The following is a 288,358-nucleotide window of genomic DNA, read 5'->3' as shown; positions in this document are numbered from 1 at the left end:
CAACGCCCCGATTCGTCTCTTAGGTACCCCACGGGAGCGGAACTCTTCGTGAGTACTCGTCTAAACCTGGAGGACTCATGGCAGCCCTCTACGCTCTCGCAGAAGCTTCTCCAGGAGTCCTTCTTAGCCTTTCTAATTTCGGACTTGTATATTCCTAGCCCTGCTTTATACAGTTCCCATCCCGAGGGAGACCTAATTCTTTTAGCCCTGTTAAAAAGGCGTCTGCATGAAGCCCTAAGCTCAGATAGCTCCGTTGTCCACCAGGGCGGTTTTTCCTTCCTAAGAAAAGCTGTTATTGGACAAGAGGTTTCCAAGGCCTTGTTGCAAGCTGAGGTGAAAGTTTCCACCAGTTCGTCGATCGCTTCTTCCGATAGATCTAGATTTCCTCCCGGTGCTTTGGGGAGTAAGCTCAGCAAATTTCTATAATATGCATCCCAGTCCGTCCTCCTCAGGTTCCTGTAGGGGGATCTTATTGGACGAGTTTGAGAGAGAGAGAACTGAATGTACCTATGGTCCGAGAAGGAATGAGTGTTTAGCACCCTCCAATCGGAGATTCGGTTTATCAGTGAGGAAGAAGCCAGAGTAAGGTCAAGCACCTCTTCTCTGGCTGCGGTAAAAGTGGGGTCCTTACCCCTATTACATATAAACAAGTCCTCGTTTAAAATATAATCAAAAAGTGACTCACCTCGTGCATTGATGTTAGAACTTCCCCAGCAGGTGTGATGGGAGTTCGCGTTAGTGCCTATGATAACGTCGATTTTCCTGCGTTTTGCTTCAGCTAGGGTTTCCCTTGGCAGCGCCGGAGGTGGTTCCACCTCGTCATCGTGTGCCATATATACGGACATCAGGCCCTCCAGACTCACCGTCACAATGTCTTCATTGCTGAAATTAGGCAAAATAAATGCGTTAAGTTCCCTCCTGATGAGTATACAGGATCTTGGTTTACCTGTCCAGCTATACGCCACCAGTTTGTAGCTTTTCGTCCTGAGCCCAGAAATGTCGTTGCTGCTCAGCCACGGCTCCTGAATCAGGACTATATCAGCTCCACCTTGCTCAAGGTGGATAAGTAGGTTGGCGTACGCCGCCTTAGAATGCTGAAGATTTATCTGAAGAATATTCATCCTCCAGGATCCTCTCCATCACCTCCAGGACGACGTCCTCGCTCTCCGAGGCCAGAAGCCTCTCTTCCTCCGCCCTGTCGAAGAACGACCCGATGCTTATGACGGACCCCGGGAAAAAGCTTGCGTCATCAGCATTGTCACCCTCCGACGGGACGGAATCTACCTCCATGTCCACAGGAGCTTCCTCTACTGTGGGCCTTGCTTCTCCCAGCACTTCCGCATGTGCGGGGGCATCTCCTCTGGCACCGGTTTGGTAGACCTTAAGGACTACCTTCTCGAAGCCATAGTTGATGACCCCCTTTGTTTCAGCAAGAGGACTGAGAGACTCTGCATTCAGCAGAATCAGCGCTTGCCGATAGGATCCCTCAGTCTTCTCCACCTTAACCACCCTCCAGTTGTGCGTGGGAGGTTTGGGGTTACAGTAGCGGAGGATTTCCTCCATCTCCTTCGAAGCAGAGGGTTCGGAGGGGAGCCAGACACGTGCTCGCGGACGCACAGGTAGATCCCTTCTGTCCACTACCTTCAGCTTGGCTCCCTCCCATACCTCTCCCACGAAGGCTACTGCCGCCCTATACATCGAGGCTGACCGTTCGTCAGCGCAGACGATTCTCTTGTAGGAACCGTAGTGCCATCCGGCACTTTCGCAGCTTGGAGGTGGTCCAGGGTTTTCCCTCACCACCTTCATGAATACGGCAGAGATGGCGGACGCTACCCTTTTCCACTCCTCCCTAGAGATAGCGCCGTCTTCTCTACCGCTGTCCATCACCCCGAGAATGATGGAGCCCGCCTGCCGCTGTTCCCACCTTTAACCCCCGGATTTATGGAGAAAGTCGGTTCCGACTTTCCCCCGGTTTCCCCCTTGGTCACTTCCCTACACGTCGATTCCGACGCCTTACCCCGACTAGAGACTACCCCCCGGGGCGAAGGTTTTTTGGGAGATGATTTCACTCCAGTCCTGAGAGAGGTGGTTTTGGGGTTCGGTTCCGAACTCCCGCTACCCCCTGAAGCTTTCTGCAGGGTTATTGTATTGTTATTGTTTGTTGTTGTTGTGTTTCTGTTTTTGTTATTGTTCATTGTTGTTGTTGTTGGGTCCCCACTCGAAGCCGCTATCCAAACCCGTAGTGTGTAGTCGTCCTTAAATGGTCCCATGGTTGTCTGTGCCGTAGCAGGGAGGCCATGCGAGGGTTGACGCATGTCCTTATGGGGCATGCGTTCAGAGCCAGACCGGACACAAAGACGGGAGTTGTCTCAACCGCACCTACACCGCCAACCCAATGGCTACGGATTTGGAACGTACTCCGAGGCCTGCCAGGGTTTTAACGGGACGGGGGCAGTCACGTCATTAGCCCATCAGCCATTTCTGCTGAGTTTCACCTCAGCATACTCAGGTGACAGAATGCCGCGACTACCAGCACAGGGGTCAGAAAATGTCGGAAAGTAATGTGAAAAAGAATTTGTCCAAATCCGAAAAAGCGAGGGGGGGTCGTCATCGTTCAGGAGGCCGTTGAGGCCGCAGATCATTTAGCGCTGCCCAGGGTGCACCACGCGGAGGCGATCTGCCCTACACCCCTCAAACACCATAACTGCTGCATGAATATCTTTGCCAGCATTAGAACTAAATCTTTAGTATCTAAGAATTGGGCAATTTCAGAGAGAATGCTGGGTTATGTAGATGTTTTTTAACTCTGTACAGTCGGCTATTCATAAAGAAATTTATCCGCAGAAGGATTCCAAATGTGACCTAATATCTTAACAGCACTTTCACTTTTTTTTAAATTTGATAAAAAAATTCCCCTTATGTTCTTCTGATACATCCGAAAGAATATCATTATGATTGGTGCACCACTTCTTTAGGCTGAATTTTCCTCTCAGTATCTTCCTCTAGTTGTCTTTGCCCAGCTTTTCAATTTGGATCGTATTAGTGCCTGTTAATAAGTCATCAACATAAAATCCATTTAGAGCTGCTTCAGTGGTGTAAGGAAAGTATTGACCTTCATCATGGCAAAGCTTTTGTTAAGAGCCAGAAAAAAGCAGATGCTGTCCAATAAGTTACTCTGCACAATTGAAATATCTCAACAGGATCGTCTTCCATTGATCGCCATAAAATGTAATGAGAACGTCTGTCAGGATGGAGTGACACCTGGCGGTGCATTTTTGTGAACAATTTAAATACGTACATATATATTTATTAGACTGGGCCAAAAAAATCGACTATTTCTTTGTTTTCTTGACTATATCGAAAATCTTGTTCAAGGTGATAAAAAAAAATATTGTGAAGATTTGAGCCCTTAATATTGATATTAAGAGGTCTATCACCTTCAATTCTGATTTTTTATTTGTTTCAATTTTGTGTCAAAGCTCCCAAACTACTGAGGTGAAACAATTTTTGTATAAATAGATTTTTAGTAAATTAAATTCCCTACAAAAAAAGTCTCCTTCAAAATATTTGCCAGATGAGTCGTTCCGAGTAATCAAGCTTTGAACATTGATCTATTTTTTTTATTTAAGTTTTTTATTTTGCAATTCTGCAACTTATCAACAAATAAATATAAAAAAACGAACAATAAAAATTTTGTAAGGAAATTCAATTCTCTACAAAAAAGGTTTCTTAACATTTTTTTATAAAATCGCTCTTTCAAAAGTTATTCACAATTGTAGATGAAAAAAAAATTAAATTATTGTTTTTTTTTCGTTGTTTAACCAATTTTTTACAGTTAGTGAAACAAATTGATATTTTATTTACTTAAAAATCCTCATTCTATCAATGTTATCACTTAAAATATCTAAATTTTATAAGATATCCAAACCTATTTTCTTTTAATAGCTATTTATTATACGAAAACGTAATTTTACGTATTTTTACGTACAAAAAAGGTCTCTTTCAAAATATTTGCCAGATGAGTCGTTTCCGAGTAATCAAGCTTTGAACATTGATGTATTTTTTTTATTTAAGTTTTTTATTTTGCAATTCTGCTACTCATCAACAAATAAATATAAAAAAACAAACAACAAAAATTTTGTAAGGAAATTCAATTCTCTACAAAAAAGGTTTCTTAATATTTTTTTATAAAATCGCTCTTTCAAAAGTTATTCACAATTGTAGATGAAAAAAAAATTAAATTATTGTTTTTTTTTCGTTGTTTAACCAATTTTTTACAGTTAGTGAAACAAATTGATATTTTATTTACTTAAAAATCCTCATTCTATCAATGTTATCACTTAAAATATCTAAATTTTATAAGATATCCAAACCTATTTTCTTTTAATAGCTATTTATTATACGAAAACGTAATTTTACGTATTTTTACGTACAAAAAAGGTCTCTTTCAAAATATTTGCCAGATGAGTCGTTTCCGAGTAATCAAGCTTTGAACATTGATGTATTTTTTTTATTTAAGTTTTTTATTTTGCAATTCTGCTACTCATCAACAAATAAATATAAAAAAACAAACAACAAAAATTTTGTAAGGAAATTCAATTCTCTACAAAAAAGGTTTCTTAATATTTTTTTATAAAATCGCTCTTTCAAAAGTTATTCACAATTGTAGATGAAAAAAAAATTAAATTATTGTTTTTTTTTCGTTGTTTAACCAATTTTTTACAGTTAGTGAAACAAATTGATATTTTATTTACTAAAAAATCCTCATTCTATCAATGTTATCACTTAAAATATCTAAATTTTATAAGATATCCAAACCTATTTTCTTTTAATAGCTATTTATTATACGAAAACGTAATTTTACGTATTTTTACGTACAAAAAAGGTCTCTTTCAAAATATTTGCCAGATGAGTCGTTTCCGAGTAATCAAGCTTTGAACATTGATGTATTTTTTTTATTTAAGTTTTTTATTTTGCAATTCTGCTACTCATCAACAAATAAATATAAAAAAACGAACAACAAAAATTTTGTAAGGAAATTCAATTCTCTACAAAAAAGGTTTCTTAGTATTTTTTTATAAAATCGCTCTTTCAAAAGTTATTCACAATTGTAGATGAAAAAAAAAATTAAATTATTGTTTTTTTCGTTGTTTAACCAATTTTTTATATTCAGTGGAACAAATTGATATTTTATTTACTTAAAAATCCTCATTCTACCAATGTTATCACTTAAAATATCTAAATTTTATAAGATATCCAAACCTATTTTCTTTTAATAGCTATTAATTATACGAAAACGTAAAAATACGTAAAAAAGGAGACTTTTTTTGTAGGGAATTTAATTTACTAAAAATCTACATATTTATACAAAAATTTTTTCACCTCAGTAGTTGGCGAGCTTTGACGCAAAATTGAAAGCACAAATAAAAAATCAAAATTGAAGGTGATAGACCCCTTAATGATAATATTAAGGGCTCAAATCTTCACAATATTTTTTTTTATCACCTTGAACAAGATTTTCGATAGAGTGAAGAAACAAAAAATAGTCGATTTTTTTGGCCCAGTCTAATATTTATATATATAATCCATGTACATTTTTGGGGTGTTTGGCCGAGCTCCTCCTCCTATTTGTGGTGTGCGCCTTGATGTTGTTCCACAAATGGAGGGAACTACAGTTTCAAGCCGATTCCGAACGGTAGATATTTTTTATGAGAAGCTCTTTCATGGCAGAAATACACTCGGAAGTTTGTCATTGCCTGCTGAGGGGCGACTGCTATTAGAAAAAACGTTTTCTTAATTTTGGTGTTTCACCGAGATTCGAACCTATGTTCTCTCAGGGTTCCAAATGGTAGTCACGCATCAATCCATTCGGCTACGGCGGCCGCGTAAATACGTATGTATGTAAAATGTCGAAAACAAAGCATTGTTTTAAACAAGCAGTGCTCGTTTTTAAAGAGGCATCAAAAACAACTCGGATTTTTTTCATAGAGCTTAAATACAGCAATGATGAGGAATTACGCAGTGTGGAGTCTTAATATCACTGAATACCAACTTTTGTATATGGGATAAATTCATCAACTCTTCCATTAATTCGCGATTCATTTCTGCGAAATTTTGCCAATAGCGAATAAAATCTCATGCGCAATATTCCACGAATCGCCTAGCACATTAGAATTCTGTTTAAATAACAACCTTACTTGGAACCAAGAATGATAGAAAGAAGATTGCGCCCATCAGAGCGTACGTGACGTCACGTTTGCTGAGTTGTGCAGTATTGCCAACCATTTGCTCTTCGCAATAAATTTAGTGCTTTTTTATACCCAAAATGCAAAAATTTTTAAGTTTCGTGTTTGTTTCTTTTTTTTAATTTAAAGCCTCCGAAACTTTAAGTTAAAAAACAAACTATATTATTAAACAAAAAAAAGGTTAAAAAAGGTCACTCTGAGAAGATTTTAGTGCCAATGAAAATTTTTTTACTCTTATAAAATCTGATAATTTGAAAGTGCAAATTTTATTTTTGGCTCCATTTAAGGTTATGCAAAAATATTAAATGCCCCTCTCTCAACTCTTCTTAAGATTGAAAACTTTTTACACATTTTAAAAAGCCTTTGAATTTATTGAATGCGAATTAAAACCATAGAGGTGTAATCGTTTCTTCCGGTCATCAATCTTTAGTTAGACATAGGACATTAAGAGTTATAATCATTGTAAAAATAAACAACAAAATACCAGAAAATACTAAAGAAACCATACTGACATTTTTACAAAAAGAGTACCTTATCTAGTTACATAACTTCAAATATAGCAAAAAAGTCGTTCCCTTAACAAAAGAGTCTCGCTTAACAATAAAAACTCATAAATTAAATTGTACATAAGCATAACACATTTATTTAAAAATACGCACATTTTAAATACAATTTGTCACGCATACAAGGTTCTTTAAGTGATTCAATAAAAATTTGTTGGGTTATTTTCTTTAAATGGGCATTTAAGTGCGTTTTTATATACAAAGCTAGGCAACTCTGCAGTAGCGAGAGAGAGATTTGACTGCCGAAAGCAGAAGAACACCAACAACACCGGCAATCGCGGGCAATGCCACCAGATGCCAAAAAAAAGTAAAGCTAAATAAAACTGAGTGAATTATTTAACTAATTCTTAAAAAATGTATATCTTACAAAATTATAAACATGACATTTTAATTAGAACAGCTAGAAAAATGTCATGAAGAAAGAACTAAAACTCCGAAACTAAATAACAAAAAAAAATGCTAAATCAAGTTACGAAAATGGTAATCTGGCCATACTGGAGCTAAAATCACGTAACTAGTTGTCAAATTCGCTGAGCGCAAAGTAACGGGACCACGATAGGCGCCATCTCATTATTCTTTCCATCATGCTTGGAACGACCACATTATATTAGGAAAAATCAAGTTGGAAAAAAAACTTGTTGAAGCGCGGTTTAATCGTTAAAGTAGCTTTAAACTTTGCTGACATTTGCATATTTTGATTAGAATTGCTTATCAAGCGTAGGATAATGTTCGCTGAATATTGTTGTCGCTTAATTTGCTATGAAACTGACTTCAGGATTAGTCATAAAATTGGAACTCGAAGATTGCAAATTAGTAGAGAGACCCGTTCGATAGTTGTTGTTGCTGTTCGCAAGGGAGATATTTGTTTGATCTAGTAAAGAATGGTGTTTATGCCCACGGGAATGATATTTAAAATATGAGCAATTGAATGCAGTGTGGTTATTTGTCTTTAAGCAATTTTCGCAGAATTTTACATCTCGAATTATTTGTAATCGGTCTTTCACGAGTAAGTTTACAAGGGATAAATATTGATAATTAAATTACCTGATTAATGACAAAAGCAGCATAAAATTTTTGTAGCCGTAAATGCTTTATGATGTTTTCGGTTTTTGGATATGCTTCTGCCAATGGAATTGGAATTACTCGGAAAGTTTGTTTGTAGTACATTACCTTCTGATATCGCATTTTCCTTTTCAAAAATGGCATTAGTTCAGGAAATGTTGGCATGTGATCTGTAACGCACTCTTCATTCCGTATTAAAGTGGTTTCGGTCAATAACTCCAATTTTGAAGTTATGAAATGCACAACAGGATCGTCTCACTGATCAAAAGGCCGATTTACGTTACGAAATTGTTGTTGTAGCAGCATAAACATTCCCCATACATATATGAGGAATGCTGCTGAAGTGACAATCGGTTACGACAGTTAGGTTACGAAGTCGAACAATGTGGTTGTTCGTTTTGTCGATTAGATTTCGCGGATCGGCGAAGTTTGCCATATCAATCTTAGGGTGCGGAAACATAAGTTCGATGTGCCTTTTCGATTACTCTTTTCTTTTCAAATCGCTCACGGAGATGCTGTAATGCAATTTTATAATTTTCGGATACTGTCTTCAGCTCTGCGGCGGCCGTCGTATCCGAATGGGTTGGTGCGTTACTACCATTCGGTAGTCGAACATAGGTTCGAATCTCGGGGAAAGTCCAAAAATGAAGAAAAAGTTTTTCTAATAGCGATTGCACCTCGGCAGGCAATGGCAAACCTCCGAGTATATTTCTCCATGAAAAAGCCTCATAAAAAACCATTTGCCGTTCGGAGTCGGCTTAAAACTGTAGGTCCCTCCATATGTCGAACAACATCAAGACGCACGCCACAAATAGGAGGAGGAGCTCAGCTAAACACCCAAAAAGGTGTACCCGCCAATTATATATATATACCTATATATATCTTCAGCCCTGCTATAATCTCCTTGGCAGTATGCGCCAACGTCTAGATGATGAAACTTCGCTAGATTTGTGATGTGCAGGTTGTTGTGAACCAGAGAAGTGAACTCATCGCACCAGCTCATCCAAGCAGTAACCGCAACTGCAAATGAGTGCAACTCTATTTCCGATAATCTTTTAGTGTCATATCTTTCTGCCACTACATTATACAGGTTGGTTGTGTTGGCTCCCTAATTCTAGTTTTCCGAGCATAACCTATATGTTAGATGCAGTAAGGTAGTTTAACTTTTAACTCCTCGAAAGTGGATCGATGATGCAGTGAAGTTTCTTCAGGATCTCTTTCTTCAATTTTTGTTTGAATGTTGAGCAAGGGCTGGATGAATTTTCCTGAGCTTCAAGGCGAATAGTCAGCTCCGGGATGGAACACGAGGTAGGATCATGCTCCACATGTTCAACGAAGTCTCTATTTGTGTACACGGGTACACTTTATTTGTTGTTCGCACGCGGTACGAGGAGTATTCAGCGCAGTAGTTGCCTTTTCTGTCTTCGTAGAAGCTGTGGACTTTGAACCATCGCAATTCTTAGTTTAGAATTTCTGCTCACTGTCGGACATGTTCGCGAAGTATTTATTGATACATATCTACATATCTCGCCCGTGCCTCCAAATATGTATAGGCAAGGCTAAGCGTTTTTAGTCCTCAAGATGGTTGGAGCTTCATAAAATATTTTATTCAAATTAAATACGCTACGAGCGGAAGTTTCGTGAAGAAGAAGACACATTTATTTTTTGCACTTCATGTGCAAAAATCTTTTAGAATATGTGTGTACGAAGTTGTTATCGCTAGTTATTGATCGATATAAATAAATTATATACGAGTTCAGAAACAAAAGAAAAGCAATAATAAAGAATTATATAAATTTCAAATAAAATCATAAATTTGATTGAACTAAGCTTAAACAAAATTTGTGCAATTGCACGTGAAATGTACCCAAATGGCGCAAGTTCCTAACAGTTATATCAGATGTGTTCTTAATATATTGTAACAGCACAATCAAATTCGCTCACATGTAATATAAAAACACGACAAAAATGTTCTTCTGCTTTGTAGTCATGTGAAATTCAAAAGCTGACATCGGCCCACGAGCTCTTAAAATTTCAGCGGTCGTAACGCGACTGTAAAGAATGTGCGTTTTATTGATTAACTCATTGCTTTAATTGCAAAATCTGCCGTTCACAGTCCGCCTAAAATTGTAGATCCATCCATTTGTGGAACAACGATAAGACAAAAACGAGGAGCTCTGCCAAACACCCAAAAAAGGGTATACGCGTCAATTATATAAAATATACTATTTACGAGCTCGCATAAGCTAAAATTGATAAGGTGAAAAAAGCTGTTTTGAAAAACGTGAATATAAAATAATCAAAAACATGAATGCCACATGGCAAGAAAGAAGTTACCAGAAAATACGAGTTACTGCATCTAAATATTCCTCCAGTTGGAAGAAGAGAAGACAGCTTTCAGCATAGGAGATGGGTGCGAAGTTCGCGAAGAAATGTGCACGTACTATCAGGTCGATAAAATAGTGCATCAGCATTTCCATGATGTTGTCCTTTACGATGCTCTATTTGGAAGTCGTAATTTTGCAGCCTTTCGATCCACCATGTCACTTGTTCTTCTAGATATTTGAACTGGAGTAACCACCTCAATACGGCGGGATCTTTTCTTAACTGGAACTTCCTCGTGATTTTTTGTGTCACACAAAAGAGCAATCCTTCTGAGTGGGATTGTGGAGACTTCAGGCAACATTTGCGAATCCTGGTGAATATTGCTTTTTAATTTTTGCTGAAGGTTTTCAAGTCGATTGTGTTTACACGGACTTTTCTAAAGCATTTGATCGAGTTTCTCATACAATTCTATTACGTAAATTAGCCGGCTTTGGTTTTTATTCTGTTTTCTTTCAATGGTTGAAATCTTATTTATCCGATATGCGGTAATGATTGAGGGTGAATGTTCGGAACTTTTCATTGCATCTTTAGGGGTGCCACAAGGCAGTATTTTAGGGCGTCTTCTCTTCGTTATATTTATTAATGACATTAGTACCTGCTTTACATTTGCCAACTTTCTTTTTTTGCCGATGATTTGAAAATATTTTCTGCAATTAGAAAAAATGAGGATGTTCCTATGTTGCAAACGGAAATTAGTGCGCTCGTTCGCTGGTGCAGTAACACTGGCATCTCTCTAAATATTAAGAAATGTTTTCATGTCACTTTCGCCAAAACTCAAAATGTCATCTTACAGCATTCATAATACTTTACTTCAATCTGTTCATTAATTCAAAAATCTAGGGGTACTCTTTCACTTATTCTTCTGCATATGGTTCAACCAGCTCACAACTCCCGGGATTAGCCCAAGTATCCTCTGGGTAGTTTCCGAACACCCGTTCGGGAGTGAACTCACGTGAGAAGGCGAAACATTCCAGGATATCTGGTTGTGCGCTAGGTTTGGGACCCGCCACTTAAAATGGGAAAACTTTAGTATAATAGGGATAGAGGGGTGTATCCATATCTTAAAACTAAAAACCGAACCTGCCGGAGGCTTATAATATAGTTTTTAAGTAATTTAATGTTAAAGTTCTCTAACTTAGCGAAAAGTTGGTGTTGCCATACACCTGAAATAAAAACGAAGTTCGTATGCAGGGATGTTCAGTGGAAGGTTCATTGTAAAACTGCAGTATTTTTTGCTGTAATTTTAAGTTGAGAAATATTTTTGAAAATGAAAACATACAACTCATTTAAGCTTAAAAACAATGATATTAAGCGTATCACAGAAAATAGTAAAGTAATTAAAATTAAATTACATTAATTAACACAGTATTTTTGCGTAGAACTTCTTTTGGCGTGGGCGGCCTTCGGCCGCGCTACAAAAAAATAACCCTCATCAGTCCAACTTCGGCTACGCAATCCACAGTATTTTTGCGGAGAAATCCTTTTCGCGTGGGCGGCCTTCGGCCGCGCTACAAAAAAATAACCCTCACCAGTCCCACTCCGACTACGCAATCCACAGTATTTTTGCGTAGAACTCCTTTTGGCGTGGACGGCCTTTGGCCGCGCTTCGAAAAAATAACCTTTATCAGTATTTTCCACAGTATTCCACAGTATTTTTGCGTAGAACTCCTTTCCGTGTTAAAACCATTGAACCCAAAATTAAAACATCATATGCGTGTATGTAGTAAGGAGGCACAATAACCCCATCCCCATCATTAACACTAAACTTAAATACTTAATTTTTGTTCATATTTTTGTTTCATTTTCAGGCATCCGGCAATACCATACTGTTCTCATTCCAATATTCTTCTTATTCGCGTTCAAAATTGGAAAGTGACTGTATGGACAAACGCATTTGCATTTAATTTTAATAAAAATAATTCGAATATAAGGATAAAAATAAAGTAAACGCGTGTTGTATATTTGGCGAATTTTAGTGAAGTGTTAAAAAATATATAGTGTAATGTGGCAAATTATAGTGAAGTTCCAAAGGGCATTTTGAAGGCAAATAATTATGAAATTATCATTTCCCTAATAATTTTGCCCAATATACATTATTCTAAATTCCTGCCCTTAAAATCCCGAATACTCCGCATTAAAGCGGCATTTTTTAACATCTCGCTCATTTGCGCCCACGCCCCGACGGAAGAGAAGGGCGTTGCGACCAAAGATTCCTTCTATGAGCGCTTGGACGACATAAAAGTCATGCTTGGCGACTTCAACGCCAGGGTGGGCAAGGAGGTATTTTTTGGTCCTACAGTTAGAAAATTCAGTCTGAACAACGAAACATCCGGTAACGGACAGCAGCTGATCGACTTCGTCGGGGCTCGAAGCATAGTAGTCTGCAGCCCCAGATTCCACCATAAGAAAATACACCAAGCTAACTGGCTGTCTCCTGATCGAAAAACGCGAAACCAAATCGATCATGTTGTGATAGATGGAAGAAACGCTTCTAGTGTATTAGATGCACGTACGATCCGAGGACCCAACATCGACTCGGATTATTACCTTGTTCAAGCCAAACTGCGCACACGCCTCTATGCAGCAAAAAACGTACATCTAACTACGCAAAGAATGTTCGACATTCGAAATTCGACTCCACTCTCACTCCTGCTCAGCAACATTTCTCGTTCTCTACCATGTGGGATCGCTATCGAGAGCTAAGAACAGGAGAGAGACGTATCATCCGACAGAAGAAACTAGAAGCCGAAATACGTGGGTGCGAGAAGCTTGAGATGCTGGCAAATAGGAACAACGACTTACAGAAGGTTTAAAGAGCGGACCGTTTTCATGTAAGAACAAAGACGGCGATCTGGTGACTGACATCCAGAGCATACTTAAATTATGAAGGGAATACTTCCCGAACTTATTAAATAGTGACAGTTGCGCATACTACAGAGAATGTGAAGATCCCGATACCCCAATCGTTGGCGACGCAATTGTTGTTCCGCTACCTGACGACGAGTCGAGAAAAGCGATAACGCGGTTAAAGAACAACAAAGCCACAGGCGTCGACGGACTGCCGGCTGAGCTATTCAAACGTGGCGGCAACGAGCTGGTAAGGTGCATGCATCAGCTTCTAGGCAAAGCATGCCTGCCGATTGAAATTTAAGTGTGCTCTGCCCAATCCATAAGAAAGACGATCCTGCAATCTGTGCCAATTACCGCGGGATTAGTCTTCTAAATATGGCCTATAAGGTTCTAGCGAGCGTATTGTGTGAAAGGCTGAAGCCTACCGTCAACCAACTGATTGGACCTTATCAGTGTGGCTTTAGACCTGGAGAGTCTACCATCGACCAACTATTCACAATACGCCAAGTCTTGGAAAAGACCCATGAAAGGGGAATCGACACATACCATCTTTTCGTCGACTTCAAAGCTGCATTCGACAGTACGAAAAGGAGTTTCCTGTATGCCGCGATGTCTGAATTTGGTATCCCCGCAACGGCGCTCAGGCACAATTTTTTATATGAGCGTAGAATGGTTGGCGTATGCCGATGATATCAACATCATCGGCCTTAACAACCGCGCTGTTAGTTCTGCCTTCTGCAAAATGGATAAAGAGGCAAAGCTTATGGGTCTGGCAATGAACGAGGACAAAACGAGCTACCTCCTGTTTTCAAACAAACAGTCGGCGCACTCGCGTGTTGGCACCCACGTCTCTGGTGACAGCTATGATTTCGAGGTTGTAAAAGACTTCGTATACTTAGGAATCAGCATTAATACCGATAACAATGTCAGGATTGAAATCCAACGTAGAATCTCTCTTGCCCACAAGTGCTATTTTGGACTAAGTAGGCAATTGAGAAGTAAAGTTCTCTCTCGACGAATAAAACTAACACTCTACAAGACTCTCATCATGCCCGTCCTAACGTATGGCCAAACGCTCATAAGCGGTTATCGCGCCGATTAAGAAGAATAATCTTTGACTCACATTGACCACTTTTCATTCAACAGTCACATTAACTTTATTGTGTCCACTTCTTACTCAATCCTAGGTTTTATGCGGCGTAATAGCTCGATGTTCTCGGACCCTTACACTCACAAATTACATTTTATTTCCTCTGTTCGCTCTAGATTAGAATATGCAACATTTATATGGAGGCCTTGCCACTAATTTTCTATTAAGATAATTGAACGTGTACAGAAGGTGTTCGTTAAATATGCTCTCAGGTTATTAAATTTCTCAAATCCTATTCCTTCCTATCATTCCCGTTTGATTTTAATTAAAACTAGCGGACCCTCACCCGCTTCGCTGGGTGAAAGAAAAATATAAACGAAAAGTGTTCTTTGTTTTTTTCTTGTTTCATCATTTAATTCATGCTCGGCCATTATTTTGTGACTTATTCTAATAACAATGTTTTATTTATTTTAGTGACTTACTCTAATGATTGTAAACTAACAACTTATTCTAAAGCCTTCTGATACACAAAATTTTTGGTTTTATTTTCATGCGGTGTATAAATATAAAGTAAAGATGGTTTCCCTACTCGAGAACATCCTACATACAGTTGCCCATGTCCAAAGCATGGATAAGTAAGGTCAATTCCACATAATTGAAGTGTTTGACCTTGAGACTTATTGATTGTAATAGCAAAAGCAAGGCGAATGGCCAATTGAAGTTGCTTAAAATCAAAAGGCAAATCTGTTGAAATCATTGGAATGCGCGGAATCAAAACATCTTCACCTTTAAATTTGTCTTTCAAAATTGTTGCTTCAATTACATTGTTCATTGTCCGTTTCACTGCTAATCTTGTCCCATTGCATAGTTTCGGCTGATTGATATTTCGCAACATAATGATTACTGCGCCGACTTTGAATTCCAAACGATGTGGTGGCAAGCCAGGCAAATTAAGTGAATTCAAAAATTCAATTGGATAATTCACTACATCGCCGGGATTAGTGATTGAATCAATTGATTTATAGGTGACAACTTCACCTGGAATTTGAGTCAAAATACTGACATTGATTTCATTGACATCGACATTTTTGGCAGCTAATCTCTCTCGCTTAACCAATCTTGATTTCGATAGTTTTGTGCAATATTTGGGAATACATTTTGCACTAATTGTACTCTTGATTCTGTTACGGTACAAAAATTAGTTGGAAGTGTGATCATGCCTGTATTCTTATCAATTGGCTTTCGTCCATTTCTAATTTGCAACAAATGTTCGGAAAATTCAGCAGCTGTTGGATCATTCTGTAACTGCACACGAACATTAGTAGTTAATGTGAGTTTTTGAACATATCTCCACAGATTAGAAGATTTAAGGCACGCTCTCAATTCATCAGCTGCTGTTGATTTGGGAATAACAGGCAAAGTTTGTCGAAAATCACCGGCCAATAGAATTAGTGCACCACCAAATATGTTTGAGTTATTTCGAAAATCTTTCAGTGTTCTATTTAAGGCTTCCAGTGATTTTTTATGAGCCATCGTACATTCATCCCATACAATAATTTTACATGTTTGTAAAACCTTTCCCATTCCAGAATTTTTAGAAATGTTACAAGTTGGTTCTTATTTACTTGCATATTTAATGGTAACTTTAATGCAGAATGTGCATTGCGACTCCGTCCAATAAAGTTGCCGCTATTCCAGATGATGCCAAAGCCAATGCAATATTATTCTGTGATCGAACTGTGGCCAAAATTAACGACAACAAAAACGTTTTTCCAGTCCCACCTGGTGCATCTAAGAAGAATATTCCTCCTCTTTCATTTGCAACATTGTCTATAATTGTGTCATATGCCTGCCTTTGTTCTGTGTTTAATTTTGGTGGGTTTGTTGTTACAAATGTGTTCAGATCATTTCGATCATATTCTTTTTCTCGTCTTAATTCTGCATTGTATGCATCATGCATCGGACGATTTGGTGCAATCATACCTAACTCACTCAAAGTTTTATTTGCAATCCTCAGGCAAAAGTCTTCGATTTTAATTAATGCCTCATTATATAATTCACCTGTATAATTCAAATTTGGATTTGCAGTAATGCGACGTACTTGATGTAGAATATCTTCTGTCATGTATTCTTGGTAAGTACTCCACAATTCTTTTGGGTTTGCTGGGAAACATATAGCAATAATGATGGCAAATAGTGTTCTTATTTGGTGTGGAGAACTTGTTACACATGCATCCATAAGAGTTGAATCCCACTGATTATCATTTTCAAGCAAATTCAATTTGTTGCATGCTTGCTGATAAGTACAACAAAGATGACCATTAAATCGTTTCAAACTATGGAATGATCTTGGGCCGGGAATATCAACTAAAAGTAAACGTAAATATAAACATTCCACTTTACTTGGATGCACAGTGTAAGGTCGTCCGATTGCATCACCCAAATGAACACCTGAATATCCATCTACAGGTAGTCCTCGTTGCCTTCGTACCCAGGACCTTGATGAAGCATTCCAAGTATAATATTTAGAAACATCTGAATAAAGCAATTTTCTTGCAAATGAATCTGTTTCACATAAGTTGAAAAATGCAGTTAGTGTTGTTGCTGGTGGTCGTTCGGCCATTTGTTGAACAGTATTTTCAGTGAAATAAACACTTTGTTCATTTTCTAAATGGACTGACAAATGAATAACAGCTGGATGGCGATCATGAATCGGAAATGATAATATTCTCCAACCTGCTTCGTTGCTACAAATGTATCTTCCCATTTGGTAATTAGTAATTTCATCATTTCGATTTATAACTCCAAATACTGCCATGTCACTTCCTTTATTGATGTATTTGATGGATTTTACGGAGTTACAATATTCAACATTTATATGTGCGTTAAATGTTTTCGATAATAATTTGGAATACGGAACTTCCAACGGTTATCGATCTCCACATCTTGATTATTTATTTTCACAGTGACTGTTTTTCCATTATCTTCTGGTGATCTTCTACGGTACAATGGATATCCATCATTCCCAGTCATTGTTTCAGCAATTAATTGCCTTGGGTAGTTTGTTGAACATTTACCATCAACCATACATGGAGAATTTTGATTTAACGTACCACACGGACCATGAATCATGTTTTTGGTTACAGTAGTACGTAATTCTGGATCTTCATTTATATCTGGAATTTCAGCACATATAATATGATCAATTTTATCTGTGGTTAGTTTTTGTTTTAACCAAATCAAAATATGCGCATGAGGCAAGCCTCTTTTTTGCCATTCCACAGAATACATGAAACATTGTACATCTCCGTAAACTTTATGTTTTACAATGAAATCCATTAGAGACTGTAGCTTTCGTCTAAACACTCTTGCAGTAATGTCATGCCTATCAGTAGCTGATTACCCAGTATATAAATGATTCTTAATATCATCCCATTTCGGATTGCATGAGAAAGTTATGAATAAGTCGGGTCGACCATAATTTCTGACATAACATATTGCATCTTGGGCGTATTCATGCATATGCCTTGGAGTGTCTGTATACGATGAAGGTAATATTACCATTTGACCAATGTTATTAACGTTGGTATCGTTGTTAATTGCATCTCGTAAATGTATGTATTGTTGAATCTAATGTAATTCAATCGTTCTGTTTCTATTTTCGCATACATGTCAACAATATACTGACGAAATAATTTACGACATTTTAAAATGTGATTCTCTTGATTTTCTCCTATCATGATTCTGTATGCATAATAATTCATTGCGCTTACAGTTTTATTTGTTTCTTGATCATTTGCTGGATTTATTTGTTTTATATCAATCGAATAACCATCTTCACCACGACAGAACATAAGAGGATATTGTAATGCATCATATTTTCGATGCGTTTCATTAACACGTGCAGTGTATCATTTCTTCTTTGCAAAACAATATCTTTTGGTTGAAATTCATCTCCAGATATAACAATTGCAACCTCGTTGCTTGAAGTTGGTTGATTGTATCTTCCACGATGTTCGCCGGCAGGCGTTTTATTTGCATCAATTTTAATTTTATGATTATCAGATGACAATCTTTCGATTGTTGTTTTAAAACTTTGCACCAAAACATTGTGTGTGTGTAATAAATCCTGTAACTCTCTTATAATGACTCTGTTTATATTTCTGGAAAATGCACACCGTGCTTCAAGTTCATCATCGTTGTCATTACTGAAATAAATTTGCAAAAATTTTGGCTCTTGATCGGGTAGTGGTAGTAATGAACCTATTAAGTGATATGCTTGCCCTTGAATCTGAAAAAAGCCATAATTTGTGTCCATAAAATCTAATGATTCATTAGATGTGTCAGCGAATGTTGTTGAACGTTGAAGTTTATGTATTACCTTGAAAATTGGCATGAAGTTATCGGTTATAATTTTTCCAGCACCAAAAGATGTCATTTGAAAACATGAATTATATGTGGACATTTTTTCAAGAAAATGTTTGGAATCGGGTGATGTTCCCGATAATAATGTAGCTAATGATTCGGGCGGATATTGTATGTCTGGTAAACGAACTTTTCCTGCAGCGCAACACATGCCTGGTGTTTCAGTTTTGAATTTCAATGCTTGACAAAATCCGCAAATTTTATCCATACTTCCAATGACAACGTATTTGTGAGATGAATAATCAAGTTGTGGATTATATTTTTTTTTAAATGCCCTTAACTTAGTCAAAAATGACCCGATTTTAATAAATCTGGGTTCAAAATGATCGTAATTACTTACACGAGCGACTTCATGTAGAAACAATAGCAAAAAAGTAGTTGAAAATTTTTTATTTAGCAAAAAAGAAAAAAAATTGAAATTTTTTCGAAATTCAATATTTCAAAAAGTGTATTTTTTTTTTTTATAACTTTTTCCAAATCAAGAGGACACCTCAAACTTCAATTAAGCTGAATGCCCAGTAGCTAAAATGAGTTGTTTTTGAGTAATGCATTTTTGAGTAAAAAACCTGTTTCGCACTTTTTGTTTTTTGCAAAATAAAACATTTTCAACTACTTTTTTGCAACTGTTTCTACATGAAATCGCTCGTGTAAGTAATGACGATCATTTTGAACCCAAAATTATTAAAATCGGTTCATTTTTGACTAAGTTATGAGCATTTAAAAAAAAATTTCTTATATAATTAAAAAAAATCGAATTTGAGCCGAAAAACAAAATTGCCGATAAAGCTTGAAAAAAAAATTTTTCGGGCGAACAAAAAAATAAGTGTCTCATTATTTTGACCAGAGAGCAACATATTTAAGTTACATCGAAATCGGAGAACATGACCCGAATAGCCCGGTCGAATTGAAAGCATCTATTTTGACTGACACAGCCCCAAATTTGAGCGCCATAAGACCACACGGGTTTGATAATTTGATTGTAGGTATATCATTATTTTGTTATAGTATATGGAGAGTTTTGAATTCCGTCCAATGAGCGAGTTCATTTTTAATATTTTCAAATTAAGTTCGCTTCGTTTTATTTTTATATGCTTCTTCCAACGTAGCTTAGCATCGAGGGTTATACCAAGATATTTGGCAGTATTTGCGTATGGAATTGGAGCGCCTAGTAGCATTATTGGGTGATGGTTTACTTTTTTATCGGTAAAGGTCACATGAATTGATTTGTTACTATTTAATTTTATTCGCCAAATTTTGGTCCATTTTTCTACTGCGTCTATAGCGATTTGAAGTTTAGTTGCAGCTACTTCGGCGGTTTTTCCTGTTCCGAGGATTGCTGTGTCGTCAGCAAAGTTGGCAATCATAGTGCTTGGAGGTATTGGTATATCTTATATAAGGTAAAGAAGGGGTCCAAGGATACTTCCTTGTGGCACGAAAGCGTTTATTTTCTGCAATTTGGAATACTCATTCCCTTGTTTTACGCGAAAATACCGTTCAGTTATATACGATTTCATAAATGCACTGTATTGAAGTGGCAGGCATGAGTTCAATTTGTTGATAAGGCCTTCATGCCAAACCTTGTCAAATGCTTGCGCGACGTCCAGGAAGACTGCTGAGCATATGTTTTTCTCTTCGAACGATTTTTCTATTTCAGCTGTAATTCTGTGCACCTATGGTGGAGTGTTTACAGCGGAATCCAAACTGGTATGAAGGTATCAGATTGCGAAATTCAATTATTGGTTTTAAGCTATTTAGAATGAGCTTTTCTAGTAGTTTTGAAATTTGTGGCAACAAGGAGATTGGGCGGTATGAGGAAGAAATATGTGGATCCTTTCCTGGTTTGGCAATCATAATCATCTCTGCAACTTTCTACAGGCTTGGAACATATTGGAGTCGGATCGACGAATTGAATAGATTGGTTAATTTTACTAGACTTTTGTTGGGTAATTGCTTTAATACTTCCGCTGTGATTAAATCAAATCCAGGTGCCTTTTTGTCTTTTAGTTGCTTGATTTCTCTTTTCAGTTCGCTCACAGTTATATGTGGGATTAGAGTTGTTTCTTGATCTAAGGAGGGATATAAGTCATCGGATTGGCTCTCGTTCGGTTGAAAGGGGTTGGATAGATGATTTGCAAATGTTATAGCTTATCTTTATCACTTCTCGTCCAGGTGTCATTTGCATTTTTTACTGGCGGAACGTGACAGTTTGGTCTTTTTAAATATTTTGTGCATTTCCAAAGAGAGTAGTAATTTCTTTTATCAGCTGTCAACTCAGATAAATGTCGACTCATTGACTAATTTTTTAAATTATTTATTTCTCGTCTTAGTTCCTGAGAAGCTCTGTTAAGAGTGGCCTTATCTCCAGGGAATCGTGTGTTTTGCCATTTTCGCCGGAGTCGTCTTTTCCTTGCTATGAGTTGCTTTATTTCTTTGGGATAGTTGGATCCGATTGCTTTCTTTTTTAAAAAAGGTGTGCTACTCCACGCTGCTTGTTGGATATCTTGTGTAAACTTTAAAACTTCTACTTCTAGTTGTTCCTCTGTTGTGATCGAGGAATTATTGCATGTATTGCCTTGGATGACTTTTTTAAAGAGTTTCCAATTAGTGTTTTTATTGTATAGAGTTGGTGGTTGGTTTTTTTCGACAATTGCTTCGCTGATTGTTAGATATATTGGGGAATGATCTGAGTTAAGATCAGTTCCCTCACTGATTTGAACATAGTTGTGTGATATTTTTTTTACTATGAAAAAGTCGATCAAGTCTGGGGTTTTGTTGACATCTGTTGGCCAGTAAGTTGATTTAGCTGTTGATAGAAACTCACAGCCCGTTTCTTGTGCTGCTTTATATAGTTCCCGTCCTTTTGTCGTAGTTAAGCGCGACCCCCAGATGGTATTTTTCCCGTAGAAGTCTCCACCAATTATAAACTTAAATTTATGCATATTTATAAGTTCTTTAAATTTGCCTGAGGAGATAGAGTATCTCGATGGTTTTTTGTTTTAATTGTGATATTGGTAGTTTGAAAAATATCAGCACTTACATATGTATATTGGGTTCTTCGTATTGATCAATGTTTTTCTTTACAATTATGGCACAATTTTTGCAACTTTTGCACAATTACTCGGGTGGACGGTATGATAAACGTTGTAGTGTTTAAATTCTATATGGGATTGTCTAGTAAAGTGTGTCTCAGATATTAGACAAATGTCAATTTGTTCTAACTCCAATAGTACTTGTAGCTCATTTTGGTGTTTTTTTAAACCGTTCGCATTAAATGCCATAATTCTTAAGATGTCAACCATTATTTAATACTGAGATTTGATTTGTTGTTCAAGTTCACTCAGCCGTTTTTGAAGGTTTTTGTTGAATTCTTCCTGCTTATTTAATTTACTAAGCATCTGAGCTAAAATTTCATCATTACTTGCTTTGACATTTGTTTTTTTGCTTTTTATAGTTTCTTTTGTTACTTCAGCGAAGGATAGTTTCTTTGCCTTCAAAGTATTGGCTCCGTTGCTTTGGGTAACACCCTTTGTAGTGCCAGTACTTTCAGCACGGTTATTTTGTATTGTTGGTTTAAAGTTCTTCTTATCGCGAATTTTTTGCAGTTCTTTAGCAACAACACATCCCCGAAAATTTGCAGGGTGGTCTTGACCGCAATCGCAACATTTTGGTTGTTGGTCTGACAGTTCCTTGCAGTCTATTGTACTATGCTTTCCACTACATTTTACAAATCTTGGCTCTTTACCCCAATAGTTTTTCGTATGCCCAAATGCTTGACAAATTTTACACTGTGGGATTAGGTTTGACAGTTTGACTGGCTCAACCTTAACAATTGAATGGAGGATATGCTTAATGTTGTAAATTTTTTTGACGTCTTCTTTTGGATCAAATGTAACCAGAAACATATTCAATGGCCCCTTAGTTTTCCATTTCAATTTGTTACAGGCGTTTATGGAGTCAAGACCTTGATTTTTTAAATCGGCGATGATTGACTTGGGGTCACACGAATAGTGTAAGTTCTTTACCATTACTCTGATTGGTCGTGTTTGTTTGTTTTCATAAGAATACCAAGGTGTTCCGGATTCGGTTAACATTTTTGTTATTGACCTATAGTCATCACTTTGAATTACGTCAATTTTGTAAATGTCATTATTTAATAATTTAATAGTAAATTGATTTTTTGCCAGCTCTTTGATTACGCCGCTTAGCTTTTGATAATTTTTAGCATTCGATATCATAATTGGCGGAGGACGAGGCTTATATTTCTGGGTATTATTATCTGATGCTGATTTTCCTTGATTGAGCGATTTTTTAGCGCGCAGTTCAACTATAACCGGCTCAGGTGAACCGTCAGCTTTTCGTTTTTTGCTTGGGCGTTTATTATTTTTTTTTAGAATCCAATTGGTTTCCAATGCTAGTTCTTCTTCATCTGTCTCATAGTGTATTTTTTCGATTTCATTTTCATTATTTTTAGAGGCTTTATAATTAGCAACACTTTCATTTTCGAGTTTGAGTTTTTCATTTTCTTCTTTGAGTTGACGGCAAAAAGTTTCTAGTTCACTTAATCTTTTTTTTAGTTCTGATATCCATTTATTTATTTGGAAATATTTTACGCGATGGCAACTCTATAACGATTAGCTACTGGAGCATAAAAAGTTAGCATAGTTTTAGGCCGAGCTTATTTTCAGCTGGCTGAGTTGAGCTCAGTTGGATGACTTTGCTCTTTTTGTTTTTTTTTTCTTCTTTGTTTTGTTTGATTAGCACTATTCACTGCTCAGAATTTGAGCGCCAATGTTTTATTAAAGCAATATTTGCTTTATTAACCGTAAAATTGGCTTGTTTTTATACACTTCCGATAGGGAAAACTTTCTTCTATCGAATTAACACTGATTTGTAAAATATTTTCACAATAATCACTGTATATTCGATAATAATTAATTCACGGTTGATCTTTTCACTTTCTTTTAGTTCAAGGGTTGCCAGAAGTATTTAAGCAAAGTGTAAAGTTAGTCACAGCAGCATTGTGTTACGATTAATTATTGCAGGCGGTCAGCTACGGCTGTGCCTGCTAATTTGTATGTTTCTATTCTATGCGAATGCAGGCGTGCAGCCACTGCTGTATGAATATATGTATATGTATGTATGTTTGCATTCCATTGAAATGTATGTAATGGAATGAAAACTTAGGAATAAATACTGCTGCGTTAACTTGTACATATGTGAGTAAAATGTACGCTCCATGCAACCGTTTACAATAGCAACCAAGCGTGTATACTGTGTGTTGACGAAGAAGTAAAGGAGATTTTAACCAAACATAGTTACAAACCTTCTCCACATGTGTCTCTTCAATGTGGCAAAGTTTGGTTAAAATCGGTTGAGCCATTCTCCGTAAAGTTCATCACAACGCAAAAAACGGCTGAATGTTTATATATATAGATAAAGTCTCTAGAGAGTAGAAGGTCAATACTCTCACTGTCTTTTGTTTTTAATGTAATTAAAGGAGAAATTTGGTGTTCATCCCTATTACGTTGCATTGACTTGCAAATTCTTACTAGATCTCTACGCAATACTTACACATTTCATCTTAAATTTCTTAACACAAATTATGCGCGTAATGCTCCTATTGCCCGCGCTTTAGGAGAATCCAATGAGATCTCGAGTTCTATTCCGTTTGACTTTTCCGTTTCAAAGAATGAATTTTATAAATTTCTAAACTCTTTTTTTTTTAATTAATTTAATAATTATCTGTAGTAATTTATGTTTTTAATAGATCTAAATGATCTGGAAAACCAAAAATTACGTTTTAGACTTGAAATAAACGATGGTCGCAATAAATGGGTCGCAAGGTTAGTTCACTCTTCCAAGACTTTACCATATATTTGGGGTTTGAAGCCCAAAGGGGATTCGCAGATATTGAGAAGGCTGGATTTTACATGCTCCCATTTACGGTATTCACTGCCATATTCGAACTCGCCAGGTGACACAATTTTAGACAGGACGTGTTACAGTCTTTCAACTTGTCTATGTTGAAGCGTTTCTGACGAAGCTCATGACGGGACCTTTAGTGTGATGGCGGTGTTAACTAATTGGGGATCCGGGCCATAGCAGCGCTTTTCTTCACTCTGACATGTAGCAGACATTTACCCCATTTTCAACTTATGCATATATCTATACGGCCGATTTGATTTTCTGTCTTAGTATTGAAGCGAAAGCCAGGGTGTTTTAAGGCTGTTGTGATTAAAAAAACCCGCCCATAGCCAAATCGAAAAAACCGCAGAGATCGAGAAAAATGAATATAGTATTACTAATAAGAACTCGAATTTTTTAGCAGTAATATATACAGGGTGAGCTTCACACTGCTTATATCTGTAAAACAGCTCATGACATCAACGTCAAAATTGTTCTAATGACAGTTCAATATATTGTTTATAAGCCATCAAAAGCATTTGCGTCTCAGGTCTGTTGAATTTTGTTTTTTCTGTGAGGGAATTCAGACGTAATAGTGTAGTTGCGTTATATTTGGCTGGAAAATCACAACCAGCCAATATTCGTGAGCTCAGTCACCTCAAAGAGAATAAAATGTTTGTGTATCGCACTATAAAACGTTACAATGATACTGGTAGCATTGCAAAACGCTATGGAGGTGGACCAAAAAAAAAAAACGCAACGGAAAGTGAAGGCTCGACTTGAACAAACTCCACGTCGAAGTGGAAGAAAAATGGTCAAAGAACTGAGAATATCGCAAGACAGCATTCGACGTATATTGAAAAATGAGCTCAAGGTCAACGCTTACAAGTTTGCTTTCACCCCAGCAAACAAAAGTTCGGTGCGAAAGAGCAAAAGAGTTGTTGCGCTTGCACAAACGTGGCGAATTTCCTAACATTGTGTTTTCTGATGAAAAAAATTTCCATAATTGAGCAGTTCATAATTCAAAACGATCGTGTTCACTTGACCGAACGCTCATGCGAGAATTTGAGCCTACGTATGGCAACTCGAAGCAATTTCCCATCGTAAGTAATGGTTTGGGCCGCAGTGACCGCTGATGGACGCTCTCCAATCGTTTTTATCGAGCCTGGTGTCAAAGTGAATGCTACTTATTATCGGGAAAATGTTTTAGAAGCTACTTTAGAGCCGTGAACATTTCGGTCGTAGACCATGGACGTTCCAACAGGACTCGGCACCGTCTCATAAAGCTCGTGTGAACCAAGAATGGTTAAAAAATCATGTTCCACACTTCATTTCGTCCACACAATGGCTTTCGAATTCGCCAGACGCAAATCCGATGGACTATTCCATCTGGTCCATTTTGGAAAGCAAGGTGAGGACTAAAAATATGCCAGTATGGATGCGCTGAAAAAAACGATTATACGGGAATTGGCCGAAATACCTTCAGGTCACATTCGTGCAGCATGCAACTCATTTTTTTACGGTTTGAAGGCTATAGTCAAGGCGAAAGGTGGTCATATCGAGCTAAAGTGAATATATGTTATAATTGTAATCATTTTTGAACAATTTTGTCTTTGAAATCAACAAACACTAATTTCACACAAAAAAGCTATGGTGTTTTGAATAGGTAACACTTCATATCGTTCACCCTGTACATACATATGGTACCCTACCTTCATCTATCAATTTCCTTGTGCCGCTCGGAAAAATTTAAAACTATTATTTAAATTTAACTTTTTCCTTACAAATGTCATTGTGAATTTAAAAGACCCGTTATATTAAGTTGCGTCCTTGGTTGTATAGATTCGGTTAGGCTAGAATTTAGTATAGTGCCGATCGCTTTGGAAAAAACGGTAAAAAGGGGGGGGATAGAGGGGTGTTTCCTCATCTTAAAACTGAAAACAGAACCTGCCGGAGGCTTATAGTTTTTAAGTAATTTAATGTTAAAGTTCTATAATTTAGCGAAAAGTTGGTGTTGCCATACACCTGAAATGAAAACGAAGTTCGCACGCAGGGATGTTCAGTGGAAGGTTCATTGTAAAACTGCAGTATTTTTTGCTGTAATTTAAAGTTGAGAAATGAATTTGAAAATAAAAACATACAACTCATTTAAACTTAAAAACAATGATATTAAGCGTATCACAAAAAATAATAAAGTAATTAAATTGATTAACACAGTATTTTTGCGTGGAACTCTTTATCGCGTAGGCGGCCTTCGGCCGCGCTTCAAAAAAATAACCCTCATCAGTCCAACTCCGGCTACGCAATCCACAGTATTTTTGCGTAGAACTCCTTTTCGCGTGGGCGGCCTTCGGCCGCACTTCAAAAAAATAACCCTTATCAGTCCAACTCCGGCTACGCAATCCACAGTATTTTTGCGTAGAACTCCTTTTCGCGTGGGCGGCCTTCGGCCGCGCTTCAAAAAAATAACCCTCATCAGTCCAACTCCGGCTACGCAATCCACAGTATTTTTGCGTAGAACTCCTTTTCGCGTGGGCGGCCTTCGGCCGCGCTTCAAAAAAATAACCCTCATCAGTCCAACTCCGGCTACGCAATCCACAGTATTTTTGCGTAGAACTCCCTTTCGCGTGGGCGGCCTTCGGCCGCGCTTCAAAAAAATAACCCTCATCAGTCCAACTCCGGCTACGCAATCCACAGTATTTTTGCGTAGAACTCCTTTTCGCGTGGGCGGCCTTCGGCCGCACTTCAAAAAAATAACCCTTATCAGTCCAACTCCGGCTACGCAATCCACAGTATTTTTGCGTAGAACTCCTTTTCGCGTGGGCGGCCTTCGGCCGCACTTCAAAAAAATAACCCTTATCAGTCCAACTCCGGCTACGCAATCCACAGTATTTTTGCGTAGAACTCCTTTTCGCGTGGGCGGCCTTCGGCCGCGCTTCAAAAAAATAACCCTCATCAGTCCAACTCCGGCTACGCAATCCACAGTATTTTTGCGTAGAACTCCTTTTCGCGTGGGCGGCCTTCGGCCGCGCTTCAAAAAAATAACCCTCATCAGTCCAACTCCGGCTACGCAATCCACAGTATTTTTGCGTAGAACTCCCTTTCGCGTGGGCGGCCTTCGGCCGCGCTTCAAAAAAATAACCCTCATCAGTCCAACTCCGGCTACGCAATCCACAGTATTTTTGCGTAGAACTCCTTTTTGCGTGGGCGGCCTTCGGCCGCGCTTCAAAAAAATAACCCTCATCAGTCCAACTCCGGCTACGCAATCCACAGTATTTTTGCGTAAAACTCCTTTCTGTGTTAAAACCATTGAACCCAAAATTAAAACGTCATATGCGTGTATGTAATAAGGAGGCACAATAACCCCGACCCCCATGATTAAGACTAAACTTAAGAACTTATTTTTTGTTTTCATTTGCAGGCATCCGGCAACACCATACTGTTGGCATTCCAATCTTCTTCTTATTCGCGCTTAAAATTGGAATGTGATTGCATAGGCAAATGTATTTGCATTTAATTTTAATAGATATAATTAAAATATTAGCATAAAAATCGGTAAAAACACGCGTGTGAGTGTATATTTGGTGATTTATAGTGAAATGTTAAAAAATATAGAGTGTAATGTGGCAAATTATACTGATGTTCCCAAGGGCATTTTGAATGTAAATAATTAAAAAATTATTATTTCCCGATTAATTTAAAGTTATAAAGAGTGTTCCTTAACACCTCACTAACATCTCCACCAAGTTTCATTAAAAAAAACATTATAGTTTGCCAGAAATTCCAAGATCGGCACTGTTCTAAACTCCAGCCTTCGGTTATTTTCATGTAGTTTAATTTTGCGTGATCACTAAAATAGGTACATTGTAGATAACTCTTGTGTTTTGACTAAGTGAAAATATTGAATGTAACGTAAGTAGTGAATTAGATAATTCATTTCATAGCTAATAATTAATATGAATTTCTTTCAAAGATGGGTCAGCTGAAGCATTGCACAGACTTGTCCTCAATTTTCTAAAACAAAATAAATGTATCGCGGCGTCACTTGGACGGTCCAAAAATTCGATTGTAAATACTTTTAAACCCAAAAAAATCCATAGAAAGCCAAGGTGGCAAAAATAAAATGACTTGCACTACTGATAATTTAATTGGGACTCTAGCCAAGAAGGTTTAAGGGATCCTCATCTAAGGCCATTGCAGCTGAAATCAACTTCGTAGTATCAGCGCAAGCTGTATGGCGCCGATTGTACAACATAAACCAGGCAAACTAACTCGTACAGTTCCTCTGTTGAAACAAGCAAAATTAAGGAAGAGGAAAAATTTTGCTCAAGAGCACAAGTCATGGTGTGGACAAAAGAGTATGAAAAAATGGCATAACATATATTGGAGCGATGAAACAAAAATACATTTTTTAAATGATGCTGGGCGAAATGTCCTAAAGGACAAGAGCTCTCACCGCAGTTAAAAAAACCCGTCAAACAAGGTGACGCATGGAGTGGAGCCTATTCACCTCATAACCAATAAAGTAGACAATTTATTTGCAAGGACAAATGTACTTCACTATATGCTGCTACCATTTGCTGAGGAGAATATAAAACTTCGGGGGTGGTTTTATAAAATAATGTTAAAGTTATGGATAGGCCAAGCCAGTAACCCGACTTAAATCTCATAGAATGCCGTTGGAGAGATTAATAGAAGCGAATGAAGAAAGAAACTTTCGAAAATAGGGCGGGTTTATGGCAAAAAATCAAAGAACTCTGAGACTCCGCTCCAACAGAAACCTGCCGTAAGATTATTAATTGTGTTCGAATAAAAAAAGTCATTCACAATCGTGGTGGACACAATGTTGTGGTTATTGATTAAACTTCGATAATTTAAATAGCATTTTTAAAAAATCACTAAGTTCTTTTTCTGTCGTATCTATAGCGTTTTTCAGTAAGAGCGCTTCAACTTTTTTTTTGAATAAAACACAAACGGTTTGACTTTTTTAACTAATTTTTTATTATCGAGTTTGAACATATACATTTAAGTATGAAATTCGATTTCTTTTGCATGACCACCGCGTGCACGTTTTACGAAGTCCAATCGTTGAACCCAATTTTCGACCACTCTTTTGTATAAATCGGACGAAATTCCAGCAATTTCGCGTTCAATATTGGCTCGGAGCTCACAAATCGTCACCGGCTTGTTACTGTAGACCAATGACTTCACATAACCCCAAAGAAAATAGTCTAGAGGCGTCAAATCACACGAGCGCGGCGGCCATTCGACCGGTCCATTTCTGGAAATAATGCGCTCATCGAACTTACTCTTCAACAAATCAATTGTAGCGTGTGCTGTGTGGCTTGTGGCCCCGTCCTGTTGAAACCACATGTCGTCTAAGTCCATACCATTCAATTGCGGCCAAAAATAATCGTTTATCATGTCGCGGTATCGACTTCCATTCACAGTAACGTGGCGATCGTTCTCGTCAACGAAAAAATATGGGCCAATTACGCCGCCGGCATGTAAACCGCACCAAACAGTGATTTTTTCTGCCAAGTAACGCATATTTTGCTTGTTGACAAAGCCATTGAGTCAAAAGTGAGCTTCATCACTGAAGATGATTTTTTGGAATTATTTGGATTTAAAGTAGCAGCAACAGAACGATTATTTTCATAAAAAAAATTGCAGGATTTGCAATCGTTCATCATTCCATGATGAAATGTATACTAATGAAGTTTACAAATGACAAGCGAAAAATAAAAAATATTGCGTCGTTCGCCCTCCCTATCGGAATAAAGTTGAAGCGCACCTATTGAAAAACGCCTTATTTATATTTTGTACCTTCTTCTTCTTTCAAAAAATTAAGCATCCTGAGTAAAAATAAGTGTTAAGTGTTTAAATCGTGATACAAAGGATAGTGGAAAAAAATCCTAGATAAAAAGGTTATAATTTAAAGGAATAACAAAAATGCAACACAGAAGTATATAAATATAGAAATTCGAGACGGAGAATGGTTCGAATCAAATAAAATGTGCAAAAAAGATTTTATTGCTAGGATATGAATTATTTTTCTATGTAATAAAAGGATTAACAGAGTTTGATAAGATTTTAGGAGAGGAGTCCTTAAGAACGATGAAAGCTAGAATAGATTTCTCTGAATATAAATTAACACATATATATATATATACATATAACACATATATAAATTAACAAATCAAAGAAATCAATGAACCAAATTAATTATACAATGGACAACTTAAAATATAAAAAAGAAGTTGAAGAAATAATGCAAATTAACGAAGAAACTAATATAGTACTTCCAATCACTACAATGATTGAAGCTAAAATTAGGACAAGAACAGAAGATCCTATTTGGACTAAGCAATATCCTTATCCATATGCAGATAATGATTTTATAAATAAAGAAATTGATAAAATGTTAAAAAAAAAATTATACAAAAAATTAAGAGTCCATATAATTCACCCATATGGACGGTACCCAAGAAATGACAAGATGAATTAGGAAGACCAAAAAGAAGAATGGTAATAGATTTTCAAAAATTAAATTATGAAACGATAACTGAAAGATATCCGATTCCTGATGTAAATAGGACAATTCAAAATTTAAGAAAGTATTCGCTACGTTAGATTTAGAATCGGGTTTCCACCAGATTAAAATAAAGGAAGGTGATAGACAAAAAACAGCATTCAGTATAAATGAAGCAAAATATGAATTTTTAAGAATGCCATTCGGATTAAAAAATGCACCTTCAATGTTCCAACGATGCGTTGACGATATCCTTCGTCCCTATATAGGAAAATTCGCATATGTTTATATTGATGATGTACTCATATTTTCCCGCACACCCGAGGAACCTATAGAGCATATCCGCATTATAATCGCTGCACTCAGAAATTCTAATATGAAAATATCAAATGAAAAGTCTCATTTCTTTGAAGAAATTCTATACTTTCTTAGGACACATAATAAAACATGAAAAAGTAACAGACTACAAAAATTGAAACTATAAAAAATTTCAATAATCCTACAAATTTGAAAGAACTTCGATCTTTTCTAGGATTAGCAGGTTATTATAGGAAATTTATTAGAAATTACGCTCAAATCACAAAGCCCTTAACGATATTTCTTAGAGGAGAAAACAGAACTGTTCATAAAAATAAGAGTAAAAACACAGCCATCGAAATAGAGGAAAACGCTCTTAAAGCGATTGATGTAGTAAAAGAAACTCTACAAGAACAGGTAGAATTATTTCAATCAGATTTTAATAAACCTTAACTAAGACTTAACAACGGATGCAAGCAATTTTGTAATAGGAGCAGTCCTGTACCAAAGTAAAAAAGCAATATATTTTATATCACGAACATTAAGCGAAACAGAGCAAAAATACTCTACGAATGAAAAAGAATTGTTAGCCATAGTATGGGCACCACAAAAACTAAGAAATTATTTATATGGAATAGCTGATTTAACAATATATACTGATCACCAATCTCTAATATTTTCTATATCAGAGAAAAACTCAAAAAAGATGGAAAAATTTAATACACTAATATGGAGCTAAGATAATTTACAAACCTGTTAACCAAAATATGGTAGTTGACGCTCTTAGTCGTCAACAAATTAATCAATTATCCACTGTTATTGATTCGATACATTCACAACACAGTTCTCCCTAGAGCAAATAAAAATAATAAATAAATCAGTAAACCATTTTAATAATCAAATAAAAATCGAACCAGGAGGAAATAATCCGATACAGATACATACTAAACCAATATTTGATAACTTACGACACACCATTTATTCCACATATCAAATATAACTCGAATACTAGAACCATATAGGAACATAATAAAGAACGGATATAATTTAGAACAGAGTCTTGAAATAAAGATGTTAATGAACAAAATTGAAACTCTTATAATAAAACATCATTAGATTTAGGATTAAAACGGATGCTAGGAACGCCAGACCATGACGATATGATAGAAGTACAAACTCGAATTAATCAATTATTGGAAAACAATAACAAACGGAGAATAATAAATAATTAATTTGAGAAAACATCAGAGAAACTTAATATTAAAGAACTATCTGAAATTACAGTAATAACAGAAGTTTATAATGAACTAAATAATATAATTAACTCAATTAATTTAGCAAAAAATAATATATTAATTTTTTATCTAATTCACTAAACCTAACGATGTAAGAAGTGTTATACAACACGATAAAACAAATGTAACTACAAAAAATACCCAATAGTAGATAAGAAATGTACAGGATATGAAATAGCTACTCTATCTTCATATAAAAGAAAAATATTAATGGAAAAAAGAATAGCAAAATGTAAAACTAAGTTTATTAGAATAAAAAATTGTAAAAAATTAATCTCTCAAATAATATGTGAACAAAATTGAAAAGATTCTTGCACTACTCAAATTATAAAATATTCATTCAAATATTCAATGTTATAAAGTCATTATAAATATATCTATTCTTTAAGAAATCGACAGTCGGGACCCAACCGCTGTGTAGAATATAACTCAATGTGCACTTTTGATACGAATAAAAAATATATTTTTATTAATACATTAAAGTTACATATTTAATTCGCTTACGCGATTTTGGCCGAATTAAACAAAGTCGCGGTTGAGGGTTAAACTTTCCCATATTGATTGTACTGCGTACTTCTCGGACCGATAGTTATCTTATACGCCCATATCTTGGTTCGGATGTTAAAATCCCGGTTTGCTTTAAATTATTTACTTCGCGTTGAATAGAGGAATACGTTCTCGCAATACCTTTGCTAATATTTCGGAAACTATTTCCATCTTTCAACAATTTCATAATTATTTTTCTTTCTGATGCACTAATTTCTTTGCCTTTAGCTTCCATGTTTTCATATTATTACCACTGTCAAATAAAATGTGCACCTAAGTTCGCTAAGCGATCAATTACATTAACAAAAAATCATAAGTGCGCGAAAAAGAAAAAAAAATCTTAATTATTTAACTGTATTATTAAAGGAAACAAACTGTATGTGGTTGTCATATTTACACGTTGCTGCAATTACTTACTGTTATGTAAACAAGGAAGTGAGGAATCTTATTTTCCTTTGCTTTTGCAGTTTAAGAATGTAATGGAAGTACGAGAAAAAGTATTGCGAATTTTCTGTTTTTTCAAAAATTATTTATTTATTTATTAATATCTATATTGTCCCCTTATGCATTTGTGCCAACGTTTTTTCCAATCTTGGAAGGACTTCAAAAATAATTTTTTTTATCTTGTTCAGCTCCTCCTTCGATGCCGTTCTTTCATGGGCCTCTTCAGTTTCGGGAACAATAAAAAGTCACAGGGGGCCAGATCTGGGGAATACAGTGGCTGTGGCATCATTAATGTGTTGTTTTTGGCCAAAAAGTCGTGCACAAGCAACGATGAGTGAGTAGGGGTGGGACTATCCGAATAAAAATTATTCGAATAATAAAATCTTTTATTCGAGAGGTATTCGTAATTCGAATAATATTTATTCGAATTTTTTATTCGTTTATTCGAATAATGCTATTCGAATACCTCACTATTCGAATACCTCACTATTCGAATACCTTACTATTCGAATACCTCACTATTCGAATACCTTACTATTCGAATACCTTACTATTCGAATACCTTACTATTCGAATACCACCTCACTATTCAAATACCTACTATTTGAATACTTCACTATTCGAATATTTTTGGTAAATATTTACTTAGATTAGCGGACTACTAATCGGTTTCTGTACAAGTGCATGTACCTATGTATGCAAATTCAAAAACCACGCAAAGGCTTATATTAACACGTTTCCTGTCGCAATACAAAAATGCAAAATTGACCGACAAGTCCAACAGGGTTTTTTGAATAATTTGTTTTTTTGTAGTCATAGGATAGCTTTAGTAATAATAGTAATTAAAAAAAAACAGATGTAGGGTATTTCTGCCTGAAACACATATGGTACATGAGCGTAGAGGGACATTTGACACGTGCAGAAGTTTATGAAACACATGTGGTTCATATACCACCTGACGCACATATGGCTCAGGAACATATCAGTGCCTATCAGGCGCACGTTTACTGAACCATATGTGGCTCAGCGGACAGGGAACGTGTTAAATGAAAATACTACCTACTTTTTATTGTGTCGGCGCTTTGTTTTTGCTTCATATTTTGGTAAATATTTACTTAGATTAACGGGCTACTCTTGCTTGAGGCATGAAATTATTTTCTTTTAGGTTTGTTTGCTTTTCGCAGTACTATTATATGCACATACATATACTCATATACTCTACTTGCTACTGACTGACCTAAGCCCGATAAACGAGTGCAGATAGATGGACATTTCAGGCAAACTTTTCTTTGGGTTGAGTTAGCTCACTCATTAAACTCAAGAACCTCAAGCAAGAACGTTCAGCCAATCTAATCATCAAGACAAATAAAAAAAATAATAATAATGCCCAGAAGCAAAGTTTGGCAACATTTTACAATCGTGGAAAATACCGGTGAGGCCTCCTGCAATTATTGTGGTGATATGCTGAAACGTATGGGATCCACCACTTGTTTATGGAACCATTATAACTTTAAGCATAAACTCAGTTATGGAGTTGATAATCAACCGGAACCTTCGAGCAGCCGTGCTACAGGTGATTCAGAAGAAATTTTGCCTCCAAACCGGAAGCGGCAGTCACGGGTTAGTACTTCAACTAGCAGTTCCACAAGTATTACCCAAGACCGCCAAGAACTAATTACCCAGGCGTTAACGAAAATGTTAGCAATGGATATTCTGCCGACATCCTTTGTTGAAAATGAAGGATTTAGATCGTTAATGAGTGTTTTGGAGCCAGGGTACAAAGTTCCTTGTCGGAAAACCATTCGAAAACGAATTGAGGCTTTGTACTCTGATGAATTAGTCAAAGCTCAAAGTATCATTGGGAAGGTTGAGACACATATAGCTCTGACCACAGATGGTTGGACTTCAATTCAATTTTCGCAAGAGTTTCAGCTATAGTCCACGATAATGCAAAAAATATTACAAACGCCGTTAGGAATTTGGACAACATAGACAGCGTTGCTTGTGCAGCACATACACTGCAATTAAGCATAAAAAAGGGCATGGAGATGGAAGACTGCAGACATTTATTAAAAAAGGCATCCAATTTAGTAAGTGCCTTCAATCATTCCGCAAAAAGAACAACAGCACTGGAGAAGCACCTTCAGCAACTTGAAAAACCCCTACTGTCGCTGATACAAAATTGCACGACAAGATGGAACTCCAGCTTTTATATGGTCGAGCGGCTATTAAAGCTGAGACCCTCATTGGTGGCAGTGCTCGCAGATCGAGAAATTTTTGATGGTCGTACGGCCCAAAAAATAGAAATTTTCGAGGACGAGTGGCTTAAGTTAAGTGAGGTTGCTGAAGCCATTAGAAAATGCAACAACTGTTTTGGGTTCTGAATCCAAAATTACAATATCTCTCTGAATAGTTTAGGGAGGAAAAACCTCAACGTGAACTGCAATGATACCAGTTTTGTAACGGATCTCAAAAATGAAATTTCATTTGACTTAATTCAAAGGTTTGGACTGAATACTACGTTGGAGACACGTTGCGTGGACCCATCTCACATCGCATCATTCTTAGATCCGCGACATAAGAACTTACTTTTTGAAAGTTCCGAGGAGTTTAGAACAAAGATCTTCACAACGGCAAAGGAAATTTATCAGTCTTGTTTGAACATGCCGTCAACTTCGGTCGCAGATGATACTCCAACAGTTATGGATATACTTCTTGGTGGGGATAACATAAATGAAACGCAAAGTGAGTTTGAAAAGTATATTTCTGAGCCTCAAATTAACCATAATTTAGAGGCGAGAGTTTGGTGGAAGGATCACGAAAAGCAGTATCACATCCTTTCACTACTAGCCAAGAAATATCTTGCAATACCAGCTACATCAGCAAGTTCCGAGCGAGTTTTTTCTAGTGCTGGTAAAATTGTCCAACCTTCAAGGAGTAAATTAAAATAATACTTAGTATCAGCTTTAGTATTTCTACACCAAAGGTTAGGTTAGGTTGAAGCGGTTGTCCTGTGGGACACACTCAGGCTCATAGCCCATTGTGATGCCGCGTGGGGAGCTTGTCCCTATCTCTCCTAAAACCAGTGTGTGTTTTTCAAACATTTTAAAATATCTCTGATTTCTATAGTACTGAGGTCTTCTAGCTCATTAAAAAATTGTCTACCCAGAATAGTAAACCTCCGCCTGGATAGAGCAGGGCAGTGGCATAGTAGGTGCGAGATTGTCTCTTCCTCCTCCTCATCTTGACAACTTCTACAGAAGTCATGTGTTTGCACACCCATCCTTTGGGCGTGTCTGCCTATTAGGCAGTGCCCCGTTATGACTGAGATCAATGTGCTAAGACTGTGTTTATTTTGGCTTAGCAGAGATTCTGTGCGTTTAGCATTTAGAGTTGGCCAAAGTTGACGGGCGATTTTGCAGGTTGCTTCATTTCGCCATCTTTCGTTTGCTTTCTTTACAATTTCTTCAAGGATGTGTAGCTTACATGTTTGTAAGGGTATCCCTATGTCATTATCTATGTGCTCGTCAGACAGTTTAGTGCCGAGTCTTGCTAGTTCATCGGCTCTACAGTTACCCTCAATGTCGCGATGGCCAGGAACCCATGTTACCTTTAAGTGAAATGACTCAGCCATCTCGTTAAGAGATGTGCGGCATTTCATGGCTACCTTGGAGGTTGTCGACTGTTTTGTGAGGGATTTTATCGCCGCTTGGCTATCAGTGAAAATGTAGATATCATTTCCGGATATCGCATCACACTGTATCAGTGTCGCGGCTTTTATTATTGCCATCAGTTCAGCCTGAAAGACACTACAGTAGTCGGGGAGCCGAAAACTGAAGGAGATCCCCAGATGTTCAGAATATACACCTCCGCCCACCCTGCCCTCGAGCTTTGAGCCATCTGTGTAAACATGGATGGACTCGCCCTGTCTCACGTCGTCCCGTTCCCACTCTTCCCTTGAGGGTAGGAGGGTCGTAAACGATGTAATGGCAAGTATAGGCGGGAGTGCATAGTCCACCAGTTCGGGAAGCCCCAGAGTGCCAGCCAGGATTTTACCGTGGCCATAATCCGTGTTTGACCACTTGTTTAGAGTGTTCAGCCTTATTGCCGCACTGCGTGCATTATATATTGCCTGCAGATCTACCGGAAGGAGGTTTAGTGTCGCATATAATGCTTTCGATGGTGTGGTGTACATGGCACCGGTTATCAGAACAGATGCTAGTCTTTGCACCTTGTCAAGTTTCTTGATGTTCACACCCTTCTGAAGGGCATCCCACCATATTACTATACCGTAGTAGAGAATTGGCCTAACCACTGCTGTGTAGAGCCAATGTATCATTCTGGGTTCCAATCCCCATTTCTTCAGAATAAGCCTTCCGCAGGAGTACATTGCGGTCATAGCTTTTCGTGCTCTGTCTGCGACTGTGAGCCCCCAATTTAGCTTCCTATCTAGTATAAGTCCTAGATATTTTGCCCTTTCTATAACTCTAAGTGGTTTCCCTCCTAGGAATATTTGTTGAAGAGTAGGTGTTATGTGTTTCCTTCTAAAAAGTATCAGATCCGTTTTTTCCGGATTTACCTCTAGTCCTCGACTTTCACACCAAAGTGATAGTCTGTTGAGAGATCTTTGTTGGAGGTCACATAATGTTGGAAGGTGTTTCCCCGAGATTGCTATTACAATATCATCGGCATATGATATTATTTTACCTCCAATTTTTTCCAGTTCTTGTAGAAGATTGTTGACAGTTAGGTTCCACAGAAGTGGAGAAATTACCCCACCTTGGGGTGTACAAATGTAACAAATGTGTCACCCAAATTTGCGTTTATCGTTCGCCCAGTTAGCATTCGTTCTATAAACGAGACTATTGCATTGCTTACTCCCATTTCCGTTAGCGAAGTGGTAATTGCTTCCGGATATATGTTATTGAAGGCACCCTCGATGTCTAGAAAGGCAGCGAGGGTGAATTCTTTGTAGTGAAGTGATTTCTCGACTGTGTGAACTAGCTCATGGAGCGCTGTTTCCACTGATTTGCCTTTGCTGTATGCATGTTGGGAAGGTGATAGTTTGTCGCTAATCCTTCCTTTGATATGCACATCTAGCAACCGCTCTAAAGATTTTAACAAAAAGGATGATAGGGTGATTGGCCTGAAGTCCTTCGGTTACGTATGTGTGGTTTTCCCTCCTTTGGGAATGAATACCACTTTTACTTATGCCCATTTCATGGGGATATAGTTAAGACGTATCGCTGCCTCAAAAATTAAGGCAAGTGTAGGTGCAATCATATCTTTTGTGTGTTGCAAATCAGCGGGAATGATTCCATCAGGTCCCGGTGATTTGTAAGGTTTGAAGCTGCCAATGGCAAGTTTTATGTTGTCCTCCGTTATGAAATCTGTTGGGGGGTTCTCGTAGTGAACTATAGGGTGGGTTCTACTGTCTTCGTTGCAGAGACAACCTGGAAAGTGGGTCTGCATTAGTAATTCTAGTGTTTCTTCACTGCTGGTTGTCCAGTTGCCATTCTCCCTTATGAGGTAGCTAGGGTTACTGGGATTTGTTGATACTACTTTCCGGAGTCTACTGGTCTCCGAAATGCTTTCTATCTTTTGACAGAAGTCTCTCCAAGACGCCGTTTTTGCTTCCCTTATGGCATACTTAAATCTACGCTGGCATTCTTTGTATCTATCCCACGAGTTGGTTCTCCTCGCTTCGTTATACATAGTTCTGCATTCCCTTCTGAGGTTTGCTATATCAGTGGACCACCATGGAGGTTTCGGTTTTCCTCTTCTTGTTCTCTGAGGACATGCTGCTTTCGCAGCTTGTTGAAATGCTGAAGTCAGCCCATCAACCACTGAGTCGAGCTGTGGCTCGGAGTTAATTGTGTATGTCGCTGCTGGGAGATTGCTGGATAACGTGGATTCAAACATCCCCCAGTTTGTGCGTCTGCGGTTTATAACCGGCTTGAACTGCTTAGTTGGCAATGAAATGGTGTACGTAAAGTACCTATGATCTGAGAAGGAGTTGTCTGTAGACACTCTCCAATCCTTCAAAATTTGGGACCCTCGTTCATTGACACACGTGATGTCTAGAACTTCACTTCTCGTAGTTGTTACAAAAGTAGGGGTATCACCTATGTTACTAATATAAAGATTGTTACACATAATGAATTCAAAGATGTACTCACCACGTGCGTTTGTGTCTGAACTGCCCCAGACATGATGATGTGCATTAGCATCTGCTCCCAGTATGAATGGGGTGCCACATCTCGATGCTTCATGAACTGCGTCTCTTATGAGTTGTGATGGAGGTGGTTGCTCCGCGTCGTGTGCCATATAAGATGAGGCAAGCCATATCGTCCTTCCGCAGGACTCCACTGCCGTGATTACGTTATCCGCATCGCTAAATTGTATTAGTAAATATACATTAATACATTTCTTTGCTAGTATGCACGACCTGGGTTTACCTTTGTCAGTGACATAGACCAATTTGTACTCTCTGCTGCTCAAACCGCAAACCCGATCTTTTACGACCCATGGTTCTTGGATGAGCACGATGTCCTCTTCTCTTTCTGCGAGGCGGAGGATGAGTGCGGCTGAGGCCGCCTTACTGTGGTGAAGATTGATTTGTACAATCTTCACCATCGCTATTATAGGTTATTGAAGGGCAGCCAACCACGGTTTGGTCTGCGTTCTCTTCATCGGATATAGGGGGGAGAGACTCCTCATCCTCCATAGCAGAGAGATCGGAGTATTCCCCCTCCATGTCCTCTAAGGTAACCCTTTCGAAGAGTTCGCCTACCATGCCGGAGTTGGAAGCCACCTCATCATTGTCTGTGACAACCTCGTTTGCTTCCGCAGATGGAGTTATATTTTCTGCGGAGGTGCTCTTGCTAGCACATCCTGTCTGTAGACATGGAGAGTCAGCGTTTGGAAGCCGTAATTGATCTTCCATTTCCTGTTGGCAAGTGGGTCCAAAGATTCCTCATTGAGGATTATCACGGCCAGTGTCCTCTTGCCGTCCACTTCGCCAATCTTTGCTACCTTCCAGTCGCTGGTAGGTAGTTCGGGGTTGCCTAGCTTTATTAGATCCAGGACTTCCTCTGTATCAGAATGGAAGTCTGGTATCCAGGCTCTAGATCTTGGCCGGTTGGGAATGTCTTCTCGACGGACCACATCAAGGCGGGCCCCCGGCCAAGGTTCCCCTATGCGATTAATCGCTAGGGTGTATAGGTCCACGGAACGTTGTTCAGCGCACCTTATTAATTTGACGCGGGATTGAAACCATCCCGCATCCGAGCAGCTGGGTGGAGGTTCTGGATTTTCTTTCAGGATGTCCCTATACACCTTCCAGAGGCTCCTATTGATTAAGTCCCAGTTTGCTTGAGAGATCGCACCATCATGGGAACTGCGATCAATCACTGCCCGTACATGGCTTCCTTTCGCTACTTCCGCGAAAGACCTCTTCTGCGTGACTTTGGTCATTTGAGTGGCGGACACCTTGGTTCGTTTGGCTTCAGCCGATGTCCCTTCACTCGATCTCTTCCGCTTGCCTTGTGCGGAGTCCATTTTGGCCTTCTCCCGGTGTTCGGTAATGAAGACTTCAGCCCACGCTTTGGAGTCTGACTGTTCCTCCGTCAGATCCTCTTCTCTATTGCCCTTCAGTCTCTCCAGGATTCTGAAGGCCGATCGCCTGGTACGATAGTACCTTTCTGACGCACTTATTTGCTTCCGGGGGTGGGTACTACCCGGGGCAGTGATAGTGCCAGAAGGGCAGACATCGGAAGCCATTGCCTTAGCCATGTGGTCCGATGTTGCCGACGTTGATGGGGGTGTTTCTCCTTTCGGAGTTCCCGTGTTACCTGGAGTGACAGGGACAGCAAGGTTTGCTTGTCTTTTGACAGGGCAGCTCTTGCTTCCCAACGATTTTGTTGCGAGGGGGGGTCTATTGCTGGCACCAGACGTTGATGGAGTGTCATCCTCAACTTGTCTTAGGACAGGGTTGGGATTGTTGCCAGTGAAAGGTTTCGCTGCCGTAGAGGCAGTCCCTGAAGGGACGGAGCGGGAGTTAGGCCCTGGCTTGGCCACAGGCTTCACTCCGCTTACATTAGTGGTCTTCCTTATTGAAAGACCTGACCTTCCTGAGGGATTTGGTCTTGATTTGTGGGTGCCTTGGTTGTCCGAGGCTAGGATTTTTTTTAGAGTTCATTTCAATTCATAATCGTCCGCACTGCTCGACGTGGCGAGCGTGGCGGACTAGGATTTTTTAGGGGGAGAGGGGAAATGTCGACCATGGCAGTCCCCTCTACCATGGCAAGGTCATTCTACCTCCTGAGGTGACCCAGTTTCAGAAGGGCGCCGTTAAAATACAGCCGGATACCCCTGGCTGCAAACCATCCATTGGGCACGGTGACGCGTAACACCCTGGATTAGGGGGGTACAGGAGAGGAGATGATAGGATACCAGGTTAGGGATAGCAGTGGGGAGATCGTCGGTGCGGTACTCTCCGCATGGTGATTGACTGTCCTCGCCGTTTTCCGGATGGTTGGCCAGCCAATACCCATGTGGAGCTTCCCTCTTAGTTCGTGGTGGGTTAACCCTCATGATATGGGGGCTAAACCAGCACTTAAGCCTCATCCCCGCGGCAAGGAGACCAACATGATGAGGTTCTACACCAAAACAAAAGGAAATAAATATTTAAACAGATTTTAGAATTAATTAAGTTTAAATTCATTATTTATTTATTAATAAGAAAATAAACTTCATGTGACACTGAAATACGTAATCTATTTCAGACTTCTTTTTAAGAGAAATAAATAATATATATTTTATTATGGAATTAAAAAAATTGTTTACTTTAAAAGGAAGAGCGTTAAGGTATTTTGCCTTTAGCAAAAGCATACGTACATAAATACTTCAAAAACCATTTACTATGATAATTATTTATTATAAATAGTGTCTAATAACTAAATATACAAAGAAATATCTACCTACTATTGACCACTCAGCAGGGTAGGTACATGTACATATACATACATATGTCATGCATCTGTTGTACGCACATTAGCAACAAAAAGTAAGTGATATTTTTATTTAATTTCTTCTATAGCGTAATTTTTTGAAATTACATACATACATAGATACATACACGCATGCATTTGCGCATCAATCCAATTTCAAAGCAAACTGCATGTGTACATAAATAAGTACATATATAATTCTATCCTATTATTGGCCTTGAATAACTTCTAAATCTGTAGATTAAGCAAAAGAAGATTTTAAGGCTCCATATTTATCGTTTGAGAGAAAACCATTATTTCGATCCGTTACCGAGAATGTTAAAACCGATGCGGACATAGAAAATGTGAAATCATATTTCTCCATAGAATTTATATGGGAAATTGAAAAGTGCTGTGCGGGCCACCCTAATATTAATATTAAGGCGTCTGAACACAAGAATTGTTACGAGGGAAAACCAAATACAGGGTGGCTGCTGAAAGCCGCTACCAAAAAAAAATTGAATAACTTTTTTTCTTTTTAAGTTATCTGTTCCATTTATGTTTTAATTTGCAGATTGATCTTTAAAATTTATTAAAATGGATAACTGGGACACGCAAACAAGAATTTGGATAGTCCGCCGCTATCACGCACTGGAGTCCGTAGTTTTGGTACAGAGAGAGTACAGGCGGATGTTTGGCGGCGATCCCCCGAGCAGATGGACCATAATGAGACTGGTGAATAATTTTGCTGAGCAAGGAACAGTCGCAAGAAGGCCTTATCATCGAAACCCACCAGTTCGGACGGAGGAAACGATCGCTGCTGTAGCTGCAGCTATACAAAGCAATCCAAGGGTTTCAACAAGAAGCTTATCTGCTCAACTTGGTGTCAGCCGACAGTCTTTGCAAACAATAATGCACAAAGATTTAGACTTATTTCCCTACAAAATTCAAATGGTTAACAAACTGAATGCAGCAGACTTGCCGATTCGCTTGGAATTTTGCCAGAAGATCCTGTAAATGGTGGAAGAAGACCAAAACATGTTAAACTGCCTTTTCATGTCTGATGAGGCCCATTTCGATTTAAACGGCAATGTGAACAAACAAAATTGTCGAATATGGAGTACTTCTAACCCACAGATACTCCACGAGACGGAATGGCATCCTCTTCGCGTGACAGTGTGGTGTGCGGTTTCTTCACGCTGTATTGTCGGGCCTTATTTTTTTGAAGAAAATGGTCACACCGTTACGGTTACTGGAGACCGTTATTTGAAAATGCTGAAAGAATTTCTATCCAGAACTACGCCGAAAGAGAATTCCTTTCAACTCTGTGTGGTTTCAACAAGATGGGGCAACGTCTCACATAGCCCAGACTGTTATGACAGAGTTGCGACGAAAATTTCCCAATAAACTGATTTCAAGAAACTCCGAATTTCGTTGGCCCCAGGTCGCCTGACTTTACTGCACCTGACTTTTTCTTGTGGGGTTTATGTAAACAAGAAGTTTATAAAACAAAGCCAACAAATTTGGATGAACTAAAACAATCCATTCGGGCAACAATTGCGGCTATTCCTGTCGCAACTCTCAAAGCAGCAATGAACAACTTTTTACTAAGATGCCGCACTTGTGTCAACGAACATTGGGGGCATTTAAATTCAATTATTTTTAAAACTAGTTAAGCTACATTTAATAAAATTTAATGACCTTCAACTTGAAAAAAAAAATAAATGAATTCCATACATAAAAAAAAAAGTTATTTGAGTTTCTTACTGTAGCAAAATTCATCAGCCACCCTGTATTTTTTTAGAAACGCTCTGATGTTTTTATGCACATTTAGTTATGCACATACATATAAGTATGTATACCTGTCTATGTTTTATCAAGAACAATACCAAAGAAATCTTATCATATTAGCTAATTGAAACATGAAGCGGTCAAATCAAAAAATCAGAATGTTCAAAAATCGAGAAAAACTGATTAGCACCATGAGAAGGGCCAATGTAATTTTTCTATTTTTAAAAGCATTTTCTCCCTGATATAAATGAATATATAGTGAGGTATTCGAATAGTAAGGTATTCGAATAGTGAGGTATTCGAATAGTAAGGTATTCGAATAGTAAGGTATTCGAATAGTCAGGTATTCGAATAGTGAGGTATTCGAATAGTAAGGTATTCGAATAATGAACTATTCGAATTATTTGAAACGAATAGTATTATTCGTTTTATTCGAATAATGTTTATTCGAATATTATTCGAAAAAAGTCCCACTCCTATGAGTGAGCAAGGGCGCTATCGTGATACAAGAGCCAATTTTTGCTCTTCCACAAATCCGGGCGTTTCTGGAGGATAGCTTCGCGCAAATTGCGCATAACTTGGTGGTAATATTCCTTATTGACTGTTTTACCCTGTGGCAAAAACTCATGATGCACAACGCCCCTGCAATCGAAGAAAACGGTAAGCAAAACTTTTACATTCGACCGAGCTTGGTGCGTTTTTTTCGATCTTGATTCGTGCGGCAGCTTCCATTAAGATGATTCAGCTATGGTTTCCATGTCATAACCATAAACCCACAATTCGTCACCAGTTATGATCCTTTGGAGCAAATTTGGGTCGTCGAGAACAGAGTCCAACATCTCATTAGCAATGTTCATCCGATGCTGCTTTTGGTCGAAATTGAGTAGTTTTGGTATGAATTTTGCGGCGACCCGTCTCATGCCCAAATCGTTGAAAAAAATCGAATGGCACGAGCCAATCGATATGTCTAGGCGTTGCCGACCAGTTTTCCCAATCCATTCTTCCCAAAACTTTTTTCCCAATGCTTACTTTTCCCAAAGGCAAATGTTCCCAAATTTTTTCATCCAAACTGTTTTTCCCAAGACTTTTTTCCCAAATACATTTTTTTCCAAAGAGCAAAAAATTATTTATTAATGATATAAAAATTATAAAATGTGTTAAAATTCTTTAGAGGCTGATATTGTGTCCAAGGAGTCGAAGATACTCAGAAATTTCGCTCCCTTTGTAATCTTCATATTGAGCCACTATACTTCTCATTCTCACCTTTGATTGTAACCATTTCTTTTTTGGAGCTGCTTTTACTTTTTGTCCCAGGTCTAATGGTCTTAAAATTGTTTCTGTGTCACACTGCTCTTTCAGAAACTCTTGAAGAAGATAGTACAATGATGGATGGTTTTTTCCAACCATATGTTGAAATCTGTTATGCCACCCCTCGCTTATATTGTTAGTACGGTGTTGATTGTTACGCGTAGCTTTGTACGTGTTCCATAAAACAGGCAAGAACCGTGGAGGAACCGCACGCCGTCTTCCTCTTGCTCGTCTTCCAACAATATAGGTTTCTTCGAAGTACATATTTTTTCCCCAAAACAAGTTTGGGAAAAATAGGATTTTAATTGAATTGGGAAAATGGTTTAGGGATAATTGGTTTGGGAGTTATTTTATTGGGAACAAAAGTTTTGGGAAAAATTACTTTTGGGAAAAATGGATTGGGAAAAGTGTACGGTAACCATGTCTAGGTCCTCAGCAACTTCTCTAATGGTGATTCGACAATTGGCCAATACCATTTTCTTCCGACACGCTTTTCGTCGGTCACATCTTCTCGGCCTTACGTTGCTTTGGTCCAAAGTAGTTTCTCCGTATGACACAGTCAACATTCGGAATGCATCCGCGCACTTAATTTCATTTTTCACATAAAATTTCATGCAGGTTCTTTGATACATCTTTTTGAATAGGTAAAAATCGAATACGAACCGAAACACGTGTAAGCAAAGCAGCAGCCAACAATGAACTGAACATTCAAAATGGCCGAACTCGTCGGCATAAGTGAGAGACATGAGTACCAAAATATCGACAAAAAAAATTCGAAAATTCAAAATTCGCGATACTTTTTACACACACCTCGTATAAATAAATAAAATATGTGTGTTTTTAATCAATTTAAAAATAGGGATTCGCAGGATTTTGTTTTGCAGACGTTGGATAGAGGTGATGTAGTTTTGACTAGCGCATCCCCAAAATTTCCTATCGTACCTGTAAGTCCAAACCGGTCTTAGTGTTTGTTTGTAAAAAAGTAATTTGTTGCGGATTTAATTTTAAGTCAAGCTCTTCTTGTTTTTTTTTTCTTTACATGAGCTTTTCAGCGCAGTTTAGCATCAAGTGCTATGCGCAGATATTTGGATTCGCCGACATATAGGATTATCGACATATCGAAGAAGATTGACTTAAAAGCGTTTTTTTATGCAAACACTATATGTGTTGAATGAATCGCTTTTGTTGACTTTTATTCTTCATTTCTTAACCCATGTACCCATAAGGTTAACAGTTGCAGTTATTTACTGAAATTACTGGTAACAGAGATATTGGCCTGTAAGAGGAAATTACGTTGGGTGACGCACAAGTCTTAGGTATTATGGTACTTTCGGCGAATTTCCAATATACGACGCGTGTTCAAAAAATAAGCTGAAGGTTACAAATTTCGCGGGCTAAGTACATTTGAGTTTCGATTTATTATGTTGGTACACTTGTCTCGAAGATATGTTCACGGTTTTAGCAATGTAGCATGTTTAGTTTGTTTGTGAAGACAAGTGTTTTGCGGGTTGGGCGATTTTCTGCTATCGACTCTTGGCTCTCCTGAACTCTTCTATTGGAACGATTGGGCGTTGGTCTCGATGTCATAACCAGATACCCATGACTCGTCACCTGTTATAACCCTTTTAAGCATATCTGGATCATCGTTGACGTCATTCAACAATTCCTAAGCGGTGCTCATGCGACGTTGTTTTTTGTCAAAATTCAGCAACCGATATGCCGACGTCATCAGCAACTTCTCCAATTGTGATTCGATGATTTTTCATAACAATTTTCTTCACTTTCTCAACATTTTCATGGGTTGTTGATGTGCTGGAGCGTCCAGAACGAGCGTCATTATTCACATCTTCTCGACCTTCTCTGAAAAACTTGTGCCACTTGTAAACATTTTTTTTGACTCAGAGTACTCTCAGCGTATGCCACTGTTAACATTTCAAATGTTTTTGAGCACTTAATTCCATTTTTTCACCAAATTTGATGTATTTTTTTCGATAGCAGAATTGTTTGGCAGATTACGAAGGACTTCAGACGTAACTAAATGAATTCCAAGAGATTTTTAATCTTCATTGGAACTGGAATAATATATTAATCGTATTCAGGACTGTTTCCAAAAGGTTCTACTTCATCAGTGCTTTTATTAGGGCTTTTTATGGCTTTTTTCCAAATGCAAATAGAATCGTATTTTGCTCGCTTGTTTAAGCCCTGTTTCTCTCGTTAATTTGAACAGTAGCGCTGTGTTGAATTGGTCTATTGAAAAATTTAGTCGCTTTCCACAAGGAATATTCTGCCCTTTTATCAGCTGGAAGCCCAGACAGAAATCGATTGACTGCATTTTTGAATGCCTTAATCGTTGTGTTGATCAGCTGTTTATTTTTTAAGTTCAGTTTCGTTTTAATTTCTGGAGATCTGGTTTGCTGTCAGCGTTTCCGTAGCTTCCGGTTTTCTGCTACTAAGTTTCTTATAAAGGCTAGATATTTTTTCTTATGCGGGTGTACTGTTCCATGCTACCAACTAAAATTGTTGTGTAAAACAAAGCACTGCATCATCCAGTTGTTCGCTAGTAGTGATGTAGTTATATTTGTCTAATTGGTCTAACTGATGGTAAAAATACCTATTTCCAGTCGGTGAAAGCATTGCCCTTAGGTTTTGTGCTGTATCCTGCGATATTAAAAGCTGTACCAGTGAGGGAACCGACAAATGAGCTGTTTGAATGTTTTTGTGGACGAAAAAATTAATTAAATCCGGAAGGTTCTTTGTATCCGATGACCAGTAAGTGCGTTTTCAGTTGAAATCGAATTACAGCTTGCACGCTACATATCTTTATACAATTCTCGTTCTTTGGTCGTAATGAGCATTGAGTTCCATGCAGTGTGCTTTGCCTTAAAGTCGCAACCAATTATAAAGCGACCTGGAAACCATTTAAAAAGGCCAAACAGTCTGCAGATTTCAGCTGGTGTGTGGGTGGACTGTAAAAAGCAATTAACAAGTGGATGTAGCTTGGAATTGCTTTGTGGACATTTCTCTATTTAAATGATGTTTTCCTATATCAAAATGTCTTAAGTGTTTTTAAGAACGCAAATTATTTTTATTGTGTATACATGTGCTTCCTTTATTTTTTACTTCATGTTTATATAGAATTTCTTAGCCTATACTTAACTAACGGGCTATATATTTATATAATTAAGAGTAAATGTATTATTTAAGTATGTATGTTTACGGCGGCTGCCGTAGCCGAATTGGTTGGTGCGTGACTACCATTCGGAATTCAGAGAGAACGTAGGCTCGAATCTCGGCGAAACACCAAAAATAATAGCGGTCGCCCTTCGGCAGGCAATGGCAAACCTCCGAGTGTATTTCTGCCATGAAAAAGCTCCTCATAAAAATATCTGCCGTTCGGAGTCGGCTTGAAACTGTAGGTCCCTCCATTTGTGGAACAACATCAAGACGCACACCACAAATAGGAAGAGGAGCTCGGCCAAACACCCAGAAAGGGTGTACGCGCCAATCATATTATATATATATATATATATATACCATATGTTATGTAACGTTATGTTATATATGTGATATACGGTAAAATAACAGCAAAATTAAAATTTAAAGTTACAGCTAAATTGAAAGGTTTATAAAATTAATATCAGATAGTAATATTTACATATATTAATGATAAATTAAATTACTAAAAATAACTAAATGATATTAAGTGTATCACCGGCCACCTTGAGAGGGTCACGATCCTTAAATTTTTCTTGGTAATATGGCGAGCATGTGAACGGGGCACTTAATTACGCTCCATTTGGTTGCGACGTCTGCTACGCAGACCTTGCCGTCTTAGCCTGGCATGATTGCGGCGACGCGGCCGAGCACCAAGTGCTGCGGGGTGCGTGTTGTCCACCTGGACCAATTGCTTAAGACACCAAACAAGTTGCCTTCTGTCGTAGCAACGCATTGGGCACTGCTGGGTGTGCTGATGGCAGCGCTGGTGTTAGGTCGCGTTGGCGTTGCTGGACTTCACTGCCGCATCCCATAACCAGCCAAAGTGCGGCGCCCTGCGACCCTCCTTCGACCGTTGCGTACTTTTCTACTCCTACTTGTTCAGTCATTGAATTCTCCCTTGAGCTCGCGAAGCGTGGGATCGGCGCCGACGAAGTTTGTGGTATATTTTCAGCGGCATCCCTCATCATCCCAATGAACTGTTTTAGGGTGAAAATAAAACAATTAAAGGACAAATCTGTTACTATGTCTAAATGTACTGCTTTTGATGTGAAACAAATGAATACTGCGCTACATGTTTTTACTGGGGGTCTACCGCGTATTATTAGAGAAATATATACGGGGCCACAAATTCTACTCCACATATTAGAAAGGGTTGTAGCGCTCGGAGTCTATCGGCAGGCAAATTTTCCATTTTTGTTCAGTGTGTGTAATTTCCAACGGTACGACTACAGGCTTCTCCAAGCATTGACATATTCGTGTTTTTACCTGGGTAATACTGTTTTAAGGAAAAAAATGGTCACTGAATAGGCCACTGCAAAGTACTTCGAAAATTCCACCTAGACGACAAACTGCGAGATATAAGCGAAACGAAATGGAGCAACTGTGAATGTAAAATTTAACTGATTTCAGGTGTTCTTTTTGCAACATAGTTTGAAAACGTTTCTCTATCTTGTGCCGGTCCTTTTTTTCCTTTCCTTATATTTTTCCTTCGATTACTATTTGGATTAGCTCTTATTTAGTACCTCGAATGATGTGTCCCAAATAGGGCGTTTTGGAATTCTGGGAATTTCTGTATTTGTGATATGATCAGTCCAGTGAATTTTAAGTAAGCAACGATCCACCACATCTCGAAAGCTTCTATTTGGTATCCAATCATTTGGATGCACTTCTCTTATAATAAATTGAATTAATTAAGTTCCCCAGTCGACTTAAATTTCCCTCGTCGAATAGTTTTAATATTTCCGCTTTATTATACTTGGATGATTTTATTACCTTCACACTGGCAGAATTTGTTATTAGTGGTCCCGTCCGTTCTGGAGATATTGATGTTGAGTTCAGACTTGGCCTTGCATTGCTGGCAAATAGTTCTAGAAATGTTCCTTTCAAATCTTCTGGCTCCTGAGAATTTGGCCAGTGTCATATGTTAAAACAAAACAGGCCGCACTTTAATGCTCACAGGAGGAAGTCTACGCAAGGAAAGTTACATATGGTTCAAGCAACTCACAACTTCCGGGATTAGTCTAAATATCCTCTGAGTAGCTTCCGAATACCTGTTCGCTCGCTACCGAGAGCTAAGATAGGTAGAGAGACGTGTTATCCGACTGAAGAAACTAGAAACCGAAATACGTGAGTGCGAGGAGCTTGAGATGCTGGCCAATAGGAACAACGCCCGAAAATTCCACCAGAAACTTCGGCGGCTTACAGAAGGTTTCAAGACCGGGGCGTTTTCCTTAAGAACAAAGACGGCGATCTGGTGACTGATATCCAGAGCATACTTAAATTATGGAGGGAACACCTCTCGAACCTGTTAAATAGTGACAGCTGCGCATGTCACAGAGAATGTGAAGATCCCGACACTTCATTCCCATGGCAGCCGGTTTTACGTTACCGGAGTGACTCGGGTTTTTCCCGACCAAGGGCTGCCGCCCCAGTATACTAGCTCCTCAGGGCTGGAATTGAATGCAACCCTGGGGCAGAAGTATTCTATTGCTGCGTCTGCCACAAACGGCTCCACCCGAACTCCACCTCGGTTAGGTGTAACAAGCGCAACGGGTGGAGCCACCTTAAGACCTGTTCAGGCCTTAAGTCACATAGGGAGTGGTCCACACGGTATGTGACCACGTGTTGCTCCCGCCAGCAGGCGTCTGATGCCTCCACGGCTACTATACCCCTGATAGGCCGGCACTACCAACCGCCACCACAATCCACACCTCCACGGTGAGGAGCCTATCGGAGCAACACAACTCCCCCTCAACCCCTCCCCTTCCTTCCTGCTCCAACCCCAGTGAGGGGACAAACCAACAGCTTCTGGTCCACCGCACAGTCTGTTCCGTGTGTCAGACCGTAATACCTCGGAATCTGGTATCAGTCCAATGCAATTCTTGCAATGGCTGGTGCCATTTTCGGAGATGTTCCGGCCTGCGCACCACCCGTGAGTGGACAACTGCCTACATTGCCCCCTGCTGCAGAGCTCTGCACCTACTACCGCCCCCGCAGGCGCGGCCGCCCACCACCATCAGGCCGCAACAACCACAGTGGATTGCGCAGCAGGTACAACGTAGACAACCCCACGCGTCCCTCACCGCCCGAATTACACAGACCTCACCGAGAAGCTTCAAGCTTTTCCAATTTAACTGCAACGGACTCTCGAGTAAGGTCGACGAGATAGTTGACTTTATGAGCCGGCACAGTATTAAAATAGCTGCGGTCCAAGAAACAAAGCTGCATGCTAGGTCACCTCTGATCACCAGGGATGGCTATAACGTGCACAGACACGATCGCGAGCGAGACAATGATGGTAGCCTAGCGTTTATAGTCCACCACACAGTGCAGTATCGCCTCATCGACGAAGGAATCGACCGCAGGGACAGCACCTTAGAATGTCAAGGCATAGCTGTCCGGTCAGGCGATTCCGAGCTCGAAATATTTAACATATATACTCCCTGTCACCTACTGCCCGGCAGGATATCACCCCGATATAGGTGCGCTCGTCAGAGGTGAAAACCGATTGGTTGTAGGTGACTTCAATACGCATCACGATCTTTGGCATTCAAGTCTGCCAAATGATCGTAGGGGACAGCAACTGGCAGAGCAGATAGACGATTTGGCATTCAGCACTGTGAACGACGACGCCCCACCAGGGTAGTGGGCAATTGCAGCAGCTCGCCTGACCTAACAATAGCTAGCGCGGGTCTGATAAATAGCATAACGTGGCGACCTATGCTATCGCTTGCATCAGACCACTTGCCCATTATCGTCTCGATTGAGAGACCTGCCGACTTCGTTTCTGCGAATCACCGGTCCTATTTTAACTTTAAAAAAGCTAATTGGGCCGGCTTCACGGAATTCACCGAGGACACCTTCGCCGCTCTTCCCATTCCCATCGATGTGCGCGTAGGCGAACGCGCATTCCGCAAGGTGCTCACAGCTGCTGCGGCTCGCTTTATTCCAGCTGGAAGTTTTAAGGACATTCGTCCCCATTTCCCAGCCGAAGTAGCCAGTTTAGCAAACGAGCGTGACCCCCTACGCCAGGCCGATCCCGGGGATCCCCGCATAAGGGATCTCAATTTGGAGATCCGGCATCTGGTAAACCATCATAAGCGGACCAAATGGGTTGAGCACCTAAAGACCTGTAACCTCACCTCTGGGGTGAGTAAGCTCTGGTCCACCGTTAGGTCCCTGTAGAACCCGACGAAGCACAACGACAAGGTGGTTATCACCTTCAACGGTTGCACTTCGTCGGACCCGAAGAGATGCGCGAGCTAATATATTTTAGCCGGCTTTTCATACTGCATCCTCCGGTCGACAGAACCAAACGTCGTGCTACCAGAAGGCTGCACAAACTGACGAACGATAGTGCTGAAGTTCAGGGGGCCATCAACAAGTCGAAATCATCAAGAGCCATTGGGCCTGACGAATTAAACGCGCTGATGCTGAAGCATCTGGGACCTCTGGGAGTAGGATTCCTCACAAGGGTCTTCAATCTGCCCCTGGCCACTCTCATCATCCCTGACAAGTGAAAAGCAGGCAGAGTGGTCCCACTTATCGGCCGATAACTCTCTTTTCCCCAGTAGTGACGACACTTGAAGCCCTCCTACTCCCACTCTACACGAAACACCTGGCCCCAGCCCCACATCAGCACGGATTTCGACGAGTGCATAGCACCACCACTGCACTCACCGCCATAAACGCCCAGATAAATCGCGGGCTTAACCAAAACCGCCCCTGCGAGAGGACTGTCCTAGTAGCGTTGGACCTGAAGAAGGCTTTCGATACAGTCAGCCATTCCACGCTACTAGATGATATTTATCAGTCGACACTCCCGCCAGGGCTGAAGAGGTGGTCCGCGAACTACCTGAGCGGTCGGCACTCGTCGGTGATTTTTCGAGATCAAACATCAAAGCAGAGGAATATTAAGCAAGGTGTACCGCAAGGCGGTGTCCTTTCTCCCTTGCTGTTCAACTTCTATATCTCGAAGCTCCCCCAACCACCAGCGGGAGTTTCCCTGATCTCATACGCTGACGACTGCACGACAATGGCGTCAGGCAATGACAAACTACCTCACCGACCTTTCTCGCTTTTTCACTGCGAGGAACCTCCAACTTTCCCCCACGAAGTTCACGGCCACCCTCTTTACCACCTGGACAAAGGAGGTCAAGCTGTCCCTTAAGGTAAAAGTCGACGACACACAAATTCCGACGGTAAGTAACCCCAAAATTTCGGGTGTAACTTTTGACAGCTTGCTCTCCTTCTCTGCGCACACAACCGCAATTGCCACTAAAGTCCACAATCGCAACAAGGTCCTCAAATCGCTGGCCGGCAGCACTTGGGGCAAAGACAAAGAACTCTTGCTTTCGACATTTAAGGCAATTGGCCGGCCAGTTCTAAACTATGCTGCACCTGTCTGGTCGCCTGGAACTAGTGATTCGCAGTGGACAAAGCTACAGACATGTCAAACTACCGCCATTCGGACAGCGACCGGGTGCCTTGAACATGTACATAACGAGGCACAAATGCTCCAAGTTCCCGAGCACAACAAACTGCTCAGCAAGCAGTTCCTGCTGGGATGTTACCGCAGGTTTCACCCCTGCAGACACCTGCTTGAGCCTGAGCCGCCTCCTAGGCACGTCAGGAGACACCTGTTGTTGTTGTTGTTGTAGCAGTATCTTCGCCCTGTCAGTGTAGTGTAATTACCGGTCGTCTTCGTCTAGCTCATCTAACGGTAGGCCCAGGAAACTGGCAGTTTCGACGGGTTGGGTCCAGAGGGAGAGAGGTGTTAGATGAGTCGGTTTGAGGGGGCATGTGAAGAGGTGGTTAGTGTCGTGCGGGGTACCTTCACATGCTGGACATATGTTTAGTATGTCGGGGTCGATTCTGGATAGGTAGGAGTTTAACCTGCTACAATATCCAGAACGTAATTGTGCCAAGATTACGCGGGACTCTCGGGGGAGCTGGAGCTCTTCGTCTGCGATAGGTGGTGGTTGGACTCCGATAACGGCATTCGGGGGTCGGGAGCTTAGGAAGGTGGTAGGGGTCTCCCGATGAATGTCTGTAAATGCCTGTCTGTATACTGTTTGATCCTGGAGTGGTCTGTCCGTTTTGTCCTGGATCTCGTCCACGTAATTGAGGAAGTGTCTCCTGATGTGCCTGGGAGGTGGCTCAGGCTCGAGCAGGTGTCTGCATGGGTGAGGCCTACGGTGACACCCAAGCAGAAACTGCTTGCCGAGCATTTTGTTATGCTCCTTAACCGGGAGCATGTGCGCCTCGTCGTGCAAATGTAGGATAGGGGACATCAGGAGACATCCTGTCGCGGTCCTGATGGCAGTATTCTGGCAGGTCTGAAGCTTCATCCACTGCGTATCACTGGTTCCAGGCGACCAGACAGGCGCGGCATAGTTCAGAACCGGTCGGCCTATTGCTTTGAAAGTCGACAGCAAAATTTCTTTGTCTTTGCCCCAAGTGCTGCCGGCAAGCGACTTGAGGACCTTGTTGCGATTCTGTACTCTCGTTGCAATAGCGGTTGTGTGCGCCGAAAAGGAGAGCAAGCTGTCCAAGGTGACTCCCAAAATTCTGGGGTTGTTTATCGTCGGTATTGGGGTATTATCGACGTGTACCTGAAGTGGCAGCTTGACCTCCTTTGTCCAGGTGGTAAAAAGGGTCGCCGTGGATTTAGTGGGAGAAAGTTTTAAGTTTCTCGCAGTGAAGAAGCGAAAAAGGCGGGCGAGGTAGTCGTTTACTTTTGAGCATAGCCCATCAATGCCATTGCCCGACGCCATTATCGTGCAGTCGTCGGCATATGAGACCAGTGAGACTCCCTCTGGTGGCTGGGGGAGTTTCGAAATATAGAAATTGAAAGGCAAGGGTGAAAGGACACCACCCTGCGGTACTCCCTGCTTTATTTTTCTCTGTTTTGAGGTTTGGTCTCGAAATACTACCGACGAGTGACGACCACTCAGGTAGTTCGCGGTCCACCTCTTCAGCCCTGGCGGGAGTGTCGACTGTAAAATGTCATCTAGTAGCGTGGCGTGGCTGACTGTGTCGAAAGCCTTTTGTAGGTCCAACGCTACTAGGACCGTCCTCTCGCAGGGGCGGTTTTGGTTTAGTCCGCGGTTTACCTGGGTGTTTATGACGGTGAGTGCCGTGGTGGTACTGTGCACTCTACGGAAACCATGCTGGTGTGGGGCTGGAGTCAGGTGTTCAGTGAGGAGTGGGAGTAGAAGGGCTTCAAGTGTCTTCACTACTGGGGAAAGGAGAGTTATCGGACGATAAGACTCCCCTTGGTTGGCGGGTTTCCCAGGCTTCAGCAGTGGGACCACTCTCCCTAATTTCCACTTATCAGGCATGATGAGAGTGGCCATGGACAGGTTGAAGACCTTTGTGAGATATTCTACCCCCAATGGACCCAGCTTTTTCAACATCAGCATGTTTAGTCCGTCGGGGCCAATGGCTTTTGATGGTTTCAGGTGTTTGATGGCCACCTGAACCTCGTCGCTGGTGAAAGTAAGCGGTGCACTGTTGTAGGGCAGTTTGTGCAACCGTCTGGTGGCACAACGTTTGGATCTGTCGACCGGAGGATGCAGTATAAATTGCCGGCTAAAATAGCTCGCGCATCTCTTCTGGTCCGACGAAGTACGACCGTTGAAGGTGATACCTTGTCGTTGTGCTTCGTCGGGTTCGACAGGGACCTTACGGTGGACCAGAGCTTGCTCACACCAGAGGTGAAGTTACAGGACTTCAGGTGCTCTACCGATTTGGTCCGCTTATGTTGGGTGACCAGTTGCCGGATCTCCGAATTGAGATCCTTTATACGAGGATCCCCGGGATCGGCCTGGCGTAGGCGGTCACGCTCGTTTACAATAACGGCTGCTTCGGCTGGGAAATTGGGACGTAATTCCCGGATCCGTCCAGCAGGTATGAAGCGAGCCGCGGCGGCTGTAATCGCCTTGCGGAATGCGCGTTCGCCTGCGCGCACATCGGTGGGAGTGGGTAGGGCTGCGAAGATGTTCTCAGTAAATTCCGCGAATCTGGTCCAATCAGCTTTGTTGAAGTTGATGTATGACCGGTGATCCGCGGAAACAAAATCGGCGGGTCTCTCGATCGAGATGATAATGGGCAAGTGGTCTGATGCAAGCGATAGCATAGGTCGCCAGGTTATGCTATTTATCAGTCCAGCGCTATCAATTGTTATATCAGGCGAGCTGCTGCAATTGCCCACTACCCTAGTGGGGGCGTCGTCGTTTACAGTGCTGAACGTCGAATCGTCTATCTGCTCTGCCAATAGCTGTCCCCTACGATCATTTGGCAGGCTTGAATGCCAAAGATCGTGATGCGCGTTAAAGTCACCTACTACCAATCGGTTTTCTCCCCTGATGAGCGCACCAATATCGGGGAGATATCCTGACGGGCAGCAGGTGACAGGGGGTATGTAAATATTGTAAATTTCGAGCTCGGCATCGCCTGACCGGACAGCTATACCTTGACGTTCTAAGGTGCTGTCCCTGCGATCGATGCCTTCATCAATAAGACGATACTGCACTGAATGGTGTACTATGAACGCTAGGCCACCACCGTTGTCTCGCTCGCGGTCCTTTCGGTGCACATTGTAGCCGTCCCTGGTAATCAGGGGGGAGCTAGCGTGCAGTTTTGTCTCCTGGACCGCAGCTATCTTGATTCCGAACCGACTCATGAAGTCGACTATCTCGTCAATCTTGCTCGTGAGTCCGTTGCAGTTCAGTTACAAAAGCTTGAAGCTTCGCGGGAGTGTCGTCGTAATTCGGGGGGTGAGGGATGCGTGATGTTGTCTGCGTTGGTCCTGCTGTGCGTTCCGCAAAATGGGGGGTGGCCTGATGTTGTCGGATGGCCGCGCCACGGGGGGCGGTTGCGGGTGCAGAGCTCTGCAGCAGGGGGCAACGTAGTTGCGTGTCCACTCACGGGTGGTGTGCAGGCCGGAGCACCTCCGAAAGTGACACCAGCCACTGCAAGAATTGCATTGGACAGTTGTCAGGTTCCGAGGTACTACGGTTTGGCACACGGAGCAGACTGTGCGGGGGACCAAGAGCTGCTGGTTTGTCCCCGCACTGGGGTAGGAGCAGGAGGGTTGTGGGTTGGAGAGGGAGTCGTGTTGCTCTTGGGGGCTCCTGACCGTTGAGGTGTTGCTAGTGGCGGCAGTGTGATGTGCCGGCACTGAGGGCAGTGTAGCCGTGGAGGCGATGACCGCCTGTGAGCGGGAGCAACACGTGGCCACATACCTTGAGGACCACTCCCTGTGAGTCTTAAGGCCTGAGCAGGTCTTAAGATGGCACCACCCGTTGCACTGGTTACACCTAACCGGGGTGGAGTTCGGGTGGAGCCGTTTGTGGCAAATGCAGCAGTAGAATACTTCAGGTCCGGGGTTGGGTTCGACGCCAGCCCGGAAGAGAAGTATTTGGAGCAAACTGGCTGCAATGAGTTGCTCCTGTGACGATAGATTTAGGGTAAAATACGGTACACTAGACAGGGCTAGTATACTGGGGCGGCAGCCCTTGGTCGGGAATAAAAACCCGAGTCATTCCGGTAACGTAGAACCGGCTGCCATGGGAATGGTCAGGAGACACCTCTTAGACTACGCTGACGAAATCCAGGACAAAACTGACCGCAACCTACTGGACCGGACAGTATTCAGACAGTCAATAAACGACATCCACTGGGAGACCGTCACCACCTTCATGAACTCCCTTCCTGTGAATGCCGTAATCGGAGTCCAACCACCACCTATTGCAGACGAAGAGCTCCAGCTTCCCCGTGAGACTCGTGTAACACTGGCGCAACTACGTTCTGGATACTGTAGCAGGTTAAACTCCTAAATATCCAGAATCGACCCTGACATACCAAACACATGTCCGGTATGTGAAGGCACCCCGCACGACACTAACCACCTCTTCACATGCCCCCTCAAACCGACTCATCTAACACCCCTCTCCCTCTGGACCCAACCTGTCGAAACAGCATGTTTCCTGGGCCTACCCCTAGATGAGCTAGACGAAGACGACCGGTGATATACCTACACTAACAGGGCTACCTATGCTGTTAAAACAACAACAGCAACAACAACATCCCGACACCCCAATCGTTGACGACACAATTGTCTTTCCGCTACCCGGCCATGACGAGGTGAGAATACCGTTAACGCGGCTAAAGAACAACAAAGCCGCGGGCGCCGACGGAGCTATTCAAACATGGCTGCACGGACCTGGTAAGGTGCATGCATCAGCTTCTATGCAAAATATGGTCGGATGAAAGCATGCCTGCGGATTGGAATTTAAGTGTGCTCTGCCCAATCCATAAGAAGGGCTATACTGCAATCTGTGCCAATTACCGCGGGATTATTCTTGTAAATATCGCCTATAAGGTTCTAGCGAGCGTATTGTGTGAAGGGCTGAAGCCCACCATCAACCAACTGATTAGACCTGGAAAAGACCCGTGAAAGGCCGCGATGTCTGAATTTGGTATCACCGTAAAACTAATACGGCTATGCAAGATGACGTTGCTCAACACCAGCAGCGCCGTCAGAATTGGAAAGGACCTCTCCAAACCGTTCGATACCAAACCAGGTTTCAGACAGGGTGACTCACTGTCGGGTGACTTCTTTAACTTGATGTTGGAGAGATGTACGAGCCGCGGAACTTAACCGCTAGGGACAATATTTTATAAGAGCGTACAATAGTTGGCGTTTGCCGATGATATTGAAATCATCGGCCTTAGCAACCTTAGCTATGCAAGATGACGTTGCTCAACACCAGCAGCGCCGTCAGAATTGGAAAGGACCTCTCCAAACCGTTCGATACCAAACGAGGTTTCAGACAGAGTGACTCACTGTCGGGTGACTTCTTTAACTTGATGTTGGAGAGATGTACGAGCCGCGGAACTTAATCGCTAGGGACAATATTTTATAAGAGCGTACAATAGTTGGCGTTTGCCGATGATATTGAAATCATCGGCCTTAGCAACCGCCCCGTAGAATTTCATTTGCCAACAAGTGCTACTTGGGGCTAAGTAGGCAAATGAGTAGTAAAGTCCTCTCTCGACGAACAAAACTAAAACACTACAAGGCTCTTATCATGTCGGTCCTAATATATGGCGCAGAAGCGTGGACTATGACAACATCCGATGAAGCGATGCTTAGAGTGTTTGAGAGAAAGATTCTGCGTAAGATTTTTGGACCTTTGCACGTTGGCAACGGCGAATATCGCAGGCGATGGAAAGATGAGCTGTATGAGCTTTACGACGACATAGACATAGCGCAGTGAATAAAGATCCATCGGATACGCTGGCTGGGTCATGTCGTCCGAATGGATACAAACGCTCCGGCTCTGAAAGTGTTCGATGCGGTACCAGCTGGTGGTAGCAGAGGAAGAGGAAGACCTCCTCTGCGTTGGAAATATAAGGAGGAGAAGGACTTGACTTCACTTGGTGTGTCCAATTGGCGCCGGTTAGCGGAAGAAAGAAACGACTGGCGAGCTTTGTTAAACTCGGCCAAAATCGCGTAAGCGGTTATCGCGGGAATTAAGAAAAAGGTGAAGGATTCTACTTTAATGAGCATTATAGTCGTAATGGAGGCTCTGTAATCTCTTTATTTCAGAAAATTACGGTGTTACCCAAGATTTTTTCGCTAATCAACGTTTCTGCATCCGTATATATAGGGCGATTTTTTAGCTATTGTCTTGTTAAACAGTTGGTTTAAGCAGCTGAGGCACGTTTCGTGTTTTGTTTCACTGTCAAACATCTTAAGTTTGGTCTATAATTTAACCATGAATCGTCTTACAAACATACAACGCTTGTAAATCATTGAATTTCATTATAAAAATGCGTGTTCTGTTAAGAAAGTTTATCGCGCGCTATTGTGACTAAATTTAGAACAAAATTTACATTATTAGACATCAAACCACCAACACGCTTACGTAGAGTGCGAACTGAAGAAAATATCGCAGCTGTATCGGCCAGTGTTAATGATGACCATCAATTATCGATCCGTCGCTGTTCGCAGCAATTGGGCCTCTGTTACTCAGCAACGTTGAAAATCGTGCGATATAACGCCTTTAGATTATTTTTTGTGGGGCTATGTTAAAGCTCATGTCTATTCAGACAAGCCTGCTTCAATTAACGCATTCGAAGACAACATTAAAGCATTTATATGTGAAATACCGGCCGAAATATTGGTCGAAAATGCGGTCAATATTTGCATGAAATAATCTTCAAACATTAAATTATATTGACTGTACTATCGATTTAAATAAAAATTTCATGAATTTTTCTGAAGTTTACTTGTGTGTTTTTGAAAAACTTTCCTATAGCTCTTTAAAAATCACCCGTTATATATATATATATATATGATTGGCGCGTACACCCTTTTTTGGGTGTTTGCCGAGCTCCTCCTCCTAGTTGTGATGTGCGTCTTGATGATGTTCCACAAATGGAAGGACCTACAGTTTCGAACGGCAGATATTTTTTTATGAGGAGCTATTTCATGGCAGAAATACACTCGGAGGTTTGCCATTGCCTGCCGAGGGGCGACCGCTATTAGAAAAAACTTTTCTTACTCCGAGGAAATAGCAGTCTTCTACGTTTTCAATATTTTCGATTTCAATCTTGGAGTTAAAATCACCTAAAATAACATTGAAGTCAAAAAATTCGATCAGGATTAGCATTTTTAAGTATCAAGAACTATTCTAGAAGACAAGAACTACTCTATTTTTTCATCAATTTTTGTAAATTGTATGTTTGCATGATAAGGCGTTTTTCAATAGGTGCGCTTCAACTTTTTTCCGATAGGGAGGGCGAACGACGAAATATTTTTTATTTTTCGCTTGTCATTTGTAAACTTCATTAGTATACATTTCATCATGGAACGCTACACACTTGAGCAACGATTGCAAATCGTGCAAATTTTTTATGAAAATAATGAAATGCGGTCAATATTTGCATGAAATAATCTTCAAACATTAAATTATATTGACTGTACTATCGATTTAAATAAAAATTTCATGAATTTTTCTGAAGTTTACTTGTGTGTTTTTGAAAAACTTTCCTATAGCTCTTTAAAAATCACCCGTTATATATATATATATATATGATTGGCGCGTACACCCTTTTTTGGGTGTTTGCCGAGCTCCTCCTCCTATTTGTGATGTGCGTCTTGATGATGTTCCACAAATGGAAGGACCTACAGTTTCGAACGGCAGATATTTTTTTATGAGGAGCTATTTCATGGCAGAAATACACTCGGAGGTTTGCCATTGCCTGCCGAGGGGCGACCGCTATTAGAAAAAACTTTTCTTACTCCGAGGAAATAGCAGTCTTCTACGTTTTCAATATTTTCGATTTCAATCTTGGAGTTAAAATCACCTAAAATAACATTGAAGTCAAAAAATTCGATCAGGATTAGCATTTTTAAGTATCAAGAACTATTCTAGAAGACAAGAACTACTCTATTTTTTCATCAATTTTTGTAAATTGTATGTTTGCATGATAAGGCGTTTTTCAATAGGTGCGCTTCAACTTTTTTCCGATAGGGAGGGCGAACGACGAAATATTTTTTATTTTTCGCTTGTCATTTGTAAACTTCATTAGTATACATTTCATCATGGAACGCTACACACTTGAGCAACGATTGCAAATCGTGCAAATTTTTTATGAAAATAATCGTTCTGTTTCTGCTACTTTAAGAGCATAAGAGCAAATTTAATAAGCAAAACGACAAAATCTATGCTAAAACTTCTAAAGTCACAAAAAATGTTATTCCAAGGGTTTTGCTTGGCCACCATCCAGCCTCCGTAATGGTTTGGTGCGGAGTGTCTTGTAAAGGCGTTAGAGCGCGTGCCCAGGGTTAACATTCTGTCCTTCCATAGGGCAGGGCATTCACAGAAGAACTAGAAGATCGTTTCCTTTTTCTCCGGTTGTTTACAACTGTAACAGTATCTATAGTGACGGATGTCCATTTTGGCTGCTTGTACTCCGACAGACCAATAGCCAGTTATGACTACCTTTAGTCTCCAGGCGTCCCGTCGTCTCATTTTTATCATTGTAGACGTTTGTTTGAGAGTGTAGGTGGGCCATAACGTTCCGCTAAGTTTCCATGTACTCTGGTCTCTTCATCTACAATCCGCATTCGGATTTATTTTAGGGAAATTGTATTCATGACTACACCTAATGGTGTGAATACCAATTCTGCCAGATTGTTATTCATGGCACATCCCCTTCTGGCCAGTCCATCTGCTTTTTCATTACTTTCAATGCTCCGATGTCCCGGGACCCAGATTAAGGCAACTTTATGGTTTTAACTCAAGGTGTTAAGGTTATTCCTACTTTGTTCCACCAGTTTAGAGGTTGTTGTCGCCGAATCCAGTGCCTGGATTGCAGCTTGGCTACCTGAAAGAATAGCGATATTGCCTTAAAGGGGAAATCTGCGATTAGTACACAAGCTTCCCAATTGCTAGTACTTCCGCCTGAAAGAAACTGCAGGCATTAGGAAGACGTAAAGATTTTTCAATTTTAAGACTATGAGAATACCTGCCTCAACAACACATTCCATTTTGTAGCCATCTGTATATACTGTAGTGTACAAGTTTTTAAGTGAGAATTCCTTACTCCAGTCCTCCCGGGATGGAATTAGAGTGGCAAAGTTTCTAAAGGGTAATTTTTTAAGAGCTATAAGAAAGTTTTTCAAACAAACGCAAGTAAACTTCAGAAAAATGCATGAAATTTTTATTTAAATCGATAGTACAGTCCATATAATTTAATGTTTGAAGATTATTTCATGCAAATGTTGACCGCGACTGCGCTTCAAATGGTCTATCCGCTTAGTCCAATTTTGGCATACTCTTTCCAATGTTTCGGCCGGTATCTCACATATAAATGCTTTAATGTTCCAATGCGTTAATTGAAGCAGGCTTGTCTGAATAGACATGAGCTTTAACATAGCCCCACAAAAAATAATCTAAAGGCGTTATATCGCACGATCTGGGTAGCCAATTGACAGGTCCTGAACGTGAAATAAAATGTTCACCGAACTCGCCTCTCAACAAGTCCATTATTACGCTTGCTGTGGGGCATGTGGCACCGTCTTGCTGAAACCACATGCCATGCAAGTCAAGCTCTTGCATTTTGGGCAAAAAAAAGTTGGATATCATTTCACGGTAGCGTTCACCATTCACAGTTACGTTACGATTCGCAGCATCTTAGAAGAAGTACGGTCCAATGATACCTCCAGCCCATAAACCGAACCAAACTATGACCGTTTCTGGATACATTGGTAGCTCTTGCAATTCTTCTGGCTGATCTTCACTCCAAAATCGACAATCCTGCGTATTTACGTACTCATTGATCCAAAAATGAGCTTCGTCGCTGAACACAATTTTTCGATAAAAAGGTGGATCTTCGGCCAACTTTCCAAGAGCCCATTCACCAAAAATGCTGCGTTGCGGTAGGTGGTTTGGCTTCAATTCTTGCACCAGCTGTATTTTGAAAGGATTCACACCTAAATCCTTTCGCAAAATTTTCCACGTTGTTAAGTAACAGAGGCCCAATTGCTGCGAACGGCGACGGATCGATAATTGATGGTCATCATTACCACTGGCCGATACAGCTGCGATATTTTTTTCAGTTCGCACTCTACGTAAGCGTGTTGGTGGTTTGATGTCCAATAATGTAAATTTGGTTCTAAATTTAGTCACAATAGCTTGAATAGCCGCGCTTCAGTGGCTCGATTAAACTGACCATAAAATGGAAGAAGCGCGCGATAAACTTTCTTAACAGAACACGCATTTTTATAATGAAATTCAATGATTTACAAGCGTTGTTCGTTTGTAAGACGATTCATAGTTAAATTATAGACCAAACTGAAGATGTTTGACAGTGAAACAAAACACGAAACGTGCGTCAGCTGTTTAAACCAACTGTTTAAAAAGATAAAGCTAAAAATTCACCCTTTATTGAATGTTACCGTCGGGAGGATATAATCAATCCTCGCCGAGGTATACTGAGTTTTTGGCAGTAATAGACTGGGATGTCCATACGTTTTTTTATTTCAGCGACCCGCTTCATTTAACTTAAATGCACTCATGGTTGCCACCTTCTTGATATGTAGATCTACTAGAATAACGTTTGTGCGTTTAGAGCCTTCCTAAGGCATGGTGTGATTGCACCGACTGTTATCAGGCTGATCTCAGTATCCTGCCAAGTAATATGATAAAATTGGTCGTATAACCGCTTTATACAACCATAATATATACTTGGATTGAAGACCCCATCTTCTTCCCAGCATACGTTTACATGCATATAAAGGAATTACTGCTTTCTTTACCCGTTCTTCAATGTTTAATTTTCAGCTAAGTTTTGAGTCCAGAATTACACCTAAGTACTTTGCACTGGTTGAAAGTGCGAGAGTTTGCCCGTTAATATTTGTTAGGGTAAAGGTTGGTACCTTATATCTGGTGGTAAATAGCATAAGTTAAACTTACGCGCATTTAAACTTTGGCCACGGCCTGTAGCCTAGCAGTTACGTTCGCTTAGCGCCCTTTGAATGATCCCACTGATCGTATTGGGACACAGTCGTGATGCCATTAGCACCACATCTCCTTCATTTAGTTTTTTTTTTTTAATTTTGCAAAGAAGTAGGGATAATGCTCCCCCATGTGGATTATCCCTTTGAATCCTCTTAGTTATAGTGATATTACCGATATTAGCTCTAATGATCCTGGTTTATAGCATAAAGATGAACCAATTGTTGATACAATTTTCCAAGTCCCTAAGTCTATAAACGCTCTTTGGATAGCATCAGTGCTAACGATATTAAATGCGCCTTCTATGTCTAGAAAAGCTGCCATGGTTCGAGGTGGGTTCAAAAAGTATCGCGAATTTTGAATTATCGCAGGTTACGTATATTCGAATTGCGATTTTTTTGTGGCTATATGTTGGTACTCATGTCTCTCACTCATGCCGACGAGTTCGGCCATTTTGAATGTTCATTGTTGACAGCTGCTTTGCTTGCACGTGTTTTGGCTCGTCTTCGATTTGTATCTTAAATTGGTTATGGTTAAATTTCAAGGGTCGATGTTGAATGTGAACCACACTTAAACGTCAAGTTTTTTTCTGCATTTCATTTGACATTTTTCAATTTTAGACTAACTCAATTTGAACCATGGAAGGCACATGAGGCACATTTTCAGCTTAGTGGATTCGTCAATAAGCAGAATTGCCGCATTTGGGCGGATGATAATTCAAGAGTGATTGCCGAAAAACCAATACACCCACAAAGAGTGACTGTTTTGTGCGGTTTATGGACCGGCTGGATCATTGGGCCGTATTTTTTCGAAAATGAGGCCGGTCAGTTAGTTACTGTGAATAGTGTCCGCTATCGTGAGATGATAACGACCTTTTTATGGCCCGAATTGGAAGATATGAATGTGGACGATATGTGGTTTCAACACACTTGTCACACAGCTAACGAAACAATAGATCTTTTGCGCGAAAAATTTGATGGCCGAATAATCTCACGTCGCGGCGATGTCAATTGGTCGCCAAGATCATGTGATTTACACGGTTAGACTTCTTTCTTTGGGGTTATTTGAAAGAAAAGGTGTACGTCGATAAGCCAGCAACAATTCAAGAGCTAAAGGATGAGATAATTCGGCTCATTAACGGCATAGAACCTCAATTATGCTTCAGCGTCATCGAAAATTTGGATCATCGGGTGGAGGTGTGCCGCCGAGGCCATTTTGCCGATATTTTGTTCCATACGTAATTGAGCAATACCAATATTATCATAATAAAGAGAAATGACAATAATTTCCTAAAAAAATTGTGTTTTATTCAAAATCAACACCGGCCCTTTAAACTTAACCACCCTTTATAGGTCAGTTATATAAGCGCCAATTGTTTTTTGTTTTATTTTATTTATTAAAGTAAAATCCGGTGAATTGCTTATTACAGTTTTATCGGTTCTTTATTGTCTAAGATATTTGAAGGGGTATATTTGTAATATGTTTGTTTCAGTTAAATGTTGTTCATTGGTTTTTTATTTGCAACTATGTTGGGTCTATGTGTAGACTCTGTGCCTGCTACAATTGGGCACCCTGTGGTTATGTTGTCTATTGTTTCTGCGTGTTTTTGGTATCTTCCGCATTTGTCGTTAGTTATAATCGCGTCTTTGATTATGTATTTTTGGTAGTTTTTGGTTAGAATTACTTGATCTTGAAGGACGATTATAAATCCTTCCGTTTCAGAATGAGAGCTCCCCTCTCTGAAGCCGGGTATAGCTGTGCATTTTGTCAATATTTGGGTATTCCATAAGGTGTACGTGCTTGCCATGTAACTGTTTCTGTGCTCAAGTAGCTTTCTTTTCTTCAACTGTTTTTTGAGTGTTTATTATTTCAGTGTTTTATAGGTTTAGTGGGGTGTATTGCTTATTTTCATTTATATTCAAAAAATAGTCTTAATTTTGAGATTTCGTTATTGTGAAGGTTTCGGATATCAATTAATCCTTTTCCTCCTTTTAGTTCCTTTTCCTCCTTTTACTCTTGGTATTGTAAGACTTTGGTTGGGGTGAAGTTTTCTATATTTCAGAAGTTGTTTTCTTGTAGTTCTTTCCAGGTTGTCAATATCAGTTTTGGTCTAGTTTACTATTCCGAAAGAGTATGTGTGTATTGGTATGGCGTATGTGTTGATTGCTCTACGAGATTCCTGGAATTTAGTTATGTTTTAAGTATCTGGTTAAGGCGCTTTTTAAATTGCAGTGAAAGTTGGTTTTTACGGGAGGTGTGATCTATTTTTGTACGTTTCATGTTCTTCTATGTTTTCAAGGATTTGGTCATCTCGTATTTTCCTTTCTCCATGTGTTGTGCTTTACATTTACTGATACCAAAGCTCATTTTTATATCGTTTGTTATTTGATCTGTGATTTTTAAAAGTGTTTTAAGTGTGTTTGTACGGATGCGTATAGTTTGATACTCGTATCGTCCATGCTTAGAAGATGGTTTATTTTGTGTTTTGTAATTTTTTCGTATTTTATATTGTGTCCATATGTTGTTTTGTTGAGAGTGTTACATAAATTTTATAATAATAATTATTAGTATGATTATTTCCCAAGCCACTCTCCTCCCGCATACCGCGCGAGGCGGGGTCCATTTTCACCAAGCACGACGGCAGTTTTGAACTGAAAGTTTGCACTTCTGAGTTTAGTGCTTTTTTTATTTAACATATATAGAATTAAAAAATATTGCTGTTGTATGGAGGATATCTCACTTCCCTTTTTAATTATTACTTACTATATTTTTTTATATATTATATTTTGTTCGAAATTTAAAAATTTAAATTTTTTTGCTATCTTGCACTTTTTAAAAATCACCTATTTTTAAGTTCTGTGATGAATATTAGTGTATATTTCTAAATGTTTCTGATTGGGTATAAATGTGTTGTGTAATGTAAATGTTTTGTGGCTGTATATTTTCTGTGTATATTTGTATCACTTGGGAAGCTAATTTCAATGAAGAAGGTGGTTTTATTGGTTTTGTTAATAAGTGTTATATCTGGTCTATTATTATTTATGGTTTTATCTGTATGTATTGCTACAGTGGCTCGGACACCCTAGTGATATGGTTTCAAATTAAAAAAATATATACTAAAATGCAAATCTCAAGCATCTTTGTCATGCCGTATACAGTCCAGCGGGGTCTATCCACTATTTCTGCGATTTCCCGAACGGTTTTACCCTTTTCATGATTATTAATAATTAAATTTCTGACTTCAATTGAGCTTTGTCCACGCTGTCTACCCATGTTTATAATTTCTATCGAGAGCAAATTAATTGTGGGATTCCCCGTTTTAAAGTGCCAAACAATCACAATAATGCCAGATGACTTCTTTTGTGACACCAATTTGGGAATGCTGCATGATAAATTTTTTATAACGAGGAGGTGATGGAATCGTAAATTATTATTACTATTTTTAAAATCCTATTTGAATACCCCATAGAAAAATATAAAAATAAAAATATTTAACTTGCATTTCTTACAAAAAATTTGAATTTAAAGCTGCAGGCTGTGCATGTCCGAGTTCTTTATTGAGCCACTGTATGTCCCAGTATAGTGTATACCTATATTTCATTTTCTTTTATATTGCATGGTATGTATTTATAAAATGGTTCCTCGTTTTTCAACAGTTGTAGTTTGTTCGCTATTTCTTGGTGTAGAGTTTTTGCGACCATATTATGCCTTTCTGTGTATTCGGTACTGGCAAGTACAGGATCTCCTGTGATTATGTGGTTTATCGTTTCTGCGTGTATTTGGCATCTGCAGCATTTATCATCTAAAACTTTGGGATCTTTCTAAATGTATTTTTGGTATTTTTAGGATAACATGATCCTGAATGGCGATCGCAAATCCTTCAGTTTCAGGATAAAGTTCTCCTTTTTATAGCCAGATATAGCTGTTCTTCTGGTCAATAGGTATTTTGGTCCCGCATTATTTGTAAATGTCTGCGGTGTAGCTCTTTCTGTGCCCAAATGGCTTTCTTTCGTCTATTGTTGTACATGTTATTATATGGTCTGTGTTGTGAAGGTTTAGTGGGGGAAAAGTTTCTGTCTGCTATAACTATTGCTTTATGTAGATTAGATGTTTGGTTTCGGAAAAATTGTTTAAGATAATTTATTTGATTGTTGTGCAGGTTGTGAATGTCTATAACGCCTCTTCTTCCTTCTGTTATTGGGATTGTATTTCGTTGTATGCATGATTTTGGATGTAGCTTTCTATATTTTGTCATCTGTTTTCTAGTTGCTATTTCTATATTGTTGAGATCTGTGTTAGACCAGCGTATGATCCCAAATGGGTATGATAGGATTCGTTTAGCATATGTATTTATGGCTTTGGTAAGATTTTTGCAATTCAAGCATGTTTTAAGGATTTGTTTGAGGCGTTTTCCATATTGTGTTGCAAATTGTTTCTTAATAGTTGCGTGGTCTAGTTTGGTGCTTGGTTGGAAACCTAAATATTTTTAAATCTTTGGTCTAATGCCATTTGCGTCAACCTGATGCCCTAAGAAACTAACCTCGTTCCTCAAAAATGAACACTTCGACAGACTTAATGTTAGATAACCCTCTTATTAAATAATTTTCAGATATTCTTCAAAATAAAATAAGTTCTCTTCTTCGGTATCAATCGCTTTAATCACTTCGTTCACACAACTAACGACAGCTTTCCTTAAAGGATTCTGGCATCATTTTCTGGAAAGCACATGGAGCATTCCGTGAGCCAAATGGCATTCTATTAAACTCAAAATACTCACCAGGTGTTATGAATGCAATGAACAGTTTGGAATCTTCTTCTGCTTCAATTTGGCAAAATCCAGACATAAAGACTAACGTAGTGAAAATTTTCTTCCCAGACAATGTTGCTGAAAATCTACACAGAGCTTATCTTCGCCATTCTGTTTACGTACCAAAACGACAGGTGATGCATACAATGAATTTGACTTTCGAATTATACCCAAATGCAACAACTCGATCACCACATATTTCTTCAACTACACGCTGTTTTGGAATATGAATATTGTACGGCTTTTTAACTACCGGCATGTGAGACAATAATTTAATGCCCATCTTAGATTTTCTCTACTTTCGCGATTCGGTTAACTTTTTTCCAAAACAATTCGCGTAAGAATTCACTAAATCAATTAAATTTTGTTCTATATTTGCTTTCAGTGAACTACCAATATCTATAGCACTTCTTCTAATTGCCATTACTCTGCGTTTGCCACCCTCAATTACAACTTTTCCTATAGCTAACACGTCGATTCCAATAAGTGCGTCATGCGTTATCACGGAGTGATTTATAATTAGCAACTCGACGATACGTAAATTCTCATCAAATCGAATACGCGCTGACGTTTTTCCGTGACAAACAACCTTACCACAAGCAATTAACATTCCATGACACTCAATGACACATAAACTACACTTTTCTGCAATAGATAGCTTCACTAAAAATTTGTTGCTGCTCGAATTATTGAGCGCTTTACACTTCAACTCTGCTATGCCGACGATTGTAATTGCTTTGCACAGTTACCTGTGTCTGCTTCTAGAGCACTCGTTCCTGCTGGACAAGAGTCTGCAGCTCTGCACTTAGCATCTACAAAGTGCGTCTGTGTCAAGGCTCGCACGTCGTCCTTTGATGGTTCCCCAACCGCTTTCTGACTTGTACCATTTTCCTGTGTTACACTTGCCCCCCTTTTGCAAATATGGGCCCAAAGTCGGCATCAGCATTACTACACCTACACCTTGCAATCTGCTGATAAATTCGGCTTTCGTGACAATTGTCTTAAATTACAGTTTTTGCAACACGTCCTTTAATTCTGCTACTGTTAAATGGTTTAGGTCCATCCCACTTCTGAGTTCTGTCGCCACGGACAGATTCAGGGCAACCAGCTTTATTCAATTGACTTTAACGGCAAAAATGAGTTCATATCCATACAAAATAATGAACTGTGTTAGAATAGCAAGAACAATGAATGGTAAACAAATAATATAAAATTAATTTCACAGGGACACCAGTTAATATAGAATTAGCGAATACACGATTTTGTGAATTTTTTTTTATGTTTTCTTGTGTTACCGCCTCAGTTGCATGTCCACTGCGTTGTGCATCATCGGTGTCTCTATGACCACGTCAAAGTCATCAAACGATCGTTTTCTTGTTATTTCTGATGGAGGGGAGTCCCCATAACACTTTTCAAGCCATAGCTTCACTTGAGCAGTACTTTTTCCCATAAGAAGCAGTGCAAAATTAAATCACGAAATTCTTTTTTATCCATTGTTATGAAAATGAAATGAATGGGTTGGTGCGAGACTACCATTCGGAAGTACCCATGTTCGAGTGGCCGGGCATGACACATTTCTGGTTTTTTCTAGTTGCGGTCTGCCCTCGGCACGCAACGGAAAACTTGTATTTCCGAGTGTATTTCTGCTATGAAAAAGCTCCTCATAAAAAACAAAAACCTTTTTCCGTTCAGAGTCGGCTTAAAACTGTAGGTCCTCCCATTTGTGGAACAACATCAAAACGCAAACTACAAAAAGGAGGAGGAACTCGGCCAAACACCCAAAAAAGGGTGTAAGGTGTAATAATAATATTAATAACCTCGGAAGGGCGTTCTCCTTAGGAGGATGACGGGCTTAACAACTCTGCGAGACCCTTGCTACAGGCGAAGACACGAAAATACGTCAAATGCCTCACATACTGACTAGTAAACTATGTGCCTGAGGGAAAATAGTGAAAGCAGAAGAAAAACTGCCAACAAATCACAGGATATCCTATGAGGATACGGCTCTGACAAACCCGTGAATCCTAGTCGTCTACTGGGAGGACCAGCCATCCATCAGAGTGATAAACGGTTCCTAGAAATAGACGAGACTCGGGCGAGTGCCGAAACAGTTGAGATTGGCGCGGGAATCAAGAGTCCAAGAATGTTGATGACAATAGACCGGAAACACAACAAGCCCTAGAAGGCGGGAAAACCCAGGCAGCGCATTACATGCAACAAAGATATGAACAAAACTATTATGCACGCCTACTATAAATCAACAAAAATAGAAACCATAAAGACAGGATATCGCACAGACTTCTAGCGCATTTTCTTGCAAATATACCCACAATCTGAACAAAAAATAACAATGCAAAAATTAGCCGATCAGAAAAGAGCAATAGTAACAAATAATATTTTAACTAGCATAGAAATTGAAAATACATAAAACAACAAATTGCGGAAGAGCTAGGAAAAAATATTGAAAGCAGCCGTATAGAAGAACACAATAACACACAAAACATAGATCCACAAATAGACAATCAAGCCGATGCAAACAATAACGCCGAACTTACCCCAAATAGAAATAGATCTATTAGATAAAATTGAAAGTGAAATGCAAAAAAACAAATTAAAATGGGAAGGCATGGATCCAACTCTACGTCCTCGAATTCCAAAGCTTCTAATGAAAAAACAAAAACACTACAAATATAATTAAAATTATAAACAATCAAATTTTACCATCTTATTTACATAATAATTCAACAATGGGAGACACCCACACAAAATAAATATCTTCAGAAAAGGTTTGGGGAGGTTGACACAATATGAGAAAGGTAATAGAGCAAGTAATATCATTAAATATTTAGAAATCTTAAAATAAAAACGCAAAAAACCAATAGAAGAAATTTTCGACACCCAAAAACAGAAACTTAAAGTAAAGGGTGGTTAAATTTCAAGGGCCGATGTTGGATGTGAACCACACCTAAACGTCAACGACACCGTTAGAGAAAGATAAACAATGGCCCCTATTATGAGTTGTATTCGATCTTCGATATTCGCTGGTTGTCGAAGATCGAAAATCGAATGTCAATTTGGTATTATGAGCGGTGCAACCCTATCGAAATTTTCGTTGTTTACCGAATTTAGAGTCGAATGCAATTTTGCTTTCGATCGTGTAGCGTATAGTGGGAAAACTTGTTAAAGTGTAAGTTGTTTGCGATTATTTATGGTTTTATAGTAACCAAATAATAAATATATACTAATTTTGTTAATATTATGCAGGGCGAAAGTCGTGAGTACCAAACAACAATTAGAAAGGCGAATCCACAATTCGCAAAAGGGATTTGCACCAAACTTCAAGCAGCAAAAAAATGGGAGGAATTTACAACGGAGCTGAATTGCTTGGGACCACCAGTGAGAACGGCAGCAAAATGGATTAAGCTTAATAATGGTTTTTTTTTGTGATGTTTATAGAAATACATTTTCATATTTTTTTCGGATGACGAATAATTGAATAAAGAAAATTTATAACAAAAATAAAACAGAAAGTGTGGTGTAAAGGTTTCTATTTAATACTTTTTAGATTTTTCTATAATATTCTCAAAATTTCATTTCTGATGTTTTCTAATTCTCCGTTATTTGACTCCACTTCAATATCTTCAGCATCATCGTACACATTGGGTTGAGCAAGTCCTAGCATACCTTCATTACCAATACTCAATTGGTACGATCCCTGAGCACAAACTCGCAGAACTGTGGCTAGCTTTAAAATATTTGGAATCAATTTGGCTCGGGTGCACTGCTGCAACTGGTTTTCTGTACTGGACAGTAGGTTCACAAACGGCTCTTTAGATAATCTAAAGTTCTTTAAAAATCTGTAAGGAAATTTCTGTAATATTAAGTACGTCAACACATTTTGAAAGCTCTAAATTTACTCAGTGGAAGCCATTTCTAGGTGGTTGGATGCGTCCCTCAATTGTTTCCTACTTCTAGCTAGTTCCACTAATCTTTCATCGTCCGATGAATCGTCGAACCACAACTCCGTTGTACTCATTTTCACAAAAAATACTTTTTTTACCTTTTAAAAATAATGTTAGCAAAGAATTTCAACACAATCGGTTTTTCTTTTATTTTGATTTGCTGTATCAGCTGAGAAAAAATTATCTATTGTAAATGCGTCGAGCGATCGAAATTCACAATAGTCATATTCTTCAACGAATGAGCACCATAATACCAAATGAAAATTCGTTCGATCAGCACTTTCGACTACAGTCGAAGATCGAATGTTGCTCATAATAGGGGCCAATAAATCAACTGCAGCTGAAATAAATCCACCAACAAAGGAACAAATCACTCTTTATGAGAAAGAAAATAGCAGAAAGATCTACAACAACAATATGTCATAGAAGTATCAACAAAACCACTAACTGAAATAATCAATAAAACACACAACTGGAAATGCCCCGTTGTAGACAATATTCGGAATTTTTGGTATAAAAAGTTAACCACTGCGCATCATAGCCAGAATAATAATAGAAATAATTAACCAACCTCAAAAACTACCTCCTTTCCTTACTATAGGCAAAACATACATAAAACACAGAAACAACAAATCCGTCGAACTACAGACGCATAACATGTATACTTACCCTATACAAAATAATAACTCCTACAATTAGTAACAAAATATATTCACATCTTTCACGCTATAACATCTTAACGAATGGACAGAAGATCTGCAAAAAGGGCAGTAGAGGATGTAAAGTTCAATTAATAATAGATACAGTAGTAATGAAACAAACCACTATCCAAATGCGCAATCTACATACCTGCTACATAAATTATCAACAAGTTTTCGATTCAGTGCCCCATAGCTGGCTTCTGATGGTGTTATAATTAAATAATATACACCCAAAACTTATACACTTTTTAACAACTACCATATTTAAATGGAAAACGAGATTAGTCTTAACCACACCATTGAATACAATAATAACAGAAGAAACAGTTATAGGAAGAAGCATATTTGGCCATAGAGGCATATTCGACTTCAGAAAATCAATTAGAAGTTGGACGGTTCTTGGGATTGACTGGGGTTTCCGCAAGATTGTTTACGGGTATGCTCATATAGCTAAAACGAAGAACACAGATTACATATGGAATTCGAAATGCGAAGAAGCGTTCCGACTATTAACTAAATTAATTTGAGTTCCAGTTCTTATAATTTATGTCGTCACGAAAGGGCACGAACTTCACACTGACGCGTCGAGTTTTGGCATCGCAACTATCCTGTTGCAAAAGGAGGAAAACGATTTGAGGCCAGTTGCATATTATAGCCGAACGTGTACGCCGCAGGAGAAGAATTTTCATGCCCACAAATTAGAAGTTCTTCCAGTTGAAGAACTTGCGAGAGATTCCGAATGTTTTTACTCGGAAAATATTTTACTATTGTTACGGACTATCAAGCAAACATCACAGCGAAAATATTCAAACCGATGGTAGCAAGGGTAACGCGTTGGATTTTAAGACTGTTAGAGTATGATTGCAACATATTACATCGGCCCGGGTCGTCGATGGGTCATGTCTACGCTATGAGTCGTTCACCAATTCAGGGGCCGCAACGAGTCGAAGACGTAGGTGCCATTGTTAAACAATAATTCGGTTTGTACCATGCAAAGGCAAGATGGTAGGCTGAACGAAATTGTAGACTTCTTGCAGAGTAGCGACATTAATGATCAACGAATCGATATAAGGTCAAACTACTATCTGAAAAGCAATCGACTGTTTCGGAAAGTCGAGCATGGGCGTCAATTGCTAGTGGTTCCAAGGGGTATGCGGTGGCGTATACTTAAGCTCTTCCACGATGACGTTGGGCATCCTGGTGTAGACGGAACTATAAAGAGAATTGTACAAAATTTTTTGTTCCCACGGTTAAGAAATTTTGTCAAGGGTTTTGTAAAATCTTGCATAGTGTGTTGTTACAATCGTGTGAATTGTACGGAATGGATGTACTACCGTTGCCGTTCCAGACCCTGCATGTGAACCATCCAGGCCTTTCACTAAAAGTCGACGAGGTTATTGTAGACGCACTAGATACTCGGTTGTCGTTCCAACACGCTCTACAAAAACCAAGCCTGTAGTTGTTGCATTAAGCCAACTAACACTGTATTTTGGTTTACCTCAAAGAATTGTGACAAACCGTGGAACTGCGTTCACATCGGCTGCGTTCAGTAATTTTTGCCAAACGAATAACATCCAACACATTACGTAGCAATACAAAATGCAACGGCTCAGCAGAACGCGTAAATTAAGCGGTGTTGTCATACTTAAGACCACTTACTTACGACGTATAGGGCTGGGACACACATATTCGTATGTTGCAATGGTCACTAAATACAATGGTGAATGCAACAACGAAATTTGCGCAAATCGACCTAGTTTACGATTTTCCGCTTCGCGATCGGAGTGCAAGTAAGATATTGGCAGCGCTGCTGACGGACGAAGAGCAGATGGGCGACGTAGTGAAGCTATTCGTAACATCGAAACAGCAACAATTACATGAAAGGCCAAATTTGAGGCATATGAAACCAGTGCCATATGAGAAAGAGTCTTTGTTCCTCATAGAATCTCCACCACCAAGTACATTCGAATCGCGAAAACTCCAGCAAAAGAACAAGTGCTCATACATTGTCAAAAAAGTCCTACGATTCGCCCTACAGCGCAATTGCAACAGCAGACAAGACGAATGATGCCATCGTGTGCCTTACTCATTGAAATTGATGATGATGGTGATTACGTTGATGTTGGTCATAAAGCTGGTTAATTCGGGATGAGTGTCTGTCAGGAGAGGCGAACTGTCATCGCTAATTCTATATTATTTGGCATCCCTGTATATTCATTTTATATTTTCTGTTTACTATTCATTATTTATGCTATTTTCACTCAGTTCATTCTCTTGTATGGATACGAACTAATTTTATGTAAATGTAAAGATAGTCGTGAAAGTGAATTGAGTAAAGGAAATCGTTGATAGCTTTAGTGAAAGGAGGGCAAGGAAATTCACACTCCTAAAGTTTTTGCGAATTAAAACTTAAATAAACGCTAAACAGCGAAAAAGAGCAAATTACCCCATAGTGTTAGTTGAATATCATTGCCAGAATCGCTCAAAATAGTAAAGACATAAAAATATTATAAAAGCTTAAACCTTATGATATCTTATATTTCTTATATCTATATATATAAAAATGAAATGATGTTCGCTTGTACGCATTTTTTTGCGCCGATACGAGGCCAATTTTATTCGTTCTTTTTTCATATTATAGGGATCCACTAGGGGAAGGTTTTTAGCAAAAAAAAAATTTCTTTTAAATATTTTCTTCATATAAAAAAAAGAAAAAATCAAAATATTGTACAAAACAAAACTTGCTCGATTCTTAGATTAAAGTAAGTTTCGAATCGACATTCATTTTATGTGTACAACTTTTTTTGAATTTTTCGTTATTGTATACAGAAATTTCAAATGATTCGAATGAATTTTTTTTTTTTTTTTTTATTTCTTCCATAAAATATTACACCTGTCATTAGACAATAAGTAATAATAAGTAATAATAATAAGTAGACAATAAGTGATTTACAAAAAGATGGAATGAGAGTGATATTGAAGGGCCAATGCCCCCAAGCTCATTTAGAAGAAATATATACATATTATTTAAAAACAAGTGGTTAACAAACAATGACATATACGATTAGTTGACAATTGATTACAAGGATTTTGCAAGATCTGTTGGTGTTTGACGATTAAGCCGACTTTGGGTAGATTTTTCTTTATTTGGTAGTCTTCTCATCATAGGATTTGTATGCGTTAATAGTCTATTTATGTGTCTTCTGATAGCGCTTTGTATTGTTTCATCAATAGTATCGATGTCAAGGTCGCGATGAATATCTGCGTTACGTATGTACCAAGGTGCATTAGTTAAGGTCCTACGTATTTATGAAAATAATGTTTCAATTCAATTGAGCAATGCTTTCTTTGACCAATTCTATATGGAAATGAATGCGTTTGCAAACGATGTTTTCGGCTATGAACAAATGTTGGAATCGAATGAAAAAGGAAAGAAACGCGAAATGATAAAAAAAATTCTTGGAAAATTTAAAATGAATGGTGCTTCATTGGAAAAATTCAAAGGTAATAAGAACATACACAAGATAAAGTTAGAATTCGAATTTTTAGATTTATTTTGTTTATTTCTCATTTTTTCAGAAGTACACCACACAACAACTCATTCCAACTCTGATTTTGAAATCCTGTTGGAATTGGTGATCGATAATTTTGTCACTATAATGGTCAATGGAAATTTGCGTGTATCAGACCCTGCATATTATTTACCATATCAACTTTTTATGGAACATATGGACCAAATGAACACAAAAAAATAATTTAGTTTTGTTTTGATTTTTTGGCATTTTGGTTTTCAGTTAATACAATAAAAACAATACTGTTTTTTCGTGAACACAAAATTCTAAATTTATTACGTTGTTTGTTTAGAATTTTTTTAGAAAAAAAGTAAATTTTTTGGTTTTGAGGAAATTTGTTTATTGTTGCTATTTGTGAAAGCGTAGATATTTGTAAGTATTTGACTATAATCCTAAAAGTTAATGGAATACCACTATGACACATAGAAAACATTTTTTCAAAGGGGTGTTTTTCGAAAATTATAAAAAAAATTGTTTTCAAAAATTTTGAAGAAATAAAGTAAAATAAAAAAATTTCGAAAGCATGAAATTTTTTCAAAACCAAATTTTCCTCAAAAAGATAAAAGAAATTTCTTCGAAGAGGTGTTTTTCTAAAATTACAAAAAAAAAATTTCAAAAATTTTAAACAAATAAAATAAAATAAAACTTTTTCAAGGGTATGGAATTTTTTCAAAACAAAATTTTCTGAAAAGCAAACAAAATTAAAAAAAAAATGGTGTTTTCAAAGCATTTCATATTCCACTATTAATAGAGAATACATTTTTTCGAGGGGGTGTATTTCAAAGCGGAAAAAAATCTTTTTTAACAAATCAATTTAAACTTTTACAAAAGTATGAAAATTTTTCAAAAACAAAATTTTCTCAAAAACGTTAAATTAAAAAAAAAATAGTTTTTTCAAAATATTTAATTTTCAGCAATTAACTGAGAAGAAATTTGTTAGAGCGAAGTGTTTTTCAAAACTTCAAAAAGCACTTTTTAACCAAAAAAAAAAATTAACCTTTTTTCAAAAACAACAGGAATGATAACATTGCCTAACAATTTCTGCACTTTTGCACAGTCTAAAGAAGCATTGATACAGAGTGTATTTCCAAACATAGTTCAACATTACAAAAACCATGATTGACTCAGCGAAAGAGCAATTTTAGCTGGGAAAAATAAGGACGTCAATGATATAAATTCAGCTATTTTAGATCAAATACCTGGTGACATAGTTGCGTATAAGTCAATGGACACTATTACTGATCAAGATGAGGTCGTAAATTATCCAACTGAATTCTTAAACTCACTCGATTTGCCAGGCTTACCACCTCATAATTTACGATTAAAAATTGGAGCACCGATTATTATGCTGCGCAATAGTAATGTGCCCCGACTTTGCAACGGTACCAGACTCGCTGTGAAGAAGCTAATGGGTAACGTTATCGAAGCAACAATTTTGAAAGGGAAGTACAAAGGAGAATACATTTTGATACCCTGAATTCCACTGATTCCGGCGGATTTACCATTCGATTTCAAACGTTTGCAGTTCCCTATTCGCCTTGCCTTCGCTATGACAATTAATAAGGCGCAAGGACAGTCTCTACAAATGTGCGGTATTAATTTAGAATACCCAATTTTTTCTCATGGACAATTGTATGTAGCTTGCTCACGAGTTGGCAAACCATCGTCATTATTCACGCGAAAGATGAAAACCCCAAAAACGTTGTCTACCAAAAAGTGTTACAATAAAGTTCGAATGAAATTGTATCAAAGAATTTGCTTTGTTTCGTATTAATTTTATTCTCTTTCAGCAAATCATTGAATTTATCGCCTAGCGAAGCGGGCGAGGGTACGCTAGTCTTATATATAAAAATGGAGACGTTTTTTTGTGTTCGTTAGTCGCCGATTCACGCCTAAACGCATTCACCGATTTCAATCAAACTTTCACAGATCATTGGTATTGGCCCATAGATGGTTTATGTGAAGTTTTGAAGAAATCGGTAAAAGTATGCGTGCGTTGTGTAAGTATGAAAAATACAATATTTGCGTGTTTCCCTTATACGGACATTACGTATACGGAATGAGAATACACGCAAATGAATAGAATATACACAGACATGAATAACATTGTTTCGATGTCAAGTGACGTATGCGACTGTATTATTCGTAACGCAATAGTTGCCCTCTCTTTTCTTTCCTTTTTATGCATGCGTGACACGGCATCAAAAATATTTTGAGCTTCATTTGAACGTTTTATGATTTAGATTAGTGATGGGCAAACTCAGCACATTTGCACTGTGCAGCAGCGTGTGCTTCTGCGTGCGTAAAAGTGCTAGGTGAAGGGGGATAACAAGGCACAGGGAAGAAACAGAAAAATTGAGCGAGTTGTGTCTGTGTTTGTACCCTGAATAAGAGAGCAATTATTCATGAATTCTTACCAGGGATGCCAACTTTTAACTTCATATCAACATTTTGGTACATTTTTCTTCAATAACTAAATTTAATACATATTACACTTTCTATTATAATAATGAATTAAGATAATGAACAACAATAAACAAGCAATTAAACATTTCAAAAGTTCGCGTAATACTGTTTTTTAATTGCTAGATGTAAAGAAAATTAAGACCTCTGAAAATATTTAATTGGAGATTAAATTAAAATCTTACATATTGGAAAGCAATGCCAGTTAAATCTTCAATAATATTGATCACTGCATATACTGACGAATCTGTAAATTATTCACACTTATGTTATGATTACTTAAATGGTTTTTGAGGTCGGATATATTTTTTAAAATTGAGCTAAGAAATCCAGAAAATCAATTTTTTTAGCAAATTACTTTATAAAACTGCAAACTCTCTTCAGCTACCGAAGTTTGTCGAATGTTTCAGAATTTTTAGCTACTGAATGATACCATTTTTTCTTTTATTTTTCACAAAAGGTGGACGTGATTGATAGCTAATTTCGCCCATCTAAATCCAATACACTCTGATATGCACAACTGCAAACAAAAATAAACAACTATGAGTATACACTTATGTATATAAATTATGAATAATAAAATCAACAATATCCAAAATTGTTTCCCACATTTAACAACTGTGGCAACTCTTACTCATAAGTTTTGACATTTCATAAATAAAATCAGTTTTTTCGTGATTTCTTCATTTTTCGACGATATTTTTTGAGACCGTAAGTTACATATTATTGTCGCATAAAAAACCACTAATATTAAGTGTATTTGTAAGGTGTGGATGCAGTGAAAATGCTGAAAATTCCATTTAAAAATTTGAAACGGCGAACGTCAAAACAAAGTGCACAGTGTTCAACTGCCGACAAAAACCTAAATTTATTTCTAATGTGTAATATATTACTCTGTTTTAACTTTTAATTTAGATAAACAAAGTTAAATAAAATATTAAATATAAAACATTTGGTTCAGCATGACCTCAAATAAAAGAACATTGTTCAATTTGAATCCGAAGTGGAGTGTAACTTTTTTATGCAAATATGTAGACGGAGAATCACAATGCCTTGCATGTGAAAAACGTGTGGTGTGTAAGGTTTTTAACATAAAGAGACATTATGAGCTGCACAGGAGTGATTATGATGAATATGTAGGAAAAGAAAGGAAACGTATATACAAATCCTTAAGTCTAAACGAAGAGCCCGATTCGATGTGCCAAATTACAGAAGGTCGGAAAAATTCAAATTATTGAAATTTTTTTTTTAATTTCTTAGGAAAGCGAAGATTACGTTGTAGATGCAAAGCGTGCAACTTATGAAATCGCGTTAAACCTTGTTCGTGAGAATCGTGCATTTCCGGATGGCGAATTGGTGAAGTTTTGTATATTAAAAGCAGTAGGAATTTTGTCCCCTTATCTCGTAGAACTATAAGCAGACGAGTAGATGAAATGGCGGAAATTACAGAATCGCAGTTAAAAGAGCGTATAAAATCATTCACAGCGATTTCATTGGCAATTGACAAAAGTACAGATATATCCGACATAGCCCAATTAGCGATTTTTATCCGAGGAGTTGATGCCCACCTAAATGTATGTGAAGAACTTTTGGACATTATTCCAGTGACAGGGACGACTAAAGGTGAAGATTTATTTCAATGTGTTAATGAATGTACTGAACGTATGGGTGTATAATGACGAAAAGTGGTTTGCGTTGCCACCGATGGTGCGAAATCCATGAGCGGATGCAAACAAATTTCTCTAATCATTTTTGTGTACTTTGTCATACTGTGCGCATTGCCATATGCGTGTGATTTGAATTTGAGAGCAACTAAGTACTCACCAAGAATACCCACTCTGCTATGATAATTTCCTCAATGATTTTTGAAAAAATCCTCTATTTTTTTAATGGAAACATATATAAATTGTCCTTTTTAACAAAATAAAATGTATAACATCCATTGTTTAAATAAAACATGGCTGGTTGAGATTACTGTTCGCTGTTGTGACCAGCATTCTTTAAAAAAAATGTTCTAATATAAAAACATACGATATACATACATACTTATATGTAAACGAAGACAAGTTTTTCATTCAGGAAAATATACACCGATTTGTCAGTACAAATTTATCTCCACATAGTTTAGCGACTATGAAACTTTGACATGCGAATGTTCAAACTTCTTGATTATAAAATCGCCTATGCTTCTTGGTTACAAAAATTATAAAAGTAAATAAAATAGAAATTTGCAAAGATGATGTTAATATTCAAAGAAGCGTTTCCAATAAAAAAAAACCAAAAGCATTTTAATATTTCATATGAACGATCAACACTTCGAAATCCCTTAACATGGAATGAAGTCCCCTTATCTGGTAACTTTGCTGTTGGCAAAGCTTCACTCTCTTTTTTACAAACACATATGCGTTGCTCAGAAGTGATTAATATACGTACACGCCTATTGCTTACCCTTCTAATGTAAGTTTGTCGCCCCCCCCATCTAGCACTTTGCTAGCACGCTCTGCTGCGAGCGTGCCACGCTGCTGCCCGTCCCTAATTTAGATAAAATAAAAATTCGTTAAATATATTTGATTCCATTAATAACCATAAGCATGTATTCAAGTTCAAAGTATCGAAGTTCAAAGTTTTTGGACAAATATTGAAACGTTTACTTAAACTAAATGTTAAATACATATATGTATATAAATGCGCAAATGTAAAAGTTTAGATGGATTTAAAATATACGAAATTATTCAGCGGTTGAATCCGTACATTTTTTGAAATCCATGAATATGGATCGACAGTCGCCATAAATGTTCTTTTAAAAAATAAAATGTGTTAATTTGATGGTAGCTCGAGTATTAAGATCAGGTTTCTATTAGTATAACTTTGTTCGTAGGTTTGCGTAATTTTTTTGTGGTGAAAGTCTAAAACCAAGAAAAGAAAACGCGAAAGCCGACGAGCAAGTGTAAAAAATTAATCCTCCTGTATGTATATATACTCGAAAAAGTTATGCTAACACTTTTTTCATGCATTTAGGTAGACAATTTTATATTGGCAAACGTACGTTTACGAGATAAATGCCTAAAAGCAGGTATAACTAAAATAGCGCTCTCAGGGATTTCTGTTACAATACTTCTGTAAATTTCATGCTCCAAGTGTATAGCGCTGAAGACAAATGCTCAGGATATAATACAAAAATGCATATTAAAAGAGAATAAGTTTGTATTAGGTAATAATTAAATAATGCAACCTTATGTGCTGCTTTGACGAGTGGAAAAACCAAAATAAATAATTATATTTGTAAGTGTGTTTAAAAGAGTTGGATTATTTTGTGAGTGTAAGCAGTTTAAAAGCCAAAGAATAGTTGCAACATTAAAAAATACCTGAAACACATTTTCATTTAACAACTAAAATAGCAAATATGAGCAAAATATGTACTTTCTTCAATTTTCTTCTATTGGCAACTTTCTGAAAAACGTGAATTCACCGCGATGCGATATAGAAACAAAAAGACAGCGACAGCGCGCAGAGGGTTTTGAGCAATAATATAAATTTGTATCAAACAACGCATTAAACAGTCATTTTAGTATACTTTTAGTGTTTGCTTATTCAAGTAAATGCATGTATTAGTTTTTCTTTAAGAATTTTCTCTAAAATTTGCAACTTTTTTTATGATTTCTAAAGATTACTTTATTTTTGCCAAAGAGCAACCTTGCGTACAGAAAATTGTGTTGTACTTAAAACTTCACCACTATAAACTTGGTCCTTATAAAGGACTTTCACCACAGTTTGTTTACTGGATATACTGAGGTCAACATAATCAGCTGTATCAAAACCATTTGGTGAGTGGTCAACAATTTTAAAGTGTGTTTTTCATTGTTGTTTTTTTTTTTTTGGGAAAAAATTTATAAAAATAAAATATATCGTGCGTAAAATTTTAATAATCAGTGAAAATAAAAAAACGGTGGTTTCGTTGTTGTTGTCAGCGATTGTAATGCACATTGTAAGTTTTTCATATTTTTTTGATTAAATTCATTACTTTTCAATTATTTTGTTTTAACTTATTTGAAATCAACTTATATGGCCAAAAGAATTAGAAATTTAATTTCAACAATAGAAAAAAGAAAATTATATTACTTATATTTTCATCGCTGTATTTTAGAAATGCCTCGCCCGCGAAGAAATGATATTGGTCGTCGGTCGCGTAGAACGCAAAATAGATCAAATGAAAGGCAAAATCAATCACAAGAAGAGCGAGAATTTCAAAACCAAAATCAAAGGGAACGTATGGCCAGATCACGTTCAGGCCATTCACCTGAAAAACGTATACAACATAATGAGCAAGATAGATTAAAACAAACACAATAAACAAAGCACAAGGACAATCGCTGGAATTATGCGGAATTGACTTAGAATATCCATGCTTCTCCCACGGCAATTATATGTATCATGCTCACGTGTAGGAAAGCCATCAGTTCTGTTTATTTATACCACAACTCAGGGCAAAACAAAAAATGTATATTAGTTTACGAAAAGGCTTTGCGTTAGTTTAAGTTTAAAATTAACATTAATTTTATATTGTAAAAAAAGAATAAATACACATGAGTGAATTTAAATCGAGTGTTCATTACTCATTTCTAATTTTGATATGCCTAGCGAAGCAGGCAGAGGGTCCGCTAATAGCTCATGAAAAAAGGATCCCCAAACCAGGAACAAGCGCTGAACAAGCCGAAATATATCGGCCCATCGGCCTGTTGCCTATTGCCTCAAAAAAAATGGAATCTTTTCCCCTCTTAAGAATGATGCCTATAATTGAAGACCGAAATATAGTCCCTAATCACCAATTCGGTTTCAGGAAAAAACACAGCACCATCGAACAAGTCCATAGACCCAGAAACAGCAACACAAAACATTTGAACAAAAAAAAATATTGCACAGCGGCTTTTCTTCATATATCTCAAGCCTTTGGCCGCGTTTGGCATGATAGCTTCCTCTATAAAATAAAAGGCACTCTTTCAATAAATTATTACATTGTTATTAAGTCCAACCGCGATAATCGATATTACTTCGTCAACCAAGGCGAGAAACAATCTGAACTATGTGAAAGTTCAGCTCGTGTACCCCAAGGCGGTATTATGGGCCCCATCCTATACCTGCTATACACATACCACCTTCCAGATTCAGATGAAACAATAGTCGGAACGTTCGCGGATGACTCTGCCGTATTCCCAATTGACTACCACCACCACGTGGCCTCCCAAAAACTACAGAAAGGACTTGATAAAATAACTCATTGGTTGAAAGAATGGCGCATTAAGCCAAACGAGACAAAATTTTCCCAAGTCACTTTTACCCTGAATAGAAAAATTTGCCCAACAATAATATGATCATACCCCAAACCAACGTCAGTAAATATGTCGGCATGCATCTTGAGAGCAAACTTACCTGTAAAACCCATATTTTCACCTATGAATCAAACTCAGAAGCCTATATTGGTTACTACATCGAAATTCTCATGTTTCTCTCGAAAGTAACCTCTCACTTTACTCAGCTATCTTGAAACCGATGTGGGCATATGACATCCTACTTTGTGGCACTGCAGCTAATTCCAATATCAAAATACTTCAAAGATTCCAGTCAAAAACACTTAGAATGATCTCAAGCGCAAAACTAATACGGCTATGCCAGATGACGTTGCTCAACACCAGCAGATGACGTTGGAAAGAAACTCTCCAAGTCGTTTTATACCAAACGAGGTTCCAGACAGGGTGACTCGATGTCGTGTGACTTCTTAAACCTGATGTTAGAGAGAATCGCTCAGGCACCATTTTTTATCGGAGCGTACATTTGTTAGCGTAAGCGGATGACATTGACATCCTCGGCCTTAACAACCGCACTGCTAGTTCTGACTCCTCCAAACTGGATGAAGAGGCGAACGAAAATAACACTCTGCAAGGCTCTCATCATGTCCGTCTTAATATATGGCGCAGAAGCGTGGACGATGACAACATCCGATAAAGCGACGCTTGGAGTGTTTGAGAGAAAGATTCTGCGTAAGATTTTTGGACCTTTGCACGTTGGCAACGGCAAATATCGCAGGAGATGGAAAGATGATCTGTATGATCAGCGGCTACGTTGGCTGGGTCATGTCGTCCGAATGGATACAAACGCCCCGGCTCTGAAAGTATTCGATGCGGTACCAGCTGGTGGTAGCAGAGGAAGAGGAAGGACTCCTCTGCATTTGAGAAATCAGGTGGAGAAGGACTTGGCTTTACTTGGTGTGTCCTTCTGGCGCCGGTTAGCAAGAGAAAGAAACGACCTGTGCGCTTTGTTAAACTCGGCAAAAATCGCGTAAGCGGTTCTCGCTCCAATTAAGAAGAGAAGAAGACGTTGCATCATTGGGTGCATACCATAAATGGTTTTTCTCTTAAATAAATTACATAGATTTAAGTAAAAATATTGCTCAATGTTTAAAAAGGGATCGCAACAAAGAAATGGAGTAAAAGAAAATAATAATAATAATAAAGGTGGTTGTCTTGAATCTGTCCGTGGTGAGAGTCGGTTTGAATGATCGAGTTTGCGTGAGTTAGCTCATATCGTAAAGATATCAAAAGAATTTTGTGGTTTTATAAAGAGCGGCGCTACAATAATTGCGTTATTCTTGATGGAAATTATGCCGATGAACAAAGCTGTGTTGTTTTGACAGCATCTTTATGAAAACTAGTGTTTTTTTTCTGGGAAAAGAGACTACGAAGCGTGTCTCAATATCCATGGTATCGAAAGCCTTATATAGGTCCACCGCTATTAGGACCGACCCCTCACAGGGACAATTTTGGTTAAGCTTACAATTGGCTTGTGTGTTTCTGGCGGTGCGTGCTTTGGTGGTATTGTGAATTTTTTGCGCATACCATGCTAACGTGTAACTGGGATCAGATGTTTTGTACAGAACGGGAATAGGAGGGCTTCAAATATCTTCCCAATTGATGAAAGGAGAGTTGTCGGGGGATAAGACTTCCTTTGGTTGGCGGGTTTCACCGGCTTTAGTAGTGAGACGAATCTCCTTACTTTCCAATAGTTATGTTAAGGCCTGAAATTCTTATGGAAGTCATGTGAACTTCTTTCTTTCTTCGGTATGAAGACACTCCTTACGTCCCCCCAATATTTTATTATGTAGCCCATGGCTCTACAGCGCGATCGACAGGGGTCAAGTAACAACATCACATCACTGCAGTTTCCTGCAGTTGGGCAGGTACGCTTCCAAAGTTGGTGCTACTAGATATTGGATTCGTAGGGAAATGAGCGTCGAGAAATACCTTTAATAACTCCCCTAATATCCCGATTGGTCACACAAGTACGCTAAGGGGGTGGAACTCCTCGAGAGCAATCCCCCGCATTCACATATTGTCCCACAAATGGAGGGACCTACAGTTTCAAGCCGACTCCGAACGGCAGAAATATTTTACGAGGAGCTTTTTCATGGCAGAAATACTCTTGGAGGTTTGCCCTTGCCTGCCGAGGGGCGACCGCTACTAGAACCTACCTTCTCTCTTAATCCCGAATGGTAGTAACGCACGAATCCATTCGGCTACGGCGGCCTTAGCCTTCCTAATTTCGGACTTTCAGATTCCTGGCCCTATTTATACAGTTCCCATCCTGAGGGAAACTTTATTCCTTTAGTAGTATTCATTTATTCACATAGAAGATATAAAAAAAATTAAAGATACAAAGGTTTTTCCATTATCAACAATGCAATAATTGTTCGACATTAGCTTACACCGTCTACAGGTTTGCCATTGCCGAGGAGCGACCGCTATTAGAAACAACTTTTTCTATTATTTGGTGTTTCAAGCACTTCCCTTGATAGCTAAGCTTGAAAATGAAAAGAGAAAAGAAAAATGTAAATCGGAGCATTCTGTGCGAAGTTATTATATCCGCAGTTCGAGACTTAATTTATTAAGATATATACATATGTACTATGTAGATGAGTGGACTGTGTAATAGTACAATAATATGTTGTTGTATGAAAATACTAGTTTAAGACCACTAAAAAATAAAATAAAATTGAAAAAAATACATGGAAAAAGTAAATGTTGATTCAAGATGTGTAAATAGAATTAACAGTGTGTTCAATGTGTGTTCTAGTAAAGGCCGGGCTCTCTCCTTTTGGAACTCCACGCATATATCGCTCATAACCCAATAAACCAAAATGTCGAGAAAAACAACTGCAAAGTTTTTCTTCTTCTTAATTGGCGCAATATCCACTTATGCGATTTTGTCCGAGTTTAACAAAGCGCGCCAGTCGTTTCTTTCTCGTGCTAACCGGCGCCAGTTGGACACACCAAGTGAAGTCAAGTCCTTCTCCACCTGATCTTTCCAACGCAGAGGAGGCCGCCCTCTTCCTCTGCTACCACCAGCTGGTACCGCATCGAATACTTTCAAAGCCGGAGCGTTTGTATCCATTCGGACGACATGACCCAGCCAACGTAGCCGCTGGATCTTTATTCGCTGCGCTATGTCTATGTCGTCGTAAAGCTCATACAGCTCATCGTTCCATCGTCTGCGATATTCGCCGTTGCCAATGTGCAAAGGTCGAAAAATCTTACGCAGAATCTTTCTCTCGAACACTCCAAGCGTCGCTTCATCGGATGTTGTCATCGTCCAAGTTTCTGCGCCATACGTTAGGACGGGCATGATCAGAGTCTTGTAGAGTGTTAGTTTTGTTCGTCGAGAGAGGACTTTACTGCTCAGTTGCCTACTTAGTCCAAAGTAGCACTTGTTGGCAAGAGAGATTCTACGTTGGATTTCAAGGCTGACATTGTTATCGGTGTTAATGCTGGTTCCTAAATAGATGAAGTCTTTTACAACCTCGAAATTATAACTGTCTACAGTGACGTGGGTGCCGATACGCGAGTGCGCCGACTGTTTGTTTGAAGACAGGAGGTACTTCGTTTTGTCCTCGTTCACCACCAGACCCATTCGCTTCTCCTCTTTATCCAGTTTGGAGAAGGCAGAACTAACAGCGCGGTTGTTAAGGCCGATGATGTCAATATCATCGGCATACGCCAGCAATTGCACGCTCTTATAAAAAATTGTGCCTGAGCGATTAAGTTCTGCGGCTCGTACGATGCTTTCCAACATCAGGTTAAAGAAGTCACACGACAGCGAGTCACCTTGTCTGAAACCTCGTTTGGTATCAAACGGCTCGGAGAGGTCCTTCCCAATTCTGACGGCGCTGCTGGTGTTGAGCAACGTCATCTTACATAGCCGTATTAGTTTTGTGGGGATACCAAATTCAGACATCGCGGCCTACAGGTAACTCCTTTCCGTACTGTCGAATGCAGCTTTGAAGTCGACGAAAAGGTGGTGTGTGTCGATTCTCCTTTCATGGGTCTTTTCCAAGATTTGGCGTATTGAGAAATTTTGGTCGATGGTAGACTTTCCAGGTCTGAAGCCACACTGATAAGGTCCAATCAGTTGGTTGAAGGTGGGCTTCAGCCTTTCACACAATACGCTCGCTAGAACTTTATAGGCGATATTTAGAAGACTAATCCCGCGGTAATTGGCACAAATTGGAGGATCCCCCTTCTTATGGATTGGGCAGAGTACACTTAAATTCCAATCGGCAGGCATGCTTTCATCCGACCATATTTTGCATAGGAGCTGATGCATGCACCTTACCAGCTCCTCGCCGCCATGTTTGAATAGCTCAGCCGGCAGTCCGTCGGCGCCCGCGGCTTTGTTGTTCTTTAGCCGCATTATCGCTATTCTCACCTCGTCATGATCGGGTAGCGGAACGACAATTCCGTCGTCAACGATTGGGGTATCGGGATCTTCACTTTCTCGGTGACATGCGCAGCTGTCATTGTTTAATAGGTTCGAGAAGTGTTCCCTCCATAAGTTAAGATTGTTCTGTACGTCAGTCACCAGTTCGCCGTCTTTGTTCTTACAGGAAAACGCCCCGGTCTTGAAACCTTCTGTAAGCCGCCGAACTTTCTGGTAGAATTTTCGGGCGTTGTTCGTGTTGGCCAGCATCTCAAGCTCTTCGCACTCACGTATTTCGGCCTCTCGTTTCTTCTTTCGGATAATACGTCTCTCTTCCTTTTTCAGCTCTCTGTAGCGATCCCACATGGCTCGCGTTGCGCCCGATCGCAGCGTGGCTCTATATGCGGCATCCTTTCTTTCTGCGGCAGCATGACATTCCTCGTCGTACCAATTGTTTTTTCTGCAAAGTTTTTAGTCCTTAGTAAAAGTGAGACATATTTTCAACATATCAGATACTGTTACTTGAATTCGCCACGAATTTTTACGCAGCGGAAAAGAACTGGTGGCCATTTCTGCATACTTCTCTAAAAAAATTCATTTAAATCTTAAAGCGGAAATTTGTTTTGTGCCTGATATTAGAAGCGATTCGGATTGCTTCTTAAAATCAATTGTTTGTGTCATCAATTTAGAAAGGCTTCGATATTTAAGTCTGTCAACAGTATTTTCGATTTCATATGGATTCAGTGGTACCAATTTTTTCGTATGCGATTCACTGATAAAATTGATCGTTCACCTCCATATGCATTCGCCTAACTGCTTTTTCTGGTCCAAAAACAGGTAGAGCTAATAAATAGCACGGTTGTTAAGATCGGTGACATCTTATCGCCGATAGACGTCAGTGATTGACGCCTCTTAAAAGAAATATTTGAAATAATCTTTATTGATATATCGAGCTTAACTCTTTAACTTTAAAACTAAATCAGCGATATCATCTATATATATAAAAATTTAGCCGTTTTTCGCGTTGTGATGAACTTTACGGAGAATGGCTCAACCGATTTTAACCAAACTTTGCCACATTGAAGAGACACATGTGGAGAAGGTTTGTAACTATGTTTGGTTAAAATCTCCTTTACTTCCTCGTCAACACACAGTATACACGAGGCAGCGTTCTTTTTACGCGTATGGTTGTTATTGTGAACGGTTGCATGGAGCGTACATTTTACTCACATATGTACAAGTTAACTCAGCAGTATTTATGCCTAAATTTTCATTCCATTACATACATTTCAATGGAATGCAAACATACATACATATACATATATTCATACAACAGTGGCTGCACGCCTGCATTCGCATAGAATAGAAACATACAAATTAGCAGGCACAGCTGTAGCTGACCGCCTGCAATAATTAATCGTAACACAATGCTGCTGTGACTAACTTAACACTTTGCTTAAATACTTCTTCTTTACACCCACACTTCAGGATAACCGAGGCAAAACCATTAGCTCAACGAACCTGAACAGGTCGTCGCTAAAAAAGTACTTAAGCAAGGCCGTTTTCTTAGAAGATTACCAAAGGTTATCAGTAATAGTGCATAGTGAAAGTAAGTGTTAAAACTAACAAGAAAGTGTTTTATTTGGTAAAGTGTTCAAGTGAAGCAGTTTCCAGGCATCAACCAAAGAGATAAAAAAAGTGCGTCAGAAATATTTAAGAGAAGAGATTGTTTTCACATTTTCCAAAGATATTTTCACGAAAAATTTACAAAATATATATTAATTTTGCAAATGATTGACAACAAGTGAAACAGTGAATAAATGATGTGAAAAATACACACAACAGAAATCGGCAAAAATAATTAATATTTTAGAAGTTTTTACTTAAGATATTTAAGAAAAGAGATTGCTTTCACACTTTCCGTAGATATTTTCAAGAAAAATTTCAAAAATATATATTATTTTTGCTGATCATTTCCCATTTCTGTTCTGTGTAATTTTCATTTCAACGGTGCTCACAGTTCAATTATATTTTTAAAAGATGGCGCTAACAGTATGTCAATTTGAATTCCAGTTTAAAAACAAGAAAAGGAACAATCAAGAGCTCAGAGTGACATAAAGAAGACCACTTTGATTCGGTAAAAGAAATGCCAAGAGGTAGAAGACATGCTAACATCGGACGTAATACACGTCACAATAGAAATATGCAAAATCACAGACAAAATGAAAGTGAGGAAAATCATGCTGATAGATTAAGTCAACAAAGAGATCGTACTAGGTCACGTTCTCAAAATCGACCAATAAATATCAATTCTGTAAATTTGAATGGTGCAGCATTTGAATATTATCCACAACTTGATTATTCATCTCACAAATACGTTGTCATTAGAAGTATGGGTAAAATTTGCGGATTTTGTCAAGCATTGAATTTCAAAACTGAAACACCAGGCATGTGTTGCGCTTCAGGAAAAGTTCGTTTACCAGACATACAATATCCGCCCGAACCATTAGCTACTTATTATCGGGAGCATCACCCGATTCCAAACATTTTCTTGAAAAAATTTCCACATATAATTCATGTTTTCAAATGACATCTTTTGGTGCTGGAAAAATTATAACCGATAACTTCATGCCAACGTTCAAGGTAATACATAAACTGCAACGTTCAACAACATTCGCTGACACATCTAATGAATCATTAGATTTTATTGACACAAATTATGGCTTTTTTCAGATTCAAGGGCAAGCATATCACTTAATAGGTTCATTACTACCACTACCCGATCAAGAGACAAAATGTTTGCAAATTTATTTCATTAATGACAACGATGATGAACTTGAAGCACGGTGTGCATTTTCCAGAAATATAAACAGAGTCATTATGAGAGAGTTATTAGATTTATTACACACACACAATGTTTCGGTGCAAAGTTTTAAAACAACAATCGAAATATTGTCATCTGATAATCATAAAATTAAAATTGATGCAAATAAAACGCCTGCCGGCGAACATCGTGGAAGATACAATCAACCAACTTCAAGCAACGAGGTTGCAATTGTTATATCTGGAGATGAATTTCAACCAAGAGACATTGTTTTGCAAAAAAGAAATGATACACTGGAACGTGTTAATGAAACGCATCGAAAATATGATGCATTACAATATCATCTTATGTTCTGCCGTAGTGAAGATGGTTATTCGATTGATATAAAACAAATAAATCCAGCAAATGGTGAAGAAACAAATAAAACTGTAAGCGCAATGAATTATTATGCATACAGAATCATGATAAGAGAAAATCAAGAGAATCACAATTTAAAATGTCGTAAATTATTTCGTCAGTATATTGTTGACATGTATGCGAAAATAGAAACAGAACGATTGAATTACATTAGATTCAACCAAAGAAAATTACGCTGTGACGAATACATACATTTACGAGATGCAATTAACAACGATACCAACGTTAATAACATTGGTCAAATGATAATATTACCTTCATCGTATACAGTCAGTCAAAGGCATACGCATGAATACGCCCAAGATGCAATGTGTTATGTCGACCCGACTTATTCATAACTTTCTCATGCAATCCGAAATGGGATGATATTAAGAATCATTTATATACTGGGCAATCAGCTACTGATAGGCATGACATTACTGCAAGGGTGTTTAGACGGAAGCTACAGTCTCTAATGGATTTCATTGTAAAACATAAAGTTTACGGAGATGTACAATGTTTCATGTATTCTGTGGAATGGCAAAAAAGAGGCTTGCCTCATGCGCATATTTTGATTTGGTTAAAACAAAAACTAACCACAGATAAAATTGATCATATTATATGTGCTGAAATTCCAGATATAAATGAAGATCCAGAATTACGTACTACTGTAACCAAAAACATGATTCATGGTCCGTGTGGTACGTTAAATCAAAATTCTCCATGTATGGTTGATGGTAAATGTTCAACAAACTACCCAAGGCAATTAATTGCTGAAACAATGACTGGGAATGATGGATATCCATTGTACCGTAGAAGATCACCAGAAGATAATGGAAAAACAGTCACTGTGAAAATAAATAATCAAGATGTGGAGATCGATAACCGTTGGAAGTTCCGTATTCCAAATTATTATCGAAAACATTTAACGCACATATAAATGTTGAATATTGTAACTCCGTAAAATCCATCAAATACATCAATAAAGGAAGTGACATGGCAGTATTTGGAGTTATAAATCGAAATGATGAAATTACTAATTACCAAATGGGAAGATACATTTGTAGCAACGAAGCAGGTTGGAGAATATTATCATTTCCGATTCATGATCGCCATCCAGCTGTTATTCATTTGTCAGTCCATTTAGAAAATGAACAAAGTGTTTATTTCACTGAAAATACTGCTCAACAAATGGCCGAACGACCACCAGCAACAACACTAACTGCATTTTTCAACTTATGTGAAACAGATTCATTTGCAAGAAAATTGCTTTATTCAAATGTTCCTTAATATTATACTTGGAATGCATCATCAAGGTCCTGGGTACGAAGGCAACGAGGAATACCTGTAGATGGATATCCAGGTGTTAATTTGGGTGATGCAATCGAACGACTTTACACTGTGCATCCAAGTAAAGTGGAATGTTTATATTTACGTTTGCTCTTAGTTGATATTCTCGGCCCAAGATCATTCGAAAGTTTGAAACGGGTTAATGGTCATCTTTGATGTACTTATCAGCAAGCATGCAAAGAATTGAATTTGCTTGAAAATGATAATCAGTGGGATTCAACTCTTATGGATGCATGTGCAACAAGTTCTCCACACGAAATAAGAACACTATTTGCTATCAGTATTGCTACATGTTTCCCAGCAAACCCAAAAGAATTGTAGAGTACTTGCCAAGAATACATGACAGAAGATATTCTACATCAAGTACGTCGCATTACTGCAAATCCAAATTTGAATTATACAGGTGAATTATATAATGAGGCATTAATTAAAATCGAAGACTTTTGCCTGATGATTGCAAATAAAACTCTGAGTGAGTTAGGTATGATTGCAACAAATCGTCCGATGCATGATGCATACAATGCAGAATTAAGACGTGAAAAAGAATATGATTGAAATGATCTGAACACATTTGTAACAACAAACCCACCAAAATTAAACACAGAACAAAGGCAGGCATATGACACAATTATAGACAATGTTGCAAATGAAAGAGGAGGAATATTCTTCTTAGATGCACCAGGTGGGACTGGAAAAACGTTTTTGTTGTCGTTAATTTTGGCCACAATTCGATCACAGAATAATATATATTTCATTGGTTTTGGCATCATCTGGAATAGCGGCAACTTTATTGGACGGCGGTCGCACTGGGTATTCTGCATTAAAGTTACCATTAAATATGCAAGTAAATGAAGAACCAACTTGTAACATTTCTAAAAATTCTGGAATGGGAAAGGTTTTACAAACATGTGAAATTATTGTATGGGATGAATGTACGATGGCTTATAAAAAATTACTGGAAGCCTTAAATAGAACACTGAAAGATTTTCGAAATAACACAAACATATTTGGTGGTGCACTAATTCTATTGGCCGGTGATTTTCGACAAACTTTGCCTGTTATTCCCAAATCAACAGCAGCTGATGAATTGAGAGCGTGCCTTAAATCTTCTAATCTGTGGAGATATGTTCAAAAACTCACATTAACTACTAATGTTCGTGTGCAGTTACAGAATGATCCAACAGCTGCTGAATTTTCCGAACATTTGTTGCAAATTAGAAATGGACGAAAGCCAATTGATAAGAATATAGGCATAATCCCACTTCCAACTAATTTTTGTACCGTAACAGAATCAAGAGTACAATTAGTGCAAAATGTATTCCCAAATATTGCACAAAACTATCGAAATCAAGATTGGTTAAGCGAGAGAGCTATATTAGCTGCCAAAAATGTCGATGTCAATGAAATCAATGTCAGTATTTTGACTCAAATTCCAGGTGAAGTTGTCACCTATAAATCAATTGATTCAATCACTAATCGCGGCGATGTAGTGAATTATCCAATTGAATTTTTGAATTCACTTAATTTGCCTGGCTTGCTACCACATCGTTTGCAATTGAAAGTCGGCGCAGTGATCATTATGTTGCGAAATATCAATCAGCCGAAACTATGCAATGGGACAAGATTAGCAGTGAAACGGACAATGAACAATGTAATTGAAGCAACAATTTTGAAAAACAAATTTAAAGGTGAAGATGTTTTGATTCCGCGCATTCCAATGATTTCAACAGATTTGCCTTTTGATTTTAAGCAACTTCAATTTCCCATTCGCCTTGCTTTTGCTATTACAATCAATAAGTCTCAAGGTCAAACAATTCAATTATGTGGAATTGACCTAACTTATCCATGCTTTGGACATGGGCAACTGCATGTAGGATGTTCTCGAGTAGGGAAACCATCGTTACTTTATATTTATACACCGCATGAAAATAAAACCAAAAATTTTGTGTATCAGAAGGCTTTAGTAAGTCACTAAAATAAATAAAACATTGTTACTAGAATAAGTCACAAAATAATGGCCGGGCATGAATTAAATGACGAAGCAAGAAAAAAACAAAGAACACTTTCATTTAGATATTTCTTTCACCCAGCGAAGCGGGTGCGGGTCCGCTAGTACAATATATATATTATATATATAATTGGCGCGTGCACCCTTTTTGGGTGTTCGACCGAGCTCCTCCTCCTATTTGTGGCGTGCGTCTTGACGTTGTATCACAAATTTCATTAAATTATCATTAATTGAATTAATTTGAAATGCATAACGGACCTCACTACATCATAAAATGGATCATCACATTTATTTTTTGAATAGATGAAATACTACCACCATCATCAGAATTGTCTTTTGACGCGATTGAGGGCACCTCAGAGTATTCAAGTCACAACAATGATGTCGAAACACCACCACCCCCTAGTCCAGTCAGCTCATCATATAGTGAACTAAGACGGGCGACGGATGTATTCAAACAGCCATATATAAATTGTTGTACAAAATCGCATGAAACAAATATTAGTTGCAACGATAGTGGGAGCAACAACAAAGGTTTAAGGGGATTTCAACCTCAAACGTATATAAATGTGAGCTGTAATAATGAATTCAAAATTTATTGTGCGACAATGCAGGTATGATATTCAATTGTAAGTTTTAACCCTCAAGTACATACATATACAGGGTCCTTCACTCGAAGTTTAACCAATTAAAAGGGCCATAAGTTTAGTTTGGAAAATTACTTTTCTTCAATTCAAAATAAAAAATGTGTGAAAATAATACAAAATTAGGAATGAGACATGCAGGTATTTTGGCCCACTTGTAGACAATGGCTTTTTTCAGCGCCTCGAGACTGGTGAATCTCTTAGTTCGGTCTTTGCTCTCCAATATGGCTCAAAGAGAATAATCCACCATCTTCGCGTCTGGTGAATTTGAAAGCCATTGTGTGGACGTTGAAGTGCCGGACCCTGTATGTATGATCAATGTTAATTTTATATATTTCACTTCATTCGCTCAAAAAAACACATAAAATACACATAATTAACATTTGAATTACAACAAAAATACACAGATATCGTATTTTTGTTTATACTACTTTTACTGTAAACTGAATTTTTCAACACACAGACCGTCAGTCAAGATACCATGGATTTTTACAGTAATGGAAGTTTCTCACAGGTACATTAAATTTCATTAGTAAACTAATCAAGCTTTAAGCATGATGTTGTAATAAAAAAAAAAACAAGTTGTGAGCGAGTTATTAATGGATTTCCTTATTCTATTTTAAACACCCATACCTGTTTTTATACAAAGGGTATCATAAGAGAGTTGCAATGTAATTTAATAAGAAGTGGAAAAAATTTGATTGCTAATGCAGTCAGACATGTCCATGTTATCACAGCAGCCACCAGGAATGCGTCTTTGGACTAGGATGTTCATTCGTAAAGACAATGGGGGGAAGTAAGGACCATGTCAGTATGGTTATGTGTAATGATTGCCCTCATCGTTCGGACTATATTTAGATGGTAAAGAACGTTGAAGAAGAAGAAAGGTGTAACAACTTTCATGCGTTAGTAATAGTAATTCACTTTGTAGTGGGGGGTGTCGCAAAAGCTGACGGAAAAGCACTGTTGAGATCAATTAAATCCAACCAAAGAGTTTACTTGTGGCGTTTGGCAGAAACCTCCATCCAAATCCTACTTCGGTATGGTGCTATCAAAGCAACGGAGGGAATCTTGTTAAAACCTGTTCTGCCCTTAAGACCCAGAGAAAATGCTCTACATAGTATGTGACGCGTGCTGCTCTCACCATAAGGCACCGACTGCCTTTACAATCAATTGATATTAACGTTTCTACGGAAATGAACGCACCAACACCTTACCGACCAAATCAAATTCGGTGATGGTTTACTACTGGCTCAGCGTTCATAGTCCACCACACAGTGCAGTATCGTATCATTGATGAAGGTATCGACCGCAGGGACAGCACCTTAGAATGTCAAGGTATAGCTGTCCGGTGAGGCGATGCCGAGCTCGAAATATTTAATACATGCATACCCCCCGTCATCTGCTGCCCGGCAGGATATCACCCTGATATAGGTGCGCTCATCAGAGGTGAAAACCGATTGCACTGGCAGAGCAGATAGACGATTCGACATTTAGCACTGTGAACGACGACGCTCTCACCAGGGTACTAAGTAATTGCAGCAGCTCGACTGACATAAAAATAGCTAGCGCTGGTCTGATAAATAGCATAACTTGGCGACCTATGCTACCGCTTTCATCAGACCACTTGCCCATTATCGTCTCGACTAGGTCTCTCGACTTTGTTTCCGCGAACCACCGTTCCTATATTAACTTTAACAAAGCTAATTGATCCGGCTTCTTGGAATTCACCTTCGCCGCTCTTCCCATCCCCACTGATGTGCGCGCAGGCGAACGCGCATTCCGCAAGGTGCTGACAGCTGCTGCGGACAACTGGTAAATCAACACAAGCGGACCAAATGTCGAACCCGATGAAGCGCAACGGCATGGTGGCAATCGACTTCAACGGTTGTACCTCGTCGGACTCTGAAAGATGCGCGAGCTATTTTAGCCGATTTTTTACACTGCATCCTTTGGCTGACAGAACCAAGCGTCGTGCCACTGACGAACAACAGTGCGCCCCTTACTTTCTCCAGAGATGAAATTCAGGGGGTCATCAATAAAGCAAAATCATCAAAAGTCATTGACCCTGCCGGACTGAACGCACTGATGCTGAAGCACCTGGGACCATTGGGAGTAGGATTTCTCACAAGGGTCTTCAATCTGTCCTTGGCCACTCTCATTATCCCTGACAAGTGAAAAGCAGGGAAAGTAGTCCCACTAGTGAAACCTGGGAAACTCGCCAACCGAGAGGAATCTTATCGCCCGATAACACTCCTTTGCCTAGTAGTGAAGATACTAGAAGCCCTCCTACTCCCACTCTTCACGAAACATCAAGCTCCAGCCCCACATCAGCATGGTTTCCGGCGAGTGCATAGCATCACCACTGCAGTCATCGACATAAACGCCCAGATAAACCGAGGGCTTAACCCAAAACCGCCCCTGCGAGAGGACTGTCCTAGTAGCGTTGGACTTGAAGGAAGCTTTCGACACTTTCAGCCATTCCACGCTACTAGATAATATTTATGAGTCGAAACTTCCGCCAGGGCTGAAGAGGTGGTCCGCAAACTATCTGAGCGGTCGTCACTTGTCAGTGATTTTTCGTGACCAAACAGCAAGGTGTTCCGCAGGGTGGTGTCCTTTCACACTTGCTGTTCAACTTCTACATCTCGAAACTAGCTCAGCCACCAGAGGGAGTCTCCGTGATCTCATGCGCTGACGACTGTACGATAATGGTGTCGGACAATGACATTGATGGCCTATGCTCTAAGGTAAACGACTACCTCGCCTGCCTTTCTCGCTTTTTCACTGCGAGAAATCTTCAACTTTCCCCCACAAAGTCCACGACGGCCGTCTTTGCCACCTGGACAAAGGAGGTCAAGCTGCAACTTAAGGTAAAAGTCGACGACACACCAATTCCCAACCCCAAAATATTGGGTGTAACCTTCGACGGTTTCCTCTCCTTCTCTGCACACACTACCGCTATTGCCACCAAAGTCCAAAATCGCATCGAGGTCATCAAATCGCGTGCCGGCAGCACTTGAGGCAAAGACAAAGAATTGTTGCTATCGACATTTAAGGCAATTGGCTGGCCGGTTCTAAACTATGCTGCGCTTTTCTGGTCGCCTGAACCAGTGACACGCAGTGGATAAACAGACATGCCAAAACACTGCCATTCGGATAGCGACGGGCTGCCTCTTGATGTCCCCAATACAACACCTTCACGACGAGGCCAATATGCTACCTGTTAAGGAGCATAACAAACTGCTCAGCAAGCAGTTCCTGTTAGGGTGCTACCGTATGTTTCACCCTTGCAGACATCTGCTTGAGCCAGAGCCGCCTCCCAGGGACGTCAGGAGACACCTACTACACTACGCCGACGAGATCCAGGACAAAACTAACAGACATCTACTGGACCAGACAGTGCTTAAGACAGACATTAAACGACATTCACCGGAAGACTGTTACCACCTTCATAAGCTCCTGCCTACAGAATGCAGTAATCGGAGTCCAACTACCACCTATAGCAGATGAAGAGCTCCAGCTTCCCCGTGAGACCCGCGTAACACTGGCACAATTACATTCTGGATTACGTTCTCATATTGTAGTAGGTTAAACTCCTACGTATCCAGAATGGACCCCGACATACCAAACATATGTCCGGCATGTGAAGGTACCCCGCACGACACTAACCACCTTTTGACATGCCCCTTAAAACCTACTCATCTAACACCGCCAATGACTAGCTATTGTAGACGAAGCGTTGCCTCGTGAGACCCGTACTACTCGTTTTTATGAGGAAATTGCCCAAACACACGCAACATATGTTCATTATGTGAAGGTACCTTACATGATGCTAAACACCTCTTCGAATTTCTGCTTAAACCTGAAGTCGCGTCTCCTCCAAGATAACCATACCCGCAAATGGTTTATATAAAGGGTAATAGAATAATAAATAACAGAATTGAAAGAATCATCAAAACAACATTACCGCCACAACTTGTCAGCATCAACTCGTCTTTATTAGAAATTTGCTATATCTGATATAAATATCGGCCATTTCCTCTACCATCCCATTCACTTTTATAATTCAAATTGCAAAATTGTTAAATCAGTTTTGGAGTTTTGGGACCCAGAACTCTACATTTTTTTTCGCAGCCATAACATGTATGTAGATATTTGTAATTTTTCCGAATATATCACCATCGCTATCTTGTCACTCCATTCCATCTATTTTAAACATGTTGATAAAATTATTTCACCTCTGTCTAGTATTTGAGGTATACGGACGCTACTAAAATAAAGCATGTAATTCAACATGTTCGTTTTGAGATATCCATTACTATAAGGGTAGCATATCTGCTTATCAGCACGCGGATGATTAATGTGAGAATTCAGTTTACACGATCAGTATAATAACATATTCGTTAAATCATATTTGATATCACCTCAATCTAGATTTGGTTGATTGTTTGCTTAGATTGTGGCACACACTTATTATAATTCAATTTATTTAATTGAAATCGATTACAGAGATTCATGATTTTTTAGGGTTCCACAACATATGAGTCCATATATGAACCAATAATACCACGTCCAGCTAGTCAACTTTCATCGCATGCTAACTACTTGAACTACGTACCATACGTTAACGGACCACAATTAGATACAAGTGAAAGTGGAGGAAACGTATCTACCATTGGATCCATTAGCACTATCGGTTGCAACACACCGTCATATCCAAGTGTAGACGCTGTCGCTGCTAACGCTAACTCAAAAAGCTCATGTCAACAAAAAGAGGTAGAGGTTGAAGCACTGACTGACTTTTTGGTGCATTCCCTTGATACGGGAAATGGTGTTGAGAATTATGGTAAGTAATTGCCAGTTAAAGCATAATTATTCACTAGTGTAAAATATATTAATTAATAGTAATAAGAATATAGTATACAAGGTTGATAAGCTGAGATAACCGTTAAATGCGTGTTGTTGTTTATATATGTACATATAAAGAATTGAAAACTCGCAACCGCTTAAGCGGGCCGCAACCCGCAATCAAGTACAACAATCGGTTGAAATTTCAACAGATCAACTTGTCTGTGGGCTTGCAACATATTGAAAGCTTGCAAACATTTTTGTGTTTCTTGCTATTGCTTCAGTTCATGTTTACTTGGCGGTGAACAATTTGAAATTAAATTCGTTATCCAATCCACGGTGTGACGAAACGAACTTCAACAAGTTGTAATAATTTTTTGCGTGCTTGTGGCCCGCCTAAGTTAAGTCTTCTTCTGCATAGTATGCATATTATAAGTTTAAAACTCTCTCTGCTCTCAGAGAGCTTACTGCCCAATAAACCGGCATGCACGAACAATGGAGCAACATTTCTCGTTCTCCACGTACCGCCGCCGAAGAAGAAATCGGATTCCGGCGAGCCCGAAAAAACCGTTGGTACGACGAGTAATGTCATGCTGCCGCAGAAAGAAAGTATGCCACCTATAGAGCCACGCTACGATCGGGCGCAACGCGAGCCATGTAGGATTGGTACCGAGAGCTAAGAAAGGAAGAGAGACGTATTATCAGAAAGAAGAAACGAGAGGCCGAAATACGTGAGTGCGAGGAGCTTGAGATGCTGGCCAACAGGAACAACGCCCGAAAATTAAATAGTGACAGTTGCGCATATTACAGAGAATGTGAAGATCCCGATACCCCAATCGTTGAAGACGGAATTGTCGTTCCGCTGCTCGACCATGACGAGGTGAGAATAGCGATAACGCGACTTAAGAACAACAAAGCAGCGGGCGACGAGGTGGCGAGGAGCTGGTAAAGTGCATGCATCAACTCCTATGCAAATTATGGTCGGATAAAAGCATGCCTGCCGATTGGAGTTTAAGTGTGCTCTGTCCAATCCATAAGAAGGGCGATCCTGCAATCTGTGCCAATTACCGCGGGATTATATGTAATAAATGAAAGAGTTAAGTTCGTTTATTTAACAAGGTAACACTTGGTATTTTATTTAACTGTATTTATTGGGTACAATTCAAAAGTTAAAAGGTAATTTATTTTATGTTTTTAATGCACAACCGCTTCACGCCGCGACGACTTACCGACTGCTGCCTAACTACGCGGCTATTTTACCATTGCCTCTATGCTGTACTATGCTCAGCCAACCACTGTTGCCACTGTTACATTCGGCCGTTCTGATTATCGTCATCCGCCTCGGATGACAGGAGCTCTTCGTTGCATTCGGCGTACTTCCAGAGCCTCATGTTGTCACAGCTGGTAGACGTGTTGTTGTGACCCTCTACGTTGGCTGCTTTGCGTACGTCGTATCGACCATTGCGTTTAACTTTGACGATTTCATATGGACCCAGATATTCGCTGGCAAATTTTTTACCAGCCACAAACTGAGTGCGTTTGATCGCCACTAGATCGCTAACCGTGTAGCCTATTTTCGCCTTTCTGCCCTTGTCAAAATTTCGCTTGCAAGTAGCTTGAGTCTTCAGAATTTGTGCCCTCGCGTCATCACGAATACGCCGTCTGTCGATATCCAAGTTGTCAACCAATTCATCTAGTAAAGCATCTAGAATCTGGCTCTCAAGATCGACTTTCATTTTGATGCCAAACATAATTTCGAATGGCGACGCCTTTGTCGAGCTGTGAAAAGAAGAGTTTATTGTTTTTTGAACTTCAGGTACAAACTTGAACCATTTGGCAGGATCGGCTGCCGAGAGTTTCGAAATAATAAAGGGTTTTTCAGTAAGAGCGGTTCAACTTTTGAACTTTTTTGAATAAAACACAAACGGTTTGACTTTTTTAACTAATTTTTTTTTTATTATCGAGTTTGAACATATACATTTAAGTATGAAATTCGATTTCTTTTGCATGACCACCGCGTGCACGTTTTACGAAGTCCAATCGTTGAACCCAATTTTCGACCACTCTTTTGCATAAATCGGCCGAAATTCCAGCAATTTCGCGTTCAATATTGGCTCTGAGCTCACAAATCGTCGCCGGCTTGTTACTGTAGACCAATGACTTCACATGACCCCAAAACGGGACGGCTTGTTAAATGGACCGTAAAATGGCCGTAATGCTCTTAAAGTAGCAGAAACAGAACGATTATTTTCATAAAAAATTTGCACGATTTGCAATCGTTGCTCAAGTGTGTAGCGTTCCATGATGAAATGTATACTAATGAAGTTTACAAATGAAAAGCGAAAAATAAAAAATATTGCGTCGTTCGCCCTCCCTATCGGAAAAAAGTTGAAGCGCACCTATTGAATAACCCTGTAGATAAGATCGCCCTGTTGACCCGTTCTACTTGCCCATTGCCTCTTGGGATGCCAGTGATGGTCAAAACGTGGTTTATGTTGTTCTTTGTAACAAACTCGCTAAAATTGTTAGATGTGAATGCAGCACCTCTATCACTTATGATGCGTGTCGGATTGCCGAAGATCATTGACCACTCGCTCATCTTCCGGATAACCTCCTCGCAGCTTGTTGACTTTGTGGGGTATAGCCACACAAACTTAGTGAACCCGTCGACTACAGCAAAAATATATCGGTAACTTTTTGATGTCGCATCCATTGGACCGAGGTGATCGATGTGGATCGTATGCAACGGCAGGTCACCTTTATCAATGCAATTAAGGAAACCTTCTTTTTTCCCCAGCTTCTTGTTGTACAGGATGCACTTGACGCAATTGTTGATGAACTGTATAACTTTGCTCTCCAGATGTGGTATCCAGTAAAACTGTTTGATCGGGTGCATCGTCTTCTGCGTGGCAAAATGTCCTGGATCGTGCGCGTTTCTGATAACTTTGGTCTCCATCGATTTCGGGACTGCTAACAACTCCAGACCGTCTAATACTTTGTATATTATATCGCCTTTAATTTTGAAATTTTCATATGGTTTGATTTTCAAGATCTCGTGAACTGCTTTGAGATGCCTATCCCGTTGTTGAACAGCGCGCATGCGAGCTGTGACTTCTGAAGCAACTATGAGAACTTGCTGTGAGCACCCACTGTGCAACTTCACGGGGACATCTTTTTTCTTAAGGGTCTGCTTAAACGCTGCACAGTCCGTAACAAGCTTGAATTTCGTTCCCAGTAAATAGTGTCGAAACTTTTTTAATGCTAGATACGCTGCTTTAACTTCAAGAATGTTGCTATGCTGAGCGGATTTCCTCGGCGACGTCTTTTTACTCCAGAAAAATACCGGATGTAGTTGATTTTCGAATTGCTGCAGTAACGTAGCTCCAAATCCGTCTTTTGATGCGTCAGTATGCAGTTCTGTGTTCGCGTCTCGACAAAAAATGTGTAGCACTGGTTATTTTATAAGCGCTTCCTTCAGTTCTTGTACAGCTTTCCGTTCTTCGACTGCAAATTCAAACTGCTTATTCTTCTTTAAAATATTTGTCAAAGGTCGAGCCTTTAGTGCGTAGTTCGGAATAAACTTTCGGAAGAAACCCGTCAATCCAAGAAATGACTGGACTGCCTTTATGTTTTGCGGCGTCGGAAACTTTTTTACGGCTCTAGTCTTTTCTTCTCCTGGTGAGATTCTTCCATCCTCGACTGTGTGGCCAAGAAAGTCTATCCTTGACTGTAAGAAACTGCACTTCTTCCATTTGATATTTAAACTCCAACTCGCTGCTGTTTCTAAGACCATTTTCATTTTGTTTAAACATTCTTCTGTCGTAGAAGCGTAGATGATTATGTCATCGATATACAAATCCATGATATCTTTGTTAATCAAGTCTTGGAAGATGTGATTTACGTAACGGCTGAAAACTGCAGGCGAGTTGCAAAACCCAACCCAAAAGGCGCTCTATTGAATTCGAATAAACCTTCTTTGGTGATGAACGCCGTGTATTTTTTACTCTCGTCGTCTATCTTGACATGAAAAAAAAACATTTTCCAGATCCATAACTGTAAAAAACTTTACTTTCTGCAATTTTTCTAGTACATCGTCAATAATCGGCACCGGGAACCGGGAACCGATCTTTCAGCACCATCGAATTCAGGTTTCTATAGTCGATATAGATCCTTCTGGAACCGATCTTTTAGCACCATCGAATTCAGGTTTCTATAGTCGATACAGATCCTTCTGCTGCCGTCTTTCTTTCTTACTACTACGATTCGGCTGGCAAAGTCCGACGAGGATTTCCGCACTATTCCTTGTTGTAACCATTCATCCACTTGAGTACTTACAGCTTTTTGTTCATGATGAGGCAACTGGCTCGGTGAATGATGGAATGGTTTCATTGTAGTGTCCGGAACAATACTCAGGGATATGATGCTTTCCTTCGTTACAGCTGCAGGCTTATAATCCGTAATCATTTCTCGCACTTGCTTTTCGAATCGCGACGGAACCATTATTTCTTTAGATGACTCAACTATGTTGTAAATGTGCGCGTTCGATGGCTCTTTTATGTTTTGTTGCGACCGGAAGGATATAAACGAATACCGTCAGTACCGGACTCAAAACGAAACTTTTTAACGAAGTCCCAGCCTAACCACATGTCGTATTGAATAGTGCCATTTGGCACAACCATCGTCGTTTGGGTTGTGCATAAATCATCGACGCTTATTTCGCCTACAAAACGTCCAACGGATTTAGTTTTTACATTACCGAGACCGAACAACGTAGTATCACTTTTTTGCAGATCGACGCTATTCAATTTTTCGAAAGTTGTTTTTGACATTATCGTAACATCTGATCCCGTATCTATGAGCGCATTTATGTGAACACCGTTCACCGAAACGTCTTTTACGCGTTCTTTTTCAACCACGACATTAACAAATTTTGACCTGTTTTCGCACTCCTTGGACGTATGTCCGAATTTGTTACACTTAAAGCACTTTGTCTCAGAACGACAGTCCTTTCGTTTATGATTTGGGGCAATTGAAACAGTGTTCTTTTTTTTCTATAGGTGAATTTTTGTCCGCGACTTGAGGTTTGTCGATCTTGTTTACGCGCTCCCCGTTGTACTATCTTTCGTCTTTGATAAAGTGTTCAAAAATTTCGTATTCTTCTTGTAACGATTTATATGTTTTACACCTGTACAGGAGATGTTTGATTTCACTTTTTATACGCAAACCATCGACAACGTAGCGATCGATAGACGTTTCCTCAATATCACTTAGTGAGGCAATTTTACGCATGTGTAACAAATACTCGTGAAACGACTCTGTGTTCTTTTTGACGCGTTCCGACAGTTTCTTATGCACTTCCGCACTATTGTATTCTTTCGCGAATTCTTCTATTAATGCCGTTTTTAACTCGTCGTATTCGGTTATTTGCGTTGACTCTAAGAATAGTTTTGCGACCGACGTCATTTTTGCGCGCGCTTGCACATATTTTTGTTTTGGATTAAGTTCGTATGCTGTTAATGTCAAAATTTTCGAACCACTTTTTTATTGGTATACTGCTTCCATCACACTCGGGAATAATTTTCCCGAAGCTTTCTGCACTTTTTTTCGCAGTTCTATTGTGCTGCTCTTCTATTTAAATTTTTTTAGCCAGTAGCCGTACTAGCTCCGTTATTTGTAAATTGTCTTCGTTCGGCATATTTTGTTGTTCTCACCCTACTGTTTCGCTATGTGCTTCTTTCATGTACTTCTTTTCCTTTTTCATTTTCTGCTTCACCTCTTCGTGCTGTAGCTGTCCCTCCTTGTTACTGCTGCTTTTGCTGTCGTTTTCGGTTTTCGCTATATTTTGTGAAGTGCCTTGACGTGTGTTGTATGTGCTGCCGCTGCTTGCCATCAACGCTGTGCACTTTGCATGTGTTTTATATTTCACGCGTTTCGCGCCGCAACTACTGTTATGTTTATGTGTTATATATTTCGCTCGTTTCGCGCCGCAACTACTGTTATGTTTATGTGCTATATATTTCGCTAGTTTCGCGCCGCAACTACTGTTATTTTTATGTATACAACTTCAAGGGCACGATTCGCACTTATCTCGTACCTAGGGTATTCTTATGAACTTCTGCTTAAAATTACATACGCCAATCAGTTGCCGCACACACACAACACTTTATTTATGCACTTTTGCTAATTTACCGCACATAGATTCGTTCAGATTATGCACTTTTATTAATTTATCGCAACTAATTTTGTTCAATCAAATTTTAAATCACCCTCATTTATAGATATGTAGTGGAAATCACACGCGTTTATTTGCGTTGTTTGGGACGAGCCCCCATATGTAATAAATAAAAGACTTAAGTTCGTTTATTTAACAAGGTAACACTTGGTATTTTATTTAACTGTATTTATTGGGTACAATTCAAAAGTTAAAAGGTAATTTATTTTATGTTTTTAATGCACAACCGCTTCACGCCGCGACGACTTGCCGACTGCTGCCTAACTACGCGGCTATTTTACCATTGCCTCTATGCTGTACTATGCTCTGCCAACCACCGTTGCCACTGTTACATATATATTATATATATATATTGTAATTGGCGCGTTCGCCCTTTTTGTGTGTTTGGCCATCCTAGTTCGTACGTGCAGTCGCCTTTACGACCCCGTGGTTATCTTTGCAATGCAGGGACGCCGACACGAGGGTTGACACATGATCTTATGAGTACGGTAAAAGGGAGCAATCTCAACCTCACCTGTACCACCAACTGAGAAAGTACCTCAAAGCCTGCCACGGTTTTACTGTAGCAATATCTGTGCCGCAGTTTCATTGAGGTTTCAATCAATACACATATTAATGGGACAGCCACTACAGTTACCAGCTCACATCATCAGTTCAAGACTTTTCCTATGACGAAATACTCCTACTAGAGTCAGTATCCATTTCAGTCCAGTATCCATTATTGTAGCATGAGGCCCATTTTGACTACTTTTAGTCAACTCCGTTGTGGTTCTGCCGCTCATTCTGAGTCAGACGCTGGCCCAAGTAAGTGCTTACACTTAGCATTTTTCTTAGTTGAAATATACTTCTAAGCAGATGTTCGCCTATTTTGGTCCGCGAATGGTATTTTATTTTCCACCTGCCCTGCATATCTGCCGAGAATCCTCCTATACGCCACGTAAGAACGCATCCGATGGGAGACAGGCAACTCCGTACGGAGTTCAAAAGCTCAGCAATCGTAAATAATATTGAATTATAATGTGCTGGTAAGTGCCAAACAACCATTCAAACGAACGTAAACAAAACACGAAATGTTGACGTTATTCCGAACTACGGTGAAAAGGTCAGCTGGGTGGATGCCTTCACCTGCAATAAATCCACCTTGATTGAAATTGTAAGAGTGCCAAATGCTAATGACGAAAATGTTAAGAAATGTGTGGGCAAAATTCTCAGTGATGCATTAAATGTGGTGGTTTCGGAAGATGAAATTGAGGAATTTAGCATCAAACGAATAAATGCAAGAGGGCGTACTGCAGAAAATAATATTATACATAACATTTGTGCAAAGCTTAAATCGTATGATAGGAAAAAAAGATTATGATGACCACACGGATGGCTAAAAAGAAACTAAATATGTTGTGTTGCTGTTTTCCGACGTTAAAATTAGCAGCATTTATATAAATAATTGCTTCACTAGCTATAATCAAGCTTTATTTTTAGCTGCTGCTGAGGTGAAAAAAAATAATAATTTTAAGTCTTTATGGTTTAACTGAAAGGTTTTCCAATAACATGTGTTATTTTGGTGAGGCTATCGAGGACATATGGCAGCCACTTTGCAATTACGTTATGGAAAATTTCATGAAAAGAATATTAGCGTAGTAAGCGTGGTCGTGGTGGTCATTTGTCTGATGTTATTTTCTACTATTAACGGCATACCTTCCTCTTTATAATGAAATAAACATCCGACCATTATATTAAAAAAATGCATTTTTCTTTGAATATCAAAATAAATCTGCAAATGGCTAGGCTGTTGTTATAAGAAGGCTGTTATCCGCCTTTAGCGGCTTGTAGTCAATTTGTTTTTTAATTAATAAATGAAATTTATATCCGTTCTAATAGAACCAGACGCTTTAACCAGACACTTTAACCGTTTTACATGAAAATGTAAAAAGTCTAAGACGGAATTTTAATCTATTATCTTTGAACCTTGAAGCGTTTAAGTACCTTCCAGATATTGGTTTTGTTAGGGATATTTGTATATTCTCCAGCGAAGTAGTTATAATTTTTTCGCGAATGCAAGTGATATATATTCAGCTGGTGGTGTAGAAGTTTTTATACGCGATGTACTATTATATCAGTACGAAGTCACACGTTATTGTCTGGCAAGCGCTGATATCACAAAAATACAGTTTAGTGTAAGCAAAGAATTATTTAGCTTCATTTGTGTATATAGATTTCATTCAAAATCTTTTCGAGCTTTTATTGGAGAATTTTCACATTTTGTAAATAAGGAAAAAGCAACCAAACTCGTCACTTTAGGAGGCTTCAATGTGGATATAATAGGGACCAACGACACGAAAATATCTTGCACTTATAATAAACCATAAAGGCAGCCGCCGTAGCCGAATGGGTTGGTGCGTGATTACCATTCGGAATTCACAGAAGAACGTTGGTTCGAATCTCGGTGATTTTTGTTTTCTAATAGTGGTCGCGCCTCGGCAGGCAATGGCGAACCTCCGAATGTATTTCTGTCATGAAAAAGCTCCTCATAAAAATATCTGCCGTTCGGAGTCGGCTTAAAACTGTAGATCCCTCCATTAGTGGAACAACATCAAGACGCACACCACAAATAGGAGGAGGAGCTCGGCCAAACACCTAACAGAAGTGTACGCGCCAATTATTTTTTTTTTTATAATAAACCATGGCTTAACCCCGTGTATTAAAGGTATTACTCGACCTGATTCTGGTACTTGACTAGATCAATTTTTTTTGGCGTTTCGTCAATAAAGCCTTTAATACGTTTGTGGGTAGAATCTTTGATCTTAGAATTTTTGACCATTGCTTGAGAGGTCTTTAGATAAATTGTTTGAATATTGAATTAAATAATATTAGCATACGATTATCAAATATTACGAAAATAAATTTTAGCGCTCTTTATGTACTTCGTTAAGAAAAATAGGAAACTGTTTATGCGGAAAAGACGTGACTAAAGCGTTTAATTTGCCTTAGAGTATTCTTAACCCTCCGTTGTACACCCGGTTCTGGCTAGACCTTTTTTGACTTTGCACGTGAATTTAACATATTTCCTTTATAGCATACGACTTGTGCTTCTAGGTAGCTTCCTAAAATTTAATTTTCTATCGATATATGAATACAACTATTTAAAGTAGAAAGTTGCACCTTTGGTTGCTGTTGGGTTTGACTATTTTACCTGCTCTTTTTTTTTCTTTTTCATGGTACCTAAATCTATATTTAGACTACCTTTTACGACCATTTAGCTCATATGTATATATGTATGTGTTCACACGCACACATGTATGCGTTCATATATAAACCGGTGTTTGTGTCATTTCTTTGCTCTTTCTAGGCATATACTGAATAATGAACGATGAACGCATAGCAAAATAGCGCGAAAATAATGAACAAAAACACGAATTCAGTGAAACAGAACCCTATGTGATTGTGTGTATTGGTTATATACCTTCTGCTCAAATATGAACGAGACGTTGTCAATAAAACGGTCCGCGGATGACATATGGCAAAAATAAATTTTTTGTTTTTTGGTAGGACTGTTATGAGCTTACATGGCAAATTTCAGCGTGATATGTCACATAGTTTGTTTTCTGTGCTACTGTAAACAAGTCAAGCTCGAGTGTGTTCTTCGAATTTAACGATGGGAATTCAAGTTGAACAAAGAATTTTTTTGAAATTTGGTTATTCCAACGAAATTTCGGCTTCAGACGCCTTAAAAATGTTGCAGACAACCTATGGGGACTCTGCTCTATCGCGTGCACGTGTTTTCCAGTGGTACAAATCGTTCAAAGAGGGCCGTACATCGGTTGAAAACTTGCCTCATGAACGTCGTCCAGCAACATCAGTAAACGACGAAAACATTGGAAAAGTAAAGGAAATTGTGCTTGAAAATCGCACAAATCGCAAAATCGGTTAACGCTGAATATTATTTAGACGTTTTAAAGCGTTTGCGCGAGAACACTCGTCTTAAAAGGAAGGAATTGTGGGACAACAAGTCATGGTTCTTGCATTACGATAATGCACCAGCTCACACATCGCTTCTTGTTCGCGATTATTTGAACAAAAATAATGTTAATATCGTTCCGCAAACACCGTATTCGCCTGATATGGCTCCATGTGACTTTTTCCTGTTTCCCAAGCTCAAGTTGCCGCTCCGTGGAAAACATTTTGAGACAATTGAAGTCATAAAAGTGAATTCGAAGAACACACTCGAGCTTGACTTGTTTACAGTAGCACAGAAAACAAACTATGTGACATATCACGCTGAAATTTGCCATGTAAGCTTATAACAGTCTTACCAAAAAACAAAATGTTTGCCATATGTCATCCGCGGACCGTTTTATTGATAACGTCTCGTTCATATTTGAGCAGAAGGTATGTATTCTTCGTCGTTTCTTTTTCTCATTCTGTTCTTCAGTTGCCCAGTAAACGTTGAACATATAACACGTTAGTGACAAAAAAAAGTTATTTACGCGCCAAACAAAGCGTCATTTACGCGATATATTTTTTTTGGAATTTTTGGTGGAATTCGTTTATAACACAAGATTACGTAGGAGAAGCTTGAGTATTGATTTTTATGACCGAATTCGGTTTTGTTGAGTGATATTCGTCGTGAAAATAGAGATGAAGAAGACGATGAGGAAGAGGATCCATATGGTGGGGATGATGATCGAGATGTTGATTATTTGCCTGAAAGATGGAACGAAGCATATCCTGATTCAAAACAAAGACTTTGGATTGATTTGACTAGCACTGAGCTTGATGAATTATTTATTGGTATTCTTTTGGACATGGGTGTAACACACAATAATAGGCAGAAAGCGGTAGTTTTGTGGCGTTCGAATTCATTGCCCATTTTTCGTTGAGCTATGTCTTATCATCGATTCAGAATTTTGACACGATATATTCGTTTTGATAACAGTCGAACCCGTGAATTTCGCCAAAGAACCGGTAAAGCTGCGACCATTCGTGATATATGGATTATGTTGAATGAAAACCTCAGAGATAATTATGACCCGCATAAAAATATTACTATCTATGAGCAACTATTTCCATATCGAGGCCGAACAAAATTCACGCAATATATTCCATCAAAACCGTCGAAAAACGGCATAAAAGCCTGGTGGGCATGTGACTCCAAAACAAAATATCCGTTGCAAGGAAAGTTGTATTGTGGCCGAACAGAAGAAGAAGAGCGTGAACTTGATCAAGGGGGAAATGTGATGCTACAATTATCCAACCTTTACCTAAACAGCGGCCGTAAAATAATAGCCGATAATTTTTTCGTCACATTCAATGGGACTCGCATTAGTTGGCAACATACGATCCAACAGACGTTGTCTTCCACCAGATATGAAAAAGAACAATTCTCGACCAGTACTTTCGTCATTATTATGTTTTGATGAAAACTTTGTTTCAATCAGCAGCTATGTGCCAAAGAAGAATAAAGCGGTCAATTTACTTTCCACTGTTCATTATACTAAAGAGCGTGAAGGCGAGGCAAAAAAACCATCGGCTATTTTATATTATAATGCACATAAAGCTGGATCAAATGGTCACACATTTCACATCAAAACGGCCAACAAGTCGATGGAACTTTGCTTTCCAACAAAAAAATAAATATCCCTGTTAACGTAGTTAATCAACCAACCGGTGCTGATACACTTGCAGCGAAAAGAGATTGTCGTCTTTGTTGACAAGCGGCCGATAAAGTTCGTCGAAAGACTCGTTTTTATTGTACAGCATGCATGAATCCAGTATGCCAACAGCACTCAAAGGTCTCATATACATGTTTTGCTTGCCTTCCCCCGAACCGAATCATAATAAAGACCATTTCATATTTTATCATAAATTCTATCGCATTTTGTTTCTTCAACCTTCTTCGAAATGAGTCAAAATAAAGAACAAAAAAGGTTGTTCTTTACAAACCGAAATATTTTCTGACTTCAAACTGTAGTCCAATGGATTCAGATCTGGACTTCCAGACGGCCAATCTTCTGCGCATATGAACCCAGGAATATTGTTTTTAGCCACTGCTGGGTGGATTTTGCTTTATGGGCTGCAGCGGAATCTTGCTGGAAAATCTAACGCTCTCAATAGAAGAAAGTACCGCTCAACTGCTCAACCATGCCTTCGACACATCCTCCTGGTACACTTAATCCTTTCGCAGAAATGAAGTGGTGTAACGGCTTTACAAGACACTCCCTACCAAGCCATTACGGAGGCTGGAGGGTGGCCTCGCTGAACCCTTGAAAATATAATTTTTTTTGGCCTTAGAAGTTTTTGCATAGGTTTATTTATTTTGTTTTTTCATTCATTTATTTTATTCTATAACAGTGAAAATTTCTTCAACAGTGAACATTTTTTCATCCCTGAAAATAATATGTTCATCGCCGTTGACCACGTGCCATCGAAGAAGCTGGTTGCATCTGTCGACTCTAATTTTCTTCAAGCGCGTGGTTAAAATATGACCAGTTCATCGACGGAAGGCTTTCATGTAGAGATCATCTCTAATTAGTCTTGACATGGATCTGGTCTATAAATTAATTTCCCTGGATATGATTTTCTGCTTTCTAAGTGAACTTCTGCGAATTCTTTCTCGAACGGCTTTTATAGCTGCACTGGTTCGAATCATGCAAGGAGGATCACTTCTCACGATTGATCGTACGGTAAAAAAGTATGCTTGGAATATTAATTTTTTTCAACAAATTGCATTTTTACCACACTTAGGTAATGCAATCACGGGAATGCGATTTTGCTGATGCATCTGAGAATGATGATATTTCAATGCCAACCTTAAATAATATTTAATTATGGATAGTTGCAGGAGTTTTCCCAGAGGACTTAAAATGTGCTATTGTGATACCACTTTATAAGAAAAGCAATAGAAAATATATAAAAACAGCTACAGACTTATTTCTTTCTCGTCATCAATCTCTAAAGCTTTTAAGAAACCTGTTAAGTGTGTTCCACTACAGTCGGTTCTACGTTACCGAAACAACCCGGAGGACTAAGTATGGGGAATGTTTATGCTGCTACAACCACAATAACAAGTGTGGGGCTTTAGCTTATTTAGAAAAAACTACGTTAGTACAATGCAATACGGTTTTAGGCATGAAGTAGTTACTGAAGACGCTCTTCTGGAATTATGTTCAGTTATATATAGAGAAATGAAAGATGATGGATGACTATGATAGGTAAACCTGGAAAAAATTTAAGCCTAGCATCCCCATACCGGCCAATTAGTCTACTGTCTGTGTTCTCGAAGCTTTTTGAAAGATCCTCTTGCATAAAATAATGCCCCTTATTCATGAAAACATTATTATTCGTCAACACCTATTTGGATTTAGAGCAAAGCATAGTAACCGAGCAAGTTCATCTCATAGTGTCTTTTATACGAAAGTCCTTTGAGAAAAAAATGCTGTTCTCAATTCCTAATTACTTCCTACGAATATACATCTCTTTACAACCTCTTCCCATCTCTCGACCAATTTGTTGATGCCGTTCCGCCAAAACTTGCCTGGTCTGGTGTCAAAGAAGTTTTTGAGCCAGTTTTTAAGAACCTCTTTTTTATCGAGGGTAACGCCCTTGATATGGTTTGACAGGGATCGGAAAAGACGGTAATCGGTTGGTGCAAGATCTGGCGTGTATTTATAGTATGGCAGAGTGTTTTCTTGAATATTTAGATTTTTAAGTATTTCTTTGTCAATAATTTTAGCTACTATGTATTTTATTGCAGCCAATATTGGGCAACCTGATGTTACAATATATGGTCTATTGTTTCAACATGTAATATATATTGCATTTTCGGCACTTATCGAATATAAAAGTCGGATCTTTTATTATATATCTACGATAATTTCTGGTAGATATATTATTATTTGATCTTGTATTACTAAAATAAACCCTTCTGTTTCTGGTTGCGATGATGTAGATTAGGAGGAGTTAGGTTATTGTCTGCGTGGGTTATTGCTGTGTGAAGGGTTGTGGTTTGTGAGTAAAAATATGTTCTTAGATTTTGTATTTGGTTGGTATGTAACTGCTGGATATCTATTAGCCCCCTCCCTCCTTCTTTTCGGGGTATTGTTATTCTTTCTTTGTATGCATGTGGGTGGTGTTTTTGAAATTTTGTAAGCTTTGTTCTGGTGGCTATTTTTAGATTTTTTATATCTGTGTCACTCCATTTGATGAGTATGTTAGTAATGGTATAGGATACGTATTTATTGCTTTGAAAAGGTTTTTTGGATTTAAAAAGGTCTTTGTGATTTTCTTAAGCCGTGTTAGATATACATTTGTGATTTCTTTTTTGATTGTGGTGTGGTCTATTTTGATGCTTTGATGGAAACCTAGGTATTTGTAAAGTTCTTTTTCTTCCATGTTTTATAATATTTCGTTATTTAGTGTTTCTATTGCTCCATCTTCCCCTTTCGATATGTTGCGATTCGTATTTATCATGTCCAAACTCCATACGTATGTCTGTTGTAAATTGTTCACTGATTGTTATGAGTCTCTGTAATTCTGACTCTGTTGCTGCATAAAGTTTTATATCGTCCATATATAGAAGGTGATTTATTTTATGTAGATTCGTTTTGTGATCTTTTATATCAAAGCCGTATTTCGTTCTATTCAGTATGTTTGAGAGAGGGTTCAAACATATGCAGGACCATAACGCACTTAGGGAATCTCCCTGAAAGGTTTTATTGCTGTTTTATCTGTGATGATATTTTCTGAGTGAGTATGGACGTGGATGTTGGGCGCGGGGTTATAGTTTTTAAGTTATTTGATTTCAAAATTTGTAAAATTGACCAAGAATTATCCTATTTTGGTAATTTCAAGACGCTGAAGTGCTGCCAGACATTTTATAAATAAACAATATAGAACATTGAGTTTACCAAAATAGGAGAATTCTTGGTCAATTTTACAAATTTTGAAATCAAATATATATATATGCCTAGACGTATATAATATAAATGTAAACTATAAAATTTCCTATTTTTATTCATTTATTATCTTCTAAAATGTTTTATATTGTTTATTTATAAGATGTCTGGCAGCACTTCTGCGTGTTGAAATTACCAAAATAGGAGAATTCTTGGTCAATTTTACAAATTATGAAATCAAATAACTTAAAAACTATAACCCCGCACCCGGTGACATTTTCACTTTTGGAAATTAGAATACCACCTCGCGCGATTTGTCGATAATTTAACCATGAATCGTCCTACAAACGAGCAAGGCTTGCAAATCATTGAATTTTATTTTAAAAATGCGTGTTCTGTTTAGAAAGTTTAAAGTCGAAAAATTGTGGGGGAAATCCCCATTTGTTCTCCCGCCCCTTTTAAAAAAAGGGGAATAAGGGGGGGTAGAGGGGTGTATCCCCATCTTAAAACTGAAAACAGAACCTACCGGAGGCTTATAGTTTTTAAGTTATTTGAGTTTAAAAATTGTAAAATTGACCAAGAATCCTCCTATTTTGGTTACTACAACCAGCCGAAGTGCTGCCAGACATCGTATAAATAAACAATTTTAGAAGATAATAAATGACTAGAAATACAAAATTTTACAAATTATTTCTATATTATATACGTCTATTCATATATATATATATATATATATATATATATATATATAGGTATATTTATGGATATATGTATATATTTATATATATTACATATATATATTAATGCTTGATTTTCAGTAAAGTATGTTTGATTGTATGCATTTTGAATATAATATATGATATATATATTTTTAATTCCAAATTTTCACTATATTATGAATATATGATATATATATATACATATATATATTTAAAAAAAAAGAAAAAAAAAGCGCCGCAGGCGAAAATTTGGAATAAAAAATCGCGCGATTTTTAATTCCAAATTTTCCCTATGTTATGAATATATGATATATATATATACATATATATATTTAAAAAAAAAAAGAAAAAAAAGCGCCGCAGGCGAAAATTTGGAATAAAAAATCGCGCGATTTTTAATTCCAAATTTTCCCCTATATTATGAATATATGATATATATATATACATATATATATTTAAAAAAAAAGAAAAAAAAGCGCCGCAGGCGAAAATTTGGAATAAAAAATCGCGCGATTTTTAATTCCAAATTTTCACTATATTATACATATATATATTTAAAAAAAAAAGAAAAAAAAACGCCGCAGGCGAAAATTTGGAATAAAAAATCGCGCGATTTTTAATTCCAAATTGTCCCTATATTATGAATATATTATATATATTCTTTTTTATATATTAAATATCTATATATAAAAAAGAATAATTAAAACATTTTGCGTAAAACTTTTTTCTTCGTAGGCGGCCTTCGGCCGCACTGCAAAAAAAATCACCCTTAATAGTCAAACACCGTCTCCGCTGCACATCGGAGTTTTACGTGAAGCGGAACTGTATTTCGAAAATCATATCGATATTGTATTTATTGTTTTTATGAACTCAATATATACACTTTAGAGGTTGTAAACCCCCATTCCTTCATTATTCTAACAGAAAAGAGTGTGTGGAAATTATGTTCCTATGTTGCTTCGTTTTCAATGGCATTCTATTATTTTTTTTATTTTTTGCTTCTGGCAGCACTCCATTCAGCCATGCTTTTCAGTTATTGTAAATTTAGCTGGCATATTTGGAGTTAGCAACTTAAAAATGCAATATAAATGGTTAATTTGTGGTATAAATAAATAAAAAGAGTTAAAAACGTATGTGTATGTTAATATAGTTTCAATATTTATTAAAATAAATGTGATAAATGCACTTATTCTATCAAAATTTGGTGAAGATAAAAGACAAACTTTATCAACAAATAACTTAAAAACTATTATTAACAGAATAGTGTTGGTGCTAGTTTTAGTAAAATAAGCACGAAGTGAACATCTCCTGTGAATTTCATTGAAAAATTCGTAATATTTCTCTCAAAAGAAGTGATGGGAGAACACATGGGGTCGGAGCCAAATTGTGTTCAGCGATGAAACTCATTTTTGAATCAGTGGATACGTACAATAAATAAGCAGAATTGGCGATTTTGGAGTGAGGAAATCATCAGAAGAATTGCAAGAGCTGCCAATGTATCCAGAAAAGGTCACAGTTTGGTGCGGTTTATGGGCTGGAGGTATCATTGGACTGTACTTCTTCGAAGATGCTGCGAATCGTGACGTAACTGTGAATGGTGAGCGCTACCGTGAAATGATATCCAACTTTTTTTTGCCCAAAATGCAAGAGCTTGACTTGCATGACATGTGGTTTCAGCAACACGGATGCCACGTGCCTCACAGCACGCGTAACAATGGACTTGTTGAGAGGCGAGTTTGATGCACATTTTATTTCACGTTCAGGACCTGTCAATTGGCCACCCAGATCGTGCGATATAACGCCTTTAGATTATTTTTTGTGGATCTATGTTAAAGCTCATGTCTATTCAGACAAGCCTGCTTCAATTAACGCATTGGAAGACAACATTAAAGCATTTATATGTGAGATACCGGCCGAAACATTGGAAAGAGTATGCCAAAATTGGACTAAGCGGATGGACCATTTGAAGCGCAGTCGCGGTCAACATTTGCATGAAATAATCTTCAAACATTAAATTATATGGACTGTACTATCGTGTCCTCGTGAGAGTAAAGGTTGACATCACTACCATCCAAGATATGCGATGGACGGGGCAAGGAAAGAAAACCATAGGGCCTTGCGACGTCTACTACAGCTGCCGTATAAAGGAGCGCAAATTCGGTGTCGGATTTATTGTGGGAGAGAGACTTCGTCGCCAAGTACTGTCGTTCACTCTCGTGGACGAGCAGCTCGCAACAATCCGCATCAAAGCCCGTTTTTTTAACATATCGCTAATTTGCGCCCACGCCCCAACGGAAGAGAAGGACGATGCGACTAAAGATTCCTTCTATGAGCGCTTGGAACGTTCCTATGAGCGCTGCCCCCGCCATGACATAAAAATCGTGCTTGGCGACTTCAACGCCAGGGTGGGCAAGGAGGGAATTTTTGGTCCCACAGTCAGAAAATTCAGCCTGAACAACGAAACATCCGGTAACGGACAGAGGCTGATCGACTTCGCCGGAGCCCGAAATATGGTAGTCTGCAGCACCAGATACCAGCATAAAAAGGTCCACCAAGCTACCTGGCTGTCCCCTGATCGAAAAACGCGAAAACGAACGAAACACGCTTCTAGTGTATTAGATGTACGTCCGATCCGAGGACCCATCATCGACTCGGATCATTACCTTGTTGCAGCCAAACTACGCACACGCCTATACAAAGAATTTTCGACATCGAAAAGCTGCAATCATAACAGACAGCCAGAAGATTCGCCATTCGACTCTCACTCCTGCTCTCAGAGACCACTGCCCAACAAACCGGCATACCCGAGAAATGGAGCAACATTTCTCCTTCCCTACATACTGCCGCAGAAAGGAAGGATGCCGCCTATAGAGCCACGCTACGATCGGGCTCAACGTGAGCCATGTGGGATCGCTACAGACAGCTAAAAAAGGAAGAGAGACATATTATCCGAAAGAAGAAACGAGAGGCCGAAATACATGAGTGCGAGGAGCTTGAGATGCTGGCCAACAGGAACAACGCCCAAAAATTCTACCACAAAGTTCGGCGGCTTACAGAAGGTTTCAAGACCGGGGCGTTTTCCTGTAAGAACAAATACGGCGAACTGGTGACTGACATCCAGAGCAATCTTAAATTATAGAGGGAACACTTCTCGAACCTGTTAAACAGTGACAGCTGCGCATGTCACAGAGAATGTGAAGATCCCGATACCCCAATCGTTGACGACGGAATTGTCATTCCGCTACCAGACCATGACGAGGTGAAAATAGCAATAACACAGCTAAAGAACAACAAAGCCGCAGGCGTCGACGGACTGCCGGCTGAGCTATTCAAACATTGTGGCGAGGAGCTGGTAAGGTGCATGTATCAGCTCCTATGCAAAATATGGTCGGATGAAAGCATACCGATTGGAATTTAAGTGTGCTCTGCCCAATCCATAAGAATGACGATCCTGCAATCTGTGCCAATTACCGCGGGATTAGTTTTCTGAATATCGCCTATAAGGTTCTCGCGAGCATACTGCTGCATTCGACAGTTCGGAAAGAAGTTACTTGTATGCCGCGATGTCTGAATTTGGTATCCCCACAAAACTAATACGTCTATGCAAGATGACGTTGCTCAACACCAGCAGCGCCGTCAGAATTGGGAAGGACCTCTCCAAGACGTTTGATACCAAACAAGGTTTCAGATAGGGTTACTCGCTGTCGTGTGACTTCTTTAACCTGATGTTGGAGAGGATCGTACGAACCGCAGAACTTAATCGCTCAAGCACAATTTTTTATAAGAGCGTACAATTGTTTGCGTATGCCGATGATATCGACATCATCGGCCTTAACACCCGCGCTGTTAGTTCTGCCTTCTCCAAAATGCATAAAGAGGCAAAGCGAATGGTGGTGAATGAGAACAAAAAGAAGTACCCCCTGCTATCAAATAAACAGTCGGCGCACTCCCGTGTTGGCACCCACGTCACTGTTGACAGCTATGATTTCGAGGTTGTAAAAGACTTCGTATACTTAGGAACCAGCATTAACACCGATAACAATGTCAGCCTTGAAATCCAACGTAGAAACTCTCTTGCCAACAAGTGCCACTTTGGACTAAGTAGGCAATTGAGTAGTAAAGTCCTCTCTCGACGAACGAAATAATACTCTACAAGGCTCTCATCATGCCCGTCCTACGGGCAACATCCGATGAAGCGACGCTTCGAGTGTTTGAGAGAAAGATTCTGCGTAAGATTTTTCGACCTTTGCACGTTGGCAACGGCGAATATGGCAGCTTTACGACGACATAGACATAGCGCAGCGAAAAAAGATCCAGCTTCTACGTTGGCTGGGTCATGTCGTCCGAATGGCTACAGCTCTCCGGCTTTGAAAGTATTCGATGCGGTACCAGCTGGTGGTAGCAGAGGAATAGGAAGGCCTCCTCTGCGTTGGAAAGATCAATTGGAGAAGGACTTGACTTCACTTGGTGTGTCCAATTGGCGCCAGTTAGTACGAGAAAAAAACGACTGGCGCGCTTTATTAAACTCGGCCAAAATCGCGTAAGCGGTTATCGCGCCAATTAAGAACAAGAAGACTATCGATTTAAATAAAAATTTCATGCATTTTTCCGAATTTTACGTGTGCTGTTTTGAAAAACTTTCCTATAGCTCTTAAAAAATCACCCTTTGTATACATATATATGTTGTATTTAAAAAAAATAGCGCCGCAGGATAAAATTTGGAATTAAAAATCGCGCGATTGTTAATTCCAAATTTTCACTATATTATTATTATATGCGGCCGCCGTAGCCGAATGGGTTTGTGCGTGAGTACCATTCGGAATTCACAGAGAGAACGTAGGTTCGAATCTCGGTGGAACACCAAAATTAAGAAGAACATTTTTCTAATAGCGGTCGCCCCTCGGCAGGCAATACCAAGCCTTCGAGTGTATTTCTGCCATGAAAAAGCTCCTCATAAAAATATCTGCCGTTTGGAGTCAACTTGAAACTGTAGGTCCCTCCATTTGTGGAACAACATCAAGACGTACACCATAAATAGGAGGAGGAGCTCGGCCAAACTTTAAAAAAGGGTGTACGCGCCAATTATATATATATATTATTATTATATGATAAATATGTGTATCTATAAATATAAAAGAAAGTCATGTTAGTTACACTATTTATAACTCGGGAACGGCTAAACCGATTTCGCTGAAAATCGGTGGAAAGGTAGTTTAGGACCAGGAGACGGACATAGGATACTTTTTATCCCATTCAATCGCGTTTCCGTGAAGTCACTATAAAATGTGGTATAGCAAAACGCAAATGACAGCTAAACGTAATTTTGTCTATGGTTAAGTAGAAAATTTGATAATATAAATTTTGTCAGAAATATATAATCACAGTAATTTGTATTCTCTTTGAATCATCATTATCAAAGCCGCGACCAAGATCTAATCTTTCCCGACAAAGCCGTAATGCAAAAAGGATACGAAACATTGGGAATGAAACGACTAAAGAAGCACAAGGAATTGCCCGTGAAGAGCGCCGCGTTAGTATGGCTCGACTTCGTGCTTCTCAATAACTAGAGCACAGCGAGGCAGCCTGTGAAACGGCTCGGTTGGCAATGCGAAATCGTCGAGCGAATAACAGAGATCAACAAGTAGAGATAGTAGTTCAAACGAATGTACCACTGTTGAATCGCCCACAAGAAGAAGTTTATGATACATTAAAGAAGGCAATTACTGATGGAAATGTTGGTTTATATTTCCTTGATGCCCCTGGTGGAACTGGTAAGACATTCCTCATGTCAGTAATTTTAGCCACTGTTCGTGCGAAATTTAACATTGCGCTTGCAGTTGCTTCTTCTGGAATAACACCCACATTGTTCGAAGGATGCCGTACGGCTCATTCAGCATTAAAATTACCGTTAAATCTTCAAAAAATTGAAGATCCAACATGTAATATTTCAAAAAACTTAGCAATGGCCAAAGTTTTATCAGCATCGAAAATCATCATCTGGGACGAATGCACAATAGCGCGCAAACGTGCATTAGAAGCACTTAACCGAACATTGAAAGATATACGCAATGGCTCGATATGTTTTGGAGGCGCAATGATTTTACTGTCTGGCGACTTCCGCCAAACACTGCCAGTAATTCCAATATCAACGGTGAATCGAATCGCTATGTGAAGAATCTTCAGCTGACAACAAACATGAGAGTTGCATTACTTAATGATACATCTACTGAAGATTTCTCTGAGCAATTACTGACTATCGGTAATGGTCGAGTACCTGTCGACGAATCGAGCGGATTGATTTCTTTTCCTCAGAATTTCTGTAACTTTGTCTCATCGAAAGACGAACTTATCAATAAAGTATTCCCAAACATCATTAATAACTACAAAAATAATGAATGGTTGAGTGAGCGAGCAATTTTAGCGGCTCAGAATACAGATGTAGATGACTACATAATTCAAAATGATATCATTGGAACAATGCATTCATTCAAATCTATTGACTGTGTAACAAATGAAGAAGAAGCCACCAACTATCCAATTGAATTTTTTAACTCCTTGGATGTGCCTGGCTTACCACCGCACAATTTACGCCTAAAAGTTCGAAACCTAAGCCCACCAAAACTTTGCAACGGTACGCGCTTGGTTGTAAATAAATTGATGAACAATGTGATTTACGCGACGTTAGAGTATCGTCGGAAAATTCGAAGGTGAAGAATTTCTCATTCCGAGAATCCCAACCGATCTTCCGTTTGAGTTTAAAATACTTCAATTTCCGATCCGTCTTGCATTCGCCATGACCATTAACAAATCACAAATACAATCCTTGAAAGTTTGTGGTCTGAATCTAGAAAATCAATGTTTCTCATATGTTCAATTATATGTGGCATGTTCACGGGTCGGCAAACAATCTGCGTTGTTTGTTCTTGCACCTGATAATAAAACAAAAAATGTCGTGTATCGCAAGGTGCTTACCTGAAGTATAATCTATTAAAGCTTCATTGAAATACTTGATTAATAAAAAAATAAACTTAATAAAATCTAAAATCTGCTTTTTTATTGCCTCTAGGGCGGAAAAAAGTTCGTTGTTGTTGTTGTTGTTGTAGCAGCATAAACATTTCCCATATTTACATACGGGGATTGTTGCTGGAGTGACAGTCATTGGCCGGATATAAATCCGGGTCGTTTCGGTAACGTGGAAACGAACAAAGTTCGTCGGGTCAGCTAGTATACATATATATTGTATATTTTATTACAAAAAAAAAAGCTCCGCAATCGCGCGATTTTTACATCCAAATTTTCACCATAATATTATATGATATATATATATACATATATATATTTTATTTAAAAAAAAAATAGCGCCGATGGCGAAAATTTGGAATAAAAAATCGCGCGAAGTTTAATTCTAAACTTTCACTATATGTGACCTGGTCTATGAAAAGATACCTTACGTGTCAAAAAATCATTTTTCACTTTTTTGTTGATTCGAATAGTGTGTGAAAGGCTCTTTAAAATAGTGAAAACCAGAAAGTCATAATTTGTTTAAAAGTTTGTTAAAAGTAAAAAAAAAGAAAAGTACAAATACGAAAAAGACTGAAAAGTTTAAACTTTAACTGCTGTTTTCTCGAAAACTTGTTTTCGCACGTAAGGTACCTTTTCGTAGACCAGGTCACATATGGTATTATGAATATATGATATATTCTCTTTTATATATTTAATATCTATATATAAAAAAAATTATTAAAAAATTGTAACTTTTCTTAAACTAAACCTGAGAACCAAGAAATATGTATATTAAATACTATAAAATAGAATAAATGAATAAAAAGATATTTGATCACATCAATCAGCTTTGCAAATGGATCGTCGTGATTTACAGTTATTGACTTGCGGCAAAGATACTCAATAATAATGTCGGCAAAATTGTTTGGATTGTTATAATTGTCCTCTTGAAAGAACCGTTTCACGATTCTCCATTGCGATCCTATTCTTTGTGTGTGTATGCCATCGTTCGACACAAACGGATTGCCCTGGCCGCTGTGGTTTACTTTCAGGTGTTCATACCCATGATCGGGAAGGCAGTCTTACGCTTTCCAATAGTCTGTGTGGATAGTTGTTCCTCCCGCAGCATGCTTCTTAATAAAAGGTATGAGCACCTCCGCCGAACGCACGTTGTCCGGATATACCTCCAGCCTTAGATCATCGCTGCCGTTCTCTATCATGCCGAGAACCCAATGGCCTCCCACTCTTCTCATTAAATTAACAACAGAAATATTTTAAGTAATAAAATACTTTAAATTCCAGGCATCAAAATTTAACTTTATTATACTTTCTTTTTCCGAATTTACTTCCGAATGTACTTTCATCTATTTTGTACAATTTTACCGGGTCCTATTTTTTCTTTAACTCCTGCTTCCCAACCTAATATGTTACAACAGCCTCACGCCAATAACTGTACCAGTCAGTTATTGTTTCGGTAGACAACCAGGAGCCCTCGACGAAATTTTCCTCCCTCGTTATGGCATTTGACCAATGATGTGCATAGCCATACATTATATGAAATATTTGGGGGAGCGAAATCTTGGCATTCTCGAATCAAGTCCCCTTCGCTCTAGATACTCCCGATTTAGTTCGGCAAGATAATTTTCTACATCGAAATGTGCTCAGTGAGCTGTTGCCCATCATACACAGCGGCATCTGTGTCTTATGTTTTGAGCACAATTTCGACCGCAGAATGAGGCCGTTGTTCTCCGCAAATTCAACCCACTGCTCCGTGGTCCCTAATCTTCTGATAACTTTAGCAAAAGTCCATCGCTGCTTTATTTCAGCAGCAGAAAGGATATTGGTTTTGAAGCCTGCTTGTTGAAAAGTCCTTCCACTGCTTGTGGAAGGTACATTATCATATAAAAAGGATATTAATATAATACAATACATGAAAATTTATATGTTTTATAAAAAATAAATTACCTGCTTCCACTTGACTCATTTTGTATTATTATTATATTTATTCTTAATCACAGTAATAATAAAACTTCTAAATACGCAAAACTTTCAACAAGTTTTAAAATGGCAACGGTAAATGGAAAACACGAAAACGCAAAACAAAATGAAGTTAAAAATTACCCAAAGATTTGTGTTTTTAGCCGTTTCCCATATTTCTATTCCGTATTTCCAGATAGGAGTAATAATTGTTTTGTATAATATATAGTCACCTATTGATTAACGTTGAACGTAAACAGACGTGTTTTTCGGACCTCCCGCGTTAACTAAGTTTTATTGGAAATATACCTAATCGTTCGTGCCACAGTGACTCGATTTAGCTTATCGTTTTACTTGGACACTTTTTTATCCACAATGCCATCCATATGCGGTCAAAGGTTGACCGTGGGCAGATATTGATATTTGCCCTTTAGACTCTTCTAGGGCTATTGTGGTTGCTTGGGTGTTTTTTTCTCTGTATACCTCCAGTTCAATATATTTAATATTTCTTTTGATAATAATTGCTGTCCCACCGCACAGTGCGGCTGATTCCCAAAAAGCTGGCCAAAAGTCGAAAAAAAAAGTTTCTAGATAGAGTTTTTTTGTCTTTGGGTTGGCTACAGTAATGCCTTGAGTAGTGAAAACCGTTCATAGCAACGTCCTGTACCCTAAGTATCCTCTGTATTTTCAGTCGCAACGTGGCCTTCGTTTGAGCATCGTATTACTGTCGATGAATAGTGAAAGTTGTACACATTGGAAAGATTTTGTAATGGAGTAAATTGAACAAAACCAAATGGAATCATCTTCGGAAGGTTAGTAAAATACGAGAAATCTTTAGTACATATCAATACCTCGACACAAAATTTTTAGCTGCAGCAATACGTAGATACATTTTTTGCAATTTTTTTTATAAAATTTGAGTTTTCAAACTGTATAGTAATACAACGCCGTCATATGCTGCTTTGAAACCTATTAAAGGTTACTCAAAAAAGTAATGGTTACTGAATAAAACAAGATTCAGTGGCTACCACTTGCTACCTTGCGACCCCGAAAACATATAAATTTACATGCATCTTGATTATGTTCTTGAATATACGCTATTTCACGTGAGGGGGTGGCCAATAGGGGTGGAAGGGGGTGGATTATCAAAATTTTAATATAAAATTCGTAATCAGCGACCCTGAAAACATAAATTAACATGCATCTTGATTATGTTCTAGAATATACGCTATTTCACGTGAGGGGGTGGCCAATAGGGGTGGAAGGGGGTGGATTTTCAAAATTTTAACATCAAATTCGTAATCAGCGACCCCGAAAACATATAAATTAACATGCATCTTGATTATGTTCTAGAATATACGCTATTCCACGTGAGGGGGTGGCCAATAAGGGGTGGAAGGGGGTGGATTTTCAAAATTTTAAGATTAAATTCGTAATCAGCGACCCCGACAACCCCCGAGTAAGAAATTTTGAATCAATTACTTAATTTTTGGAGTTTTTGCCAGCTTTTCGGGAATCGGCCGCACTGTGCACCGTGTACTTGTTGTCGGGTACATTTGTGTAATTTTATTATAGGTAGTTCGGTATGATAACAAAAGTTTTGTCAGTGGCATGAGTCTCAGAGATCAACATTGTATCGATTGATTTATGTATTAAAAATGATTTAGGAACGTGGCGAGCAAGTCCATTCGCATTCCATATAGCTAAATTAATTTCATTTCTTTCGTTCATCTAGTTTGGTAACGAGCATTGTTAATATGTTCATCATACTTGTCATTTGGGTTATTAATTGTTGCATCATTAATGGTCACTTGTTGCATTTACCACATAAAACTGTTTCCTCAGTCATAAATACTTAAATACTAAAGAATACAAAAGTAAATAAAAAAATCAAAAACAACTTTTAAAATCAATAAGCCTCCACTGAGTACTTCAAACTAAAATTAAAAATTGCAAGTACTTATTTCCCTAAGTTGTCGTGTAGGGCTTCTAATTGCAGTATTTGTTGGCCATATACTCCGCCATGACATCTTTTTGGATAGGGTTGAGTTTATTGAAATTCATCCTATAATAAACTTATTACAAAAACCATATCTAATTATATATTTTTACAATTTACTTACATCTTTTTTAAATTCGATCATTAACGGGCGGCTGTCGGTGTTCGAATGACAGTTCGATAAAATGAATACGTTCAGTTGCACTTTTCAGTGACATTTGGTATGTTCGCTGATATGATGATTCAACTCCAGGTATTTTCAGTCGAATAGCCTAATTCACGCGGTGTGGCTGGGCAATGTAGAGTTCCTTGTAGATCCTGGGACTCTTTTCGCGCATTTTCCTGTGCACCATGCCACACACATCATGATATTCTTTGGATGAAGATCCGCCTTGACTCTCAGCTTTGGTGTATCTCCTGGAGCCATCCACTGCTTTCTTTTCTTTATATTGATTTATAGGCACCATTTCTCATCACACGTGACGATTCGGTGTTGCTCGATGGCGGGCGAGATGCTGAGAAGCAATTTGAAGACGATTTTATTTGTTTTTTTCGTTGAGCTCGTGGGGGCTTTCAATTTTTCGGTAACTCCCTTTGAATGAAGGGGATTGAGAAACGTTTTACGATCGCAACTCAGTTTTTCGCCAATTCACGACTGGTTTGGCAACCGTTTTCCTTTCAAAGTGATTTGAGACGTTCTTCCCCTGCGAGACGTGTCATCGACGTCAATTTTTGCTGCCCCGTGCTGTCCGGGGCTACTTCGGCATCTTTTTGATCTAAATGAATGGTAAAGAAGAGCCGGTGCCGAAAGTTTTGATTTTTTTCTCATGTTTATTCCATTTCAAAGCCTCAAAACTAATAAAAAATTAAATAACTCAAACACAATTAACAAAGTTTTTAGAGCAGAAAGAGTTCTATCGAATGAATACTTACCCTTTGCCTAACAGCAAACAAATCGTTGTAAAATAAAGGAAAATGTAAAAACGCTATGAACTTATTCTCCAACCTAATAGAATAGACGCTGGCACTTTGCACTCACAGATGCCTAAAAGTGGTTACGTCTATATTACAAAAGCATATAGATGCCATGGAAGCATGGCTTAAAAACTGGAGAAGGTTAATGAAACCAATTACGTGCATATCACTTTAACTCTAAGGAAAAAACTTGCCCTGCAGTTATAATTAATGGTCAGAATATACCACAACAAAATTAAATAAAATATTTCGGAATTATCACTTAGATAGAAAACTCACATGGCGGAATAATATTGAAAAGAAAGTGATATCAAGCTTAAAAAGAAAAACCTCCAAGCATCCAATAGATTGATTCGAAATCAGCATTTATCTCTAGAATACAAGGTGCTACTATATAAAACCATGCTAAAACCAATATGGACACATGGTATAGAAATGTGGAGAACTCCTACGCCTTCAAAACTCAAAAACTTCAGGGAGTGCAAACTAACTACGAAGAATCGGAGGTCGGATACCCGACCTTTCTGGCTCTCTTCATTCTTTCACTCTCATCATATTCACATTTAATCATATATTTAGTTTGAACAAATAATTAGTTTCTTAGCACTGGCAAGGAATCATAGTACTGTTGCAATAGTTCACGAACCGACTGGTAACAATAGAGAACGACAGGCCAAAACAAAAGCATGAGCTAGCCTTGGTGGCGACAGCAGATAGCGAGACAGTGCACGCTTTCTGGGTTTTCCGCTAGATGAGTTAGACGAAGACGACAGTTAATTAATAAACTGCTTCTACAACAGAATTCGCCAAAAGATACGAGCTGCCAGATCTAAAAATTACGATAATTATTAAGCACATGCAAATAAGCCGAGGTACATGCGCATGGGGTATTCAGTTGGAAATTAAACTTGTAAAAGCTCCTCATCAAAATATCTGCCGTTCGGAGTCGGCTTGAAACTGTAGGTCCCTCACTTGTGGAACAACATCAAGACGCACGCCTCAAATAGGAGGAGGAGCTCGGCCAAACAACCAAACAGGGTGTACGCGCCAATTATATATATATATATATATATATATATATATACAATATATATATTAGCGTGGCAGTTATTTGACCTGTTTTTTTATAAACAATATTTTTTCGCGGGCTACCCTCTAGTTTGGTTCCATTCTATATAAAAATGACCTCTGTGAAATTTGGTGCCAATCGGATAGGGGAAAGGTGTGCCCCCGAGCCTTTCAATATGCAAAATTTACCCCAAAATGACAAAAAATTTTAATTTCATTAAAAGTGTGTTTTTTATTTTACATGAGTATATATACAGCGTAAATAAGTAGTAAAAGAATTTAATTGGTAAAGTATATTAAATTATACATATATAAATTGAAGAAGGAAATTATTATCAATACAGTATTTAGCATATATAGTTCCATATGACGCTTACTTCATTGCAATTTAGTTTAATAACAACATATAAAAAAAAGTAAAAAAAGAAATAACTCATTGAAGAAAATAAAATAAAAATGAATTAAAAATCTTTATTTTTAGATATAGTTTGTTTATTGCTGTCTGGGAACTTCTGTCGATAGTCACTTACAACTTGGAGCACGCACTGCATTTGTCGCTCGTTTTTTGTATATAACTTATTACAATCCTCTACTAGTTTAACACCTCTCTCCGCCGTATCATTTGTTACTTTAAGTTTATTAACTACTTTTAAAGCTTGGACGAAATCTTCATGTTTGTGCCACCGGGCAGGATCTGTGCATAGGAATTCGTCATTTAGGTTAAATCTTGCAAAGAATCGTTTTGTTTTGTTGGAGACAAATTGTTCAAGTCCTTGGTTTAATAATTCAGGAACTTGGCTTGTTTCCACGGTTATCCTTTTAATACTTTTTTCACATTCAGCATCAGTTTCACGATTCAACGCCTTTACCATTTTAATTTTTGATTCTGCCGTCACATTTGGGTCAAAGAAGGAAAAGGCGATGGATTCAGGTGATAAATACCACAAATGATTTTTGAGTTTTTGTAAAGCCACACGAGAGATGTCTTCGTCAACTGTCCGGTATTTATAAATTTTTGAAAGAACACTGAAATCCAAAAATGGTGCTTTGGCTGCAGAAGGTGCACAAAACCACGCTTCGATATATATACTGATAAGGAAAATGCAAATATCACAAATTGCATTTTCCTCACGCGGTGATAATTTAAATTTATCGCGAAACATGAATATCTTAAAGCAATAAATAGCTTTAGTCATCCACCTTGCATAATGGATAGCACCTGGAGCACGGAAGGATACTCCACGAGATGGTATTTCGCCAAGAAAAATAGCAGCCAATTGTAAAAATTCTCGATAATCCTCTCTCGGTTGTTGTTCTTGCAATGTGCTTCGTATGAAATCAAGAACTCGCGAAACATCGACCGGATCCAAATGTTTTCTGATCTTCTTATTCACGATTCCGGTTTTAAAATTATTTACATTTATTTTAGGATAAGCAGTTTGGAACTTTTTTAAGATTGGTACGGTTGGGCCGGTAGTTTTACCCATCTTCTCCTCGAAAACGGCTTTTAAAATGATTTCGTATATGTGATGGCGGCAAGGCAAATATAGGAGATCTTTTTCTAGAAAGCTTTCAATCAAAACACACGCACCATTAAAAGTCCCCGTATTAGAGGCAGTAGTGTCAAAAACCAATGCTTTTACGTAGTCCTGAAGGCCACAATCCGCAAGAGTTTCGCAAACAGCTGTTGCCTGTTCTTTTCCACTCCCTGATTGCAATGCAGGTACACCAAGAAGTTGATCAGCACCGCAATTTGAAAGAATAACAGGAAGTCGGTCTACTGTCTCTTTACCTGTTAGTGATGGCAGTAATTTACTATCCCAATGTATCGTAGCGGCAGGCAATTCCTTATCCTTAAAGATATTTTTGATTTCGGTAGCTTTCTTTTCGCGGAGTTTCTCACGAGAATTGTTAATAGACCACCTGTTGATCGCAAAAGTCTCCACATCTTGACCAAGGGCTTCAAGTGTAGCTATAAGAATATGAACTGCATTCCTGTCACTGATCTTGCACTTATCCAAAGCAGCAGCCAACTTAGGAGTTATTATTATTTGTCGTCCTCTTTTTTGTTTTGCTGGTACAGACAAATGTTTTGAGCATTGCGGAATTTCCTCTGAAGCACGCACTTCTAAATCTTCTCCGCTGCTTGAACTCGACGTCATCAGTATATCAGATTGAGCTAGAAGTATTGTAGTATTAACAATATAAGTACGATTTAGTTCGATATACATAAATATTCATTTTAAATAGGTAGCTAGAGAAGATGAAGATAAATACTTACTCAATTGAAGAACTTCATTATTGCTTCGTTCTTTTCTCTTCTCCTCTCGTAATTTTCGTTCAGAAACTCGAGTCTCTTTCGCACTTAGCTGGTAATCAATTCCATGCATAAACCCCGGGCGTCCTTTCATCCGCTGATTGTTTAAGAACTGCTTATCTTCTTCAATGGATATGATATTCAATGCATTGGCGTGTGCAATATCGAAGAGATCCTCGAGTTTTTCAACGAAATCTTTTTCTTTTTTCTTATGATCCATTGACGTTCTTGCAGCATGCTTTTGAAGTTGCCGCCACTGGTATACAGTTCTTTAGTTCTTGCGTCGGAATTCGGGCTTTCTCCCAATATATCATCACTTCCCGCACAGCTAGTGAAGCACTGCCTCGTACTGTTAACTTACACACCCGTAAATTGAAAAAAAAAACTTGTAACGTTTGTTTTACAGATGGAAGTTTGTTTCCAAAAATTTCATTTGAATAATACCCGAGCAGATAAACTTTTTCTCGTAATAGAGGTCGCGACATTGTACTACCAAATGTCTTCACTTCAAATGTTGTACGCAACTAATGATTTTTTTAAAAAACTTTAATACAAAACTTTTTGTAAGGTTATATTACCTTTATATATCCGGAAAAAGGAAAGGCACGAGTAAATGTTACGGTTGCTTTATTTCAACTAACTATACATATGAAAACTAAGAATAACGATTGAACAAAATGTACAGGCCTTGCTATGATTCTTACAATCATGGGTTGCTATGATTCTTACAATCATGGATTGCTATGATTCCTACAATCATGGGTTGCTATGATTCCTACATTTTTTTAGCCATAAAAATTTGAATTACCGTTTTTATTTCAGAAACGAAATGCTCGCCTACTTTATTTGATACTAGTACTAGTTTTTGATATTGATATTATCCAAGACACGATGTGTACGTTAGTCAAAACGCGAACCCAATTTTTTATGCGCGGAAATCTGTTTGAAGAAATCTATTTTCATTTCGAATTTCAGAATGTGATCAGTTGATAAGTTATCTCACATATTTTAACTTCCGTTTTGTTTTTGTAATTCAGAAATTGAAGAAAAATGGAAAACTTTTGACAGAGTTGTCAAAAAGTAAGGGTTTTTTAAGCGTAATAATTTGAATTATCATTGTAATGTGATAAACTAAGTGCTCGGCTACTTTACTTACTACTAGTACTTATACTACGAATTTTCGGGTTTTTTGAAACTTTGAAGGCCCGGGGCACACTTTCCACTTACCAGATTTACTTCAAACTTTTTTTCCACCATTTTTATATATAAAGGAACCTATCTGGGGGGTAGCACCAGTAAAAAAATAATCTTGGAAAATAACTGCCACCCTAATATATATATTACATTAATTTCTATATATATATATGTATATACATATAATAGAGCGATTCATATATATATATATGAGTACCTTTGGAAGTAGAGTGTTGGATATAAAGTAAAGCAAGTGTGTTGCCATTCATTTGTGTGTTTTATTCGACAATCCAGTGAACTCAGAGAGTAATTGTAAGGGATTTATTTGAATTTTAACGTAAGAATATTCGTAAGAATTCTCTAGCACCCAAGATTTGTAAACTTATTGTTAGTTTTTTATACAAAAAAGATTCAATAAATAAAGAAAAATAGATGATGAAAAAAATGTCGCTCACCTTTTTGTTGATGTGCCCAAATCATTCGATATAGTTGACCATAACATTCTTTTCAGCAAATTTTACTCTGGAGCTTTTCGCGGGAACGGTCTAGATTTTTTAACGAATAGAAGTAAAAGAGGGAAAATTTAGAATAATCTAAGCATAACCAGACTTATAACGTTTAACGTGTTCTTCAAGATTCAGGTCTGGGACCAATTTTGTTTTTGATTTATATTAACTCAATATTTGCATTCCCTTTCATGGGGAAAAGTTGCAGGTGTAGCTGGCGACTTGGCGGCTACATATGGTTCCGTCTGTGCTTTCAATCTTTTTGTTGATATTAATCACGTTGTGCTAAGAGTGTGGTTCATAAATTATGAGCTAATTGTAAGCACCAAAACGAAATTAATGTAAGTTAAAACATAATAATTTCAGTTGAGACGCATGACAACGACACCAGGAATAACCCATATTGCCGCTCTAATAGCAAAGTAGTCATAACAACAAATGTAACGATATCAAAAGTATCCGCAGAACAAATAGTTGCAACAATAAATGAAACAACATCCGCAACGTGATTCAGTCGCGGAGTTGGTCAGAGAACTTCAGCGGTTCCTACGTGTAAGCCGATATCACCAACATACGGCAGACGCTCATCCAGCAACTAAAAGTCATGCGTTTGTCCACATGCAATAACTGTTAAGGCGAGGAAGTTAGATTTTCAGGTATAGTCACCGCAATAATCAGTTTGTGTTAACTTGTTTAGCATTTCGACTGCCTTGCATTGCAAGGGGAATAAAAATAACATAAAAAATGCATTGTGTTTTATTAATTATTAATTAGCGCCCAACGTGAAGCCACGTAAAAAGGACGGTAAAAAAATCCTTATAAAAGAACGACTGTCAAATGCGTTCATAAGTAAGACGTGGCCGAGGTTCGAACCCACTCGAAGTGAAAAAACCATTGTGCACATAAGTGAACAAATTATTGTAAGGCATTCCTCACCAAGCCCAGGCGTAGCATACGAGGGACAGCCATTCTCAAAGTGAAAAAACCATTGTGAACATAGATGAACAAATTATTCCAAGACATTGCTCAGCCAGCCGAGGGGAGCCTACTAGGGACAGGAAGCGGATAACTAAATAATTTATAAGGATGTTAAAATTAATGAAAGTAGAGTGCTCACAAATTAAAGTTATTAAGTGAAATACAAGGAGAAGTCCAAAAGAAACAAGACTGAGCTAAAATAGAAACGACAGGAGCTTTGTTCTGATGACTTCGAATTTATTTATTCAAAGTAGTCCTCTCTGGCCTCGATACACTGTTTTGCGCGATTTAAAAGCTTTTGGAAAGAGTGTTTCAGGTCATTGCCATATCTGGCGAATACGTTGAGTGATTGATAGTTAAAAAGTCAAAAATCAGTCACAAGAGCGAGTCGATGAGATGGTGAATTATCATGCAATAAGCGGGATTCAGGGCGCATTCGACAAATGTGATGCAACAAACGCTTCCAAACGCCAAGATAGAAAATTGCATTGACGGTTTGGCCCGTTGGTACGAACTCCTTGTGGACAATTCCTTTGGAATTGTAAAAACAAACGATTTACAATATGTTTGGCTTCTCCAAACGCGATTTTTTGGGTGGTGAGCCATCTAGGGCCTTCCATTCGGCACTTTGAGTTTCAGGTTCATGTTGGAAACACCACGTTTGAGCACCAGTTACAATGTTGTAATAGAAGTTCTCGTATTTTTTCGCCTCTTTAATGAGGTCTATCGAATGTTGAATTCGGGGCAATTTTTAGTCCCCAGTTAACTTGTGCGAAATTGAAATGTGCACAGACGTTTTGTAAGTCCAAATGATCAGTTAAAGCGCGATAAATCGATTTTTTTAGAGATATTCAACTCCGATTCCATGAATTTCAGAGATGATTTCGATTCATTTTTGATAGGTATTTAGGTGAAATGGCTGAAGTGCCAGTTTGGAACTCCTCAAGTAGCACTAAAGCGCCTTTTGACACCATTATGAGACGTCTAACAGGCAGATACCTACAGCCAGCCAGAGCTGTTGATATAATGGAGGAGATTGAGGAGGTCTCTGAGGCCAAATCAGTCCCCTTCGAGGCAAGCTCATCAGCAATTTCATTTCCCTCTATGTCCTGCAACTTAGATCAGAGAAAATTTACCTGCACACCCAAGAGATTTGATCTCCTCCTTACAGGAGTTTACTAATTTCGTTCTGCACCATGGCGTCGTCAGAGCCTTAATCGCGGCTTGACTATCAGAGAAAATGTTAATATCTCCCTCGCACCCGTGTTACCTAAGAATTTGCATGTCTGCTTCTACTTGAAAAATACTAGAAGTTTTCGGCGGTTTAAAGGAGATAGCTAAATTGGCTGATTTAGAGAAAACTCCTGCTCCGACTCCCGATTCCATCTTGGAACCGTCAGTCAATACAGAGGTGCAAGCTTCGGTACAGATTTTCCCCTCGATCCAATCCTGCCTATTTGGAAAGATTGCCGTAGCATGACCCTCAAACTCTAGTTTGCGGATAGAGAGATCTGTTCGAAGTTCGGAGAAAAACGGTGCTAACTGCCCGAAAATGCTACCATGTCCCTTGAGAGATTGTCTCCAGAGGCCAATCTCCTTTAACCTGATTGCATTTTGAGCTGCGATGGAAATGACGGAAAAGTCGATGGGAAGTAAGTGCAAAAGTCCGTTCAGGGCAGCACTGGGGCAAGTTTTACATGCTCCGGTGATGCCAATGCATGCAGTCCTTTGCACCTTCCCACGATTAGTGATATTATAGCCCTTCCGAAGTGCTTCCCACCAAACCAGGCATCCATACGTTAAAATTGGAAAAACCACTGCTTTGTACATACACAGCTCGAACTGTGACTTGAGTCCCCATTTTTTACCGAACATAGATTTGCAGGATTAGAAGGCTATACTGGCCTTCTTTACCCGATTTTCAATATGTAGCTTCCAATGGAGTTTGGAGTCAAGTATCACACCATGATATCTAACTTTCGATGAGAGCGGGAGAACGTGATTGATTAATTTGGGAAGTCGAAATCGTGGAAGTTTATATTTTCTGGTAAATAGCACCAGCTCCGTTTTGTCAGAGTTGACTCGGAGGCCACAAGTGGTAGTCCAGCGACTGAGTACAGCCAGTGATCTTTCCAAAATCTCAGCCATGACTGAGGGAAACGGTCCCGATACCATCAGGACCAAGTCATCGGCGTATGCTAATACCTTAACCCCGAACAATTTCGATGGAGTTTTCGGTGATTACTGATTTTGGGCGGCCCGTATGTTCATCGTCATTTATGTCCTCACAAGCATCTCTGAAACGTGTAAACCACTCATGAATTCTGGCACGAGATAGACAATTACTGCCATACGCTTTTTTTATCAATTCAATTGTTTCGGTAAATGTTTTACCGATTTTAAAACAAAATTTGATATTAGTTTTGTTCGAAACTTATTTTTATATCGATGACATAAACATACTGACACTTTAGACGGAATAAATTCGCTTCCATTGAAACGAATGTCACCAAGCTTTCACTGGAAGTCAGATAGGGATTTAATTTCCAATGCCCTACCTCATTAAAAAGATGGCGCCATCAAAAACATTTTTATGACGCCAGTTTTTTTTTTAATTTAAACGTTACCTTGTATATAGCAGAAACAATTCTTTTGAAAGTTATAATTATTAAATAACAAATTTTCAATCATACGTAACTAAATTAAGTGAATTATATTTAAAAATAATTGTAAAATTATGATTTAATTGATAATAATAGTTCCAACAGTGGAAATAATTTGGGAACTGTCAACCTATACTGAAAACAAATAAAGTCGAAATAGCTTGACAATAATTTAATTGGATATTCCCAATTTACTTAAACATAATCAAAGCGAAAATTAATGAAATGAATATGGACGAGAATCATCTTCGCGCCTTGATGGGTGCGGCTGTACGGGCAGCAACACAACAGACAAGAAACGGGCTCTAAATGACAAGTGACCAACTAACTGTTATGCTTACCCAGATAGAGAGGCCATCTCAGGTAGAAGAATACCGAGAAGTGACGTCCGACTCGACAGTCAGGTGCGATGAATCCCTGGACATGATGAAGGTCCTGCCGGAATTCGTAGATGACCAGTCAGGCACCACATACAGCCTACACAATTTTCCAAACCGCGCTGGGAAGTTCCAATCAATATTAGGCCGTTTCCCTAATTAGGATCAAAGTAGTGGGTTCTGCGGATTTATTGTTGCCCTCCTTTAACACGGTATTAAATTCCAAAGCCATTATAGCCAGACTCGACTTAACGTACGCTGACAAGAAACCGGTTTACATACTAGAGTAGGAAATGTCCACTCTTCGTCAAAGAAAGCTGGCAATAACTGAGTTCTATGTCGAGGTAGAGAAGAAATTAACGGCGATCATAAACAACACCTTGATGTCCTCTCAAAACAAGGATGTCCTGGAATCATTAAATAAAAAGTACCGAAAGTCGTGTTATGGATTTTCATATCAGGACTGCATCGTCCAGCCTACTCTATGATATTTTATTTTTGTCAAGACCCTCAAGCATGGCGTCAGTCTTAACAGCATAATAACGACTCATTCCTATCGACGCAGACCCGAGTTTCTCTAGATTCTGGGTCGCACAGCGAAATGATAGGCTCAGTTTACTTATTCTAGCCTTCGAGCTCGAAATCAATACCGGAAAAGCTCCGGCATGCAATTGGCGCAGAAAAAACAACGCGATAGCAATCGTTTTAACAACAACAAAATTCAACGCGTAAGTCATCTGGGACAGTATAATATACGGATGATCCTAACGAAGATCCGGATATTACTACCAGACAGACAGACAGTCTTGATGACCGATTGTCCTCCTCAGGAAGAAACAACAGATGAGGTTAATTTTTTTCTAACTTACGTTAGAAGGACATTCGGTGAAAAGCAACTGAAATTCTTAATAGACACAGATGTATCAAAAGCTACGCTAAATAGTCAAATTGGAAAGGTATCAAACCCATTCCAACCCCATTTCTGGTTACATCAATTCATGGCCTGGACGAAATAAAAAAAGTGCACTATAAACATTTTCAGCAAAAACTGTACACTTTTCATTTTATCCCCACTTAATACCCTCGACGGTATAATCGGACATGATCTCCTCCGAGAAAAAGATGCTAGACTGGACATTAAGAAGGGTATTCTACATTATGATAACGGATCAGAAATACTAATGTACTTTCTCTGCAGGGACGTTAACAACATCATTACGGATGCAGACATTGAGCGACCGAAAACGAAGCGTGTTGTCTTTTCAAACCCTAATAAGTCCTTACCATAAAATACAAATATTGTAGCGACCATACGGATAGCCCTGTCATACCATACCCAATGACCATTGAGCGCGGATCACCGGTCATATATCAACTTTAACAAAGCTGACTGGACCAGATTCCCGGAATTAACCGAAGACATCTTCGCCGCTCTCCCCATTCCCACCGATGTGCGCGCAGGCGAACGCGCATTTCGCAAGGTGATCACAGCCGCTGCGGCTCGCTTCATACCTACTGGAAGGATCCGGGCCATACGTCCCGATTTCCCAGCTGAAGCAGCTGTTCTGGCGAACGAGCGTGATTTCCTACGACAGGCCGATCCCGGGGATTCTCGGGTAAAGGATCTCAATGCGGAGATCCGGCAACTAGTAACCCAATATAAGCGGACCAAATGGGAAGAGCATCTGAAGTCCTGCAACTTCACCTCTGGTATGAGTAAGCTCTGGTCCACCGTAAGGCCCTGTCGAACTCGATGAAGCACAACGACAAGGTGGATATCACGTTCAACGGTTGTACTTCGTCGGATTCGAAGAGATGCGCGAGCTACTTTAGCCGGAAATTTATTCTGCATCCTCCGGCTGACAGATCCAAACGTAGTGCTACCAGACGGCTGCAAACTGACATACAACAGTGCGCCACTTGCTTTGGGGGGGCCATCAACCACATGGAACTATCAAAAGCTATTGGCCCTGACGGACTAAACATGCTGATGCTGAAAAAGCTGGGTCCATCGGGAGTAGTATACCTTACCAAGGTCCGCCATGCAAAATTCGCGAGATATCTTTTCAATATATGACCTTTGGTTGAGTGTATAAAATCCATTTGTTTGCGTGATTGTCAGTCCGAGATAATTTTGTATGTATCCAAGATTTCGAATTTTGCTTTCGAAGCATTTTCACACATTCTGATTAAGTCCGCTGATTTTCTTGCAACGATCAAGTCATCAACATAAATATGTACATAGCAAAACTCATCTTTAGCTGTGTATGTGTACAAACATGCATCATTTTTGCTTTGAACATAATCAGCATCTAATAAAACTTTATGTACCGCTTGGTTCCAAACTCTTGCTGATTGCTTAATTTATTGGTTCTGTTTCTAAATTACTCAGTAAATTCGCTTCTTTATAATTTAACCATTTCATCAGTCCACCTCGAATCACTTCTGCCCCTATTTGTCCTTGCTGACCGACGAAGTTCTGTATCGCTGCTTGAATCCGAATAACTTTCCGGTTCTTCTTCGTTTTGTGTTGTGTCTACATCGCTGGGAATTTCTTCATGGGTTTTTTCATTCGTGGCATTCTGATCATTCAGCTTATTTTGCAGTAAGACTATATTCTCCTCCTAAATCTGGTTTATTTTTAATTCACTATCCGTGTGTAAGAACTTCACATCACAACTGATGACAACCTTACCAGTTTTTGGAACGTAACATCTGAATGTTTGTATATGTAGTCATAGCCAACTAAAATAAATTCGATACCTTTTGAATCAAGTTTTTGTCTCTTCTCACTTGGTACGAAAACATAGAAGTTTGATCCGAACCGGCGTATATGCTCTATATTTGGTCTTGCACCAAACCAACTTTCGAATGGTGTCTTTTGTATGCCTATAGCAGGAAGACGATTTTAGATATAATTTGCCATCATTACTGCTTCGCCCCAAAACTTATTTTCGACTTTGGCCTCTATGATCATACAGCGAGTCATTTCTATTAGAGTACGATTTTTACGTATGCCATGAGTTTTTAAATATTTCAGAAATGCGCTACTCATAGGTATATTCACCACCTCTATCAGTCCGAATCATTTTCGGTTTCTTGCCGAACAGCGTTTTTCATATTTCTACGAATTCTTTAAATTTTTCGAATGTTTCTAATTTTTCTTTAATAAGGTATATTTTGATAAGTCATCGATAAATGTGAGTACATATTTTTTGCCTGACGGTGTGGTAGTTTGCATAGGACCGCAAACGTCTGAATGTACTAAATCAAGTGCTTCTTTTGTATTTGTAGACGATTTTTGACAAACTGAACAAATTCTTTTCTCTTGGCTAAAAGTGCTTTTTCCTCAGATGAACGTGCTTGCCACTTTTTAAATTCGAATCTATAAGAAACATGAATAAAGTATTCAAAAAATCGAATCCAAGAATGCAGGGGTGATAAACCAAATTCAAATCTACTGGAGTTTACTTGTTTGTTTCTACACTTTTCTAAGTCATTCATTTCTTTAGGTGTCGCACCACAAATATAACATTTACTCGTAGATGAGTCACTAAGAGCACAGCACACTTTACCATCAACCATAGTTAATTGTAAAGAATGACTTACTTTATAACTATGGTTATCGATTTTAACAACAGTCGGATTCAAGTCACTAATAGCTTTTTTAAAATACTCTTCTTCTTGAACACAAAGTAGAATCACATTTTTCAAAATCCTATACATAGGTACAGATTAGACCCTATATCAAGCGCAGTCGCAGGTCATCGCAGCTGGAAATTATTTTTCCTTAAAGAGGACATACGTAAGAATATTTTAATGTATGTTTCATTCGTGCATAGTCGTGCGAACTTAGTTAAAACTTTACAAACTTCTTATAAAAAAAAATAAACGGCAAATTTTACAGTACGTATTTCGTACGGTCTGAAAACCAATTAAATAATAATTAAAAAAGATAACAAAACCTTCAACATGTCGTACATACCTTCAACTTGAATTTCCATTGTACAACAGGTCATAAACACAGTAATTCTTAGAAAAATAACACTTCCCGGAACTGCGTAAGTACGTAGCGGAGACCACGCTAACTATTACTTTTCAAATTCTCTTACTTTGGAGGCACAATTATAAGTGAATTGTTCGTGCAGTTGAAATTTCTTTCATACTCTAAGTTACTAAGACTAATGAACTAACATTTAGCCAAATATTGTTGCATAATTTTAACATGACTATTTTCATCCAATGTCCTATGGCGGAACCACTGTGCGCTGCTGCATTTCTGAAATTTTACACCTTCTACAAGGTTCCCAGTTGATAAAGTTCGGACTACCTTAAGATCTCTATGACTAAGCCTTTTGTACCATTCGTGATCCCACCCTTGACTATAAGTAAATCACGGTTCTCAGCACTAAAAATCTTGTTAAATGTTCGCAATTTGTAGAGGTTTCCATCGATATAAGCAACAGCAACATGATTTCTATCTTTACAGTGTACCCTTTTGCTGCGAGTTGTTTTACAGAAATTAAGTTACCATTTATTACAGGAACATACAATACATCCGTAAAATTGACTAAAACCTTGTTATTGAGTTTATTTATAAAATTGAAAACTACCGTTCCTTTACCTGTGGCTAGTACTCGTTGACCGCTTGCAACATGCTCATGGTGGCTTGGACTAAAATTTATAAAATGCTCTTTATTCCCAACAATATGGCAAGTCGCTCCTGAATCCACTATCCAGCCGCTTTCAGCTGATGTGAATAAATATTGCTCGGTATTGACGCTTTCAGCCAAATTTGCCTTTTCTTTATGTCCCTTCTTTGCTAACCGTTTTTTATACTTGTTACTTGTGTTTTAAAATGTCCGTCTTCTTTACAAAGATAAAACTTTCATTTCTTGTTGCTCACTGTTTTTAACGCAATTTCCGGCTTACTATTCTGTCTCTTTCTATTCGGCGTTTATACTCAGAAATTACCTTTGAGCATACCAAACTCGATGTCAGTTCTTCGTTGCGAGCTTCAAGCGTGGTTGTGAGAGTATCGTCACTTTACGGTAACCAATAATTTTTTAAATAACTCGTTCATCTTATTTACGTGCTCTTCGACAATCCCACTTTCTTCAAGTTTCTGAGGCTTAATTATTAATGAGGCTCATTCTTAAAATGCTCACTCCTGGTGTGTCTTTTTCGTGAAATTCTTTTAACGCACTCCACGCTGCCTTCGCTGTTTCGCAGTTCCTTATATGTTGTATTCGACTGTCTTCTACATCAAGCGCAATTGTAGATCGAGCCCTTTGATCTCCTTCTGTCCACTGCGATGCTACTGGACTTGGCACCTCTTGAGATATCGCTTTCCATACACCTTTCTCGATCCGCAGCATTTGCATTTTGTAGCATTTTAGATTCTGTCCTGTACAATAGAATTTACTTGTTAGTAACATTAAATGTTTCTAGGTATTGAAGTGGCCCATAAACTGTTCCATAAACCTGTAGAACTAACTAAAAAAAAATAAAAAAATAAATAATTGGCGCGTACACTTCTGTTAGGTGTTTGGCCGAGCTCCTCCTCCTATTTGTGGTGTGCGTCTTGATGTTGTTCCACAAATGGAGGGACCTACAGTTTCAAGCCGACTCCGAACGGCAGATATTTTTATGAGGAGCTTTTTCATGGCAGAAATACACTCGGAGGTTTGCCATTGCCTGCCGAGGGGCGACCGCTATTAGAAAAATGTTTTTATTAATTTTGCCTTCACCGAGATTCGAACTAACGACCTCACGGTGAATTCCGAATGGTAATCACGCACCAACCCATTCGGCTACGGCGGCCGCCCTAACTAGCATCCGGATAATTGTACCAATAATGGAAAGCACTAATAAAAATGGAAAGTATCAATATAACTTTATTTAACTTTAATTGATTATGATAAATTACAGTAAGATGTATATACCGCGTGTTAATGGAAAGAAAATTATATGCTGACAGATAAAAAGGTAGTGAATACAAAAATTTATCGAAAGTAACTTTAATTAACGATAATATAAGTTCACAGGAGAGTTGCCACGTATGAACTATTATGGCTAAAGATTTGAATGCATATAACGGGTGATTTTTTAGCTATTATCTTTTTAAACAGTTGGTCTAAACAGTTGACGCACGTTTCGTGTTTAGTTTCACTGTCAAACATCTTCAGTTTGGTGAATAATTTAACCATGAATCGTCTTACAAACGAACAACGCCTGCAAATCATTGAATTTTATTGTAAAAATGCGTGTTCTGTTAAGAAAGTTTATCGCGCGCTTCTATTCGAGCTAACGTGACTAAATTTAGTACCAAATTTACATTATTTGATATCAAACCACCAACACGCTTACGTAGAGTGCGAACTGAAGAAAATATCGCAGCTGTATCGGGCAGTGGTAATGATGACCATCAATTATCGATTCGTCGCCGTTCGCAGCAATTGAGTCTCTGTTACTCAACAACGTGAACAATTTTGCGAAAGGATTTAGGTGTGAAGCCTTTCAAAATACAGCTAGTGTAAGAATTGAAGCCGAACGACCTACCGCAACGCAGAATTTTTGGTGAATGGGCTCTTGGAAAGTTGGCTGAAGATCCACTTTTTTATTGAAAAATTGTGCTCAGCGACGAAGCTCATTTTTGGATCAATGAGTACGAAAATACGCAGAATTGTCGATTTTGGAGTGAAGATCAGCCAGAAGAATTGCAAGAGCTACCAATGTATCCAGAAAAGGTCACAGTTTGGTGCGGTTTATGGGCTGGAGGTATCATTGGACCGTACTTCTTCAAAGATGCTGCGAATCGTAACGTAACTGTGAATGGTGAGCGCTACCGTGAAATGATATCCACCTTTTTTTGCCCAAAATGCAAGAGCTTGACTTGCATGACATGTGGTTTCAGCAACACGGTGCCACATGCCACACAGCACGCGTAACAATGGACTTGATGGGAGGCGAGTTCGGTGAACATTTTATTTCACGTTCGGGACCTGTGAATTGGCTGGCTGTGTGGGGCTATGTTAAAGCTCACGTCTATTCAGACAAGCCTGCTTCAATTAACGCATTGGAAGACAACATTGAAGCATTTATATGTGAGATTCCGGCCGAAACATTGGAAAAAGTATGCCAAAATTGGACTAAGAGGATGGACCATTTGAAGCGCAGTCACGGTCAACATTTGCATGAAATAATCTTCAAACATTAAATTATATGGACTGTACTATCGATTTAAATAAAAATTGCATGCATTTTTCTGAAGTTTACTTGTGTTTGTTTGAAAAACTTTCCTATTGCTCTTAAAAAATCACCCTTTGTAACTCCAACTGAAGGCCCATTACAAAGATATCATGAACCCTTTCCCAACCAGAGGAAAACTACGTGACGAACTAGCGAGAGCTTCTTGCATTTGTCTGGGCCCTACAGAAACTATTTGTATGGTGCAAATATTGTAATATCTACATTTTTATTGATCATCAACCCCTTATCTTTTCGATATCAGACAAAAACCCTAATGCGAAGTTAAGGAGGTGGAGAGCTTTTGTGGAGGTATTTGCAGCCAAATTTCATAATAAGCCAGACAAGGAAAGCAGACGCAAGGCCTAGGCAACATATAAACCCAATCCAAAATCCCGGAATAGTACGCACACCGCCTCCTGGCGAAATTCACCATGTAGACATTTTTTCGACAGACAGTAAATATCACTTAACTTGTATAGACAAATTTTAAAAAATTTCCTTAGACCAATCAATTTGTTCTAGGTCAATAGTCGATATAAAAGAGACATTAGTCCGTATTATGAACTTCTTTAAAGATACCAAAAGCCTTGTATATTACAATAGGGCAATCCATTCAGTTACGGGACCCGTCGACGTTATTTACTCTAGCCCACCAGAATACCTAGGCGTAATTAAACACAGCTTTTAAGGGGTACGTGGGTACAAAAAATGGTGCGTACAATAAATGAAACCTCTCGAGTGGACGTATTTCGCAAAGTGAACGACGATCACACGAGAGCGCTGTTTTATACCTTCAGGCATAGAGCTTTTGCTTACAGAATTCAACCTTTTTTGGATTACATAACATCGTGTAGAATGTAATATAATAGTACAGGTGTAGAATGTAATGCTAATCTCTATTTACAGTGTTGCCATTGCTACAAAAGTAATACATACTTAATGCTAAATTATACGTATGCTACAGTCTCCCCCTTGATGAACGTGAAGGAGCCGCAGCGGTCATCACACATTTACATCTTCTTTCTCGGTCTTCCTCTCTTTTGTATAGGTTGTACTGGTTGGATCTTGGTTTACGTTTGTACCGTTATACAGTGTTAGGGCTGATGCGTGGTATATTCCAAGGGACACTGTTGGATCAGTTTTTGATGCGATTTCATATGTGCTTGCACCGATTTTGCGTATTACGAGATAAGGCCCATCGAGTTTTGGTATAAATTTGGAGGTGATACCTTTCACTGCTTGACTTAGTATATGCGTTGTTACCAATACTTCGTCTCCCACACCGAGTTAAGATTGAGGTTGTCTATGCTTATCGACATATGTTTTATTACGATCTTGGGCTTTTTGCTCTACCTCTCGAGCGTTTTTAAAACTTTCTGTAATATTATTCAAGTATGGTGTAATTTGCGGAATGAAATTTTCGTTTTCTGTTATAGTACGTATATCATGTTCTACGTAATCGAAGGTGCGCAACTCTCTTCCAAAAGTGAGATAGGCTGCTGTATAGCTAGTGGATTGACACTTAGCTGAGTTCATTGCGAATCGTATAGAGGGTAAGCCTATATTCCAAACCTTAAGGTCTCTGTTTTTTCGTTCGACTGGGTTACTTTCCGGATGATAAACTGGTGTAAAAATGTGGTTAATTCCCATGCAGTAAACTATTTGCTGCATTACCGCTGAAACAAATTGGACTCCATTGTCTGATTTCAGACGTCTGGGAACTCCATATTTTAAAAAAGTTCATCGACTAATAGTTTCGCCCAATTTTCGGCTGTTGCCTCTTTTAAAGGAAATAACTCAACCCATCAACTTGCAACATCTTCTACTATCATGATCCACTGGTAGTCATCTTCTGTTTCTGGTAGACGATCACAACTTCGAAACGTTGTTTGCTACTTGTTGTTTAAAGCAATCCCATCGGCTTCATGTTGCTTGCCTTGTATCGCTGGCATTCAATACAATTCCTAACATATTTTGTAATTTCGGCTCGCATTCCTGGCCAGAAGTAGCGACTCAAAATACGCGCTATGGTTGTTTCTGCTCCGTAATGGCCAGCAGCGCTGTCGTCATGGTACATTTTTAGGATACTTGTGCGCTCGTGGTCAGGTACGACGAGCTGTGCATCGTCAGCATCTTCATTTGCGTAACAGTATAACACGTCTTTGTTTAAAACATATCCACGAGTGTACCATTAATTGGCATTTTCGTTGGGTTCTTCCAATGCATTAACTATATTTTTCAAGTTAATTGCTCTTTGCACAGTTCGATAGCTTTTTTATGTGGCATATTGACTTGAAAAGCGCGAATATCGCACGGAGGCCGTGACAACATGCCTCAACAGAATTCGTTCTACCTGGCGTATAGTCAATTTTAAAATTGTATTGCTGAATTTGCAATGCCCACCTTGCTAGGCGGCCTGTAGGTGACTTCAAGGTTAATAACCATTTCAGCGGTTGGTTGCCAGACACCAATAAAACTTTGGCTCCTTCTATATATCCTCTGAATTTGGAGCATGCTCATACAATAGCGAGGGCTTCGCGGCTGTCAAAAGTCGGCATGCGTATTCATTCTTTCTCCCCCTGTATTAACACAGCTCCCAATGCATATGCCCTTGCGTCTGCTTTAATGATGAAAGGGACATCGTCTTCAGCTTGCTTCAAAACTGGAGGGCAAACGAATGTTTGTTTAAGCTTGTTAAAAACTATTTGCGGAGTATCCCATCTCCATACAGCATTCTTTTTCAATAATTCCGTAAGCGGTTTAGCAATTTCAGCAAAACAGTCAATGAAACGTCGATACCAAGAGCAAGTTTGTATAAACGATATCAATTCTTTGATATGTCTTGGCTCTTTCCGATGCGTAATCGCTAGAGTCTTTCCTGGGTCAACTTGTATGCCTTCGGTTGTTAGCACATGGCAACACATGCTAACACATCGTTTTCAAGCATTTTGTGCATTTCGACTTTAAGTTCCTTTAACTTAGAAAAATACGCCGGTGATGCAATCGGCTCGTGTTCGCCAGTATCTATAAAATGCTGTGCATATGTAGTTGGTTCGCAGGATGTACTAAAAACGTGTACATGTGATTGGAGCACTTTGTCGAGCTCAATCTTCTCCGACACTTCTAGTCCTAAACCATCATTTTCTTTCAAAATTTGAAAATCAATCGAAAACAAATCCACATTATCAATAGTGATTTGATTGTAAATAACTGCGGTCCTTTAACTCTTTCGGGTGTAATCATGTTAGGTGGAAGTGCATCTCGAAAGATACTTCGTATAGTATGCGGTGAATAATCGTTTGGCAAATCAGGACCATAGTACTCAACCTCAGACATATAAACTTTTGGCTCGTCAATCTCTTTGACTGCTGCCTCCTCCGGTTTACGTTTTGTCACAAGCGTACATACTTTTATACGTTCTATAACATTTAATTCGAGTGGCAGTGGATCAACGAGATCCAAATGTTGCGTTGGGTTATTTTCAAAGTACCAATATCTTTGACCCATATTTAATACGATTTCCGCTTGTTCTAAGAAATCTGTTCCAAGTAATGCTTTGTTCCCAATTGCATCAATACCATGAACTGCATATTAAAGCTACGCCCACCAATTACTATATCGCACTTAGTTGTAAGGCATTGTTGGAGTTTCGTACTTCCGTCGGCAAGTGCGATTTCGAATTCAACTTTGCGGTAAGTAAAAAAATAAATAATTGGCGCGTACACTTCTGTTAGGTGTTTGGCCGAGCTCCTCCTCCTATTTGTGGTGTGCGTCTTGATGTTGTTCCACAAATGGAGGGACCTACAGTTTCAAGCCGACTCCGAACCGCAGATAATTTTATGAGGAGCTTTTTCATGGCAGAAATACACTCGGAGGTTTGCCATTGCCTGCGGAGGGGCGACCGCTATTAGAAAAATGATTTTATTAATTTTGCTTTCACCGAGATTCGAACCAACGACCTCTCTTTGAATTCCGAATGGTAATCACGCACCAACCCATTCGGCTACGGCGGCCGCGGTAAGTGCACCCCTGAAAATCCCTTATGCGCTTCAAGTTTGCGCTAGCTAAATAAATCTGTCCAGGTATACCGAACAATTGAACATTAGCAATTGGAATCGTTTTTCCAATTGGAATGGTTAACGAATTAAAACTTACCGAACCATGGCTAGTGGACGGTTTATTCAAACATTTTGGACAATTTGCGCGTGTAACACCTGGTGCATTGCATCCATAACACGAATACGACGGCTTTGTCACTAAAGCATTTGCAATCACTTGTGTTTGCGCTGTTTTGGCCTCTTCGTTTTTCTTTTTGAAGCACACTTCTGTGTAATGCCCCTTTTTGCGGCAAAAATCACAACGTACCGGACCACTTGTACTATCGACGGCTTTATCGGCGTTCGCGGTAGTAATTTTGTGTTCGCGCAAGGTAATCTCTGCTTCTCTAGCTTGATTCAATAGATCATCGAACGTAGTAATGCGTTTACGACTAACCCTATCCCTAATTTTTAAATGGATCATACCAAACAAAAGATCGATTTGGCCGATTTCACTAGGAGCATTAGTGAGTTGGAAAAAGAGAGCACGTTTTCTTCGAGCAAAAGAATCAGTCGGCTCGTTTTTGGCTTGTTTTCTTTCAATGATTTCAGCATAGATTCGCCAGTCAGGCTTAGGGGGAAAAAAAGCTTCACGCAACATACGCACAACTTCCTCAAAAACTTTGGGCTTTGGCTGTACACCGCGCCACCATTCTGCTACGTCACCCTCTAAAATCATGGGCATGCCAGTAATAGCATCCGCGTCACTTATTTTCTCGACAGCTTTAAACGTCCCTACAGCAGCAATAAACTCCTCAACTTTTGTGGAATCGCGTTCACCTGCATAACGAGCAGTACAGTTGCTCAACGAACCACTACGTGCATTGTAATGGCCGACAGCTTGCATAAGCTGCTCAAACTGTTCAGTAGTAAACTGAGCCATCTTATTGTTTTGCTTCGCAATTCTTTCGCTGGTGTAGAATGTAATGCTAATCTCTATTTACAGTGTTGCCATTGCTACAAAAGTAATGCATACTTAATGCTAAATTATACGTATGCTACAAGCTTTATTAAAGCTCAAAATTTTGAGCAAAATAGCCACAACAGAAATGAAAGACAAAAATTTTTCAAACAGGCGAAAAAGTTGTATAAAAAAAAACAGTCGAATGGTAACGAACTCTCAGAGCTATAAATAGAAAAAAAGTAGTCCCTCTCCTTTTTTAGGGACAACATTTTTAATTTACTGGCCTTCCTTTTAATTACAGAACTGTCATCTTGCTAAGCCTTCCGGCATAATTATATATTACTAGTTCATATTACATTCCTATCACTACTTGTAGGGCAGCCATGCATGAGCAGTACGGATTTCTTTTACATAAAATATACCTATCGAATTATGAGGTAATAGTCGATGATACGAACAGACTCCTGGATCAATTTCCACAAGCACACATAAAACGACTCTTACAAAATGGCTAGGAACAGATAACCCAACTACTCGACGCAATTAAGCTGTATTACCCACAAACTCGTAGTATTAACGTGTTGGGGACTGCACTTCCAAGAGAATAAGACCAAAACTGAGACCATAACATAATCTAACGAACAACAAATATCAATAAATTCTAAAACACTGAAAATAATTAATGAGCTGACCAAATCTGCTAACGAATTATTGAAAACTTCTAAGAAAATAAATCTATTTTCTTTAGCATCTGCTAGAAATAGGGCAGTAATAATGAAATTAGAAACCATTATAACATCTGTTGCTTTAGGCAAAATAAATTTTATTAATCCGATTTTGTTGAATTGCTTAAAAATTAACGATATTTTAGCTGCTGAGCACCTTCTCAATGTTAGCATAAGAGACATATTACAAGTTTCTAAAATCAAAATTTTCCAAAATATGCAATGTATTTATTTTATTATTAATTTTCCGAAAATAGCTAGTGTTTGAAACTATGAAAAGTTGTTGCCTGTGATACATAGCAAGGAGATTCTTTCTTTAGAAACCTATGTTGTAGCACTCCGGAAGATATGTTTCCGCTCATAATTGCAGAGAAATCATGATGGCGAGTTTTGCCAGCCTTTGCATGCAAGTCCTTGCGCAATGCAACTTCTAAATAAACACTCTGCAAGCTGCAAATCGAAATCAGCCGACCAGATTGCCATTGCTAAAGAAATCGATAATGGGACTGTGTTAATAAATAACCAACCCGCATTGATATTTGACAGAAACTTTACAGAATCGACTCAAGCTTCTTAATTACTTTTGAAGAAGAGATAACTTTTAACATTACCACTTACACCAATTGGAATAAAATAGCCCGTTCGCGCTTTCATCGGTTCCTACGTTCAAGCAGCCAGTGTAAGCCGATATCACCAACATATGTCAGCAACTAAGTCACGCGTTTGTCGACATGAAATAACTGTAGGTTTCAAGGCTAGGGAATACCTTTCAGGTGTAGTGACCGCAATAATCAGTTTGTGCTAACTAGGTCACCGTTAAGGCTGCTCTTGCATAGAAATTTTTTTTTTTTTTTTTTTTTATAACTTACTTTATTTGCAATCTATCTACTATAAGACATTCAGCAAATTAGATCTTATAAGATAATGGCAGCGGTAGTTTTGCTTTTGTGCAAATCTACATAGAAATTACAACAGCTTATTAACTTGTACAGTTCGTTCTTAAATTATTAAAATTCATTAGTACTTCAAGATTGCTTAAATTCATTGTTTGTTAATATTATCACTTAAGATTAACTTACTTAATTTTACCTTAAAGTTTATAGGTTGAGTAGATTCATACTAGAGGAATGGCAAGTCTAAGATATGATTGCGTTTTAACCGTATAGTTTCATTGGTTGTGTCTAATAGAAATGGAAATAAAAATAACATAAAACATAAAATACAATATTATTAATTATTAATTTGTATTTCAATCTTTGTAGCAAGGAAGTGTTTTGAGAATTTTTTTGCAAGGAACAGATACTTATGAACTCCAATCTAGACCTCACACAGTTTAAGAAGTAGTTCTCATTCACATGTTGCAGTTCCAGGTTCTCGCACCACGATTTTTCTTTACCATAAAATCTTGCATACTTTTTAATAAACTTAATAAGGATATTCAACTTATTAGAAGATTATCCGTTTTCCTAAAAGAAGTGAAAACATTTAAGTCTCAAATATGATAGCACTGAAATACTATTCGGGAGGTTAATGACATCCCGACATACCTTCTCTAACGAGTGATGCAGAGTACGGAGGCCGTATTCTAAGAGTGAATCCGACGTAACGGTCAACATTTAGGGGAAATAGTTAAAAATCCGCTTTGTTTTTCTTATAAAACTTATTGAAATAAACTTTTATCAATAGTAATTATTTTATAATAAACCTTTTAATTCCTAATTCTGCCACCGGACACCATTACCATTACCATCACCATTATTACAATTACCATATTTCATTGTTGTACCTACAATTTTTCGCCTAAATAATACTCTACAAATGGTCAAATAATTTTTTATTATACATATTTCATGTACTAATTAAAGATATAATATATAAACGGGAGTTATGTAGGAGTACGTTTTGTGATCTAGGGTATGGCTGACTTCCTAAATGTAAATATCTTTGTAACCGAACAATATCACACGTTCCTAAATGCAACTTCAGTAAACTTTGGCTATGCACAATATTTCTAATAGCATCGCTAAATTTTCTGATGCAATCAATAAACAATTGTCACAGAAAAGGTATCTATTTTTTGCTCAGTACTTTATTATAAATTGATCGGACGAATTACTAGTACAAATACGATATGGATATTGTAGAAAGTTAAGCTCCTACTTATTAAGGAACGACCCTGGTATACTAAATATATTTCCGACATGTGAAGGTACCCTGCACGACACTAACCACCTATTCGCGTGCCTCGTTAAACTCACTCATCTAACACTCCTATTTCTTTGAACCCCCACACCTACCGCTAGAAGAGATTCAGTATGTCGATCGATGGACAATCAGATCACATTTGTAATATAAATTATTGCCCGAGATCGCCCTATTTCGAATAAATTTTTTAAATAAATTTCTTTCGAGATTTTTTAAACTGAACTTTAAATTTCTTTAAATTTGTATTTTCTGATGAGGTGGACGGTAAATTTAAGCTGATGCTTCGAAACGTTGCAATGCTATCTAAGAAGTTTTTTTATGTGTTTTGTGTTACGTGTTTTTTATATTTAATTACAGGCACATGTTTTAAATGCAATGAACGCGTTGTGGGGGAAAACTCTGGTTGTACTGCTATGGAACAAATTTATCACATCGCATGCTTTACGTGTACGCAATGTAAAATAAATTTACAGGGTAAACCATTTTACGCATTAGATGGAAAGCCGTTATGTGAATACGATTACCTGCAAACTTTGGAAAAATGTTCTGTGTGTTTGAAGCCTATATTGGAACGTATCCTCCGGGCCACTGGCAAGCCATATCACCCGCAATGTTTTACCTGTATTATTTGTGGACACAGTCTTGATGGCATACCATTCACTGTGGATGCTACGAACCAAAATTATTGTATTTCCGACTTTCACAAGTAAGTAAGCATTATTTTAAGAACTGTGATACGTTGTTACTCTCGTTGAAATATCAGCTATATTCTTTTTATATCTGGCCTGTAAAAGAACATTAGGAAATTTTGCGAATTAGATACATGCAAAGCAACAACACAAAATATCCTATTTGAGTTGATCATATAACCGGTTTGATTTGAAAGCGCAAAACTATATGAGACCAGATTGGAAGTGTTATAAAGTTAAAAAAATATACTATTGCGAATAAACCTCTGCAAAGTACATACTTGGGAAATTTAAGCTAAACTTCAAACTGTTAAATACACACATAAAACCGAGGCGCATCTACACTAGGTGATAGCAGTAGTAGTCCGTAAGCCAGGCGTTAATTTTTGTCAATTATTTATTCCTAGTCGATAATTCGTAAAATGCCTCAGAGAGTCACATTATGAAGCGTTGTAAACGTCAGCTGCGGCTCCAAGGGTGGGTTGAGCAGTGGTTGCCGCCCACGCACGTAATAAAAAATAATAATTTATTTCCGATTAAAAAATTGATTAAATTAAATTTAGACTAATATTTTGAAGAAATAAAATTGTCAGCTAATTATAAAGTGGGGGATTATACGTCAGCTGGTCACACAAATATGAAAAAATATATATGTGTTCAGTGATTTCCTCCCAAAAGAAAAATTATCAGACGATAGTTTATGTATGGTTTTTAATAAATAAATAAGTCAGCAGGCTATATATAGGTGGAATGTGTGTCAGCTGATGCCCTGAAGGTGTAACGTAGGAGCTAGTCGGAAACATTTATAGCCTAAGTAAATGCATCAGCTGACGAGCTTTCCCCCAACATACTGCCAGCTGATTTGTTTTACTACTTACAGGATCATGTCAACAATCCGCACAAAAAGTTTTTTTCGGGAGGAAATGACGTACTTAAAGTTATTCATCATTACATTTAATGTGCAAACTGAGATGTATAATTTTATGGGAATGTTTCGATTAAATCAAATTTTTTATGGGAACTTTACGATTCTTAAAAATAGAAATAAATAAATATTTTGCTAAGCAAATCAATTAATTTATAATTTTTCAATATTTAAATTAATAATGACTAAGATTTTATACAAAAAGTTATTAAATTGTGTTTGGTAATTTAATCATTTTCATTTTCCCTTCTGCTCATCTTAATTTCTTCTCTTTCTGACTCACTGTCAGAGTCGCTGCCAAAGCTGTTTTCCACCATGTCTTCATTATCGTCAAAATACAAAATACATGTTTAACGTTACACGAATAAAATTAAATAAAAAATTCTTTCCTTCTTCTGATTGAGTTATTTGATCATTGAATGTTGGTAACTGAGTGCCAGAAAACCACATGAATTCATATCTGTTATCTATTTCTACCCAGCCATAGCCAGAAGGCTCATTGACAGTTGGTACTTTCAGGTGTGCGTGAGACCAAATTTCCGAAATATAACATGTCCTTAGAAAATGATTATATAATTCCGTTTTGCACGGTGGAAGAGATGAGCCATCAATACCTTTCTTAGGTAATCGAAACGAATTGTCATTATGAAGAAATTTGTATGTTTTTTGAAACAATGCTACTCTTGCGAAATTTACAAATTTTATTCTTTTCAAACCATATACATTACAAGTTTCTTCTCAGATGGTTGTGACATTTGGATGAAACATTCAGTGAAGTATTCAGACTTGGACATTATTGAAAATGGGCGTTTTTTGTTCTTCTTAAAAAAGGACGGGTTGTAATCGCGCCCCGAAAAAAACTTTTTGTGCGGATTGTTGACATGATCCTGTAAGTAATAAAAGTAATAAAACAAATCAGCCGCAGCTGACGCTTACAACGCTTCATAATGCGACTCTTTGAGGCATTTTACGAGTTATCGACTGAGAGGAACTTCGTCGAGAAAATCTGTGGCTGGCTTACGGACTATAGTATATCTAATTTGGTGTTTGGGTGATTAAGTGATTTCAAAATCAAAGTGTCCTATATTTTTATTTCTTAATGTTGCTTTTGATATTTTGATACGTAAACCACAAAAAACGTGGAATCTCAAAATCTTCCCCACCATCGGTCGTGCGACGTAGAGACAACTGCGATGGGAACGCTTAAGGTTTTATTTGCAAACTTTGCATCTATAAATAAGTATGAATAAAATTGAAGTGTCAGCTTATATAAAAAGATTTTTCTAGTCCATGGCTTATCTGAACGTAAAACTACCTAAACAGGCGTTTATAATTTTTTCTCGGATAGTCTCCGAAACTGCTAAACCATTTTTAAGGAACTTTCTTTGATTTTATACTTCTAACATAAACACAATACACCCTGAGTCTAAATAGCCATGTGTTGAACATACAATACAACCGGCACGGGGTGAATGTATAGGTACTAACACATATATTTTTAGGATAACATATCTCTTCAGGATAGCATATATTTTCAGGATAAGCCTGGAGTTACGAACAACGCCTAAGAATAGAGAAACTTTCCTTCCCGAAAGCTGGCAAAAACGTAGCCATACCCCAAAACTCTTTCGACCTATAAGCTTAACTTCTTACTCAAAGCCAATAAAGAAAATAATTGATCAATACATTGGATACGCTTATCTTAGGAATTCGCCTCATCATGTTCGCTTACCAGTCAGGCAAATCGACTTAGACTGCTATACATAGCCTTACATTTACATTAGGAGGACTTTTGATAATGCTTCTTTCAGCTCTATTGCGGAAGGGATGGTTAGGAAGAAAATATATAGGCTAATCATAACGTGGGTTCTCAACATGATGAGGGAGTAGGTCAATAATATTTGAAACTGGACCGAAAAGATTATGTGTCAGGTCAACCAAAGGATCCCTACAGGAGGTGTTTCATCACCGTTCCTTTGGCTGTTAGTCATCGACGAGCTCTTACAAAGTCTCGATGATTTCACATATGAAACTCATGGCTGTGCTGTCAATCTAGTTATTATGGTTAGAAGAAACTTTCACTCTACCATAGCCGATCGCATACAACTAACTCTCCACACTGCGCAAGATTGGTGTCAAGGGAGAGGGCTCTCGATAAATCCGAACAAAACATATGCGATACCCTTCACTCGAAGAAGGAAGCTTGGTTTAGGGACTTAAACTTAACTCTATTCGGGGATTTGAAATAGGAGTAATCCTTGATAAAACCTTAACATGGAAAAATCATGTATCGTGCATCCCAAATAAAGCTTTGAGAGCATATACACGTTCCAAAAGCTTTAATGTTAAACATGGGATCTGCGGCCAAAGATGATTCCATGATCTTATATGACAATTATAGTGACAATGATCACTACGCCTACACCTCTTTGGTGTGGTGGCCAAACCTATATCAAATTTATAGTCAGATGTCACTTAACGAGGTATACATAATATCATGTCTGAGCTTAATGGGAGAAATGCGAACTTGCCCCCCAGCGGCTTTAGGAATGGTCACTGGACTCATTCCACTCCATCGCTGGTCCTGAACCTTTCTGCGGGGTAAACAATAAAAATGCCTTTTTACGTAAGCTGGGAAACGGGGTTATATGTAGATTCAAACTTCCTGGTAAAAATTAAGCCTACATCAGTTTTAGGGTTTATTAAGAGCCTACAACTTTTTGAGTAGGCTACATAGCTGCACAATATATCTTTTTTAGTCGCAGTGCACAAATCTCCTTCCTCTTAATTGGTGCGATAACCGCTTACGCGATTTGGCCGAGTTTAACAAAGTGCGCCAATCGTTTCATTCTCGTGGTAACCGGCGCCGATTGGACACACCAAGTGAAGCCAAATCCTTCTCAACCTGATCTTTCCAACGTAAATGAAAGCTTCTACCACCAGCTGGTAATGCATCAAATATTTTAACAGCCGGAGCGTTTGTATCCGCTCCGACTACATGGCCCAGCCAACATAGCCGCTGGATCTTTGTTCGCTGCGCTATATCCATGTCGTCGTAAAGCTCATACAGCTCATCGTTCCATCGCCTGCGATATTCCCCTTGCCAACATGCAAAGGTCCAAAAATCTTACCCAGAATCTTTCTGTCAAACACTCCAAGTGTCGCCTCATTGGATGTTGTCATCGTCCAAGCTTCTGCACCATACGTTAGGACGGGCATGATGAGAGCCTTGTAGTTTTGTTCGTCGAGAGAGGACTTTACTACTCAGTTGTTTACTTAGTCCAAAGTAGCACTTGTTGGCAAGAGAGTTTCCACGTTTGATTTCAAGGACGACATTGTTATCGGTGTTAATGCTGGTTCCTAAATATACGAAGTCCTTTACAACCTCGAAATTATACCTGTCAAGAATGACGTGGGTGCCAATACGCGAGTGCACCGACTGTTTGTTTGAAGACAGGAGGTACTTCCTTTTGTTCTCGTTCACCACCAGATCCATTCGTTTTGCTCCTTTATCCGGTTAAGAAAAGGCAGAACTAACAGCGCGGTTTTTAAAGCCGATGATGTCGATATCATCGGCATACGCCAACAATCGTACGCTTTTATAAAAAATTGTACTTGAGCGATTAAGTTCTGAGACTCGAACGATCCTCTCCAACATCAGGTTAAAGAAGTCACACGACAGCGAGTCACCCTGTCTCAAACCGCGTTTGGTATTAAACGGCTCGGAGAGGTGCTTCTCAATTCTGACGTCGCTGCTGGTGTTAAGCAACGTCATCTTGCAAAGCCGTATTAGTTTTGTGGGGATACCAAATTCGGACATCGCGGCATTCAAGTAACTCTTTTCCGTACTCGTACTCGAATGCGGTTTTGAAATGGTGTGTGTTGATTCTCCAATTCCATCGTCAACGATTGGGGTATCGGGATCATCACATTCTCTCTGACATGCGCAGCTATCACTATTTAACAGGTTCGAGAAGTGTTCCCTCCATAATTTAGTAAGTTCTGGATGTCAGTAACCAGATCGCCGTCTTACAGGAAAACGCGCCGGTCTTGAAACCTTCTGTAAGCCACCGAACTTTCTGATAGAATTTTTGCGCGTTGTTCCTGCTGGCCAGCATCTCAAGCTCCTCACACTCACGTATTTCGGCCTTTCGTTTCTTCTTTCGGATAATACGTCTCTCTTGCTTTTTTAGCTCTCTGTAGCGATCCCACATGGCTCGCGTTGCGCCCGATCGCAGCGTGGCTCTATAGGCAGCATCCTTTCTTTCTGCGGCAGCATGACATTCCTTGTCGTACCAATTGTTTTTTCTGGCTCGCCGAAATCCGATTTCTTCTTCGGCGCCGGTACGTAGAGAACAAGAAATGTTGCTCCATTGGTCAGGCATGCCGGTTTGTTTGGCAGTGCCCTCTGAGAGCAGGAGTGAGAGTCGAGTGGCGAATCTTCTGGCTGTCTGTTGTGATTGCAGCTTTTCGAAGTCGAACATTCTTTGTGTAGGTAGATGTACGTTTTTTGCTGCACAGAGGCGTGTGCGTAGTTTGGCTGCAACAATGTAATGATCTGAGTCGATGTTGGGTCCTCGGATCGCATGTACATCTAATACACTAGAAGCGTGTCTTCCATCTATCACAACATGATCGATTCGGTTTCGCGTTTTCCGATCAGGAGACAGCCAGGTAGCTTGGTATATCTTTTTATGCTGGAATCTGGTGCTACAGACTACCTTGTTTCGGGCCCCGGCGAAGTCGATCAGCATCTGTCCGTTACCGGATGTTTCGTTGTGCAGGCTGTATTTTCTGACTGTGGGACCAAAAACTCCCTCCTTGCCTACCCTGGCGTTGAAGTCGCCAAGCACGATTTTTATGTTGTGGTGGGGGCAGCGCTCATAGGAACGTTCCAAGCGCTCATAGAAGGAATCTTTAGTCGCATCGTCCTTCTCTTCCGTTGGGGCGTGGGCCCAAATTAGCGATATGTTGAAAACGGGCTTTGATGCGGATTGTTGCGAGACGCTCGTCCACCGGAGTGAACGACAGTACTTGGCGACGAAGTATCTCTCCCACAACAAATCCGACACTGAATTTGCGCTCCTTTACATGGCAGCTGTAGTAGACGTCGCAAGGTCCTATGTTTTTCTTGTCTTGCCCCGTTCATCTTGAATCGCACTGATGTCAGCGTTTTCTCTCACGAGGACATCAGCCAGCACCAGCATCAGAGGAACCTTCCCCCTCATTTTTTCATGGGGGGATTTTTAAGTGGGGGGTCCCAAACCCAGCGCACAACTGGTTGTCCCGGAATGCTTCGCCTTCTCACGTTAGTTCACTCACGAACGGGTGTTCGGATGCTACCCAGAGGATAATTGGGCTAATCTCAGGAGTTTGAGCTGTTTGAACCATCTGCAAAAGAGTCGTTCTGGCCACTCCCAAGTGAATGGTGATCAGTAACTTTTGCGTGGAGCTCTACATATAGAACCATCCTCCGCAGTGCACAAAAAGCCGTTTTATAATAATAAATACTCTTGCAATGACGAAGTTTCGCGAACCGACTGGCAACAATAGCGAACGAGATGCCAAACATGATTTAGTCTTGATGTCGACAGCAGATAACGAGAAACAGCACTCTTTCCAGGTCTCCCGCTAGATGAGATAGACGAAGACGACAAGTGAATGCATCGCATAGAACACGCCAGAAGATACGAGCTGCCAGATATAGAAATTACGATAGTTATTAAGTACATATATATAATCAGACGAGCATGCATATAGGGTATTCAGATGGAAACTGAACATGTACGCGAATAAACGAAAAGTATTGGAGTGATTCCGTCTAAACGTGAACGTGTATATTTCAAGTAAAGTGTTCGAAATAAAGTAAAGAAAGTGTGTTGGTATTAATTTGTCAATTTATTTGATGGCCTAGTGATCGAACTCAGAGGAGTTACAATACTATAAAAGATTTATTTGGATTGTAACGTGAAGAAAATTCGTAACAATACAATATACTTGTATTTATATTCCGATTTGACACATATCCCATAAAGTCTAAGTGCACCTAACAAATATTTTTATATTGGTTAAAAACAAAATATAAATGTGTAATTCAATGTATAATATTGTATTTATTTATTCCTTTACTATATTTATAAGTTACAAAATCAAATAGCAAAATTCCTCATTTCATTGTTTACATAACAGTAAATAATTACAGCGCATTTAAATATGGCAACCAAAAAGTCTAAGTACAGTTTGTTTCTTTTGTGAACTCAGTTGCACATTTTATTTAAAAGTGGTAATAATATGAAAACATGGAAACCAAAGGAAAAGAAATTAGGGCATCAGAAAGAAAAATAATTATAAAGTTGTGGAAAGATGAATATATATATATATATAAACCTCTTTGGGTGTTTAGCCGAGCTCCTCCTCCCATTTCTGACGGGCGTCTTGATGTTGTTCCACAAATAGAGGGACCTACAGTTTCAAGCGGACTCCGAATGGCAGATATTTTTAGGAGGAGCTTTTTCATGGCAGAAATACACTCGGAGGTTTGCCATTGCCTACCGAGGGGCGGCCGCTATTAGAAAAATGTTTTTCTTAATTTTGGTGTTTCACCGAGATTCGAACTTAGGTTCTCGTTGAATTCCGAATAGTAGTCACGCACCAACCCATTCGGCTACGGTTGCCGATGAAAAGAGTTTCCGAAATATTGGCAAAACTATTGGGAAATCAGGTTCCTCTGTTCAACGCTTAGTGAACAATTACAAGCAAACCGTGATATTAACATCTAATCCCAGGCCTCGGAATCCAAGCACACTATCGGCCCAAGAAGAGCGCAGCATAATAAAGATTAACCTTGCAATTACATCATCAAACATTGTTGGAAACGTAAACCGAACATTTAAAAAAGTATTTGTGCAGGAACCGCTAGAAAAGTTGTAAATAAAGCTCGATATTATGGTAGAGTCGTTGGAAGAAAACCGTTTATTTCACTTGCCAACAGCAGAAAGCGCATTGAGTTTGCTAATAATTATATAAATGAGCCTCCTGAACTTTTGAAGTAATTTTTTCAAACGAAAGTAATTTTTTTATTTCTGGGATAAGAGATCATCAAATTGTTTGACGCAAATCAGGCACAGCTTGTGAGAAACATAATTTTGTTGGTACAGTCACACCCGACGTTGATGCATGGCGGCAAGATGTGTGGGTTAGTTAGAATTTTTTGACGATGTATAAATTAGGGTATTTGAACATTTTCAAAATGATTTTGAAACAGAGTGCCAAAATCGTGACTTATCAAGAACCTTCGGGTTCCAACAAGGTAACGAGCTAAAGAAGAATGAAGTGGGGAGTCTTGTTATTTCCTTAGGTTTTGAAACTTAAGAATGCAATGAAAGAATAAAAAAATTAAATATAATATGTTTTCAACTATAAATTTAAATTATGGCCTTATCGTGATTTTCCATGTGAACAAATATTTTCATAAATTCAAGTACAATACAATAATAAAGTGAAAATGTATTATGGTGGAGTATTTCAATTTATGGAAATACTTGCTCACATCAAAATTCACGACAAAGCAGAATATGTTTTCGAAAAATTGGTACGCTGAACGAGTCTGCGGCTGAGGTACAGTCTGTCTAATAGAAACTGAGAGTTCCCTCATATTGTAAAAAAATTTTAAATGCTACTAAATAGACGTATCCTTTTCAAAATATTCGTTGTGAAATTTGTTAGTTTTATAAGAAATTTAAAAAACCTAGTTCCGCGGTTGAAACACGATTTGAAGCAGTGTTCCTATGTAGACACTTTAAAGCCCAGAAATGTCACGTGCATCTACAGCAATATATTTGAAGAAGTCGAATCTATTCATAAATAAATTGGTGCAACGATATACCGAAGTTAAAAACAATGACGGCTTCCTCGGACGAGGTCCACAAAAAATATTTCTCCAAAGCTAGATCAGAAAAGTATTGATTTGTTTGTGACAAACCCGTACTTATCGCTGCTTGAAGGTTAAGCAAGTTTAAGGAAAAGCTCGGTCAAAGCACCCAAAGACACACATTGAAAGAAGCTTGCACTGGCTATGGCAAATTCAGAACGGAATAGGGAAAATGTAATATGCCCGGATGAATCTTTCTTTTAGGCGAATAATGCTGATAATCGACAACTTTAACGAAATGTTAAGCAACCTGTAAAGGCTTAAGTTTGGGGCTGCTTCTCCGAAAAAGGATTTTGCCGTTAATTTGTGTTTATCGTCAATTTGAATGCAGCTTTACCCAAAAAGCATCATTGCCATCAGCTGCAAGGATGTTTGGAAGAACTAGCCTGCCTCTGATTTTGCTAGAGGACAACCATTCCAAGTATCATAGGTTAAGGTGTGTAGAGTGGAAACGACAAAATGCGATTGAAATGTTGGATTAACCTTTACTTTCCCCAAACCTTATTGAAAATTAGGGTTGCAATAGTTAAGCCAAAACTTAAGGGAAATGAAATATGGACGGGCAAACAGTTGGCAAGGCAAATTCGGTTGATTTGGTTCCGTCGATTATGTTCCCAACTTGCGCAGAAATTAACACAAATTATGACTCGAAGAAATAAAGTACTGGAAAAGTGGGAACAGTGTCGAAGCTATCATAGTTTCGGCCTACCTACCCTATGACTCTGTACAGCCACCTCCTTCGAGGGAGCTAAGAGAAGTGGTCAAGTACGCAGAATCCAATAATCTAGGGCTAATAGTGGGCTGTGACGCAAATTCACAGAACATTGTGTGGGGAAGCAGCAAATGCAACCCCAGAGGTCTCAAGTTACTGGATTTTATCCTGTCATCCGATTTGGTCATCCAAAACACTGGTAACAAACCAACTTTTGTGACCAGAAGGAGACAAGAGGTGATTGATTTAACACTTACCAATAGGTCAGTTGGAAATCAAATCAACCGATGGCGAGTTTTGGAAGAGGACTCTCTTTCTGATCATCGTCTTATCGAATTCCGACTGGGAATTGACACAATATCAATACCTTCCGGTAGGAATCCTCGAAATGTGGACTGGGACAGGTATGGCGAGCTTGTAACAGAGCGATTACCAAACCTGAAAAAACTCAAATCAGCAGAAATGATTGAAGATGCTACTAAGAAATTAGAAGGTACTTTAATCAACTGCTTTGAGGAACTGTGTCCACTCAGGCAAAGCAGACAGGGGAAAGCGGTTCCTTGGTGGAACCCTGAACTGTCGAAGCTTCGTGTACGGTCCAGGAAACTTCTTAATAAGGCCTTGAAGACCAAAACAGAAGAGGACTGGGCTAATCATCGACTTACACAGAGAGAATATATGAAAAAAGTACGGCAAGCCAAACTTGAATCCTATAGAAATTTCTGCAGTAACGTCGAAGAAATGAGGGAAAAAGCGAGACTTTGTAAGGTCCTTCATTTAGACCGCTCAGTAAGGCTGGATTCCATTCGAAAACCTGATGGTTCATACACCATTTCCAAATCGGAAACGTTTAATGCTCTACTCGAAACCCATTTTCCGGGTAGTAGAACTCTCTCTGAAGCTGAGAGTGGCATGAACAATGACGGTGGCAACGGTGGAACCTCTAGGTACAGCTGGTATATTGCTAGTCGGATAGTGACAAGGGAATCGATAAGGTTTTCCTTTTCTTCCTTTGACAACTTTAAGTCCCCTGGACCTGACGGAATATATCCAGTAATGCTTAAAAAAGGAGGAGACAGGCTGATTGAGTCCCTGAAAAGGATCTTCACAGCCTGTCTTGCATTTGGTTATATACCATCCCAATGGCGACGCGTAAGAGTAGTATTTATTCCAAAACCAGGAAAAGATGACTATTCCCTAGCAAAAAGTTTCAGACCAATCAGTTTGACATCGTTCATGTTGAAAAGTCTGGAACGAGTGGTGGAGAAACATATTCGAGTGGGGGTATTGCCGAGAAGTCCACTTAGTAGAAATCAACACGCTTACCAGAGTGGAAAATCATGTGAATCAGCCTTACACGATCTTGTTAGCAAGATTGAAGCTGGGCTGGAAGCTGACGAATACACAATGGGCGTGTTCGTGGACATTGAGGGGGCTTTTGATAATGCCACTTTCGGCTCGATATGTTCTTCTGCCGAACGACACGGAGTTAATCAAGCCATTATAAAATGGATATACTCCATGCTCTCTGAGAGGCTGTTAACCGCTGGTGGGAGCGACGACGAGCAAATCACAGTCAGGGCCAAGCAAGGATGTCCCCAAGGGGGTGTTCTTTCTCCGCTGCTGTGGTCCTTCGTCGTAGACTCCCTATTAGCGGAGATGCAGGAACTCGGCTTTCACGTCCAAGCATATGCGGACGACGTCTGTGCGCTAACATCGGATAAATCCTTAAGGAGGCTTTGCACAAAAGTGCAGAGTATCCTTGACAAAATCGATGATTGGTGCATGAGACAAGGTCTTTCCGTTAACCCGAACAAAACAACCATAGTCTTGTTTACGAGAAAACGGAAATTGGATGGACTCAGTCTTCCAACACTGAAAGGTGTGACACTTGGTCTTTCCAACGAAGTTAAATATCTAGGAGTAATCTTGGATAAGAAGCTGACCTGGGAGACACACGTTTCACTGAAGGTGAATCGTGCATTGAAGATTTTTCAGCAATGCCGTAGAGCCTTTGGCAAAACTTGGGGTCTGAAACCTGCTGTGGTCCTATGGATATACACGGCACTTATCAGACCAATCATCACTTACGCTTCTGTGGTCTGGTGGCGACGGAGCATGGTTAAGTCCACAATCCGGGAACTATACAGGCTGCAAAGAAGTGTATGTTTATGCATCACGGGTGCCATGAGTACAACCTCTGGTGATGCCCTAAATGCTATGCTTAATTTGCTCCCCCTGGATCTTAAGACAACAAAGCCGCGGGCGCCGACGGACTGCCGGCTGAGCTATTCAAACATGGCGGCGAGGAGCTGGTAAGGTGCATGCATCAGCTCCTATGCAAAATATGGTCGGATGAAAGCATGCCTGCCGATTGGAATTTAAATGTGCTCTGCCCAATCCATAAGAAGGGCGATCCTGCAATTTGTGCCAATTACCGCGGGATTAGTCTTCTAAATATCGCCTATAAGGTTCTAGCGAGCGTATTGTGTGAAAGGCTGAAGCCCACCGTCAACCAACTGATTGGACCTTATCAGTGTGGCTTCAGACCTGGAAAGTCTACCATCGACCAAATATTCCCAATACGCCAAATCTTGGAAAAGACCCATGAAAGGAGAATCGACACACACCATCTTTTCGTCGACTTCAAAGCTGCATTCGACAGTACGGAAAGGAGTTACCTGTATGCCGCTATGTCTGAATTTGGTATCCCCACAAAACTAATACGGCTATGTAAGATGACGTTGCTCAACACCAGCAGCGCCGTCGGAATTGGGAAGGACCTCACCGAGCCGTTTGATACCAAACGAGGTTTCAGACAGGGTGACTCGCTGTCGTGTGACTTCTTTAACCTGATGTTGGAGAGCATCGTACGAGCCGCAGAACTTAATCGCTCAGGCACAATATTTTATAAGAGCGTACAATTGTTGGCGTATGCCGATGATATTGATATCATCGGCCTTAACAACCGCGCTGTTAGTTCTGCCTTCTCCAAACTGGATAAAGAGGCAAAGCGAATGGGTTTGGTGGTGAACGAGCACAAAACGAAGTACCTCCTGTCTTCAAACAAACAGTCGGCGCACTCGCGTATCGGCACTCACGTCACTGTAGACAGTTATAATTTCGAGGTTGTAAAAGACTTCGTTTATTTAGGAACCAGCATTAACACCGATAACAATGTCAGCCTTGAAATCCAACGTAGAATCTCTCTTGCCAACAAGTGCTACTTTGGACTAAGTAGGCAACTGAGCAGTAAAGTCCTCTCTCGACGAACAAAACTAACACTCTACAAGACTCTCATCATGCCCGTCCTAACGTATGGCGCAGAAGCGTGGACGATGACAACATCCGATGAAGCGACGCTTGGAGTGTTCGAGAGAAAGATTCTGCGTAAGATTTTTGGACCTTTGCACGTTGGCAACGGCGAATATCGCAGGCGATGGAACGATGAGCTGTATGAGCTTTACGGCGACATAGACATAGCGCAGCGAATAAAGATCCAGCGGCTTCGTTGGCTGGGTCATGTCGTCCGAATGGATACAAACGCTCCGGCTTTGAAAGTATTCGATGCGGTACCAGCTGGTGGTAGCAGAGGAAGAGGAATGCCTCCTCTGCGTTGGAAAGATCAGGTGGAGAAGGACTTGGCTTCACTTGGTGTGTCCAACTGGCGCCGGTTAGCACGAGAAAGAAACGACTGGCGCGCTTTGTTAAGCTCGGCCAAAATCGCGTAAGCGGTTATCGCGCCAATTAAGAAGAAGAAGGATCTTAAGATACAACAGGAAGCAATAAAAGCAATGTGTAGACTCCATAAATATGGTTTCTGGCACGAAGATGGAACTTCGGGACACAGAGAAATCTTTAAGTTGCTGTCGGAGCAGTATCCACTGTTTTTGGCACCTAAGGATGACCTGATACCCACAGTTTCGTTCGGAAGGAAATTTGATGTCAGATTTCCATTGCGTGAGCAATGGAGCAATCCAGAATGCATGCAAGGAGGTTTGACGGATATTTTCTTTACCGATGGGTCCAAGACTGAAATAGGGTCTGGAGCCGGATGGTACTTAAACGATAGTAATAAGTATCACTATGCTATGGGGGGAATGGCAACTGTTTTTCAAACAGAAGTTTTTGCCATCCTAAAAGTAGCCGAATGGTTAATCGAGAGGAGATGGAGCGGGAAACAGATTGGAGTCTTCAGTGACAGTCAGGCTGCATTGAAGGCCCTGGAGAACGCGAAGCAAACCTCGAAGATTGTTCAAGAATGTAAGAAGAAGCTTAATTCTGTCGCAAGACAAAACAGGCTTGTACTTATATGGGTTCCGGGACACTCCGGTGTTCAAGGAAACGAAATTGCCGACGAATTGGCCAACCGTGGATCAGCGGTGCCCCCACAGGGGCCAGAGCCAATAATCGGAATCAGTCCCGCAGGAATCAAGAATTGGATCAACGATTATGTAGGCAATCTACATAAAGAGCGATGGTCCGGTCTAGAACGCTGCAGAACTGCAAAGTGTTTTGTGACAAGTCCGAACAGAAAACTGTCAAACTTTCTACTAAAACTTAGAAGGAAAGACATTCGGTTGATGCTCGGACACCACCCATGGGGTCAGCATATGACCACCATTGGAATCATCGAGGACCCGGTATGCCTGTCATGCTTGGAGGACGCGGATAGCACTGAGCACTTTCTCTGTGAGTGTCCTGCCTTTGCTAGAGCGCGACTACGGGTATTGGGTTCCGATGTCATGGGAATGAGTAATATTCGTTCTCTAAAACTGGAGGATATTTACAGATTTGCCAAAGAATCTGGAAAATTCTCACAGGACTAACTATCTCTATCTCTGTCTCTATTCTTTCCTATCTCTTTCTCTGATACTTTTCTCCCTCCCTCCTTGACTATCTACCCCCTTTCCAGAGCTTTAAATACAATGGGCTTTTTAGCCTGAGTGTTTTAGGAGCCACCAAATCTCCTGGTGCTCCTTGGCTCGACCTCTTCAAATTCAAATTCAAATTCAATGATTTAAGATGATCTAAAGGGTACCATATCTTTAAATTTTTATTTAGTATACATACACATATGTATAAGTATACAAGTATGTATGTAATCTATCAGTTCAAACGCATTATACTGTACCACTGTACTCATACCTGCATGTGTTTATATATGCATATACATATACGTATGCCTATGAATATAAAAAATTCTGAGAGAGTCAAAAATATATAAAACAAGTAGAGTAGAATGGGGTAAGATAGGTATGGGGGCACAATAGGTAGGTGGGGTTTTCGTCGCACTGTTTTTGCAGAGGTCACTCGTCTTATGTGAATTGAATACGTGGTGGGGAACAACGTTTGCGACTGTCATTTCGGCCGTCACCATTCATTAGTTATCCTAGTTCTGGCGTGGTTTAGTTTTTTGTGAGCTTTTCTCCGACATAGCATTTTTTTTATTCTACGGTGCAGTGCATTTAATGTATGTAAATATTTGTCAGGTGAGTTTTATTTTACGTAGAAAATAATGCTGAACACGAATAATGTGTTAGTTTTTTGATATTATTGTTTTAAAAAAAAATATCGACACTAACATAAAACATGTGCTTGGGGGCACTATAGGTCAGCCGTCTGGGGGCATTATAGGTCACTACTTTTAATTGAATAAAATAAATTTTAATTGTTTTTGCAGCAAAATGGTGCGTAATTATGTGCGAAAAACGCCGAAACGAAATGAAGAGGATGTAAAAAACGCAATCGCGGCAGTCCGAGATGGCGCTAGTGTTCGATCAGCCTCTAAACAATTTAAAATTCCGTTCGAAACATTACGTGCTCGCGTGATGAATTAAAGAAAAATTCCTAACTTTTATAACATGTGCAGTGTTCATACTCTATAAATAAAAGTTAAAACGTTAATTTCCAAGCCATGTACATTGTTCTTTTCCTCTCACACATAGTGACCTATCGTGCCCCCCGATTTTGAAAATATCGAAAAAAAGTACCTTTGTCTTATTGAATGCAGCTTCCAAAAAATATTTAGCCAAACATAAGTCAGTATAACCAAAATGTTAGCAGATAAATCACCTTTCAAAATCTTGCTTATTTTTCAAAATCAATGCAAAAACACCGTAGCAAGAGCTCTCCAAAAAAAAATGACCTATCTTACCCCATTCTACTCTAATTAAATAATTGGAGCGGACACTTCTGTGGGGTTGTTGACCGAGCTCCTCCTCCTATTTGTGGCGTGTGTATTGATATTATTCCATAAATTGAGGGACCCACAGTTTTAAGCCGAAACTTTTTACATTTTACTGCTTCATGCACGGAGATTCGAGCCTATGTACTGCCAAACAGTAGTCACCCACCAACTCTTCCGCTCCGGCGGCCGCCCAGATATATTAGGTGCACAACTAAGTTCCCGCTGTTTGTTAATAGATGCCGCCAACAGTGTGTGCTAGTCGGTTCTAACATAACCTAAACGTCAAAAACCAAGCTTAGACATATGGTAAACAAACTGCTTCGACACATTAGTGATTTTGTTTTGGTATCATATACTTTTGGTTTTGTGAAAATGTCTGCTCCAGCAAAGGAAGGGTTTTCTTCATCGCATCGTGGCGGGTGATGAAAAATGGATTCAGTACAACAATCCAAAGAAAAGAAACTTAAGGTGGCTGCCCGGCCATGCTTCTACGTAGTCGCCTCGGTCGAATATTTACGCAGCGAAGATTATGCTATGCATTTGGTGGGACCAAGTTGGTGTTATTTATTATGAACGGTTAAAACCAAGCGAAACCATCACTGGGGATCGGTATCGACTTCAATTGATGCGATTGAGCCGAGTACTAGCGTTGCCAAACCCGTTAAAACCTTCCTGGAAATGGGCAATCTTACCCCACCCGCCAAATTCTACAGATATTGCGCAGTCCGAGTATCACCTGTTCCGATCGATGGCACATGGTCTAGCTGACCACCAGTTCCATTCATATGAAGACGTCAAAAAATGGCTTGATCCGACGGTATACGAGATCTACCAGAAAGATGGGGAAAAGTAGTAGCCAGCGATGGGCAATACTCTCAACCATTTTTTTTTTACTTGTACCCATTTTTTCAATAAAGTAGTATTTTCCTCAAAAAAACTGCGAGAACTTAGTTGCGCTCATAATACATTTTACAATTTCTCTACATACATACATACATAATTGGCGCGTAAACCCTTTTTAAGAGTGTTTGTCCGGGCTCCTCCTCCTATTTGTGGTGTGCGTCTTGATGTTGTTCCACAAATGGAGGGACCTACAGTTTCAAGCCGACTCCGAACGGCAGATATTTTTATGAGGAGCTTTTTCATGACAGAAATACCCTCGGAGGTTTGCCATTGAATACTGAGGGGCGACCTCTATTAGAAAAATGTTTTATAAATTTTGGTGTTTCACCGAGATTTGAACCGACGTTCTCTCTGTGAATTCCGAATGGTAGTCTCGCACCAACCCATACAGCTACTCGAGATGCACACCTTTATTTTGGGGTTGCGCATAATGCACTACATATGTCTTCATTGATAGTGAAATTTAACTTGGATTTTCCTTAATACAGTTACGGAAATATGTAAATTTGTCTAATTTTCCTGATAAACAAAACCAAAATTAGTTAGGAGCAATTATATATAAGTAGATCCTAATGAATCTATGTAAAATTGGTATGTTAAACTAAAAACATGTTTTAGTAAGTTTTCCAAAATGATGCCCCACATTTTAAAACTAAAAACAATAACACCAATAGTTATTAAATAATGAACAAATAATAATATGATCGATACGTATACGAGTAATAAATGAAACGCATGCCATCTCTGGAATGGCGTACAATCGCGATAAATTATGTTGATGAAAGACCGCATACGAAGATTTTTCGCACCAGCGCTTATGGCGTTTTCCTGGTTACTGACGTCTAAAGCATACTTGAATTATGTAGGCAACACTTGAACTTGATATATAGTGAAAGCTGTGTATGTCATAGAGAATGTGAAGATCCCGTTGCCCAAAACGCTGACGACTGAATTGTGGTTCCTCTATCCAACCATGACGAGGTGAGAATAGCGATAACGCGGGTAAGGAACAACAAAGTCACGGGAGCCGACGGACTGCCGGCTGAGCTATTTCAACATGGTGGCGAGGAGCTGGTAAGGGGCATGCCCAGCTCCTATGCCAAATATGGTCTGACGAAAGCATGCCTGCCGATTGGAATTTAAGTATGCTCTACGCAATCCATAAAAAGGGGATCCTAGTATCTGTGCTAAGAACCGCGCAATTAGACTAGTGAGCGTATAAGATTTAAGCAAGGGTATTGTGTGAAAGGCCGAGGCTTACCAGCAAGCAACTGGTTGGACCTTATCAGTATGGCTATAGCCGTGGAAAATCGACAATCAATCAGATATTCGCAATATGCCAAGTCTTCGAAAACACATCAAAGGATAATCGATATACACCATCTTTTCGTCGACTTCAAAGCTGCATTCGACAGTACGAAAAGGAGTTACCTATTTGCCGTCATGTTTGAATTTGGTATCCCCGCAAAGCTAATACGGCTATACAAGATGACAGTGTCCAACACCAGGAGCGCAATCAGAATTGGAAACGACCTCTCCGAGCGTTTAATACCAAACGAGATTTCAAACATTTAAATTCGCTGTCGTCGTGTGACTACTTTTACTTAAAGCTGAAAAAAATTGTGCGAGCCGTAGAACTTAATCGCCTGATCGATTAATTTTTTATAAGGGCGAACAGTCGCTGGCATATACCGCTGGTATTGACAACATCTACTTTGACCACCGCGCGGTTAGTCTGTCTTTTCCAAACTGTCTCCCATTCACTTGGGAGTGGCCAGGACGATTCTTCTACATATGGTTCAAGCAGCTCACAACGGCCGGGATTAGCCCACGTATCCTCTGGGTAGCTTCCGAACACCCGTTCGGGAGTGAGCTAACGTGAGAAGGCGAAGCATTCCAGGATAGCTGGTTGTGCGCTGGGTTTGGGACCCGCCACTTAAAAATCCCCCCCAATGAAAAGAATTACAAAGCCTCGGATGAGAACTGCCTTTACTGATGACGACCCCTGCAAACGAAATAAGGAATATGATTTGAGGGCATGCACCTGGAATGTCCGGTCCCTTAATGGGGAAGGTGCCTCTGCCCGGCTGGTTGATGTCCTCGTGAGAGTAAAGGCTGACATCACTGCCATCCAAGGGATGCGATGGACGGGGCAAGGTAAGAAAACCATAGGACCTTGCGACGTCTACTACAGCTGCCATGTAAAGGAGCGCAAATTCGGTGTCGGATTTGTTGTGGGAGAGAGACTTCGTCGCCAAGTACTGTCGTTCACTCCGGTGGACGAGCGTCTCGCAATAATCCGCATCAAAGCGCGATTTTTTAACATCTCGCTAATTTGCGCCCACGCCCCGACGGAAGAGAAGGACGATGCGACCAAAGATTCCTTCTATGAGCGCTTGGAACGTTCCTATGAGCGCTGCCCCCGCCACGACATAAAAATCGTGCTTGGCGACTTCAACGCCAGGGTGGGCAAGGAGGGAATTTTTGGTCCCACAGTCGGAAAATTCAGCCTGCACAACGAATCATCCGGTAACGGACAGAGGCTGATCGACTTCGCCGGGGCCCGAAACATGGTAGTCTGCAGCACCAGATTCCAGCATAAAAAGATACACCAAGCTACCTGGCTGTCTCCTGATCGAAAAACGCGAAACAAGATCGATCATGTTGTGATAGATGGAAGACACGCTTCTAGTGTATTAGATGTACGTACGATCCGAGGGCCCAACATCGACTCGGATCATTACCTTGTTGCAGCCAAGCTGCGCACCCGCCTCTGTGCAGCAAAAAACGTACATCTACCTACGCAAAGAATGTTCGACATCGAAAAGCTGCAATCACAACAGACAGCCAGAAGATTCGCCACTCGACTCTCACTCCTGCTCTCGGAGAGCACTGCCCAACAAACCGGCATGCGCGAGCAATGGAGCAACATTTCTCGTTCACTACGTACCGCCGCCGAAGAAGAAATCGGATTCCGGCGAGCCCGAAAAAACAATTGGTACGACGAGGAATGTCATGCTGCCGCAGAAAGAAAGGATGCCGCCTATAGAGCCACGCTGCGATCGGGCGCAACGCGAGCCATGTGGGATCGCTACAGAGAGCTGAAAAAGGAAGAGAGACGTATTATCCGACAGAAGAAACGAGAGGCCGAAATACGTGAGTGCGAGGAGCTTGAGATGCTGGCCAACAGGAACAACGCCCGAAAATTTTACCAGAAAGTTCGGCGGCTTACAGAAGGTTTCAAGACCGGGGCGTTTTCCTGTAAGAACAAAGTCGGCGATCTGGTGACTGACGTACAGAGCAATCTTAAATTATGGAGGGAACACTTCTCGAACCTGTTAAACGGTGACAGCTGCGCATGTCATAGAGAATGTGAAGATCCCGATACCCCAATCGTTGACGACGGAATTGTGGTTCCGTTACCCGACCATGACGAGGTGAGAATAGTAATATCACGGCTAAAAAACAACAAAGCCGCGGGCGCCGACGGACTGCCGGCTGAGCTATTCAAACATCGCGGCGAGGAGCTGGTAAGGTGCATGCATCAGCTCCTATGCAAAATATGGTCGGATGAAAGCATGCCTGCCGATTGGAATTTAAGTGTGCTCTGCCCAATCCATAAGAAGGGCGATCCTGCAATTTGTGCCAATTACCGCGGGATTAGTCTTCTAAATATCGCCTATAAGGTTCTAGCGAGCGTATTGTGTTAAAGGCTGAAGCCCACCGTCAACCAACTGATTGGACCTTATCAGTGTGGCTTCAGACCTGGAAAGTCCACCATTGACCAAATATTCTCAATACGCCAAATCTTGGAAAAGACCCATGAAAGGAGAATCGACACACACCACCTTTTCGTCGACTTCAAAGCTGCATTCGACAGTACGGAAAGGAGTTACTTGTATGCCGCGATGTCTGAATTTGGTATCCCCGCAAAACTAATACGGCTATGTAAGATGACGTTGCTCAACACCAGCAGCGCCGTCAGAATTGGGAAGGACCTCTCCGAGCCGTTTGATACCAAACGAGGTTTCAGACAGGGTGACTCGCTGTCGTGTGACTTCTTTAACCTGATGTTGGAGAGCATCGTACGAGCCGCAGAACTTAATCGCTCAGGCACAATTTTTTATAAGAGCGTACAATTGCTGGCGTATGCCGATGATATTGACATCATCGGCCTTAACAACCGCGCTGTTAGTTCTGCCTTCTCCAAACTGGATAAAGAGGCAAAGCGAATGGGTTTGGTGGTGAACGAGGACAAAACGAAGTACCTCCTGTCTTCAAACAAACAGTCGGCGCACTCGCGTATCGGCACCCACGTCACTGTTGACAGTTATAATTTTGAGGTTGTAAAAGACTTCGTGTATTTAGGAACCAGCATTAACACCGATAACAATGTCAGCCTTGAAATCCAACGTAGAATCTCTCTTGCCAACAAGTGCTACTTTGGACTAAGTAGGCAATTGAGCAGTAAAGTCCTCTCTCGACGAACAAAACTAACACTCTACAAGACTCTCATCATGCCCGTCCTAACGTATGGCGCAGAAGCTTGGACGATGACAACATCCGATGAAGCGACGCTTGGAGTGTTCGAGAGAAAGATTCTGCGTAAGATTTTTGGACCTTTGCACGTTGGCAACGGCGAATATCGTAGACGATGGAACGATGAGCTGTATGAGCTTTACGACGACATAGACATAGCGCAGCGAATAAAGATCCAGCGGCTTCGTTGGCTGGGTCATGTCGTCCGAATGGATACAAACGCTCCGGCTTTGAAAGTATTCGATGCGGTACCAGCTGGTGGTAGCAGAGGAAGAGGAAGGCCTCCTCTGCGTTGGAAAGATCAGGTGGAGAAGGACTTGGCTTCACTTGGTGTGTCCAATTGGCGCCGGTTAGCACGAGAGAGAAACGACTGGCGCGCTTTGTTAATCTCGGCCAAAATCGCGTAAGCGGTTATCGCGCCAATTAAGAAGAAGAAGAAGATGAAGATCAAGTGGCTCCATCAATCAAGCTCCATTGGCTCCATTGGCTTGGCCATGCCGTCCGAATGGATACAAACGCTACGGCTCTGAAAGTATTTAACGCGGCACTATCTGGTGGTAGCAGAGGAAGAGGAAGGATTCCTCTGCGTTGGTAAGATCAGGTGAAGTATGACTTGACTTCACTTCCAACTGACGCCGGGTAGCACAAGAAAAAAACGACTGGCGCTCTTTGTTAAACTCGGCCAAAATGCCTTAAGCTTTTAACGCGCCAATCTGGAAAACGAAAAAAGAAGTCCTTCTTGAAAGCCTGTTTTGCTGACATTTTGTGGAAAAAACTTTATCTTTATTCAACATAAATAGCCGTGAACTCAATGCAAAATTACAAAGTACTATAAATGATGTCATCAAAGTACCGCAGGTATAAATCGTAGTAGAAGGCCGCCGATACGTTCTAAATCAAAATTAAACTTCAAGCAAATAGGTAGCGCAAAGTTATGCATACGAAGCGGAGGGGAGAATCACAAAACAAAAGAAATGTAAGTCATGTGGTAAGGACATTTTCCGTTCGACAAGTATGTCTAAAGTTTAATGAATACTTCAAGCAACAATTACTCATGTTATAAAACTGATGATTACGAATCTGCATTGCAATAAAAACGATAATTTCAAGACTGATGTTGGTATTACATAATGAAGTAAGTTCGTGTGTAATTCCACAAAATGAATTCGACGAGTTTAACATTAAAAGCACACTGGATTAGTTTAACATTTCGTTCATACATAAAATATATCGGAGTCCCAGATGGCAAAGTAAATGCCGAAGTGAAATATAACAATCGTTGTTTAGCGGAAGAAATGTACGTGGACGAATTTGAATTCATGACTTAAAAAATAACCTCCAACAAGTAGACAATCTTATATCATTGAGATACCAACAAGATGAATGCCTATCAAATGCGTAATATGTATCTGTTCGGATCGCTTTTTTTAAGTAACGGATAAAAGTTCAAAAGAAGATAAATTGCATTTCAATGGAATAAAACCATGTGTATGGGAGGAAGGAAAGATGTTCTCTCATTATTGGCAGAAAATAATCGTTCGGCATGCGCCGATAAGTGACACCGTCCAAAGAAATTGCTTGCCCTCTAGGATTTAAAAAAAAAATATAAAGCAATTCTTTATTGCTTACCAATGCACACCATACCGTCACTTTGGGACTGTGTAGTGGCTGTTTATGTTTTAATAGTAGTTTCTGTTTTTTAAATGACTAATAACGGCATTTACAACTCCATTTAAATGAAACTCTAACTTCACAACGGAATAATAAAGATTGACATTAACTCGCCCATTGATGACTGGCCGTTGGATTTTTTATCAAGCATCTTCCGTGTCATATGTTACGTGATATCCTGTGGGTAATGGCGTCGCGGCGGCTCTATGTTGCTGCATGCTGTGACGTTGTATCATGTCTTTGATATAAAGTGACTGGTTCATCGATATGTGGCGTACATTGCCATCGCGCTGAATCTGGCCCTTGTCGTTGCATTCAAACTTTGTTGAAATCATTGATTTGATTTGTGTCCAATCGCTCGTCTTCTAACACACCATAAGTAACTCGTTTACATAAAGGATTATCAAACAAATACTATATTTTATATCCTGCACTAAGTGAATCCAATTTCAAGTAGCACTGCATTCAGCTTAGAATTCCGCTTCCTTCCTGCTTGTTTTAAGCTATAAATTGCTTTCTTTAGCCTCAATACCCCTTCGGCTGCCCTACAAAGCTACTTTTTGGGACAGGTTTTGCTTCAGTTCAATAGACAGCGCAAGAATTAAGCATATCATTTCATACCGGCACACCGGTGAGAATATTTACGCCGAGCTTCTCTGAACACCCTTTGGCTACCAACCGTGCTGTATAGCGCTTAATAGTGCCAACTTTGTCTCTTTTGATTGTGTTAGCCTATTTGCGGCCAATCGCCTGCTGACCCTTGGGTAATTAATTTCAGTCTGCCGGACCCAATTTTCATGTCTTCTTTATATTCTAGATCTGGCTCATCTGCGCTAGCGTATTCATCACTTCCCATATTGTCACTAAACGAATCTATCTGGAAGCAGCTTCACTATATGATGACCTGATGTGTCCCCTATTTAATTTTCAAACACGATCTAATTATCATTTTGAACGTCGTCGAACAAAACGTCGAGTTTTTCCACAATTTGTTATTTTTCTTTATCTTACAGCATGTAGGATTTTGAAATTTCGCATGAAATTTTCGGTGACGCTTCCTGTCCAAACCAAGAGCCACTGAATATACACATATTCTGCATGTTGGGCTTTCTGCCACTCCACGCTTCGAACAGTGTCATACCAATCAAGGCTATGGTTGGCGATTTATTGCGGATATATAAGTAATGCTGTCTGCGCTGCCTCTGCCCACAGACACTCTGTCATATTAGGGGAAATATACATGTCGTGCTGTGAAAAGACTAGGCGCGCAACTGCTAGAACTGTAAACGATCGACGTTTTTTGTTGCGTATTAGTCGATTCTTCTGTTATTTTATTTTTGCACTGATTTCTGTATAGGCCGCGATACCCGCCTGTAACATTCAACATCTCTTCCTTTTTTTCGGCAACGTCTTTATATTTGCATTATATGCCTTCTGCTCCCTGCAATATACCGATTTGGACTCAGTACCCGTGCGCTACTCTACCTCCAATAACTTTATTTTTAATGTGTCTAAGGAAGGCAAAATTTCGCTATTACGAAATCCCCATACTGCTTAGACAATCTTGGAAGCAATATTATGATACAGCTCCTCGATGTCCATGTCGGTGAGCTTGTCTTTCGCTAAGCGCAGACTTATCATCCGCGAACCAAGCTATTTTTTCTTTTTAAGTGATTCCTTTCCTATGACCCAGAAGGCCAGGGTTGATACACATCTTTATGCTTTTTCCATGCACTCGCCGCAGTGGTGCAGCTATTGAGGTATCACAACTGCGATGGCTTTACGTTCAATGTAATTTTCCCAATGCTTTTTCATCAAGTGCATTCCAACTTACCATCTCTGCTATTGGCCGCTGTCCGTCCATCCCCTTCCCTCTGAGCGGTGAATAACCGAATTTCTAAAACCGCGAGACTCTTGTGGCTGGGCCTATATCCAGTTCGAGTCGCCAAACCTCCGACGCTAAGTTGGGACCGGTTGAAAGTGCGTAGATAGGACATCTCCTTAGGCAAAGTCCGGGCGCATCACACAATGATGCGAAAATGGAATGCTGGTATCAGGATTGAGTAAAGCTTATATCACAAATAGGCCATATCATTAGGGGCGTTAGAGCTTCAGGTGCCAGTTGAGCTTTCCAAGCCAGAGGAGTTGCAGTGTACTGTAAAAAAAATTTGAAATTTAAACTGATAGCAAAGTCGAATAACTGCGAAAATGGATACTTATTTACTGAAGTATCTGATGGCATGAATACAATTTTAATTGCATGTGTTTACAATCCTAACAAAATTATTGCTCTTGATACACTATTTGTTGACTTGTATGAATTCGTCTTAAATTACGAGCGTAGGATACGTTGTGTGGTGATTTTAATATAAATCTTGTAAAAAATGAGCCTAGTAATAGGAAACTACCAGTTGTCAACAGTAGGACTTCGTATTGTTAACAGAATTACACCAACGAGGTATGCAAATAACTCCCAACCTAGTCTTCTTGATTATTTTATAACCTGTGACTTGTCACATATTCTTAAGTTCGACCAAGTTGATTTTATCTCTGACCATGACTTAAAATTTTGTACTTTTGATGTTGTGATGAGTCGTCCAGGTTTAGGTGCCACCTACGAGTATCGTGATTTTAAATCGTTGAAAGTGACATCTCTGTATTTAGACATGGGTTTTATAAAATGGAATGAATGTTGGTTTCTTAGTACTGTTGATAATAAACATGACTTCCTCAACCGTAACTTATCTTCTTTATTTAAAATGTATGTTCCGCTTCGTTCTGTAAAGGTTTTAAATAGTTCATGTCCTTGGTACAACTCGAAAGTTCGAGCTGCCATTAGAAAGTACAAACGGTTTTATGCTAAGTGGAAAAAAAACTTGACGGATACTTCTTGGCGCTGCTTCAAGGAAATCCGAAATGAAACCACTGCAATAATACGAGAAGCAAAACGTTTGTGCAGTTACTCAAAACTTGATCCGTCACTTCCAACAAGAGAACTGAGGCGCAACCTAAAAAATTTTAAAATTCATGGCAAGGAAAGTCCCGAATGTGAGATTGACCTTGGTGGACTTAATGAATACTTTATTAGTATTGGTAAGAAAACAAATTGTGCTCCTATTTTAAAAGATTCCTCATTTTGTTCTACTCTAAAAAAACAGTTTCAATTTACGACAGTTAGTGAGGTATATTGGTAAGAAAACAAATTGTGCTCCTATTTTAAAAGATTCCTCATCTTGTTCTACTCGAAAAGAACAGTTTCAATTTACGACAGTTAGTGAGATAAATGTCCTAAGAAGCTTTATCCAAAATAAAGTCTAATGCTGTAGGCGATGATGGCATCTCACTAAAATTTGTCCGTATAGTCATTCAATATATAATAGGACCCCTTACCCATGTATGTAATATAATAAATCATTGCTTGACTAGTTGCTGTTTCCCAGCAGTATGGAAAAAAGCTATAGTTTTCCCAGTTGTAAAAAAGACAAATGCTATTTATGCTGGAGACTATAGACCTATCACCATACTGCCCACATTCTCAAAAGTTTGCGAAAACTTGATGGCCACGCAAATGTCATCATTTGTACAGGACAATTGTCTACTCTCTCACTACAATCTGGCTTCAAACAAAGTCACAGTCAAAGACTTGACTCTACTTTGTTTACTTGATTTTTCTAAAGCATTTGACTTAGTGGATCACAAATTGTTATGTTTAAAGCTTAAACACTATTTCGGCTTCAAAGACAGTGCGGTGTAACTCATGGCCAACTTAAATCTTAGTGCTACTTATGTGATACTATTGAGATGCGTCGGTCGTTATCTGTTTACTAGTAGATAGCTATTGTTTGTCTTAGTGAAAAGTTCTGTTGTGTTGGTGTTGTGTATATTCGGCGCTTACCCGCTATGGTGCTGCTGTTGAAGACGGTTTATTTCTATTTTCATATGTAGATTGTTTCGCATTGGGCTGATTTGTCTTCTAATATTTTTATATTACAACTAGCGAAAACCCGCCCGTTCCGCTGGTCGTCTTTAAAAAAATCTAGATTAATTAATTAAATTAAGCCGAAAAATACTGTGTGTATTTTATAAAAGTTCTCGCTCATGAATAGTAATGAAAGAAGTTTTAATTAGTAGTAGCAATTAAAAAACGTTTGATGTGATTTACTTTATTACTTTTTTTATTGTAATGCTCTTTGGTATACAATATTCTTCGTTTTTCCATGCGTTGTTGAATAAATGAACAATACCGATGGCTTACCAACTCTTGAGCATGAAACATAAAGTTGGCCATGAGAAAAACATGGGTATTCTAAATCAATACAACAAATTGATAAAGTTTGGCCTTGTGACTTATTAATAGTAATCGCGAATGCAAAGCGAACAGGAAATTGAAGACGTTTGAATTCAAACGGCATATCCGATCTTATCATTGGTATTCGCGGTATTAAAACGTCTTCACCAGAGTATTTTCCATTCAAAATTGTTGCTTCAATGACGTTATTCATCAATCTCTTAACTGTTAATCGAGTGCCATTACATAGTCGTGGTTGATTTATGTTTCTCAACATAATAATCGGTGCTCCTATTTTCAAGTTTAGCATGTGTGGCGGTAATCCAGGTAAATCAAAGGAATTCAAAAATTCAGTGAGATAATTTACAATATCATCTTGATTTGTAACAGTGTCAACGGATCGATATGTTTGTTCTGGACTTGGTATGTTAGCCAAAATAGCCGCATTCATTTCATTCACATCTTTATTTTTGCCAGCCATGATGGCTCGTTCACTAAGCCAATCATAATTTTTGTAATTTTGAGGCAAATTTGGGAAAATACTTTGAATTAACTGTTCTTTCGTTTGACTTATTTGACAAAAGTTTGGTTGTAAAGTTATTAAGCCAGTTAAATTACACTAGTCTACAAGGAAAAGTATCCGAAATAATTTAAACTAATATCTGCTTCTCTGTCCATGCAAAATTTGGATTGATAACTAAAATTAATTTATTAGTTTGAGTTTTCGAGATATCCTAACCTAAAAGTGCAAAAAACCCCATTTTTGCCCATATTTGAGGTTATGTAGCCTTGCAGATGTTTTCTTTCACCAAAATTAAAGGATGGCATCTTTAAATACAATCCTTCTTTTTTCAAATGGCGTTTTGTTTGCTCAAATATCTTTTTTTTTCGCAGAGATATCGCATTTTGAAATTTTCATGTTTCGAAATTTTCCTACACCTGAAAATCGATTAAGATATATTAACATAGACATGATATAGTCGCTTACTAATTTTCTTGAGTTTGAGGGCCTGAAATATATGGATTAATAGTATGTAAATTTGGAGTTTGTGGGAAAGCCTGCTTGCGGTTATGTGGGTTAGCCTGCTCGCGGTATGATAGGGGTGGTTTCTAGGGGTTAGGGCTGTGTGTGACTCGGTACCCTAAGGTTAGATAGTGTAGGGATGTGGTGAGTCAGCAACTTATGGTGTGAGACAAAATTTTAAGAAAAATAAGACTCAATTCAAGAAAATTAGTAATCGAATATATCATGTCTATGTTATCTTAATCGGTTTTCAGGTGTAGGAAAATTTCGAAACATGAAAATTTCAAAATGCGATATCTCTGCGAAAAAAAAATGATATTTGAGCAAACAAAACGCCATTTGAAAAAAGAAGGATTGTATTTAAAGATGCCATCCTTTAATTTTGGTGAAAGAAAACATCTGCAAGGCTACATAACCTCAAATATGGGCAAAAATGGGGTTTTTTGCACTTTTAGGTTAGGATATCTCGAAAACTCAAACTAATAGAGCAATTCTGAGGCCAGATTTGGATTCAGCGCATCATAAACCTTCGGAAATATATAGTCTGGTTTCTGGGTCTGAATGTTGGTTAAATTTTGTCGGCCTGTGTTATCGGCAGGAACTTTGCCATTTCCAATATCCAATAATTGCTGTGAAAATTCAGCAGCTGATGGATCATTTTGCATTAGAACACGTACATTTGTAGTTAGTTTGAGTGTTTGAAAATGTCTCCACAAATATGATGATTTCAAACATGCAGCCAAATCATCTGCTACAGTTGCTCGAGGAATAACAGGCAGTGTTTGTCTAAAATCACCTGCCAGCAGCACTAAGGCACGACCAAACATTTCATTTTTACTAAGTAAATCTCGTAATGTCCTATCAAGCGCTTCCAGTGACTTTTTATGTGCCATCGTGCAGTCATCCCATACAATTACGTGTGCGAAAAAGCGGAGAAGGAGAAGAGAACTGTTCTATTCCCCCCCGCTTTAACCCAGCTATGTGTTCAGGTGCAAATGACTTTTTTGCATGAAGTCTGATATAAAATAAGTTCTATATACTCTTCTTAAATTTATATAAACTTTTCCAGGCGAAGTAAAAAAGCTGACATACATTTGCTTCAACCGTATGTTTGTGAGTACACAGGTAATACGTAAATATATGAATGATATAGGTAATATCTCATATTAGCATAACCTTTCTGCAAAAAATTAAGGAAACGATCACCAATCACGCCGGCAATGACACAATGAATTTTTCACTATAATTGACTTCAGATTAACGTTTTTACAATATATAAACGTTAATCTGAAGTCAATTATAGTGAAAAATTCATTGTGTCATTGCCGGCGTGATTGGCATATATGTAACATTTTACAATTTTTTAGAATTTTTTTTTTACTTTTTAATAATAAGTGGTCTTCCTCTTCCGGTAGCTATTCCTTTTCCTCTTCCATCTCCAGCTCCATCTCCTTTCTTTATCCCGGAAACGGGCAGTAAAATTTACTTCACTTAAAAGCTTTCATCAACAGCTTCCATCTGATACCTATATTGTACAAACACATCCAAGGGTACCTTGGTCCACCTTTTCGGCTATATCTCGAGACCCTGGCCACTCAGAGATCGAAAAAATACTCTGTATTAAAGCACTCATCAGTAGCTTTGATTTGATACCCACAATGTAAAAACACATCCTAGAGTTACAAGGGTCCTCGTTTTGGCCTTCGGCAGCGCCACCTGGTGGCGAGTGGAATCAATATGCATATTATACTAACCTTCACCGTGGAAAAATATATATATATACCAAATTTCATAATAATCGGCCCAGACACACACGACCAAAATGTATTCAATTCTAATGAATGCTATGTGCATTACAAAAAATACGTGCGGCAAATAGCAAAAACACACTCGCTTAACCGACGCACCGCACACACACGCGTTATCGGATTTCAACCAAACTTCACCGAAACCTTTGCCAAAGAAACACCAACAATGTGTGAAACTTTCATTGTTTTCCTTACACGCGTTGCTGAGATTACCTTGGACAAATGCACACTTTTTTCGGCTTAATTTTTATATATATAGATTGTCAGAGGGTTCGGACTTACAAACAAAGTTACTCATATAATTTCTACATTTGGATATTCTTTGATATCACTGTGGAACAAATTCAGGTTAGCGATTAAAAAAAAATTCGAACTAACATTAAAAAACGGCGCGATACGGGTCTTCTAATTTCGCCTCTATTTTCACCCGCCACTCTCAGAATGGACCTAATTTTTGCTAACCTGAATTTGTTGCACAGTGTATTTGTTACATTTTGCGATCTTAGCAACAAAATTAATTTTACCATGCTTATGTGCTAAAGGATATACATTAAATAGGCTACATTTAGATTTCGTGGTTTATTAACCCTTTGAAGCACACATTTTACTTACCAACCGCTTTTATGATTGCATGTAATTTTAAGGGTTTCAGGGGTCGCTGATTACGAATCTGAGGTCAGATTTGAGAAATTCAATATGGCGGATACAAAATGGCGGACCTATTTTTTGAAAACTTGTTGGATACTCACCAAATTTGATATTAGGGGGTTTTTGGGGTCGCTGATTACGAACCTTGAGTCAGATTTGAGAAATTCAATATGGCGGATACAAAATGGCGGACATATTTTTTGAAAACTTGTTGGATACTCACCAAGTTTGATATTAGGGAGTTTTTGGGGTCGCTGATTACGAATTTTGGGTCAGATTTGAAAAATTCAAAATGGCGGATACAAAATGGCGGACATATTTTTTTTAAAAATGTTGGATACTCACGAAACTTGATATTTAGGGGTTTTTGAGGTCGCTGATTATGAATATGAGGTAAAAATACTGTGCCCTAACACCAAATCTGACCCAAAATTCGTAATCAGCGACCCCAAAAACTCCCTAATATCAAACTTGGTGAGTATCCAACAAGTTTTCAAAAAATATGTCCGCCATTTTGTATCCGCCATATTGAATTTCTCAAATCTGACCTCAGATTCGTAATCAGCAACCCCAAAAACCTTATAGTATCATGTCCCATCTTTATACATTATGTATATTACTTTGTTGAAAATTGAATTTTTTCCTGAAAATAGACGATTTTCTCAATTTGTTTATCTGTAATTGTTTATAAATTCACGCAAAACAATTTTCTTAGTTTCAGTTACATTCTTTGATATATGGATTATCATATAAATAAATTTTCTCGGCCCCATTTTCATAAATATGAAATCTGTAGAGAAAAGTTGAGAAAAAAGAAGGTGGGAACCTGGCTTCCCACCATGCTCCTAAGGGTTAAATCGTACACATCTTTCAAATTTAATGTGCCAGAATAAAAATTATTAGTTTTCGCAAAATTTATAGTGTCTGTTATTGATTGGAGTTCGTTATAAACTTCTGTTATAACAATGTTTTGGGTTATTGTTTTGGGATCAAGGGTTTCGAGTATTCTGTCGAAGTGTAAGTTATTTGTTCTTTGCTTGTTATTATTTTCTATTAGCATATTAAGTGAAGTTTTGATTTCTACAAGGCCATCGTGATCTGGTGTGCCAGTAATTAATTTTAAGTGTAAGTTATTTGTTCTTTGCTTGTTATTATTTTCTATTAGCATATTAAGTGAAGTTTTGATTTCTACAAGGCCATCGTGATCTGGTGTGCCAGTAATTAATTTTAACACGGAGCCAAGAAAGTTTAATGATCTTTTGGGTCTATAAATATTTGGAATGAGCTGATTTTTCAGAGGTTCGATTTTGTCCACTAAAATTTTAGTTTCAGGTTGGTTTTCTAGATTATATGATGATTTTATTATACTTCCGTATGGCGCTAGTATATTTGATACAAGAAAGGTGTATCCTGATAAATTTAAACATGGTCGGTTTCCACCAGAACATATTTCCTGAGTTAAATAGGTATATCATATTGTCGCAAAGTGCGATAGAGAAGAGTAAGGTAAACACTATTCCGTACATGCATTTACTCTAATATTGTCCTTATGGATAATGACTTTTTTATTTGTCGTTACTGTTTCGCCGTTGTCTTTTTTGACAATATGTCTCGCGTATTTTTTTACGCTTTTGTTCTGTCTGTGCGTCTTTGAATATATTACGTCTCCTTCTTTGTAGTTCAGTTGTTTGCGATTACGGTTGTAGTATCGCAAAACTCTATCTTGGTTTTGTTGAATACGCTCTTTGATGTCAGGATACCTCCTCTGATTGAAGAACACGTCCTCGGGTTTCTCGTTGGTTACCGAATGGATAGTTTTCTTATACTGTCGGACTGCTTCAAATATCTGTTCATCAGGTGTCGAACTGTGTTGATGTGTCAAAACTTTCGCGAGTTATATTATGGTACTGTGCGTTCGTTCAACTTGACCGTTTGTTGTCGAATGATAGGCTGGAGTTTTAATATGCGTTATTTGTAGTCGCTTTTGTAGTGTACATATGCCGGTAAATTTTGACTCGTTATCAGTCATTACAAACTTTGCATGTATATTTGCGTATATTTGCAATGGTATCTCGTCTACGTATTTGTATGTGTCCTTCTTTGATGGTATTGGTCTCAAATGGCAGAATTTTGAGTATTTGTCGGTTGAGCTAATGAACTTATTGCTCATAAAAAATAAGTCTAAGTGTATGTATTCGCCTAACTTCTTCGGTACTGGTGTTGAACATATTTGTTGTTTATTTGGTCGGCGTTCATATTTGTTTGTGGGGCAAATTTCGCAGTCCTGTACTTCCTTTTTACAAGCGTCACGTATGTTCGGCCAGTAATATTGTATTTGAGCGAAAGTTCCTTGCGCTATTTTTCTAGTTCTGTGAGCACGTCTGTGTATGTATTGTATGATTTGTTTTTGGAGTTTACTCCTTAAGAAACGATATATAAGGCCCATGGTATGAAAAATATGGGTAGTAAAATCGTGTGAATCACCGGAAGTGTACGCTGACGGAAGTGACGCGTTGCCCTTTTTCTATATTCTAGTGAGAAAAAGCACTGCCTACCTTGTGGCGCTACTTTGTTGGTGCAAACTTGTAGGAAATATATTTTCCTTGTGGGTGCTAATTTCTAGTGAGAAAAGGCACTGCATACCTTGTGGCGCTTGTTTGTTGGTGCAAACTTGTAGGAAATATATTTTCCTTGTGGGTGCGAATTTCTAGTGAGAAAAGGCACTGCATATCTTGTGGCGCTTGGTTGTTGGTGCAAACTTGTAGGAAATAAATTTTCTTTGTGGGTGCTGATTTCTCGTGAGAAAAAGCACTGCATACCTTGTGGCGTTGGTTTGTTGGTGCAAACTTGTAGGAAATATACATATATTTCCTTGTGGTTGCTAATTTCTAGTCAGAAATAACACTGCCCACATTTTGGTGCTTATTTCCGTTTCCTATCTAGTGCTTGTGCGTTCGTTGAGAACCTACATATACCAGTGATATCGTCTGAACCTTTGGAAGAGATTGTCTTCAAAAACCCTGACAATGGTTCATCTGCCAATTACACGCCAATGAACTACCGCTTAGACATTTGTTTGAATACATTGATGGCTCTACGTCTGAAAGCTTTAACGGTGAAATAGAGAAAAAATTGAAGGATTGTGAGAAGCTTTCTTTCGTCAATTATAAACCAATTATATTCACACTACCAGATATATCCAGTGAAAAAGATTTAAGTACGGATCAAAAATACCTATTTGATATTTGTAGTGCTATTATAAGTGGGCATTGCAACGACAGCTTAAAAAAGAAAAACCCCAAAAAAATTGTTCATTCCAGGTGGCTTACTATAGCGAATAGAATAAATAAATTTATATTTTCCCAGTAATATAGAAAAGGTCTTCATTTACACCTTTTGCATATTAAATATATTTTTAAATATCACGGTAATCGTTCTTAAGGAGTAAACTCCAGTCGCGTGTCGGAGCTGGCTCACACACCTTTTTTTTGTTGTTCGGTTTCGGGGATGCCGTCAACCAATTTTTGTGCTAGTACAATCGATACGGTTGGAAATGTGTTGATAATGTCATTTTCGACGTAAAATATTATTTCCTCGTCTTTTTGCAGGGCATAAGTTACCTTTGATCTAATTATATTTTTTAGTCTGTTTAGCAATTCAGTTTTGGTGTTAGAGAAAATAGTGTGTCGGCTGTTAGAAAATATGTTTTGTGAGGATATTTCGATGGGATTCTGATCTGACTGTCTTACAATAATTTGATTTTAAATTGCGCTGCTTTACTCGTTTGAGCTCTTGTGTTGGCAAGAAAGTGTGTCAGCGACAACGGTCTGATGTCCGGGTTTGTAAACGGGTTTTGCGCCGTATTCTTCTATGAAATTTTTCCATCTTTTCAATTTTGTATTGGAGTTTTTTTCTGATATAGAGAAGATTAAGGATTGATGGTCAGTGTAAATTGTTAAATCTGCTATACCATACAAGTAATTACGTAGTTTCTGTAGTGACCATACAATTGCGTGGAGTAATTCTGATCTGTTTCGCTGAGCGTTCGTGAAACAAATGATATTGTTGTTTTGTTTTGAGATAATACGGCTCCTAAAGCATAGTAACTCGCATCTGTGGTTAATTCGAGAGGTTTGTTAAAATTTGGTTGGCAGAGTTCAACTTGGGCTTGCAGTTCCTCTTTTAGTTTATTCAGTGCTTCTAGTGCAAGTTCATCTAAGGTGATTTTTTTCGCGCTTTAATTCTTTGATGTGCCACCATTCTCTCCTCTGAGGCACGTAGTGAATGGTTTGACGATGACTGCAAAATTTTGTATAAATTTTTTATAATAACTAGCGAGACCTGGGAAGGATCTGAGCTCCTTCAGTGTTGTGAGAATAGAGAAATCTTTAAGAGTTTGTATTTTTATAGGGTCAACTGTGATTCTGTTGTATTTGATTATATGCCCTAAGTATTCCACAGAATCTTGGAAGAAGTGAGATTTCTCGTTGGAAATCTTCATGTTCGCTTGGTGAAGTGCGTTTATTATTATGCGGATTTGTTTGATATGTTCTTCGGGAGAGAAAGAATAAATGAGAACATCAGAATATTAGTAGCAATTTAAAAATTTCCAAGTTAATTTGCAACGCATCAGTAATGTTGGGTGCACAGTCTTGGTATTGATCTGTGACTGTGACTGTTGCGTTGGTTTCAAGATAATTCATCCTCTCTTTGGTTTCAGTCAGTTTTTTCGCGAATTACAGTTTTATGTTGTTTGAACTTTTTTTAAAGTTTTTTTTCTTTTCATTAATTATTTATGCACTTTTAGCGAAATGTGCACTCTTTATCCTTAATCTTTAGACTGACTAGTTTACATTAATCTCAGTGCTACTTATACTATTTAGATGCGTCGGTCGTTATCTGTTACTAGTTGGTCGGTCGATATCTGTTTACTTGTCTTAGTGACAAGTTCTGTTGTTTTGGTGTTGTGTATATTGTTATCATACAAGGTTATAGGGCATATTTTTGTTTATCGGCATTTTGTTTGTAGGCAATAATCATATAGTTATGTATGCAGTGTGTATATGTATGTAGTGTATAAATTTATATACATACATACATATGTATCTTTGTACTAACGTCGTTAACACGCGTCAAAGTCATATGTCTTACCTATATGTAATAGTGTGGTGTATGTTGACAATATCCCTAAATTGTGGCTAGGTACTAGTTCCCTTACTTTTACGGATAAGACAAAACATTTCTGGTTTATTATTAACACAAAACTTACCTGTTCTGATCATATAAATAGGGTTGTGGGGAGTATTTATGCTACATTGCTTAAGCTGAGTCTCTGCAACATTCACGCCAGAGAAAACGAGACTCAAGTTAATTCTCCAGCTAATAATGCCTCTCATTACCTACTCTGAAAGGTAAAAAAATCTGCCGTTCGGAGTCGGCTTGAAACTGTAGGTCCCTCCATTTGTGGAACAACATCAAGACGCACACCACAAATAGGAGGAGGAGCTCGGCCAAACACCCAAAAAGGGCGTACGCGCCAAATATATATAACTGAAGGGTGATTTTTTAAGAGCTATAGGGAAGTTTTTGCATGAAAAATGCATGAAATTTTTACTTAAATCGATAGTTTAATGGTTGAAGATTATTTCATGCAAATGTTGACCGCGACTGCGCTTCAAATGGTCTATCCGGCTAGTCCAATTTCGGCATACTCTTTCCAATGTTTCGGCCGGTATCTCACATATAAATGCTTTAATGTTGTCTTCCAATGCGTTAATTGAAGCAGGCTGAATAGACATGAGCTTTAACATAGATCCACAAAAAATAATCTAAAGGCGTTATATCGCACGATCTGGGTGCCCAATTGACAGGTCCCGAACGTGAAATAAAATGTTCACCGAACTCGCCTCTCAACGAGTCCATTGTTACGCATGCTGTGTGGCATGTGGCACCGTCTTGCTGAAACCACATGTCATGCAAGTCAAGCTCTTGCATTTTGGGCAAAAAAAAGTTGGACATCATTTCACGGTAGCGCTCACCATTCCCAGTTACGTTACGACTCGCAGCATCTTTGAAGAAGGTCCACTGATACGGTCCAATGATACCTCCAGCCCATAAACCGCTCCAAACTGAGACCTTTTCTGGATACATTGGTAGCTCTTGCAATTCTTCTGGCTGATCTTCACTCCAAAATCGACAATTCTGCTTATTTACGTACCCACTGATTCAAAAATGAGTTTCATCGCTGAACACAATTTTTCGACTTTAAACTTTCTTAACAGAACACGCATTTTTATAATAAAATTCAATGATTTGCAAGCCCTGCTCGTTTGTAGGACGATTCATGGTTAAATTATCGACCAAACTGAAGATGTTTGACAGCGAAAGAAAACACGAAACGTGCGTCAACTGTTTAAACCAACTGTTTAAAAAGATAATAGCTAAAAAATCACCCGTTATATACCTACTCTGAGGTGGTATTCAGCAAAGTTAACTCCACATCCTGCCATAAACTTAATGTGCCATTTAATAATGCCACGCGGTATGTAAGTATATGAGATTGGTAGATATGATCATATATCTGCCTGGCGAACCAGGTTACTGGACTGTTGCCTTTACAGTTATTTGTCTGCTAGAAATTGCATATTTATGTGCAAACTCACATTATTCAAGTCCCCTCCCTCCCGACAGAGAAGATGATACCAATAGCATCATCTAGATTATTCCTCATTAAGGCTGTTAAAGTGTGGAACTCATTACCCGACTTTGTGATTCTGGATTTAACAGATTTAACTATGGGACACAAGTCTATAATTATTTTAAAACTATTTGATTGCTAAATTTCTAAATTTCTCTCTATATTTTCTAATTACTACTTTTGGGTTTTCTTTTCTAAATTCCTCTTTTCTTTTCCTACTACCAAAGAATTATCTTCTCATTGTTATATGGTAGTTAAGTTACATATATTGGATTGATGTATTAATGAACTCGTGGATAAATTTAGGAACAAGGTTTGCAGATTAAACTCTGATGCCTGGCAAGTGCTATCGGCACCGACTGCAGGTAGGGTCAGAGCGTGTATCCTTATTAAGAAGAACTTTCTTAATTTTCTAATATTTCAATACAGGGACAAGAATACAGTATTCATTACCATGTAGTTGGAAAGGAGATCGATTTGACTAGAGTCAGCATATATTGCACATGACAGCCAAGATTTCCTCCCCGTTAGACTAAAAGGCGTGGTGGAGGTGGTAAATAAAATGAACATACCCATTGCAATTGGCGCTGACTCCAACTGCCACCATTCTTTATGGATTTGTAGCAACATTAACCCTCGAAGTGAGTCACTAATTTATAATCTAGCTTTAAACAACTATATAAATAAGCTCACTTTTACCACAGAGAGAAAGTTTCTCTCTAATATTGTATCAGTGACTGACATGTTCCCGGACAGAAAAAATACAAAGCGTCGCTATCAGCTTCACTCCACGAATAACCTTCCCTCGGCTAGCTCAGCCTAAGAACCGAAGCGAAACCTTCGGAAACAAAGTCTGTTTCCCTCGCTGAGCTTGATTCATCGACTCAAACTGATGAAGCACCAAGCGTTGTTACCAACGTAGCATCGTGTGCTAAAGTCTGTCGACAAGACAAAATGTGGAAGTCAAAGATCTTTGTCTGGGGACACCAGGAGCATGTTCAGTCTTGCAAAAGTACCCGGTTCTAGACAAGCTTATAAGGACGTCCTCGATCAAAGATATATAAGGTTTGACACTTGAATAATTTGAGAAACATGTATATATGTTATTAAACTAGTTTCATATTTTTTTTAATATTAAATTGGTTTAAATTTATAGTGTAATAATTTATTACTGAATAAAAATGCATGCTTTTAATGACTTCAAAAGGACTTACACCAGTTTCAAAATCAGCAAAAAGTAATAATGTAACCAAACCAATTTTAATGAAATTTTTATTAAATACAATACAATAAAAACGAATTAATGAAATTTTTATTAAATACAATACAATAAAAACGAATTAATGAAATTTTTATTAAATACAATACAATAAAAACGAATTAATGAAATTTTTATTAAATACAATACAATAAAAACGAGGCTTTAGCTCAAAATTTACCACTCAACCAAAATTATTTATTATTATATGTTAATTTTTTTCATTATGATCAAGCTTTTAAAAATAGTCAAAATATATTGGAGGGATATATGTTAAGAAATTAATAATTAAGAATCTTCCACGTGAGGGTAATAAATTTAGTGTTTCAAAATCTCCATTCTCAGTAAATAAAATTTGTATATGGTTTGCTTTTTAAAACCGTTACCTCACATATCTTCAACCAATTTACTTCTTAATTTATATTCATTTATTCGTTTATTTGTTTACAAGTTCAATTTCCAACTGAATACCCTATGCGCATGCACCTCTGCTTCTATACATATATGAGCTTAATAACTATCGTAATTTTTAGATCTGGCAGGTCGCATCTTCTGGCGAGTTCTGTTGTTGTATATTAGAAGTTTACTTAACCCTGTTGGTGCGACGTAGTAACCTGTCGTCTTCGTCTAACTCATCCAACGGTAGACCCAAAAAGTATGCTCTGTCTCTCTATCTGCTGTCGCCATCAAGGCCAATTCATGGTTTTATTTTGACGTCTCATTCGCTATTGTTGCCAGTCGGTTCGCTACACTGCCCTCCGTTTAAGTCTTATCGTCTTGATTAGACACCAAACCCTTCGATCCCAATGAAGCCAATCTTTCCAGATGAACTGATTTGACTTTTCACTGTCCATTTTTTCAGTGCTGTATACGATGCACCACATCATTCAATCTTATAATCACCCCGTATGGACCTTCCAAGTTTTGGGGAAATCCCTTTCCTTTTTCACGGATTATAAATGAATCCTTAGGAGTTCATAGCACGGCCAAATCTGTCCTTAATCTTGTTCCTCTTTAGCTGGGTATGTGGCCTAACGTGGTGGTATAATTCTTCCATGTGATCCTGCAGTGCTTCTCAATGACTACCTTCGTCCATTGGCAGAGCATTGCAAAATTGGTCCTAGCAGGCGATTGGCTAGTAGTTTCATGTACAGTTGAGTGATAAGCCATTTCATTGAATACTGCGGATACTAAGTTCCTTCCTCGGAATGCAACTCATTAGCTACTCCAAACCGAGTCACCCACTTCTGCACAAAAACCTTAGCAATGGTTTTGGGATCATGGTTTGGTAGAGCGTACACTTCTGGCCACTTACTGAAGTAGTCCATAATAACGAGCTCATATTTGGGGCCAGAATAACTTGTTTGAAACGGGCTTGCAACATCCCAGTCTCAAATGGTGAACTTGTTTTTGTTTTTTTTTCTTTTTTGTGTCGGAACAATTAGCACTCAGACATTAATTAAGTCCATTGCCAAGTGCCAAGGACCGTCGTTTCTTAACACATCAGTGCCAAAGACCTCAAACCTGATTCGAGCGAAGGCGGGGCAGACGCACAGGATGTGGTCCGCCGTCTCTTCCTCCTCTTCACAAGCTAGCAGAGTACACTGTCTGAAATGCCCAACCTTTCCATGTGCTTCGCCCACAGAAAGTGGCCCGTCATCAGTCCAAGCAACTGTCTGCACTCCCTTCTGCTTAATGACAGGTGGGCTTGCGACAGTCGGTCGGACATGACAGGTAACACCAGTTTCGTCCATCTGTAGTCTCTCTCAGCCTGCCAAGCTCGTTTGTGGGTTGTAGTTACCCATTTCCTAACCGTGGCGTTGATGGCCGCAGAAGGAAGCGGTAAAACGGTCTCTGGGCCAAAGAAGTTGACCTCAGAGCCCATCTTAGCTAAGGAGTCAGAGATCTCATTTCCCACGATGCCCACGTGTCCCGGGACCCATCAGGCTCTTATGTCTACCGACATAGCTCAGCCTAGATTTACAGGACTCGACTACCCCTGATGTGGTTGGGGGGCTGTCTAAGGCCATTAACGCGGCTTGGCTGTCGCTGCAGACACATATAGATCCGCCTCTCCATCGGTTTTCCATAACAAAGTTCACCGCTTCAAAGTGCAGTTTTGTCCCGCTGGATTCCATGTAGACCCAGAGCCGGAGCCAAGCTCGGTCTTGGAGACATCCGTGAAAATGCGAAAACAGTGTTTGCCGGCTCATTTTCAGAGCTTGACCACGACTGAGCCTCTGGCAGTACTACAATCAGATCGCTGGATCAGAGTCCATGCCTTCTCTGTTTTCCAATGTCAGACAGGAGCTGTACCAGTTCCCCTTGTGTTTCAGCCTGCAGATGACCTTCAAGGCCTCTCCTTGGATGAAAGAATCAAGTGGTGGCAAACCAACCAGAGCATCTAATGCCGGGCTTGAAGTAGTCGGAAAAGCTCCGGTGCAACAGATGGGAACAGTGCGTTGTAGTCGCAATAAGGTCCTCTTGACTCCCACGAGGAAGAGTTTACTCATCCAGACCACTGATGCATAGGTGATAATAGGTCTTATCATAGCCGTATAGATCCATAGGACCTTGCTAGCTGAAAGACCCCACGTTTTCCCAAAGACACCTTTGCTCTGCCAGAAGGCTGTCAGTGCTTTGGATGTCTTTGTTTCAACGTGTGACTTCCAAGGAAGTCTATCATCAAGGATTACTCCAAGATATTTGATTTCTTTGGATAGCTGGATTGTGACTCCTTTTAGCTTAGGCAGAACGAGTCCATCAAGTATCCTCCTTCTGGTAAAGAGGACAATACCGGTTTTGGTGGGGTTCGCCAATAGCCCATTCGCACAGCACCAAGTGTCAATCATATCCAGAGTTTGTTGTACTTTTCTATAGATGTTCATAAGCGAAGGGCCCGTTATCAAACAGGCAACGTCGTCCGATATGCTTGCGTGTAGACTCCAGCACCATTTAAGGTGGTGAGTAGAAGATCAAACACCATGCCACAGAGCAATGGAGACAGCACACCACCTTGGGGGTAGCCTCTATTAATCCCGGACGACACCAGCAGATCCTACTCCGCCCGCACCGTGACGATTATTTGGGCTAGCATTGAACGAATCCAGCACCTGGTCTACACCATGTCGGCTAGCAGAGCTGCACATACTGTCGAAAGTGGCATCATTGCGTTGTATTGCTGTAATCTTCCACGACTTCTCTCCTTTGGACCTTTCGCTGCCATACACTCTGCGCAATATCGAAACCATTCGTACTGATTCTCTGCAACTTACCCAGTAAAACCGCTGGTTAGTCCTCTGCAGCGTTGTTCCCCTTTTCGATTCTTACGACTTCGAGCGTAATTTTGCAGCCTATCGATCCATCGAGCAATTTGTAATTCCTGGTACTTGAACTGGAGTAACTATCTCAATGCTACGTGGTATCTTTTTAACTTAACTTAACTTATCGTTGGCCGTACAAATATTTGTGGAAATGTTTTACGCGTCTGGTCACGTAACAATTCATCTTGCCTTCCGAGGACTCTGCTATAGTATGCGATCATTTTTTCTTTCGCACTTCGCGCACATTTCTTTGTCGTGCCAATCTTTTACTGCTTTTATTTTCTCCTCGTCCGTCTTGTCGCCTTATATCCCTCGATTGTCACCTTATGTCCAAGATATGTGACTTATGTCTTGAGCACACTTTTTCGGATTCAATTTGGCGAATTTGCTTTGCATCTATTGGATGTTTTACGATGGCAGATTTTTTCAAATCGACGTTGAATAGGTAGCCGTATTTCTCCAGCAATCTCTTAGGTTTTGTCCCCTCTTATTTTCTGCTTCCTCTAATTACTTTGGCTTCTACAGCTCGGCATTTCCCATTAACAGCTTCTTCAGCGCAAATAACTGGTGACTTGAATATATGTGTGATCTTGACTGGAACCCCCGTGTTTCTGTCTTCACTATTGTTCTTCGCACGATTATGTTCGCATTCTTCTTAGCAGCTTCTATGACCCACACTTCGTTTGTTGTTGTTGTTGTTGTAGCAGTAAGAGAAGCCCCGTCAGTGTAGAGTATATCATCGGTCGTATTCATCGGGCTCATCTAAAGGCAGGCTCAGGAATTATGCTGTTTCGACAAGTTTGGTCCAGAGGGAAAGTTGTGTTAGATGAGTGGTTTTAAAGGGCATGTGAAAAGGTGGTTAGTGCCGTGCGGGGTGCCTTAACATATCGGACATAAGTTAGGTATGTCGGGGTCAATTCTGGATAAGTAAGAGTTTAATCTGCTCCAATATTCAAAATGTAATCGTGCCAGTGTTACGCGGGTCTCTCGGGAAAGCTGGAGCTCTTCATCTGCAATGGGTGGTGGTTGGACTCCGATTACGGTATTCACTGGACGGGAGCTTATCAAGATGGTAACAGTCTTCAGGTGAATGTCGTTTAATCTCTGTCTAAACGCTGTCTGGTCTGTTAGTTTTGTGCTGGATCTCGTCGGCGTAGTGTAGTAGGTGTCTCCTGACGTGCCTGGGAGGTGGTTCTGGCTCAAGCAGGTGTCTGCAAGGGTGAAACCTACGGTACCACCCTAACAGGAACTGCTTGCTGAGCAAGCATATTAGCGCCGTTGTGAAGTTGTTGAATAGGGGACATCAGGAGGTAACCGTTCGCTGTCCGAATGGCAGTATTTAGGCATGTCTGTAGCTTTATCTACTGCGTGTCACCAGTTCCAGGCGACCAGACAGCCGCTGCAATAGTTTAGAACCGGCCGGCCAATTGCCTTAAATGTCGATAACAACAATTCCTTGTCTTTGCCTCAAGTGCTGCCGGCAGCGGATTGAGAACCTTGTTGCGATTTTGGACTTTAGTGGCAATTGCGGTTGTGTGCGCAGAGAAGGAAAGCAAACTGTCGAAGGTTACACCCAAAATTTTGGAATTGTTTACCGTCGGAATTGGTGTGTCATCGACTTTTACTATGAGTGGCAGTTTGACCTTCTTTGCCCAGGTGGTAAAGAGGGTGGCCGTGGACTTAGTGGGGGAAAGTTGGAGATTCCTCGCAGTGAAAATGCGTGAGAGGCCGGTGAGGTAGTTGTTCACTTTGGAGCACAGGCCATCGATGTCATTGTCCGACGCCATTATCGTGCAGTCGTCAGTGCATGTGACCAGGCAGACTCACTCTGGTGGCTGGGGAAGTTTCGAGATGTAGAAGTTGAACAGCAAGTGTGAAAGGACACCACCCTGCGAAACAACTTGCTTAATCTTCCTCTGTTTGGATGTTTGGTGGAGTAGCGTGGAATGGCTGCTTGTGTCGAAAGCCTTCTTCAGGTCCAACGCTACTAGAACAGTCCTCTCGCAGGAGCAGTTTTGGTTAAGCCCTCGGTTTACCTGGGTGTTAATGACGGTGAGTGCAGTGGTAGTGCTATGCACTCGTCGGAAACCATGCTGATGCGGGGCTGGGGCCAGGTGTTTCGTGAAGGGTGGGAGTAGGAGGTCTTCAAGTGTCTTCATTACTGGGTAAAGGAGAGTTATTGGACTGTAAGATTCCCCCGACGCTTGTTTCTGTCGGCCGGAGGATGCAGTGTAAAAAATCGGCTGAAATAGCTCGCGCATCTGTTCGGGTCCGACGAGGTACTACCGTTGAAGGTGATTGCCACGGTGGACCAGAGTTTACTCACACCAGTGGGGAAATTGCAGGTCTTCAGATGCTCAACCCATTTGGTCCGCTTATTTTGGTCTACCAGTTGTCGGATCTCCAAATTGAGATCCCTTATGCGAAGATCCCCGGAATCGGCCTGGCGTAGGGGGTCACGCTCGTTTGCTAAACTGGCTGCTTTGGCTTCTTCGTCCTTGAGCCTTCCAGCGGGGATGAAGCGAGCCACAGTAGCTGGGAGCAGCAGCAAGAGCGGCGCAGGTGTTTTCGGTGAATTCCACGAAGCCGGCCCAATTAGCTTTGTTAAAGTTAATGTAGGATCGGTGATTCGCGGAAACGAAGTCGGCAGGTCTCTCAATTGAGACGATAATGGGCAAGTGGTCTGATGCAAGCTATAGCATAGGTCGCCAGGTTTTGCTATTTATCAGACCAGTGCTATCAATTGTTATGTCAGGCGAACTGCTGCAATTGCCCACTACCCTGGTGAGGGCGTCGTCGTTTACAGTGCGTATTGCCGAATCGTCTAACTACTCTGCCAGTAACTGTCCCCTACGATTGTTTGGCAGGCTTCAATGCCAAAGATCGTGATGCGCATTAAAGTCACCTGCAACCAATAGGTTTTCACCTCTGATGAGTGCATCTATGTCAGGGTGATATCCTGCCGGGCAGCAGGTGACAGGTGGTATGTATATATTATATATTTCGAGCTCGGCATTGCCTGACCGGACAGCTATACCTTGACATTCTAAGGTGCTCTCCCTGCGGTGGATGCCCTCGTCAATGAGACGATACTGCACTGTGTGGTGGACTATGAACGCTAGGCTACCACCATTGTCTCGCTCGCGATCATGTCTGTGCACGTTATAACCATCCCTGGTGACCAGGGAGGATCTAGTGTACAGTTTGGTTTCTTGCACCGCAGCTATTGGGATACTGTGTTGGCTCATAAAGTCAACTATCTCGTCGAGCTAACTCGTGAGTTCATTGCAGTTGTATTGTAGAAGCTTAAAGCTTCTAAGTATGGCTGTTGTAACATGGGGGGTGAGAGACACGTGTGCTTGCCTACGTTTGACCTGCTGTGCATTCCGCTGTAGTTGTTGCTGGTGGTGGCCGGCCGCGCCAGCGGGAGCGGTTGCGGGTGCAGAGCTCTGCAGCAGGGGGCAACGTAGTCTGATGTCCACTCACGGGTGGTGCGGAGGCCGGTACATCTCCGAAAGTGGCTCCAGCCATTGCAGGAATTGCATTTGACTGATGCCAGGTTCCGAGGTATTCTGGTCTAACACACGGAGCAGACTGTGCAGGGGACCGTGCCGTGGAGGAATGTGTTGTGGGGGCGGTTGAAGGTGCCAGCCTATCAAGGAGGGAAGTAGCCGTTAAAGCAACAGACGCTTCCTGGCGGAAGCAACGCGTGGCCCCTTACTGTGTGGACTACTCCATATGAGACTTAAGGCCTGAACAGGTCTTGAGGTGTCTCCACCCGTTGGATTTGTTGCGCCTTACCGAGGTGGAGTTCAGGTGGAGCCGTTTATGGCATACACAGCAATATAATACTTCTAGCCCAGGGTTGGATTCGAGGGCTTGAGGAGAAGTATTTGGAGAAAAAAGGCTGCGAGGAGATGCTCCTGTGACTTAAGGGGTGGGATGATAGACTGTTCACTAGACAGGCCTAGTTTACTCGCGCGGCAGCCCTTGGTCGGTAAAAACCCGATTCATTCCGGTAACGCAGAACCGGCTGCCATGGGAATGCATACTTCGTTTGTCCTACAGCCTCATTCACATTACCCCATTCGACTGCTTCGGATTTTGTCGGAATCCGTTGACGGTGACTTAGGGTTACCATTTTTGGACTGAACATTTAGCTCTTATCCGATACTCAGAGGTACCTCTATATTCTGGCACGACAAAACCCTTTTACCCAAATGCAAGGTCAATCCGTGCAGCAGTATGAAATCTACGCCAAATATTACTTCGTCCGTGATTTCAGCTAGAACATAAAGTGTATAGTACTGACAAAGCTCCAGTAACGACTTCGCAAAATACCTTTCCAGAAATCGGAGCTCTCTCTCTTCTGTAACTGCCTGGAGCTTGTAACCAACCGGTGGCTCCACATTAACATTAACCAAATCTGTCCGTATAATTGAGTTCGTTACATCTGTGCTCAGAGTAAACATCTGGGATCGACCATTTACAGTTTCCCTTATCGTCAAGTTGTTGCTTTTCCAACCAATATGAGAGACAGAAACTGCGTAGCATTTAGTAGTGGGAATAGTTCTCACCGATGTTTAACGCCTGCTGTGTATCGGGAGCACCATTGTCAGTTTCAGCGCCTCGCTTTCTTCTACCTGGGTTCGTCTTCGCTTGGCTGCATGGTAAACTGCAATTGCGGGCCATACCCTAACTACTTACAACTTTCCTCATGGTTTCCTTCATGAAGGTAGGCTCTTCAACCCGATGGACTTTATGCACTGACTTGCTCAAAAGAGCTGTTGTTTCCTGTGTCAGCGCAAACGATACCTTCTCAGCGAATGTCCCCTTCGGGGTTGAGTATGCTGCCTGTTTCGTGCCCTAATCTCCTATACCTCTCTTTCTTAAGCTGTTGAGCCTTGAGTTCGCTCTTCTTTGCTATTTTTATGACCCTGTTCTTGGGACTTTATTCAAAACTCCCTCTTCTGACACCGTTCTTACGTTAAAATTCAAATAAATCTCTTACAATATATCCTCTTTATTCGCAACACTATACTTTACATGTACACGTTCACTTTAAGACTGAGTCACTCTATTACTTACTTCGTTTATTTGCTTACAAATTCAATTTCCAACTGAATATCTAATGCGCATGCACCTCTGCTTTGTACATTGGCTTAATTAACTATCTACATCTGGCAGCTCGTATTTTCTGACGCATTCTATTTTAGCAGCTTACTGAACCCTGTCTGTGCGATCTAGTTACCTGTTGTCTTCGTCTAACTCATCTAACGGTAGACCCAGAAAGTGTGCTCTTTCTCGATATCTGCTGTCGACATCAAGGCTAATTCATGTTTTTGTTTTGACATCTCGGTCGCTATTGTTGCCAGTCGGTTCGCGAAACTTCACCGTTCGCTACAATATAATATGATATTCCCACTTATTATCAACTTTTAATAGTTTCAAACGTAATAATATGCCTCACCTTCTTGAAGATAAGTGGACAAAAGCGACAAACTACTATATCTCACACAGCGACTTTATATTCTATAATAAACGGGAAAACCGAAATTCCTGGAAACTATAGAAATGTTTATGTCATTTACAATGTTGCCACATATATAAAAATGCATTAAAGAAATTCGACCTAAATAGTGTCTGGCATTGAGGAAGGAGAACTTACACCATTTTTACAGTAATTATATCAGGTCAGTCCATAAGTTCGTGCATATTTTACCTATAATTTCACTTTTGTACGATTTTTGTGTACAAAAAATTATTCGCGGAATATAACTGAGCTGTTTATATTTCTTTGATATATTGTGCATTCAACAAGTGATTTTAATCCTGGATAGAAGCACGTGTTGCTAAAAAATAAAATGGAATCTTCGAACGCGTATAAGAGGCATATTTTGTATTTTTTTTATAAAAGTGGTAAAAATGCAACAACTGCTGCTGCAGAAATAAACACTGTTCACGAAGAGTGTAAGGACTGCACAAAAGGGGTTTCAAAATTCCGAAGTAGATAATGAAGGAAAATATATTATTGATTAATAAATACTTTAAACACGGCAGGCAATGGCAAACCTCCGAGTGTATTTCTGCCATGAAAAAGCTCCTCATAAAAATATCTGCCGTTCAGAGTCGGCTTGAAACTGTAGGTCCCTCCATTTGTGGAACAACATCAAGACGCACACCACAAATAGGTCCTCCTCGCCCAAACACCCGAAAAGGGTGTACGCGCCAATTATATATATAAATACTTATATACATATATAATACATATTTTTTATTAATTTTAAAACCACCTTTAAAAAACGCACGAACTTATGGACTGACCTGATATTTGTAACTTCATTAACTAAGAAAGTTGTAATGATAAAAAAAATGAAAATTTTAACACATTTTTTGGAAGAAGTTTATCGTAAAATGTATTAATTTTTATGATTAACTAATTTTTTGTGAAAATGGTCTCACAACGCTTTCAAAGAATCTGCTCATAAAATATCTGTTTATAGTATCGTGACCACCACAACTTAGAAACTATGTGACCAATTCGATTCTAACAAACTTCATTGTATGGGCTTATAATATTTATTCTACGCAATATATTTAAAAAAATGTATAGTTTTTCGTTCTAGCAGTTTACTACACCCTGCCAGTGCGGTGTAGTCAACATTCGTCATCATCTAACTTATCCAACGGTAGGCTCAGGAAAAACGCTTATTCGACAGGTTATGTTCAGAGGGAGAGGCGTGTTAGGTGAGTAGGTTAGAGAGAGTATGCCAATAGGTGGGCAATGAATAGCTATCGTGCGGTGTGCTTTCACATACTGGACGTATATTGGTATATTTTGGAATACAAATTATCCATCAATCGTCAGTATAGGAAACCAGGGAGACTCCCTCTGGTGGTTGGCGGAGCTTCGAGATGTATAAGTTTTTGCCAGGGTGAAAGAACACCTCTTTGTTTTGAGCTTTGGTGTCGAAAAATGACTGACGAATGCCGACCACACAGATAGTTCGCGAACTATCTCTTCAGTCCCCGCGGGAGGGTCGACTGCAGAATATAGTAGCGTTGATTGGCTGACTCTGTCGAAAGCCTTCTTCTTGCCCAACACTACTAGGGAAGTCCAGATTTATCTGTGCACTCTTCGGAATCCATGCTGATGAGTGGCTGGGGTGAGATGTTTCGGAATGGGGAAAGAACGGCATCAAGTGTCTTCACTATTGGAGAAAGAAGATTTACCGGCTATAGTATTCCCCTTGGTTGGCGGGTTTTAGAGTTTCCAATACTGGGCGATTGCGACTTTGTCGTGCTTCATCGGATTCGATGAAGAGGTGACCCACACTAGTGGAGAAATTGGTCCGCTTATGCTAGGGGACCAGTTGCCGAATTTCAGAAACGAGACCCCTTATTCGGGGATCCCCAGGATCGACCTGGGGTAGGTGGTAACGCTCGTTTGCTAAAACTTCTGCTTCTGCTGGAAAATTGGATCGTACGTCCCGAATCCTTCCAGCGCATTTGCCCACACACATATCGTTGGAGATGGGAAGAGTGGTGAAGGTGTCCTTAGTGGATTCAACGAACTCGGCTTAATTAGCATAGGTCTGGTGATTTTTGAAACAAAGTCGGCAGATCTCTCAATCGAGACAATAATGGACAAATAGCCTGATGGCTGAGATAACATAGATCACCAGATTTTACTATTTATCAGACCAGCGCTAGCTATTGGAAGACGAGCTGCTTCAGTTGCCTTCTATCCTGGCGGAGGCGTCGTGGTTCACTGCGCAGAATGTCGAACCGTCTTTTTGGTCTGGCAAAAGCTGTCCCCTGCGATCGTTCGGCAGGTTTAAATTTCAAAGATCTTGGTGCGCATTAAAGTCAACTAAAACCAATCGGTGTGGTGGACTATGAAAGCTAGGTCACCACAATTGTCTTAGTCGTGCTTTTTTCGGTGCAGGTTGTAGCCCTCTCGGCTAATTAGGGAGGAACTAGCATGCAGTTTTGTCTTTTAAACCGCAGCCATTAAGATTCCATGTCAGCTCATAATGTCGATTATCTCGTCAATCTTACTTTATCTTAGTCCGCTGCAGTTCAGTTTTAGGGGCTTAACGCTCTTCGGTCAAATCGTTTTTCAAACGCTGTCTGAATTTCCCAAAAAACTAATAAACTGCACAACGCGTATTGCGAAAAGCATACGCCTATTTAGCAACATTTCACCTTTTTTCATAGCGTAGCTCTAAGTTTTAATTTTGCCCGCGACGCTCCTATTAGGCTGACTGTATTTGGTGCGCTACCCCCATTCCTGCCGCAATTAGGAAACACTTCAAGTATTACGAAAATATTTTTACGTGAAAAAAGTTGTAATGCAAAACGTGTGCAAATGTTAACAAGCCGCATGGCAACAGAGTTACAAACAAACTTATTACTGTGACATATTATGAATATTATGTATAATTTCTACACTCGCATGTAAAATTAAAGTAAATAAAAGTTCGTTTGGTTTGCTACCTTTTTAAAACCACATACCGTATTTATTTATTGAAAAGTATTTGGCTCCTGCTTGTTAATAGATTCTTTTTCACTCTGGTGCCTCCTGAACGAACGCTGTAGGCACCTAAAATCACCTTCATAATCTGAACTTCCTTTTCCCTCTCAGCGCTTCAGCGCTTGAAGATCCTCGACTACACTTAGAGCCAATTCAGCCGTTAAAAGAGATGCATTAATATTTACACTACAGTGAAACCGAAACACGTTCAACAAGAGCAACGTCTCACCAGTTACCACCTACATAATTTACTTTCGATTGCATTTCCGATAAGAACATTGCAGTCAAAGTGTTCTATCGGATGCGCCATTGTTTGTTTGTTTGTTTGTTTGTTTGTTAACAGTAATAGTAGACCCGCCAGTGTCAGGCATATCACCGGTCGTCTTCGTCTAGCTCATCTAGGGGTAGGCCCAGGAAACATGCTGTTTCGACGGGATGGGTCCAGAGGGAGATGTTAGATGAGTCGGTTTTAAGGGGCATGTGAAAAGGTGGTTAGTGTCGTGCGGGGTGCCTTCACATACCGGACATATGTTTGATACGTCGGGGTCGATTCTGGATAGGTAGGAGTTTAACCTGCTACAATATCCAGAACGTAATTGTGCCAGTGTTACACGTGTCTCACGAGGAAGCTGGAGCTCTTCATCTGCTGTAGGTGGTGGTTGGACTCCGATTACGGCATTCACAGGGCGGAAGCTTAAGAAGATGGCGACGGTCTCCCGGTGAATGTCGTTTATTGACGTCTACACACTGTCAGGTCCAGTAGATTGCGGTAGGGTCCAGTATCCCAACCGCAATCGGGTGCGCCATCTTTGATGTCGGTTTGTAAACGCTGAATTACTTTGTCATTTACAAACCGATCGACTTCAACATACATGTTTTCGATACGTCGATTCAGTACAATTTCAACCATTAATCGCTTTACATCGAAACAACGCGAAATCGATACTGTAAAGTGAGCCATGTAATGTGAAGCAGGATCGTGAATGTATAGGTGCTATTATTTTTGGAAGAGCTTTAGGGCAAACCTGCCGACTAAAGATTCCTTTGTAAATTCAGTTAGGGCAAATAACTGCCTTCCAACTATCAGGTAGAGACTGAGCTGACTGAGCTGCCTTCTGATAGAATGGCTTTATTTTTATACTTTCTTTTTGCCTTGTCATCAATAAAATATACATAATTACAATCAAACATTGTTACAAGTAAAAATCAATAACAAAATTGTAAACACTTAAAAATACTATACAAATGAAATTCTGCTTAGGTTGACTTAAATTTTGTTCAGGTTAACTTACTTCACAGTGAGCTATGGCTTTGCTTTGGAGTGGGGTATCATATGACAAAAAAATGTATTTGGTGTGTGCCATGTGTTTACTTATGTTTCGGGTTTCAAAAAAAAAAAGGAAAAGAATTTTTGTCATTGAAATTAAAGAGTAGAGTAAATTGAAATGAAAAGAATTGTGTCATTGAAGTAGAGCAAGTTGAAATGAAAATAATTATGTCATTGAAATTGAAGAGTAGAGTGAATTGAAATGGTTTACATAATTTGAGTTTGAGTATTAAAAATATATTTAAAGAATTCGAAAGAAGTTTGAAAGTGAAGTGGAGGTACTCTACAATACTATAAAACCCGAAGTGCTTGACAAGGTGATGACAAACGCAGAAAAAAAATCGCAGCTTTTGATTGCTAATAAGGTGGCCACTTGATTGATATTGTATTCAAAAAATAGTTTTAATAAATTGTAAATAACCAAACCAAATAAAAATACCTCACTTACACAAATCAGTGGTTTTCTTTTTCAAAGTTATTCAATGTTTTCATCCCGACATAAAAGATGGCGCACCCTGTACAACCATAAATACCAAGAGTGGGATCGAGACTCCATTGACCTCACCCAGAAATTCCCACAATATCCTACAGCATTTCTCCAAAATTTCAAATACTTAATGTATTTAAAGTAGAAGTAAGAGGCAAAATGTATTTAGTACTAAGGTTCTTTATTTTTTAATATTATTATAGGTATATATTATATTTTATATTATCAAAAATGAAATTCTAGCTGTGGAATGAAAATTCTGGCTTCTTGCAGTTAACCTGCTCATACACCTGTGTTCACTATAATAGCAGCGCGACATGTCGCAATGATTTGGCTATTTATTTAATTTTTGTTTTCTACAAAAATATAGTTTATGTTATAACAAAAATCATGTAACTCAATGTTGCAAACTTTGGAGAAAACTTTAAAAAATTAAACATGTGTTAAAGTGTTAAAAATTATTCCACTGCCTGTCTATCCGTGCTTTCATGTCCGCAGCGATGTCATTGTATACCGTATCTAAGGGTTTCAATATGTCGTTTTCTTGTTCGAATTGTATGTAAACAGCGCTTTTTGCAATCTCATCTACAATTTAGTTTTCGGCAATGCCCTTGTGTCCGCGTACCCAATAGATGTATAATCGTCTGTCTGTGGCTAGTCTTTCTATGGCTTCCCTGGTCCTAAGAACGGTTTTAGATGAAATTTCATTAATGCCTCTGTAATGCAGAATGCACCAAGACTTTGAATACTTTCCATAGGCGTTTTGTGTGTCGTTTTTCTCAATGCAGTCCACCACACTAGACCACCATAAATATTGGCTTTACTACAGCTGAGTAGCACCAATACATTATTGAAGGAGATAGACCCCATGTAACTCCCACCATTCTTTTACATGCATATAGTGCGTTATTAGTGTCTCCTCTCCACTATATGGTGCATCCATGATAGTTTGCTATCCAAAATTAGTCCAAGGTAATTTGCGTGGTATTTAAGAGCCAGTTCTGCGCCGTGCAGCTTCGGGGGGGTGCAAATTCGGGATCTTGTACCTTCTAGTAAAAAGTATCATACCCGTTTTATCGGCGTTTACCGCCAAGCCGGTCTTAGTTGTCCATTGATGCACTGTTGCGAGTGTATTATTCATTATGTCGTTGACGGTATCTAGGTATTTGCCTGATACTACTATGGCTATGTCAGATTCCGTGCCTTCAAATTTCGTTAATAGATCATTAGCTGCGAATAACCAGAGAAGTGGCGATAGGACGCAACCTTGTGGCGTACCGTCACTTGCTAGTTTAGTGAGTTTGGCTTCGTTCCATTCCGCACGTATCATTCTACAACCTAAAAGGTTCCTTATCCACGAATAAACAGTGAGTTCTGTATTTATTGTATCTAAGCCCCTTAAATGGTTTCCCTCGACACATTGTTGAATGCACCATTAATGTCTAGAAATACTTCTAAAGCGTATTCCTTGTACTCTAGAACTTTCTCTATAACTAACATCAGTGAATGTAATGCAGTCTCTGTGAATCTGACATCCTATTTTCTTAATGTGGGCGTCGAAGATTTTCAGAAGCGTTTTCAGGAGTGATGAAGTCAAACTGATTGGCCCATATTCCTTTGAGAGTATGGGGTTGCTTTCGATATAAACACAACCCCTGCTTCTCTCCAGAGTACTGGCACATAGTTAAACTTCTGGCACCCTTTGTATATCGCTTTTAGCCATGGTACCAAACGATTGCCCATGCTTTGGATCATGGCTGGAACAATTCCGTCTAAATCCGGTAATGTAAATGGGTCAAAAGTGCCCTACACATGCATCAGCTCCTATGCAAAATATGGTCGAATGAAAGCATGCCTGCCGATTGGAATTTAGTTGTGCTCTGCCCAATCCATAAGAAGGGCGATCCTGCAATTTGTGCCAATTACCGCAGGATTAGTCTTCTAAATATCGCCTATAAAGTTCTAGCGAGCGTATTGTGTGAAAGGCTGAAGTCCACCGTCAACCAACTGATTGGACCTTATCAGTGTGGCTTCAGACCTGGAAAGTCTACCATCGACCAAATATTCACAATACGCCGAATCTGGGAAAAGACCCATGAAAGGAGAATCGACACACACCATCTTTTCGTCGACTTCAAAGCTACTTTCGACAGTACGGAAAGGAGTTACCTGTATGCCGCGATGTCTGAATTTGGTATCCCCGCAGAACTAATACGGCTATGTAAGATGACGTTGCTCAACACCAGCAGCGCCGTCAGAATTGGGAAAGACCTCTCCAAGCCGTTTGATACCAAACGAGGTTTCAGACAGGGTGACTCGCTGTCGTGTGACTTCTTTAAGCTGATGTTGGAGAGCATCGTACGAGCCGCAGAACTTAATCGCTCAGGCACAATATTTTATAAGCGTACAATTGCTGGCGTATGCCGCTGATATTGACATCATCGGCCTTCACAACCGCGCTGTTAGTTCTGCCTTCTCCAAACTGGATAAAGAGGAAAAGCGAATGGGTCTGGTGGTGAACGAGGACAAAACGAAGTATCTCCTGTCTTCAAACAAACAGTCGGCGCCCTCACGTATCGGCACCCACGGCACTGTTGGCAGTTATAATTTTCGGGTTGTAAAAGACTTTGTTTATTTAGGAACCAGCATTAACACCGATAACAATGTCAGCCTTGAAATCCAACGTAGAATCTCTCTTACCAACAAGTGCTACTTTGGACTAAGTAGGCAATTGAGCAGTAAAGTCCTCTCTCGACGAACAAAACTAACACTCTACAAGACTCTCATCATGCCCGTCCTAACGTATGGCGCAGAAGCGTGGACGATGACAACATCCGATGAAGCGACGCTTGGAGTGTTCGAGAGAAAGATTCTGCGTAAGATTTTTGGACCTTTGCACGTTGGCAGCGGCGAATATCGCAGACGATGGAACGATGAGCTGTATGAGCTTTACGACGACATAGACATAGCGCAGCGAATAAAGATCCAGCGGCTACGTTGGCTGGGTCATGTCGTCCGAATGGATACAAACGCTCCGGCTTTGAAAGTATTCGATGCGGTACCAGCTGGTGGTAGCAGAGGAAGAGGAAGACCTCCTCTGCGTTGGAACGATCAGGTGGAGAAGGACTTGGCTTCACTTGGTGTGTCCAACTGACGCCGGTTAGCACGAGAAAGAAATGAGTGGCGCGCTTTGTTAAACTCGGCCAAAATCGCGTAAGCGGTTATAGCGCCAATTAAGAAGAAGAAGAAGATCTAAATGAATGGCAAAGAAATACATACATAAATATCTATGGGTGGTTGCATTAGTTTTAAAGGTGACACACAGATGGCGCTATTTATCACTTTATCGCGTTGGCAATACTGAATATATATTCATGACAAAGCCTCATCCCTAGGCTTTGTTTATCAGTATCTGTCATTTCGCTGAAGTATAAACAACGCAGTGTTTTCGTGCTCCGAGTATGTCAACTTTCGTGCCGTCGAAACGCAATTTGCGGGAAGCTTTGCTTTTCTGCTTCAATTTGAGAAAAAATACAGCCCAAGCCCGTGAATTGCTGCAGGAGGCCTACCCAGACCATACTCCGTCGATTTCAACATGTGAGTACTGGTTTCGACGATTCAAAAGTGGTGATTTTCACACCGAAGACAAGGAGCGTCTTGGCCAGCCCAAAAAGTTCGAGGACGCGGAATTGGGGGAATTGGTAAACGAGGACTCGTGCCAAACCCAAGAAGAGCTTGCTGAATCATTGGGCGTTGATAAATCAACCGTTTGCAAGCGTCTAAAAGCGATGGGAATGATCCAAAAGCAAGGACATTGGGTCCCGTACGAGTTGAAGCTGCGCGACGTCGAACGGCGACTTTTTACGTGCGAATTGCTGATCGAGCGACAAAATCGGAAGGGTTTTTTGCATCGGGTGGTGACTGGCGACGAAAAATGGATCCACTACGATAACCCAAAACGCAAAAAATCATGGGGTTTGCCCGGCCACGCATCAACGTCGACGGCCAAGCAGAATATTCACGGCAAGAAAATCATGCTCTGCATTTGGTGGGATCAGGTCGGCGTCGTATATTTTGAGCTGCTCCAACCGGGCGAAACAATCACGGGGGATCGTTACCGACTGCAATTGATGCGTTTAAGCCGGGCATTGAAAGAAAAACGGCCGGAAACGGTAAAAAGGCACGACAAGGTTATTTTGCAACATGACAACGCTCGGCCGCATGTTGCTCAACCTGTCAAAAAATACCTTGGAACGCTTGGCTGGGAAGTGTTACCCCTTCCGCCGTATAGTCCAGACATAGCTCCCTCCAATTATCATTTGTTCCGGCATATGAGTCTCGATTTGGCGGACCAGCGGTTCTCCTCGTACGAGGCTACCAAAACATGGGTTGAGTCATGGATAGCCAAGCAGCGGCCAGAATTTTGGAGAAACGGCATCCGGAAATTGCCCGAAAGATGGGCGAAAGTTGTAGCTAGCGATGGCCAATACTTCGAATAAAATATTTTGTACCGTTTTTTCACAATAAAGCCCCAAATCTTCGAAAAAAACCTTTAAAACTAATTCAACCTCCAATAATTTTAGTAAGTTTTCCAAAATGATGTCCCACATTTTAAAACTAAAAACATTAACACTAATAGTTATTAAATAATGAACAAATAATGATATGATCGATACGTATAATAAATGAAACGCATGCCATATAATCGCGATTAATTATGTTGATGAAAGACCGCATACGAAGATTTTTCGCACTAGCGCTTATGGGAATTTTCTGCTTACCGACGTCCAAGGCATATTGACGTATTGGCATATTACATATATACATAAGTAATACAGACGATTGTATTCACTTTTTTTAGATAAAGAGGCATAACTTCATTTAATACACCACATATTATTTTTATTGCCAAAATAGCAACACAGAAATACCCTTCATGCGCAACGAAACTAATCAGTTATTCCTAAGCACATTGACACTACTAAAAAATAGTACGATTTAATTGATCTTGCGCAGGCGAAGCGGGACGCAATTAACAAAAAAAAAGCAAACATAACGGTACTTTTCCTGTTAAAGAAGATAGTCATTACAAAAAACTTCTTGGCTAGTTAGAGATGTGTACTGAGAGATAATTTATGGGAAAATCGATATACTGCTAGCACGTGAAAAGAGCTGGCAAAAATTACACCTCATTCATACAGGGCAATTTATATGTATTACGCTTCAACAAGTTGGGGACGAGTTGAGAATCATAAATTGGAAAAAAATTATTGAAAATAAAATATTATGGTAAACTCATGGACAAAGAAATATTTGAATAGTTATTATAAGTTTTCGCCAAAACCCAGCGGAATTTGCTGCAACAAGTAAAGCAAGTTCTATCTTCAAAAGCAGCAACAACAACTTACAATATTATGTTACTGCTATTCGAGAATTTCGACAAAAATAAGGAAACTAAATATATAGTCAAGTGTGTGGAAATGAAAAGAATATTTGCAAATAAAACATTATGAGATCTGCTCATAAAATCTGTCTACTCATTATTAGTGTCATAGATTGTTCGTAAAAACCCAGCAGAGCTCAATATGAAGAGTTGGTAGCAAAACTAAAAAAGCATGTGTATTCTAAGAAAGACATTTTTCTAGCTCAATTCATTAGAAGAACCCAAGATAACACAATCCGCGAACAGCTCATTCTGGCAGAATATTTAAGAAAATTGTTTGGGAAAAACACTATCTTTAGAAGCATTCAACATATGTACATAGATAGCCGTGAACTCAATGCAAAATTACAAAGTACTATAAATGATGTCAACAAAGTACTCGCAGGTATAAATCGTAGTAGAAGGCCGCGGATACATTCAATAATAATCAAAATTAAACTTGAGGCAAATAGGTATCGGAAACTTATGCATACGAAGCGGAAGAGAGAATCACAAAACAAAGGAATGTCACGTAAAGCGGCATAACCTCATATGTAAGTCATGTGGAAAAAAGGGGCATGTTCTGTTCGACAAGTATGCCTAAAGTTTAATGAATACTTCAAGCAACAATTACTCATGTTATATGCATTAAAAACGATAATTTCAAGAATGATGTTGGTATTACATAATGAAGTAATGCATTCAGCTTAGAATTCCACTGTATTTAGTGCACTACCCCCATTTCTGCCGAAATTACTTTTAGGAAACACTTCAAGTATTACGAAAATATTTTTACGTGAGAAAATTTTTACAGAAAATTCGCGCCACGCTGCTGCGTATGTTTGGAACCAATAATGCCAGAAACCGGTGAAGAAGAAACTGTACGTGTCGTAGCGTTAGATCGCAGTTTTCACTTCGGATGTTATAAATGTGAAGTATGGTTTCATATCCACACTTGAAGAGTAATTTTTACTAAGTACACCCTTATCGTATTTCTTTCAGGACTGTGGTTTGTTGTTATCGTCAGAAGCCGAGGGTCGTGGATGCTATCCTCTGGACGGACATGTACTCTGTAAAAGTTGTAATGCAAAACGTGTGCAAATGCTAACAAGTCGCATGGCAACAGAGTTATAAACAAACTTATTACTGTGACATATTATGAATATTATGTATAATTTCTACACTCGTATGTAAAATTAAAATAAATAAAAGTTCGTTTGGTTTGCTGACTTTTTAAAACCACATACCGTATTTATTTATTTAAAAGTTTTCGTCTCCTGCTTGTTAATATGTTCTTTTTCACTCTGGTGCCTCCTGAACGAACGCTGTAGGCACCTAGAAAATCACCTTCATAATCTGAACTTCCTTTTCCCTCTCAGCGCTTCAGCGCTTGAAGATCCTCGACTACACTTAGAGCCAATTCAGCCGTTAAAAGAGATGCATTAATATTTACACTACAATGAAACCGAAACACGTTCAACAAGAGCAACGTCTCACCAGTTACCACCTACATAATTTACTTTCGATTGCATTTCCGATAAGAACATTGCAGTCAAAGTGTTCTATCGGATGCGCCATTGTTTGTTTGTTTGTTTGTTTGTTTGTTAACAGTAATAGTAGACCCGCCAGTGTCAGGCATATCACCGATCGTCTTCGTCTAGCTCATCTAGGGGTAGGCCCAGGAAACATGCTGTTTCGACGGGATGGGTCCAGAGGGAGATGTTAGATGAGTCGGTTTTAAGGGGCATGTGAAAAGGTGGTTAGTGTCGTGCGGGGTGCCTTCACATGCCGGACATGTGTTTGATACGTCGGGGTCGATTCTGGATAGGTAGGAGTTTAACCTGCTACAATATCCAGAACGTAATTGTGCCAGTGTTACACGTGTCTCACGAGGAAGCTGGAGCTCTTCATCTGCTGTAGGTGGTGGTTGGACTCCGATTACGGCATTCACAGGGCGGAAGCGTAAGAAGATGGCGACGGTCTCCCGGTGAATGTCGTTTATTGACGTCTAAACACTGTCAGGTCCAGTAGATTGCGGTAGGGTCCAGTATCCCAACCGCAATCGGGTGCGCCATCTTTGATGTCAGTATGTAAACGCTGAATTACTTTGTCATTTACAAACCGATCGACTTCAACATACATGTTTTCGATACGTTTCAGTACAATTTCAACCATTAATCGCTTTACATCGAAACAACGCGAAATCGACACTATAAAACCCGAAGTGCTTGACAAGGTGATGACAAACGCAGAAAAAAAATCGCAGTTTTTGATTGCTAATAAAGGTGGCCACTTGATTGATATTGTATTCAAAAAATAGTTTTAATAAATTGTAAATAACCAAACCAAATAAAAATACCTCACTTATACAAATCAGTTGTTTTCTTTTTCAATGTTATTCAATGTTTTCATCCCGACATAAAAGATGGCGCACCCTGTACAACCATAAATACCAAGAGTGGGATCGAGACTCCATTGCCCTCACCCAGAAATTCCCACAATATCCTACAGCATTTCTCCTAAATTTCAAATACTTAATGTATTTAAAGTAGAAGTAAGAGGCAAAATGTATTTAGTACTAAGGTTCTTTATTTTTTAATATTATTATAGGTATATATTATATTTTATATTATCAAAAATGAAATTCTAGCTGTGGAATGAAAATTCTGGCTTCTTGCAGTTAACCTGCTCATACACCTGTGTTCACTATAATAGCAGCGCGACATGTCGCAATGATTTGGCTATTTATTTAATTTTTGTTTTCTACAAAAATATAGTTTATGTTATAACAAAAACCATGTAACTCAATGTTGCAAACTTTGGAGAAAACTTTAAAAAATTAAACATGTGTTAAAGTGTTAAAAATTATTCCACTGCCTGTCTATCCGTGCTTTCATGTCCGCAGCGATGTCATTGTATACCGTATCTAAGGGTTTCAATATGTCGTTTTCTTGTTCGAATTGTATGTAAACAGCGCTTTTTGCAATCTCATCTACAATTTAGTTTTCGGCAATGCCCTTGTGTCCGCGTACCCAATAGATGTATAATCGTCTGTCTGTGGCTAGTCTTTCTATGGCTTCCCTGGTCCTAAGAACGGTTTTAGATGAAATTTCATTAATGCCTCTGTAATGCAGAATGCACCAAGACTTTGAATACTTTCCATAGGCGTTTTGTGTGTCGTTTTTCTCAATGCAGTCCACCACACTAGACCACCATAAATATTGGCTTTACTACAGCTGAGTAGCACCAATACATTATTGAAGGAGATAGACCCCATGTAACTCCCACCATTCTTTTACATGCATATAGTGCGTTATTAGTGTCTCCTCTCCACTATATGGTGCATCCATGATAGTTTGCTATCCAAAATTACTCCAAGGTAATTTGCGTGGTATTTAACAGCCAGTTTTGCGGCGTTTAGCTTCGGGGGGATGCAAATTCGGGATCTTGTACCTTCTAATAAAAAGTACCATATCCGTTTTATCGGCGTTTACCCCCAAGCCTGTCTGAGTTGCCCATTGATGCACTGTAGCGAGTGTATTATTCATTATGTCGTTCACGGTATCTAGGTATTTGCCTGTTACTACTATGGCTAGGTCGATGATATGATGATATGAGGATGGTTCCATGTGTTGAGGTCCACGCAAGTGGGGAAAGTTACTGATCGCCATTCACTTGGGAATGGCCAGGACGATTCTTCTGCATATGGTTCAAGCAGCTCACAACGACCGGGATTAGCCCACGTATCCTCTGGGTAGCTTCCGAACACCCGTTCGGGAGTGAGCTAACGTGAGAAGGCGAAACATTCCAGGATAGCTGGTTGTGTGTTGGGTTTGGAACCCGCCACTTAAAAATCCCTCCCAATGAAAAGCTTAAAAAAGCCTCGGATGAGACCTCCCTATACTGATGACGACCACTGCAAACGAAATAAGGATTATGATTTGAGGGCATGCACCTGGAATGTCCGGCCCCTCAATGGGGAAGGTGCCACTGCCCGGCTGGTTGATGTCCTCGTGAGAGTAAAGGCTGACATCTCTGCCATTCAAGAGATGCGATGGACGGGACAAGGCAAGAAAAGCGCAGGACCTTGTGACGTCTACTACAGCTGCCATGTAAAGGAGCGCAAATTCGGTGTTGGATTTGTTGTGGGAGAGAGACTTCGTCGCCAAGTACTGTTGTTCACTCCGGTGGACGAGCGTCTCGCAACAATCCGCATCAAAGCCCGTTTTCAACATATCGCTAATTTGCGCCCACGCCCCAACGGAAGAGAAGGACGATGCGACTAAAGATTCCTTCTATGAGCGCTTGGAACGTTCCTATGAGCGCTGCCCCCACCACAACATAAAAATCGTGCCTGGCGACTTCAACGCCAGGGTGGGCAGGAGGGAATTTTTGGTCCCACAGTCGGAAAATTCAGCCTGCACAACGAAACATCCGGTAACGGACAGCGGCTGATCGACTTCGCCGGGGCCCGAAACATGGTAGTCTGTAGCACCCGATTCCAGCATAAGAAGATTCACCAAGCCACCTGGCTGTCTCCTGATCGAAAAACGCGAAACCACATCGATCATGTTGTGATAGATGGAAGACACGCTACTAGTGTATTAGATGTACGTACGATCCGAGGACCCAACATCGACTCGGATCATTATCTTGTTGCAGCCAAACTGCGCACACGCCTCTGCGCAGCAAAAAACGTGCCCTACCTACGCATAGAATGTTCGACATAGAAAAACTGCAATCACAATACACAGCCAGAAGATTCGCCACTCGACTCTCACTCCTGCTCTCAGAGACCACTGCCCAACAAACCGGCATGCACGAACAATGGAGCAACATTTCTCGTTCTCTACGTACCGCCGCCGAAGAAGAAATCGGATTCCGGCGAGCCCGAAAAAACAATTGGTACGACGAGGAATGTCATGCTGCCGCAGAAAGAAAGGATGCCGCCTATAAAGCCACGCTGCGATCGGGCGCAAGGCGAGCCATGTGGGACCGCTACAGAGAGCTGAAAAAGGGAGAGAGACGTATTATCCGACAGAAGAAACGAGAGACCGAAATACGTTAGTGCGAGGAGCTTGAGATGCTGGCCAATAGGAACGCCCGAAAATTCTACCAGAAAGCTCGGCGGCTTACAGAAGGTTTTAAGACCGGGGCGTTTTCCTGTAAGAACAAAGTCGGCGAACTGGTGACTGACGTACAGAACAATCTTAACTTATGGAGGGAACACTTCTCGAACCTATTAAACAGTGACAGCTGCGCATGTCACCGAGAATGTGAAGATCCCGATACCCCAATCGTTGACGATGGAATTGTCGTTCCGCTACCCGATCATGACGAGGTGAGAATAGCGATAATGCGGCTAAAGAACAACAAAGCTGCGGGTGCCGACGGACTGCCGGCTGAGCTATTCAAACATGGCGGCGAGGAGCTGGTAAGGTGCATGCATCAGCTCCTATGCAAAATATGGTCGAATGAAAGCATGCCTGCCGATTGGAATTTAGTTGTGCTCTACCCAATCCATAAGAAGGGCGATCCTGCAATTTGTGCCAATTACCGCAGGATTAGTCTTCTAAATATCGCCTATAAAGTTCTAGCGAGCGTATTGTGTGAAAGGCTGAAGCCCACCGTCAACCAACTGATTGGACCTTATCAGTGTGGCTTCAGACCTGGAAAGTCTACCATCGACCAAATATTCACAATACGCCAAATCTTGGAAAAGACCCATGAAAGGAGAATCGACACACACCATCTTTTCGTCGACTTCAAAGCTACTTTCGACAGTACGGAAAGGAGTTACCTGTATGCCGCGATGTCTGAATTTGGTATCCCCGCAGAACTAATACGGCTATGTAAGATGACGTTGCTCAACACCAGCAGCGCCGTCAGAATTGGGAAAGACCTCTCCAAGCCGTTTGATACCAAACGAGGTTTCAGACAGGGTGACTCGCTGTCGTGTGACTTCTTTAAGCTGATGTTGGAGAGCATCGTACGAGCCGCAGAACTTAATCGCTCAGGCACAATATTTTATAAGCGTACAATTGCTGGCGTATGCCGCTGATATTGACATCATCGGCCTTCACAACCGCGCTGTTAGTTCTGCCTTCTCCAAACTGGATAAAGAGGAAAAGCGAATGGGTCTGGTGGTGAACGAGGACAAAACGAAGTATCTCCTGTCTTCAAACAAACAGTCGGCGCCCTCACGTATCGGCACCCACGGCACTGTTGGCAGTTATAATTTTCGGGTTGTAAAAGACTTTGTTTATTTAGGAACCAGCATTAACACCGATAACAATGTCAGCCTTGAAATCCAACGTAGAATCTCTCTTACCAACAAGTGCTACTTTGGACTAAGTAGGCAATTGAGCAGTAAAGTCCTCTCTCGACGAACAAAACTAACACTCTACAAGACTCTCATCATGCCCGTCTTAACGTATGGCGCAGAAGCGTGGACGATGACAACATCCGATGAAGCGACGCTTGGAGTGTTCGAGAGAAAGATTCTGCGTAAGATTTTTGGACCTTTGCACGTTGGCAGCGGCGAATATCGCAGACGATGGAACGATGAGCTGTATGAGCTTTACGACGACATAGACATAGCGCAGCGAATAAAGATCCAGCGGCTACGTTGGCTGGGTCATGTCGTCCGAATGGATACAAACGCTCCGGCTTTGAAAGTATTCGATGCGGTACCAGCTGGTGGTAGCAGAGGAAGAGGAAGACCTCCTCTGCGTTGGAACGATCAGGTGGAGAAGGACTTGGCTTCACTTGGTGTGTCCAACTGACGCCGGTTAGCACGAGAAAGAAACGAGTGGCGCGCTTTGTTAAACTCGTCCAAAATCGCGTAAGCGGTTATAGCGCCAATTAAGAAGAAGAAGATCTAAATGAATGGCAAAGAAATATATACATAAATATCTATGGGTGGTTGCATTAGTTTTAAAGGTGACACACAGATGGCGCTATTTATCACTTTATCGCGTTGGCAATACTGAATATATATTCATGACAAAGCCTCATCCCTAGGCTTTGTTTATCAGTATCTGTCATTTCGCTGAAGTATAAACAACGCAGTGTTTTCGTGCTCCGAGTATGTCAACTTTCGTGCCGTCGAAACGCAATTTGCGGGAAGCTTTGCTTTTCTGCTTCAATTTGAGAAAAAATACAGCCCAAGCCCGTGAATTGCTGCAGGAGGCCTACCCAGACCATACTCCGTCGATTTCAACATGTGAGTACTGGTTTCGACGATTCAAAAGTGGTGATTTTCACACCGAAGACAAGGAGCGTCTTGGCCAGCCCAAAAAGTTCGAGGACGCGGAATTGGGGGAATTGGTAAACGAGGACTCGTGCCAAACCCAAGAAGAGCTTGCTGAATCATTGGGCGTTGATAAATCAACCGTTTGCAAGCGTCTAAAAGCGATGGGAATGATCCAAAAGCAAGGACATTGGGTCCCGTACGAGTTGAAGCTGCGCGACGTCGAACGGCGACTTTTTACGTGCGAATTGCTGATCGAGCGACAAAATCGGAAGGGTTTTTTGCATCGGGTGGTGACTGGCGACGAAAAATGGATCCACTACGATAACCCAAAACGCAAAAAATCATGGGGTTTGCCCGGCCACGCATCAACGTCGACGGCCAAGCAGAATATTCACGGCAAGAAAATCATGCTCTGCATTTGGTGGGATCAGGTCGGCGTCGTATATTTTGAGCTGCTCCAACCGGGCGAAACAATCACGGGGGATCGTTACCGACTGCAATTGATGCGTTTAAGCCGGGCATTGAAAGAAAAACGGCCGGAAACGGTAAAAAGGCACGACAAGGTTATTTTGCAACATGACAACGCTCGGCCGCATGTTGCTCAACCTGTCAAAAAATACCTTGGAACGCTTGGCTGGGAAGTGTTACCCCTTCCGCCGTATAGTCCAGACATAGCTCCCTCCAATTATCATTTGTTCCGGCATATGAGTCTCGATTTGGCGGACCAGCGGTTCTCCTCGTACGAGGCTACCAAAACATGGGTTGAGTCATGGATAGCCAAGCAGCGGCCAGAATTTTGGAGAAACGGCATCCGGAAATTGCCCGAAAAATGGGCGAAAGTTGTAGCTAGCGATGGCCAATACTTCGAATAAAATATTTTGTACCGTTTTTTCACAATAAAGCCCCAAATCTTCGAAAAAAAACCTTTAAAACTAATTCAACCTCCAATAATTTTAGTAAGTTTTCCAAAATGATGTCCCACATTTTAAAACTAAAAACATTAACACTAATAGTTATTAAATAATGAACAAATAATAATATGATCGATACGTATAATAAATGAAACGCATGCCATATTTGAAATGGCATATAATCGCGATTAATTATGTTGATGAAAGACCGCATACGAAGATTTTTCGCACTAGCGCTTATGGGAATTTTCTGCTTACCGACGTCCAAGGCATATTGACGTATTGGCATATTACATATATACATAAGTAATACAGACGATTGTATTCACTTTTTTTAGATAAAGAGGCATAACTTCATTTAATACACCACATATTATTTTTATTGCCAAAATAGCAACACAGAAATACCCTTCATGCGCAACGAAACTAATCAGTTATTCCTAAGCACATTGACACTACTAAAAAATAGTACGATTTAATTGATCTTGCGCAGGCGAAGCGGGACGCAATTAACAAAAAAAAAGCAAACATAACGGTACTTTTCCTGTTAAAGAAGATAGTCATTACAAAAAACTTCTTGGCTAGTTAGAAATGTGTACTGAGAGATAATTTATGGGAAAATCGATATACTGCTAGCACGTGAAAAGAGCTGGCAAAAATTACACCTCATTCATACAGGGCAATTTATATGTATTACGCTTCAACAAGTTGGGGACGAGTTGAGAATCATAAATTGGAAAAAAATTATTGAAAATAAAATATTATGGTAAACTCATGGACAAAGAAATATTTGAATAGTTATTATAAGTTTTCGCCAAAACCCAGCGGAATTTGCTGCAACAAGTAAAGCAAGTTCTATCTTCAAAAGCAGCAACAACAACTTACAATATTATGTTACTGCTATTCGAGAATTTCGACAAAAATAAGGAAACTAAATATATAGTCAAGTGTGTGGAAATGAAAAGAATATTTGCAAATAAAACATTATGAGATCTGCTCATAAAATCTGTCTACTCATTATTAGTGTCATAGATTGTTCGTAAAAACCCAGCAGAGCTCAATATGAAGAGTTGGTAGCAAAACTAAAAAAGCATGTGTATTCTAAGAAAGACATTTTTCTAGCTCAATTCATTAGAAGAACCCAAGATAACACAATCCGCGAACAGCTCATTCTGGCAGAATATTTAAGAAAATTGTTTGGGAAAAACACTATCTTTAGAAGCATTCAACATATGTACATAGATAGCCGTGAACTCAATGCAAAATTACAAAGTGCTATAAATGATGTCAACAAAATACTCGCAGGTATAAATCGTAGTAGAAGGCCGCGGATACATTCAATAATAATCAAAATTAAACTTGAGGCAAATAGGTATCGGAAACTTATGCATACGAAGCGGAAGAGAGAATCACAAAACAAAGGAATGTCACGTAAAGCGGCATAACCTCATATGTAAGTCATGTGGAAAAAAGGGGCATGTTCTGTTCGACAAGTATGCCTAAAGTTTAATGAATACTTCAAGCAACAATTACTCATGTTATATGCATTAAAAACGATAATTTCAAGAATGATGTTGGTATTACATAATGAAGTAATGCATTCAGCTTAGAATTCCACTGTATTTAGTGCACTACCCCCATTTCTGCCGAAATTACTTTTAGGAAACACTTCAAGTATTACGAAAATATTTTTACGTGAGAAAATTTTTACAGAAAATTCGCGCCACGCTGCTGCGTATGTTTGGAACCAATAATGCCAGAAACCGGTGAAGAAGAAACTGTACGTGTCGTAGCGTTAGATCGCAGTTTTCACTTCGGATGTTATAAATGTGAAGTATGGTTTCATATCCACACTTGAAGAGTAATTTTTACTAAGTACACCCTTATCGTATTTCTTTCAGGACTGTGGTTTGTTGTTATCGTCAGAAGCCGAGGGTCGTGGATGCTATCCTCTGGACGGACATGTACTCTGTAAAAGTTGTAATGCAAAACGTGTGCAAATGCTAACAAGTCGCATGGCAACAGAGTTATAAACAAACTTATTACTGTGACATATTATGAATATTATGTATAATTTCTACACTCGTATGTAAAATTAAAATAAATAAAAGTTCGTTTGGTTTGCTGACTTTTTAAAACCACATACCGTATTTATTTATTTAAAAGTTTTCGTCTCCTGCTTGTTAATATGTTCTTTTTCACTCTGGTGCCTCCTGAACGAACGCTGTAGGCACCTAGAAAATCACCTTCATAATCTGAACTTCCTTTTCCCTCTCAGCGCTTCAGCGCTTGAAGATCCTCGACTACACTTAGAGCCAATTCAGCCGTTAAAAGAGATGCATTAATATTTACACTACAATGAAACCGAAACACGTTCAACAAGAGCAACGTCTCACCAGTTACCACCTACATAATTTACTTTCGATTGCATTTCCGATAAGAACATTGCAGTCAAAGTGTTCTATCGGATGCGCCATTGTTTGTTTGTTTGTTAACAGTAATAGTAGACCCGCCAGTGTCAGGCATATCACCGATCGTCTTCGTCTAGCTCATCTAGGGGTAGGCCCAGGAAACATGCTGTTTCGACGGGATGGGTCCAGAGGGAGATGTTAGATGAGTCGGTTTTAAGGGGCATGTGAAAAGGTGGTTAGTGTCGTGCGGGGTGCCTTCACATGCCGGACATATGTTTGATACGTCGGGGTCGATTCTGGATAGGTAGGAGTTTAACCTGCTACAATATCCAGAACGTAATTGTGCCAGTGTTACACGTGTCTCACGAGGAAGCTGGAGCTCTTCATCTGCTGTAGGTGGTGGTTGGACTCCGATTACGGCATTCACAGGGCGGAAGCGTAAGAAGATGGCGACGGTCTCCCGGTGAATGTCGTTTATTGACGTCTAAACACTGTCAGGTCCAGTAGATTGCGGTAGGGTCCAGTATCCCAACCGCAATCGGGTGCGCCATCTTTGATGTCAGTATGTAAACGCTGAATTACTTTGTCATTTACAAACCGATCGACTTCAACATACATGTTTTCGATACGTTTCAGTACAATTTCAACCATTAATCGCTTTACATCGAAACAACGCGAAATCGACACTATAAAACCCGAAGTGCTTGACAAGGTGATGACAAACGCAGAAAAAAAATCGCAGTTTTTGATTGCTAATAAAGGTGGCCACTTGATTGATATTGTATTCAAAAAATAGTTTTAATAAATTGTAAATAACCAAACCAAATAAAAATACCTCACTTATACAAATCAGTTGTTTTCTTTTTCAATGTTATTCAATGTTTTCATCCCGACATAAAAGATGGCGCACCCTGTACAACCATAAATACCAAGAGTGGGATCGAGACTCCATTGACCTCACCCAGAAATTCCCACAATATCCTACAGCATTTCTCCTAAATTTCAAATACTTAATGTATTTAAAGTAGAAGTAAGAGGCAAAATGTATTTAGTACTAAGGTTCTTTATTTTTTAATATTATTATAGGTATATATTATATTTTATATTATCAAAAATGAAATTCTAGCTGTGGAATGAAAATTCTGGCTTCTTGCAGTTAACCTGCTCATACACCTGTGTTCACTATAATAGCAGCGCGACATGTCGCAATGATTTGGCTATTTATTTAATTTTTGTTTTCTACAAAAATATAGTTTATGTTATAACAAAAACCATGTAACTCAATGTTGCAAACTTTGGAGAAAACTTTAAAAAATTAAACATGTGTTAAAGTGTTAAAAATTATTCCACTTCCTGTCTATCCGTGCTTTCATGTCCGCAGCGATGTCATTGTATACCGTATCTAAGGGTTTCAATAGGTCGTTTTCTTGTTCGAATTGTATGTAAACAGCGCTTTTTGCAATCTCATCTACAATTTAGTTTTCGGCAATGCCCTTGTGTCCGCGTACCCAATAGATGTATAATCGTCTGTCTGTGGCTAGTCTTTCTATGGCTTCCCTGGTCCTAAGAACGGTTTTAGATGAAATTTCATTAATGCCTCTGTAATGCAGAATGCACCAAGACTTTGAATACTTTCCATAGGCGTTTTGTGTGTCGTTTTTCTCAATGCAGTCCACCACACTAGACCACCATAAATATTGGCTTTACTACAGCTGAGTAGCACCAATACATTATTGAAGGAGATAGACCCCATGTAACTCCCACCATTCTTTTACATGCATATAGTGCGTTATTAGTGTCTCCTCTCCACTATATGGTGCATCCATGATAGTTTGCTATCCAAAATTACTCCAAGGTAATTTGCGTGGTATTTAACAGCCAGTTTTGCGGCGTTTAGCTTCGGGGGGATGCAAATTCGGGATCTTGTACCTTCTAATAAAAAGTACCATATCCGTTTTATCGGCGTTTACCCCCAAGCCTGTCTGAGTTGCCCATTGATGCACTGTAGCGAGTGTATTATTCATTATGTCGTTCACGGTATCTAGGTATTTGCCTGTTACTACTATGGCTAGGTCGATGATATGATGATATGAGGATGGTTCCATGTGTTGAGGTCCACGCAAGTGGGGAAAGTTACTGATCGCCATTCACTTGGGAATGGCCAGGACGATTCTTCTGCATATGGTTCAAGCAGCTCACAACGACCGGGATTAGCCCACGTATCCTCTGGGTAGCTTCCGAACACCCGTTCGGGAGTGAGCTAACGTGAGAAGGCGAAACATTCCAGGATAGCTGGTTGTGTGTTGGGTTTGGAACCCGCCACTTAAAAATCCCTCCCAATGAAAAGCTTAAAAAAGCCTCGGATGAGACCTCCCTATACTGATGACGACCACTGCAAACGAAATAAGGATTATGATTTGAGGGCATGCACCTGGAATGTCCGGCCCCTCAATGGGGAAGGTGCCACTGCCCGGCTGGTTGATGTCCTCGTGAGAGTAAAGGCTGACATCTCTGCCATTCAAGAGATGCGATGGACGGGACAAGGCAAGAAAAGCGCAGGACCTTGTGACGTCTACTACAGCTGCCATGTAAAGGAGCGCAAATTCGGTGTTGGATTTGTTGTGGGAGAGAGACTTCGTCGCCAAGTACTGTTGTTCACTCCGGTGGACGAGCGTCTCGCAACAATCCGCATCAAAGCCCGTTTTCAACATATCGCTAATTTGCGCCCACGCCCCAACGGAAGAGAAGGACGATGCGACTAAAGATTCCTTCTATGAGCGCTTGGAACGTTCCTATGAGCGCTGCCCCCACCACAACATAAAAATCGTGCCTGGCGACTTCAACGCCAGGGTGGGCAGGAGGGAATTTTTGGTCCCACAGTCGGAAAATTCAGCCTGCACAACGAAACATCCGGTAACGGACAGCGGCTGATCGACTTCGCCGGGGCCCGAAACATGGTAGTCTGTAGCACCCGATTCCAGCATAAGAAGATTCACCAAGCCACCTGGCTGTCTCCTGATCGAAAAACGCGAAACCACATCGATCATGTTGTGATAGATGGAAGACACGCTACTAGTGTATTAGATGTACGTACGATCCGAGGACCCAACATCGACTCGGATCATTATCTTGTTGCAGCCAAACTGCGCACACGCCTCTGCGCAGCAAAAAACGTGCCCTACCTACGCATAGAATGTTCGACATAGAAAAACTGCAATCACAATACACAGCCAGAAGATTCGCCACTCGACTCTCACTCCTGCTCTCAGAGACCACTGCCCAACAAACCGGCATGCACGAACAATGGAGCAACATTTCTCGTTCTCTACGTACCGCCGCCGAAGAAGAAATCGGATTCCGGCGAGCCCGAAAAAACAATTGGTACGACGAGGAATGTCATGCTGCCGCAGAAAGAAAGGATGCCGCCTATAAAGCCACGCTGCGATCGCGCGCAAGGCGAGCCATGTGGGACCGCTACAGAGAGCTGAAAAAGGGAGAGAGACGTATTATCCGACAGAAGAAACGAGAGACCGAAATACGTTAGTGCGAGGAGCTTGAGATGCTGGCCAATAGGAACGCCCGAAAATTCTACCAGAAAGCTCGGCGGCTTACAGAAGGTTTTAAGACCGGGGCGTTTTCCTGTAAGAACAAAGTCGGCGAACTGGTGACTGACGTACAGAACAATCTTAACTTATGGAGGGAACACTTCTCGAACCTATTAAACAGTGACAGCTGCGCATGTCACCGAGAATGTGAAGATCCCGATACCCCAATCGTTGACGATGGAATTGTCGTTCCGCTACCCGATCATGACGAGGTGAGAATAGCGATAATGCGGCTAAAGAACAACAAAGCTGCGGGTGCCGACGGACTGCCGGCTGAGCTATTCAAACATGGCGGCGAGGAGCTGGTAAGGTGCATGCATCAGCTCCTATGCAAAATATGGTCGAATGAAAGCATGCCTGCCGATTGGAATTTAGTTGTGCTCTGCCCAATCCATAAGAAGGGCGATCCTGCAATTTGTGCCAATTACCGCAGGATTAGTCTTCTAAATATCGCCTATAAAGTTCTAGCGAGCGTATTGTGTGAAAGGCTGAAGCCCACCGTCAACCAACTGATTGGACCTTATCAGTGTGGCTTCAGACCTGGAAAGTCTACCATCGACCAAATATTCACAATACGCCAAATCTTGGAAAAGACCCATGAAAGGAGAATCGACACACACCATCTTTTCGTCGACTTCAAAGCTACTTTCGACAGTACGGAAAGGAGTTACCTGTATGCCGCGATGTCTGAATTTGGTATCCCCGCAGAACTAATACGGCTATGTAAGATGACGTTGCTCAACACCAGCAGCGCCGTCAGAATTGGGAAAGACCTCTCCAAGCCGTTTGATACCAAACGAGGTTTCAGACAGGGTGACTCGCTGTCGTGTGACTTCTTTAAGCTGATGTTGGAGAGCATCGTACGAGCCGCAGAACTTAATCGCTCAGGCACAATATTTTATAAGCGTACAATTGCTGGCGTATGCCGCTGATATTGACATCATCGGCCTTCACAACCGCGCTGTTAGTTCTGCCTTCTCCAAACTGGATAAAGAGGAAAAGCGAATGGGTCTGGTGGTGAACGAGGACAAAACGAAGTATCTCCTGTCTTCAAACAAACAGTCGGCGCCCTCACGTATCGGCACCCACGGCACTGTTGGCAGTTATAATTTTCGGGTTGTAAAAGACTTTGTTTATTTAGGAACCAGCATTAACACCGATAACAATGTCAGCCTTGAAATCCAACGTAGAATCTCTCTTACCAACAAGTGCTACTTTGGACTAAGTAGGCAATTGAGCAGTAAAGTCCTCTCTCGACGAACAAAACTAACACTCTACAAGACTCTCATCATGCCCGTCTTAACGTATGGCGCAGAAGCGTGGACGATGACAACATCCGATGAAGCGACGCTTGGAGTGTTCGAGAGAAAGATTCTGCGTAAGATTTTTGGACCTTTGCACGTTGGCAGCGGCGAATATCGCAGACGATGGAACGATGAGCTGTATGAGCTTTACGACGACATAGACATAGCGCAGCGAATAAAGATCCAGCGGCTACGTTGGCTGGGTCATGTCGTCCGAATGGATACAAACGCTCCGGCTTTGAAAGTATTCGATGCGGTACCAGCTGGTGGTAGCAGAGGAAGAGGAAGACCTCCTCTGCGTTGGAACGATCAGGTGGAGAAGGACTTGGCTTCACTTGGTGTGTCCAACTGACGCCGGTTAGCACGAGAAAGAAACGAGTGGCGCGCTTTGTTAAACTCGTCCAAAATCGCGTAAGCGGTTATAGCGCCAATTAAGAAGAAGAAGATCTAAATGAATGGCAAAGAAATATATACATAAATATCTATGGGTGGTTGCATTAGTTTTAAAGGTGACACACAGATGGCGCTATTTATCACTTTATCGCGTTGGCAATACTGAATATATATTCATGACAAAGCCTCATCCCTAGGCTTTGTTTATCAGTATCTGTCATTTCGCTGAAGTATAAACAACGCAGTGTTTTCGTGCTCCGAGTATGTCAACTTTCGTGCCGTCGAAACGCAATTTGCGGGAAGCTTTGCTTTTCTGCTTCAATTTGAGAAAAAATACAGCCCAAGCCCGTGAATTGCTGCAGGAGGCCTACCCAGACCATACTCCGTCGATTTCAACATGTGAGTACTGGTTTCGACGATTCAAAAGTGGTGATTTTCACACCGAAGACAAGGAGCGTCTTGGCCAGCCCAAAAAGTTCGAGGACGCGGAATTGGGGGAATTGGTAAACGAGGACTCGTGCCAAACCCAAGAAGAGCTTGCTGAATCATTGGGCGTTGATAAATCAACCGTTTGCAAGCGTCTAAAATCGATGGGAATGATCCAAAAGCAAGGACATTGGGTCCCGTACGAGTTGAAGCTGCGCGACGTCGAACGGCGACTTTTTACGTGCGAATTGCTGATCGAGCGACAAAATCGGAAGGGTTTTTTGCATCGGGTGGTGACTGGCGACGAAAAATGGATCCACTACGATAACCCAAAACGCAAAAAATCATGGGGTTTGCCCGGCCACGCATCAACGTCGACGGCCAAGCAGAATATTCACGGCAAGAAAATCATGCTCTGCATTTGGTGGGATCAGGTCGGCGTCGTATATTTTGAGCTGCTCCAACCGGGCGAAACAATCACGGGGGATCGTTACCGACTGCAATTGATGCGTTTAAGCCGGGCATTGAAAGAAAAACGGCCGGAAACGGTAAAAAGGCACGACAAGGTTATTTTGCAACATGACAACGCTCGGCCGCATGTTGCTCAACCTGTCAAAAAATACCTTGGAACGCTTGGCTGGGAAGTGTTACCCCTTCCGCCGTATAGTCCAGACATAGCTCCCTCCAATTATCATTTGTTCCGGCATATGAGTCTCGATTTGGCGGACCAGCGGTTCTCCTCGTACGAGGCTACCAAAACATGGGTTGAGTCATGGATAGCCAAGCAGCGGCCAGAATTTTGGAGAAACGGCATCCGGAAATTGCCCGAAAAATGGGCGAAAGTTGTAGCTAGCGATGGCCAATACTTCGAATAAAATATTTTGTACCGTTTTTTCACAATAAAGCCCCAAATCTTCGAAAAAAAACCTTTAAAACTAATTCAACCTCCAATAATTTTAGTAAGTTTTCCAAAATGATGTCCCACATTTTAAAACTAAAAACATTAACACTAATAGTTATTAAATAATGAACAAATAATAATATGATCGATACGTATAATAAATGAAACGCATGCCATATTTGAAATGGCATATAATCGCGATTAATTATGTTGATGAAAGACCGCATACGAAGATTTTTCGCACTAGCGCTTATGGGAATTTTCTGCTTACCGACGTCCAAGGCATATTGACGTATTGGCATATTACATATATACATAAGTAATACAGACGATTGTATTCACTTTTTTTAGATAAAGAGGCATAACTTCATTTAATACACCACATATTATTTTTATTGCCAAAATACCAACACAGAAATACCCTTCATGCGCAACGAAACTAATCAGTTATTCCTAAGCACATTGACACTACTAAAAAATAGTACGATTTAATTGATCTTGCGCAGGCGAAGCGGGACGCAATTAACAAAAAAAAAGCAAACATAACGGTACTTTTCCTGTTAAAGAAGATAGTCATTACAAAAAACTTCTTGGCTAGTTAGAAATGTGTACTGAGAGATAATTTATGGGAAAATCGATATACTGCTAGCACGTGAAAAGAGCTGGCAAAAATTACACCTCATTCATACAGGGCAATTTATATGTATTACGCTTCAACAAGTTGGGGACGAGTTGAGAATCATAAATTGGAAAAAAATTATTGAAAATAAAATATTATGGTAAACTCATGGACAAAGAAATATTTGAATAGTTATTATAAGTTTTCGCCAAAACCCAGCGGAATTTGCTGCAACAAGTAAAGCAAGTTCTATCTTCAAAAGCAGCAACAACAACTTACAATATTATGTTACTGCTATTCGAGAATTTCGACAAAAATAAGGAAACTAAATATATAGTCAAGTGTGTGGAAATGAAAAGAATATTTGCAAATAAAACATTATGAGATCTGCTCATAAAATCTGTCTACTCATTATTAGTGTCATAGATTGTTCGTAAAAACCCAGCAGAGCTCAATATGAAGAGTTGGTAGCAAAACTAAAAAAGCATGTGTATTCTAAGAAAGACATTTTTCTAGCTCAATTCATTAGAAGAACCCAAGATAACACAATCCGCGAACAGCTCATTCTGGCAGAATATTTAAGAAAATTGTTTGGGAAAAACACTATCTTTAGAAGCATTCAACATATGTACATAGATAGCCGTGAACTCAATGCAAAATTACAAAGTGCTATAAATGATGTCAACAAAGTACTCGCAGGTATAAATCGTAGTAGAAGGCCGCGGATACATTCAATAATAATCAAAATTAAACTTGAGGCAAATAGGTATCGGAAACTTATGCATACGAAGCGGAAGAGAGAATCACAAAACAAAGGAATGTCACGTAAAGCGGCATAACCTCATATGTAAGTCATGTGGAAAAAAGGGGCATGTTCTGTTCGACAAGTATGCCTAAAGTTTAATGAATACTTCAAGCAACAATTACTCATGTTATATGCATTAAAAACGATAATTTCAAGAATGATGTTGGTATTACATAATGAAGTAATGCATTCAGCTTAGAATTCCACTGTATTTAGTGCACTACCCCCATTTCTGCCGAAATTACTTTTAGGAAACACTTCAAGTATTACGAAAATATTTTTACGTGAGAAAATTTTTACAGAAAATTCGCGCCACGCTGCTGCGTATGTTTGGAACCAATAATGCCAGAAACCGGTGAAGAAGAAACTGTACGTGTCGTAGCGTTAGATCGCAGTTTTCACTTCGGATGTTATAAATGTGAAGTATGGTTTCATATCCACACTTGAAGAGTAATTTTTACTAAGTACACCCTTATCGTATTTCTTTCAGGACTGTGGTTTGTTGTTATCGTCAGAAGCCGAGGGTCGTGGATGCTATCCTCTGGACGGACATGTACTCTGTAAAAGTTGTAATGCAAAACGTGTGCAAATGCTAACAAGTCGCATGGCAACAGAGTTATAAACAAACTTATTACTGTGACATATTATGAATATTATGTATAATTTCTACACTCGTATGTAAAATTAAAATAAATAAAAGTTCGTTTGGTTTGCTGACTTTTTAAAACCACATACCGTATTTATTTATTTAAAAGTTTTCGTCTCCTGCTTGTTAATATGTTCTTTTTCACTCTGGTGCCTCCTGAACGAACGCTGTAGGCACCTAGAAAATCACCTTCATAATCTGAACTTCCTTTTCCCTCTCAGCGCTTCAGCGCTTGAAGATCCTCGACTACACTTAGAGCCAATTCAGCCGTTAAAAGAGATGCATTAATATTTACACTACAATGAAACCGAAACACGTTCAACAAGAGCAACGTCTCACCAGTTACCACCTACATAATTTACTTTCGATTGCATTTCCGATAAGAACATTGCAGTCAAAGTGTTCTATCGGATGCGCCATTGTTTGTTTGTTTGTTAACAGTAATAGTAGACCCGCCAGTGTCAGGCATATCACCGATCGTCTTCGTCTAGCTCATCTAGGGGTAGGCCCAGGAAACATGCTGTTTCGACGGGATGGGTCCAGAGGGAGATGTTAGATGAGTCGGTTTTAAGGGGCATGTGAAAAGGTGGTTAGTGTCGTGCGGGGTGCCTTCACATGCCGGACATATGTTTGATACGTCGGGGTCGATTCTGGATAGGTAGGAGTTTAACCTGCTACAATATCCAGAACGTAATTGTGCCAGTGTTACACGTGTCTCACGAGGAAGCTGGAGCTTCTCATCTGCTGTAGGTGGTGGTTGGACTCCGATTACGGCATTCACAGGACGGAAGCTTAAGAAGATGGCGACGGTCTCCCGGTGAATGTCGTTTACTGACGTCTAAACACTGTTAGGTCCAGTAGATTGCGGTAGGGTCCAGTATCCCAACCGCAATCGGGTGCGCCATCTTTGATGTCAGTATGTAAACGCTGAATTACTTTGTCATTTACAAACCGATCGACTTCAACATACATGTTTTCGATACGTTTCAGTACAATTTCAACCATTAATCGCTTTACATCGAAACAACGCGAAATCGACACTATAAAACCCGAAGTGCTTGACAAGGTGATGACAAACGCAGAAAAAAAATCGCAGTTTTTGATTGCTAATAAAGGTGGCCACTTGATTGATATTGTATTCAAAAAATAGTTTTAATAAATTGTAAATAACCAAACCAAATAAAAATACCTCACTTATACAAATCAGTTGTTTTCTTTTTCAATGTTATTCAATGTTTTCATCCCGACATAAAAGATGGCGCACCCTGTACAACCATAAATACCAAGAGTGGGATCGAGACTCCATTGACCTCACCCAGAAATTCCCACAATATCCTACAGCATTTCTCCTAAATTTCAAATACTTAATGTATTTAAAGTAGAAGTAAGAGGCAAAATGTATTTAGTACTAAGGTTCTTTATTTTTTAATATTATTATAGGTATATATTATATTTTATATTATCAAAAATGAAATTCTAGCTGTGGAATGAAAATTCTGGCTTCTTGCAGTTAACCTGCTCATACACCTGTGTTCACTATAATAGCAGCGCGACATGTCGCAATGATTTGGCTATTTATTTAATTTTTGTTTTCTACAAAAATATAGTTTATGTTATAACAAAAACCATGTAACTCAATGTTGCAAACTTTGGAGAAAACTTTAAAAAATTAAACATGTGTTAAAGTGTTAAAAATTATTCCACTGCCTGTCTATCCGTGCTTTCATGTCCGCAGCGATGTCATTGTATACCGTATCTAAGGGTTTCAATATGTCGTTTTCTTGTTCGAGTTGTATGTAAACAGCGCTTTTTGCAATCTCATCTACAATTTAGTTTTCGGCAATGCCCTTGTGTCCGCGTACCCAATAGATGTATAATCGTCTGTCTGTGGCTAGTCTTTCTATGGCTTCCCTGGTCCTAAGAACGGTTTTAGATGAAATTTCATTAATGCCTCTGTAATGCAGAATGCACCAAGACTTTGAATACTTTCCATAGGCGTTTTGTGTGTCGTTTTTCTCAATGCAGTCCACCACACTAGACCACCATAAATATTGGCTTTACTACAGCTGAGTAGCACCAATACATTATTGAAGGAGATAGACCCCATGTAACTCCCACCATTCTTTTACATGCATATAGTGCGTTATTAGTGTCTCCTCTCCACTATATGGTGCATCCATGATAGTTTGCTATCCAAAATTACTCCAAGGTAATTTGCGTGGTATTTAACAGCCAGTTTTGCGGCGTTTAGCTTCGGGGGGGTGCAAATTCGGGATCTTGTACCTTCTAATAAAAAGTACCATATCCGTTTTATCGGCGTTTACCCCCAAGCCTGTCTGAGTTGCCCATTGATGCACTGTAGCGAGTGTATTATTCGTTATGTCGTTCACGGTATCTAGGTATTTGCCTGTTACTACTATGGCTAGGTCGATGATATGATGATATGAGGATGGTTCCATGTGTTGAGGTCCACGCAAGTGAGGAAAGTTACTGATCGCCATTCACTTGGGAATGGCCAGGACGATTCTTCTGCATATGGTTCAAGCAGCTCACAACGACCGGGATTAGCCCACGTATCCTCTGGGTAGCTTCCGAACACCCGTTCGGGAGTGAGCTAACGTGAGAAGGCGAAACATTCCAGGATAGCTGGTTGTGTGTTGGGTTTGGGACCCGCCACTTAAAAATCCCTCCCAATGAAAAGCTTAAAAAAGCCTCGGATGAGACCTCCCTATACTGATGACGACCACTGCAAACGAAATAAGGATTATGATTTGAGGGCATGCACCTGGAATGTCCGGCCCCTCAATGGGGAAGGTGCCACTGCCCGGCTGGTTGATGTCCTCGTGAGAGTAAAGGCTGACATCTCTGCCATTCAAGAGATGCGATGGACGGGACAAGGCAAGAAAAGCGCAGGACCTTGTGACGTCTACTACAGCTGCCATGTAAAGGAGCGCAAATTCGGTGTTGGATTTGTTGTGGGAGAGAGACTTCGTCGCCAAGTACTGTTGTTCACTCCGGTGGACGAGCGTCTCGCAACAATCCGCATCAAAGCCCGTTTTCAACATATCGCTAATTTGCGCCCACGCCCCAACGGAAGAGAAGGACGATGCGACTAAAGATTCCTTCTATGAGCGCTTGGAACGTTCCTATGAGCGCTGCCCCCACCACAACATAAAAATCGTGCCTGGCGACTTCAACGCCAGGGTGGGCAGGAGGGAATTTTTGGTCCCACAGTCGGAAAATTCAGCCTGCACAACGAAACATCCGGTAACGGACAGCGGCTGATCGACTTCGCCGGGGCCCGAAACATGGTAGTCTGTAGCACCCGATTCCAGCATAAGAAGATTCACCAAGCCACCTGGCTGTCTCCTGATCGAAAAACGCGAAACCACATCGATCATGTTGTGATAGATGGAAGACACGCTACTAGTGTATTAGATGTACGTACGATCCGAGGACCCAACATCGACTCGGATCATTATCTTGTTGCAGCCAAACTGCGCACACGCCTCTGCGCAGCAAAAAACGTGCCCTACCTACGCATAGAATGTTCGACATAGAAAAACTGCAATCACAATACACAGCCAGAAGATTCGCCACTCGACTCTCACTCCTGCTCTCAGAGACCACTGCCCAACAAACCGGCATGCACGAACAATGGAGCAACATTTCTCGTTCTCTACGTACCGCCGCCGAAGAAGAAATCGGATTCCGGCGAGCCCGAAAAAACAATTGGTACGACGAGGAATGTCATGCTGCCGCAGAAAGAAAGGATGCCGCCTATAAAGCCACGCTGCGATCGGGCGCAAGGCGAGCCATGTGGGACCGCTACAGAGAGCTGAAAAAGGGAGAGAGACGTATTATCCGACAGAAGAAACGAGAGACCGAAATACGTTAGTGCGAGGAGCTTGAGATGCTGGCCAATAGGAACGCCCGAAAATTCTACCAGAAAGCTCGGCGGCTTACAGAAGGTTTTAAGACCGGGGCGTTTTCCTGTAAGAACAAAGTCGGCGAACTGGTGACTGACGTACAGAACAATCTTAACTTATGGAGGGAACACTTCTCGAACCTATTAAACAGTGACAGCTGCGCATGTCACCGAGAATGTGAAGATCCCGATACCCCAATCGTTGACGATGGAATTGTCGTTCCGCTACCCGATCATGACGAGGTGAGAATAGCGATAATGCGGCTAAAGAACAACAAAGCTGCGGGTGCCGACGGACTGCCGGCTGAGCTATTCAAACATGGCGGCGAGGATCTGGTAAGGTGCATGCATCAGCTCCTATGCAAAATATAGTCGAATGAAAGCATGCCTGCCGATTGGAATTTAGTTGTGCTCTGCCCAATCCATAAGAAGGGCGATCCTGCAATTTGTGCCAATTACCGCGGGATTAGTCTTCTAAATATCGCCTATAAAGTTCTAGCGAGCGTATTGTGTGAAAGGCTGAAGCCCACCGTCAACCAACTGATTGGACCTTATCAGTGTGGCTTCAGACCTGGAAAGTCTACCATCGACCAAATATTCACAATACGCCAAATCTTGGAAAAGACCCATGAAAGGAGAATCGACACACACCATCTTTTCGTCGACTTCAAAGCTACTTTCGACAGTACGGAAAGGAGTTACCTGTATGCCGCGATGTCTGAATTTGGTATCCCCGCAGAACTAATACGGCTATGTAAGATGACGTTGCTCAACACCAGCAGCGCCGTCAGAATTGGGAAAGACCTCTCCAAGCCGTTTGATACCAAACGAGGTTTCAGACAGGGTGACTCGCTGTCGTGTGACTTCTTTAAGCTGATGTTGGAGAGCATCGTACGAGCCGCAGAACTTAATCGCTCAGGCACAATATTTTATAAGCGTACAATTGCTGGCGTATGCCGCTGATATTGACATCATCGGCCTTCACAACCGCGCTGTTAGTTCTGCCTTCTCCAAACTGGATAAAGAGGAAAAGCGAATGGGTCTGGTGGTGAACGAGGACAAAACGAAGTATCTCCTGTCTTCAAACAAACAGTCGGCGCCCTCACGTATCGGCACCCACGGCACTGTTGGCAGTTATAATTTTCGGGTTGTAAAAGACTTTGTTTATTTAGGAACCAGCATTAACACCGATAACAATGTCAGCCTTGAAATCCAACGTAGAATCTCTCTTACCAACAAGTGCTACTTTGGACTAAGTAGGCAATTGAGCAGTAAAGTCCTCTCTCGACGAACAAAACTAACACTCTACAAGACTCTCATCATGCCCGTCCTAACGTATGGCGCAGAAGCGTGGACGATGACAACATCCGATGAAGCGACGCTTGGAGTGTTCGAGAGAAAGATTCTGCGTAAGATTTTTGGACCTTTGCACGTTGGCAGCGGCGAATATCGCAGACGATGGAACGATGAGCTGTATGAGCTTTACGACGACATAGACATAGCGCAGCGAATAAAGATCCAGCGGCTACGTTGGCTGGGTCATGTCGTCCGAATGGATACAAACGCTCCGGCTTTGAAAGTATTCGATGCGGTACCAGCTGGTGGTAGCAGAGGAAGAGGAAGACCTCCTCTGCGTTGGAACGATCAGGTGGAGAAGGACTTGGCTTCACTTGGTGTGTCCAACTGACGCCGGTTAGCACGAGAAAGAAACGAGTGGCGCGCTTTGTTAAACTCGGCCAAAATCGCGTAAGCGGTTATAGCGCCAATTAAGAAGAAGAAGAAGATCTAAATGAATGGCAAAGAAATATATACATAAATATCTATGGGTGGTTGCATTAGTTTTAAAGGTGACACACAGATGGCGCTATTTATCACTTTATCGCGTTGGCAATACTGAATATATATTCATGACAAAGCCTCATCCCTAGGCTTTGTTTATCAGTATCTGTCATTTCGCTGAAGTATAAACAACGCAGTGTTTTCGTGCTCCGAGTATGTCAACTTTCGTGCCGTCGAAACGCAATTTGCGGGAAGCTTTGCTTTTCTGCTTCAATTTGAGAAAAAATACAGCCCAAGCCCGTGAATTGCTGCAGGAGGCCTACCCAGACCATACTCCGTCGATTTCAACATGTGAGTACTGGTTTCGACGATTCAAAAGTGGTGATTTTCACACCGAAGACAAGGAGCGTCTTGGCCAGCCCAAAAAGTTCGAGGACGCGGAATTGGGGGAATTGGTAAACGAGGACTCGTGCCAAACCCAAGAAGAGCTTGCTGAATCATTGGGCGTTGATAAATCAACCGTTTGCAAGCGTCTAAAAGCGATGGGAATGATCCAAAAGCAAAGACATTGGGTCCCGTACGAGTTGAAGCTGCGCGACGTCGAACGGCGACTTTTTACGTGCGAATTGCTGATCGAGCGACAAAATCGGAAGGGTTTTTTGCATCGGGTGGTGACTGGCGACGAAAAATGGATCCACTACGATAACCCAAAACGCAAAAAATCATGGGGTTTGCCCGGCCACGCATCAACGTCGACGGCCAAGCAGAATATTCACGGCAAGAAAATCATGCTCTGCATTTGGTGGGATCAGGTCGGCGTCGTATATTTTGAGCTGCTCCAACCGGGCGAAACAATCACGGGGGATCGTTACCGACTGCAATTGATGCGTTTAAGCCGGGCATTGAAAGAAAAACGGCCGGAAACGGTAAAAAGGCACGACAAGGTTATTTTGCAACATGACAACGCTCGGCCGCATGTTGCTCAACCTGTCAAAAAATACCTTGGAACGCTTGGCTGGGAAGTGTTACCCCTTCCGCCGTATAGTCCAGACATAGCTCCCTCCAATTATCATTTGTTCCGGCATATGAGTCTCGATTTGGCGGACCAGCGGTTCTCCTCGTACGAGGCTACCAAAACATGGGTTGAGTCATGGATAGCCAAGCAGCGGCCAGAATTTTGGAGAAACGGCATCCGGAAATTGCCCGAAAGATGGGCGAAAGTTGTAACTAGCGATGGCCAATACTTCGAATAAAATATTTTGTACCGTTTTTTCACAATAAAGCCCCAAATCTTCGAAAAAAACCTTTAAAACTAATTCAACCTCCAATAATTTTAGTAAGTTTTCCAAAATGATGTCCCACATTTTAAAACTAAAAACATTAACACTAATAGTTATTAAATAATGAACAAATAATAATATGATCGATACGTATAATAAATGAAACGCATGCCATATTTGAAATGGCATATAATCGCGATTAATTATGTTGATGAAAGACCGCATACGAAGATTTTTCGCACTAGCGCTTATGGGAATTTTCTGCTTACCGACGTCCAAGGCATATTGACGTATTGGCATATTACATATATACATAAGTAATACAGACGATTGTATTCACTTTTTTTAGATAAAGAGGCATAACTTCATTTAATACACCACATATTATTTTTATTGCCAAAATAGCAACACAGAAATACCCTTCATGCGCAACGAAACTAATCAGTTATTCCTAAGCACATTGACACTACTAAAAAATAGTACGATTTAATTGATCTTGCGCAGGCGAAGCGGGACGCAATTAACAAAAAAAAAGCAAACATAACGGTACTTTTCCTGTTAAAGAAGATAGTCATTACAAAAAACTTCTTGGCTAGTTAGAAATGTGTACTGAGAGATAATTTATGGGAAAATCGATATACTGCTAGCACGTGAAAAGAGCTGGCAAAAATTACACCTCATTCATACAGGGCAATTTATATGTATTACGCTTCAACAAGTTGGGGACGAGTTGAGAATCATAAATTGGAAAAAAATTATTGAAAATAAAATATTATGGTAAACTCATGGACAAAGAAATATTTGAATAGTTATTATAAGTTTTCGCCAAAACCCAGCGGAATTTGCTGCAACAAGTAAAGCAAGTTCTATCTTCAAAAGCAGCAACAACAACTTACAATATTATGTTACTGCTATTCGAGAATTTCGACAAAAATAAGGAAACTAAATATATAGTCAAGTGTGTGGAAATGAAAAGAATATTTGCAAATAAAACATTATGAGATCTGCTCATAAAATCTGTCTACTCATTATTAGTGTCATAGATTGTTCGTAAAAACCCAGCAGAGCTCAATATGAAGAGTTGGTAGCAAAACTAAAAAAGCATGTGTATTCTAAGAAAGACATTTTTCTAGCTCAATTCATTAGAAGAACCCAAGATAACACAATCCGCGAACAGCTCATTCTGGCAGAATATTTAAGAAAATTGTTTGGGAAAAACACTATCTTTAGAAGCATTCAACATATGTACATAGATAGCCGTGAACTCAATGCAAAATTACAAAGTGCTATAAATGATGTCAACAAAGTACTCGCAGGTATAAATCGTAGTAGAAGGCCGCGGATACATTCAATAATAATCAAAATTAAACTTGAGGCAAATAGGTATCGGAAACTTATGCATACGAAGCGGAAGAGAGAATCACAAAACAAAGGAATGTCACGTAAAGCGGCATAACCTCATATGTAAGTCATGTGGAAAAAAGGGGCATGTTCTGTTCGACAAGTATGCCTAAAGTTTAATGAATACTTCAAGCAACAATTACTCATGTTATATGCATTAAAAACGATAATTTCAAGAATGATGTTGGTATTACATAATGAAGTAATGCATTCAGCTTAGAATTCCACTGTATTTAGTGCACTACCCCCATTTCTGCCGAAATTACTTTTAGGAAACACTTCAAGTATTACGAAAATATTTTTACGTGAGAAAATTTTTACAGAAAATTCGCGCCACGCTGCTGCGTATGTTTGGAACCCATAATGCCAGAAACCGGTGAAGAAGAAACTGTACGTGTCGTAGCGTTAGATCGCAGTTTTCACTTCGGATGTTATAAATGTGAAGTATGGTTTCATATCCACACTTGAAGAGTAATTTTTACTAAGTACACCCTTATCGTATTTCTTTCAGGACTGTGGTTTGTTGTTATCGTCAGAAGCCGAGGGTCGTGGATGCTATCCTCTGGACGGACATGTACTCTGTAAAAGTTGTAATGCAAAACGTGTGCAAATGCTAACAAGTCGCATGGCAACAGAGTTATAAACAAACTTATTACTGTGACATATTATGAATATTATGTATAATTTCTACACTCGTATGTAAAATTAAAATAAATAAAAGTTCGTTTGGTTTGCTGACTTTTTAAAACCACATACCGTATTTATTTATTTAAAAGTTTTCGTCTCCTGCTTGTTAATATGTTCTTTTTCACTCTGGTGCCTCCTGAACGAACGCTGTAGGCACCTAGAAAATCACCTTCATAATCTGAACTTCCTTTTCCCTCTCAGCGCTTCAGCGCTTGAAGATCCTCGACTACACTTAGAGCCAATTCAGCCGTTAAAAGAGATGCATTAATATTTACACTACAATGAAACCGAAACACGTTCAACAAGAGCAACGTCTCACCAGTTACCACCTACATAATTTACTTTCGATTGCATTTCCGATAAGAACATTGCAGTCAAAGTGTTCTATCGGATGCGCCATTGTTTGTTTGTTTGTTTGTTTGTTTGTTAACAGTAATAGTAGACCCGCCAGTGTCAGGCATATCACCGATCGTCTTCGTCTAGCTCATCTAGGGGTAGGCCCAGGAAACATGCTGTTTCGACGGGATGGGTCCAGAGGGAGATGTTAGATGAGTCGGTTTTAAGGGGCATGTGAAAAGGTGGTTAGTGTCGTGCGGGGTGCCTTCACATGCCGGACATATGTTTGATACGTCGGGGTCGATTCTGGATAGGTAGGAGTTTAACCTGCTACAATATCCAGAACGTAATTGTGCCAGTGTTACACGTGTCTCACGAGGAAGCTGGAGCTCTTCATCTGCTGTAGGTGGTGGTTGGACTCCGATTACGGCATTCACAGGGCGGAAGCGTAAGAAGATGGCGACGGTCTCCCGGTGAATGTCGTTTATTGACGTCTAAACACTGTCAGGTCCAGTAGATTGCGGTAGGGTCCAGTATCCCAACCGCAATCGGGTGCGCCATCTTTGATGTCAGTATGTAAACGCTGAATTACTTTGTCATTTACAAACCGATCGACTTCAACATACATGTTTTCGATACGTTTCAGTACAATTTCAACCATTAATCGCTTTACATCGAAACAACGCGAAATCGACACTATAAAACCCGAAGTGCTTGACAAGGTGATGACAAACGCAGAAAAAAAATCGCAGTTTTTGATTGCTAATAAAGGTGGCCACTTGATTGATATTGTATTCAAAAAATAGTTTTAATAAATTGTAAATAACCAAACCAAATAAAAATACCTCACTTATACAAATCAGTTGTTTTCTTTTTCAATGTTATTCAATGTTTTCATCCCGACATAAAAGATGGCGCACCCTGTACAACCATAAATACCAAGAGTGGGATCGAGACTCCATTGACCTCACCCAGAAATTCCCACAATATCCTACAGCATTTCTCCTAAATTTCAAATACTTAATGTATTTAAAGTAGAAGTAAGAGGCAAAATGTATTTAGTACTAAGGTTCTTTATTTTTTAATATTATTATAGGTATATATTATATTTTATATTATCAAAAATGAAATTCTAGCTGTGGAATGAAAATTCTGGCTTCTTGCAGTTAACCTGCTCATACACCTGTGTTCACTATAATAGCAGCGCGACATGTCGCAATGATTTGGCTATTTATTTAATTTTTGTTTTCTACAAAAATATAGTTTATGTTATAACAAAAACCATGTAACTCAATGTTGCAAACTTTGGAGAAAACTTTAAAAAATTAAACATGTGTTAAAGTGTTAAAAATTATTCCACTGCCTGTCTATCCGTGCTTTCATGTCCGCAGCGATGTCATTGTATACCGTATCTAAGGGTTTCAATATGTCGTTTTCTTGTTCGAATTGTATGTAAACAGCGCTTTTTGCAATCTCATCTACAATTTAGTTTTCGGCAATGCCCTTGTGTCCGCGTACCCAATAGATGTATAATCGTCTGTCTGTGGCTAGTCTTTCTATGGCTTCCCTGGTCCTAAGAACGGTTTTAGATGAAATTTCATTAATGCCTCTGTAATGCAGAATGCACCAAGACTTTGAATACTTTCCATAGGCGTTTTGTGTGTCGTTTTTCTCAATGCAGTCCACCACACTAGACCACCATAAATATTGGCTTTACTACAGCTGAGTAGCACCAATACATTATTGAAGGAGATAGACCCCATGTAACTCCCACCATTCTTTTACATGCATATAGTGCGTTATTAGTGTCTCCTCTCCACTATATGGTGCATCCATGATAGTTTGCTATCCAAAATTACTCCAAGGTAATTTGCGTGGTATTTAACAGCCAGTTTTGCGGCGTTTAGCTTCGGGGGGGTGCAAATTCGGGATCTTGTACCTTCTAATAAAAAGTACCATATCCGTTTTATCGGCGTTTACCCCCAAGCCTGTCTGAGTTGCCCATTGATGCACTGTAGCGAGTGTATTATTCATTATGTCGTTCACGGTATCTAGGTATTTGCCTGTTACTACTATGGCTAGGTCGATGATATGATGATATGAGGATGGTTCCATGTGTTGAGGTCCACGCAAGTGGGGAAAGTTACTGATCGCCATTCACTTGGGAATGGCCAGGACGATTCTTCTGCATATGGTTCAAGCAGCTCATAACGACCGGGATTAGCCCACGTATCCTCTGGGTAGCTTCCGAACACCCGTTCGGGAGTGAGCTAACGTGAGAAGGCGAAACATTCCAGGATAGCTGGTTGTGTGTTGGGTTTGGGACCCGCCACTTAAAAATCCCTCCCAATGAAAAGCTTAAAAAAGCCTCGGATGAGACCTCCCTATACTGATGACGACCACTGCAAACGAAATAAGGATTATGATTTGAGGGCATGCACCTGGAATGTCCGGCCCCTCAATGGGGAAGGTGCCACTGCCCGGCTGGTTGATGTCCTCGTGAGAGTAAAGGCTGACATCTCTGCCATTCAAGAGATGCGATGGACGGGACAAGGCAAGAAAAGCGCAGGATCTTGTGACGTCTACTACAGCTGCCATGTAAAGGAGCGCAAATTCGGTGTTGGATTTGTTGTGGGAGAGAGACTTCGTCGCCAAGTACTGTTGTTCACTCCGGTGGACGAGCGTCTCGCAACAATCCGCATCAAAGCCCGTTTTCAACATATCGCTAATTTGCGCCCACGCCCCAACGGAAGAGAAGGACGATGCGACTAAAGATTCCTTCTATGAGCGCTTGGAACGTTCCTATGAGCGCTGCCCCCACCACAACATAAAAATCGTGCCTGGCGACTTCAACGCCAGGGTGGGCAGGAGGGAATTTTTGGTCCCACAGTCGGAAAATTCAGCCTGCACAACGAAACATCCGGTAACGGACAGCGGCTGATCGACTTCGCCGGGGCCCGAAACATGGTAGTCTGTAGCACCCGATTCCAGCATAAGAAGATTCACCAAGCCACCTGGCTGTCTCCTGATCGAAAAACGCGAAACCACATCGATCATGTTGTGATAGATGGAAGACACGCTACTAGTGTATTAGATGTACGTACGATCCGAGGACCCAACATCGACTCGGATCATTATCTTGTTGCAGCCAAACTGCGCACACGCCTCTGCGCAGCAAAAAACGTGCCCTACCTACGCATAGAATGTTCGACATAGAAAAACTGCAATCACAATACACAGCCAGAAGATTCGCCACTCGACTCTCACTCCTGCTCTCAGAGACCACTGCCCAACAAACCGGCATGCACGAACAATGGAGCAACATTTCTCGTTCTCTACGTACCGCCGCCGAAGAAGAAATCGGATTCCGGCGAGCCCGAAAAAACAATTGGTACGACGAGGAATGTCATGCTGCCGCAGAAAGAAAGGATGCCGCCTATAAAGCCACGCTGCGATCGGGCGCAAGGCGAGCCATGTGGGACCGCTACAGAGAGCTGAAAAAGGGAGAGAGACGTATTATCCGACAGAAGAAACGAGAGACCGAAATACGTTAGTGCGAGGAGCTTGAGATGCTGGCCAATAGGAACGCCCGAAAATTCTACCAGAAAGCTCGGCGGCTTACAGAAGGTTTTAAGACCGGGGCGTTTTCCTGTAAGAACAAAGTCGGCGAACTGGTGACTGACGTACAGAACAATCTTAACTTATGGAGGGAACACTTCTCGAACCTATTAAACAGTGACAGCTGCGCATGTCACCGAGAATGTGAAGATCCCGATACCCCAATCGTTGACGATGGAATTGTCGTTCCGCTATCCGATCATGACGAGGTGAGAATAGCGATAATGCGGCTAAAGAACAACAAAGCTGCGGGTGCCGACGGACTGCCGGCTGAGCTATTCAAACATGGCGGCGAGGATCTGGTAAGGTGCATGCATCAGCTCCTATGCAAAATATGGTCGAATGAATGCATGCCTGCCGATTGGAATTTAGTTGTGCTCTGCCCAATCCATAAGAAGGGCGATCCTGCAATTTGTGCCAATTACCGCGGGATTAGTCTTCTAAATATCGCCTATAAAGTTCTAGCGAGCGTATTGTGTGAAAGGCTGAAGCCCACCGTCAACCAACTGATTGGACCTTATCAGTGTGGCTTCAGACCTGGAAAGTCTACCATCGACCAAATATTCACAATACGCCAAATCTTGGAAAAGACCCATGAAAGGAGAATCGACACACACCATCTTTTCGTCGACTTCAAAGCTACTTTCGACAGTACGGAAAGGAGTTACCTGTATGCCGCGATGTCTGAATTTGGTATCCCCGCAGAACTAATACGGCTATGTAAGATGACGTTGCTCAACACCAGCAGCGCCGTCAGAATTGGGAAAGACCTCCAAGCCGTTTGATACCAAACGAGGTTTCAGACAGGGTGACTCGCTGTCGTGTGACTTCTTTAAGCTGATGTTGGAGAGCATCGTACGAGCCGCAGAACTTAATCGCTCAGGCACAATATTTTATAAGCGTACAATTGCTGGCGTATGCCGCTGATATTGACATCATCGGCCTTCACAACCGCGCTGTTAGTTCTGCCTTCTCCAAACTGGATAAAGAGGAAAAGCGAATGGGTCTGGTGGTGAACGAGGACAAAACGAAGTATCTCCTGTCTTCAAACAAACAGTCGGCGCCCTCACGTATCGGCACCCACGGCACTGTTGGCAGTTATAATTTTCGGGTTGTAAAAGACTTTGTTTATTTAGGAACCAGCATTAACACCGATAACAATGTCAGCCTTGAAATCCAACGTAGAATCTCTCTTACCAACAAGTGCTACTTTGGACTAAGTAGGCAATTGAGCAGTAAAGTCCTCTCTCGACGAACAAAACTAACACTCTACAAGACTCTCATCATGCCCGTCCTAACGTATGGCGCAGAAGCGTGGACGATGACAACATCCGATGAAGCGACGCTTGGAGTGTTCGAGAGAAAGATTCTGCGCAAGATTTTTGGACCTTTGCACGTTGGCAGCGTCGAATATCGCAGACGATGGAACGATGAGCTGTATGAGCTTTACGACGACATAGACATAGCGCAGCGAATAAAGATCCAGCGGCTACGTTGGCTGGGTCATGTCGTCCGAATGGATACAAACGCTCCGGCTTTGAAAGTATTCGATGCGGTACCAGCTGGTGGTAGCAGAGGAAGAGGAAGACCTCCTCTGCGTTGGAACGATCAGGTGGAGAAGGACTTGGCTTCACTTGGTGTGTCCAACTGACGCCGGTTAGCACGAGAAAGAAACGAGTGGCGCGCTTTGTTAAACTCGGCCAAAATCGCGTAAGCGGTTATAGCGCCAATGAAGAAGAAGAAGAAGATCTAAATGAATGGCAAAGAAATATATACATAAATATCTATGGGTGGTTGCATTAGTTTTAAAGGTGACACACAGATGGCGCTATTTATCACTTTATCACGTTGGCAATACTGAATATATATTCATGACAAAGCCTCATCCCTAGGCTTTGTTTATCAGTATCTGTCATTTCGCTGAAGTATAAACAACGCGGTGTTTTCGTGCTCCGAGTATGTCAACTTTCGTGCCGTCGAAACGCAATTTGCGGGAAGCTTTGCTTTTCTGCTTCAATTTGAGAAAAAATACAGCCCAAGCCCGTGAATTGCTGCAGGAGGCCTACCCAGACCATACTCCGTCGATTTCAACATGTGAGTACTGGTTTCGACGATTCAAAAGTGGTGATTTTCACACCGAAGACAAGGAGCGTCTTGGCCAGCCCAAAAAGTTCGAGGACGCGGAATTGGGGGAATTGGTAAACGAGGACTCGTGCCAAACCCAAGAAGAGCTTGCTGAATCATTGGGCGTTGATAAATCAACCGTTTGCATGCGTCTAAAAGCGATGGGAATGATCCAAAAGCAAGGACATTGGGTCCCGTACGAGTTGAAGCTGCGCGACGTCGAACGGCGACTTTTTACGTGCGAATTGCTGATCGAGCGACAAAATCGGAAGGGTTTTTTGCATCGGGTGGTGACTGGCGACGAAAAATGGATCCACTACGATAACCCAAAACGCAAAAAATCATGGGGTTTGCCCGGCCACGCATCAACGTCGACGGCCAAGCAGAATATTCACGGCAAGAAAATCATGCTCTGCATTTGGTGGGATCAGGTCGGCGTCGTATATTTTGAGCTGCTCCAACCGGGCGAAACAATCACGGGGGATCGTTACCGACTGCAATTGATGCGTTTAAGCCGGGCATTGAAAGAAAAACGGCCGGAAACGGTAAAAAGGCACGACAAGGTTATTTTGCAACATGACAACGCTCGGCCGCATGTTGCTCAACCTGTCAAAAAATACCTTGGAACGCTTGGCTGGGAAGTGTTACCCCTTCCGCCGTATAGTCCAGACATAGCTCCCTCCAATTATCATTTGTTCCGGCATATGAGTCTCGATTTGGCGGACCAGCGGTTCTCCTCGTACGAGGCTACCAAAACATGGGTTGAGTCATGGATAGCCAAGCAGCGGCCAGAATTTTGGAGAAACGGCATCCGGAAATTGCCCGAAAGATGGGCGAAAGTTGTAGCTAGCGATGGCCAATACTTCGAATAAAATATTTTGTACCGTTTTTTCACAATAAAGCCCCAAATCTTCGAAAAAAAACCTTTAAAACTAATTCAACCTCCAATAATTTTAGTAAGTTTTCCAAAATGATGTCCCACATTTTAAAACTAAAAACATTAACACTAATAGTTATTAAATAATGAACAAATAATAATATGATCGATACGTATAATAAATGAAACGCATGCCATATTTGAAATGGCATATAATCGCGATTAATTATGTTGATGAAAGACCGCATACGAAGATTTTTCGCACTAGCGCTTATGGGAATTTTCTGCTTACCGACGTCCAAGGCATATTGACGTATTGGCATATTACATATATACATAAGTAATACAGACGATTGTATTCACTTTTTTTAGATAAAGAGGCATAACTTCATTTAATACACCACATATTATTTTTATTGCCAAAATAGCAACACAGAAATACCCTTCATGCGCAACGAAACTAATCAGTTATTCCTAAGCACATTGACACTACTAAAAAATAGTACGATTTAATTGATCTTGCGCAGGCGAAGCGGGACGCAATTAACAAAAAAAAAGCAAACATAACGGTACTTTTCCTGTTAAAGAAGATAGTCATTACAAAAAACTTCTTGGCTAGTTAGAAATGTGTACTGAGAGATAATTTATGGGAAAATCGATATACTGCTAGCACGTGAAAAGAGCTGGCAAAAATTACACCTCATTCATACAGGGCAATTTATATGTATTACGCTTCAACAAGTTGGGGACGAGTTGAGAATCATAAATTGGAAAAAAATTATTGAAAATAAAATATTATGGTAAACTCATGGACAAAGAAATATTTGAATAGTTATTATAAGTTTTCGCCAAAACCCAGCGGAATTTGCTGCAACAAGTAAAGCAAGTTCTATCTTCAAAAGCAGCAACAACAACTTACAATATTATGTTACTGCTATTCGAGAATTTCGACAAAAATAAGGAAACTAAATATATAGTCAAGTGTGTGGAAATGAAAAGAATATTTGCAAATAAAACATTATGAGATCTGCTCATAAAATCTGTCTACTCATTATTAGTGTCATAGATTGTTCGTAAAAACCCAGCAGAGCTCAATATGAAGAGTTGGTAGCAAAACTAAAAAAGCATGTGTATTCTAAGAAAGACATTTTTCTAGCTCAATTCATTAGAAGAACCCAAGATAACACAATCCGCGAACAGCTCATTCTGGCAGAATATTTAAGAAAATTGTTTGGGAAAAACACTATCTTTAGAAGCATTCAACATATGTACATAGATAGCCGTGAACTCAATGCAAAATTACAAAGTGCTATAAATGATGTCAACAAAGTACTCGCAGGTATAAATCGTAGTAGAAGGCCGCGGATACATTCAATAATAATCAAAATTAAACTTGAGGCAAATAGGTATCGGAAACTTATGCATACGAAGCGGAAGAGAGAATCACAAAACAAAGGAATGTCACGTAAAGCGGCATAACCTCATATGTAAGTCATGTGGAAAAAAGGGGCATGTTCTGTTCGACAAGTATGCCTAAAGTTTAATGAATACTTCAAGCAACAATTACTCATGTTATATGCATTAAAAACGATAATTTCAAGAATGATGTTGGTATTACATAATGAAGTAATGCATTCAGCTTAGAATTCCACTGTATTTAGTGCACTACCCCCATTTCTGCCGAAATTACTTTTAGGAAACACTTCAAGTATTACGAAAATATTTTTACGTGAGAAAATTTTTACAGAAAATTCGCGCCACGCTGCTGCGTATGTTTGGAACCAATAATGCCAGAAACCGGTGAAGAAGAAACTGTACGTGTCGTAGCGTTAGATCGCAGTTTTCACTTCGGATGTTATAAATGTGAAGTATGGTTTCATATCCACACTTGAAGAGTAATTTTTACTAAGTACACCCTTATCGTATTTCTTTCAGGACTGTGGTTTGTTGTTATCGTCAGAAGCCGAGGGTCGTGGATGCTATCCTCTGGACGGACATGTACTCTGTAAAAGTTGTAATGCAAAACGTGTGCAAATGCTAACAAGTCGCATGGCAACAGAGTTATAAACAAACTTATTACTGTGACATATTATGAATATTATGTATAATTTCTACACTCGTATGTAAAATTAAAATAAATAAAAGTTCGTTTGGTTTGCTGACTTTTTAAAACCACATACCGTATTTATTTATTTAAAAGTTTTCGTCTCCTGCTTGTTAATATGTTCTTTTTCACTCTGGTGCCTCCTGAACGAACGCTGTAGGCACCTAGAAAATCACCTTCATAATCTGAACTTTCTTTTCCCTCTCAGCGCTTCAGCGCTTGAAGATCCTCGACTACACTTAGAGCCAATTCAGCCGTTAAAAGAGATGCATTAATATTTACACTACAATGAAACCGAAACACGTTCAACAAGAGCAACGTCTCACCAGTTACCACCTACATAATTTACTTTCGATTGCATTTCCGATAAGAACATTGCAGTCAAAGTGTTCTATCGGATGCGCCATTGTTTGTTTGTTTGTTTGTTTGTTTGTTAACAGTAATAGTAGACCCGCCAGTGTCAGGCATATCACCGATCGTCTTCGTCTAGCTCATCTAGGGGTAGGCCCAGGAAACATGCTGTTTCGACGGGATGGGTCCAGAGGGAGATGTTAGATGAGTCGGTTTTAAGGGGCATGTGAAAAGGTGGTTAGTGTCGTGCGGGGTGCCTTCACATGCCGGACATATGTTTGATACGTCGGGGTCGATTCTGGATAGGTAGGAGTTTAACCTGCTACAATATCCAGAACGTAATTGTGCCAGTGTTACACGTGTCTCACGAGGAAGCTGGAGCTCTTCATCTGCTGTAGGTGGTGGTTGGACTCCGATTACGGCATTCACAGGGCGGAAGCGTAAGAAGATGGCGACGGTCTCCCGGTGAATGTCGTTTATTGACGTCTAAACACTGTCAGGTCCAGTAGATTGCGGTAGGGTCCAGTATCCCAACCGCAATCGGGTGCGCCATCTTTGATGTCAGTATGTAAACGCTGAATTACTTTGTCATTTACAAACCGATCGACTTCAACATACATGTTTTCGATACGTTTCAGTACAATTTCAACCATTAATCGCTTTACATCGAAACAACGCGAAATCGACACTATAAAACCCGAAGTGCTTGACAAGGTGATGACAAACGCAGAAAAAAAATCGCAGTTTTTGATTGCTAATAAAGGTGGCCACTTGATTGATATTGTATTCAAAAAATAGTTTTAATAAATTGTAAATAACCAAACCAAATAAAAATACCTCACTTATACAAATCAGTTGTTTTCTTTTTCAATGTTATTCAATGTTTTCATCCCGACATAAAAGATGGCGCACCCTGTACAACCATAAATACCAAGAGTGGGATCGAGACTCCATTGACCTCACCCAGAAATTCCCACAATATCCTACAGCATTTCTCCTAAATTTCAAATACTTAATGTATTTAAAGTAGAAGTAAGAGGCAAAATGTATTTAGTACTAAGGTTCTTTATTTTTTAATATTATTATAGGTATATATTATATTTTATATTATCAAAAATGAAATTCTAGCTGTGGAATGAAAATTCTGGCTTCTTGCAGTTAACCTGCTCATACACCTGTGTTCACTATAATAGCAGCGCGACATGTCGCAATGATTTGGCTATTTATTTAATTTTTGTTTTCTACAAAAATATAGTTTATGTTATAACAAAAACCATGTAACTCAATGTTGCAAACTTTGGAGAAAACTTTAAAAAATTAAACATGTGTTAAAGTGTTAAAAATTATTCCACTGCCTGTCTATCCGTGCTTTCATGTCCGCAGCGATGTCATTGTATACCGTATCTAAGGGTTTCAATATGTCGTTTTCTTGTTCGAATTGTATGTAAACAGCGCTTTTTGCAATCTCATCTACAATTTAGTTTTCGGCAATGCCCTTGTGTCCGCGTACCCAATAGATGTATAATCGTCTGTCTGTGGCTAGTCTTTCTATGGCTTCCCTGGTCCTAAGAACGGTTTTAGATGAAATTTCATTAATGCCTCTGTAATGCAGAATGCACCAAGACTTTGAATACTTTCCATAGGCGTTTTGTGTGTCGTTTTTCTCAATGCAGTCCACCACACTAGACCACCATAAATATTGGCTTTACTACAGCTGAGTAGCACCAATACATTATTGAAGGAGATAGACCCCATGTAACTCCCACCATTCTTTTACATGCATATAGTGCGTTATTAGTGTCTCCTCTCCACTATATGGTGCATCCATGATAGTTTGCTATCCAAAATTACTCCAAGGTAATTTGCGTGGTATTTAACAGCCAGTTTTGCGGCGTTTAGCTTCGGGGGGGTGCAAATTCGGGATCTTGTACCTTCTAATAAAAAGTACCATATCCGTTTTATCGGCGTTTACCCCCAAGCCTGTCTGAGTTGCCCATTGATGCACTGTAGCGAGTGTATTATTCATTATGTCGTTCACGGTATCTAGGTATTTGCCTGTTACTACTATGGCTAGGTCGATGATATGATGATATGAGGATGGTTCCATGTGTTGAGGTCCACGCAAGTGGGGAAAGTTACTGATCGCCATTCACTTGGGAATGGCCAGGACGATTCTTCTGCATATGGTTCAAGCAGCTCATAACGACCGGGATTAGCCCACGTATCCTCTGGGTAGCTTCCGAACACCCGTTCGGGAGTGAGCTAACGTGAGAAGGCGAAACATTCCAGGATAGCTGGTTGTGTGTTGGGTTTGGGACCCGCCACTTAAAAATCCCTCCCAATGAAAAGCTTAAAAAAGCCTCGGATGAGACCTCCCTATACTGATGACGACCACTGCAAACGAAATAAGGATTATGATTTGAGGGCATGCACCTGGAATGTCCGGCCCCTCAATGGGGAAGGTGCCACTGCCCGGCTGGTTGATGTCCTCGTGAGAGTAAAGGCTGACATCTCTGCCATTCAAGAGATGCGATGGACGGGACAAGGCAAGAAAAGCGCAGGATCTTGTGACGTCTACTACAGCTGCCATGTAAAGGAGCGCAAATTCGGTGTTGGATTTGTTGTGGGAGAGAGACTTCGTCGCCAAGTACTGTTGTTCACTCCGGTGGACGAGCGTCTCGCAACAATCCGCATCAAAGCCCGTTTTCAACATATCGCTAATTTGCGCCCACGCCCCAACGGAAGAGAAGGACGATGCGACTAAAGATTCCTTCTATGAGCGCTTGGAACGTTCCTATGAGCGCTGCCCCCACCACAACATAAAAATCGTGCCTGGCGACTTCAACGCCAGGGTGGGCAGGAGGGAATTTTTGGTCCCACAGTCGGAAAATTCAGCCTGCACAACGAAACATCCGGTAACGGACAGCGGCTGATCGACTTCGCCGGGGCCCGAAACATGGTAGTCTGTAGCACCCGATTCCAGCATAAGAAGATTCACCAAGCCACCTGGCTGTCTCCTGATTGAAAAACGCGAAACCACATCGATCATGTTGTGATAGATGGAAGACACGCTACTAGTGTATTAGATGTACGTACGATCCGAGGACCCAACATCGACTCGGATCATTATCTTGTTGCAGCCAAACTGCGCACACGCCTCTGCGCAGCAAAAAACGTGCCCTACCTACGCATAGAATGTTCGACATAGAAAAACTGCAATCACAATACACAGCCAGAAGATTCGCCACTCGACTCTCACTCCTGCTCTCAGAGACCACTGCCCAACAAACCGGCATGCACGAACAATGGAGCAACATTTCTCGTTCTCTACGTACCGCCGCCGAAGAAGAAATCGGATTCCGGCGAGCCCGAAAAAACAATTGGTACGACGAGGAATGTCATGCTGCCGCAGAAAGAAAGGATGCCGCCTATAAAGCCACGCTGCGATCGGGCGCAAGGCGAGCCATGTGGGACCGCTACAGAGAGCTGAAAAAGGGAGAGAGACGTATTATCCGACAGAAGAAACGAGAGACCGAAATACGTTAGTGCGAGGAGCTTGAGATGCTGGCCAATAGGAACGCCCGAAAATTCTACCAGAAAGCTCGGCGGCTTACAGAAGGTTTTAAGACCGGGGCGTTTTCCTGTAAGAACAAAGTCGGCGAACTGGTGACTGACGTACAGAACAATCTTAACTTATGGAGGGAACACTTCTCGAACCTATTAAACAGTGACAGCTGCGCATGTCACCGAGAATGTGAAGATCCCGATACCCCAATCGTTGACGATGGAATTGTCGTTCCGCTATCCGATCATGACGAGGTGAGAATAGCGATAATGCGGCTAAAGAACAACAAAGCTGCGGGTGCCGACGGACTGCCGGCTGAGCTATTCAAACATGGCGGCGAGGATCTGGTAAGGTGCATGCATCAGCTCCTATGCAAAATATGGTCGAATGAATGCATGCCTGCCGATTGGAATTTAGTTGTGCTCTGCCCAATCCATAAGAAGGGCGATCCTGCAATTTGTGCCAATTACCGCGGGATTAGTCTTCTAAATATCGCCTATAAAGTTCTAGCGAGCGTATTGTGTGAAAGGCTGAAGCCCACCGTCAACCAACTGATTGGACCTTATCAGTGTGGCTTCAGACCTGGAAAGTCTACCATCGACCAAATATTCACAATACGCCAAATCTTGGAAAAGACCCATGAAAGGAGAATCGACACACACCATCTTTTCGTCGACTTCAAAGCTACTTTCGACAGTACGGAAAGGAGTTACCTGTATGCCGCGATGTCTGAATTTGGTATCCCCGCAGAACTAATACGGCTATGTAAGATGACGTTGCTCAACACCAGCAGCGCCGTCAGAATTGGGAAAGACCTCTCCAAGCCGTTTGATACCAAACGAGGTTTCAGACAGGGTGACTCGCTGTCGTGTGACTTCTTTAAGCTGATGTTGGAGAGCATCGTACGAGCCGCAGAACTTAATCGCTCAGGCACAATATTTTATAAGCGTACAATTGCTGGCGTATGCCGCTGATATTGACATCATCGGCCTTCACAACCGCGCTGTTAGTTCTGCCTTCTCCAAACTGGATAAAGAGGAAAAGCGAATGGGTCTGGTGGTGAACGAGGACAAAACGAAGTATCTCCTGTCTTCAAACAAACAGTCGGCGCCCTCACGTATCGGCACCCACGGCACTGTTGGCAGTTATAATTTTCGGGTTGTAAAAGACTTTGTTTATTTAGGAACCAGCATTAACACCGATAACAATGTCAGCCTTGAAATCCAACGTAGAATCTCTCTTACCAACAAGTGCTACTTTGGACTAAGTAGGCAATTGAGCAGTAAAGTCCTCTCTCGACGAACAAAACTAACACTCTACAAGACTCTCATCATGCCCGTCCTAACGTATGGCGCAGAAGCGTGGACGATGACAACATCCGATGAAGCGACGCTTGGAGTGTTCGAGAGAAAGATTCTGCGCAAGATTTTTGGACCTTTGCACGTTGGCAGCGTCGAATATCGCAGACGATGGAACGATGAGCTGTATGAGCTTTACGACGACATAGACATAGCGCAGCGAATAAAGATCCAGCGGCTACGTTGGCTGGGTCATGTCGTCCGAATGGATACAAACGCTCCGGCTTTGAAAGTATTCGATGCGGTACCAGCTGGTGGTAGCAGAGGAAGAGGAAGACCTCCTCTGCGTTGGAACGATCAGGTGGAGAAGGACTTGGCTTCACTTGGTGTGTCCAACTGACGCCGGTTAGCACGAGAAAGAAACGAGTGGCGCGCTTTGTTAAACTCGGCCAAAATCGCGTAAGCGGTTATAGCGCCAATTAAGAAGAAGAAGAAGATCTAAATGAATGGCAAAGAAATATATACATAAATATCTATGGGTGGTTGCATTAGTTTTAAAGGTGACACACAGATGGCGCTATTTATCACTTTATCACGTTGGCAATACTGAATATATATTCATGACAAAGCCTCATCCCTAGGCTTTGTTTATCAGTATCTGTCATTTCGCTGAAGTATAAACAACGCGGTGTTTTCGTGCTCCGAGTATGTCAACTTTCGTGCCGTCGAAACGCAATTTGCGGGAAGCTTTGCTTTTCTGCTTCAATTTGAGAAAAAATACAGCCCAAGCCCGTGAATTGCTGCAGGAGGCCTACCCAGACCATACTCCGTCGATTTCAACATGTGAGTACTGGTTTCGACGATTCAAAAGTGGTGATTTTCACACCGAAGACAAGGAGCGTCTTGGCCAGCCCAAAAAGTTCGAGGACGCGGAATTGGGGGAATTGGTAAACGAGGACTCGTGCCAAACCCAAGAAGAGCTTGCTGAATCATTGGGCGTTGATAAATCAACCGTTTGCATGCGTCTAAAAGCGATGGGAATGATCCAAAAGCAAGGACATTGGGTCCCGTACGAGTTGAAGCTGCGCGACGTCGAACGGCGACTTTTTACGTGCGAATTGCTGATCGAGCGACAAAATCGGAAGGGTTTTTTGCATCGGGTGGTGACTGGCGACGAAAAATGGATCCACTACGATAACCCAAAACGCAAAAAATCATGGGGTTTGCCCGGCCACGCATCAACGTCGACGGCCAAGCAGAATATTCACGGCAAGAAAATCATGCTCTGCATTTGGTGGGATCAGGTCGGCGTCGTATATTTTGAGCTGCTCCAACCGGGCGAAACAATCACGGGGGATCGTTACCGACTGCAATTGATGCGTTTAAGCCGGGCATTGAAAGAAAAACGGCCGGAAACGGTAAAAAGGCACGACAAGGTTATTTTGCAACATGACAACGCTCGGCCGCATGTTGCTCAACCTGTCAAAAAATACCTTGGAACGCTTGGCTGGGAAGTGTTACCCCTTCCGCCGTATAGTCCAGACATAGCTCCCTCCAATTATCATTTGTTCCGGCATATGAGTCTCGATTTGGCGGACCAGCGGTTCTCCTCGTACGAGGCTACCAAAACATGGGTTGAGTCATGGATAGCCAAGCAGCGGCCAGAATTTTGGAGAAACGGCATCCGGAAATTGCCCGAAAGATGGGCGAAAGTTGTAGCTAGCGATGGCCAATACTTCGAATAAAATATTTTGTACCGTTTTTTCACAATAAAGCCCCAAATCTTCGAAAAAAAACCTTTAAAACTAATTCAACCTCCAATAATTTTAGTAAGTTTTCCAAAATGATGTCCCACATTTTAAAACTAAAAACATTAACACTAATAGTTATTAAATAATGAACAAATAATAATATGATCGATACGTATAATAAATGAAACGCATGCCATATTTGAAATGGCATATAATCGCGATTAATTATGTTGATGAAAGACCGCATACGAAGATTTTTCGCACTAGCGCTTATGGGAATTTTCTGCTTACCGACGTCCAAGGCATATTGACGTATTGGCATATTACATATATACATAAGTAATACAGACGATTGTATTCACTTTTTTTAGATAAAGAGGCATAACTTCATTTAATACACCACATATTATTTTTATTGCCAAAATAGCAACACAGAAATACCCTTCATGCGCAACGAAACTAATCAGTTATTCCTAAGCACATTGACACTACTAAAAAATAGTACGATTTAATTGATCTTGCGCAGGCGAAGCGGGACGCAATTAACAAAAAAAAAGCAAACATAACGGTACTTTTCCTGTTAAAGAAGATAGTCATTACAAAAAACTTCTTGGCTAGTTAGAAATGTGTACTGAGAGATAATTTATGGGAAAATCGATATACTGCTAGCACGTGAAAAGAGCTGGCAAAAATTACACCTCATTCATACAGGGCAATTTATATGTATTACGCTTCAACAAGTTGGGGACGAGTTGAGAATCATAAATTGGAAAAAAATTATTGAAAATAAAATATTATGGTAAACTCATGGACAAAGAAATATTTGAATAGTTATTATAAGTTTTCGCCAAAACCCAGCGGAATTTGCTGCAACAAGTAAAGCAAGTTCTATCTTCAAAAGCAGCAACAACAACTTACAATATTATGTTACTGCTATTCGAGAATTTCGACAAAAATAAGGAAACTAAATATATAGTCAAGTGTGTGGAAATGAAAAGAATATTTGCAAATAAAACATTATGAGATCTGCTCATAAAATCTGTCTACTCATTATTAGTGTCATAGATTGTTCGTAAAAACCCAGCAGAGCTCAATATGAAGAGTTGGTAGCAAAACTAAAAAAGCATGTGTATTCTAAGAAAGACATTTTTCTAGCTCAATTCATTAGAAGAACCCAAGATAACACAATCCGCGAACAGCTCATTCTGGCAGAATATTTAAGAAAATTGTTTGGGAAAAACACTATCTTTAGAAGCATTCAACATATGTACATAGATAGCCGTGAACTCAATGCAAAATTACAAAGTGCTATAAATGATGTCAACAAAGTACTCGCAGGTATAAATCGTAGTAGAAGGCCGCGGATACATTCAATAATAATCAAAATTAAACTTGAGGCAAATAGGTATCGGAAACTTATGCATACGAAGCGGAAGAGAGAATCACAAAACAAAGGAATGTCACGTAAAGCGGCATAACCTCATATGTAAGTCATGTGGAAAAAAGGGGCATGTTCTGTTCGACAAGTATGCCTAAAGTTTAATGAATACTTCAAGCAACAATTACTCATGTTATATGCATTAAAAACGATAATTTCAAGAATGATGTTGGTATTACATAATGAAGTAATGCATTCAGCTTAGAATTCCACTGTATTTAGTGCACTACCCCCATTTCTGCCGAAATTACTTTTAGGAAACACTTCAAGTATTACGAAAATATTTTTACGTGAGAAAATTTTTACAGAAAATTCGCGCCACGCTGCTGCGTATGTTTGGAACCAATAATGCCAGAAACCGGTGAAGAAGAAACTGTACGTGTCGTAGCGTTAGATCGCAGTTTTCACTTCGGATGTTATAAATGTGAAGTATGGTTTCATATCCACACTTGAAGAGTAATTTTTACTAAGTACACCCTTATCGTATTTCTTTCAGGACTGTGGTTTGTTGTTATCGTCAGAAGCCGAGGGTCGTGGATGCTATCCTCTGGACGGACATGTACTCTGTAAAAGTTGTAATGCAAAACGTGTGCAAATGCTAACAAGTCGCATGGCAACAGAGTTATAAACAAACTTATTACTGTGACATATTATGAATATTATGTATAATTTCTACACTCGTATGTAAAATTAAAATAAATAAAAGTTCGTTTGGTTTGCTGACTTTTTAAAACCACATACCGTATTTATTTATTTAAAAGTTTTCGTCTCCTGCTTGTTAATATGTTCTTTTTCACTCTGGTGCCTCCTGAACGAACGCTGTAGGCACCTAGAAAATCACCTTCATAATCTGAACTTTCTTTTCCCTCTCAGCGCTTCAGCGCTTGAAGATCCTCGACTACACTTAGAGCCAATTCAGCCGTTAAAAGAGATGCATTAATATTTACACTACAATGAAACCGAAACACGTTCAACAAGAGCAACGTCTCACCAGTTACCACCTACATAATTTACTTTCGATTGCATTTCCGATAAGAACATTGCAGTCAAAGTGTTCTATCGGATGCGCCATTGTTTGTTTGTTTGTTTGTTTGTTTGTTAACAGTAATAGTAGACCCGCCAGTGTCAGGCATATCACCGATCGTCTTCGTCTAGCTCATCTAGGGGTAGGCCCAGGAAACATGCTGTTTCGACGGGATGGGTCCAGAGGGAGATGTTAGATGAGTCGGTTTTAAGGGGCATGTGAAAAGGTGGTTAGTGTCGTGCGGGGTGCCTTCACATGCCGGACATATGTTTGATACGTCGGGGTCGATTCTGGATAGGTAGGAGTTTAACCTGCTACAATATCCAGAACGTAATTGTGCCAGTGTTACACGTGTCTCACGAGGAAGCTGGAGCTCTTCATCTGCTGTAGGTGGTGGTTGGACTCCGATTACGGCATTCACAGGGCGGAAGCGTAAGAAGATGGCGACGGTCTCCCGGTGAATGTCGTTTATTGACGTCTAAACACTGTCAGGTCCAGTAGATTGCGGTAGGGTCCAGTATCCCAACCGCAATCGGGTGCGCCATCTTTGATGTCAGTATGTAAACGCTGAATTACTTTGTCATTTACAAACCGATCGACTTCAACATACATGTTTTCGATACGTTTCAGTACAATTTCAACCATTAATCGCTTTACATCGAAACAACGCGAAATCGACACTATAAAACCCGAAGTGCTTGACAAGGTGATGACAAACGCAGAAAAAAAATCGCAGTTTTTGATTGCTAATAAAGGTGGCCACTTGATTGATATTGTATTCAAAAAATAGTTTTAATAAATTGTAAATAACCAAACCAAATAAAAATACCTCACTTATACAAATCAGTTGTTTTCTTTTTCAATGTTATTCAATGTTTTCATCCCGACATAAAAGATGGCGCACCCTGTACAACCATAAATACCAAGAGTGGGATCGAGACTCCATTGACCTCTCCCAGAAATTCCCACAATATCCTACAGCATTTCTCCTAAATTTCAAATACTTAATGTATTTAAAGTAGAAGTAAGAGGCAAAATGTATTTAGTACTAAGGTTCTTTATTTTTTAATATTATTATAGGTATATATTATATTTTATATTATCAAAAATGAAATTCTAGCTGTGGAATGAAAATTCTGGCTTCTTGCAGTTAACCTGCTCATACACCTGTGTTCACTATAATAGCAGCGCGACATGTCGCAATGATTTGGCTATTTATTTAATTTTTGTTTTCTACAAAAATATAGTTTATGTTATAACAAAAACCATGTAACTCAATGTTGCAAACTTTGGAGAAAACTTTAAAAAATTAAACATGTGTTAAAGTGTTAAAAATTATTCCACTGCCTGTCTATCCGTGCTTTCATGTCCGCAGCGATGTCATTGTATACCGTATCTAAGGGTTTCAATATGTCGTTTTCTTGTTCGAATTGTATGTAAACAGCGCTTTTTGCAATCTCATCTACAATTTAGTTTTCGGCAATGCCCTTGTGTCCGCGTACCCAATAGATGTATAATCGTCTGTCTGTGGCTAGTCTTTCTATGGCTTCCCTGGTCCTAAGAACGGTTTTAGATGAAATTTCATTAATGCCTCTGTAATGCAGAATGCACCAAGACTTTGAATACTTTCCATAGGCGTTTTGTGTGTCGTTTTTCTCAATGCAGTCCACCACACTAGACCACCATAAATATTGGCTTTACTACAGCTGAGTAGCACCAATACATTATTGAAGGAGATAGACCCCATGTAACTCCCACCATTCTTTTACATGCATATAGTGCGTTATTAGTGTCTCCTCTCCACTATATGGTGCATCCATGATAGTTTGCTATCCAAAATTACTCCAAGGTAATTTGCGTGGTATTTAACAGCCAGTTTTGCGGCGTTTAGCTTCGGGGGGGTGCAAATTCGGGATCTTGTACCTTCTAATAAAAAGTACCATATCCGTTTTATCGGCGTTTACCCCCAAGCCTGTCTGAGTTGCCCATTGATGCACTGTAGCGAGTGTATTATTCATTATGTCGTTCACGGTATCTAGGTATTTGCCTGTTACTACTATGGCTAGGTCGATGATATGATGATATGAGGATGGTTCCATGTGTTGAGGTCCACGCAAGTGGGGAAAGTTACTGATCGCCATTCACTTGGGAATGGCCAGGACGATTCTTCTGCATATGGTTCAAGCAGCTCATAACGACCGGGATTAGCCCACGTATCCTCTGGGTAGCTTCCGAACACCCGTTCGGGAGTGAGCTAACGTGAGAAGGCGAAACATTCCAGGATAGCTGGTTGTGTGTTGGGTTTGGGACCCGCCACTTAAAAATCCCTCCCAATGAAAAGCTTAAAAAAGCCTCGGATGAGACCTCCCTATACTGATGACGACCACTGCAAACGAAATAAGGATTATGATTTGAGGGCATGCACCTGGAATGTCCGGCCCCTCAATGGGGAAGGTGCCACTGCCCGGCTGGTTGATGTCCTCGTGAGAGTAAAGGCTGACATCTCTGCCATTCAAGAGATGCGATGGACGGGACAAGGCAAGAAAAGCGCAGGATCTTGTGACGTCTACTACAGCTGCCATGTAAAGGAGCGCAAATTCGGTGTTGGATTTGTTGTGGGAGAGAGACTTCGTCGCCAAGTACTGTTGTTCACTCCGGTGGACGAGCGTCTCGCAACAATCCGCATCAAAGCCCGTTTTCAACATATCGCTAATTTGCGCCCACGCCCCAACGGAAGAGAAGGACGATGCGACTAAAGATTCCTTCTATGAGCGCTTGGAACGTTCCTATGAGCGCTGCCCCCACCACAACATAAAAATCGTGCCTGGCGACTTCAACGCCAGGGTGGGCAGGAGGGAATTTTTGGTCCCACAGTCGGAAAATTCAGCCTGCACAACGAAACATCCGGTAACGGACAGCGGCTGATCGACTTCGCCGGGGCCCGAAACATGGTAGTCTGTAGCACCCGATTCCAGCATAAGAAGATTCACCAAGCCACCTGGCTGTCTCCTGATTGAAAAACGCGAAACCACATCGATCATGTTGTGATAGATGGAAGACACGCTACTAGTGTATTAGATGTACGTACGATCCGAGGACCCAACATCGACTCGGATCATTATCTTGTTGCAGCCAAACTGCGCACACGCCTCTGCGCAGCAAAAAACGTGCCCTACCTACGCATAGAATGTTCGACATAGAAAAACTGCAATCACAATACACAGCCAGAAGATTCGCCACTCGACTCTCACTCCTGCTCTCAGAGACCACTGCCCAACAAACCGGCATGCACGAACAATGGAGCAACATTTCTCGTTCTCTACGTACCGCCGCCGAAGAAGAAATCGGATTCCGGCGAGCCCGAAAAAACAATTGGTACGACGAGGAATGTCATGCTGCCGCAGAAAGAAAGGATGCCGCCTATAAAGCCACGCTGCGATCGGGCGCAAGGCGAGCCATGTGGGACCGCTACAGAGAGCTGAAAAAGGGAGAGAGACGTATTATCCGACAGAAGAAACGAGAGACCGAAATACGTTAGTGCGAGGAGCTTGAGATGCTGGCCAATAGGAACGCCCGAAAATTCTACCAGAAAGCTCGGCGGCTTACAGAAGGTTTTAAGACCGGGGCGTTTTCCTGTAAGAACAAAGTCGGCGAACTGGTGACTGACGTACAGAACAATCTTAACTTATGGAGGGAACACTTCTCGAACCTATTAAACAGTGACAGCTGCGCATGTCACCGAGAATGTGAAGATCCCGATACCCCAATCGTTGACGATGGAATTGTCGTTCCGCTACCCGATCATGACGAGGTGAGAATAGCGATAATGCGGCTAAAGAACAACAAAGCTGCGGGTGCCGACGGACTGCCGGCTGAGCTATTCAAACATGGCGGCGAGGATCTGGTAAGGTGCATGCATCAGCTCCTATGCAAAATATGGTCGAATGAAAGCATGCCTGCCGATTGGAATTTAGTTGTGCTCTGCCCAATCCATAAGAAGGGCGATCCTGCAATTTGTGCCAATTACCGCGGGATTAGTCTTCTAAATATCGCCTATAAAGTTCTAGCGAGCGTATTGTGTGAAAGGCTGAAGCCCACCGTCAACCAACTGATTGGACCTTATCAGTGTGGCTTCAGACCTGGAAAGTCTACCATCGACCAAATATTCACAATACGCCAAATCTTGGAAAAGACCCATGAAAGGAGAATCGACACACACCATCTTTTCGTCGACTTCAAAGCTACTTTCGACAGTACGGAAAGGAGTTACCTGTATGCCGCGATGTCTGAATTTGGTATCCCCGCAGAACTAATACGGCTATGTAAGATGACGTTGCTCAACACCAGCAGCGCCGTCAGAATTGGGAAAGACCTCTCCAAGCCGTTTGATACCAAACGAGGTTTCAGACAGGGTGACTCGCTGTCGTGTGACTTCTTTAAGCTGATGTTGGAGAGCATCGTACGAGCCGCAGAACTTAATCGCTCAGGCACAATATTTTATAAGCGTACAATTGCTGGCGTATGCCGCTGATATTGACATCATCGGCCTTCACAACCGCGCTGTTAGTTCTGCCTTCTCCAAACTGGATAAAGAGGAAAAGCGAATGGGTCTGGTGGTGAACGAGGACAAAACGAAGTATCTCCTGTCTTCAAACAAACAGTCGGCGCCCTCACGTATCGGCACCCACGGCACTGTTGGCAGTTATAATTTTCGGGTTGTAAAAGACTTTGTTTATTTAGGAACCAGCATTAACACCGATAACAATGTCAGCCTTGAAATCCAACGTAGAATCTCTCTTACCAACAAGTGCTACTTTGGACTAAGTAGGCAATTGAGCAGTAAAGTCCTCTCTCGACGAACAAAACTAACACTCTACAAGACTCTCATCATGCCCGTCCTAACGTATGGCGCAGAAGCGTGGACGATGACAACATCCGATGAAGCGACGCTTGGAGTGTTCGAGAGAAAGATTCTGCGCAAGATTTTTGGACCTTTGCACGTTGGCAGCGGCGAATATCGCAGACGATGGAACGATGAGCTGTATGAGCTTTACGACGACATAGACATAGCGCAGCGAATAAAGATCCAGCGGCTACGTTGGCTGGGTCATGTCGTCCGAATGGATACAAACGCTCCGGCTTTGAAAGTATTCGATGCGGTACCAGCTGGTGGTAGCAGAGGAAGAGGAAGACCTCCTCTGCGTTGGAACGATCAGGTGGAGAAGGACTTGGCTTCACTTGGTGTGTCCAACTGACGCCGGTTAGCACGAGAAAGAAACGAGTGGCGCGCTTTGTTAAACTCGGCCAAAATCGCGTAAGCGGTTATAGCGCCAATTAAGAAGAAGAAGAAGATCTAAATGAATGGCAAAGAAATATATACATAAATATCTATGGGTGGTTGCATTAGTTTTAAAGGTGACACACAGATGGCGCTATTTATCACTTTATCACGTTGGCAATACTGAATATATATTCATGACAAAGCCTCATCCCTAGGCTTTGTTTATCAGTATCTGTCATTTCGCTGAAGTATAAACAACGCGGTGTTTTCGTGCTCCGAGTATGTCAACTTTCGTGCCGTCGAAACGCAATTTGCGGGAAGCTTTGCTTTTCTGCTTCAATTTGAGAAAAAATACAGCCCAAGCCCGTGAATTGCTGCAGGAGGCCTACCCAGACCATACTCCGTCGATTTCAACATGTGAGTACTGGTTTCGACGATTCAAAAGTGGTGATTTTCACACCGAAGACAAGGAGCGTCTTGGCCAGCCCAAAAAGTTCGAGGACGCGGAATTGGGGGAATTGGTAAACGAGGACTCGTGCCAAACCCAAGAAGAGCTTGCTGAATCATTGGGCGTTGATAAATCAACCGTTTGCAAGCGTCTAAAAGCGATGGGAATGATCCAAAAGCAAGGACATTGGGTCCCGTACGAGTTGAAGCTGCGCGACGTCGAACGGCGACTTTTTACGTGCGAATTGCTGATCGAGCGACAAAATCGGAAGGGTTTTTTGCATCGGGTGGTGACTGGCGACGAAAAATGGATCCACTACGATAACCCAAAACGCAAAAAATCATGGGGTTTGCCCGGCCACGCATCAACGTCGACGGCCAAGCAGAATATTCACGGCAAGAAAATCATGCTCTGCATTTGGTGGGATCAGGTCGGCGTCGTATATTTTGAGCTGCTCCAACCGGGCGAAACAATCACGGGGGATCGTTACCGACTGCAATTGATGCGTTTAAGCCGGGCATTGAAAGAAAAACGGCCGGAAACGGTAAAAAGGCACGACAAGGTTATTTTGCAACATGACAACGCTCGGCCGCATGTTGCTCAACCTGTCAAAAAATACCTTGGAACGCTTGGCTGGGAAGTGTTACCCCTTCCGCCGTATAGTCCAGACATAGCTCCCTCCAATTATCATTTGTTCCGGCATATGAGTCTCGATTTGGCGGACCAGCGGTTCTCCTCGTACGAGGCTACCAAAACATGGGTTGAGTCATGGATAGCCAAGCAGCGGCCAGAATTTTGGAGAAACGGCATCCGGAAATTGCCCGAAAGATGGGCGAAAGTTGTAGCTAGCGATGGCCAATACTTCGAATAAAATATTTTGTACCGTTTTTTCACAATAAAGCCCCAAATCTTCGAAAAAAACCTTTAAAACTAATTCAACCTCCAATAATTTTAGTAAGTTTTCCAAAATGATGTCCCACATTTTAAAACTAAAAACATTAACACTAATAGTTATTAAATAATGAACAAATAATAATATGATCGATACGTATAATAAATGAAACGCATGCCATATTTGAAATGGCATATAATCGCGATTAATTATGTTGATGAAAGACCGCATACGAAGATTTTTCGCACTAGCGCTTATGGGAATTTTCTGCTTACCGACGTCCAAGGCATATTGACGTATTGGCATATTACATATATACATAAGTAATACAGACGATTGTATTCACTTTTTTTAGATAAAGAGGCATAACTTCATTTAATACACCACATATTATTTTTATTGCCAAAATAGCAACACAGAAATACCCTTCATGCGCAACGAAACTAATCAGTTATTCCTAAGCACATTGACACTACTAAAAAATAGTACGATTTAATTGATCTTGCGCAGGCGAAGCGGGACGCAATTAACAAAAAAAAAGCAAACATAACGGTACTTTTCCTGTTAAAGAAGATAGTCATTACAAAAAACTTCTTGGCTAGTTAGAAATGTGTACTGAGAGATAATTTATGGGAAAATCGATATACTGCTAGCACGTGAAAAGAGCTGGCAAAAATTACACCTCATTCATACAGGGCAATTTATATGTATTACGCTTCAACAAGTTGGGGACGAGTTGAGAATCATAAATTGGAAAAAAATTATTGAAAATAAAATATTATGGTAAACTCATGGACAAAGAAATATTTGAATAGTTATTATAAGTTTTCGCCAAAACCCAGCGGAATTTGCTGCAACAAGTAAAGCAAGTTCTATCTTCAAAAGCAGCAACAACAACTTACAATATTATGTTACTGCTATTCGAGAATTTCGACAAAAATAAGGAAACTAAATATATAGTCAAGTGTGTGGAAATGAAAAGAATATTTGCAAATAAAACATTATGAGATCTGCTCATAAAATCTGTCTACTCATTATTAGTGTCATAGATTGTTCGTAAAAACCCAGCAGAGCTCAATATGAAGAGTTGGTAGCAAAACTAAAAAAGCATGTGTATTCTAAGAAAGACATTTTTCTAGCTCAATTCATTAGAAGAACCCAAGATAACACAATCCGCGAACAGCTCATTCTGGCAGAATATTTAAGAAAATTGTTTGGGAAAAACACTATCTTTAGAAGCATTCAACATATGTACATAGATAGCCGTGAACTCAATGCAAAATTACAAAGTACTATAAATGATGTCAACAAAGTACTCGCAGGTATAAATCGTAGTAGAAGGCCGCGGATACATTCAATAATAATCAAAATTAAACTTGAGGCAAATAGGTATCGGAAACTTATGCATACGAAGCGGAAGAGAGAATCACAAAACAAAGGAATGTCACGTAAAGCGGCATAACCTCATATGTAAGTCATGTGGAAAAAAGGGGCATGTTCTGTTCGACAAGTATGCCTAAAGTTTAATGAATACTTCAAGCAACAATTACTCATGTTATATGCATTAAAAACGATAATTTCAAGAATGATGTTGGTATTACATAATGAAGTAATGCATTCAGCTTAGAATTCCACTGTATTTAGTGCACTACCCCCATTTCTGCCGAAATTACTTTTAGGAAACACTTCAAGTATTACGAAAATATTTTTACGTGAGAAAATTTTTACAGAAAATTCGCGCCACGCTGCTGCGTATGTTTGGAACCAATAATGCCAGAAACCGGTGAAGAAGAAACTGTACGTGTCGTAGCGTTAGATCGCAGTTTTCACTTCGGATGTTATAAATGTGAAGTATGGTTTCATATCCACACTTGAAGAGTAATTTTTACTAAGTACACCCTTATCGTATTTCTTTCAGGACTGTGGTTTGTTGTTATCGTCAGAAGCCGAGGGTCGTGGATGCTATCCTCTGGACGGACATGTACTCTGTAAAAGTTGTAATGCAAAACGTGTGCAAATGCTAACAAGTCGCATGGCAACAGAGTTATAAACAAACTTATTACTGTGACATATTATGAATATTATGTATAATTTCTACACTCGTATGTAAAATTAAAATAAATAAAAGTTCGTTTGGTTTGCTGACTTTTTAAAACCACATACCGTATTTATTTATTTAAAAGTTTTCGTCTCCTGCTTGTTAATATGTTCTTTTTCACTCTGGTGCCTCCTGAACGAACGCTGTAGGCACCTAGAAAATCACCTTCATAATCTGAACTTCCTTTTCCCTCTCAGCGCTTCAGCGCTTGAAGATCCTCGACTACACTTAGAGCCAATTCAGCCGTTAAAAGAGATGCATTAATATTTACACTACAATGAAACCGAAACACGTTCAACAAGAGCAACGTCTCACCAGTTACCACCTACATAATTTACTTTCGATTGCATTTCCGATAAGAACATTGCAGTCAAAGTGTTCTATCGGATGCGCCATTGTTTGTTTGTTTGTTAACAGTAATAGTAGACCCGCCAGTGTCAGGCATATCACCGATCGTCTTCGTCTAGCTCATCTAGGGGTAGGCCCAGGAAACATGCTGTTTCGACGGGATGGGTCCAGAGGGAGATGTTAGATGAGTCGGTTTTAAGGGGCATGTGAAAAGGTGGTTAGTGTCGTGCGGGGTGCCTTCACATGCCGGACATATGTTTGATACGTCGGGGTCGATTCTGGATAGGTAGGAGTTTAACCTGCTACAATATCCAGAACGTAATTGTGCCAGTGTTACACGTGTCTCACGAGGAAGCTGGAGCTCTTCATCTGCTGTAGGTGGTGGTTGGACTCCGATTACGGCATTCACAGGGCGGAAGCGTAAGAAGATGGCGACGGTCTCCCGGTGAATGTCGTTTATTGACGTCTAAACACTGTCAGGTCCAGTAGATTGCGGTAGGGTCCAGTATCCCAACCGCAATCGGGTGCGCCATCTTTGATGTCAGTATGTAAACGCTGAATTACTTTGTCATTTACAAACCGATCGACTTCAACATACATGTTTTCGATACGTTTCAGTACAATTTCAACCATTAATCGCTTTACATCGAAACAACGCGAAATCGACACTATAAAACCCGAAGTGCTTGACAAGGTGATGACAAACGCAGAAAAAAAATCGCAGTTTTTGATTGCTAATAAAGGTGGCCACTTGATTGATATTGTATTCAAAAAATAGTTTTAATAAATTGTAAATAACCAAACCAAATAAAAATACCTCACTTATACAAATCAGTTGTTTTCTTTTTCAATGTTATTCAATGTTTTCATCCCGACATAAAAGATGGCGCACCCTGTACAACCATAAATACCAAGAGTGGGATCGAGACTCCATTGACCTCACCCAGAAATTCCCACAATATCCTACAGCATTTCTCCTAAATTTCAAATACTTAATGTATTTAAAGTAGAAGTAAGAGGCAAAATGTATTTAGTACTAAGGTTCTTTATTTTTTAATATTATTATAGGTATATATTATATTTTATATTATCAAAAATGAAATTCTAGCTGTGGAATGAAAATTCTGGCTTCTTGCAGTTAACCTGCTCATACACCTGTGTTCACTATAATAGCAGCGCGACATGTCGCAATGATTTGGCTATTTATTTAATTTTTGTTTTCTACAAAAATATAGTTTATGTTATAACAAAAACCATGTAACTCAATGTTGCAAACTTTGGAGAAAACTTTAAAAAATTAAACATGTGTTAAAGTGTTAAAAATTATTCCACTTCCTGTCTATCCGTGCTTTCATGTCCGCAGCGATGTCATTGTATACCGTATCTAATTGTTTCAATATGTCGTTTTCTTGTTCGAATTGTATGTAAACAGCGCTTTTTGCAATCTCATCTACAATTTAGTTTTCGGCAATGCCCTTGTGTCCGCGTACCCAATAGATGTATAATCGTCTGTCTGTGGCTAGTCTTTCTATGGCTTCCCTGGTCCTAAGAACGGTTTTAGATGAAATTTCATTAATGCCTCTGTAATGCAGAATGCACCAAGACTTTGAATACTTTCCATAGGCGTTTTGTGTGTCGTTTTTCTCAATGCAGTCCACCACACTAGACCACCATAAATATTGGCTTTACTACAGCTGAGTAGCACCAATACATTATTGAAGGAGATAGACCCCATGTAACTCCCACCATTCTTTTACATGCATATAGTGCGTTATTAGTGTCTCCTCTCCACTATATGGTGCATCCATGATAGTTTGCTATCCAAAATTACTCCAAGGTAATTTGCGTGGTATTTAACAGCCAGTTTTGCGGCGTTTAGCTTCGGGGGGATGCAAATTCGGGATCTTGTACCTTCTAATAAAAAGTACCATATCCGTTTTATCGGCGTTTACCCCCAAGCCTGTCTGAGTTGCCCATTGATGCACTGTAGCGAGTGTATTATTCATTATGTCGTTCACGGTATCTAGGTATTTGCCTGTTACTACTATGGCTAGGTCGATGATATGATGATATGAGGATGGTTCCATGTGTTGAGGTCCACGCAAGTGGGGAAAGTTACTGATCGCCATTCACTTGGGAATGGCCAGGACGATTCTTCTGCATATGGTTCAAGCAGCTCACAACGACCGGGATTAGCCCACGTATCCTCTGGGTAGCTTCCGAACACCCGTTCGGGAGTGAGCTAACGTGAGAAGGCGAAACATTCCAGGATAGCTGGTTGTGTGTTGGGTTTGGGACCCGCCACTTAAAAATCCCTCCCAATGAAAAGCTTAAAAAAGCCTCGGATGAGACCTCCCTATACTGATGACGACCACTGCAAACGAAATAAGGATTATGATTTGAGGGCATGCACCTGGAATGTCCGGCCCCTCAATGGGGAAGGTGCCACTGCCCGGCTGGTTGATGTCCTCGTGAGAGTAAAGGCTGACATCTCTGCCATTCAAGAGATGCGATGGACGGGACAAGGCAAGAAAAGCGCAGGACCTTGTGACGTCTACTACAGCTTCCATGTAAAGGAGCGCAAATTCGGGGTTGGATTTGTTGTGGGAGAGAGACTTCGTCGCCAAGTACTGTTGTTCACTCCGGTGGACGAGCGTCTCGCAACAATCCGCATCAAAGCCCGTTTTCAACATATCGCTAATTTGCGCCCACGCCCCAACGGAAGAGAAGGACGATGCGACTAAAGATTCCTTCTATGAGCGCTTGGAACGTTCCTATGAGCGCTGCCCCCACCACAACATAAAAATCGTGCCTGGCGACTTCAACGCCAGGGTGGGCAGGAGGGAATTTTTGGTCCCACAGTCGGAAAATTCAGCCTGCACAACGAAACATCCGGTAACGGACAGCGGCTGATCGACTTCGCCGGGGCCCGAAACATGGTAGTCTGTAGCACCCGATTCCAGCATAAGAAGATTCACCAAGCCACCTGGCTGTCTCCTGATCGAAAAACGCGAAACCACATCGATCATGTTGTGATAGATGGAAGACACGCTACTAGTGTATTAGATGTACGTACGATCCGAGGACCCAACATCGACTCGGATCATTATCTTGTTGCAGCCAAACTGCGCACACGCCTCTGCGCAGCAAAAAACGTGCCCTACCTACGCATAGAATGTTCGACATAGAAAAACTGCAATCACAATACACAGCCAGAAGATTCGCCACTCGACTCTCACTCCTGCTCTCAGAGACCACTGCCCAACAAACCGGCATGCACGAACAATGGAGCAACATTTCTCGTTCTCTACGTACCGCCGCCGAAGAAGAAATCGGATTCCGGCGAGCCCGAAAAAACAATTGGTACGACGAGGAATGTCATGCTGCCGCAGAAAGAAAGGATGCCGCCTATAAAGCCACGCTGCGATCGGGCGCAAGGCGAGCCATGTGGGACCGCTACAGAGAGCTGAAAAAGGGAGAGAGACGTATTATCCGACAGAAGAAACGAGAGACCGAAATACGTTAGTGCGAGGAGCTTGAGATGCTGGCCAATAGGAACGCCCGAAAATTCTACCAGAAAGCTCGGCGGCTTACAGAAGGTTTTAAGACCGGGGCGTTTTCCTGTAAGAACAAAGTCGGCGAACTGGTGACTGACGTACAGAACAATCTTAACTTATGGAGGGAACACTTCTCGAACCTATTAAACAGTGACAGCTGCGCATGTCACCGAGAATGTGAAGATCCCGATACCCCAATCGTTGACGATGGAATTGTCGTTCCGCTACCCGATCATGACGAGGTGAGAATAGCGATAATGCGGCTAAAGAACAACAAAGCTGCGGGTGCCGACGGACTGCCGGCTGAGCTATTCAAACATGGCGGCGAGGATCTGGTAAGGTGCATGCATCAGCTCCTATGCAAAATATGGTCGAATGAATGCATGCCTGCCGATTGGAATTTAGTTGTGCTCTGCCCAATCCATAAGAAGGGCGATCCTGCAATTTGTGCCAATTACCGCGGGATTAGTCTTCTAAATATCGCCTATAAAGTTCTAGCGAGCGTATTGTGTGAAAGGCTGAAGCCCACCGTCAACCAACTGATTGGACCTTATCAGTGTGGCTTCAGACCTGGAAAGTCTACCATCGACCAAATATTCACAATACGCCAAATCTTGGAAAAGACCCATGAAAGGAGAATCGACACACACCATCTTTTCGTCGACTTCAAAGCTACTTTCGACAGTACGGAAAGGAGTTACCTGTATGCCGCGATGTCTGAATTTGGTATCCCCGCAGAACTAATACGGCTATGTAAGATGACGTTGCTCAACACCAGCAGCGCCGTCAGAATTGGGAAAGACCTCTCCAAGCCGTTTGATACCAAACGAGGTTTCAGACAGGGTGACTCGCTGTCGTGTGACTTCTTTAAGCTGATGTTGGAGAGCATCGTACGAGCCGCAGAACTTAATCGCTCAGGCACAATATTTTATAAGCGTACAATTGCTGGCGTATGCCGCTGATATTGACATCATCGGCCTTCACAACCGCGCTGTTAGTTCTGCCTTCTCCAAACTGGATAAAGAGGAAAAGCGAATGGGTCTGGTGGTGAACGAGGACAAAACGAAGTATCTCCTGTCTTCAAACAAACAGTCGGCGCCCTCACGTATCGGCACCCACGGCACTGTTGGCAGTTATAATTTTCGGGTTGTAAAAGACTTTGTTTATTTAGGAACCAGCATTAACACCGATAACAATGTCAGCCTTGAAATCCAACGTAGAATCTCTCTTACCAACAAGTGCTACTTTGGACTAAGTAGGCAATTGAGCAGTAAAGTCCTCTCTCGACGAACAAAACTAACACTCTACAAGACTCTCATCATGCCCGTCCTAACGTATGGCGCAGAAGCGTGGACGATGACAACATCCGATGAAGCGACGCTTGGAGTGTTCGAGAGAAAGATTCTGCGCAAGATTTTTGGACCTTTGCACGTTGGCAGCGGCGAATATCGCAGACGATGGAACGATGAGCTGTATGAGCTTTACGACGACATAGACACAGCGCTGCGAATAAAGATCCAGCGGCTACGTTGGCTGGGTCATGTCGTCCGAATGGATACAAACGCTCCGGCTTTGAAAGTATTCGATGCGGTACCAGCTGGTGGTAGCAGAGGAAGAGGAAGACCTCCTCTGCGTTGGAACGATCAGGTGGAGAAGGACTTGGCTTCACTTGGTGTGTCCAACTGACGCCGGTTAGCACGAGAAAGAAACGAGTGGCGCGCTTTGTTAAATTCGGCCAAAATCGCGTAAGCGGTTATAGCGCCAATTAAGAAGAAGAAGAAGATCTAAATGAATGGCAAAGAAATATATACATAAATATCTATGGGTGGTTGCATTAGTTTTAAAGGTGACACACAGATGGCGCTATTTATCACTTTATCGCGTTGGCAATACTGAATATATATTCATGACAAAGCCTCATCCCTAGGCTTTGTTTATCAGTATCTGTCATTTCGCTGAAGTATAAACAACGCAGTGTTTTCGTGCTCCGAGTATGTCAACTTTCGTGCCGTCGAAACGCAATTTGCGGGAAGCTTTGCTTTTCTGCTTCAATTTGAGAAAAAATACAGCCCAAGCCCGTGAATTGCTGCAGGAGGCCTACCCAGACCATACTCCGTCGATTTCAACATGTGAGTACTGGTTTCGACGATTCAAAAGTGGTGATTTTCACACCGAAGACAAGGAGCGTCTTGGCCAGCCCAAAAAGTTCGAGGACGCGGAATTGGGGGAATTGGTAAACGAGGACTCGTGCCAAACCCAAGAAGAGCTTGCTGAATCATTGGGCGTTGATAAATCAACCGTTTGCAAGCGTCTAAAAGCGATGGGAATGATCCAAAAGCAAGGACATTGGGTCCCGTACGAGTTGAAGCTGCGCGACGTCGAACGGCGACTTTTTACGTGCGAATTGCTGATCGAGCGACAAAATCGGAAGGGTTTTTTGCATCGGGTGGTGACTGGCGACGAAAAATGGATCCACTACGATAACCCAAAACGCAAAAAATCATGGGGTTTGCCCGGCCACGCATCAACGTCGACGGCCAAGCAGAATATTCACGGCAAGAAAATCATGCTCTGCATTTGGTGGGATCAGGTCGGCGTCGTATATTTTGAGCTGCTCCAACCGGGCGAAACAATCACGGGGGATCGTTACCGACTGCAATTGATGCGTTTAAGCCGGGCATTGAAAGAAAAACGGCCGGAAACGGTAAAAAGGCACGACAAGGTTATTTTGCAACATGACAACGCTCGGCCGCATGTTGCTCAACCTGTCAAAAAATACCTTGGAACGCTTGGCTGGGAAGTGTTACCCCTTCCGCCGTATAGTCCAGACATAGCTCCCTCCAATTATCATTTGTTCCGGCATATGAGTCTCGATTTGGCGGACCAGCGGTTCTCCTCGTACGAGGCTACCAAAACATGGGTTGAGTCATGGATAGCCAAGCAGCGGCCAGAATTTTGGAGAAACGGCATCCGGAAATTGCCCGAAAGATGGGCGAAAGTTGTAGCTAGCGATGGCCAATACTTCGAATAAAATATTTTGTACCGTTTTTTCACAATAAAGCCCCAAATCTTCGAAAAAAACCTTTAAAACTAATTCAACCTCCAATAATTTTAGTAAGTTTTCCAAAATGATGTCCCACATTTTAAAACTAAAAACATTAACACTAATAGTTATTAAATAATGAACAAATAATAATATGATCGATACGTATAATAAATGAAACGCATGCCATATTTGAAATGGCATATAATCGCGATTAATTATGTTGATGAAAGACCGCATACGAAGATTTTTCGCACTAGCGCTTATGGGAATTTTCTGCTTACCGACGTCCAAGGCATATTGACGTATTGGCATATTACATATATACATAAGTAATACAGACGATTGTATTCACTTTTTTTAGATAAAGAGGCATAACTTCATTTAATACACCACATATTATTTTTATTGCCAAAATAGCAACACAGAAATACCCTTCATGCGCAACGAAACTAATCAGTTATTCCTAAGCACATTGACACTACTAAAAAATAGTACGATTTAATTGATCTTGCGCAGGCGAAGCGGGACGCAATTAACAAAAAAAAAGCAAACATAACGGTACTTTTCCTGTTAAAGAAGATAGTCATTACAAAAAACTTCTTGGCTAGTTAGAAATGTGTACTGAGAGATAATTTATGGGAAAATCGATATACTGCTAGCACGTGAAAAGAGCTGGCAAAAATTACACCTCATTCATACAGGGCAATTTATATGTATTACGCTTCAACAAGTTGGGGACGAGTTGAGAATCATAAATTGGAAAAAAATTATTGAAAATAAAATATTATGGTAAACTCATGGACAAAGAAATATTTGAATAGTTATTATAAGTTTTCGCCAAAACCCAGCGGAATTTGCTGCAACAAGTAAAGCAAGTTCTATCTTCAAAAGCAGCAACAACAACTTACAATATTATGTTACTGCTATTCGAGAATTTCGACAAAAATAAGGAAACTAAATATATAGTCAAGTGTGTGGAAATGAAAAGAATATTTGCAAATAAAACATTATGAGATCTGCTCATAAAATCTGTCTACTCATTATTAGTGTCATAGATTGTTCGTAAAAACCCAGCAGAGCTCAATATGAAGAGTTGGTAGCAAAACTAAAAAAGCATGTGTATTCTAAGAAAGACATTTTTCTAGCTCAATTCATTAGAAGAACCCAAGATAACACAATCCGCGAACAGCTCATTCTGGCAGAATATTTAAGAAAATTGTTTGGGAAAAACACTTTCTTTAGAAGCATTCAACATATGTACATAGATAGCCGTGAACTCAATGCAAAATTACAAAGTGCTATAAATGATGTCAACAAAGTACTCGCAGGTATAAATCGTAGTAGAAGGCCGCGGATACATTCAATAATAATCAAAATTAAACTTGAGGCAAATAGGTATCGGAAACTTATGCATACGAAGCGGAAGAGAGAATCACAAAACAAAGGAATGTCACGTAAAGCGGCATAACCTCATATGTAAGTCATGTGGAAAAAAGGGGCATGTTCTGTTCGACAAGTATGCCTAAAGTTTAATGAATACTTCAAGCAACAATTACTCATGTTATATGCATTAAAAACGATAATTTCAAGAATGATGTTGGTATTACATAATGAAGTAATGCATTCAGCTTAGAATTCCACTGTATTTAGTGCACTACCCCCATTTCTGCCGAAATTACTTTTAGGAAACACTTCAAGTATTACGAAAATATTTTTACGTGAGAAAATTTTTACAGAAAATTCGCGCCACGCTGCTGCGTATGTTTGGAACCAATAATGCCAGAAACCGGTGAAGAAGAAACTGTACGTGTCGTAGCGTTAGATCGCAGTTTTCACTTCGGATGTTATAAATGTGAAGTATGGTTTCATATCCACACTTGAAGAGTAATTTTTACTAAGTACACCCTTATCGTATTTCTTTCAGGACTGTGGTTTGTTGTTATCGTCAGAAGCCGAGGGTCGTGGATGCTATCCTCTGGACGGACATGTACTCTGTAAAAGTTGTAATGCAAAACGTGTGCAAATGCTAACAAGTCGCATGGCAACAGAGTTATAAACAAACTTATTACTGTGACATATTATGAATATTATGTATAATTTCTACACTCGTATGTAAAATTAAAATAAATAAAAGTTCGTTTGGTTTGCTGACTTTTTAAAACCACATACCGTATTTATTTATTTAAAAGTTTTCGTCTCCTGCTTGTTAATATGTTCTTTTTCACTCTGGTGCCTCCTGAACGAACGCTGTAGGCACCTAGAAAATCACCTTCATAATCTGAACTTCCTTTTCCCTCTCAGCGCTTCAGCGCTTGAAGATCCTCGACTACACTTAGAGCCAATTCAGCCGTTAAAAGAGATGCATTAATATTTACACTACAATGAAACCGAAACACGTTCAACAAGAGCAACGTCTCACCAGTTACCACCTACATAATTTACTTTCGATTGCATTTCCGATAAGAACATTGCAGTCAAAGTGTTCTATCGGATGCGCCATTGTTTGTTTGTTTGTTAACAGTAATAGTAGACCCGCCAGTGTCAGGCATATCACCGATCGTCTTCGTCTAGCTCATCTAGGGGTAGGCCCAGGAAACATGCTGTTTCGACGGGATGGGTCCAGAGGGAGATGTTAGATGAGTCGGTTTTAAGGGGCATGTGAAAAGGTGGTTAGTGTCGTGCGGGGTGCCTTCACATGCCGGACATATGTTTGATACGTCGGGGTCGATTCTGGATAGGTAGGAGTTTAACCTGCTACAATATCCAGAACGTAATTGTGCCAGTGTTACACGTGTCTCACGAGGAAGCTGGAGCTCTTCATCTGCTGTAGGTGGTGGTTGGACTCCGATTACGGCATTCACAGGGCGGAAGCGTAAGAAGATGGCGACGGTCTCCCGGTGAATGTCGTTTATTGACGTCTAAACACTGTCAGGTCCAGTAGATTGCGGTAGGGTCCAGTATCCCAACCGCAATCGGGTGCGCCATCTTTGATGTCAGTATGTAAACGCTGAATTACTTTGTCATTTACAAACCGATCGACTTCAACATACATGTTTTCGATACGTTTCAGTACAATTTCAACCATTAATCGCTTTACATCGAAACAACGCGTGATCGACTTCGCCGGGGCCCGAAACATGGTAGTCTGTAGCACCCGATTCCAGCATAAGAAGATTCACCAAGCCACCTGGCTGTCTCCTGATCGAAAAACGCGAAACCACATCGATCATGTTGTGATAGATGGAAGACACGCTACTAGTGTATTAGATGTACGTACGATCCGAGGACCCAACATCGACTCGGATCATTATCTTGTTGCAGCCAAACTGCGCACACGCCTCTGCGCAGCAAAAAACGTGCCCTACCTACGCATAGAATGTTCGACATAGAAAAACTGCAATCACAATACACAGCCAGAAGATTCGCCACTCGACTCTCACTCCTGCTCTCAGAGACCACTGCCCAACAAACCGGCATGCACGAACAATGGAGCAACATTTCTCGTTCTCTACGTACCGCCGCCGAAGAAGAAATCGGATTCCGGCGAGCCCGAAAAAACAATTGGTACGACGAGGAATGTCATGCTGCCGCAGAAAGAAAGGATGCCGCCTATAAAGCCACGCTGCGATCGGGCGCAAGGCGAGCCATGTGGGACCGCTACAGAGAGCTGAAAAAGGGAGAGAGACGTATTATCCGACAGAAGAAACGAGAGACCGAAATACGTTAGTGCGAGGAGCTTGAGATGCTGGCCAATAGGAACGCCCGAAAATTCTACCAGAAAGCTCGGCGGCTTACAGAAGGTTTTAAGACCGGGGCGTTTTCCTGTAAGAACAAAGTCGGCGAACTGGTGACTGACGTACAGAACAATCTTAACTTATGGAGGGAACACTTCTCGAACCTATTAAACAGTGACAGCTGCGCATGTCACCGAGAATGTGAAGATCCCGATACCCCAATCGTTGACGATGGAATTGTCGTTCCGCTACCCGATCATGACGAGGTGAGAATAGCGATAATGCGGCTAAAGAACAACAAAGCTGCGGGTGCCGACGGACTGCCGGCTGAGCTATTCAAACATGGCGGCGAGGATCTGGTAAGGTGCATGCATCAGCTCCTATGCAAAATATGGTCGAATGAAAGCATGCCTGCCGATTGGAATTTAGTTGTGCTCTGCCCAATCCATAAGAAGGGCGATCCTGCAATTTGTGCCAATTACCGCGGGATTAGTCTTCTAAATATCGCCTATAAAGTTCTAGCGAGCGTATTGTGTGAAAGGCTGAAGCCCACCGTCAACCAACTGATTGGACCTTATCAGTGTGGCTTCAGACCTGGAAAGTCTACCATCGACCAAATATTCACAATACGCCAAATCTTGGAAAAGACCCATGAAAGGAGAATCGACACACACCATCTTTTCGTCGACTTCAAAGCTACTTTCGACAGTACGGAAAGGAGTTACCTGTATGCCGCGATGTCTGAATTTGGTATCCCCGCAGAACTAATACGGCTTTGTAAGATGACGTTGCTCAACACCAGCAGCGCCGTCAGAATTGGGAAAGACCTCTCCAAGCCGTTTGATACCAAACGAGGTTTCAGACAGGGTGACTCGCTGTCGTGTGACTTCTTTAAGCTGATGTTGGAGAGCATCGTACGAGCCGCAGAACTTAATCGCTCAGGCACAATATTTTATAAGCGTACAATTGCTGGCGTATGCCGCTGATATTGACATCATCGGCCTTCACAACCGCGCTGTTAGTTCTGCCTTCTCCAAACTGGATAAAGAGGAAAAGCGAATGGGTCTGGTGGTGAACGAGGACAAAACGAAGTATCTCCTGTCTTCAAACAAACAGTCGGCGCCCTCACGTATCGGCACCCACGGCACTGTTGGCAGTTATAATTTTCGGGTTGTAAAAGACTTTGTTTATTTAGGAACCAGCATTAACACCGATAACAATGTCAGCCTTGAAATCCAACGTAGAATCTCTCTTACCAACAAGTCCTACTTTGGACTAAGTAGGCAATTGAGCAGTAAAGTCCTCTCTCGACGAACAAAACTAACACTCTACAAGACTCTCATCATGCCCGTCCTAACGTATGGCGCAGAAGCGTGGACGATGACAACATCCGATGAAGCGACGCTTGGAGTGTTCGAGAGAAAGATTCTGCGCAAGATTTTTGGACCTTTGCACGTTGGCAGCGGCGAATATCGCAGACGATGGAACGATGAGCTGTATGAGCTTTACGACGACATAGACATAGCGCAGCGAATAAAGATCCAGCGGCTACGTTGGCTGGGTCATGTCGTCCGAATGGATACAAACGCTCCGGCTTTGAAAGTATTCGATGCGGTACCAGCTGGTGGTAGCAGAGGAAGAGGAAGACCTCCTCTGCGTTGGAACGATCAGGTGGAGAAGGACTTGGCTTCACTTGGTGTGTCCAACTGACGCCGGTTAGCACGAGAAAGAAACGAGTGGCGCGCTTTGTTAAACTCGGCCAAAATCGCGTAAGCGGTTATAGCGCCAATTAAGAAGAAGAAGAAGATCTAAATGAATGGCAAAGAAATATATACATAAATATCTATGGGTGGTTGCATTAGTTTTAAAGGTGACACACAGATGGCGCTATTTATCACTTTATCGCGTTGGCAATACTGAATATATATTCATGACAAAGCCTCATCCCTAGGCTTTGTTTATCAGTATCTGTCATTTCGCTGAAGTATAAACAACGCAGTGTTTTCGTGCTCCGAGTATGTCAACTTTCGTGCCGTCGAAACGCAATTTGCGGGAAGCTTTGCTTTTCTGCTTCAATTTGAGAAAAAATACAGCCCAAGCCCGTGAATTGCTGCAGGAGGCCTACCCAGACCATACTCCGTCGATTTCAACATGTGAGTACTGGTTTCGACGATTCAAAAGTGGTGATTTTCACACCGAAGACAAGGAGCGTCTTGGCCAGCCCAAAAAGTTCGAGGACGCGGAATTGGGGGAATTGGTAAACGAGGACTCGTGCCAAACCCAAGAAGAGCTTGCTGAATCATTGGGCGTTGATAAATCAACCGTTTGCAAGCGTCTAAAAGCGATGGGAATGATCCAAAAGCAAGGACATTGGGTCCCGTACGAGTTGAAGCTGCGCGACGTCGAACGGCGACTTTTTACGTGCGAATTGCTGATCGAACGACAAAATCGGAAGGGTTTTTTGCATCGGGTGGTGACTGGCGACGAAAAATGGATCCACTACGATAACCCAAAACGCAAAAAATCATGGGGTTTGCCCGGCCACGCATCAACGTCGACGGCCAAGCAGAATATTCACGGCAAGAAAATCATGCTCTGCATTTGGTGGGATCAGGTCGGCGTCGTATATTTTGAGCTGCTCCAACCGGGCGAAACAATCACGGGGGATCGTTACCGACTGCAATTGATGCGTTTAAGCCGGGCATTGAAAGAAAAACGGCCGGAAACGGTAAAAAGGCACGACAAGGTTATTTTGCAACATGACAACGCTCGGCCGCATGTTGCTCAACCTGTCAAAAAATACCTTGGAACGCTTGGCTGGGAAGTGTTACCCCTTCCGCCGTATAGTCCAGACATAGCTCCCTCCAATTATCATTTGTTCCGGCATATGAGTCTCGATTTGGCGGACCAGCGGTTCTCCTCGTACGAGGCTACCAAAACATGGGTTGAGTCATGGATAGCCAAGCAGCGGCCAGAATTTTGGAGAAACGGCATCCGGAAATTGCCCGAAAGATGGGCGAAAGTTGTAGCTAGCGATGGCCAATACTTCGAATAAAATATTTTGTACCGTTTTTTCACAATAAAGCCCCAAATCTTCGAAAAAAACCTTTAAAACTAATTCAACCTCCAATAATTTTAGTAAGTTTTCCAAAATGATGTCCCACATTTTAAAACTAAAAACATTAACACTAATAGTTATTAAATAATGAACAAATAATAATATGATCGATACGTATAATAAATGAAACGCATGCCATATTTGAAATGGCATATAATCGCGATTAATTATGTTGATGAAAGACCGCATACGAAGATTTTTCGCACTAGCGCTTATGGGAATTTTCTGCTTACCGAAGTCCAAGGCATATTGACGTATTGGCATATTACATATATACATAAGTAATACAGACGATTGTATTCACTTTTTTTAGATAAAGAGGCATAACTTCATTTAATACACCACATATTATTTTTATTGCCAAAATAGCAACACAGAAATACCCTTCATGCGCAACGAAACTAATCAGTTATTCCTAAGCACATTGACACTACTAAAAAATAGTACGATTTAATTGATCTTGCGCAGGCGAAGCGGGACGCAATTAACAAAAAAAAAGCAAACATAACGGTACTTTTCCTGTTAAAGAAGATAGTCATTACAAAAAACTTCTTGGCTAGTTAGAAATGTGTACTGAGAGATAATTTATGGGAAAATCGATATACTGCTAGCACGTGAAAAGAGCTGGCAAAAATTACACCTCATTCATACAGGGCAATTTATATGTATTACGCTTCAACAAGTTGGGGACGAGTTGAGAATCATAAATTGGAAAAAAATTATTGAAAATAAAATATTATGGTAAACTCATGGACAAAGAAATATTTGAATAGTTATTATAAGTTTTCGCCAAAACCCAGCGGAATTTGCTGCAACAAGTAAAGCAAGTTCTATCTTCAAAAGCAGCAACAACAACTTACAATATTATGTTACTGCTATTCGAGAATTTCGACAAAAATAAGGAAACTAAATATATAGTCAAGTGTGTGGAAATGAAAAGAATATTTGCAAATAAAACATTATGAGATCTGCTCATAAAATCTGTCTACTCATTATTAGTGTCATAGATTGTTCGTAAAAACCCAGCAGAGCTCAATATGAAGAGTTGGTAGCAAAACTAAAAAAGCATGTGTATTCTAAGAAAGACATTTTTCTAGCTCAATTCATTAGAAGAACCCAAGATAACACAATCCGCGAACAGCTCATTCTGGCAGAATATTTAAGAAAATTGTTTGGGAAAAACACTATCTTTAGAAGCATTCAACATATGTACATAGATAGCCGTGAACTCAATGCAAAATTACAAAGTGCTATAAATGATGTCAACAAAGTACTCGCAGGTATAAATCGTAGTAGAAGGCCGCGGATACATTCAATAATAATCAAAATTAAACTTGAGGCAAATAGGTATCGGAAACTTATGCATACGAAGCGGAAGAGAGAATCACAAAACAAAGGAATGTCACGTAAAGCGGCATAACCTCATATGTAAGTCATGTGGAAAAAAGGGGCATGTTCTGTTCGACAAGTATGCCTAAAGTTTAATGAATACTTCAAGCAACAATTACTCATGTTATATGCATTAAAAACGATAATTTCAAGAATGATGTTGGTATTACATAATGAAGTAATGCATTCAGCTTAGAATTCCACTGTATTTAGTGCACTACCCCCATTTCTGCCGAAATTACTTTTAGGAAACACTTCAAGTATTACGAAAATATTTTTACGTGAGAAAATTTTTACAGAAAATTCGCGCCACGCTGCTGCGTATGTTTGGAACCAATAATGCCAGAAACCGGTGAAGAAGAAACTGTACGTGTCGTAGCGTTAGATCGCAGTTTTCACTTCGGATGTTATAAATGTGAAGTATGGTTTCATATCCACACTTGAAGAGTAATTTTTACTAAGTACACCCTTATCGTATTTCTTTCAGGACTGTGGTTTGTTGTTATCGTCAGAAGCCGAGGGTCGTGGATGCTATCCTCTGGACGGACATGTACTCTGTAAAAGTTGTAATGCAAAACGTGTGCAAATGCTAACAAGTCGCATGGCAACAGAGTTATAAACAAACTTATTACTGTGACATATTATGAATATTATGTATAATTTCTACACTCGTATGTAAAATTAAAATAAATAAAAGTTCGTTTGGTTTGCTGACTTTTTAAAACCACATACCGTATTTATTTATTTAAAAGTTTTCGTCTCCTGCTTGTTAATATGTTCTTTTTCACTCTGGTGCCTCCTGAACGAACGCTGTAGGCACCTAGAAAATCACCTTCATAATCTGAACTTCCTTTTCCCTCTCAGCGCTTCAGCGCTTGAAGATCCTCGACTACACTTAGAGCCAATTCAGCCGTTAAAAGAGATGCATTAATATTTACACTACAATGAAACCGAAACACGTTCAACAAGAGCAACGTCTCACCAGTTACCACCTACATAATTTACTTTCGATTGCATTTCCGATAAGAACATTGCAGTCAAAGTGTTCTATCGGATGCGCCATTGTTTGTTTGTTTGTTTGTTTGTTTGTTAACAGTAATAGTAGACCCGCCAGTGTCAGGCATATCACCGATCGTCTTCGTCTAGCTCATCTAGGGGTAGGCCCAGGAAACATGCTGTTTCGACGGGATGGGTCCAGAGGGAGATGTTAGATGAGTCGGTTTTAAGGGGCATGTGAAAAGGTGGTTAGTGTCGTGCGGGGTGCCTTCACATGCCGGACATATGTTTGATACGTCGGGGTCGATTCTGGATAGGTAGGAGTTTAACCTGCTACAATATCCAGAACGTAATTGTGCCAGTGTTACACGTGTCTCACGAGGAAGCTGGAGCTCTTCATCTGCTGTAGGTGGTGGTTGGACTCCGATTACGGCATTCACAGGGCGGAAGCGTAAGAAGATGGCGACGGTCTCCCGGTGAATGTCGTTTATTGACGTCTAAACACTGTCAGGTCCAGTAGATTGCGGTAGGGTCCAGTATCCCAACCGCAATCGGGTGCGCCATCTTTGATGTCAGTATGTAAACGCTGAATTACTTTGTCATTTACAAACCGATCGACTTCAACATACATGTTTTCGATACGTTTCAGTACAATTTCAACCATTAATCGCTTTACATCGAAACAACGCGAAATCGACACTATAAAACCCGAAGTGCTTGACAAGGTGATGACAAACGCAGAAAAAAAATCGCAGTTTTTGATTGCTAATAAAGGTGGCCACTTGATTGATATTGTATTCAAAAAATAGTTTTAATAAATTGTAAATAACCAAACCAAATAAAAATACCTCACTTATACAAATCAGTTGTTTTCTTTTTCAATGTTATTCAATGTTTTCATCCCGACATAAAAGATGGCGCACCCTGTACAACCATAAATACCAAGAGTGGGATCGAGACTCCATTGACCTCACCCAGAAATTCCCACAATATCCTACAGCATTTCTCCTAAATTTCAAATACTTAATGTATTTAAAGTAGAAGTAAGAGGCAAAATGTATTTAGTACTAAGGTTCTTTATTTTTTAATATTATTATAGGTATATATTATATTTTATATTATCAAAAATGAAATTCTAGCTGTGGAATGAAAATTCTGGCTTCTTGCAGTTAACCTGCTCATACACCTGTGTTCACTATAATAGCAGCGCGACATGTCGCAATGATTTGGCTATTTATTTAATTTTTGTTTTCTACAAAAATATAGTTTATGTTATAACAAAAACCATGTAACTCAATGTTGCAAACTTTGGAGAAAACTTTAAAAAATTAAACATGTGTTAAAGTGTTAAAAATTATTCCACTGCCTGTCTATCCGTGCTTTCATGTCCGCAGCGATGTCATTGTATACCGTATCTAAGGGTTTCAATATGTCGTTTTCTTGTTCGAATTGTATGTAAACAGCGCTTTTTGCAATCTCATCTACAATTTAGTTTTCGGCAATGCCCTTGTGTCCGCGTACCCAATAGATGTACAATCGTCTGTCTGTGGCTAGTCTTTCTATGGCTTCCCTGGTCCTAAGAACGGTTTTAGATGAAATTTCATTAATGCCTCTGTAATGCAGAATGCACCAAGACTTTGAATACTTTCCATAGGCGTTTTGTGTGTCGTTTTTCTCAATGCAGTCCACCACACTAGACCACCATAAATATTGGCTTTACTACAGCTGAGTAGCACCAATACATTATTGAAGGAGATAGACCCCATGTAACTCCCACCATTCTTTTACATGCATATAGTGCGTTATTAGTGTCTCCTCTCCACTATATGGTGCATCCATGATAGTTTGCTATCCAAAATTACTCCAAGGTAATTTGCGTGGTATTTAACAGCCAGTTTTGCGGCGTTTAGCTTCGGGGGGGTGCAAATTCGGGATCTTGTACCTTCTAATAAAAAGTTTATCGGCGTTTACCCCCAAGCCTGTCTGAGTTGCCCATTGATGCACTGTAGCGAGTGTATTATTCATTATGTCGTTCACGGTATCTAGGTATTTGCCTGTTACTACTATGGCTAGGTCGATGATATGATGATATGAGGATGGTTCCATGTGTTGAGGTCCACGCAAGTGGGGAAAGTTACTGATCGCCATTCACTTGGGAATGGCCAGGACGATTCTTCTGCATATGGTTCAAGCAGCTCACAACGACCGGGATTAGCCCACGTATCCTCTGGGTAGCTTCCGAACACCCGTTCGGGAGTGAGCTAACGTGAGAAGGCGAAACATTCCAGGATAGCTGGTTGTGTGTTGGGTTTGGGACCCGCCACTTAAAAATCCCTCCCAATGAAAAGCTTAAAAAAGCCTCGGATGAGACCTCCCTATACTGATGACGACCACTGCAAACGAAATAAGGATTATGATTTGAGGGCATGCACCTGGAATGTCCGGCCCCTCAATGGGGAAGGTGCCACTGCCCGGCTGGTTGATGTCCTCGTGAGAGTAAAGGCTGACATCTCTGCCATTCAAGAGATGCGATGGACGAGACAAGGCAAGAAAAGCGCAGGACCTTGTGACGTCTACTACAGCTGCCATGTAAAGGAGCGCAAATTCGGTGTTGGATTTGTTGTGGGAGAGAGACTTCGTCGCCAAGTACTGTTGTTCACTCCGGTGGACGAGCGTCTCGCAACAATCCGCATCAAAGCCCGTTTTCAACATATCGCTAATTTGCGCCCACGCCCCAACGGAAGAGAAGGACGATGCGACTAAAGATTCCTTCTATGAGCGCTTGGAACGTTCCTATGAGCGCTGCCCCCACCACAACATAAAAATCGTGCCTGGCGACTTCAACGCCAGGGTGGGCAGGAGGGAATTTTTGGTCCCACAGTCGGAAAATTCAGCCTGCACAACGAAACATCCGGTAACGGACAGCGGCTGATCGACTTCGCCGGGGCCCGAAACATGGTAGTCTGTAGCACCCGATTCCAGCATAAGAAGATTCACCAAGCCACCTGGCTGTCTCCTGATCGAAAAACGCGAAACCACATCGATCATGTTGTGATAGATGGAAGACACGCTACTAGTGTATTAGATGTACGTACGATCCGAGGACCCAACATCGACTCGGATCATTATCTTGTTGCAGCCAAACTGCGCACACGCCTCTGCGCAGCAAAAAACGTGCCCTACCTACGCATAGAATGTTCGACATAGAAAAACTGCAATCACAATACACAGCCAGAAGATTCGCCACTCGACTCTCACTCCTGCTCTCAGAGACCACTGCCCAACAAACCGGCATGCACGAACAATGGAGCAACATTTCTCGTTCTCTACGTACCGCCGCCGAAGAAGAAATCGGAT

General features: G+C 40.2%; 8 protein-coding genes and 5 long non-coding RNA genes across 24 annotated transcripts in view; 8 read left to right on the top strand and 5 right to left on the bottom strand.

The window, feature by feature from the left end:
• Positions 1-78,769, top strand: part of LOC128869673 (uncharacterized) — a 97,086-nt gene extending 18,317 nt beyond the window's left edge. The window contains exons 2-3 of the mRNA XM_054112268.1: positions 78,183-78,452; positions 78,528-78,769. Of these exons, the coding sequence (XP_053968243.1) occupies positions 78,221-78,452; positions 78,528-78,703 (408 nt within the window). The 5' untranslated portion in view covers positions 78,183-78,220 and the 3' untranslated portion in view covers positions 78,704-78,769. The remainder of the gene's footprint in view (positions 1-78,182; positions 78,453-78,527) is intronic.
• On the bottom strand, positions 73,802-74,562 carry LOC128869674 (uncharacterized). Its single transcript, XM_054112269.1, has 2 exons — positions 74,203-74,562; positions 73,802-74,142 (listed from the first exon to the last, which is right to left on the bottom strand). The coding sequence occupies exons 1-2, from the start codon at positions 74,319-74,321 to the stop codon at positions 73,857-73,859; spliced, it is 405 nt and encodes a 134-aa protein (XP_053968244.1). The 5' UTR covers positions 74,322-74,562; the 3' UTR covers positions 73,802-73,856.
• An 18,835-nt stretch (positions 78,770-97,604) lies between the features above and the next one.
• LOC128870085 (lipoma-preferred partner homolog) lies at positions 97,605-214,499 on the top strand (the record flags this gene model as incomplete). Its single annotated transcript, XM_054112684.1, has 5 exons — positions 97,605-97,919; positions 102,480-102,798; positions 155,238-155,586; positions 214,072-214,192; positions 214,260-214,499. Coding segments are annotated over 5 exons (1,236 nt in total), but the record flags the coding sequence as incomplete, so codon positions are not given.
• Positions 103,826-105,312, bottom strand: LOC128869457 (uncharacterized). Its single transcript, XM_054112006.1, has one exon. It carries the CDS (start codon positions 104,549-104,551, stop codon positions 104,108-104,110), a length of 444 nt encoding a protein of 147 aa, XP_053967981.1. The 5' UTR covers positions 104,552-105,312; the 3' UTR covers positions 103,826-104,107.
• On the bottom strand, positions 107,506-110,191 carry LOC128869458 (uncharacterized). The gene has a single exon (XM_054112007.1). The coding sequence runs from the start codon at positions 108,261-108,263 to the stop codon at positions 107,916-107,918; it is 348 nt and encodes a 115-aa protein (XP_053967982.1). The 5' UTR covers positions 108,264-110,191; the 3' UTR covers positions 107,506-107,915.
• Positions 129,178-135,822, bottom strand: LOC128869464 (uncharacterized). The gene is made up of 3 exons (XR_008455300.1): positions 135,630-135,822; positions 129,745-130,396; positions 129,178-129,686 (listed from the first exon to the last, which is right to left on the bottom strand). It is a non-coding gene; the product is annotated as an uncharacterized LOC128869464 (long non-coding RNA).
• Positions 202,754-212,924, bottom strand: LOC128869463 (uncharacterized). Its single transcript, XR_008455299.1, has 3 exons — positions 212,617-212,924; positions 202,956-203,051; positions 202,754-202,885 (listed from the first exon to the last, which is right to left on the bottom strand). It is a non-coding gene; the product is annotated as an uncharacterized LOC128869463 (long non-coding RNA).
• A 6,411-nt stretch (positions 214,500-220,910) lies between the features above and the next one.
• LOC128869459 (thyroid receptor-interacting protein 6-like) lies at positions 220,911-223,564 on the top strand. 3 transcript variants are annotated; one of them, XR_008455291.1, is made up of 3 exons: positions 220,911-222,189; positions 223,137-223,257; positions 223,325-223,564. XR_008455291.1 is itself a non-coding variant. In XM_054112008.1 (2 exons), exons 1-2 carry the CDS (start codon positions 223,177-223,179, stop codon positions 223,454-223,456), a joined length of 213 nt encoding a protein of 70 aa, XP_053967983.1. In that variant the 5' UTR covers positions 221,443-223,176; the 3' UTR covers positions 223,457-223,564. The 3 variants fall into 3 exon arrangements, 1 of the variants encoding a protein (XP_053967983.1); XR_008455290.1 differs by having other exon boundaries at positions 220,911-222,876; XM_054112008.1 differs by having other exon boundaries at positions 221,443-223,257.
• Positions 223,565-230,890: 7,326 nt separating this feature from the next.
• LOC128869460 (thyroid receptor-interacting protein 6-like) lies at positions 230,891-232,617 on the top strand. Of its 2 annotated transcripts, none has more exons than XR_008455292.1 (3): positions 230,891-231,929; positions 232,190-232,310; positions 232,378-232,617. XR_008455292.1 is itself a non-coding variant. In XM_054112010.1 (3 exons), exons 2-3 carry the CDS (start codon positions 232,230-232,232, stop codon positions 232,507-232,509), a joined length of 213 nt encoding a protein of 70 aa, XP_053967985.1. In that variant the 5' UTR covers positions 230,905-231,242; positions 232,190-232,229; the 3' UTR covers positions 232,510-232,617. The 2 variants fall into 2 exon arrangements, 1 of the variants encoding a protein (XP_053967985.1); XM_054112010.1 differs by having other exon boundaries at positions 230,905-231,242.
• Positions 232,618-247,805: 15,188 nt separating this feature from the next.
• Positions 247,806-250,738, top strand: LOC128869462 (uncharacterized). Of its 3 annotated transcripts, none has more exons than XR_008455297.1 (3): positions 248,058-250,050; positions 250,311-250,431; positions 250,499-250,738. It is a non-coding gene; the product is annotated as an uncharacterized LOC128869462 (long non-coding RNA). The 3 variants fall into 3 exon arrangements; XR_008455298.1 differs by having other exon boundaries at positions 248,059-249,363; XR_008455296.1 differs by having other exon boundaries at positions 247,806-250,431.
• A 6,135-nt stretch (positions 250,739-256,873) lies between these two features.
• On the top strand, positions 256,874-259,806 carry LOC128869461 (uncharacterized). 3 transcript variants are annotated; one of them, XR_008455294.1, is made up of 3 exons: positions 257,126-259,118; positions 259,379-259,499; positions 259,567-259,806. It is a non-coding gene; the product is annotated as an uncharacterized LOC128869461 (long non-coding RNA). The 3 variants fall into 3 exon arrangements; XR_008455295.1 differs by having other exon boundaries at positions 257,127-258,431; XR_008455293.1 differs by having other exon boundaries at positions 256,874-259,499.
• Positions 259,807-266,101: 6,295 nt separating this feature from the next.
• Positions 266,102-268,873, top strand: LOC128869456 (uncharacterized). 3 transcript variants are annotated; one of them, XR_008455288.1, is made up of 3 exons: positions 266,221-268,185; positions 268,446-268,566; positions 268,634-268,873. It is a non-coding gene; the product is annotated as an uncharacterized LOC128869456 (long non-coding RNA). The 3 variants fall into 3 exon arrangements; XR_008455289.1 differs by having other exon boundaries at positions 266,222-267,498; XR_008455287.1 differs by having other exon boundaries at positions 266,102-268,566.
• A 6,403-nt stretch (positions 268,874-275,276) lies between these two features.
• LOC128869455 (thyroid receptor-interacting protein 6-like) lies at positions 275,277-277,928 on the top strand. 3 transcript variants are annotated; one of them, XR_008455286.1, is made up of 3 exons: positions 275,277-276,553; positions 277,501-277,621; positions 277,689-277,928. XR_008455286.1 is itself a non-coding variant. In XM_054112005.1 (3 exons), exons 2-3 carry the CDS (start codon positions 277,541-277,543, stop codon positions 277,818-277,820), a joined length of 213 nt encoding a protein of 70 aa, XP_053967980.1. In that variant the 5' UTR covers positions 277,026-277,240; positions 277,501-277,540; the 3' UTR covers positions 277,821-277,928. The 3 variants fall into 3 exon arrangements, 2 of the variants coding, with proteins under 2 accessions (XP_053967980.1, XP_053967978.1); XM_054112005.1 differs by lacking the exon at positions 275,277-276,553 and adding an exon at positions 277,026-277,240; XM_054112003.1 differs by lacking the exon at positions 275,277-276,553 and having other exon boundaries at positions 277,027-277,621.
• The last annotated feature ends 10,430 nt before the right edge of the window (positions 277,929-288,358 follow it).

The sequence above is a fragment of the Anastrepha ludens genome, chromosome X (assembly GCF_028408465.1).
Source record: "Anastrepha ludens isolate Willacy chromosome X, idAnaLude1.1, whole genome shotgun sequence".
Lineage (NCBI taxonomy): Eukaryota > Metazoa > Arthropoda > Insecta > Diptera > Tephritidae > Anastrepha > Anastrepha ludens.
Note: the sequence above shows the minus strand (reverse complement) of the source record. Positions and strands in the feature narration are given on the sequence as shown.

Coding starts and splice junctions, on each gene's coding strand:
- LOC128869460 (XM_054112010.1), top strand. CDS start 232,230: ATGCCAGAAACCGGTGAAGAAGAAACTGTACGTGTCGTAGCGTTAGAT. Junction 232,311..232,377: donor TCGGATGTTATAAATGTGAA/GTATGGTTTCAT, acceptor TATTTCTTTCAG/GACTGTGGTTTGTTGTTATC.
- LOC128869458 (XM_054112007.1), bottom strand. CDS start 108,263: ATGACGTCGGTCGCAAAACTATTCTTAGAGTCAACGCAAATAACCGAA.
- LOC128869457 (XM_054112006.1), bottom strand. CDS start 104,551: ATGTTTGGCATCAAAATGAAAGTCGATCTTGAGAGCCAGATTCTAGAT.
- LOC128869674 (XM_054112269.1), bottom strand. CDS start 74,321: ATGAGTACAACGGAGTTGTGGTTCGACGATTCATCGGACGATGAAAGA. Junction 74,143..74,202: donor CTAGAAATGGCTTCCACTGA/GTAAATTTAGAG, acceptor ATTTCCTTACAG/ATTTTTAAAGAACTTTAGAT.
- LOC128869459 (XM_054112008.1), top strand. CDS start 223,177: ATGCCAGAAACCGGTGAAGAAGAAACTGTACGTGTCGTAGCGTTAGAT. Junction 223,258..223,324: donor TCGGATGTTATAAATGTGAA/GTATGGTTTCAT, acceptor TATTTCTTTCAG/GACTGTGGTTTGTTGTTATC.
- LOC128869455 (XM_054112005.1), top strand. CDS start 277,541: ATGCCAGAAACCGGTGAAGAAGAAACTGTACGTGTCGTAGCGTTAGAT. Junction 277,622..277,688: donor TCGGATGTTATAAATGTGAA/GTATGGTTTCAT, acceptor TATTTCTTTCAG/GACTGTGGTTTGTTGTTATC.